Here is a 270,009-nt window from a genome sequence, read left to right as displayed (position 1 = left end):
GTAGCTGAAAATTGTTAATTGCATAATGACTTCTTTAAACTAATATGTATAGAGCATATATTATGATATCAAGCACTTTTCCCACTTTACCTCACTTAAACATTTCAACAATGCTGTGAGGAAATCACTTTTAGTCTCATTTTCCAGTAGAAAACAAAGGCTTAGGAAGAGCCAAAGGCTTTCTCAATCTCAGAAGCTAGGAAATAAAAGACTCAAGACTTGAACCCAGGTCTATCTGATGCCAAAAATCAACAACAGTTTAGTATATGAGATCCTCGTGGGAAATCTGTCTTAGGCCTAGTCATCCAAGGAGATTGTGGATAAGGGAAACACAAACCTACATTGGTTCCCTTACCAATTTGACCACTACTAAAAAAAAAAATTATTTCGTTGTTTTCTTTTATAATTCTCTTTAGGAAATGTCAAGCTATTAGAGAAAATACAAAGTGTAAAGTTTTAAAAACTAACAAAATTCTAATACTAAAAAGCAATTTAATTCCTGAAAATCAGCTCCTTCTAGAGTAAAATAACTGATAATATGCAATGTTGGTGAGGGAGAGATAAGAAAGACACATTCATATCATGCTAGTACAAGAGAAAATAAAGGAAATTTTTCTGGAAAGACATTTGGCATTTGGCAGCTAACTAAAAAGAGTTTTTAAATGTCCCTTTAACTTAGCAATAGCACTTCAAGGACCTTGTCCTATACAATCAGGAAAAGGGATAAAATGTATAATGCTTATAAATTATTTTATAAATTTATAAATAAACTATTACTTATGAAAATTAAAACAACATAAACACCCAAAATTAGACAAAATTTTAAATTATGATATATAATGATAAAACTCACACTTCATTAGAAATCAAATCATTTATAATCTAAGTGAATAAAGCAAGCCACGGTACATTATTATGTAATAGTGTTATTTTAATAAAATTATTTACTGAAACAATAAATATTAGCATATTGATATAACTATTAATATTGGTAATTAATATTAGCATATCGATATCAGTAAAAATATTGATCAAAAATATGTATATGTTCATGTTAATATGCTACTGTTGATATTATTATATTGCTCAAATATTAATATGTTGATATTCTATTTATATTGGTTTCATAATACCAATAAATTGAGTTTTTTCCTCTATGCCAGACCCTGTATTAAAGATTTTTTTTTAAATCCTCATCCAAGGATATACTTATTGACTTTAGAGAGTGGGGCAGGAAGAGAGAGAAAGAGAGAGAGATTGATCGGTTGCCTCCCATACCTGCCCCAACTGGGAATCAAATCAAACAACTCAGGTATGTGTCTTCATCAGGAATTGAACCTGCAAACTTTTTGGTGTCTGGGGCAATGCTCAACTAACTGATCCACCCAACCAGGCCCTGTGTTAAAACTCTTTTATTTATTATTTCATTTAATCTTTATAACAATAACTACTCTTACTGATTTTTAACTTTAAAATCTATTTCAAAATAACTTCTCACAGAGAACTTGACAGAATACTACAAAGTTCTCTACCCTTTACTTGGATTTACCAAGTAACATTTTGTCATATTGCTTTATCTTTCTCTGCTTCTGCTTCTCTGCCTCTGTCTCTCTCTGTCCCTAAACACACTCATGCATTTTCTGAACATCTTGGATAAATTGCATACATCATGCCCCTTTACTCCTAAGTACATCATGTATATTTCCTTAGAACAAGGGGATTCTGTTTTGATTCTTTGAGAGTAGGTATATATGCATCACCTCATCGAACCTCCACCTACTGTTATAATATTTATAAATGTTTGTCTCAATCAGTTATTTTTTATTTTAATTTTTCAATTGCAGTTTACTTTTAATATTATTTTGTATTTGTTTCAAGTATATGGCTTAGTGGTTAGACAATCATATATTTTGCATAGTGTTCCCCCAATATTTCCAGTATCCTACTGACACCTTACATAGTTATTGCAATATTACTGACTACATTCCCTATGTTCTACTTTACACCCCCACGACTATTTTTTAACTACCTATCTGTACTATTAATCCCTTCACCTCTTTCTCTCAGTCCCTTAACCTCCTCCCCTCTGGCAACCACAAATTTGCTCTCTGTGTCTGAGTCTGTTTTAATTTTGTTTATCATTTATTATATTCTTTAGATCCCACATATAAGTGAAATTATATGGTATTTGTCTTTCTCTGACTGACTTACTTCACTGAGCATAAGAAATACAAATTAAAACCACAATGAGACAAACCTGACACCTGTCAGAATAGCTACCATCAATAAATGCACAAATGACAAGAGTTGGTGAGAATGAGGAGAAAATGGAACCTTTGTGCACTATTGGTGGGAATGCAGACTGGTACAGCAAGTATGAAAAACAGTATGAGTTTCTAAAAAAAAAAAAAATTAAAAATAGACTGTCTTATATCTAGCTTTTCCACTTCTGGGGGTTTAGCCAAAGAAACCCAAAACAGTAATTTGAAAGAATGTATGCACCCTTATTTTCATTGCACCATTATTTGCAATAGCCATGATATGCAAGCAACTCAAGCATCAATCAACAGACAAGTCGATTTAAAAAGTGGTGAACATATATACAATGAAATATTACTTGGTTACAGACTTCCGGCCAAGATGAAGGCCTAGACAGACATGCTGCATCTGCCTCCACAACTAAGAAGGAATACAACTACCTCAAAACCAGAGACAATCAGGAGTTCCAGAAAATTGAGATGCATGGAAGTGCAACACACAAAGATGTAAAGAAGAAATACTCATCCAGACAGGTAAGAGGGATGGAGCCTGGGCAGAGAGGATGTGGTGTGGTGGCAGCAGCGGCATCCAGGTGGAAAGTGCAGGTACACCTTTCAAGAAGTACGGAGGGACACCTGGGGAGTGCTCTCAGCACCAGACCAAACCACACAGCATATGGTTCCAGCGCCAGGGAAAATCAGCCTCATTGTTTCTGACTGTGCAAACCAGTGGGGGGTGTGATGGAGGAAGAAACTGTCAGTCTCTCAGCAGAGTCTACTTCTTTAAAGGGCCTCCACAGTCTTAAAAAGTCTACACAACCACTCACTCTGGGAACAATGACCAGGGCAACAGTTAGAGGGGCACCAGTCCCATACATGAAGTAGGAGAAGTGCCTGGAAAAGGGGCGAGTGTGGAGCAAGTGGCATAGATCTCTCTCAGGCCCCTTCCCCACCTACAGCACCACAACATGGTGAAACGGGTCACCCTGTACTGATGAATCCCTAAGGCTCTGCCCCTTACAATGTAACAGGAATGACAGCTCTACCTAAGACACAGAGGTAAATAAACAAGGAAGCCTGTCAAGATGAGGAGACAGAGAAGTATGACCCAAAAGAGGGAACAAATCAAGGTTTCAGAGATAGAACTAAGAAATGAGGAGATAGCCAACCTAGCAGACAGAGTTCAAACTACTGGTGTTAAAGATGATCACAGACTTAACAGATATGCTTAAGTACAGCAAATGCATAAGGGAAGAAGTGAAGGCTATCCTAACTGAAACTAAGGAAAACCCACACAAAACCAATGGTGAAGGGAAGGAAACTGGGGTTCAAATCAATGATTTGGAATATAAGAAAGAAAAAAACAGTCAACAAGTACAGAATGAGGAAACAAGATTGAAAAAAATGAAGATAGGCTTAAGAACCTCTGGGACAACTTTAAACGTGCCAACATCTGAACCATAGGGGTGTCAGAAGAAGAAGAGGAAGAGCAAGAAATTGAAAGCTTATGTGAGAAAATAATGAAGGAAAACTCTCCAAATTTGGTGAAGGAAATAGACATACAAGTCCAGGAAGCACAGAGAGTCCCAAACAAGCTAGAACCAAAAAGGACCACACTAAGACACATCATAATTAAAATGCCAAAGATTCAAGAAAAAGAGAGAATCTTAAAAGCAGCAAGAGAAAAGCAGAGAGTTGCCTACAAAGGGGTGCCTATAAAGCTATCAGCTGATTTCTCAAAAGAAACTTTGCAGGCAAGAAGGGACTGGCAAGAAGTATTCAAGGTGATGAAAAGCAAGGACTTAAAACCAAGATTACTCTATCCAGCAAAGCTATCATTTGAAATGGAAGGGCAGATGAAGTGCTTCCCAGACAAGGTAAAGCTAAAGGAGTTCATCATCACCAAGCCATTATTATATGAAATGTCAAAGAGACTTACTTAAGAAAAAGAAGATCAAAACTATGAACATTAAAATGACAACAAAATCACAACTATGAACAACTGAATCTAAAAAATGAAAACAAAATCCAACTAAGCAAAACAGAATAGGAATAGAATCATAGGTATGGGGATCATTTGGAGGGTTATCAGCTGGGAGGAGGAAGGGGGAGAAATGGGGTAATGGTGCAGGGATTAAGAAGCATAATTGGTTCCTATAAAACAGACAGGGGGATGCTAAGAATAATATAGGAAAGAGTGAAGCCAAAGAACTTATATGCACGACCCATGGACATGAATTAAGGGGGGTGGGATTGCTGGAGGGAAGACGGGTACTGGGCAGAGGGGAGCAAAGAAAAAAGAAATTGGGACAACTATAATGGCATAATCAATAAAATATACTTTAAAAATAAAATATTACTTGTTTATAAAAAAAAGCAAAATCTTCAACTTCCAGTCAAGATGGAGTCCTAGACTGATATGCTCTGTCTCCCTCCACAACTAAGAAGGAATATAACTACCAGAAAACCGGAAATAACAAGAAGTTCCAGGAAATAAAGCTACATGGAAGCCCAATGTATGATGTTATAAAGAAGTGGTGCTTTTCCAGACAGGTAGGAGGGGCAAAGCTGGGGCAGGGAGGTCAAGCTGTGCTGGTGGCAGCAGCTGCGGTGACGGTTGCGGGAAGGCGATGAGCCCTGACACCAGTATTTAAGGGGAGGCGAGAAGTGCTGGGAGGACCCCCAGCTTTGGACCAAACCTGTCAGCTCTCAATTTCAATGCTGGGGAAGGCAGACCCCCATTGCCTCGGACTGTGAGGACCAAGGGGTGTGGGGACAGAGGAGGAGGCTCCTGGTCTCTCAGTCGAGAGTGAATGGCAGGAATCCATCTTGGACCCCCGCCCTCACACAAAATGCCACAGTGTGGTGAGAAGGGTCTCCTGGTTGTGAGAACTGCACAGGGCTCCACCTCCTATAGCACAGGAGATGTGACAGCCCCACCCAGGGAGTAAATGTAAACACAAAACTGTCCGGATGGCATAGATCATGACAGAGATCCCAATCACACAGCTGACCAGACAGCAAATATCTAATCTAATGCCTCAACAGATAGGAAATCTTTCCGAGGCACAGTTCAGAGCTTTGGTTATACAAATGCTTACAGACCTAACAGCAGATCTTAAACAAGATGGGGAAGGAATGAAGGCTAGCTCTGCTGAAATGAATGAAAACACCTACGAAATTAGTAGTGAGGGAAAGAAAACCAGGGATCAAATGAACAAAGCGAAACATAGGGAAGGAACAGTCAACCAGTGCAGAAAGAGGAAATGAAAAGTAAGGAAAATGAGGAGAGGCTCAGAAACCTATGGGACAATTATAAGTGGGCCAACATCTGAATCATAGGGCTGCCAGAAGGTGAAGAACTAGAAATTGAAAATTTATGTGAAAAAATAATGAAGCAGAACTTCTCTAACTTGGGGAAGGAAATAGACTTATAGTTCCAGGAAGCACAGAGAGTTCCAAAAAAAACTGGACCCAGGGAGAACCACACCAATACACATTGTAATCAAAATGTCAAAAATTAAAGATAAAGAGAGAATCTTAAAAGCAGCAAGAGAGAAGAAGAGAATTATGTACAAAAGGGTCCCAATAAAACTATCAGCTGATTTCTCAAAAGAAACTCTGCAGGCAAGAAGGGACTGGCAAGAAATATTCAAAGTAATGAAAAGTAAAAACCTACAACCACGATTACTCTGTCCAATGAAACTATCATTCAGAATAGAAGGGCAGAGAAAGTGCTTCCAGGACAAAGTAAAACTGAAGGAGTTCGTCAGATCCAAACCACTATTATATGAAATGTTAAAGGGACATGTTTAGGAGAAAGAGGATCAAAACTATGAACATTTAAATGAAAACTGTATCACAGCAACCAACAACAGAAGCTAGGGAACCAAAACAAAGGCAAACTAAGTAGGCAACGAGAGTGGGAAAAGAATTATAGGTATGGGGAACATTATGGGGGGAGGTCAGCATGGAGGGGGGAGGAGGGAAAGGGAGGGAAATGGTACAGGAATTAAGAAGCATACTAGGAGAGAGTGGAGTAGATAGGAAGATGTTGAGAAGAACTATATGCACAACTAATGGGCATGGACTAAGGGGGGTCACTGGGTGGAGGGGAACAAAGGGAAAAGAAATTGGGACAACTCAAACAGTATAATCAATAAAGCATATTTTTTAAAAAAGTAAAATCTTACAATTTGTGATAGCATGAATGGAACCTAGAAGGTGTTATAAATCATTTATTATAATGGTCACAAAATGGTGATCTACCTCTATCATCTCTGGCTTTCTCCTTTAATGAAGAGATTTTTAAATTTACTTAATTGTTTTATTGTTTATTATCACTGTGAACTCACAATTTCTACTTTATTTAATGAGTTATAACCCATTTCTATTATTATTTATTTTCTTTTTTTTCATAGATCCTGTGATGGTTAATTTGTGTATTTACTTGACTGGGCCATGTGCTGCCCATATATTTGAGCAAGTATTATTCTGGATGACTCTGAGAGGATGTTTTTGAATGAAATTAACATTTAAATCAATAGACTGAGTAATGCATATTGCCCTCCATAATGTGGGTGGGCCACATCGAATCAGTTGAAAGCCTAAACAGAACAAAAATGCTGACCCTCCCCCAAGTAAGAAAAATTCTTCCTGCCTGATGAATATTTCTTCATATGTTTATACTTTTATACTTTTGGTGAGATATTCTTTATGTCTTTCACTTTTTTTTCTAATAAGTTATTGTTATCATCCCTCTTTTAACATATGAGATAACAGACCAAGGGAAGAGAAGTAACCCAGCATCATACATGCAGAAACTGCTGGAGCTGAAATTGGATATTGACAGCTCCCCACACAGACACACACAAAATTTTTTTTAAATAACTCAAGTAACTTTTTGTTGTTTTAGATCTTTAGACTTAACTCTCCAAATTTTCTGCCATAGCAAATATATACTACTGTGATAATTGAGAGAAAATGAAGTAAGGTTTAAAAAAAAAAACAAAAAACCAAGAACGAAAGAAAGTAAAAGAAAAACCAACTGCTCCTTAAGTCACAACAACTTTCAACAGTCTGAAGCACAGTCTGTACCTTGAAGGTGGGAGAAGCCAAGCATGCAGGCTGCCAGCTGCCAGAGGCTGTAGGAGTTTGCCGTATTTCTTTTAATTTTAAATGAGAAAGTAAAAACAAGGAGAAATAAAGAGAAAATATTGATAAGGTGGCATTTCAGAGGACTAAGACTGCATGATGAAACTAAGAAGCAAGTGGACAATGATAGGTACACCCTCTAAAATCAGTGACTTGAGATTCATAAGAGAAATTAGATGAAAGCAAGTTCACCTGTGAGACATAAATCTTAGAGACTGTTTCAGGTTCTCAAATGGAACTAGGATGAAGCTTTCAGCAAAGAGAAAGATGCAGAAGCAATGCAACCAACCTGCTACCTTGGAGAACTGAAGAATGGCAAGGTCTGTGGAGGTGAGCTATAGACTGTATTTTCTGCTAAGCAGTTGTTCTCAGTCCCGAGAGCAGATTAATGTCATCAGGGGGACATTTAAAGCAAGTGGATGCCTGAGCCCTGACTTTAGCAAATGAAATCAGAATCTCAGAGGTAGGATGCTGGAATATTAAGAATTACAGCTGTAGCCAATGTGCAAGGGGCACCTTCTTGGAAGCTTTTAGAGTTTCTTGCTAGGATAAGAGAAAGAGATCAGCTCTATATTTTAACTCAACAGGTCTACCCATCACTATTATTGCCATCGCTATCATCATGGATCCTATATAGTGAACCCTATGCCCTAGGCCCTATGCCAGGTACTTTATACTCTTTACATATTCTAACTTTTTAGAAACTCTTCAGGGTACATAGTATTGTTTTTATTTTAGAGTTGATGTAACTAAAGTGCAGAAAGAGAAAAAGATACACCTCAGTTTAGTCTTGGCATATTTTCCATCCCACTCAGTTTTGTGATCATACCTCATTGTTAACTTTCATCACCACTACACTTACTCTATAATAAAGATATTCCACTTCTAGATATACAAGTATACCAAAGAGAATTCAGTATACCTGTATCTGGGAAAAAAAATTTTTTAAAGCCCTGGCAGGTGTGGCTCAGTAGACTGAGTGCTGCCCCGAGAACCAAAGGGTCACTAGTTTGATCCCCAGTCAGGGCATATGCCTTGGTTGTGGGCCAGGTTCACAGCTGGGGCAGTGCAAGAGGCAACCACACATTGATGTTTCTCTCCTTCTCTTTCTCCCTCCTTCCCCTTCTCTCTAAAAATAAATAAGTAAAATCTTAAAAAAGAAAAGATGTATACAAGACTATACATAGTAACCATGGCAACTCTATTCATTATAGCCCCAAAGTAGAAACAACACAAATATTCATTAGCAGAAGAAAGGATAAAAAATATTATGATATCCACACCCAGCAATACTACTTAGTTATTAAAAAGTACAAACTTTCAAACTAATGTACACAACAACATGGATGGTTTTGAAAAACATTTCATTGAACAAAAGAAGACACATAAAAGAACATATACTGTATGATTCCATCTGTATGAATTTTGAAAGACAAAATTAATCAATAGTGTCAAGAAGGGGCAGGTATGCAGTCACATAAGTGTATACATATGTAAAATTTTTTTGAGTTTTACATTAGAGATCTGTGCATTTTACAATGCATAGAAGAGGCCTCCATCAAGCATAATAATTTTTAAATAAATTTGAAAAAGCTTACCCAATGCTACAAAGCTAATGCTTGAGCCAAAATCAGAACCTAGGCTTGTCTGCGACAAAGCCTATGATCAATAAATAGGGTGCGTCATCCCACTAAATGTGTATTAATAGCCCCTATGCAAGTATCACTGTTACTCAATAGAACTGAAACTAGTCCAAATGCTCAACCTTAGGAGAATAACCGTGTTATGCCCACATAATAAAATAAAATTCAGCCACTCAATGATAATTTTAAAGCAATAAAAACAAACGGTTCTTACATAGTGCACATGAAATAAAGCAGAATAGATGACAGCATTAAAAACTCCTAATTTGTTACAACTGAGGGATTGTGGGTAATTTTTTAAATTCAATTTCCATGATTGTTACAATGCTGTCTTAACAATAAATTCTAAAGGACCCTTTAAAATCATTATGCCATATCGCCAATGAAATCAACCTAACAGTTTCAATATAAAAAAGACACCAGCCTACTATACTATCTAGAATTATGCTAGAGGGTGAATAGAGCTGTTAAATGTCTCTGATACCTCCAATAACTAAAGTTTCTTGGATGGGACCAATTTTAGAGCCAATTCTTTCTAATTTTGGAGTTAATTATGATAGAACATGAAATTATACAAAATTAAAAACAAAGAAATAAGACTAGGATAAAATTTTAAAGGGGCCATTCAAAAAGCCAATTCCAGTATATTTTATATAAATATAAAATTTGAATAAGCAACACCAGTATGTTATTACTTATTGCTTGTGATTGTAAACAGTTAAAAGACACGGTCAATTATAATTTTTTAATACAAGCTCAATTTTTTGTTTATGTTTTAGCAAGAGAAGCATAGAATACCTGTATTATTGATTTAAAACAATGGTATACACTTGGTTACATATGGCAGATCGAACACATACTTTTCTCTGCTTCTTTCCCAAGTCATATAAAAATGTCAATAAAAAATTAAAAAGATACAAGTTTGCTCAGCCAAACAGAATACCTGTAGTAAGATAACAGCAAATGAGTCTATCAACTGATAAACAAAATGTGGCAAACCCATACAATAAAATATTATTCAGCCATAAAAATATATGAATAATAGAGGTTTTACAGAAGGTAAAGTCGTGCAGCCTCCAAAATTGCTGAATAAGCTAGTAGTTGCCTGGTTTACTTATTGTATTAGCTCTGACAAGCTTTATGTGTGTTTTAATGATTTTACTAGAAAACAGGCTATAATAAAACTAGGAACCAGCAAATATTTATCCTGCTATACAATTGTAATTATCCTTTTTGTAGTTAAGTTAGTAACAACTCCCTATTTTAACAATTACAAAGAAAAAAGAAGCAAAAATAACCTGCACAATCAGTTCTGCACCCAAATTGAAAAAATCATTAGTAGAATTCATAAAATATGTCGTCCTTACATCACAAACTTTAAAATTTATTTCTGATGGGGACAACCACAAAAACTCTAGCCAAGGGTTATAATTTGATCTTTATGTAGCATAAGCTTGAGTCATGTATGTAATTACACAGACAGTATCATAGACCTTTTAGACATGATGATGGATATGATTTTGGCTCACAGTCTTTTTCATGAAATACAGGGTTTCATTGCTTCTAGGTGTTTGTAGTCTCCTAATTGTTATTCAGTGAGAAAGGGTATAATCTATTTTTTAAAACTTAACTAAGGTAGACCAACTGAATATCTGAATGAGAGATATCCAGACTCTTTCTCACCCCACAGAATTTCATGTAATAATTGAAGTTTGCAAGTACAAAGTACTGCTAGCTTTGATGGAATGTGGGTGGATAATTTTCATTACAAAATAGAGTCTGTGAGTTAGAAAACATACAGAAAATGAAATGTAGACTTGTCAGAAATCCCCACTTCTTCACTCAAAATATATTTATGTATGTACATATGCATGTCCACTTCCTTCCAGAAGGAATTTAATGTATCCTCAACATTTCTCCATCTGTAAAAAGCAATTCATTCTGAGTTCTTTCCACAAACTGAAAATATTTACTTCTATCCTCAACCAAGGGAAATGTGACAATAATATCTCAATCTTCTAAAGACTTCCGGCCAAGATGGAGGCCTAGACATACATGCTGAGTCTCCCTCCACAACTAAGAAGGAATACAACTATCTCAAAACTAGAGACAATCAGAATTCCAGAAAGTCGAGCTACATGAAAGTCCAACAAACAAAGATATAATGAAGAAATACTCATCCAGACAGGTAGAAGGGGCGGAACCTGGGCAGAGAGGACGCGGTGTGGTGGCAGCAGTAGCAGCGGCAATGGCAGGCTGGCGGGAAGCACAGTCACATGCTTTAAAAAGTAGGGAGAGACACCTGAGGAGCACTCCCCACAGCAGACCAGACCACACAGCTCATGGTTCCAGCGCCAGGGAAAATAAAGCCTCATTGCTTCCAACTGTGAAAACCAGTGGGGGTTGGGGAGGAGAAAGAAAATGCTGGCCTCTCATTATAGTCCACTTGTTTAAGGGCCCCCATGGACCAGGAACATCCGCAGACCAACCCACTCTGGGAACGACAGCCAGGTCAATAGCTAGAGAGGCGCCAGTCCCATACAGAAGTGGGAGAAGTGACTGGAAAGGGGCAAGAGCTGAACAAGTGGCATTCTTCCCTCTCAGACCCCTCCCACACACACAGTTCCACAATGTGGTGAAACTGGTCGCCCTGTACTGATGAATACCTAAGGCTCCGCCCCTTACAACATAACAGGTGTGACAGTTCTACCTAAGGCACTGAGACAAATAAATAAACATGGGAACCTGTCAAGATGAGGAAACAGAGAGGTATGGCCCAAAAGAGGGAACAGATCAAGGTTCCAGTGGAGAACTAAGCGATGAGGAGATAGCCAACCTAACAGACACAGAGTTCAAAACACTGGTGATAAAGATGTTCAGAGGCGTGACAGATACGCTCAAGTACAGCAAATGCATAAGGGAAGAAGGGCTATCCTAACTGAAACAAAGGGAAATCTACATAAAACCAATGGTGAAGGGAAGGAAACTGGGGTTCAAATCAATGATTTGGAATATAAGAAAGAAAAAAACAGTCAACAAGTACAGAATGAGGAAACAAGAATTGAAAACAGTGAGGAGAGGCTTAGGAACCTCTGGGACAACTTTAAATATGCCAACATCCAAATCATAGGTGTGCCAGAAGAAGAAGAGGAAGAGCAAGAAATTGAAAGCTTATGTGAAAAATAATGAAGGAAAATTTCAAAATTTGGCAAAGGAATTAGACATACAAATCTAGGAAGCACAGAGAGTCCCTAGCCAGCTAGACCCAAAGAGGGCCACCCCAAGACTCATCACAATTAAAATGCCAAAGGTGAAAGATAAAGAGAGAATTTTAAAAGCATCAAGAGAAAAGCAGAGTTACCTACCAAGGAGTGCCTATAAGACTATCAGCTGATTTCTCAAAAGAAACTTTGCAGGCAAGAAGGGACTGGCAAGAAATATTCAAGGTGATGAAAAGCAAGGACCTACAACCAAGATTACTCTATCCAGCAAAGCTCTCATTTAGAATGAAAGGGCAGATGAAGTGCTTCCCAGACAAGGTAAAGCTAAAAGAGTTCATCATCACCAATCCATTATTATATGAAATATCAAAGGGACTTACTTAAGAAAAAGAAGGTCAGAGCTATGAACATTAAAATGACAACAAACGCACAACTATCAACAACTGAATCTAAAAAACGAAAACAAAATCCAACTAAGCAAACCATAATAGGAACAGAATCATAGGTATGGGGATCATTTGGAGGGTTATCAGCTGGGAGGGGGAAGGGGGAGAAATGGGGTAATGGTGCAGGGATTAAGAAGCATAATTGGTTGGTACAAAGTAGACAGGGGGAGTTAAGAATAATACAGTATAGGAAAGGGTGAAGCCAAAGAACTTATATGCATGACCCATGGACATGAATTAAGGGGGGTGGGATTGCTGGAGGGAAGGGGGGCACTGGGCAGAGGGGAGCAAATGAAAAAAAATGGCACTACTGTAACAACATAATCAATAAAATATACTTCAAAAAATATCTCAATCTTTTAGATTTTTGTTTAAATAAAGAAATGCAAAGAATGGAAAAATTTGGAGAGATGGAGAATGTTTGAGATGTTGGCTACTATAGTAAGAAGAAAATCTTTGAAGAAATTGGAAATAAGAGCCATCATTAGATTGATACCAGACCCTTACAAAAAATTTTTAAATATTTATTTTTAGTGGGAAAGGACAGGAGAGAGAAAGAGAGGGAGAGAAACGATGATGTGAGAGAGAATCATTGATTGGATGACTGTTCTTCACACCCCAACTGGGGACTGAACCCACAATCCAGGCATGTGCCCTGACCAGGAATCAAACCAGCAGACAAACTTTCACTTTGCAGGATGATGCCCAACAAACTGAGCCACAGTGATGAGGGCAAGACCACTACAAATTTAGTGTGTAGAACCTATTCCCAAATTAAATATACTATGGATTCTATATGTGATTAGACCATAACTGTATTATGCTTCAGAAAAGAAGAAGGAAGGGAGGGGGAGGAGGAGAAGGAGGGGGAGGAGGAAAAGAAGAAGGAGGAGGGGGAGGAGAAAGAGGAGAAGGAGAAGAAGAAGGAAGAAGAAGGAAGAAGGAGAGGAAGGAGGGGAGGAGAGGGAAGAGGAGGGGTGGTGGTGGAGGAGGAGGAGAAGGAGGAGGATGAGGGGAGGAGGAGGAGGAGGAGGGGAAGAAGAAGAAGAAGAAAGAAAGAAAGAAGGAAGAAGGAAGAAGAAGAAAGTTGTTCAAAGAAAGTAATTCCTGGAAATTAGCAAAAATTCCTGGGAGAATGTCAGACCTCCAAAGGCTATGGAAGTGATGGTGTCCAAGTCTGTATCTTTAAGGAGTGAAGGAGATTCAACTAATATCTGGGTTATGGTGGAATATAAAGAAAATTACTCTAAGGTATGTACATATATATGATCTACTGAGGAAAATAGGGGAGGTGGGATGATCTAGAGGGCATGAACTGGTGGTGGGATCTGCTCAGCTGGATGATAGGATAGGTACCTGAGTTCACAGTCCTCTTTTTATCCCCTCATCTGCACTCAAGAGCCCTTTGTGACTGTCTCATAACCCTGTGATGTGGGCCTGGAACCTTAGACTGCACCATGCATTCTCTGTGCCTTGTCTTCTGGGACAGCAGGGTGTGTCAGATAATGGAGATTGTTGGCTGGTTTCTTCTGTCTTTTAGCGAGTCTTGGGAATTTGGTTCCATCTTTTATTTTTTTCTGTGAGGTCGGGGTCTTCTTTCTGTCTTGTGATTGCATTTAGTAGAATTCAACATTTTAAAAAGACTGTGACACCAATCATGTAGCTCACAGAGGAGAATGACTTTGGATTTTTTCTTTCTCTTCCTTCCAATTTTTAAATTATTTTAAAAATCTTCACCCAATGATATGTTTATTGATTTTAGAGAGAGAGAAAAACATCAATGTGAGAGAGAAACATTGATCAGTTGCCTCATGCACGTGCCAGGACCGGGGATTGAACCCTCAACCTAGGTACGTGCAATGACCAGGAATCGAACCCATAACCTTTTTACTTTCCTATTTAAAAAAAAAAAAAAAATCAGGTCCTGGCTGCTGTTGCTCAGTGGTTTGAGCATCAGCCTGTGAGCCAAGTGTCGCTGGTTCGATTCCCAGTCAGGGCACATGACTAGGTTGTGCATCAGGTCCCCAGTTGGGGGCGCAAGTGAGAGGCAACCACACAGTGATGTTTCTCTCCCACTCTATCTCCTTTCCCCTCTCTCTAAAAACAAATAAATAAATAGATTATTTTTTTAAAAATCAATTATTGAAACAGAGAGATATCAGGAATGGAACCTCCAAGGAAATATTAGGAATGGGCAAGAGGGAGAATGGGGACCAGGGCTTCTTTACAAAGTTAACAAACAAACAACCTGCGTGTTGTAGGGGCTCCAGAGTAACCCCAAACACCATGATTTGGAGACCATACTTTAGCTTATTAGGAGAATCAGTACATCTGAGGTGAGCAGATCCTCAGCCTTGATCATCAGTCATCTTCCCATCTCAGGTATCTCTGAGCCTCCTTGTTTTGTTAGGGCTGTTCTGTGAGCAATGCTGTTGTCTGATGACAATTAGAGAAAGAGATGGAAGAAAACACCAAAGAAAAACATAGCTGTTTTTTTTCAAAATCACATACAAGGCAATGACAAATATTCTGAAATGTGGCAAAGCAGTTGATGCCAAATGTTGTGGGGGAGAAGAGGGAGGGAAAAAGAAACACGAAGCCATCCAGAGAACATAAAATTAGGTGAGATGTTTTCCTACCATCAATTGCTAAGTTAACAACCCAACTGCTAACTCAACAGTAGAAACAGTTCCTAAGAAAGACTGACTAATAAATCAAAGAAAGAGAATAAAAAAGATTAATGAAATGTAACTATCTCGGCTCCTCCAATTCTTTTAGTCCATGGAGGGAAATAAGAACTGATATTTTAATAAGGTTCAACTGAGCTTCCTGCCTATTAAAACCTAAGGACCTTTGCCAGAACTTAAGACATCCTCCAAAACATTTGGCCTTTCTAAGGGTTTCAGATAGACTATAAAGCAAACCATATATCCTACTTCATATTCAATCACAACTCATAAGGGTATTTCATGGGCATTAAATCTTAGTCTTTTGGAAACTTCTGACCAGAAAGAGTCATTTAGTCCTGTTGCCTGGGATCAGGATAGGGTGCTCTCTCCCTCTATAGTCTAACTACTTGCTCCAATTTGTTTTAAATGTCTAAGGGGATGTAATTTTTTTACCCTCCACTTTGAGATATTCATGCCATCTATGAGAACCCACTGCTAGGGGATTCTCTGTAATGTTTGCCCTCCACTCTTAATATTCTAATACTTTTCTCAGAAATGGAGACTCCCCACCAGGGAAGAGGAAGGAAACTAAAAAATGTGGCTGAATATTTTGGAAAGAACATAAAAACTGAGGGCCAAAATATGCTTGTGAGTAAATGTGTTCGGTTTTTTCCTTGTTCTCTAGATGCCTGACATTGATTCCCTCCTGCATGAGGACTTCTCACCTCCCCACTCGGTACTGAATTGTTCTGTTTCTTCCCATGTTTCCCATCCAAATGGGAGTCTTCAGTAAATAGAGTATATACTCATATTGCATGTGTAATGACACACCTAGCAAAGAGAAACTTAAATTCCTTTATTATGGCCAAGACATGACCATTTGGGTTTTACTGGGTGATTTTGGTTTCTGGAGATGGAAAGAATAACACGTCAGAGTGACAATCCTTTCATGGGGGCAGGCACCAGAATGGTCCACTGGTTACCCAAGCATTAAAAAAGGACATGCATTGCTCTGGCTGGGAAGATGTCAGCAGCCATTGGGACTGTCCCAGTCCTCGAGCTCTGGCTCTTCAGGCAGATGGACCAGGATCCTCTCCTCAGATCACTCACACCCCAGCCTTGCTTCGTGCACCAGTGGGACAATAGAAGCTGAAACACTAGGCTTCCAACATCCCTTCACTGCCAAATCCCCAGGCTGCCTGTGGCTGTGACTATGCTTTGTTAATTCGTTCCTGTTAAGAAAGTATCAAAGGCCAATTTGCCATCCCTTCTCCCCCTCTTAGGAACTTTAGTCCTTCAATGACTGCGCCCCATCCACAGAATCTTCCCCCTTCCTTCCTACAATCATTCCCTTCGGCATCCCGCACACTCTGGTGTCACCCAGTCCACCACACACACAGCAAACCCGCCTTACCTCACATGCCCCAAGCACAAAGTCTCGCCAGCTGAGACCCAGAAATGTTGCCTTGACTGCAGTTCCTCACCTCCACTTCACTCCAGCCTTCTCCATATCACCGGAAGTCGCCAAAGCCCTTCATTCTGTCAAGTCCAATGAACAGTTATCTTCTGGAAAAACCGCTTTCTCCTTCAAGAAGGATTCCTTTGCACCCTTGCCCTCTCTTCTGTTTTCCCTCCTCCCTCCAGGTCATCCTCAGTGTCCTTTGCTACCCCAACTCTTCTACCTGAAACTCTAAATGCTGGAGTAGCTCAGGGCTGTCTTATGCCCCATTCTCTTCTTACTCTATACCTTGTGCATTGGTGATTCCATTCAGTCTGGGACTTTAAATAAATATGCTGATGACTCCTAAATTTCTATCTGCAGTCCTGATCCTCTGGGCTCCAGAATCATTTACGACTGCCCATTTAACATTTCCACTAGTATGTCAGACATACCTTAACTTAAGCTCTGCAAAAGAGAACTCTTGATCCTTAATTCTTCTCCCAACACTTACTCACCAAATTACTCCTCAGCCTTTTCTGTCTGCGTAAATGCTCCCCCATCTTCCCAGTTTCTCAAGCCTGAAACCTGAGTCATCCTTGGCACCTTCCTTTCCAGCTGCCCATATGTAACTCAACACTGTATCAGATTGATTCAATATTTAAAATCTGTCCAATTCTTTCCATCCTAGAGCCTATCAATGGTCTTCCTGCACCCAGTCCTGTTTCCGCCAATCCATTTTCCACACATCAACCAAGCTAATCTTTTAAAATGTGGCTATGCCAGTCCCTGTTTCCCATTTATTTTATATGGAATATAAAGGCCTTCATGTTGTGCTCCCATTCACCTCTGCACCCTACCCCTCACTCCCTGCCCTCCAGCCCCACTGTGACTTGGATGCTGTGGACTCACTGCTCAGGCCCCCTGGTGTGCCCCCCTGCACTGCAGGGCAAGAAGTTAAGAACTACACTTCCCAAATACCCGTTGCAGCTACCAGCCTGTGATTCAGTTCTGCCAATCACAAGCAGTTGGAAGAGATTTGACTGCAGGCCTCAGTTAAGAAGGGGAGGGGCAGAGAATGAGGCTTCCGGTTTGCTGTTGCAGACTGGGCCAGACTCAGTGTGGCCCTGCAATCACTGGCTTCCAGATTTAGTGGTTCCCTGCAGCAGCAGCAGTTTTCCCAAACACAGGAGCAGGAGGTTCTGCCTCCACTCTAAGCCTGAGAGCTTCCCGTTCAGCTCCTTCAGTGATTTTGTCAACCACTGGGCACCTGATAAATTTCTTCTTCCTTCAACTAGCTAAGAAAGTGGCTGCTTCTGCAACTGAACCCTAACAGAACGATTGACCAACTTTTAGTTATTTTGCTGAACCAAGATTGTGGTTTAAAATGTTGAGTTTTTTGATCACCTTGCCTGAATTTGGAGCTCCCTTCCAGCACTTAGATATTATGTGACTGTTGATAAGCTGCTTGATCTCTCTAGGTTCAGTTTTTTTGTTTGTAGAACAGGAACAGAAATAGCATCTACCTCAGAGGGTATTTGAGGATAAAATGATATAATACTGGTAAATCACTTGGTAGCTAGCACATAATGAGTTCACTAAATGTTCGCTTTTATAGTTATTATAATTATTACCACTATTCCCTTACTCTGGGCCTTCAAATTTGCTCTTTCCTATGTCAGCAATGTTTTTCTGCCTGCTCTGTACTCAGTCAACTCCTACTCATTCTTCAAGCTTCAGGGTACAAATCACTTCTTCAAAATTTACTTTCTGCCTCAATTTAATTATGCCTGCTCTCTTAGTTTTCTCTCAAAATGGCATTTTTCCCTCTTAAAGCACTCTTCAATAGTGTCAATTACATATGTATGTTTGTTTGTGTATTTAATTCTAGTCTCCCCCATGGAGGCATGAGCTCTGTGAAGACGGAAGCAGTGCCTCCACATGCCCCATCATGTAGGCAGCACCCAGCAATCTGCTCAGTAAACATTTCTCAAGTGAAGGACCCAGTAATCTGGTGGCAAATGTAATAAAAATTGTTGAACATGTCAAGCACTGGGTCACCAACAAGTTCTAATATACGGAACCCAGGCCTCCTTTGACATAAAACAGCCCAAAATAAGTTTGGAAATTTATCTGTAAGCTTTCTTTATAATATTAAGTTACATATTGGTAGCATTCTACCATCTTCCAAGCCATTTTAGGTACATTTATTCTTTTTATCCTTACAATAATTCAATAATCTCTTTATCCCATCTTACAGAAAAAGGAAATGCAGTCTCCAAGATGCCTGCAACATGCCCAATAGCACACAGATAGGAAGCAACACATTTCATGAATCACTGAGTGCTAAACCTGAGTTCCAACCCTGGCTTTGCCACTTTCTTGCTGTGTGACTGGGTAAATTAATCAATCTGAGATGGTTTCCTCATCTGAGAAGATGACATGTGTATCTGATATGTACGCTGGGGATTTAGCAGATCATTCAGATGTTATCATCATCATTATCACCATCAGTATTATTAAATCACTCAGTTTTACTCAGCAAAGGGAGAATCAGGCTTGGATTCTAGACCACTGATACCTTAAAGTGCATGTTAATCAAAGCTGCAGCATGAATTCCACCCCCAGCTGTATTAGGAGTGAGATGTAATATCCCACATATCAGGCACAGACACACAAATCTACCTTTCATGTGAGCTTGCTCATCTCTGCAACCAGATTGTATCTCTCTGATTGAAGAGACTAGAGCCTCCTTTTTCTAGAGTTCTTTGGACACAGGTTTTGATTATTTGTCTATGGACAGGAAGTCCAAAAGGCTTTAAGAGATTGACCTATTTCAGAAAAATTTCTCCCAGGCAGATGATTCAAATCAGAGCCAAAGGATCTTGGCTCCATACTCAGAAGTTTTTTAATCTTTAGAACAGAAAAACCAAATACTCATGCATCCCGTTTCTGGAAGGAAATCAACTCCCTGATGGGCAGACTGTTTAGCAGAATGCCACAAGTAAGAGTCCTGGTTTTTGCTGTTGTTTAGGCTGACCTGGTTGGGACATCACAGAGCCCGTATGACCCTGTCCCAGGGAACTCAGTGAAATGAGGAGGACAGATGGCAATAATTAGGAAGCTGGGTGACAGAAAAGAGACCTGAGGTTTAGTTTCATCATCCCCTAGATGCATTCTGTCATAATCACAAGTAAATTGCATATAACCAACACTTTTCAGAGGGCTTATAATGGTTCCCAGTTCCTTCCTCAAGCTATGAGTTCAACATCTTGAATATCTATATTAATAAGGATCCCTGGTTTTAATCCTCTGAGATTGACCACACCATTTCCTGTTTGCAGCTCAGCTGAACACAATGCCTGGGATTCAGAGCTCTGTCTCCCCCAAAGAGCAAGTCTCATGTCTTGACTGCCCCTCTAATTGAGATTCTTGGCCATTGTATTTTCACATTGATATGTAAAAATGTCTTTCTCACCTTAGGAAGGCTGCACATTTTAAAAATTGAATTGTTTGTCTTCCTGGTGTTGAGTCATATGAGTTCTTTACATATTTTAAAGATCAAACCCTTGTCTGATGTATCATTAGCAAATATGTTCTCTCATACAATTGGTTCCCTTTTCATTTTGATGATGGTTTCTTTAGCTGTGCAGAAGCTTTTTAATTTGATGTACTCCCATATGTTTATTTTTTTTCTTTATTTCCCTTGCCCTAGGAGATATATCAGCAAAAATATTGCTGCATGGGTTAAATTTTCCTGCCTATGTTTTCCTCTAGGACTTTTATAGTATCACAGCTTATATTTCAGTCTTTTATCCATCTTGAGTTCATTCTGGTGTATGGTGTAAGTTGATGGTCTAGTTTCATTTTTTTTTTTTTTTTTTTTTTTTGCACATACCAGTCCAATTCTCCCAACACCATTTTTGAAGAGGGTATTTTTACTCCATTGTATGCTCATGCCCCCTTTGTCACATATTAATTGACCATAGAGACCTGGGTTTATTTCCGGGCTCTCTATTCTGTTCCTTCAATCTATGTGTCTGTTTTATGCCAGTGCCAGATTGTTTTGATTACTGTGGCCTTATGGTATAGTTTTGTATTGGGTATTGTGATCCCTCCTCCTTTTTCCTTCTTTCTCGAGATTGCTGAGGCTATTCAGGGTCTTTTTTGGTTCCTTATAAATTTTTGAGACTTCTGTCAAGATGCAAGAGTAGGTAAACATGCTTAGCTTCCTTGTGCAACCATAGAAAGAACTACAACCAGATCTCAAAATCAAATAACAACCAGAAGCATCAGAAAATTGAGCTATATAAAAGTCCAACAACTAAGGATTTAGAGAAGCTGCATTCAGACAGGTAGGAAGGCTGGAGTCACAGAGAAAGGGTGGAGAGGCAGTGTGGCTTGGATGAGCAGCAGCAATGGTGGAGGAATGGACAGTCCCACACTCACATGTGGTGGATAAAATTGGGAGGGACACCATGGGAGAGAGCAATCCCAGCCCCAGGCCAGAGTGCACAGCCCAGGGTTTCAGCACTCAGAAGATAAACTCCCATTACCTCTGGCTGTAAAAACCAATGGGGGTTGCAGTAGCAGAAGAAACGGCTGGATTTTCACCACTTTAAGGGTCTGCATGTTCTTAGAATGTATGCAGACCCCAGGGCAGCAACAGGAAGGGCACCAATATCATACAGGAAGTATGTGAAGTGGCTAGAAATGGGGAAAGTGCTGGGCAAATCACCAGAAGTTAAGCAGTGGCATTGTCCTCTCTCTGAGATCCCCACCACAAAGAGAGCCATAAAGCAGTAAAGTGGGTGGCCCCACCCTGGCAATTACCTAAGGCTCTGTCTCACACGGTTTATAGGTGTCTTTGCTATATAGGCCAAGCTGCTAAGACAGGGGGTAAAAGCAGCTTTACCTAATACACAGAAACTGACACAGGGGGCTGCCAGTTTGAGGAGGCAAAGAAATATGGCCCAAATGGAAAAACAGAACAAAACCCGAGAAAAAGAACTAAACAAAATGGAGATAGCCAACCTATCGGATGAAGAGTTCAAAACACTAGTGATAAGGATGCTCAGAGAACTCAGAGTATGAAAAAAAAATAAAGGAAGAAATAAACATTACACATTATTTAGTGAAATAAAGAAAAATATACAGCGAACCAACAGTGAAGGGTAGAAAGCTGGAACTCAAATCAATAATTTGGGACAAAAGGAAGAAATAAACATTCAGCCTGAACAGAAAGAAGAAACGAGAATGGAAAAAAAAAAAAAAAAGACGAGGAAAGGCTTAGGAACCTCTGGGACAACTTTAAATGTACCAACATCCAAATTATAGGGGTGCCAGAAAGAGAAGAAGAAGGAGACTAAGAAATTGAAAAATTATTTGAAAAAATAACAAAAGAAAACTTCCCTAATATAGTGAAGGAAATAGACATTCAAGTCCAGGAAGCACAGAGAGTGCCAAACAGGTGGGATCCAAAGAAGACCACACCAAGACACATCATAATTAAAATGCCAAAGGTGAAAGATAAAGAGAGCTTCTTAAAGCAGCAAGAGAAAGGCAGAGAATTACCTACAAAGCAGTTCCCATTAGACTACCAGCTGATTTCTCAAAAGAAACTTTGCAGGCAAGAAAAGACTGGCAAGAAGTATTATTCAAAGTGATGAAAAGCAAGGACTTACAACCTAGATTGTTCTATCCAGGAAAGCTATCACTTAGAATGGTGGGGCAGACAAAGTGCTTCCCAAATAAGGTAAGGCTAAGGAGTTCATCATTACCAAGCCATTATTACATGAAATGTTAGAGAGACTTATTTAAGAAAAAGATCAAAACTATGAACATTAAAAAGGCAACAAATGTACAAGTATCAATAACTGAATCTAAAAACAAACTAACAAACTGGGCAAACAACCAGAACAGGAACAGAATCATGGGTCTGGGGATCATTTGGAGGGTTATCAGCTGGGAGGGAGAAGAGAGAGAATGAAGGGAAAGGTGCAGGGATTAAAAAAGCATAAGTGGTAGAAATAAAATAGACAGGGAGATGTTAAGAACAGTATAGGAAAGGGAGAAGCCAAAGAACTTACACAGAGGACCCATGGACATGAACTAAGGGGGGTGAGATAGCTGGAGGGTATGGGGTACCTGGCAGAGGGGGATAGAGGGGGGAAAATTGGGACAATTGTAACAGCATAATCAATAAAATATGCTTAATTTTTTTTGAAATAATTGTTCTAGATCTGTGAAATATGCCATTGGTATTTTAATAGGAATTATATTAAATCCATAGATCACTTTGGGTAGTACGGACATTTTAATGATGTTGATTCTTCCCATCCATGAACATGGTATATGTTTACATTTATTTGTATCTTCCTTAATTTCTTTTTCAGTGTTCTGTAGTTTTCCAAGTACAAGTCTTTTACCTCCTTGGTTAAATTTATTTTTCTTTTTACTATAGTAAATGGGATTTTTTTCCTACTTTCTCTTTCTGATATTTCATTGTTTGTGTGCAAAACTGACATTGATTTCTGAATATTGACTTTGTATTCCACTATTTGACCAAATTCACTTATTAGTTTGAATAGTTTTTTGGTGGAGACTATAGGGTTTTATATGTATACTATCATGTCATCTGTGAATAATTTTACTTTCTCCATTCCAATTTGGCAAAGGATCTGAATAGACTCTTCTCCAAAGAGGACATACAGATGGCCCACAGACATATGAAAAGATGCTCAACATCACTAGCCATCAGACAGATGCAAATTAAAACCACATTGAGATATCACCTCACACCTATCAGAATGGCCATCGTTAATAAATCAACAAACAACAAGTGCTGGAGAGGATGTGGAGAAAAGGGAACACTAGTGCACTGTTGGTGGGAATGCAGACTGGTGCAGCCATTGTGGAAAAGAGTACATAATTTCCTTTAAAATACTAAGAATGGAACTGCCTTTTGACCCAGCAATCCTGCTGCTGGGAATATACCCTAAGAATCCCAAATCACCAATTCAAAAGAACGTATGCACACCTATGTTCACAGCAGCACTATTTACAATAGCCAAGTGCTGGAAACAGCCTAAGTGCCCATCAGTAAATGAGTGGATCAAAAACTGTGGTACATTTACACAACGGAATACTACGTGGCAGAAAGAAAAAAGGAACTCCTACCTTTTGCAACAGCATGAATGGAACTGGAGAATATTATGCTAATTGAAATAAGCCAGGTGGTGAAAGGCAAATACCATATGATCTCACCTATAAGAGGAAAATAATGAACATAATAGACTAACAAACAAAATAGAACCAGAGGCATGCAAACATGAGAGAGACTGACAGTGGCAAGGGAAGGGGGAGGGCGATAATTGTGGAAAGAAGGGGAAGGGACTACATAAATAACATGTATGAATGACCCACAGACATGGACAACAGTATGGGAACTGACTGTGGGAGCAGGGGCAGGGTGCGTGGAAAAAGGCAAAGGGGGAGAAATTGGGACAACTAATAGAGTAACAATAAAAAATGATTTAAAAAAAAGAAAGGATGTTCAGATATGGTGGAGGGACTTAAAAGCAGTGAATTTGTGGTCAAACTGTGACAAGAAACCAAGCTTATTATTAAATCAATATCTGTAGTATTGCTTCAGAACTTCATGTCTTAATCATAAAAATAACATCTGCTATGCTGTGGAAACAGCTAATATGTTTTGAAATAACATAGCCAATATTTATTAAACACTTACCCTTTGCCAAGCACAGTGCTATATTTTGGAAAATTAACTCTTAATCTTTACTATAGCCAGTTGAAGTAGGTACTATAACTATCCCCATTTCACAGATGAAAAATAGAGGTTCAGAGAAGTCAAACAACCATTCTGGGGTCAACAGCTAGTTAGCAACAGAAGGAATATTCAAATTCAGATCAACCTGACCAGAAAGCCATCCTTAGTGAAGTTCTATACAAGGTCCTTTCACTCCCTTTGGTCAACTATCACTAAAGTCAGCTCTAAAGGGATCACATCCTTATGGTCTTTTCATTCTTCAGGTATCGATTTAGAAGTCTGTTCCTCCAGAAACTTCCTTGATTTCCTAGCTGCTTTAGGCTCCCTCTTGTACACCTATCACCTCAATACCTCTTTGTTACAGCTTTCCTTGTCATATCTGATTTTTCTCGCTAGACTGGGAACTCTCTGAGGGCAGGGGCCAGGCCTATTTTGTTCTCAGAGGTCCAGTGGGGAAGAGAGTGTCTTGCACCCCATAGGCACTCAAGAAATGTTTGTGGGACATGTGCATTCCTGAATAAAGATGACACTCCACAGCAGTAATTTTTATAATGTGAGAGTAGAGGATCTCACTGCTTCTCTCCAGAACATCCTTTGTCCAGGGAATCAGAGAAGCAGGTGAAGCTGTGGGCAAGCTTTCTGAAAACACTGTAACCCCTTATTTGTTGACGGCACGTGAAAACCAGCTGTGTCCTACACACACCACACAGTGACTCCATTTTGGCTTTCTCTTAGTGGCAGCAGAGGGAAAGGAAATTTGGAGTCCTAACACACATTTGCTAAGGTCAATTTTTAGGACATTAACCATCATGTTATTGTCAGCAATGATAACTGCATAAGAAGGCAGCACTAAGAAAAACATGGTTTTGCCTCTTTACAGTGAAGTGGAACCAGCTACAGGATGTGTGGGATGCAGTGCAAAAAATCATATGGGTTCACTTGTTCACAACTTATTAAGAATTTTAAGACAGTGGCAGCAAAGCATTAAAGTAAGCCTGGGACCCTCCCTAGCACAAGTCCCAGAACAAATGCACAGGTTGTACATCCACAAGGACAATCCTGTGACTGACACTTGCAGAACCCTTACTAAATTCTTTGCTCATTATTTATATTATTTCATTTCATCCTCATGACATCTGCATGGGGTAGATACTTTACAGACTAGACATTTTAGCACCAAAGGTTTTTTTATAACTGAAAGGGACTAGCAGTAGGACTAGAAGGGAAGAGAGAGAAGTTGGAGAGAAGGAACCAGAGGTACTTGTGCTACTGACCAATCCCAAATCAAAACTCAGCTTGCTCTTGCTCTCACTCTCTCTCCTTCTCTCTTTCTTTCTCTCTTCCTTCCTTCCTTCCTTCCTTCCTTCCTTCCTTCCTTCCTTCCTTCCTTCCTTCCTTCCTTCCTTCGATTGAACAGAGATAAAGTTTTCAAACAGTTTAACCCCGGAAATTATTGGCCAGGCATAGAGGCTAATGAGTATTATCAATCCACTCCTTGTGTTTCTCAAGAAGCAGGACCACATTCTCCCCAATGGACCCACCTCCCCTCATCAGCCTTGTATGATGAGGGTGAACATTACACCTCACAGCACTCTGTGGCCACCATGGTGTGAGGCACAGTTACGTGAAGACTGGATGAGTAGCAATGAAGAAAACACAAACCATTCCACTCTTCTTAGAGGCATAGCCCCCCTCTTTCCCAGCCAGAAGGTAAAGAGGGGGTCTGAGCAGGGCAGGGGAGAGCATTCCTCCCTTCCAGGCCCTGCACTTTTCATTAAAATCTCTAGATTTAGCAGGAAAAGCATTTAAGTACTTGAAAAAACAAGACATATTTCAAAGCAAGTCTCAGTCTTATTGTGGTGAGATTTACATAGATTCATACGTTTTAACTAAAGAACAGTCATTAATAAAACACACACAGTATTACTCAAGATCTCTAAAAGTGGGCATTGGCCTGAACTGAAATCCTATAGTCATAAGCCTGAGCAGATGCTCCGTCATCTATAGAATGATTCCAGTAAAAGATCTTTAGGCTAATTTTTAAATTGCAAAATGTTACCGTTACAAAAAAAAAAAAAAAAAGTTACCGTTACACTTTAGGTTAAAAGAGTGATTAGAAATTAAAGATTTCCACAAAAATTAAAACCCTGACTTCACTGCTTCCTTGCTTTATGACTTCGGGCAAGTTTTTTTTACCACCCTAACCTTCAGTTTCCTCACCTATAAAAAGGAGATAATAATTAAGATAATGTAATACTGCCCAGGAGTGTCCTTGGGATTAAATAAGATAATTATGTAAAACACACAGTATGATAGCTGATAGGTAAAAACCACTGGTCAACAGTTATCTATTACCATCATTATTATGACATTAAGGTTCCAACTTCCAGTTTCAAGGTTGGTTAATTGTCCCAAAGGCAATACATCTCTCATTGTTACCATATCCTGTTGCCTAGGACCCAGAAAAGTGTCAATATTAGACATTTAATGCATATTTGATGAATAAATGATTCACTAAAAATCAGTGTCTTTACAACACTAGATTTCAAACTTCACTGAGACTGGGACCAAGAATTACCCATCCATCCATTTTTTCAACACGTATTTATTAGATTTCTATTGTGCTCCAGGTACTATACCCATAGTGTCTATTTCAGACAAAGCTGATGATCAACACAATTTTATTTAAAAGACAAGATCTTGATCCTGGCCCTAAAACTCAACTGCAACAAAATGTTAGCCCAGACTTTAAAAAAGCCTTGTTGGGCTCTTTTACAAGTTAGCCCATGATTTTTTGGAATTATTCATTCCAGAGAAACCAGAATTCTGTAAAGAGGCCTATGAAACAATTGGTTTTCCCAAGAAACATGGCCCTTGAGTTAGGCACTGCTGTATCAAAAGTAAGTGAATGCTACTTGAAGGCAGGAATGTTTGGGATGAGAGGAGAAGAGAGGGGAGAAAGGGGCAGAGGAGGGAAGGGAAGGGGAAGGGAGGGGGAAGTTCCACAAAAGGCAGTGTAGTGTGGTGTCAGGAACATGGACTTCAGAATCAAAATTCTGGATTCAGATCCATACTCTGACACTTCCTGGCTATGTGGTCTGGGCACAACTCACATGCTCTTGGACTGTGCATTTCTGCTATAAAAAACAAAATGTAGATACTAGTACTTAGACTGTAGGGCAGAGTTTTTGAAAATATGAGTTGCTACCCATTAGCAAGTTGTAACATCAGTTTGAGCTACAACCACCATTTTAACAAAATGAAGCGGTACAGCACATAAAATATTAAGGGTGCATTATATTTCAGAAGGGTAAGTATTCTTTCATGAAGTTTTTGTTTTAATTTTATATATGTCTATAATTACATGTTATATGTACATTCTATACACATATACATAATATTAAGTGTATTTCTTGCTAAGGGTCTCAGGCAAAATTGTAAAATAACTCTTGTAGGTATTACAAAGAGTGTGTATATATAAAAGTATCTGCGTGTAGAGGTGTTGTTATTAGTAATTTCCTGTGAAGGAAAAACTACCAGATTCTGACAAATTTGTTATGAAATCACAATTTGTTATGGACAGAATGTTTGTGCCCCGCCTCCCCAAATTCATATACTGAAAACTAACCCACAGTGTGATGGTGTTAGGAGATGGGCTTTGAGGTCATGAGAACTCTGCCCTCAAGAATGGGCTTAGTGCCCTCAGAAAAGGGACCGTAGGCAGCTCTCTCACTCTCTGTCCTTATCTTGGGAAGATACAACAAGAAGATGACAGTTCACAACACAGAACGGTGTTCTCCAGAGGACCCCACCATGCAGGAAGCCCGACCTCAGACTTCAGCCTCCAGAACCGAGAGAAGTAGTTCCATTGTTTCTAAGCCACCAGCCTGCGGTGCTTTGTTGTAGCCGCCCAAATGGGCTAGACTGAGACACGGTTTTTACGTACATGCACAGAGTTTCTCATTTTCCTCTTGTTCAGCTCAACTGAAACTTCTAGCATTTTAGTAAAACTAGCTTCTTTGGACTATGATACAAGTTTCTGGGAAGACCACATTAAGATTGTTTAGGAGGTAAGTTTATAGAATGAAGCTCCTTGCTTTAAGAAAATGTTTTCTGCCATTGACTATGGACAATTGTTAGGAGAAAATCAGCTCTTGCCTTGCCTAATTTTCTGGGTGTTAGCTTTTTTTCCTTTGAAAAGAAAACCAATATTCACAGTATAAAGGGGTTTTCTGACCCTTTCTGTAGAACAGGCTCTGTAATGAGTGCCTTTTTTACAGTCCTTTGAGGCAGGTACTGCCTTTGTGCTCGTGAAGAAACTGGACTTCAGAGGAGAGAAATAACTTGCCCAACATCATTCGGCAAGTGTGTAATGGAGCCTGAATCAAGACTCAGGTCAGAACCAATCCAAAGTCCATGCCTTTCTTACCCATCAACTAGTAGCCATGACCCTGCACTTCTCAAAGCAATTCCTTATTCTCTTTTAACTCTGAGAGGAAGATGGCTTTTACCCACAAGAGTGAAGCAGGGGTTCCACTGGAGGCCAGACTTCTATCCACAGGCTTATGTGCAGCTGTAGTGGAATGATTTCTTCTCTGTCTCAGAAAACAACCCACCGCTATTTCCATGAAGAACTGTGAATGTTTCATTTATTCCTGACCACAGGAAGGCTCTTAACTTAACTTTCCCAGCCCTCTCATCCTTTTTATGATGAAGCAGGACATTTCCACCTTATTCCCCAACTAAAATATTCAACTGAGACTTAAAGTATGGAGAAGTCAAAGACCCCACATACACCACACACACACACACACACACACACACACACGCACACACAGTCATGCCTCTCCTGTGAGTTCTTCTCAAGGTGCTATCCCTGAGGGGCATAAAGAAAGAAAGAAAGAAAGTCGGCCATGGTATGGTTAGCTCACATTTGGCAAGGGTTTGAGTGGGCTGTCTTTTCTAGACAGAAGCCAGACCAGACAGTACCCAGAATGGAAATGTCCATAAAAACCAGTGTCATGAAAATAAAGTGTTCCTAACAACTGAAATGTTAGAGGATTTTAAAAATCCTGACTTAGCCCAAAATACAAAACAAAAAACAAAAAAACACAATAGGATTCTGAAACAGTTTAGGATGGAGCACTGTCATAAATAAATAATTGCATCAGGCTGATCCCATACTATGGGATCTAAGAGGAAAAACAAGGATTTACTGGCAGAACTGGGTTCATTTGATATCTTCAATAGAAAGGGGGTGAAGTTTATCCCCTAATCTCTCATTCACACTTTTTCTGGTTATAGGTACTTTTGACCTCAAGATTTCTTTTTTTCCTCCTTTATCAAAACTAATTCTCAAAGAAAGAGTATCTGTTTATTTGTTTCCATTAAGTAAAAATTAATGAGATCATTCGACATGCTATTTATTCTAGAAGCTTCTTCCTTCTACCCAGAGACAAATACAGTAGTTATGTATTTTTAATTGCCTCTGGTTTTGTTCTTTTGTGAAAAGCTAGTTTTTCTTCCTGGCTCCTTTTCACCATGAAGCTAAATGAGCCGTGAGGCAAGGAAGGGGAAGGAAATAACAGAGGCAAAGCCCTGGTCAAAGGGGAGAGGCACAAAAACATCCGCCCTTTCTAGATCAAAGCCTAGTTGGAATAAAGAGGGAAAGTGAGAAAGTTAGGCTCCAGATGCCTTCTCCTTTTCTGCCTGTCACAGCAAAGATGAGGTGACTTCAGAAACATCCAGAACCCTGGTGCTAGTGGCTCATCTTACTCAAGCACTGGGTGGGGGACCATGTGCCCAGAAATGAACCATATCCTTGACAGCTCTGCATAATATTGAACATAGTGTAGGAAAAAGGGAAGGCTTGGTTGAGGTGTCAGTACAATCTTACAGACCCAGGCATAAATAGACTGTTGAAATTATTATACCAGCTGAATTCACTGTTGGGTTGGCCATAAGAAGGCATCAATAATCATCACTTTTGACCTACGGCAACCTTGTATAGTTCTAACTGAAAAAATAGAGGGTTCATAATGAAGATGAAGTTAAACTACACTTCATTTCTTTGTACATGCATATAGCGAGATTAAATTATTAAAGTTGCTACATAAAGGAAAGGAACAGAGGATGTCTTTGGTCCACTTCTCCCAGTCTACTTTCCCTTCCTCTACCTGCTCTGTAGCTGGGAAAGCTAACCTGTACAGGCTATATCACCAGGCTCATGCCCTCCAGCTTCCTGTCAGGAACACTAGCAGGAAATGGCAGGAGAATGAGGTGACAGTATTTATTCCCATTGCCCTTTCTGCAAAGCCACTTAGCTCTGTCCCTCCGCTATTGGTCACCGCTCTTCCAAGGCCACATTTCCTACAAGACTCTCTCTCCTGTGTAACCTCTCCCTCCTCTTAGCCCTGCGCACTTGGTATAAGCTCTGTCTCTACTGTTATAGCCCCTGAATACTGGACTGCCCCTTCTAGTTCTCTTATACTCTGACAAACTTTGAAAATTATCCTAATTTCAGCATGTCACCTACATCTTGCTGGGACTTAAGTTGATACAAAAGGGGAACTAAAATATTTTAAGTCATACCTCTGTATCAAGCATTCAGTTAGGCATTTCAAATGTATCATCTCATTCTGTCTTCGTAACAGACCAGTGAGGCAGGTGTTATTATCCCTATTTTATATAAAAGAAAACTGAGGCTGAATGAGTTTAAGTAACTTGCCCAAGGATACAGAACAAGTGAATGAGTGTGACTGATTCTAAAGCTCATGCTCTTGCCTCTATTTCCAAATAAACTTCCAAGGCAGAGGGGGGAGAAAGTGATGCTTGAACTTCAAGGATGGACTTTTGCTGAGAATACAATGGTAGAAATGGAAGAGCATTCTAATATGAAGGAATAGTGTGGACAATAAATGAGAAAATACCCTGAATTGTACTCTGGGCAAACATCCATGACTTGGAGTCCTATTTTAAGAAACAAGGAAATAGTGACTCCCAAACCAGTAGAAAATCATTAGTAACAAAGGACAAATGTAATTAGAGCATCTCTGAGCCAGTGTTAACAGTATTAGCATATTTACAAATCACAAAAGGGGCATTTAGATAATCACCTTAGATTGTAACTGTGGAGTATCCAACCTGGAGAAACTGGGAAGGAGAAGGAGGAGGAGCGGGACAAAGTGGGGACTTCAGACACCTTAGGGTTAAAAACAGCCAGCTCCCTCTTTTGGCGCACACCTTTGATCTGGCTGCGCCCGGACCTGCAGCTCTGTGAGTCAACTGCCTTGGTTACTGCTGAAATCCTGTATCCCAATGCTTTATTGTGAGCATTTCTCACACTGTGTCCTTGTCATACAGTCAAATCTGCAATCAATCAGCAAATGCCAAGGTTCTACCGCACTTGGAGTAAGCGGGCTGTAGAATGTGCCCGGCAGTGTGGTGAGGTGACCATGGGCTGGGTGAGGTCAGGAGGAGCCTGCGCGCCACTGTAAGGAGGGTGAACATGACCTGTGATCAGCTAGGGCATGGCTGCAAGCAACAGAAGCCAGCCTGGCTGACATGAGCAGAAAAGGAATCTCTTTGAAGGATATGCAGCAGCTCCAAGGGTGAGAAAGAGATAAAGAGCCACCACAGAGCGTCAGGTCCATGACAGTGGGGACATATGTGTCTTTTTTTACACAAAATCCCCGGGACCACAAATAGTCGTCGTCGGCAGCCGTCTGTCTCGAGAGACGATGGTGTAGCTTCTTAAGAGTCTATCTGCACCGCCGAGAATGGCTGTGCAGTCCGACTCGGGAGTGACATGGTATCTGTCTCCTCCCGTGTTGAATCGACATCTTGTGATGACGCTGAAGCTACAGAGCCTGGGCAGGGTAATATGGAGGGTCTGCTGTTGCCCATGCAGCAGACCCCCCCTCTCTTCGCAGCTGAATGGTCCAAGGGAAAGACGGAGTCGATACAGCTTGGGTTCAGGTGCGCCGCAGGAGTTGCCGGTGTCGACTACAACGTCAAACCGCCTTAGGGACTCCGGCTCCGGATTTTCTGTCGGGGTTTACTCCCTTAGCCTTTCCCCTGAAGAGGTATGCCGCAAGGCAGCGGAGGTTTTTTGGAGTCAGAGTTTTCCTTCTCTGATGTACCCTGACTGGAAGATCGAACCAGCGACACTTAGCTCGCAGGCCGACGCTCAATCCACTGAGCTAAACCAGCCAGGGCCACCACAAATAGTACCCAAGAAATATCTACTGAATGAATGAATCAGGCCTCGAGGGAGACTGAAATAAACACTGCTCAAGATCTGGAGCAGAGAAGCTAAGAGACTGTCTCTTCAGGGTGGGAGCCACCCATGAATGACCTCCAACCATTTTCAGGTTTGGGTCCCTCTTCTCAACATCCGATTTCCCATGAGAGATCAATATATTGGCCTTACTCACATCACATGCCCCCTCCTTGCCTAATAGGAAGTTAGTGCTTTAACTCGCAGTCCCATAGGAGACATATGATAAGAGAGAGAGAATTCTCCAAAGCAAAATCAGGAACCTATTATTAGAAGTCGGGAAAATGGATGCTGGATTACAATCACAAAGACAGTCCTTAAAACCCACCCCAACTCCAACCAGTTTATTGAGGAGTGTCAAGCCTCTGGCAGTGTAAACAGGACAGAGGTTAATTTCTTGTGTTGAGCTCCCTTCTCCACTAAGCTATAGATCCTTTAGTGACATCTAGAAGAGATTCTCTGTCTCCTCAACCACTTTCACTTATTAGAACATCTTTTCAGTCTTTAAGGCTTACTACTATTTACTTTACTCCAATTCCTAATCTCAAACTTACACCAGTTTGGATTTCATTCAAAAAAAAAAAAAGTTTATATGTGGCTCCCACTGTGATGAACGCTGAGAACTCAGAGATGCCTAAGTCATTACTATCATCCTCATGATGACTTGGGGTAGCTGAAGAAGACAGAGAGGAAACAGGGAAAAATTCAACCACAGAATCTATGTTTCACGTGCAGAGCTTGGGTGGGGAAAGTGGAATGTTCTCTCCTTAGCAGGGAGGCAGGGACTCAGAGGGGCCAGCTCTGGAAGTAGTAACATCTGTGCTGAATGAGCAGAGATTAGCCAGGCAGTCACATGGAGAAAGACATTCCAGGCAGGGATTGTCTGGAAAACAAAACCGCTCTGAGCGTTAAGTTCAAATAACTTCACAGAACAGCTCAAAAAAATAGAAGGAGCAATGTCTCAGAAGCCATCTTGAGAGAGTACAGAGACAGTCCTCATGTGATTATTTCTTTTATCAACTCAAAAGCCTAGCAAAGCAATGCTCAGAGAAGTGACTTCAGCAGGGACTGAGCAGAAGGAAAATGAACTGTGTTGTTTTCAGGTAACCTCACCCAATTCAAGAAAAGACATGGAGAGTCTCACAGTTCCATCTCTCTCTCTCTCTGTCACATTAACGACTCATCTTAATTTTGCTTTCAGGAGAAGAACCACCATCAAGTTAAAATAAATAAATAAAAGCACTCTCTGTTGCATGCCAGGAAGACATTTGTTCAAGCTTGTTTCAAAATACAAAGATCATTAGGCTCACGTGGCCCCATGACCTAAGCCAAGAGCAGAGAGTTTCTTCTGTTCTTTTTCAAAACCATTTCCATTTATCCGGGGGCTGAGATGCTCAGGGTGATAGTTGAAGAATGTTTGCCTGATGTGTCACACGGTTAAGTGCTTAAACAGCTTTAACAAATTCTTTCCAATCTGACTAGTTGATCACAGCTAAGATGATTTATGAGAAATAATTTTCCAAATTACATATTTCCTTAGTTACATACAGTCTTCATCAATTCATATTTATGGACGATTCTCACATCATCTGCTAGATACAATAACTAAGAAATGTACTAGCCCTTAACACTAATAATGTCTTATTTAGTTTTATGTGACAATAAAGATTATAACAGTATCATTTTTCAGAATTAGAATCTTCATTTATTGTATTTTGTGATTGTGGATATTTACATATGTTTGAGTTGTTTATTATCTGTCTTCTCCCAATAGAATGTGGTCTCAGGGAGGAGGGGTCTTATCTCCTGTTAATCTATCTCTAGAACTTAGAACAGTGTCTCAATCATAGTAGAAGCTTAATAAACACCTGTAATTCAGCTGAAGAACAGTTGTGACAGAAATATAAGAGGTTGGGATATGGAGTTAGAAACCTGATCCAAATCCTAGTTCCACATTAACCAGTTGTGTAAACTTGGGTGAGCAAGTAATATCTGGGAGTCTCTGTTTTTCCATCCATACTGTGGGATAAAAGACTTCACCAGATAATTTCTTGTTGTGTGAAATATTGTACAGAAAATGCCTGTAGGAGATCAACAAAAACTAAAGGAACTGAAACCTTAAGTAGTGCTAAAATTACTACTATCTAAATATGATCCCAGGGTATGATAACCTAACAATATACCATGACTAAAAATTGCCAGTTAATACTAAGTGATGGAACAGCTAGATCTCAAACTTTGATGTGCCCTTGCATCTTCTTAAATGCAGATTCCTGAGCTTTATCCATGAAGATATGAACTGATTAGGACTGGTATTGAACCTGGGACTCTGCATTTCTAACACCTGCCTTGGTCATTTGATGCAGATAATCTATGGCCCACATGTGGACAAAAAAAAAAAAAAAAACAAGGATAGCAGCATAATTTAATCTGCAGAAATTAGATTAAGAGGTTTATAGCTCCACAGTCAACTTCCTCCCTAAAATAAGGAGAGCCAAGCAAGCCAGAAAGTTTTCTCCAGCCCTCCGCAACCCCAACTCAGAGAGCTGTAGGATTCTGGTCAAAAGTCAAGATTTTTCCAAGAATGAGGACATCTGTGCTGCTGGGCTATGACTGACCTAAAAACATTGCTAGGTGTTTGAAGTTTAAAAAGCCCCCAAAGCATTTTTCTCTCCCTCTCCCTGTGCAACCACTACCACAGACCAGTCTTAAAGCCATGGTTACTTCAAAATAAATCTAATCCATATGTTTGTGTTGTTTAGACTTGAGTCCAAAATGTTTTAGTGTTAATTTATAAGCAAAAGAAACCCTGTACCATGAAAAAAGCAAAGAGGAATTAATCTACCTTTGCTAAGTGACAATAAATATTCAGAATTAAAGAATGATGGTTAAAAATGGGGGGAAAAGGAAGGAGAAGGTAGCAATTCAAAAGCAAGTATGAAGAATTTTTCTACTGCTGATTAATGTTTAATTCAGTTCAAAGCAAATGTTCTCAAAGGCTTTGAACTCAATAAGTTACTGCTCTCTTGCACCCATCCTTTCACTACCGATATATAAAAAGGGCACATTGTAACCAAGACTGAATTAGTTCTGATATCTCATCATAATACTTGTATTGCCTTAAGCTATTTTTTGAAATAAATTTTTCATGCAAGAGACTTCCCTTTAACCACAAGCAAGTCACAATGCTATTTATGTTTATTTCTTGAAAATAAGCCAAGTACATTAGGGAAGTAGACCAGCTGTATTGTCCTGTAGGTCTTAATTTTTTTCTTTTTTCTTTTTTAAATTTTTAATTGAATTTATTGGGGTGACACTGTTTAACAAAATTACAGAGGTTTCAGATACACAATCCCACAACACATAGTCTCCACACTGTATTGTGTGTTCACCACCCCAAGTGAAGTCTCCATCCATCATCATTCATCCCCCTATTTTCTCCTCCACCTCCCCACCCCCCAATAATCACAACACTGTTATCCATGTTCATGAGTTTTTCTCCTTTTGTTTTTCCTTTATTGCTCACTCCCTCCAACCCCCACCTCCCACCCAGTCCATAGGTCTGAATTTAGTCACTGCTTTTATATAGTTCTTTTCACAATCAAAAATGACATCATAAGAGCATTATAGTCCAAAGACAACCAAAGGATTTTTGTCACCAGGGAGAGAGAATGGGTACTTGTCCCAAGTGGTACTCTACCTGCCATGAGATTTTAGGAGCTGAAGAGAGAGCATCACTAATCTGTCAAATCCTAGAAGAGAGGAAAACCTGCAACCTGTTATATTTTCCAGGCTGCCCTGAGGAGAGAGGACAATGTGGTGGGGACAGCACAGGTCTGCACACCTGAGGTGCCGGGTTGAAATCTTGACTCCTGTCTACCAGTGTCCTTAAGAGAGATCCTTAATCTCTTCAAGGTTCACCTACTTCATCTATAATATGGGGGTGACAACACCTTATAGGGTTATTCTAAGTGACACAACAGATAATATATGTAAAGCTTAGAACAGTGAAACACCAAGGTGGGTATTGAGATGAGACACCTAAGTGCAGGTAAAAAGCAGGTGCATTATCTGTAAAGAATTTTAAAACAGTAATAAAACTGGGTAAAAGTTGACCTGCATTTTAGTATTAGAATACATGAACAATCCTTGCCCTGGCTGATGTTGCTCAGTGGATTGAGTGTCAGCCTGCAAACCAAAAGGTCGTTGGTTCAATTCCCAGTCAAGGCACATGCCTGGGTTGTGGGCCAGGTCCTCAGTTGGGAGCATGTGGCAATCATTGCTGTTTCTCTCACACATCAGTGTTTCCCACCCTCTCTTTCTCTCTCCTTTCACCTCTCTCTAAAAGTAAATTAAAAAATGAAATCTTAAAAAATATATATACATGAACAATTCTAAACAAACTCAGTAATTAACTACTTCCCCACCAGAGCAGGCAACTCCCACTTCACCGTTCAACACCATGGTATACATCTGGCTTAGTGACTGGTACACAGTACGTCCCCGGGAAATGCTAATTCTGTTTATGGTGCAAATCTGGGTGAAAAATAGATCCTACTATAGCTCAACTAAGCCAGTTAAAGACTATTACAAATGACATTCATGGGATATTACAAAAATGATTTCTGTACTCCAAGCGTTGATTGACTTCACATGCTGTCTCTATTCGCACACCACACTTCATCCCTTCGACAACAGACTCCCACCCACAGGCATCAGTAAGCAATATGGATTTTATGATTTTTTGGTGGAGATGGACGTAGTTTATATCACACACAAAATATTTTTCTCCAAAATCACCACTGTACATCTCCATTTCCTCAGCTGCCAACCAGTCAGCTGTCTTCATAACCTTCCCCGTGGAGACTCCAAATCTCCTGGAGCTGCAGGCCTCACTCACGGATCCTCCTCAGAGCCCGTCTGTGTCTCTCCCATTTTAACCCGAGCAATTTAGGTCCATACCAGATCCTGTGTACGATCTTCAAGCATGAAAAAGACCAGCAAACATCAGATCCTTCAGTCACCACGTGTTAAAATGAATTAATATTTATAATTCTGCCTTTGTGATCATTGGCACCCAGAACTAACCTACCCAACAGAAAGGGACAAAAAAAAAGTCACATCACTAACTTTACAACGAATCACCCAGTTGTGTTTTAATTAATAAAATTCAAAACATCAAATTAAAAGTTTTATAGCTGTCAAGTAGCATACTGATATTTACTCAATTCCCTGTTCTTCAAACGTATCTTCTCAAAAGACAACTCCTAGGAAAACTAGAAACATAAGCCTAGTAAATCATTGCTTTTATTGGTTAAAGAGGAAAAACTCACAGAAACACACATTGATGAAACGGAAGCAGCATAGTAATAGAGTGGAAAAAAAGATGACATAATCATCTACTCTGGTGTTCTCCTTTTACAAAGTCAGAGCTCTTGGCTGCAAACAGTAAAAGCTACTTACGCAGAAAAGTTACTTATAGGAAAACTATTGTGAAGATTAAAGACCAAAGCTGAAAAATAGGCAGGAACCCAGCGAGGTACTGAGCTGAGGCACAGCTAACATCATTGCAAAGGAACAGTTTTGGATTTTACTCCTGGGGCACCAACGCTAGATGCTTTTCGTTACACCACTGACTCTCACCTCTACAACCAGAGAAATAATCACTGGCTGAGCCTGCATCTCTGTGCCATGCCTTCAAGAGTCCAAGTCCCAGGCAGGAGTGCTCAACTGGACTAATCCTTGGTCACATTTCTATAAGGTAATAACTCCTTCACCCTAACAGGTCACCTATGCATGAATGTTAAGGGGGTCCCTGCAGGGGTCCCAGGCTGTCATGTCAGAGTCCCTAAGGTAAAGAGCAAGAGGCATGTGACACAGGTCTAGAGTGAGTTGCTGTCAGGTTGTACCTGCATGAAGCTGATCAAAGCTCACACAGCTCTGGTCATCTTATTCTAACAGTGGCCAATGAGACCAAGAGGATTTAAAGTATGAACAAGGAGACCCTGTATTTTGTAGGACTTTGTTTCCCTCTCTTTGACACACATGTGTCTCTACTGTCTCATAAGTGTCTTGCCAGAACCACTAGGGCACCACTACCTCCCCTCCTCAGGTCTTACCAGTATGATGTCATCTACATAGTAGACCAATATAATGTCCTACTGAAGAGGGAAAATAACCAATGCCCCAGTGCCACTCACCATAAAGCCACATAAAGTGATGATGTTGGTATTACTGAAGGCAATTTATCAGAAGTTTATTCCAGGTGAAAGCAAATGTGTCCTGGTACTTTCTGTTCATGGAATATTGAGCAGAAATGCCAGTCCAGTTGTTAAATCCAGGGATCCAGACAGCGTAGTCAATTAGTTTCAGGTAAGGAAGTTATATTTAGAATAGCAGCTACAGTTGAAGTCACCTCCTAATCAAGATGAAGAAGATCCAGTATTAGTCTGTCAAATCCTTCTGTCTTCAGCATTGTCCAAACAGGAGGTTCAAAATGGGGATGTGGTAAGACCACTCCACCTCTTTCACATCCTTAATGGTGGTTCTAATAGTGTGGTTCCCCAAGGAATGTGTATTGCCTTTGATTTATTTTTATAGGGAAGTGAAACACCACATGCTTTCTCCTTTTGGTCTTTGAGGCCATAATAGCCTTTATTGTAAGTCCGGGAGCCTAAGTGAGGATTCTGCTATTCGCTAAGGATAGCTACTTAAACCACCACAGAGAAACTAGAAAATTAGCCATGAGATAGAATCAGGGCTCCACTGAGTCCACTGGGAGATATCCTGGTTAAAATCTATTTATCTCCCAAGTTGGGATTTCATAAACTCCCACTGGCATTCTGTGTCCCAGGTACCAGTATTGTTTCCAAGTCAGTGTGCGATAATTTTCACAAGTTTGTGGTGTTTGACTCTTCTCAGTGTGCAGTAACTATGGAAAATGTCTGCAGGTCCCTCTGAGGATGGTTAAGATAAGTAATAATCCCCATATGTGTTTGTGATGTTATTGAGCCTTTCATCCTTTTCAAAGAACACTGGGTCTATGAAGATACTCATCCTAAAGATTAAAGAACAGTAATGATTTTCTATATTGTTGGTTCAAGCAAAGTTCTGAACTAAACTAGGCCCAATTTTTTTAAATTATACCAAACAGACCTTCATGAACTAACTTTCAATTTAAATGTTTAGGACTCTATGATCAAATATCCACATTAAAGACCCCTGTGAAAACAAAAATAAAATAATAAAAAAGGTCATGATATTTCATCCTTAAATACTTCCTCAAGCCATCCTAAAAACAAAGGGCGTTATCTTACAATACTATTCATTATCACGTCTAACAAAAGTAACAGTAATTCCTTACTATTATCTAGTACCTAGTTCATCTTAAAATTTTCTTTACCAATGTCCTAATTACCTTTCTACAGTAGGTATACTTTATGGTATTATATTACATTGAAATATATTACATCTTATATTAAAATACATTATATAGGCTTCTGGTTTGAGTTTAAAGATGTAGAGAGCTGGAAAAGGCATCACTCACACCCTTACAACAAGAAAAAAGCTGAACCACAAATCATCAACTTTCTTTGAACCCATTGGACATCTGAGATCACATAGCAAACAAGTAATGTGAAATCTGGGAGGGACAGGCGCCAGGAGGGAAGCCATGTACATCGTCAGTAAGAAGTTTCAGCTAGAAACCCCAAAGAATAAAATAAATATCTGTGAGCCCATACTGATGCAATTAGATGATTGAATACATAAATAAATGAGGGTGAAGGAACGGCTCTTCCTTACAGGAGAATTCTGAGTAATAAATACAGGAATGAAAGATAGAGTAAATCATCGCAGAACACCACAGTAGTAATTATTACAAATAAGATTCACTGATGAATGAGAAAATGATGAGGAAAGTCTTACAGGGAAATGAGATATTCACATAGCCTCTAAGTATCTTGCCCAAAATATTTGTTAATTACTATGGTGGTTTTAACAACATCTGTCCAGAAATTCTTTGAGAATCTGTCCTCCAGGGCAGATCAGTAAGTGCCACTTGAGAACAAGCTGCACTTAGAGACTTCTAAAGAACAGAGACTGGAAAGGGTAACATAATAACCTTACAGTGGGGAAACCTGGGAGACACCACCTTACCCAAATGACCAAAGTTAACATCAACAGTAAGAAGTCATTTTGATACCACGGACTCTCTGACTTAATGCAATGAGGAAAGTACTTCCCCTCTGTGGTACCTTTTCTAAAAATCCCTAAGTCCAGTCTAGTCACCAAACAAACCCAAATTGAGGGACATTCTACAAAATACCTGATCAATATCATTCAAAAACACCAAGGTCATTAAAAACAATTAAACTAAGGAAAAATTAAGAAATTCTCATAGCTTGGAAAAAAAAACTAAGAAGACAGGAAAACTAAATGCAACACAGTATCCTGGAAAAGAAAAGGAATATTAGTTGTGGAAAGTCTGGGGACATCCAAATAAAGTCAGTTACTTGGCTCAAGGCATTGTACCAAGTGAATTTCCTAGTTTTTATAACTACACCATGATTATGTAAGATGTTCAGATTAGGAGACATGTCTAAAGTCATGATGGCCAAACAGTCTCCATTGGCCTATAACTTCTCCAGGACCCCAGAAGAGCTGTGCCAAGGAGCAGAAGTACTGGGGCTTATTTCAGAGGCCATATAAAAATGTATAAGTAGGCCTTCAAAGCACAATTACATCCGTACAATAAAAAACATGAATTTATTACTCCCCAAATGCTAAATGGTGGTTTTTTTTCATATACTCCAATATTAACTTTAATGATACTGAGTTTTTCAAAATATGGCAAGGTCACAGTAGGCCCTGTTGGGTGTTACTGGCCCTTTCAACAGTTAAAAGCAATAGATCCCATATCAGTTTTATAAGTATTAACAACAGAAACATTAGAAAATGAATATGAACAAAAGTAAGAAAATAAAAATGATCACTGGTAAATATCTTTTCATATTAATAAGGGTCATCTTATAACATCATTTTTTTCTGACTCCATTTAAGTTATTTAAGTTTGTCTAAATATGATTCACAGACAGAATATAATGTTTTAGTCAGCAGTGGATTGATAGCTACAACATTTCAAATTGTTGACTATAATAACAGCCTAAGTAATGCTTCTAAGAAAAGAAATAAAATTCATAAAAAAAACCTTTACTGCTAAGTAGTTAATTAAGCAGTTTTAGTGAGCTCTCAGGGCCTTCTCAAAGGCCATCTTTGCATAATTTCCCTTTTTCACATTTACTCCACCCTAACCCAGGAAATGCTATACCAGAGAAATGTCACTAAAAAATTTAAAAATTTTTTAAAGATTGTATAACAAATTGCTGCATGTTGAGTTACTATACTCAATCAGATAATTGAATCTCAGCTGCTTGCACAAGCTAAATCCCAAATAAACATTTGGTGACTGATAAGTGAATGGCTAAGGAAGTCAAGAAAGAAAACCATGACCAGCTTTTGGCTGCATAGCTTGAAATATTCAAGAGGAAAGGAGAAAAAAGAATATAGTTTCAGTGTTTTTCTATCAGTATATGGTGGAAAATTAATTCATGGGAGACTATATGCATGCACTCTGTTTTGACCTTCAAAATGAAGATTGATTTTTCTTAATTGCAAGATAACTGTTTTGTTTTGTTTTTTTTATTCTCACCCAAGGATATGCTTTCATTGATTTTAGAAAGATAGGAGGAGAAAGAGAGAGGGGGTGGGGACATCTATGTGAAAGAGAAACATTGATTGGTTACCTCCTGTACACACCCCAGCCAGGGATTGAACCCCCAACCTAAGTATGTGTCCTGACTCGGGATCAAACCTGCAAACTTTTTGGTGCATGGGACAACACTCAACCAACCAAGTCATTCAGCCAGGGCACAAGATAACTATTAATGTTAATAGTAATGAATCTACTAAAAATTGAAGCACAAGACAAGGCATATCTACAAAGGAAGCTTACAGAAATAGTGTCTCCACTGAGGTGCATCCTTGGAAGCACATGCTCTGTTGAACAAATTATAACAAATTGTTTATGCTATCCAGAGCAATTTAGGGTAAAGTGGACAGAGAGAGGGTGATGATATTCAATTGGCCATACTTGATACCCAAGAAACCTTATGTTAGAGGTAGTCATAGGAATTAATCATTCCGATGACCCAGTTGAGAAATCCACTTAATAAATCCCTAGAAAATGATACTCATAGAAGTCTCTGGCAAAAAGAAAATGTATGTAAAGTTTAACCCAGTGAAAAGAGCTTAACAGAGAGAGAATAGAGCACTTTTCTTATTTTCCCTGCAGAAACCAACAGAGAATGGTTATATAAATGAGATTCCCCATGAAAGATTATTAAAGAAAAACAGCACCATTCAGCCTTGAGAAAAGACAATGACAGTGAACTTCAAGTTTTTCCCGCAACCCAGTTATCTCAGGGTATGGTCAGTTCTGTAAATCCTCACAAAAACACACCAAAGGAAAAATTTAACTAATAAGCCATTTCATTCTCTTTTTCATTCTATTTAAATTATAAAGCAGAAAACTGTCCTAAAAGGGAAAAGGTGAAATAGGCTTCTGAGGGAACGTGACTAACCTCACTCATTCTGGAGATGTTTAAAAACTGGACTGATTTAGTGTAGCCTGGAGGGAGGCAAGAACAGCTGAATGACCTCTGCAAAACCCCAGTAGTCCCATATCAAACACACTGCATCAGAGTTCTTACAGCGTCTTTTATGTGCCTCGGGAAAAATTCAGGAAGTTCAGTAACTTTAGAGGTCAAAGTTAAGGAGTCTAAGAATTCTACAGCACTGCCAAGAAACTTGAGTTTATTAATAGTTTTTAAGGATGGAGGACAGAGAAAAAGAAAGGACTCTCTGGTGAATCCTCAAGTTCTTTCCAAACATTTCGAAAAACTTTTGTATTCCTTTCCTGTAAGGTCTGAGACTTGATTTTAACTTATCTATGAACTAATTGATTAGCCTTTTACTGTTTCATGCATGGTGCTGGCAGAAGAAATGCCATCTCTGGGTTGGAGACAATGGACTTGACTCACGGCACAGAAAGCAGTCGGAGCATTAGTGTGTTTGCATCAGCTCCACTTGCCCTCCAAGTCCCATGAGGCCCTGTGGAGGGCCCAGATGGATGCCTACATGTAGTGGGTGGTGCTGTAGGAGAAAAACACTAAGCCTGGTGAACTCGCCATTTCATAGGAAGCAATAAGTGAGCCTGCTCTTTGTCTCAGAGGGAGACACTTCATTTCCCAAGGTTGTTCACTGCAAACGCAATCCTGAGAAACAGCCTGGGCATAAAGTGATGTTGACCTTGCATCCTTGGTTTACTTGGCAATGTATAGGATTACAGAATATCTATGGCAAACTGTCTCTCCCATTATCTCCTCTCCTCTCCTATTCTCTTACCTAACCCTTCTTTTTCTCCTGAGAATATAGGGAAAATGCCAGCACATGGACGCAGACCCTTACTATAACCTAGCTCATCACATCACTAAGGCCTGTGGAATAAGAAGAAACCCACAACTCAAAAGTTCTTATACCATTTCAGCTTCTGAGAAATAAGTATGATCATGTCACAGGTATTTTTTATGACCACCCAGTCAGAAAGGTAGCTGTTCCTCCTACTCTTGGTTTCTTCAAGGACTAGCTGCCCATAGGCCTGACTGGGTAACTCCATTGGCTGGAGCATTGCCCCATGCACCAAAAGATTGCAGGTTCAATTCCCAGTCAGGGTACATACCTAGACTGCAAGTTTGATCCCAAGTCATGGTGCATATGGGAGGCAACAATCAATGTTTCTCTCTCACATGTCTCTCTCTCTCTCTCCTTCCCCCCTTCCTCTTTCTCTCTAAAATCAATAAACCTACCCTCATATGAGGATTAAAAAAAAAAAAAAAAAAAAAACTAGCTGCCCACAGTTTTAATCTGCTCTAACTTTCTTCTCTCTCCTGTTATCTCCACAGGCCTAGAAACACCTTACACTACACCATATATAGACTCCCCCCAAAGATCTATTTTCTCAGTTCTATTACTCATCAGGCACTGGGAAAGGTGTATTTCTGCAAACAAAACATTGACTTATTAAAGCATTATAGTTCCACTTGAGAATCAACAGGGGCTCAACACATTCTATATTCTGCCTGTTCTATGTTTATAAAACTGTATGCAACAGTTATGACCAATGATGTCTACATCTTGGGTCATGGAAAATTCCCACCCGCCAGCCACACCATCCACTTTTTCTCCACCCATAAAAGCATATTAAATGCAAGTATAAGTGATGTCATTATAGAGAAAAAAATTTAATTCTTTCTCACCCATTTGGTTAGAAAGCAAATCATTTGCAGGCTTGACCACATTAACTACTAATGATGTTCTTATCACATTGTTGGCTACCCTGCCCACAGCTGATAGCAGGCTGAACAATGGAGAGCACTGACTGGCAGTTAAGAGCTATTGACACAAGCCCTGGCTGCTGTGGCTCAGTGGATTGAGCGTTGGCCTGCGAGCCAAGTGTCGCAGGTTCAATTCCCAGTTAGGGCACATGATTAGTTTGCACGTCAGGTCCCCAGTTGGGGGTACAAGTGAAAGACAACCACACAGTGATGTTTCTCTCCCTCTCTTTCTCCTTTCCCCTCTCTCTAAAAATAAATAAATAAATAAATAAATAAATAAGAGCTATTGACACTGTTAGAGGGAAGTCAATATAAAATTTCCATGAAAAACTTTTTTTACTGAATCAGTTTGGGTCTCAGCATTTTTTGTTTAATTTGGAGAAAGTACCTAGAAACTAATTGAGATTTTTTAAAGTTTTTGAGGTCCTTTAGAATACAGCTAAGAGAAGAGTTTGATTCTATTATCTTACACACACACACACACACACAAACACACACTACATTGTCTTGTGTAATCCTTACAGTTGAAAGAGACAGTTTGTCACATTTCCTTGTGCAATGCCTGTGGGAGGCAGAATAGGGGCAGGCCCTCTTACACAATATTTTTGAAAACAGTTTATTCAGCAAATAGTAGGGTCACTGTTTCTCCTTGCTCTATTTGGGAAGCTCCTAGGTATAGTCCCTCAGCCACCAAAAGGGAGTCTCTGTGCCCAGAGGCACAAGGTACATTGACCACTTGGCTGTCGCTGTTTCTCCCTCTCTCCCAATATCTAAAGTTCTTTGAGTTCTCTGATTTTAATATTCCCAGATCACACTCATTGCCTATAGGTCGTGTAGAGGGAGAAGAGTCTCCAGTGAGGGCTCCAGGAGTTTATCAGGATCGCACCACAAGCAGGCACTATGCCAAGTGTTCTATCTGCTTGGATTCCTTTAACTATTTCTTTAACAGCTGTCCTCTGAATGATTTGGATCTGAGCGTCAACCTCTAGAGTCCTTGCTCTGTCCATGGACCATGCTATAAAAGGTTCAAAGGTAGCCTAAGAGCTATTTTCTAGAGCCTGAACCTTAAGATCATTTTCCATCTGTCCTTTCTGCTAAGGCTCAAACAAACAAACAAAAAATACAAGTTTGAATTACATAGACAGAAAGTTTGGTAGACAAGTTGATAATGATCCACTGAAACAGGGAGCTGGGAAAAGAGTTGACACTCCATTCTGAAGAGTGCCTATAAAGGCAACAGCAAGTGCCCTTCTTGGGTTCTTTAGGGAAAAACATAAGAGATTTTTCTTCTTTCAAGGTCAACTTATATAAAGGGGAAAATTGAATCAAGGAACTATGTATCACTAAGATTTAATGTAGCATTTTTTCTGTGCCAGACTTTATTCTAGTGCTCTATACAATATTAAGTAAGAAAACTAAGATCAGGAAAAGTGGAGCACAATTTTTAACTTGGAAAAATAAACATTTTCCTCAAACTATTTTTAAATTACAAATAATAAAATTCTATTTCACAACAGCCATCAAAATAACACTTTAGTTCCATGGAGAATTAAGAAATTGGTGGGGTAGGGGGAGACAAGGGGGAAATATCAAGCAAAGGAGGCAAAGGGGGCAGCAGTGGGGAGAGGGGAGTAAAGAGAATATAGGAGAAAAAGAGAAATGTTTAGTGGTGGGGCAGGAAGAAAACAAGAGAAAGAATCAAAAGAGAATAGGAAGTAAAACAGAAAAGCAAACAAATAAAAAGACAAGTAAGGGAAAGGAAATCCTAGTACGATTATTTTTACATCACACTGTGCTATTCAGTTAGGTTGTGAGTGGATGTAGGCCAAGATATCAACAAATTATTTCATTTTACAATGCCTACTTAACTATTTAACTGTTGTTCACAGGTCTCCAATATCTCTTACTAGGTTTTCTGAATCTTGGCTCCAACCAATGTAACTACAGTACCTATTTGGAAAAATTATTCTTCAGGCCACTCTGCAGGTAGCCAGGGACTATTGCTTCCACACTGAACAAAATCAAAATAAAAGACAAACTGACCCTCAAAGTCCAAAGCAATTTTAATACTATTTGAGGAAGCAGACTGGACTACATGATTGATACTTCAGTTCCATGCCAAAAAGTAAAATGCACTCATATCTCACTAGAAGCATTTTCAACTGAAGAAGTAGATCCTCGGCTGGACTCTAGGTTTTCTCTCTCTCGAGCAAGCCTTTGCTGCATCTGTTTCTCCAGCTAATCCTAGTGTATTTCTCTTCCTGCTGGTCAATCGGTTCTGTTGGCCAGTCACATCACATCCTTAAAGAGATTCTAACAGTACGTTAAGGGGCTTTCCTCACCTCATTCCTCCTAGCTTTCCCTCATTGCTATTGTCCAACCCAGCTCAAGGGGTTGAAGAATAGTAGCACACTTTTCAAGTGAAGTTGAAAATTTCCAGCTCCCTAAGTATCTGCAGGCAACTAACTGATTTGTATAACACAAAATGGAACTTTGAAAGCAGAGTGAAGCTGTTTTGGAATAGTCAGAAAGTCACCAGATGTTGCTGTTACAGAGAATATGAAATGCTTTCTTCTAAATGTGCAAGTGATTAGATCTTGGGGAACTACTCTATCATTATAGTAATGTGGATATTTTTTCTTACAAAGTGGCATTTTTCCTGCTCAAAGTTTCTTTTGACTAAATGAATTTCATATGTGTAATCAAAGCATTATACATGTCATTGTACTTGGAGTTAATTTGAGCAATTTTTGCTAAAATTTAACCACATGGTAAAAGACTCTTTGAAAAGAATTTCATGAAAGGGACTTTTAAAGTTATTATTTTAAATATAACCATGCATCTTTACTTTAGTGGCAATATTTTTTCTCTTGGACTAAATGGGTTATCTTTAGGCACAACATGTTTCTATGTCAGTGTAGGACTAACCTTGTTTTTTTAAGCAACGACTTAAAGGTTTTATATTGCTGCATAGGGAAATTTTAAAACTTCAAACCCCTTAGGAGAAAAGGAATTTTTTAACAATATGATTAATAGTGAAAAATTAGAGATAACTTCAATAATATTCATTCATTTATTCATCCAACAAATATTTATTGAGCACCCACCTTGTGCTAGCCTTGTTCTAGGCACAGGAAACCAACGTACAGGGAACAGTCCCAAACTCATGAAGTTCATATCCTAGAGGAACAGAAAATGTGCTATGTAAATTATGGTGTGAAGAGAGGCATGCTGTATACTCCTATACATGACATTGTATAAGTATATTAATTTAAATGATGTTCATGATATAGTAAGTGAAGAAGACAACTTACAAAGAGGATTACAGTTTGATAATTTGTATTTAATATACGAGGTCTGTCCAGAAGGTATCCAGTCATGCATAGGAAAAATAGAGACATTTATTGAAGCAGATACAAGTTATAAGACACATTGTACATAGGATAGTGATGCCTCAGTCTTCAAAAGCCTTCTGAATCATTTGAATAATTTCCATGGGGGAATGTTCAAGCTTAATGCAAAATTGGATGCAGACCCATTGCTCTGCTCACTCAGTCATTTTGAATGCAACAGACACACAGTACACATGCTCACTCAATGGCACCTACCACCCCCACTGACTAGTACAGTGAAGTCATCATTGTTCATTCAAGCACCAGTCCACTCCCCTTGGCTGCCAGGTTACATTAATATTGCACAAACCATTCTCATTATATTAATAATGGCTGGACATTCTCTGGACAGACCTTGTATATATAGTAATATAAGAGCTAACAATTACTCAGATTTTACTATAGGTGGGCACTGTTTTAAGTACTCCATATAAGTTATTTCATTTTATCCTCATCACAGCTCTGTGCAGAGTTTGGGGTTAATATCATTATTAACCCCATTTTAAAGATGAGGGAATGGGGATTGAGGTACAGAGAGATTAATTAGTTTGCTTAAAGTGACACAGCTTGTGAGTGACAGAACTGGCGTTTAATCTCAAGTAGTTTGGATCTGGAGATGTGTACTTTGATCAGCATGCTGTTTGACTCCTGTGTGCTTGGACTCACACTGTGTGTTTTCAAATCCAGGCTAAGCTACTTGTCAGTCATGTGTTCCTGAGCAAGTTATTTAATAACCTCCCTACACTTCAGTGGCTTTCATTCTAACATGGAGAAAACAATAGTTATATCACATAGTGTTAACATCTGGATAGAGTGAGGAAATCCATATAAAGTCTTTCTCATAATGCTTGCCACACAGTGAGTATTCAATAAATGTTATCATCATCATCATCATCATCATCATCTTTTTCTTCTTCAAATTCTGGAAGAATATATGCCCCAAAATTAACAGTGATCATCTCTATGAAGTATAACTACAGAACACTTTTATTTTTTCTATTTTATATATATATATATATATATATTAGATGATTAGCAAACTGTTGAATATAAAGTAAAATTTATAGTTCTCAACTGTTGCTCACTACAAATTTAATTTCTATAGAGGGAGGACTGACAATGCTAAATTTTTATCAAGCACATTCTAATAGCAGGCACCATTTTGAGTGAAGAAAATATGAAAATGAGTAAGACACAGAGGAAGCTCTGACAGAGCTCACAGTGTAGTAGGCGTTCCTCAGAGGAAATAAATTATAACTATGCAGCAGGTTCTCATAACACTGATGAGATACCATGTGAACTTAGCTCTTGTTTATATCAATTAGCCTATGGTAAAACTGGTTTCATTACATGTTGTTTTATTTAAAGTCACAGAACCTATCAACAATTTTAATTAAGGACTTACAATAACATGATAGAAATGTCAGAAGTAATAAAATCAACTGCATAAATTTTGAACTGTAAGTCATACTTCTGTTTATAGGAGACTTAAAACTTACCAGTATTGTATCTAAAGACTCTGTGTACTCACTCACCTAGCAATGAAATTACCTCTCATCATGCTTATAGGTGACCTGTTAGCTTAAGTCCTATGAATGAATAGAAACTTTCTTTGGATATGAAACAGTTGATGCGTTTGAGCTAAATCTAAGGATGAAGTTTGATTACCAGTGGAGGAAGTCGATTTTGAATGTTCCTTGGATATTGCTGCTCATATATTGTTATTCTTCCAATTCTTGAAGAGAGAATGTTTATCTTTAAGAAAATAAACAAAATTTTCATACTCTCTCAATGAAATAGACACAAAAATTTATGAAGTTGTCAGCTGAGATATTGAGGCTGAGCTGCCACTAATGCCCTGGCTCAGTTGGAAACTCCTCTGTCCAGCAGAGATTTCACGACCACAGCGGAACAAATCTATCCAGGACACTGTATTTTGTCTGGGGGAAAAGGAGATGGCTGTTCCCTATAGTGGAGAAAACACAAGACCTCCGTTCTTCGTGCTTTTTATTGACAAGGGTATGCATCGGAGATACAAGGTCAAAATTCATAAATCATCAATAGCTTTTAGGTGCCTGGATTACAGTTGACAGTTATAAACTACAAGTATCAACATACAGGGCACAGTGACCAGTCTGTGTCAGGGTCTATTAAACATCTTGATGCCACATTAGCATTAGGTGCAAGATTTCACACATTCCTTGCTAGAGATTGTTTATAGTTAACTAAACGATAAGAAAAGCAGAGCAAGCTCTAAAGCATAATAAGCATTCTTTAAATCCAATTCCCATAGAAACCCTCTGAGTGGCCTTCAGTCCTGTCTGCCCTGTCTTCCAGTTTTCTATTGAAGACCAGAGGTTTCCCAGGGTAGGTGGGGGGCAGAGGGGCAGGGGGGACAGCCTGGCTTAAGGCTTGGGCTACAATTCCCAGAGCCACAAGGAGCAGTTCCCCACAAGAGATCTTTCTCATAAGGACAAGAGTTAGAACTACATTAGAGACCTGATACAAAGACCAAGATAAATGGGAACAAATCCAAAAGTAAAATGTGTAGAAGTCTTGGACAGGTCATTTACACACACCAAAAAAAAAGTACAAATGGATAATAAACATAAAAACATTGCAATTCTCCTCACTAATAGAAGAAATGCAGATTAAAACAACAATGAGGCACCATTATTTTCTATCAAATTTAAAAATACTTTTAAAATTATAGCAACCAGAGCAAAATTGAACCAGAGGTATGTAAACAAGGAGTAGACTAACAGTAACAAGGGGGGAAGCAGGAGGGAGAGAAGGGGGTAAGAAGGGGAAGGGTCTAGTCAAAGAACATGTATAAATGACCCACAGACATGGACAACTGGGTGGGGAATGAATGTGGGAGAAGGGGGGGGCAGGGGGGGGAGCAAGAGGGGGAAAAAAATGGGACAATTGTAATGGAAAAACAAACAAACAAAATTTTATTGGGGGAAAAATGAAAATATGAAGAATGGAAATGCCAGTTCAGTGAATATTAGAAGGACAAGGATTTTCCTTCACACTGTATATTTTTCTCCCTATCTGATCCCTCCAGAGTTTGGCATTCTAAAGAAGTAAGTAATGACATAAGTTTCTTTGCATAAAACTAATAAGACCAGTTGTTAATAGAGGTTTTTTTTTCTTTACCAAGACGTTGACTGGAATATCATGCCTAAAGGAGACATGCTCGGGCTCTGGTTGTTACCAAAAGGCCCTGAGGAACTGAGATTGACTTTCAAAGGTAATAAAAGTCCATGAGATAAAAGGCCTGGTACCTTGGTTGGTTGTGCGGTCCACAGCTATCTTCCCAGAGAAGAAATGAAGGTTGTTTTCCTGAAAGATGGCTACAAGGGACCTTAAGGCACAATGGAAAACCAGAAGGACCTGGAAAAGACAGGTGTGTACAGACAAGGCTGAATGCCAGGTATGTGGCTCAGCCTCTAAGCTCTGAAGGGCAGACTGAAGGTCGCCCTAAATGTTCCTTGCGTAAGTTCTGGTAAAGCAGAACTAAAGATCATAAGTGATCATTTTCTGCTCTTGTTGTGTTTATGCAAATGAGCAGGATAAATTAAAAATGGACTTAATGCAGTCCCTTTAATGACAAGGAGGGTAATCTTAGGGAGAGAAATCGTTATTCAAGGAAAATCATAATGATCAATGGCAGACTATAAAGTAGTGCAGCTAACAGTCTTTAAAGTTTCTTTTCACTTAAAATATGTTTTCATTGGAAATTTAAACTATGTCTGTGGTATCATCAAAGATGTTCAATTTACAGGTTAGAAGAATGTCAAATGCCTTGCAACTGGATGTCTTTCCGATAAGACAGTCCTAGAGATTTAGACTTGTTGGTGGGTTATGTTACATAAATTAACATGTGTTTTCTGTTTTCAAAGGGCATAAGCCTATGATCTCATTACCTGAGTGATTGTCTATACATATAGGCCTCACTTAATCCTGTCTGCAGCGCTGTCTCCTGAGACTCAACGGTTTGGCTGAACTAAGTGGCTGGGTTGGTGAAGTATGGGGTGGTCTGTGGGCTTCACTTTACAAAACTGGTTTCTCTTTTTTATCCTAATGGCTTGGACAGAAAGGGCCCAGAGGTCTGAGAGGGGTAAACCTAAAATATTTCCCTCAGCCCAAACTAAGTATGTTGGGCAAAAGGGTTTTGGACAGGTGAGATGTGCCTGGCACACCTTCCTCCAAAGAAGCCCCTTTTTTCCCTAATGTGGGACATTGAAAAATTAATACCTGTCTTTTGTCATCTAGTGGTTATGGATTGAATGATGACTTTTAACCCTGTTGCCAAATCTGTTGCCCCCAGAACACAACAAGGATGCCAGTCTGTTAAACAAAGCACGCCGTTGTCTGGGAACAGCCAACTGACCTGGAGTCTGCACGATCCTTCCCCATGTGGGAAGGCAACCCTCCCCTCCATACCCCCACTCTTATTAGGGATTTCTGGACCCAAGGGTAGGTAGGACGATGACCATGTCCAGCTCGAAGCAGCTAGAGGAGCTCGAGACCTTCGCCCATTATCCTTTATAAGATTATAAAGGGTCTTAAGTCTGAGAGGGAGGGACTGCTGTTTTTTTATTGTTAAAATAATTAATTAATCATTTACTTATTTTAAAAAAGAAGAAGAATATATGAAAGGGTGGAGCAGGAGAGCTTGTATGTACGACCCATGGGCACGGACTTGGGGGGGGGGATTGCTGGGGGAGGGGGGTGCTGGGTGGAGGGGAGCAAAGGGGAAAAATTGGAACTATTGTAACAATATAATCAATAAAATATACTTAAAGAAAAAATTATAGCAGCCAGTAGTAGAGTTCAGGAAACCTTGATGGAAGTTTGATAATATGCGTTAGTAAATATACATACACTTTGATCCCAGATTTGCACTTCTAGGAACGTGGTATAAGGAAATAAACAAGAATATACACAAAAATTTACAGCAAAGATATTCACCTCAAAGTTATTCAAGAAAATAAAATTTAGAAACAATCTAAATGTGCAACAATCAGTGATTAGTTGAATAAATTATATTATTTTTAACTTTTTATTTTGAAATAATTTTAGACATCAAAAAGCTATTTTAACAGTACAAAGAGGTCTTCATAATAACTTTGGAACAAACTCAAACTGAAATTACAGAACCTAGGAAGACATTTTTGTGGGTGTTTTCTAAATGGCCAATGGGAACTTGTCAACCAATTCTGGACCTTTAGGTGCACTGCTGTGCAAGCTCAGAAACCCAGCAGCCATACTGGCTTTGACCAGGCTGATGTAGGGCTTTGAGCCCCCATTCTGCTTACAATTCAGCTATAACTCAGAAGTACTGGTTCTCCAACCCCTGTGATGGTGCTGCCTGTAGAAGAAATGATCAAACAATGTCCAGCTACAGATTTTTGACAGTATAACCCAAAGGAATTGAGAAGCAATGCACAGGAAAATTTTAGAATTGACTGCTACTCGGAATTTGGAAAAATTTAGTGAAGAAAGCAGCATCACAATGGCATACTATGGGCTCACAAAAATGAATCAGGCCACATTAACCTCTTTGACTTTTGTCAAAGGGCCCCAAGGTTCATAGGACAAGAAAATAAGAGACAGACTAAATCTATATCTCATCAAAATATTTTGTCTTTTTTGATATCTGTAACCAGTAGCAATTTTCTCCCTTGGCTTACTAAAGCATTTATCACAGCTTATTAAATGTTTGTGTAGATGTAGCACCCACTCGTATCTTTTTATAGCTCCCACAATGCCTCCTAGTGCAGGCACTAAATAAATGTTGGCTGAATTGATAAATAAACGGTGCTACATTTTTATTTTCTTTGGAGATCTTAGTAAACTTTTCAATGGGAAGTTAGTTTTTAGAGAAAAGGTCCTAAAGATAAATGTGAACAAAGGACTCTAATTTCCTTTAACAGAAAAAGGGCAAGTAAATTTTTCTTCTCAAGTTCCTAGATGAGAATAAATCATATTTCATTGGGTCAGGCAAGGTGAATCCATTTGTTGGTGGTTATAAAATACTTGTGGTTCTATTAGATTCAATCAGTCCACAATTCCTACCTCCTATACCCCTATTTCCAACTCTAAAATCTGAGTGGTGTTGACCCAGCTCATTTTCCCTAATGTCCTTGGAAGTCACTTTTTCAGGATAATAAAATTTAGCATGATCTGAACTATAATAAAATAGTAAGTGAGAAGGAAGGCACATGATATGATCAGCTTAGGTTTAACAAACCTAAGAAATGTCTTGCCCTCATTTGAATAACCAGCTTGGTTAGTTTTTCCTCATTTGCTTATTCTTTTCTGGATTGAAATTAAATTAACATTCTGAAATGCTTTCATTTCAATAATTCTAATCCTACACTAGAACACAGAAGTTCTGATTTTTCAACTGCCTTCCTACTGTTTAAAAAAGTTTTAGGAGTGGAAGTGGAAGAGAGGGGGAAGGGGAGAAGAAATAAAGAAGAAAAAGCAAGCAAGAAAGAAAACAAGAAAATAATGAAGAATGAATGAATTCAGGCCTTTAAATAAAAGGAAGCAGCTAATCTTCTCAAATGTTTAAGTGAATACATAAATTACAGGTAACTCCCACCATAAACACAGCTGCACTATCTCCTCTCCTGACATTAAAGACAAACACTCTTCCGTCAGGATCTCGGGAAAAGCAGCAGAAGCTGGCCTTTGTATGGAGCAACGTTAAACAGTCCTGCCGGCATCCCCAGAATGCAGTGCATTTGAAGACAAGGGCAAACAAAATCCTCCTCCACCCCCCACCCATTCTGTCTGGCTTTAAGATAAGTAGAAACGTTTCCTTTAAACAGCTTCTACATGAAAGGCAAGGCTTTCCAGCTGGAATGGAAGCCTGTGTGTCAATGACAAGCACATGCACTGAATGTCAACAACACAACAGTTTGAAACATTACAGGAAGTTCCTCAAATGACTCTGCTCCCTGTAGACCTGGCTGGCCGTGCTGTTGAGATAGATGTCACTATAAAGGACCCGCAGGCACAGCTCTGGAGCTGGGCCCCATTTCGGGAGAGACTGGGCTGAACTAGCATAAAGAGGCAACAAAGGGATGCCTTCTTGAATAACTCAGATAACCTCAGTGTCACTGCTATAGTTTCAAAGCACCTACAGGCAAATAAAATAAAAATGAAGAGAAAATATTTTGTATGTATTTTTAATGGAACTATGGCTTTGACATCTCTAAATGCAATGGCTGAAAATAGGAAGGAAGGAAACAGAAGAAAGAGGAGGAGAGAGGTAAAGAAGAGGAGGTGATTCTACCCAATCTTGGGTTAGAATCACAGAATTTTAGGTCTGGATGGAACATTAATGATGTAACCCAGAGGTTCTCAAGTGTAGCTGCCCCTCAGAATCACCTGGGGAGCTTTAAAAAAGATGAGCAAGATTGATAGATGAGAGAGAGAGACACAGAGACAGAGACACCCCACTCCCCACCCCAAGACTTTGAGGAACCTGAGCTAGGGTAGGGCTAGGAGGACATGGGTATATTTATGTTCTCAGGCAGAAGATTCTCTAGTGATGTCAGGGTTGATAAAAATTTATTACATACACCAAAAAAAAAAAAAAGTGTGTTCAGGGTTAGGACACCAGAGGTAGGGTGCTATGGAATTGCAGACAAGAAATCTCTAATCCAATTTGACAGGCTAGAAGGAAGTTGTGACATGGTGCTTAAATTGAACCTTAGGCAAATTGTCAGCCAAAGAAAAGAGAGGCAGAAATAAAACTATACAGTAGGCAAGGTATATATATATTAGCTTGCTAAGGAGTTTGACAATTATCCAAACACATTTGGGAATGATTCCAAGACTTGAAACATGCAATGTCACGTACATCTGTTTTGTTTGCCCGCCAAGGCTCTCTTTCCCTCTTCAGCAGATAACAAATGTCATTCATCAGGCTTAGGTGGGGTTGACTGTCATCCAAGACATAGGGATGGATGTATAACCCAGGTCTGCCCAGATAGAGGCCTGGTGACTCAAGCATCAGTGATTGATTCACAAATAGACTGGGACCCTCCTTGGGACCATTCTGCCATAACCATGTGTGAAGATATTCTATTTTTGGTGAGGTGTACAGCTGGTAGAGTCTGAGCCCTGGGTCCCCAGTGACCAACATAGCAGTGGATATATCTGAAACTCTTTGTCAAGCTGGGTCATTAATCAGACCCATTTCTTGGATTTCCCAGTAATGTGGGTCAATAAATTCCCAGATTTCCTTAATATCATTTGAGTTGGGTTTCACTCACTTGCAAACAAAAATACCTGACACAGAAGCACTACTGTATTTTAGAAAAACCAAACTAGGTGCTAGGTCTAGAATGCCATAGCATTTCAGAGGTGACTGCAGGAATCCAGCTGAGAAATAATGAGGACCTAACCTAGGTAGGAATGGTGAGAATGGAGAGGGAGGGAAGGAGGGGGAGGGGGGAGAGGGAGGAGGAGGGAAGAGAGATTTATTAACATATACTATAAAGTAATACCCAAAAATAAAAGAATCAAGATGCCTATAGATCTCATTTCAAAAACATAGAGGGAAAGACCATTCATGCCTGTCCTTAGATAAATTTACTAAGAAAAACTAATTGACAGCAGTATTAGAATTGTATAATAACAAAAAAGCCAGCTTGATATGGAAATAGGCTCTTTAAATTTCTGAGGTGTTCAGAGAAGTCTTTCTCAGTGAAACATAAGCAATTATGCATGACTGACACAATTAAAAAGCCTAATACAATGATTCCGGGAGACTCCAAGAGATCTAAGACCATGCACCAAGGAGATAATATCAGTATTGGGGTCCTGACAATCAAATCTCCCATTTAAAACAGTAAGTTCCTACAAGCTCAGTGGGCTCACTGTATTGTTCAAGATGTGAAGAAGTCACCCTGAGGCTGACAGGAATAATGCAACGCTGCAATATGGCATGTACTGGCAGGAAGTGTTTCTTCAACATAAGCAGAGCTGTCTCCATCAGTGTTTGATCATCCGTGTAGAGCACTCAATATGATTTATGAAGAAACAGCCAAGAGAAGTTACTCTTCCCATCTATTTTGCTACATGCATCTTACGTAATTTAGTAAGACACTGTCAGCCACTCTCTGGTTATGAACAATAATCTCTCATAAACTGAAAATGTGTTCACAATATATTGATGTATTACAAAAAACAAACAAACACCTCTGAGTTTAGCCAGATCCATCAGGTTTGTGTTGTGCAGATAGGCATTTCCAGCTGGAAAAACTGAATTTTTTTTTTATTATCCCTTTTTAAAGTATATTTTATTGATTATGTTATTACAGTTGTTCCAATTTTCCCTCTTTGCCCCCATCCACCCGGGACCCCACTACCCTCCAGCAATCCACCCCTTACTTAATGTCCATGGGTCATGCATGTAAGTTATTTGGGTTCTCCATTTCCTCTGCTATTCTTAACATCCCCCTGTCTATTTTGTACCTACCAATTATGCTTCTTAATCCTGACACCTTTTCCTCCATTCTCCTCCTTCCCCCTCCCAGCTGATAACCCTCCGAATGATCTCAATACCTGTGACTCTGTTCCTGTTCTGGTTGTTTGCTCAATTTGTTTGTTTGTTTGTTTTTTAGATTTAGTTATTGTTACTGGTGAATTTGTTGCCTTTTTAATGTTCATAGTTTTTATCTTCTTTTTCTTAAATAAGTCCCTTTAACATTTCATGTAATAATGGCTTGATGATGATGAACTTCTTTACTTTGTCTGGGAAGCACTTTATCTGTGCTTCCATTCTAAATGATAGCTTTGGTGGATAGAGTAATCTTGGTTGTAGGTCCTTGCTTTTCATCACATTGAATACTTCTTGCCAGTCCCTTCTTGCCTGAAAAGTTTCTTTTGAGAAATCAGTTGATAGTCTTATGGGAACTCCTTTGTATGTAACTCTCTGCTTTTCTCTTGCTGCTATTAAGTTTCTCTCTTTGTCTTTAACCTTTGGCATTTTAATTATGATGTATCTTGGTGTGGCCCACTTTGGGACCAATTTGTTTGGGACTCTCTGTGCTTCCTGGACTGTATTTCTGTTTCCTTCACCAAATTAGGGAAGCTTTCTTTCATTACTTTTTCAAATATGTTTGCAATTTCTTGCTCTTCCTCTTCTCCTTCTGGCATCCCTATGATTAGGATGTTGGCACATTTGGAGATGTCCCAGAGGCTTCTTATACTATCTTCATTTTTTTAAAATTCTTGTTTCTTCTTTATGTTCTGGTTGAATGTTTATTTCTTCCTTTTGTTCTAAATTGTTGATTTGAATCCTGGCTTCCCACCTTTCACTCTTGGTTCCCTGCATATTTTTTTAATTTCACTTTGTGTGACCTTCATTTCTTCTTCTTTTTTTTTCCATAGTCTGTGAGTTCTCTGAGCATCCTTATCATTGGTGTTTTGAACTCTGCATATAATAGGTTGACTATCTGCATTTCATTTCATTCTTTTTTTGGAGTTTTGATCTGCTCTTCCATTTGGGCCATATTTCTTTGCTTCCTCAAATTGGCAGTCTCCCTGTGTTTGATTCTGTGTATTGCGTAGGGCTGCTTTTACCCCCTGTCTTAGTAGTATGGCCTGTTGTAGAGAAGGCATCTGTAAACTGTGTGGGCCAGAGCCTTAGGTAATCACCAGGGTGGGGCCACCCACTTCACTGATTTGTGGCTCTATGTAGAGGAGGGGCTCAGAGAGGGAACTGTGCTGCTGCCTGGGTTCTGGAAGTTTGCCTGACACTTGTCTCATTTCCAGTCACTTTACCCACTCCCTGTATGTGACTAGTATTCTTCCAGCTGTTGCCCTGGTGTTAAATCCCAGAGTGGGTGGGTTTGTGCATATTTTAAGACCATGTGGGCCCTTTAAGTGGAGTTTCCTGAAAATCTAGCAGTTTCTTCCACTACCCCAACCCCTACTGGTTTTTATAGCTATAAGTTATGGGGATTTATCTTCCCAGCCCTGGAACCCTGGGCTGTGCACTCTGGCCTGGGGCTGGGATTGCTTGTTCCCAAGGCGTCCCTCCCAATTTTTATCCACCACACATGAATGTGGGACTGACTGACCATGTCCATTCCACCACTGTGGCCACCTCCCTGCACCACACTGCACCTCCTTGCCTTTCTACCCCATTTCCGCATCTCCACCCCTCCAACCCATCTGGGTGAATATGGCTTCTTTTAATCCTTGGCTGTTGGACTTATGTACAGTTTAATTTTCTGACCGTTCTGGGTGTTTTTGTTTTCACATTTAGTTGTAATTTTTTTGTGGTTGCATGAGAAAGCAAAGCTTGTCTACCTATGTTTCCATGTTGACCAGAAATCTGGTCTTATCATCTCTTTTATTATAATCGTATGGCATTTTAAATGTCTTAGTTTTTCATTTATTTTTAGTTTTGCATGTAATGATCATGAATCAGAATCCTTTATCAGGTTCATAGAAACCTCAACTGAGACAACTGTAAGACAGTTGAGTCCAACCTTTCTTCTAGGGTAGGAATCTCACTCACATCTCTATCAAGTAATTTACTGCCTAAGTTTAAACACTTCTAAGGATGAGAAACTCTCTCATCTATTCTATATTATGGGGCTTACTTTGACATTTTGCCTTTTATAGAACAAACTTTATCCCCTCAGGATCTTTGTAGAAAAATATTCATTCTCTCCAATAGGCTGCCAAGTAAAGTGGTGCTCTTTAAATTGCCCCTAGCACAGAGGTCAGCTTGCTCTTGTCATGGGTATAATTTGAAATATGCAGCCAGATACTCCCAAGTTGCTGAGACAGATCTCTCAGGGTCCACACTTCCCAGATGAACCACAGATCCTTGCAGCTTTCTCTAGAAATGCCCCCTATGAACTGCTGGAAAAAACTGCCTGTTTCTGTAGCTTCTCCCACTGACCCTAGGTTTAAATTTATTTTCCAACTGCTTAGGCCCACATTCTAGGAGCCAGAATCAGTAAAGGTACCTCTTCACTATAGATTCTACAAAGAAATACTGATGCTCCATACTTATCATCTTAATTCTCGTAGTATTTACAGTGGCATCAGTTTTCGCCGGGGTCAGAAATGACTTGATAATTACCTCATCCTTTGGTTCTTCAGCTTCTGTGGAGCCTTTTGAGAATGTGATGAACCTTAGGGCCTCTCTTGCCAGAAAAATACACAGACCTTGCATGTGATTTTAGAGTCAGAGGGGTGGACCATGATTAAAAACTGCTGATCCAGACAAGCTTTACTCTTAAAAGATAAGAAAAATAAGGAACAGGGGAGACAAATTACTTGTTCAAGATCTTAGAGCTTAATAGTGGCAAAGTCTGCATTAGTCTCTGGGTCTCCTGATTCCTGGTTTGGAGCCCATTATACTATCTCATGTCATTATTTCATATGTTGAAGACTAAATTATTATTAAAACTTGGGAAAAATCTGGAACTGCAATTCAGTTGCAGCAAAGGCCTCAGCTGACCCTACAGGAACTCTGGAGGTGGGGTGGCCAGTCATATTTGTCCTGAGTTGAGGAAGGCTGGAGGGTGAGATGAAAAGGCCAGGCCCATATATTCCTATATCGACCAATCAGGAGATGTGGGCTGCACAGAAGACATGTGACCTTGGGCCAGGAAAATCTCTTCCAGACCTCAGTTGAGAGACATCAGGCATCAATATTCCCAGCAGTACAGTGGAATGAGTGCCTCTGTCCTCTGGAGAAGGAAATCTGGGTCAGGCACTATAGCAGCCACTGCAGTGGTTATAGGAACACTTGTAATCAGCTTCCTGTTCCTTCTCAAATAACCCTCAAAATTTTGAGGTAATATTTTCCTCTCTTCAAGAACTAAAATCAGCCCATAGATTATTAAGAGCAGGAAAAATGCAGCTACGATGTCCCAAACATATCCGAGATAGCCTAAGGACTCCTCTAAACATTGTAATGACAATTGACCTTGACAAAATCAGGGAAATCCATTTCTGAAAATAGTCTCTGGGGCATCTCAAAAGTAATGGGATGAAATTGATTGAGCAGTGCACTGTTTCACTTTATAGCCTTTGCATTTGTCATACAAATTATAATGAATACTTATGTCTTGATTTACATTTGGGCCTTCCCACAATTTGCAGCTCTTGCCATGTTTACATGCACCATCTGGAAGAACTAATGAGCCAAGGAACACAAGAGATTATAACTTGCTTTGACTAAACCTAGAAGATTTTTACTGGCAATAAAATGATTTTGCTTTTTTCTTTTCTTTTCTGGATTTGCAAGGAGATTAAAACATGAGTTTCACTGAGTATAGGCAGAAATATGCAAAGCTAATTTTAATAGAATGAAGTTGAAGGCATCTGGCATCCTAATCAATTCAGAATAATTTAGTCATTATAGCAATAGCCTCATGATAGAAAGTCTCTTCTGACATTGAAATTCTTTAAAATGATTACCTAGTCTATACACAGATATTGCAGTGGGCATAAGAGGGAACACACAGGACTGGGACTCTGGCCTCTCATGAGCCTGGGCCCAGCTCTGGCACTTTCTATGGTTATGACTCTGGGCAAGTTACTTAACTTATTTAGAAATCAAGTGCTTGTATATAAGATAAGGATAGTAATAGAAATGACATAATGGTGTTCTTGTGAGAATTAAATGAGATAATGCAAGTAAATTATATTGCACTATTAGGGCATAACACTAAAGAAGCACTCAGTGATCATTAGTAGGTATTATTTCCTGTCTTCAAATTGTTTACAAAAATAAAAATACTTTTTTCAAAGGCAGTTCAGTCCCTCTTGAGTCAAAGCTGCCCTGGGTAGAGAGCAACTAAGGATAACATGAATGAATTAAATACTTCCATAATTCAGTCCCATGACAGAGTGTAAAGGTCTTCTTCTGGTTAGCCCTGATCTATCAAGGTAAGTCCAATGCACTCCAGGAAATGTAAGTGAATATACAGATGAGGCCAACTGCTTGGGAGATATTTCACACTCTTGTCTTCTTAAACATAAAACTTAGAAAAGGAAATATATGACTGTTCTAATAATTTCTGTTGCCATAGCAAACATCACCCCACTGGCAAAGTGAAGGAATGAGGCAAATATTTAGGACTATCCATTTAATCTAAAAAGATGCTGTTAGAGTAGGCTCTTCTAAAAATAATACTTAGCATGTTAGCATTAAATTTTCATGGTTTGTATATAATAGTATTTCTTATTTATAATTATAACACAAAAATTACATATCATAGAAAATACATTAAACTTTTGAGGACAATAACAAAAATCACCCAAATCCCACAGTTTCAACATTTAGCATATTGATGGGTTTCCTTCTATTTTTTTCCTTTGCAAAAATAGCAGTTTTTAGAATTGTGATCACACTGTACATTTAGTAGTTAGCCCTGTATTTTTAAGTTAATAAGTCCTATAAATACTTTCCAGTGTCTTCATCTTTTTTCTTTTGAAAATGTGATTTTTAACAATATGTACTATACTTTTACAGAGTCATCCTATGAGTCATTAGTTGTTTTTAACTTTTTACTCTAAAAATGAAACTGCAGTAAACATCTTTGCACATTGATCTTTTCCAAAACTCTGATTTTTAAAAAGATACCTCGAAGTGGAATTATTGCAAAGACTTTATTTTAAGCCAATTATTGCCGATCAATTGCTTTCCAAAAAGATGATACCAACTCACATTCTCATCAGCAATGCATACCTGCCCACCTTACCAAACCTATGCCCACACCAAATTTCAAAACTTCTAAAATTGAAAGAGTATTTGATACAAAATAATTGATATTTTGGTAATAAGAATATTTTAATAATCTAAATTAAAATTTGAAAATCAGTTCATGATGATCGGATCAAACTTAATTATATTATCTATTTAGGGTCAGTCTTGTGGTTGCACTATGCATGTCTTCCTTTATCTGTTGCCACAGCCACTAGTTTATGAGCCTCAGGAGGGCAGCAAAGGGTTTTATGCACCTCCCACGCCGCCTAGCACTGCATCTGCACACACTGCGTGCTCAGTAGTTATCCGTGGAATGGAAATGATTGTGCTGTCTGGTCTTTATGGTGCTTTCAGCCCATATTGTGAAAGAAGGATATATAGATAACAAAACCCAGAAATGCCTACCTCCCCATCACCATAATCTTATTTGGATCAAAGAAAAATAAAAGGAAACCACAGAAAAACAGCTCTACAGTGATGATACTGGCACATTTTATGCTGGAGCAACAGCTTTCAAACTTTTATTGACCATGGCTACAATAAGAAAAACATTTACATCATGACTGAACACAGAGAGAGCTAATTAAAATAAATATTGTCCTTTCCTTTTACTACCTGTGATGCACTCTGCCATTTTCTATTTTTAAAGAACGTTCATCACAACTCATCAAACAATTTCACAACATATGGTTGGGGAAAGAGTTCAGTAGGCGGATCAGAATTGACCACTGGATGCAAGCCAGGCAGAGAGGCCATCGGCTCCCTACTTCCCAGGGGCTGGGATACCTTCCTGGTCTCTCCACTGCCTGCTCCCACAGGAGCAAGTCTGGAGCTGCCTCCGCCCTAGGTGGTCTCCTGGTGTACTCGTGTTTCCTTAGACCACAGACCCAGGCAACAGCGGGTAACCTGTACTGATGCAGCAGTCTGGCAGTTCATTCAAGGCAGTCGATGAGGATAATTCTTTAATAATTAAATGTAAAGCTTGTGTATTGAGAATAGATGGCAACTTATAATCAAGTCAGAAGTTGAAAGCCCTTAGGAAAGAGACATAGTTTTCACATCAAGGCCTCAGATTCAATCAATTTGTTTTCTCCAGAAAACAAAGCAACTCAGAAGTCTGGGACTCCAGCTCTACCAGATCACAAATGTCAGCTTCCATCGCAGGTTGTTGAAGGCTACCATACTCCTCACAGTTTCCCCTTTCTTCTTAGATGCTCTAGCAACCATTTTCTGATTCTGTGATTGATAAGCAGTTAGTTAACTCCACTTCCCATTTGCAGAAACTGCAGCTCCAAAGTATGATACTTCTGATGTAGGCTACAAAGGAGGCCTTTGTAATGGGATGAAGGGGGGAATGGCAAACATGCATAAGGATGCAAGACCTTCACCATCCTTCATAAACACCTCAAGTCTAGTTCTTCATGCCACCAGGTAAAGCTCTAAATTGATGCAAAAGGTGAAGGCATCATTTTGCCATTGTGATACTGTAAATCTCCTGAGGATAAAGCTTTAAAACAAATATGCAAGCCAAAAAAAAAAAAAATGTTTAGTAAGAACTACTCAACAAAAGGCAAGGATCCAAGTAAACCTACATGTTTTCTTTTATTCGGTTAGTTGAATAGTTATGTCCCAGGCCCCATATTAAATGCTTTATAAGCATCGTCTCCTTTAAGTCTCATAGTTTCATGAGATCAAGCTCACTTTCCAGATGAAGGAAATGAGCCACAATAACTGTAACTAACTCATCTGTGAAAGAAGACAATTGTGTTCTAGCATTCACTATCATTCTTTCAGCAACCAACATCTGAGTTTAGCTGAGCACATAGCCATCTGACTGAACAAAACATTTCCCAACTTCTTTGTATGGCCACTGTCTTAGCTCAGGCTGCTATGACAAAATACCATGAACTGGGTGGCTTAAACAACAGAAATTTATAGCTCACAGATTTGGAAAATGAGCCAGGATCAAGGTGATCACCTATTTGGTTCCTGGTAAGCACCCTCTTTCTGACTTGCAAATGGCTGTCTTATTGGATCCTCACAGAGTGGAGAGAGGGCGACTTCTCTGGCCTCTTCTTAGAAAGAACTAATTCAAGCATGAAGGCTCCACCTCCTAACCTCATCTAAGCCTTGTTAACTTCCAAAGGCTACTTCCTAATACCATCACATTGAGACTTAGGGCTCAGCATACGAATGTGGGGGTGGGGAGAGATACAAACACTCAGTTCTTAACACCTGTGCAATTAATTCCTGGTCAATGGGCTCTGAGTTAAAGTGACATGTGTGACTTTGAAGTCGCTCCCTTAAAGGGACATGCCCTATGTTCCTTTCTTCCCTTCCCACCCATTGGGATGTAGATTTGACAGTGGAGCTGGAACAACCATTTCACACCTTGAAATAGAAGCTATATGTTGAAGATGGCAGAACAACAGGAAATTAGATACCATGAATTGTCACACCAAGACTAAAGCATGTACTCTGTTATGTGCAAGAGATATATGCTTCTATCCTGTAGAAGCCACTTCACTTTGTCCTTTGCTACAATATGTGAATTTTTATCATAACTAAGCTGATAAATATTTAAACCCAAATCTGTGTGACTCTAAAGCCCACTTTCTTACTGACCATATAGTACCGCCTATAAAACCCACAAGGAGAAAGTATGCCAGAAGTCGTTCAGACTGGCATCCAGAGAAGATACCTAAATGAAAATAAAATTCAGCTCTTCAATGACTGAAACGAGCCTGTGCCACCTCACATCAGAAGCTCAGGCCTCCCGATCTTGAATGAAAATACCAATTAACACCCAATTTTCATAGGACCATTATTTACACTACCCTTTGCGACAGCATGGATGGAAATGGAGAGTATTATACTAAATGAAATAAGCCAGGTGGCAAAAGACAAATACCATATGATCCCACCTAATACTGGAATCTAATGAACAAAACAAACAAAGGAGTAAAATAGAACCAGAGGCATGGAAACAAGGAACAGACTGACAGTGACCTGAAGGGAGAGGATAACATGGGAAAGAAGGGGAAGGGTCTAGTTAAGGAACAAGTATAAAGGACCCATGGACATGGACAACAGGGTGGGGAATGACTGTGGAGTGGAGAGGTGGGTGGGGCAGGGGAGAGCAGCGGGGGAAAATTGGGACAACTGTAATTGAACAATTAAAAAAATAAATGAAAAAAAAGAAAATACCAATAAACAGCTGGGAGGACAATGGGCATTTCATAAACTCTGTGCAAGCACAATTCTGACAGCTGCAGATAAGGACTGGATCCCTCCCCTGTGAGAAGCAACCACTGTAAACAACCTGTGGAGATAACACCATGTCAGTGATGTTTCCCAGCTGAAGTCTCCTGTGGCAGCGCCAAGGTTCTCTGGTTGTGGGCACCTCTCACGCTGCTCCCCAAAGGCATTTCTGAAGTCCCTTTCCCAGCGGCACCCTGGGACCTGACATTGGAGTGTAGTCAGTTCAAAATCTACACTTGGAAGGAATCACTAAAATCAGCTCTGACCCAAACGTCAGAACATGGGGCCACATGTCATGGCTAAGCAACGAGGCTTCCAAACTACATCAGTCCAGCTGTTTGTCCCTGTGGAAGAATGTAGAACAAAACGGCTTGCAGCCTGCCTGCCGGCAGAAACAGGAACCCGACACCCCAGGGGAAGTCCCAATTCCCTGTAAACAAAGAAGGCAAGAACTGTTTATTACAGCCACAGAAGTCTTTTAATATCAGGCTCCCAGTGTGCCAAGCACACCAAACAAATTTAGCTTCACCACCTGTTACGGAAAAGAAACACCCATGCCAAAATCCCCCCCAAAGCACATAGATATTCTCAATGTGGATAAGCTGGGAGTTGTTTCAAATATGTTCTATATTTGAGTCTGTAAACTGGGCACTTGATGTATACCACATGGCTGCCGTGGAGAAAATGAAAAGTTTTTCTCCTGTGCCTTAAAAAAAAGCACATTCCTTTGTGCCACAGTTATTAGACAAAATTGGACAAAATGGTAGAAGTCCTAAAAAACAAAATATAAAGAATAACCTACCCACCCCTGGGTGTGAATTTGAGTTGGGGTCACAGAGAACAAAGAAAGAAGGCTGTAGTCTTAAAGGGAAAAAGACACATACTTGAAAAACTCCATTATTCAAGAGGTATGCCAGAGAGTGTGATTAACTGTCAAATGAGTGAGCTGGATAGTAACTGCTAAAGCACAGAGGTGTAAGTATGTCAGTGCCAAGAGGTATAAAATGCCATGTAATAGGTAGATAACAGAAAGAAATAAGGCCTCAGTTAAGCCATATAAAAGGGTCCAGAAAACAAAGGTAGGGCAAAACCCAATGTATAGTTCCATTTGACATTTCTTTGCAGAGCACCTTCTGGTCTATGGATCCTGATGTAATGAATGAGATTATGTCTGTAAGTGTTGAGGAGAATGACAGGCACCTACAAAACTTCTGACACATGCTGTTACTGTGATTGCCATTGAGATAACACTGTGCTCCCAGGTGTGTGTACCACCCACGGACCCATTGAACTCCTACCCTTCCGTTAAGACCCAACTCAAAACTCTTCTTGAAAGCCTTCCTTGGCCATCATTTCCCTCCCCAGGCAGTGTCAGGAGTTACTCGGCCAGAATTCCCAACACAAAGTCTCACATACACAAATCTCCTCCTAGGAATTCAGGACTAATTTAAAATGACAGTCCACAGACTATGCATCTAGGAATCTAACATCTAATGTGAAGCATGAGCATGCTCGGTAGTAAATGCTAGAAGTAAAAATTCAGGAAAGCAGGCCAGCAGAAAACTCCAAATGTGCCCCAAACTCACCAACCTATGGACGCACACGGGGTCTCCCCACCATTAGTACCTCAGTGCTGAGAGCACCAGCCTACCCATGCTGCTCAAGCAGGAGTTCAATCTCTCGTAAAGTTCCTCCAAGTACTTCCGCAGTTCTCCAGAGAACACCTCACAGGTCAGTTCTGACTACCACTGCTTTCTCCTTGTTAAGTCTCAGTCCACTCCTTCCTTTATGACACCTCTGCCTCAGCAGCAATACTGTGGAACTGGGACAGACCTTTGCTCAGACCCAGATTTGGCACGAAAATACCTGGGCTATGTCGTGAGAAGTAAGAAGGGAAAGCAAGCTCCCTCTCCACCACGTGCACGTCGAGGTAGTGGACTGGGGCTGATGATGGGAGCAAGCTAAAGGGTCGCATAGGCGAATGGCTTTTTCAGGTTAACACACACACAGCCAATTCTCCCCCCTTCTCCCAGGGGTGCCCACGGGAAGTCAGAGTAGCAGAGTTGGAATGGGGACAAGTACCGGCCCCAGAGTCCCCAAGCCCTCTTGTAGAGTCTGAATTGGGACTGCAGCTCTCTTCTGCCTCCCCAGGAAACTCTCTCTCTCACCCCCAACCCCAGGGATAAAAAACTTCCTGAGACACAGCTCTTAATCAATAGCTTATAAAAATGGTGAGACCTAACACAGACCGCAAAAAGTATTTATTAGTTCCAAAATATTTTCCACTTGTAAAATTAAAGTAAATATTTAACTAAAATATTTCCCAAATGTAACATTACATCAATTCAAATGATATATCCATATTAAGGACATTTATCCTAGAACATAAGTGTATTTTTATTTGTTAGGATGGCATGGGATGGGTTCTCCAAAAGTAAGAGCTCTGAGAGCCTCTGAAGGTCAAAATAATCCATCTGTAGGTCAAAATAGGCTATTCCTCCCTGCAGCCTGGTTCCTCAGACTATCTCTAGCCGCTCAGGCTGCCAGACTTGATTAAAAAGACAAATTAAACTTCAGGTACACTTCAATCCTTAAAAAAAAAACTTTTGTTATAGAAATATTTGAATGTACATAAAAGAATGCAGCAAACAGAAGAAACTTCCTCACTAGGATGAAATAAGTGGTGGTGGTCTTTGCTGGTGCCAGGCCATCATGGGGATTTAGCCGACCTCATATAATAAGCTGCATAAACCTGCTCCTCTTTCATTTCAAGGGGGGACTGGCAATTCAGCAGACATAGTCAAACAAAAATGTTAGAGTCAACAGCAATTTTTATTTTAATCTCTGTTATACAAAGCAAATTAATCTGAAAGTCTTTTAAAATTTTTTCCCCTTTACATTGTTCTCATTGAGAAAGTAAAAAACTGTTTTCCCTCTTTCTGCTGAAAAAGACCTCTAAGCATTGTGTGATCAAATGAAGACCCCTGCAATACTGAAATGTAGTCATAGTTCAACGATTTCATCCTTCTTTGGTTATAGTCATATCTGGCACCTTCTTCCTCTCTGTTAAACAAAGTTCAGTCTCTTCAGCCTTGAACCCAATCAAGGCCAACCCTAGCTGCCCTCAATCAGTAATGCTTCCCAAGAAATACTACTTTATGGTGGATCACATCTCCTTTCTATTCCTCAGCTTCAGTCAGCCCGCTCCCACAAATGCCAGCCCACATCCTTCTCCTCATCTAATGTGCCCAGCCCCTCTTCCTTGGACACAGCTGAAGTGCTACCTCCCTCTCACAGGCTCAGTTGGACTAAACCAAAACAATCTTCCCTTCTCCAAAATCCTGTAACACTCAGCTGTACCCCACAATTTCATCCTTAAATTTAGACACTTTCACATTATCTAAAATTTCTTTTATTTATGTCTTATTCCACTAATCATATTCTCAGCATCCCTGGAGGAAAGGTTTGCGACTCATGCATCTTTTCCACCCAGCATAGTGCTAAGTACCTAGCAGTCACACGGTGCTTGTTATCTTAAATCGCTTTTAAACGTTGGGCCTAATGTGGGGAACTGTCATTGCAAGCTACTTGCATGCTCACTAAATGGGAATTCATAACTTCAGAAATCTGTATGTAGAGATTTAGGTGGGTGATGTTGTGACAGTACAGGAGAGAAGCATCTTCATCACAGTCAATGTGAGACCTCTCCACTTAAATAAACTACCATTGACATTTTGACCAATTCATTGCTTTCATTTTTTTCCCCCACTAAAAATTTTTGTTTGTTTTTCTATTACAGTTGTCCCACTATTTTCCCCCATTGTTTCCCCGCACCCTGCCCACCCCTTCTCCCACAGTCAGTTCCCCCCCTTGACCAATTCATTGATTGGAACCATAGAGGGCTATACTAAAGTATGGGCTGATATAGATTCCAATGAGCAAACATTCAGTTTTCCCTTTTTTTGTCCATGTCAACATCAACTAACCTGCTCCTGGCATCTATCCAACCAACGTACTCCAAAAAGCAAGAAGAGGGAGACTAGGCATTTTGTAATTTATCATTAGTTAAATTAGGTAACCAAGTAGAAAAAAATCTATTGTTTTAGCAGTTTTACCACACCTTCCTAGGAATGGAATATTCTCTGGGAAATACTTTGATAAACACTTGGAATATAAATTGAGACCTGGAGGATCTAGCTCTCAGAGAAGAGCTTCAAACTGCTGAGGGAAACAACAAAAGGAACGTCTTTGTTGTTTTAGAATGAGTAGGGGAGGGGAGGACAGAAAAAAGAGCAGAGCAAGGAGAATGCCTTGTGAATGAGCCCTTCCCCCATTTCCCACGTGGAAAAGCTCTTCCCCTTTTCTAAAAACCAAAAGATGACCCTAAGTGAATTTCAGATCATGTAATATGGACTTCTTTAGTTTGTATACTTTACTAGATGAAATGTGACCCCTAGTCCATGTGTCACACAAATCTTCAACAAAACTATTCAATTCATTCTCCACAGAACTCTTTATAAAATGCACTCTCTACACAACCCAATCTCTTCTCAGCTCAGTTTCTGCCAAAATCAAATTCTTCTCAACTCAAGCTGCACTCAGTTAAAACCCTTCTCAGTTCAAAATTTGAATCAGCTCAAACTCAATCTAATTCAAACTCTGCTCAAGTAACTATTCGAGTTCCCTAAACTAAATTTAACAGTTTATAGATACTTTGTGAGTATAGTTTTCTTATGGGTTTTTTTTTTTTTTTTTTTGTTTTTAATCTGAAGAGGTTTGCATTTCACCTCTAGGCTGTAGCAGGGATACAGGCCAAAGGAAAACATGAACGCAGTTGTCACAGAAAACAATCAGAACACGACTTCCCTGTGCATTTGCAGAAATTCTGCAGAGGATGGATTTCACGCTGTGGTTTCCAGGCATTCCAGTCAACTTCCGGACTCCAGAGGAACTAGGTCTCCTAGATGATGTGAGAGTTACACACATTGTTGACAACTTTGAATGTGCATATGAAGACTACATGAAAGTCAGAAAAACCTTTCAGAATTGTTTGAGTATAAGGTAATATTTAATGTCTATATTTCTGGGAAAATTATTCCTAGCTCAGAAATACAGTAGTTCCCCCTTGTCCTTGGGGGGAACATTCCATGACCCTCCGTGAAACCACGGACAGTACTGAATGCTGTATATACTATGTTTTGTCCTATACATATATACCTATGATAAAGTATAATTTATAATTAGGCACAGTAAGAGATTACAATAATAACTAATAAAAAATAGGATGACTACACCAATATTCTGTAACAAATTATATGAACATAATTTCTCACTCTCAAAATATCTTACTGTGCTGTGCTCACCCTTCTGAGGATGATGATAATGTGAAATGATACAGTGCCAATGTGATGAGATAGGCATGGTTCTCAGAATGGCATGTGATTTAAAACTTATGAAATGTCTATTTCTGAAGTTTTCCATTTAATAGTAAAACCATGGGTGGGGGCTGTCGGTGGCTACTGTAACTCTTTACACCAAAAGAAGTAAAAATCACCCATGCAACATCTGTTATCAGCATACAATACCATTGGTGCAACACCTGAAGAACAAAGAACTCAGAACACAGGCAGGGCCCTGAAGGCTCCCACCCAGCCTGGAACGCACAGGTTGGAGATCAGAACTCTGCCACTGAGCAACTAGAAAAAGAAGTCATTTTCAGGTAACAGGTAGTCAGAGACAGGCATTACACAAAGCATACTGTGGATAGCAAACCTCCTCAGAATCACAATCATGAAATATTTATTATTTAAAGGGCTTTAAAAGGGTACAACTGGCCTAACAGAATGAAGTGGAGCCCTGGGCCTGTAGCTCAGTTGGTTAGAGCATCATCCCAATACACCAAGGACATAGGTTCGATCCCTGGTCAGGGCACATATAGCAAGGAATTAACCAGTGAGTGCATGGATACGGGGAACAACAAGTCTCTCTCTCAAAATAAATAAATAAATAATTTTTAAAAAACAATGAAATGGAGAACTTCAATTTTCTACCACCTTTGAAATGCCATCAGAATAAATTAAAGGAATTAAAAGTGCACAAATGCATGAGAACAAAGAAACAAAGAAGAGACAACTGCCACTGAGTGATGTTAACAAATTTTCAAAGACAGAAAGCAGAGAGGGAGTATTAACAACACTAACAAAGGCGAAGAATACAGTGTCTAAGACAGAGAAAAATTATTCTTTAAAGAAGCAAAGCCAAATCACTTGCAGCACCATGGAAAGACTCAGGAGCAGACACACCAGCAACCAGAAAGAGGGATGAGACCTAGGAAAGAAAATCTGTATGTAAAGTAGGGAATGATCAAGTTTTTCTTTTCCTCAATTCCTTGTAACCATACCATTGGCCTTCTCTCCACCACTTAGGAAACTAGAAATTTAGTATCTGGGGGGAAAAATGAATCAGAGAGACTTGAACTTCATTACCAGGTAATGAAGAGTTGGGCTGAAGCTCAGAACTTAAAATAGGGTATTAAGGAAAGTCTTCATAGTAAATATTGGGCCTACATTCCATTTTGCTGCTGCTGGGAATCATATGCCCTCTAGAAAAGATGTCAACATATTTTTTTTTTCTTTTTTCATTTATTTTTTACCCAACTAAAAATTTTTGTTTGTTTTTCTATTAAAGTTGTCCCACTTTTTTCCCTATTGCTTCCCCACACCCTGCCCACCTTTTCTCCCACAGTCAGTTCCCACCCTGTTGTCTGTGTCCATGGGTCATTTATACATGTTCTTTGACAAACCCTTCCCCTTCTTATCCCCCCTTCTCTCCCTCCCACCTCCCCTCTTTTCACTGTTAGTCTACTCCTTATTTACATGCCTCTGGTTCAATTTTGCTCATTTGTTTGTGTTGTTCATTAGTCTCCTGTAATAGGTGATAGCATGTGGTATTTTTCTTTCATTGCCTGGCTTATTACACTAAGCATAATTCTCTCTAGTTCCATCATGTTGTTACAAATGGTAGAAGTTCCTTCTTTCTTTCTGCTACATAGTACTCCATTGTGTAATTGTACCACAGGTTTTTTGATGCACTCATCATCAGATGGGTACTTAGGTGGTTTACAGTACTTGACTATTGTAAACAGTGCTGCAATGAACATAGGGGTGCACAGGTTCTTTTGAATTGGTGTTTCAGGATTCTTCAGGTATAATCCTAGGAATGGAATTGCTGGTTCAAAAGGGCGTTCCATTTTTAGTTTTTTGAGGAAATTCCATACTGTTTTTCATAGTGGCTACACCAGTCTTCATCCCCACCAGCAGTGCATTACAGTTCCCTTTTCTCTGCATCCTCACCAGCACAGGTTGTTTGTTGATTTGTTGATGATGGTCATTCTGACTGGTGTGAGGTGGTATCTCATTGTGGTTTTCATTTGCATCTCTCTGATGGCTAGTGCTGTTGAGCATTCTTTCATATGCCTATGGACCCTCTGTATGTCCTCTTTGGAGAAGTGTTTGTTCAGGTCCTTTGCCCATTTTTTTAATTGGGTTGTCTGTCTTTTTGGTGTTGACTCGTATAAGTTCTTTATATATTTTGGAGAACAATCCCTTGCCTGAGGTATCATTGACAAATATAGTTTCCCATATGGTTGGTTCCCTTTTCATCTTGCTGGTGTTTTCTTTTGCTGAGCAGAAACTCTTTAGTTTGATGTAGTCCCACTTCTGTATTCTTTCGTTTATTTCCCTTGCCTTAGGAGATATACTGGTGAAAATATTGCTACATGGGATATCTGAAATTTTCCTGCCTATGTTTTCCTCTAGGACTTTTATGGTGTCATGGCTTACATTTAAGTCTTTGACCCATTTTGAGTTTATTCTGGTATATGGTGTAAGTTGGTGGTCTAGATTCATGTTTTTGCATGTCCCTGTCCAGTTCTTCCAACACAAATCATTAAAGAGGCTCTTTTCACTCCATTTGATGTTCCTTCCCCCTTCATTAAATATTAGTTGACCATATAGACCTGGGTTTATTTTTGGGCTCTCTATTCTGTTCCATTGATCTATATGTCTGTTCTTATGCCAGTACCAGACTGCTTTGATTACTGTGGACTTGTAGTATAGTTTGTGATTCCTCCTACTCTATTCTTCTTCCTCAAGATTGCTGTGGCTATTTGGGATCTTTTTTGGTTCCATATAAATTTTTGAAATATTTGTTCTAGGTCTGTGAAATACATTGTTGGTATTTTAATAGGGGTTGCATTGAATCTATACATTGCTTTGGGTAGTATGGACATTTTAATGATGTTGATTCTTCCCATCCATGAACATAGTATATGCTTCCATTTATTTGTATCTTCCTTAATTTCTTTTTTCAGTGTTATGTAGTTTTCTGAGTACAGATCTTTTACCTCCTTGGTTAAGTTTATTCTTAGGTATTTTATTTTTCTTGCTGCTATAGTAAATGGGATTTTTTTCTAGTTTCTATCTCTGATATTTTATTGTTGGTGTACAGAAATGCCTTCGATTTCTGAATATTGACTTTGTACCCTGCTATTTTGCCAAATTTACTTATTAGATTGAGTGGTTTTTTCATGGAGTCTATAAGGTATTCTATGTACATTATCATGTCATCTGCAAATGATGACAGTTTTACTTCCTCTTTTCCAATTTGGATGCCTTTTATTTCTTTTTCTTGTCTGATTGCTGGGGCTAGAACTTCCAAGACTATGTTGAATAGGAGTGGAGAGACTGAACATCCTTGTCTTGTTCCTGATTTTGGGGGAATGCTTTCAGTTTTTATCCATTGAGTATGATGTTGGCTTCGGGTTTCTCGTATATAGCCTTTATTATGTTGAGGTATGCTCCCTCTATTCCCATTTTGCTGAGCATTTTCATCATAAATGGGTGTTCTACTTTATCAAATGCTTTTTCAGCATCTATTGATATGATTATGTGATTTTTCTCTCATTTTATTTATGTGGTGTATTACATTTGCTGATTTGCAAATATTAAACCATCCTTACATCCCTGGGATGAATCCCACTTGATCGTGGTGTATGATCTTTCTAATGTGTTGCTGGATCTGGTTTGCCAATATTTTGTTGAGGATTTTAGCATCTATGTTCATCAGTGATATTGGCCTGTAGTTTTCCTTCTTTGTTGTGTCTTGACCTGGTTTTGGAATTAGAGTAATACTGGCTTCACAGAAAGTTTGGCAGTCCTCCCTCTTCTTGGATTTTTTAGAATAGTTTGAGAAGGATGGGAGTTAGTTCTTTCCTACATGTTTTGTAAAATTCACCTGTGAAGCCATCCGGTCCAGGATATTTGTGTGCCAGGAGTTTTTTGATTACTGCTTCAATTTCACTAGTTGTTATTGGTCTGTCCAGGCTTTCTGCTTCTTCTTGATTCAGTTTTGGAAGATTATATGTTTCTAGAAATTTGTCCATTTCATCTAGGTTATCACATTTCTTGTGATAGAGTTCTTTGTAATAATTTATTACAGTCCTTTGTATTCCTGTGGTATCAGTTGTAATTTCTCCTCTTTCGTTTCTAATTTTATTTATTTGGGTCCTCTCTAGTTTTTTCTTGATGAGCCTGGTTAAGGGCTTGTCAATTTTGTTTATCTTTTCAAAGAACCAGCTCCTGGTTTTATTGATCTTTTGAATTGTTTGTTTAGTCTCTATGTCATTTAATTCTGCTCTGATCTTGATGACTTCCTTCCTTCTACTCTCTCTGGCCTTTGTTGTTTCTCCTCTAGTTCTTGTAGCTGTAGGATTGGATTTTTTATTTCGCTGAATCCCATAGGTTTTGGGTTGTTGTATGTTCATTATGATTTGTTTCCAGAAACTTTTTGATTTCTTCCTTGATGTCATTGTTAACCCATTCATTATTGAATAGCATGTTATTCAATCTCCATGAGTTTGAATGTTTTTGAGTTTTTTCCTTGAGGTTGATTTCTAGTTTCAAGCCATTGTGATCTGAGAAGATGCTTGATATAATTTCAATTTTCTTGAATTTGTTGAGGCTTGTTTTGTGTCCTACTATGTGGTCTATCTTTGAGAATGTCCCATGTGCACTTGAAAAAAATGTATATTTTGATTCTTTGAGGGTGACAAGTTCTATATATATCAACTAAGTCCATTTGATCTAGAGTGTTTTTCAATTCCACAGTATCCTTGGTGTTTCTTTGCTTCGAAGATCTGTCCATTGTTGACAATGGGGTGTTAAAGTCCCCTACTATGATTGTGTTGCTGTCTATATCCTTCCTGAAGTCTTTCAAACGTTTCCTTACATATTTGGGTGTTCCTATGTTGGATGCATATATGTTTACGAGGGTTATATCTTCTTGAGAGATTTTTCCTTTAAGTATTATGAAATGTCCTTCTTTGTCTCTTTTTATGGCCTTTGCTGTGAAATCTGCTTTGTCTGATATAAATATTGCTACCCCAGCTTTTTTTTCATGTCCTTTTGTTTGAAATATTTTTTCCCATCCCTTCACTTTCAGCCTGTGTAGATCTTTTGTTCTAAGTTGGGTCTCTTATAGATAGCATATATGTGGGTCATGCTTTCTAATCCATTCAGCTACCCTATGTCTTTTGATTGGTGCATTTAATCCATTTACATTTAAGGTTATTATTGATTGAAACTTATTCATTGTCATTTTTCCCTTTTGTACTTGTGTTCCTCTCTGTCTCTCTGTTTCTTCATCTTCTTAAAGCAGACCCTTTAGCATCTCTCACAATGCTGGTTTGATGGAGATGTATTCTTTTAGCCTCCTTTTGTCTGGAAAAATTCTTATTTCACCTTCCATTTTGAATGAAAGCCTTGCTGGGTAGAGTAGTCTTGGTTGTAGGCCTTTGTGTTTCATTACTTGGAATATATTTTGCCATTCCCTTCTGGCTTGTAGTGTTTCTGCTGAGAAATCTCATGGAGCTCCCTTGTAGTTATTAGCTGTTTCTCTCTTGCTGCTTTTAGCATTCTCTCTTTGCCTTTCAGTGTTGCCATTTTAATTATGATATGTCTTGAAGTGGGCCTGTTGGGGTTCATTGGGACCCTCTGTGCTTCCTGGACTCACATGACTGTTTCTCTCATCAAGTTAGGAAAGTTTTCTATAATTACTTTTTCAAACAGGTTTTCTATCCCTTGCTCCTCTTCTTCTCATTCTGGTATTCCTATGATATGGATATTATTACATTTCATGTTGTCCTGCAGCTGTCTTAAAACCTCTCCATTCTTTTTCAGTCTTTTCTCATTTTGTTGCACTGTCTGGGAATTTTTTTTCTACATTGTCCTCCAGCTCGCTGAGCCAATTTTCTGCTTCTTCTAGCCTGTTTTAATTTCTTCTACTGTGTTCTTCAATTCAGAAATTGTATTCTTCATTTCATCCTGGCTCTTACTGATAGCTTCTATGTCTCTTTTCATGCTGGTGTAATTCCCAGTAAGTTTCTTGTAGTTTCCCTGGAGTTCTTTGTAGTTTTCTTTGAGCTTGTGGGCTCATTGAGCTTCCCTATAATACATGTTTTGAATTCCATGTCTGATAGTTTTCTTTCTTCTGTTTCATTTAGCACTCTTTCAGAGGATCCTTCCTTTCCTTTCTTTGGGGGGTTGTTTCATCATTTCCCATTTTTGTGACTCTTGTTGTTTGTTGCTGCTTCTTATATTGATCTGCACTTCCTGGTTCTTCCCCTGGTGGCATCAGATTGTGTACCAGTCTGGGACTAGGCAGCCTGTTGAACATATTCTTATCTAAGGATACTCAACAGCATGAGAGGGGAAAATACTTTACAAGAGGAAGTCTCTCAGTGCAAATGTCAGGTCACAGCCCAAAGCCCCCATACTCTCCCACCAGCTTCCAATTTGCTTGTGGGTGTTGTTTTAATGAGAAGACAGAACATGATCCCCAAACATTCAAATCTGGTAGCCTTACATTACCTGACTTTAAGACCTATAATAAGCTGCAGGAATGTTTGCATATAGATCCATGAAGTAGAAATGGACTCATACATACATGGTTCATTGATTTTTGACAAAGAGACAAGGCTATTCACTAAGAATAGTCTTATTAATAAACAGTATTAGAGAAGTAAAATATCCATATGGACAAAAATTAACCTCATACTATGAACAAAATTTTCTCATAAAAGATAAAACTATAAAGCTTCTAGGAGAAAACAGAAAAAATTTCTACCACCTTAGGGTACAAGTGGGCAAAGATTTTTTCTTACACAAAACATAAATTTTTAAAAAACCTTAAAATAAATTGCTAACATGTATGAAGTTAAATTTTTATTTAGGTTCTTCTTCTAAAAAAACACATTAATAAATGAAAAGGTCAGCCACAATTTGGGAGAAAATATACAAAGGACTTATACTCTTCAATAATAAGGCAAACACCCATTTTTTAAAATAGCAAAATAGTTTAATAATAGATTCTAAAAGAAAGATACACAAATGACAAATAAGCCCATGGAAATATTTTTAATATCATAAATTATCAGGAATTGCAAATTAAAAACTCAACGAGATACTGCTACATACTATTGAGAGTGACCAAAACTTTAAAAAGTAACAATACCATGTGCTGACAAGGATACTGAGCAACTAGAACTCTCCTACGTTGGTGGGGGGGTTGTAAAATGATACAACCACATGTCAGTGAAACATACTTTTTAAAGTTAATCCTACACTTACCATAAAACTCAGCAATTGCTCCCGTAAGTATTTCTTCATGATAAACAAATTTATGTCCTTACAAAAACTTGCATGTGAACCTTATTATAATTCTGTTCCTAATATCTCCAAGCTGGAATGTCCTACTTAAGCAAATGTCCATAGATAAATAGATAAGTACAGGTGGTGCATGACATATTACTCAGTAATAAAAAGGAATAGGGTAAGTACAAAAACATGCATGAATCTCAAAACTCTCATGGTGCACAAAAGCTAAACATAAGACTACATAGTGTATGATTCCATAGTGACAAAGAAAATCAGTGATTGCTTAGTCTGGGGAGGGGCAGATTGACTACAAAGGAACATGAAGGAATATGGGGGTGAGGGAAATTTTATAAATGTGGACTGCAGTGGTGGTTACCCAGGTATATACATTGTCAAAATTCACCAAACTATACATTTCACAATAAGTGCAGTTAATTGTATGGAAATTATATTAACAAAATTGATTTTTTTCTTAATCTCTTGATACTACCTCTTCCTCCAACTATTGCTCCATTCTCTGCTCCTTTACTGCTATCCTCTCCAAAAGGGTCATCCATAATTGTGAACTATTTCCTCTCCTCCCATTTTTGAGTTCATTTCAAGTCAGACTTATGGCCACACCACAAAGCTATTGTTGTTAGATCACTAATGACCTCAAATTACTAACTTGAGTATCAGTTTCATATATACCTCACTTCCTTTTTCTTAATGTACTTAGAGACACCCTTTTTTTTTTTCTTGGTTCTCCTGCTACCTCACTAGCTATTCCTCATTAGTCTGCCTTACTGGTTTCTCTTTGTCTTTCCAACCTCTACTTGGAATTTTCCCATGCTTGGTAATCTTCTGTCCTAGGTAATTTCATTCAACCCCTGGCTTTATATGTTACATGTAAACTGGTTATTCCCAAAGCTGTATCTTTACCTCAGACCTCTCCCTGAACTCCAGACTCACAGGCCAACTGTCACTTGACACTTCACTTGGAGGGCTTAGAGGTATTTCCAACTCAAAGCATCTGTAGTAAGCTGAATACTGGTCTGCAAAGATACTCAGGATCTTATTTATGGCACCAGGAAATGTTTGTATGGCAAAAGAAATTTTGCAGATGTCAAGGATCTTAAGATGGGGAGACTATTGTGATTATTCAAATTGGCCCTAGATGTAATTACAAATGTCCTTATAAAAGGGAACTATAAGGAGAGTTGATTTCAAAAGAAAAAGGCAATGACTAACGATGACTAAAGTAAGGTGCTAGGATGATGACTTTGAGGATGGAGGGAAGGGCCACAAGCCAAAGCTTGTAAGGAACACAGTTCTAGGAGCTGGTGAGGTCTTTAAATGAGGGTCTCCCTGAGAGCCTCTGGAAGGAGAACATGCCACTCCACAGTCACCTGGATTTCAGCCCAAGAAAAGGGACTGCGGACTTCCGACCTCCAGAACTGTCAAAGAATAAAACTCCTGTTGTTTTAAGTCACAAAGTGTGTGGTCATTTGTTCTAGCAGCAATAGGGAACTAATACAATGTCCTCAAGTGAACACCCAGACTCTCTCTGCCAAACTTTCACATCATTCTCATTCTCAGTAAGTGCCTCAGGCCAAATGAATCTTGAATATACATTCTGTGAAAGCAGGGACAATGTTAGGTACTACTGTATCTCTAAGCATAAAACAATGCCAGACACACGATAGGTATTTAAAATTACCATCTATTGAATAAATAATTGAATAAATGCAGAAACAGACTATAAGATCAATATGAAACTATCCTTAATATCCTAAGGTTAAAGGCAGATATCACATCCATGAAACATAAATGAAAAATGTAGTATTAAATACCAAAAATCAAAGTTGAAACTTTGTAATCACAAAAAACGAGGCTTGGAAATAAAAAATATCTTGGCTAAAAAATTTAAAAATTCAATATAAGGGTTAGAAGAATAAAATGAAAAAACAGAGGATGGTAGAACAGAAGACAATCCTAACTTTGATTCCTAATTGTAATCCAAAATTAAAATTGAGACCTGGATCCAATAAACAGAAGTTCTAGGCAGACAGAACAGAGAAAAGAGAAGAAAAAAAAATTGCTGAAGAATTTCTCAAAACTGAAGTACATAATCTTCATGTTGAAAAAACCTGCATATGCATATAAAAATGAATTATAAAAGAACATTACCATGAAATGTTATAATACTGAAGATAAACAGAAAATGACTTAGGGGTTGTATAGATTTAACAACAACAATAATAACAATGTACTTATGAAGAAAATGGGAACTGGAATAATACCTGATTTCTTAACAACAAAACTAGATTAGCTTGATAAAAGAGTAGAACTTTTCTTATCCAAAAAAAAGGTAAATATGTCAGGTGAAGATGTATTAAATTAACTTGATGAGGCGAATCCATTCACAATGTACACAAATATTAAATTACTACATTGTACATTTTAGGTGTCTTACAATTTTGTCAATTATATCTCCATAAAGCTAAGGAGAATAAAAACCTAGACTACCAAAGACAATAAACAAGGCCTTCAAAATTCTGGTGGATGGGAACAGAATACTGTATCAGTCACACTACTAATTAATCAAGATGTGATATAGAATAGACTTTTTCAGACTGCCCAAAAATTCAAAAAACATGGCTCACAAACAAGGTTCTGCTTCAGAAGATCAAGGGGTGGACAGCGCAGGGATCCAGGAAATGGGGTCCAAGACCAAAGTCGTCTCACAATGATTCCTGCCACAGGCCATAAAAAAGATTCTCCGACTTCTGGCCAAGATGGAGGCATAGACAGACACACTGCATCTCCCACCACAACCAGGAGGAATACAACTAGCTCAAAACTAGAAACAACCAGAAGTTCCAGAAAATCAAACTGCATGGAAGTCCAACAAACAAAGATATAAAGAAGAAATACTCATCTAGACAGGTAGGAGGGGCAGAGCAGGTGGAGAGGATGCGGTGTGGTGGTGGCAACAGCAGCAGCGGCGGCGGCAAGCTGGTGAGAAGCAGTTACACGTTTTAAAAAGTCAGGAGGGACACCTGGAGAGTATTGCCAGCACTCCAGAAGACTGCAAAGCTCACAGTCCCAGCATCGGGGAAAATCAAATCTCATTGCTTCTGACTGTGCAAACCAGTGGGGGTTGGAGCAGAGGAAGAAACTGCAAAATTCTCAACAGAGTCCACTTATTCAAAGGGTCCCCATGGTCCTAGGACGTTCGCTGACCCATCCACTCTGGGAACAATAGCCAGGGCAACAGTTAGAGAGGCACCAGTCCCATAAGGAAGTGGGAGAAGTGCCTGGAAAGGGGCAAGTGCTGGGCAAGTGGCATTATTCCCTTTCAGACCCCTCCCCTACATACAGCGCCAGAACATGGTGACATTGGTCGCCCTGTACTGACAAATCCCTAAGGCTCTGCCCCTTACAATGTAACAAGAATGACAGCTCTACCTAAGACACAGAGGCAAACAAAGACAGGATCCTGTCAAAATGAGGAGACAGAGAAGTATGGCCCAAAAGAGGAAACAGATCAAGGCTCCAGTGGGAGAACTAAGTGACAAGGAGAGAGCCAACTTAACAGATGCAGAATTTCAAACACTGGTGATAAAGATGCTCACAGGCTTGACAGATATGTTTGAGTATGGCAAAGGCATAAGAGAAGTGAAGGCTATGCTAGGTGAAACAAAGAAAAAGCCACACAAAACCAATGGTGAAAGGAAGAAAAGCGGGGTTCAAATAAATGATTTGGATCATAAGGAAGAAAAAAATAGTCAACCAGTACAGAATGAGGAAACAAGAATTGAAAAAAATGAGGAGAGGCTTGGGAACCTCTAGGACAACTTTAAACATGCCAGTATCCAAATCATGGGGGTGCCAGAAGGATAAGAGGAAGAGCAAGTAATTGAAAATTTATGTGAAAGAATAATGGAGGAAAACTTCCCAAATTTTGCAAAGGAAATAGACATACAAGTCCAGGTAGCACGGAGAGTCCTGGGCAAGTAGGATTCAGAGGGGACCACACCAAGACACAACATGATTAAAATGCCAAAGGTGAAAGATAAAGAGAGAATCCTAAATGGAGCAAGAGAGAAGTGGAGAGTTGCCTACAAAGGGGTGCCTATAAAACTCTCAGCTGATTTCTCAAAAGACACTTTGCAGGCAAGAAGGGACTGGCAAGCAGTATTCAATGTGATGAAAAGCAAGGACCTACAACCAAGAATACTCTATCTAGCAAAGCTATCATTTAGAAGGGAAGGGCAGATGAAGTGCTTCCCAGACAAGGTAAAGCTAAAGGAGTTCATCATCACCAAGCCATTATTATATGAAATGTCAAAGGAACTTACTTAAGAAAAGGAAGATCAAAACTATGGATACTAAAATGACAACAAACTCACAACTATCAACAACTGAATCTAAAAAATAAAAACAATATCCAACTAAGCAAACCAGAACAGGAACAGAATTGTAGGTATGGGGATCTACTGGAGGTTTATCAGCTGGGAGGGCAGAGGGGGAGAAATGGGGAAATGGTGCAGGGGTCAAGAAACATAATTGGTTGGTACAAAGTAGACAGGGGGATATTAAAAATGATATAGAAAAGGGTGAAGCCAAAGAACTTATATGCACGACCCATGGACATGAACTAAGGAGGGTGGGATTGCTGGAGGGAAGCGGGGTACTGGGCAGAGGGGAGCAAAGGGGGAAAAAATTGGAACTACTATAACAACATAATCAACAAAATATACTTATAAAATAAAATAAAATAAAGAAGATTCTCCATGATGGGGAAGGAGTCAAGAGGGAGAAGAGGAAATGGACCCATAGACTTTATGTAAAATTGGTTTGAGTGCTTAAAAAAAATTTAACAAATGTTTGACAAATTTGTTTGAATGAGTATAAAACAAATTATTAATTGAATATTATTAATACATACAATGAAAAAATAAGGCAATTTTAACAAGATTAAAAAAGAAGAAATGCAATTGCAAACATTACTTGATTCTGCAGTGAGCAACTTTTTAAAAACATGCTTTATTGATTATGCTGTTACAGTTGTCCCAATTTCTTTTTCCTTTGTTCCCCTCCACCCAGCAACCCCTCGCCCTCCAGTAGTACCCCCACCTTAGGCCATGCCCATGGGTTGTGCATATAGTTCTTCTCAGCATCTTCCTGTCTACTCCACTCCTTCCTACTATGCTCCTTAATTCCTGTACATCTCCCTCCCTTTTCCCCCTTCCCCCTCCCTGCTGACCTCCCCCCATAATGTTCCCCATATATATAATTCTTTTTCCACTCTCGTTGCCTACTTAGTTTGCCTTTGTTTTGGTTCCCTAGCTTCTGTTGTTGGTTGTTGTGATATAGTTTTCATTTTAATGGTCATAGTTTTGATCCTCTTTCTCCTAAACAAGTCCCTTTAACATCTCATATAACAGTGGTTTGGATCTGATAAACTCCTTCAGTTTTACTTTGTCCTGGAAGCACTTTCTCTGCCTTTCTATTCTGAATGAGAGTGTCACTGGAGAGAGTAATTGTGGTTGTAGGTTTTTGCTTTTCATTACTTTGAATTTTTCTTGCCAGTCCCTTCTTGCCTGCAGAGTTTTTTGTTGTTGTTGTTGTTTTGTTTTGTTTTGTTTTGTTTTTTTTGAGAAATCAGCTGAGAGTCTTACTGGGATCCCTCTGTATGTAATTCTCTTCTTCTCCCTTGCTGCTTTTAAGATTCTCTCTTTATCCTTAATTTTTGACATTTTGATTAGAATGTGTCTTGGTGTGGTTCTCCCTGGGTCCAGTTTTTGTGGAACTCTCTATGCTTCCTGGACCTGTAAGTATATTTCCTTCCCCAGCTTAGAGAAGTTCTGCTTCATTGTTTTTTCACATAATTTTTCAATTTCTAGTTCTTCACCTTCTGGCAACCCTGTGATTCAGATGTTGGCCCGCTTATAGCTGTCCCAGAGGTTTCTAAGCCTCTCCTCATTTTCCTCACTTTTTGTTTCTTCTTTCTGCGCTGGTTGACTTTTTGTTCCTTCCCTATGTTCCAATTTGTTGATTTGAGCCCTGGTTTTCTTGCCCTCACCACTGGTTTTGTATGTGTTTTTGTTCATTTCAGCAGGACTGGCCTTCATGCCTTTCCTGTCTTGTTTAAGATCTGCTGTTAGGGAAACAAGATGGCGGAAGAGTAAGTGGAAGCTACACTAACCTCCTCCCAAAACTGGATTTACAACTTAACTTTGGGGAAATAATCTGGAATAACCAACCGAACAATAGCTGGAGAGAAGTTTTATAACCACGGAGAGACAGAAAAGGCCGCTACATCACAACGTGACTGGTAGGGAGTGCAGAGATGTGGAAGGGCTGTCTGGGCTCACACGGGTGGCAGCTGAAGGGACCGAGAAACAGCTCAGCAGTCGGTGGTTCCCCCTGAGAAGGGCAGGGTCTAAACCCCCAGCTGAACTTCCCAGCCTACAGCAACAGAGTGGAAAGTAAAATAGTACCCAGCTGTGAAAAGTGAAAAGCCACAGGGTTTCTTGCTAGCTGGAGAGAAACAGCGGGAGGAAAAGAGCTCTTAAGCGGATCATATCCAAAAATATTTTGGCCCCCACTTACCCTGGGCACAAGCAGAGGGAAGACAGAGAGGACAGGAAATGCTTGGGGAGAGTTTGGTGTGGTGGCTTTGAGGTGAGAGCTGGGGAAGCAGTCGGCCAGGTCCCAGTGCTGACTCATCCCCACACTGCAGGCAGACCATTCCTGGCCAAGTGGCGTCAGCCTGAGGGGAAGCAAAGGCCCTGCCTACAGGAATTAAGCTGCCACACCCACGGTCCTTAAGCCTGATGGCTAATCACAGATTGAATAGATTAACAACTAAGGAAGCCAGACAAAGGCAGTAGATCCCTGGAAGTCTTCAACAGGCTGCCTAGGCCCAGACTGGTACAGGATCTGACGCCACCAGGGGCAGATCCAGGAAGTGCAGATCATTCTAAGAAGCACCAACAAACAATAGGACTCACAAAAATGGGGAGACAGAGAAACAACACCCCATCAAAAGGAAAGGTAGAATCCCCAGAAAAAATGCTAAATGAAATAGATGGGAGCAAACTATCAGATAAGGAATACAAAACATGGATTATGGAGAAGCTCATGAGCTCAGCGGAAACTACAAAGAACTCCAGGGAAACTACAAGGAACTTCAGGAAAGCTTCAAGGAACTTACTGAAAATTACACCAGCATGAAAAAGGACATAGAAACTATCAATAAGAGCCAGGAGGAAATGAAGAATACAATCTCTGAATTGAAGAACACAATAGAAGGAATCAAAAGCAGGCTAGAGGAAGCAGATCGGATCAGCAAGCTGGAAGACATTGTAGACAAAAACTCCCAGACAGTGCAACAAAATGAAAAAAGACTGAACAAAACTGAAGAGGCTCTAAGACAGCTGCAGGACAACATGAAATGTAATAATATCCATATCATAGGAATTCCAGAAGAAGAAGAGCAAGGGATAGAAAACCTCTTTGAAAAAGTAATGACAGAAAACTTCCCTAACATAAGGAGAGAAAGAGTCACGCAAGTCCAGAAAGCACAGAGGGTCCCAATGAAGATGAACCACAACAGGCCCACTTCAAGACACATCATAATTAAAATGGCAACATTCAAAGACAAAGAGAGAATCCTAAAAGCAGCAAGAGAGAAACAACTAATAACATACAAGGGAGCTCCAATAAGGCTATCATTAGATTTCTCAGCAGAAACACTACAAGCCAGAAGGGAATGGCAAAATATATTCCAAGCAATGAAAAACAAAGGCCTACAACCAAGAATACTCTACCCAGCAAGGCTCTCATTCAAAATGGAAGGTGAAATAAGGAGTTTCCAAGACAAAAGAAGGCTAAAAGAATACATCTCCACCAAACCAGCATTGCGAGAGATGCTAAAGGGTCTGCTTTAAGAAGATGAAGAAACAGAGAGAGACAGAGAAGAACACAAGTACAACGGGGGAAAATGACAATGAATAAGTACTGAAAGAAAGAAGGAACTTCTACCATTTGCAACAACATGGATGGAACTAGAGAGAATTATGCTGAGCGAAATAAGCCAGGCAATGAAAGAAAAATACCTTATGCTATCACCTATTACAGGAAACTAATGAACAACACAAACAAATGAGCAAAATTGAACCAGAGGTATGTAAACAAGGAATAAACTAACAGTAACAAAGGGAGAAATAAGAGGGAGAGAAGGGGGCAAGAAGGGGAAGGGTCAAGTCAAAGAACATGTATAAATGACCCATGGACATGGACAACTGGGTGGGGACTGAATGTGGGAGAAGGGGAGACAGGGTGCAGGGAAGCAAGAGGAGGGGGGAAAGTGGGACAGCTGTAATGGAAAAACAAACAAAAAAATTTTTAGTGGGGGAAAAAATGAAAATATAAAGAATGGAAATGCAAGTTCAATGAGTATTTGAAGGACAAGGATTTTCCTTCACACTGTATATTTCTCTCCCTATCTGATCCCTCCAGAGTTTGGCATTCTAAAGAAGTAAGTAATGACATAAGTTTCTTTGCATAAAACTAATAAGACCAGTTGTTAATAGAGGTTTGTTTTTTTTTTAACTAAGACTTAGACTGGAATGTCATGCCTAAAGGAGACATGTTTGGGCTCTGGTTGGTACCAAAAGTCCTGAGGAACTGGGAATGACTTTCGAAGGTAATAGAAGCCCACGAGATAAGAGGCCTGGTACTGTGGTTGGTTGTGCGGTCCACAGCAATCTTTCCAGGGAAGGAATAAAGGTTGTTTTCCTGAAAGATGGCTAGAAGGGACCTTAAGGCACAATGGAAAACCAGAAGGACTTGGAAAAGAAAGGTGTGTACAGGCAAGGCTGAATGCCAGGTATGTGGTTCTGCTTCTTTGCCCTGAACAGCAGACTGAAGGTCACCCTAAATGTTCCTTGTGTAAGTTCCGGCAAAGCAGAACTAAAGATCATAAGTGATCATTTTCTGTCCTTATTGTGTTTACGTGAATGAACAGGATAAATTTAAAATGAACTTAATGCAGTCCCTTTAATGACAAGGGGGGTAATCTTAGGGAGAAAAATCATTAGTCAAGGAAAATCACAATGATCAGTGGTAGACTATAAAGTAGTGCAGCTAACGGTCTTTAAACTTTCTTTTCATTTAAAATTTGTTTTCATTTGAAAGTTAAACTATGTCTGTGGTATTATCAAAGATGTTTAATTTACAGGCAAGAAGAATGTCAAATGCCTTGCAACTGGATGTCTTTCCGATAAGACAGTCCTAGAGATTTAGAGACTTTTATGTGTTATGTTACAGAAATTAACATGTGTTTTCTGTTTTCAAAGGGCATAAGCCTATGATCTCATTACCTGAGTGATTGTATGTATAGGCCTCACTTAATCCTGTCTGCATCGCTGCCTCCTGAGACTCAATGGTTTGGCTGAACTAAGTGGTTGGGTTGGTGAAGTATGGGGTGGTCTGTGGGCTTCACTTTAAAACTGGTTTCTCTTTTCTGTCCTAATGGCTTGGACAGAAAGGGCCCAGAGGTCTGAGAGGGGTAAACCTAAAATATTTCCCTCAGCCCAAACTAAGTATGTTGGGCAAAAGGGTTTTGGACAGGTGAGATGTGCCTGGCACACCTTCCTCCAAAGAAGCCCCTTTTTTCCCTAATGTGGGACATTGAAAAATTAATACCTGTCTTTTGTCACCTAGTGGTTATGGATTGAATGATGTCTTTTAACCCTGTTGCCAAATCTGTTGCCTCCAGAATACAAGGATGCCAGCCTGTTAAATCAAGCATGCCGTTGTCCGGGGACAGCCAACCGACCTGGAGTCTGCACGATCCTTTTCCATGTGGGAAGGCCACCCTCCCCTCCACACCCCCACTCTTATTAGGGATTTCTGGACCCAAGGGTAGGTAGGACAACAACCATGTCCAGCTTGAAGCAGCCAGAAGAGCTCGAGACCTTCGCCTATTGTCCTTTATAAGATTATAAAGGGTCTTAAGTCTGAGAGGGAGTGATTTTTCTTTTTTATTGTTAAATTAATTAATTAATTATTGAAAAAAGAAGAAGAAGAATATATGAAAGGGTGAGGCAGGAGAGCTTGTATGTACGACCCATGGGCATGGACTTGGGGGGAGTTGTTAGGGGAGGGCGGGTGCTGGGCGGAGGAAAGCAAAGGGGAAAAATTGGAACTATTGTAACAATATAATCAATAAAATATACTTAAAAAAAAAAAAGATCTGCTGTTAGGTCTGTAAGCATTCTTATTACCAAAGCTCTGAACTGTGCCTCAGAAAGTTTTCCTATCTGCTGCTTCATTAAATTAGATATTTGCTATCTGGTCAGCTGCATCAACCTAGATCTCTATCAGGATCTGTGCCATCCTGACAGTTTTGTGTTTACCTTTGCTTCCTGGGTGGGGCTGTCACACCTCCTACGCTATAAGGCGCAGAGACCCGTGCCCTCATCACAACCGGGCTGTGGAATTTTCTGTGGAGGTGGGGGTCTCAGATGGAGAGCCTCCTTTTCCATCTCCACCCCCTCTGGGCCTCACAGTCCAAGCAATGGGGGTCTGCCTTCCCCAGCATTGGAATTGCAAGTTAATGGGTCTGGACTACAGCTGTGGGTGCTCCCCAGGCACTTCTTGCCTCCCCTTACCTACAGGTGTCTGTGCTTACCTCTGTTTCACCACCATCATCACTGCTGCCACCGCCAGCACAGCTTGACCTCTCCACCCTGACTTTGCCTCTCCTACCTGTTTGGACGAGCACCACTTCTTTATAACTTCATACGTTGGACTTTCATTTATTTTCTGGAACTTCTGGTTATTTCTGCTTTTGCATTAGTTGCATTCCTTCTTAGTTGTGGAGGGGGATGGAACATGTCAGTCTAAGCCTCAATCTTGACCAGAAGTCTCCTGTGTGTGTGTTTGCCTCTATGTCTTAGGGAGAGCTGTCATGCCTGTTACATTGTAAGGGGCAGAGCCTGGGGGATTCATCAGTACAGGGCAACCCGCTTCACCACGTTGTGGCATTGTATGTGGGGGAGGTGTCTCAGAAGTAACAATGATGCTTTCCCAGCACTGGCCCCCTTTCTAGGCACTTCTCCCACTTCTTTATGGGACTGGTGCCTTTCTAGCTGTTGCCCTGGCTGTCATTCCCAGAGTGGATGGGCCTGCGGACATTCTAGGACTGTAGGGGCCCTTTAAACAAGTGAACTCTTCTGAGAGACTGGCAGTTTCTGCCTCCGCCCCAACCCCCACTAGTTTTCACAGTCAAAAGCAATGAGGCTTGATTTTCCCCGGTGTTGGGACCATGAGCTGCGTGGTCTGATGAGGATCTGGAAACGCTCCCCAGGTGTCCCTCCTGACTTTTTAAAACATGTGGCCGTGCTTTCTGTTGACCTGCTGCTGGTGCCACCACCACACCATGTCCTTTCTGCCCCAGCTCCAGCCCTCCTACCTGTCTGAATGAATATTTCTTCTTTATATCTTTATTTGTTGGACTTCCATACAGTTTGATTTTTCTGGAACTTCTGGTTGTTTCTAGTTTTGAGGTAGTTGTATTCCTTCTTAGTTGTGGAGAGAGACGCAGCATGTCTGTCTGTGCCTCCATCTTGGCCAGAAGTTCTGCAGTTAGCAACTTATGTAGTCATTATAATATAAATGCTGAGCATTGATTTAATTAAAAATCTTGTAAAGAACTAGATTATGAGGAAGTGTCCAGGAGCAGAGAAAGCAGTGGGACAGAGGCAAAAGAAAGATAGCTGCAGCCTCATCAGCACTAAAAGAATAATGTCTATAATTGGGGGAAAATGTAAAATATGAGTATAAGCATATTGGTTAGAAATACAATAAATACTAAAAGAAACAGCTAAAGGAATTTAAATCGCTTTCAGGGTGTAATGGGACAGAGGACTGCTATTCTTCTCTAAGTTTATAGTCCTATTTCATTATGTTAATATATGCACATGTATTATTTTGATACAATAATTAATACTAAAGTAAAAACTAATAAAACTAAATGAAAGGCTCAAGCAACTATAGATATAAAGAAAAAGAATTTCTTCCCACTCCTATATGGCCACCTAACCTATAAGAAAGGAGGAAAGATTATACAGGGGAGTAAAGAGAGTCTCTTCAATATATGTTGTTGGGAAAATTGGACAAACATATGAAAAAAATGACACTAGATACGTTTTCTTACACCTTATATAAGAATAAACTCAAATGGATTAAAGACTTAAATGTCTAATCCAAAATCATAAAATTCCTCAAAGAAAGCAGACAGTAAACTTTTTGACATTGCTCTTAGTAATATTTTTTTGAATATATCTTCTCAGGCAAGAAAAAATTAACAAATGGAACTAAATCAAACTAAGAAGTTTTTGCATGGCAAAGGAAACCATCAACAAAATGAAAAGAGCACTCATTGAATGGGAGAATATATTCACCAATGATACATTCAATGAAGAATTAATAATCAAAATTCATAAAGAACTTATACAACTTAACACCAGAAAAAAAAAACAATTCAATTAAAAATTGGGCAGTGGACTTGAATAGACACTTCTGCAAAGAGGACATAGAGATGGCCAATAGACATGTAAAATGCTCAGTATGACTAGCCATCAGAGGTGCAAATTAAACCACAATGAGATACCACCTCACACCTGTCAGAATGGCCATCATCAACAAATCAACAACAACAAGTGCTGGCGAGGATGTGGAGAAAAGGGAACCCTAGTGCACTGTTGGTGGGAATGCAGACTGGTGCAGTCACTGTGGAAAACAGTATGGAGGTTCCTCAAAAAATTAAAAATAGAACTACCATATGAACCAGCCATCCCATTCTGGGTATTTATCCAAAGAAATCCAAAACACTAATTCAACAAGATATCTGCACTCCTCTATGTTTATTGCAGCATTGTTTACAATATTCAAATATGGAAGCAACCTAAGTATCCATCAATAGACAATTGGATAAGAATGTGGTACATATATACTATGGAATATTATTTAGACATAAAGAAAAGTAAAATATTACTTTTTTCAACTACATGGATGGACCAAGAGGGTATTATGCTAAGTAAAATAAGTCAGACAGAGAAAGATAAATAACATGTGCAAACTAAAAACCAAAATGAAACAGAAACAGACTCGTAGATAACAGAGAACGAACTGATGGTTGCCAGAGGGGAGTGGGGTTGGGGGGCTGGATGAAAAAGGTGAAGTGTTAAGTACAAAACGGTAGATACAAACTAGTCACAGGGACGTCAAGTGCAGCACAGGGAATAGAGTCAGTAATACTGTGATAACTACATATGGGGCCAGGTGGGTCCTGGGAATGTCAGAGGGATGGTGTTTAAAGTGTATGCTTGTATAATCATTATGCCATACACCTGAAACTAATATAATATTGAATGTCAACTCTAATTGAAAAAGAAAGAGAAAGAGAACTTTCCACAAATAGTAACAAGGCTGTGACACAAGAGGATGACATCCCTCAGTCACCTGGAGCAGTGGAGAACCAGGAGAATGAGGAGAAGCAGAGAAAAAGGAACAGAGACATGACAGAAGAGAGGCAACTTTCTAGACACACCTAGCTCAGAGTTTTCAGCAGTGAGAAGGAGATTGGAAACTAACAAACTATATTGACTTTAGTTCTTTGCATGTCAAATTTTCACCATGTAGAAAAGTGTGTATGGTTCTTTCCCACAGTGCAGGAGCAATCATCTTCAATGAATGTGCTCATCACCCTAAGGTTCAAAGCCCAGCAGGTCTGTCATAGATACAAACCTCCACTGGCTAACCAAGAGGGAAATTCAGGAGAGTTTCTCTGACAGAATGCTAATATAAACTTACTCTTTGTTTCAACCATTCAAACACCCCCCAACACACATACATACAGCACCACCACCACCGCCATCATCACCACCATCATCACCACCACCACCACCACACCTATGCACACACATTCCACATGTGGTTTTTGGAGGGATTTTTTTTTAACCATTGTCTTCTGGCTTCATTTACTCAGCATTCACTGTTCCTCACTTACATCTTAACTAAAATAATGAAATGTAAATTGCTTTGTGTGAGCTGAGCAAAAGGCATAAAATATACTCTAATCCACAGCATGACTTGGAGCAACAAATTATAATACTGCCAAAACTGACTACAAAAGCAATTAACCACACACAAAAAAAATTGTTCTAATTTTAAAAGATCTTGCTGCATTGTCGAGACTTCTTAATGCTAAGGCTGCATATGTTATTGCTCTAAAGCTACCTCCTCCTAAACATATATTCATTGTTGAAACAGCCCTACAGGTCTAAGGGTCTGCCACCCAGCAGTCCCTAAAATAAACTTTGACTTTAAAAATAACACTTTGCTTCAGAATAATGCACAGGTACTTCTTTAAAAATCAAATTATGTTCAAAGGTATTGATTGTGTGACCCAAAGGCAGCAGGGATTAAAGAATTAAATGGCAAGCCCACATGTGAGCTCACACTAAGTCTCCAGGAAACCCTAGCGAGAAAGAAAATAGGCAGCAAGCTTGTGGACACAGATGGAGGTATTTCTAAGTAAAAAGAATGGGAACTTCTAAACATTTTTTAACTTAAAACCAAAGAGGCTCCTAAAGCCCTCCCTTCTGTAGTTACACAGAAAGAGCATTTGACAATAGGCTTTATCCAGGGACCATAAAGAGGAGTCCCAGAGATTTTGATATTGTGGTGGCCCTGAAAAGCCATCTCGGTCACTTCCAGCCAGTAGCCTATGCGGAGGTGTTGGTGAAAAACTCCAGAGCAATCTAAAGAAGCCTGTAGCTCACGTGCAGCTGCTTCACAAGTACACACATGTATATGGACACAGGGACGTGAATTGCTTAGCCTGTGTTCAGTGGAGTGAGGTCACTATTATGTGGTTGGTTACACTGTATGAGTTCAATTCTTTAGTGTCTGCCTGGCACTGTGACTCACGCTCTGGCACTCAGTCTGCCTGCATTTGTATTGCAGTTCGGCCACCTTCCTAACCACTCTGTGCTGTCTCCTCATCTATAAAATGAGAATGAGAATGATATGTTCTTCATGGCATTTTGTGAAGAGCAAATGAATAAATACATAGCACTCTAAACAGTGCCGACACAGAACAGTGCTACATAAAAAATGACCATTGCTACTGTTCTCAGGTTACATTTTTGTTATCATAAACATTGGCAGAATTATTAATGAAAGGGAACTGGATTTGGTGGCGGCAACCAGGTAGGATGTACCCCTGGCTTCAAATCCCAACTTCCATTCTTTGCAAGTGGAATAGAATAGAAATTAATCTAGTTATGCCAACCTGAAAAATTGTTTTGAGGATTAAATAAGCTTCCATCAGGGAAAGTAGCTGACACATAGCAGGTGTCCCCTGGACAGCATTTTACTTTCGATTCCCTTACAGTGTGGAAACATGAAGCAGATTGTGTCTGTTCCCTGTTGTTTTCACCAGTGCAGTAAACAAATGCTGTACTCAGTATGTGCCCCATCAATGGTGATTGTGTGAGTGAATGAATGAATGAATGAATCCATTAACCAAATATTAATAAGATAGTGAATGTATCTGCAAATGATATATTTCTGAAAGGTTACACCATTTCTTAAAAACCAATACTCAAACAGTTGATTGAGTTGATCTACCTTAAGCCATAGGTATTAATGGAGTTTAATTAATATAGAGGTGTTAAGAGTGACTAAAATAACTACAATAGTTTCAGGATATGGCAAGTTATGAAAAAATTGCGATTAACCTAAAAACTGTATAATAAATGATATTGGAGTCAAAATACACTCTAATAAAATATGACAGGCCATTATAAATGATACAAAAATTAAGAATGAGGAGAGATTACAGGGACAACAAGATGTATTCTAATGTAAATTAGAAATGGGTTTCTAGTCCTGAAGATGTCTGACCTCAGAGCTGGATGAATCCAGCTGAAATTGAAGAACCATCCACTCCACACACTAGTGAGGTGGAGACGTCTGGAATCACATTTTCCAAATCAGACACCAACACTCAGAGGAGTAAAGCCTTCTGTATGGAAGAGGCAAACGAGAGAATACTAGAGATTAGGGAAGAGGCCATTAGTGAATTTGTTATTCCTGGGGTGATGGTACAGAGCTCATAAATGCCATCTGAACAGCACAAGAGTGTGAAAGGAATGTGCAGAACTAAGGACTGAGAACTGAGGATCCATGGAATGACCTCAGAACCGTCTTTATCCCATTAGAACTGGCTCTGAAATAAAGACCAATAATTTTTAAATGTTTGCAGTCACCAAAACATCGTGCAATACATGGCTTTCCACAGTAGTTTCTTTGAAGAGCGCAGCGATGTTTAGAAGTATGCATTTCGATATCCTTGCTGAAATTCAGTCTCATTTCCTTAGACTACATTTGTTCTGTACACATAAGTGAGGACAGTTCAAAGGAAAAAGTGACATTAGGGGTTGGATGATCCAAAGAACACTTCCCATGGGAAGTAAACTTTTCACTGGTGAACCAAACTTCTGGAGGGGACACAGCAAGAAAAGGGAGTGCACTTATTTCCTAAGTAAGACGCCTTAGTAAGTGGCAACAATTAGTCAAGGTACGAACTCAGAGAAAGAAGGGTCTTAAGTAAATCCAATGTCTATGCTGCTATTCCAGACAAGTTCAGGTACCAGATGCCCCAGTGTTATGTACCAGCTTCTCTGTTTCAGAAAGCAATCAACTCTCACACATTCTTGTTAAAGAGAATGGATTCTGAACAATATGTTCAGTTTTTAAATGCCTTTGTTTTCAATTAGCTGTCCACCCGTGTTTTTAAAGACATTCTCCTTCTCAATGCTTTTAATGATGAAGATCACTACTTAAAATTTTAATATTATCATCTTTTTGCAAAAGAAAAATTCCATACCAACATAGAAAACAGAACTATGTTTTTCCCTCATTTGAAATAAAAATAATAATAATAAAGAAGAGCTGTGTTTTGATATCTTCTGATCCTCTAAGCATGTGAGGGCTGCAAAATGGAATCATTTAAATGACAACTCAGATTGTTTTCTCTCACAAGACAATAACAGTGGGAATATTTTTTTACTCCAAGGAAGCAAATGTTTCTAATTAGTGGCAAGATCAGCTGAGGGAGCTGCTCAGGGCATCTGTGCCTCTCACTAGGGACACTGTCCTGTTGAGCAAATCAACAACATTGCCTGAATTCTGTTTGTGACGGTTGCCACCTACTGAAGAACTTGCAGTACTGCAGTCGGCTTCAGGAGGAAATAATGAGGGAGGGAATAAGGGAAAAGCAGTTGGTAATCCTGGGGTGGCGTGTGGCTTCAATGCCAAGGGAAAAGCAGAAGGCGTCATGGCACTGACTTCGCAGAGTACTGCTGCAGGTAGAGAATGGGTCAGGCTGGAAGGCTCTGTGGAGCAGGCGCTTACTGATCTTAAGGGGTCCTTAGGGATTAGCAAGGGAGTGAGGGTAATATGTGAAGTGAAAGGGGAGTTTGGAGACAGACACACAGGTGAAAACAAACATAAGAACAGGGTCCAGTGAGGAGGTGAGTCTGGCTGTGGAAGAGTGTTTACCCCGGGAATTTGTAGAAAATGAGATTAGGCCTTGGGTGGGTGGAGTAGGATTTTTCCCCAAAAGCAAAAAGAAAGCCCTGAAGATTTAACAAGGCCTAAGCAAATAACCCTCAATTAAGTACACTGTGGTAACCACTTTATAATATGTACGTACAATATATCAAATCATCATGTTGTACAACTTAAAGTTTATAATATGTTATTTGTCCATTATACTCAATAAAGCTGGAAAATATCGGCAGCCGTCCGTCTCGAGAGACGATGGTGTAGCTTCTTAAGAGTCTATCTGCACCGCCGAGAATGGCTGTGCAGTCCGACTCGGGAGTGACACGGTATCTGTCTCCTCCCGTGTTAAATCGACATCCTGCGATGACGCCGGAGTGTCCCCTCCAGTGAAGCTGAAGCTACAGAGCCTGGGCAGGGTGATATGGAGGGTCTGCTGTTGCCCATGCAGCAGACCCCCCCTCTCTTCGCAGCTGAAGGGTCCAAGGGAAAGACGGAGTCAATACAGCTTGGCTTCAGGTGCGCCGCAGGAGTTGCCGGTGTTGACTACAACGTCAAACCGCCTTAGTGACTCCGGCTCCGGATTTTCTGTCGGGGTTTACTCCCTTAGCCTTTCCCCTGAAGAGGTATGTCGCAAGGCAGCGGAGGTTTTTTGGAGTCAGAGTTTTCCTTCTCTGATGTGCCCTGACTGGAAGATCGAACCAGCGACACTTAGCTCGCAGGCCGACACTCAATCCACTGAGCCAAAATATATATGTATATATAAACAACAAAGACATTTTTTTGAAAGAACCAGTGGATTATTGAAACAGTTCAATTAGAAATCACTGTACAAGTGGTAAACTTCTTAACTTTTTGGAAATTTCCTCAGAGGAAATATTCAGAATAAATACGGTCATAATAATATGACAGGTAAAATATTGATCCTAACACCACCCTGGGCCACCATCCTCTATCCAGCACAATATCAAAGCCCTGACTGGCATGCCCCCCAACACAATGAAACCCCCATTCTGCCCACACATGCACCTGTGCCCCCATAAAAGCAATCTACCGACATTTCTACTGTGTTCATTTATTCCAAATACTTAACTGAGCCGCAACTATATTCCTGGTATTAGCATTAGGGGAACAAAGGTTGAAAGGAAGACATGGCCCTTCTCTCACAGTACTTACGATCTAGCAAAGCTAGAATAACTGCACAATGCTAGTGTACAGTGATGAGTACCCTAAATTCAAGGCTGTGAGAATCTGAATAGGGATAACTGAGCTACTGTAAGGGTGGAAAGAGGTAGTAAGGAGACTCTTATTTAAGAGAAAACAGTATTTGGCCAATATACAGTGATACCTCAGCTAACGAGTGACCCTGCTAATGATTTTTTCGACTAACGAAGATTTTTTTCACTGTTTCAGACTGGGCTAACGAACACTTCAGTGGATGCGCACTCTAACAGAAAGCAGAAAACATGAAGGATAGGGCCATTCCAGGAGCTTTTCTTTTCCGTCAGTATGTGTGTGACAAATAAATGAGCTGACCACATCACATGAGGGAGACCCACCGACCCGACTGGGTTGTTTATGTTCGAGACAGTGAGAAGTGAGACATCTGATAACATAGGCTGCTTCAGATTTGATGACGATGTACTGTAATAGTGTAAAGATTGTCAGTTTTTCGTTCTACTTTCCATTCTCCTTCATCCATTTGGGGAGCTATTCATCTCAACCTTTGGTGAGTTTTTGCCCTTTTATGGTGTGCTTTTACTATTTTATCCCCCCTGGCTGGTTTGGCTCAGTGGATTGAGCGTCGGCCTGCGAGCTAAGTGTCGCTGGTTCGATCTTCCAGTCAGGGCACATCAGAGAAGGAAAACTCTGACTCCAAAAAACCTCCGCTGCCTTGCGGCATACCTCTTCAGGGGAAAGGCTAAGGGAGTAAACCCCGACAGAAAATCCGGAGCCAGAGTCACTAAGGCGGTTTGACGTTGTAGTCAACACCGGCAACTCCTGCGGCGCACCTGAAGCCAAGCTGTATTGACTCCGTCTTTCCCTTGGACCCTTCAGCTGCGAAGAGAGGGGGCGTCTGCTGCATGGGCAACAGCAGACCCTCCATATCACCCTGCCCAGGCTCTGTAGCTTCAGCTTCACTGGAGAGGACACTCCGGCGTCATCGCAAGATATCGATTCAACACGGGAGGAGACAGATACCGTGTCACTCCCGAGTCGGACTGCACAGCCATTCTCGGCGGTGCAGATAGACTCTTAAGAAGCTACACCATCGTCTCTCGAGACGGACGGCTGCCGACGACGACGACTATTTTATAAAACTTATCTTTAAATAGTGGGCAGCATCCAGAATGAATTAAATAATTTTCTATAGGAACCTATAAGAAATCACGTTTTGGCTAACGAAGATTTCGACTAACAAGTGTGATTTCGGAACAAATTATCTTCTTTAGCTGAGATATCACTGTACGGTACATCGATTTATGGCCACAGTAGTGCCCACTGTAGCCACAAGGGGGCAGGCAGGAGCACAGGGTTCGGAGACAAGAACACTGGTAACTACTCCATAATATGCAGGGACAGTATATACCAATTCTGTTTTTCTGAAACAGTCGCTTTACTTCTTAGTCTCAGTTTGCTTATGTATAAAATGAGGCAAATAGTGGAAATTAAGTGATAAACTCCACAGAAAGGGCTTAGCACAATGACTAGAACATAGTATACCCATAATAAATGTCAGTGGATATTATTTTTGATATTATGAATCCTCTCTGCTTTTATGTTGGGGTGTAGAGTGAGGTAGAAGAAAAGATAAGATTTGCATTTAAAGACTGGTATTGCTGTCTGCAATTTATATGTAATACGTTATTAACTTTCAGATTCCAGATAGATCACAGGATCCATTATAATACAGAAGCAAATAAAAAACTAATAATACTATTAGGATTCTCCCTTAGTTTTCTTGCTGGAAATTAAACCATTATGTTTAATATCATTTATCTGGGAGTACGTGTTCTAATCCAAACCAAATTAAGCAAAACTCCTTTAAGCACGGGTATCTATAAATGGTAACTGTCGATTTTTTCACACAGAAGTGCTCCATGGGTAAGAGCAATGTTTTCATATACAATAGAAAGTGGCTGAAACATGAGGTAATGCCTTTCAATGGTTGTGAGCTATTTTACCTGGAAAGGATCACAGAGGTACCATGGGCCACGTCCTCATCACACCTGGAAACAGTCATGAAAATTACATGACTTACCCACTGATGGGTAAGTGCACCTGGGGGCTGAAGCCTTAACCAATTTTCTTTCCTACGTCCCCCTCAAGTGCTGTCCCTAACTAAGTGGGCTGTTTCTGCCCTAGGCCTTTTGTTATGTACACAGGACCAGTCTATGCTGTAAAAAACAAACAACAAAAAAGACCCTTAAAATAAGCAATTTGGAGAGTTTCTGATGGCTCTGCCTATTTCAATATTTGGGTAATTCAGGCAGATATCTTGTTTGACTTCTTTAAATAAACATATGTAGATACTCTACCTAAACTGAAGTCTGGGATATTAAAATGTTTTAACTCTGTCCAATATGATTTACAAACATGTGAGAAAATCCTATGCCTCTAAAGAAAAGATTGGAGGAAAATGTATTTAAAATGTATAAAAACTGGTTGGGTTCCTATTTTTAATATTTCTTCTATTTTTCAAATTTTACTCAACTAGTTTAATGTAAAGAGAAAAAGTTTATATGGGGGGGAAAGGGGACATATAATGGACCAAAAGTATGAAGATCCTTAGTTGGGGAAAAAGATATTCATTTCCCCCAGTTCTCAATAATTCCTCTTTATATTCAGGTATCATGAAAATGCCAAAGAAAATGGGGTAAATATTTTTATTTTTTAATTGTATTTCCTGGTAACAATCCAATTCACTAAAAATCAATTCCCAAGAAACTATTTCAGTGACTTGCCCACCTGACTTAGAGCAACTTGGTTTTCAGAAAAAAAAATAAAAGAAACTAAAGCCACATTGCCCAATTGTGTAAGTAATTTGTGTTATAAATAGCAGTGTTGGCAGTGAGCACACACAACTTCTACCTCTGCATCTCCTGAATTTAACTGCTAATCATTTACCTGAAGAACTCAGTGATTTCTAATACTATTAAAGTGTCCAATCCCACAAGGGCTCCTAAGAAAGTAGCTCTTTTTTTTTTCACTTTGACACAGAATCAAGACACAGGATTGGATTTTCAAATCAGACTCACCAAAATCAGAGATCTTGGCCCATATTAGGCTTTATAGAACCTGCAGGGAGAGATCCAGACCTCCAGCCCAGCTTCCCAGGTCTTTATTTGCATCATTTTGCAATATTTAACATATGCAATAACCATTTTTATAAAAGAAAGCTATTTATGTCATCAAACATCTCCTTTTTCATATTTCTATAGTAACATATTATAGCTATTGGTTCACAAACTGGCCCTCGAACACCAAGAGCAGGAAGAGACAAAAGAAATCAGACCACTCAATAAGAAAGGAAACTTATATACAGAGCTTGCCTCCAGCAGCTGCAAGATAAGTAAATCTCTGCACCTGCCCTCCAGAACCTTAAAAGTTCATACTGAGGCCTTACCTGGGTTCAGTCACATACAGCATCCAGATGGTCTCAACACTTTGCTTTCTCAAGGCTGTGTATTTGAAATGGCTCCAGCTCTGGGAATGGTGGCTGAAGGACATTCCAGGGACAGGAGCCAGTGAGGAGCCTCTGATTGCCCAGATCCAGCTCCCAGGTCAGCTGGCGGTCAGGTCCTCTCTTTGACCTCCCCCAACAATAGGGAGCCATGCCCCATAAATCCATAGATTCCTGATCTGTCTACCATGATCAGTTCTAGACAGATGAGGTACATTTTACTATGCTGAAAATATTCCACTATTAAGACCATTAATGTGTTTGCTAAGGGGTCTGTCATTAATACGTTTATAAGGAGATTTAACCAATTCATCTTTCTTTCCAGCAAGTATCTCAGTAAAAGGGAGAAAATGGAGTGCAGGCCTGGTGTTATCACCTTCCTTTCCAGCACACAAAAAGAAAAAAAAAATTACATGTTTTTATTTGCTTATTAAAAGCTTTTTTATCATTTCAGAAATAATACTTGAAGCAAAAAGTACAAATAAGCAAAATAAGACTTTAAATCAACATAATCCCTGATCCAGAGATTACTATTAATAGGTTATTGTATATCTTTTCCATTTTTTAATAAATGCATAGTATTAATGAAATGACTACAGGCTAATGGTCCTTGAGACACATATTAATTAGAAACAAGAAAAGACACTAGATTTCCAGAAAGGCCTATGAAGAGCTCCTCAAACCTTCTCCCCAGCAAAACAACTGCAACTAACAAAATTTCTGGAAATAATTTTTACTAAGTCTCTACAAATTTTCCTAAGGGCATACAGCCCTTAAAGAACCCCTAGAGAAACAATGTATTCAAGAAAATCTACTAACTTTCAGTAAGAACAAAAATTGGTGGCATTTCCCCTCGCTCTGAGCTCAGCACGATGCAAGCCAGGAGCACAGGACTCCCATCCCCCAGCTCTCCATGGGAAGGTTGGGTGGCGGGGGGTGCTAAGGCATCACCACCCCACCCGATCCCTACTTTCCCCACCCCTGCTGCCTGCCAAAAAGATCAGGCCACCAGCATTTTCCTCCCCCAGCTTCAGTTTGCACAAGCTCTATTCCAGGCAACATAGTTGAGAGGGCTCCCTTCCCTCACCCTCATCTCACAGGGCAGAAGCTCTGTCCCAGGCACCACAGGCAGAGAATGCTGTGGCCCAAACTCCCTTCACCTCAGCTTACTTGTGAGCAGAGATTTCATGTCAAGAGAGACAAGCTGGGAAGACCACAGGCTACACCCCGACGCAGCGCACTGCTTGTCAAGCAAGGGTGTCATTCTGAGAGAAGTGGACTGATGTCCCTGCCGCAAGCTTTAGAGCACTGGCACAGAGATTTTGCCCAGCAGGAGAGACTAAGCCATAAGAACAGAGAGCTTTGAATCTCTCCTCAAAAGACTGATTTTATATGGAACGGGTGTGAGCAAGTTTAAGCCTAAAGGCGCTATTGAAAACAGTGGAAATTTTGGTGGTAAGCAATTAAGGAGGATTTATAAGAGTAATAAGCTAAATTGTAGACCAGTAGAAGTTTAACTGGGAGAGCTAGGTGAAAAGACAGCTAGAACAACCTACCTGGAGTCAAAACAGACCTCAAAGACTAGTCTCAAGACTGGTCAGGTAGCTCAGTTGGCTACAGCATCGTCTCAATACTTCAAGGTTGCAGGTTCAATCCTCAGTCAGGGCACACACAAGAGTCAACCAATGAATGTATAAATAAAAACTTCTTAAGACGAGACTAGCCTCAAAGATTTTTACTCCTGCAAAAGGGCCCAAATTTAATTAGAAAAGACTGTCGAGCAATTTACGTCCCAGGGCATTGTTAAAAATAATAAAGCAACCAGCTGGAAATGAGTGTGATACCAACAGAGGGGGACAGCCTGAGAGAGAGAACAGGGAAGGAGACAGTCAAAGCAAGTCCTGCCACAGCCACTGCTCCCAGGTTACTATGAGCACGACCATGCCTGCACCCTCTGAAGGGCCACATCAGAGGCTTTATCCTGGGAGGATGGGAAGGACTTCCAGCCAAGTCACTGAACAAATAAAAAGGAAATGACACAAGAAAGTAACTTAAATCCATAGGGACAGAAGGGAAGAACTAGAAAGAGTAAACAAAGATTAATATAACAAGCACTATGGGTAAAGGGTTAAAAAACCTTCTCTATGAAAATTGGCCCTTCATTTAATATTCTCACACTATCTTCTGGAGACGTGAAAAAGGTGATGAGGAGTCTGGCTCCATGGGGAAATACAACACTGAGGTGCAGGCACCTCTCTTTTGGCCTCTTGCGTGCCCTGTCACGGTAAGTAACAGCCGGATTGTTACTCTCAATGTGGCTGGTTGTCTTACATTGATCACCTAAGCATCTTACCTGCTCAACAGTGGAATGTTCACTATGACACTAAGAGTCTTAATCCATTCAGGCTGCTATCATACAGATACCACTGAATGGAAGCTTATATGTAGGAATTTCTTCTCACAGCTCTGAAGGCTGGGGAGTCCAAGATCAAGGTGCTGGCAGACTTGTCTGGTGAGAGCTTGCTTCCTACACTATCATCTTCTTGCTGTAATCGCACCTCGGAAAAGGGACAAGGGAGCTTTCTCAGCCTTCTTTTAAAAGGGTCCTAATTCCATGCATGAGGGCTCTGCTTTCATAACCTAATCATTATCCAAAGTCCCCATCTCCTAATACTATCACCTGAGGGGCTAGGATTGCAATGTGTGACTTTTGCGGGAACACCAATACTATCCAGTCTATAGCACTAAGCCACACTGACCATGATAAAGATGGCCCTTGGTTGGTCAATTGCATCAGAATTGGGAGAGACTATAAATGAACTATGCAGACCTGATTGGACAATGCAGTTGTGGGTTTCCCTGAGTGGGGTGGTGACTCTTGTAACTGGAATGTTCCTTGGAGACCCTGGAAGCCTATCAAACTGTTATGAGAAATATTTAGCTACTATGAGATATGAGGCTTCCAAGCAACGGCAGCTCTTGCCCTGCACGTGTTTCTCTTGTCCTTGCACCAGAGAGGTACTACTGGGAGGACTCCCGCTGAAGAGCAATGCCTGATGCTGCCCTACGGATGAACAGTGCCTCCTGCCTGACACCCTCTCCAGCAACCTGGGCCAAGTGTCTCCTCCGATAGTCTGAGGTTCAGTGTTTAATTGACTCTAACAAGACCCCCTGTGGACATTGCTGACAGACACACAACCATGCATTTCCCTATTTCTTTACCAAAAAGCAAATCATAACATAAAGACTGCTTTGGAACCCATTTTTATCTTTTAAAATATTATGGGAATCTTTCTGGTATTAACTGCTCTGTATTACTTGCAAAAACTGCATGATATGCACTGAATGAACATACCATAATTTACTAAACCTGATGTTGGACATAAAGATTTTTCCCAGGTTTTTGCTATTTCAAACCACACTTTAAAAAAACATGCATGATACTAAATAGTTTAATCTATCCTGTGGACCTCAAGAAAGAAGATGCGAGCTCAGAAGGGATCCTGGTGGCTAACTGGGCTTAAATTAAAAAAAAAAAAAAAAAAAAAAAAAAAAAGACTGAGCCTAGCAGCCATTTCTACACAGAGGCCTCTCATGCAAACTGCACTTCAGGGAGAAGCCTCTGCTGAACTACCTACGGCTGCACTGAACTTCCCGCTTGCACTGTGCTTCTGCCATCTGAGCCAGCCCTTAGGAAGGAGTTCATGAAATCCTATTTCAAGCAATAGGACTGAGGCTTTCCCTATCCAACAGAGCTACGCAGCTCTGACCAATCAGAGCAGCTCCAGTCTGAGCAATCAGGACAGTGTGTTCTGGACCAATCAAACTGCAAGGACTTAAAATATTCATCTGCATGAGGATGGACCAATCAGACATGAGGAGCAGGGACTTCTGTCCATATAAACCAGCTCCGCTCTGGCTTGGGGAACGCACCTTCCCTTCCCACAGAATATTAAAGACTGTAGACTGTGTTGCCCTAGCTAAACTAAAACACTGAAGATGTCCTGCTGGTGCAGAGTGGAACAGAGAGGCAGACTAGCCAAGAATGGAGCAGAGCAAAGTGGAGCGGAGCAGAGCAGAGCAGAGCAGAGCTGAGCTGCCTAACTGACAAGGGTCCTGACCCCAGGGTCACCTCACAGCCATGCTGTGACACAGTTGAGCTGTTGGCACTAAATAAAGCGCCCTTTTTCACCACATCCCAAAATGGGGATCTTGTTGGCATTGAATGTGCACCAGTGACCATTGGTTGACATTCCAAAGATATTTTCCTGGAAATTAGAATGTCATATTTATTCTGCCTGGATTCAGGCTAGTCTTGTAACAAAAACCCTCTATGACTATATATTTCTTTGACATGAACTTTTTTTTTCAGCTCTTCAATACTAGGTAAGGCCTTATCCATAGCTATTTTTCAATTATCTAGTGCTATACTTACAACAGTAACTAGATAGTAAATATTATTTTCCAGAAATTTTCTATTCAATAAATCCACTTGATCAAGGCAAATATACTGCTTAATAGCTTTATAAATCTAACAGCCATAGTTTTTGGATTAGAGTTAAGGGACTAAAATGAGTTTCTAGCCTATACATTTCTGTTTTTTTTCCCAGCAATACTGGAACAAGGAGAAGTTTCCCTGGTTTCTGAGGCATGTTTATAAACCACTTCTAAAATTGGAAGTAATTTATGATTGACTGTTCTGTACAATGCAGCTGTGTATCCATATGGCCCTGGTGCTTTATTACCTGATATGTCTTGTAGGGCACTTCTAAAAAATTTCTTTTCATCCACGGAGCTTATTTAATTTCCCTTTGCATCTGGCCTCAATAATTCCAAAACTCTATTTCATCTTCATGGCAAACAAAATAAATCCCATAATCCAATGAGCTCTCTTCCAGGGGTCATGTTTAGAAGGTCCATAAATCAAGGAGAAGCTTTGAAAAGGATTGTTCTTAAATTCTACTTAGAATTTGTTCATCCTGTGCATGAGCTAAACTTTTACTGATATTGAAGTTGGCTTTTGTCCCAAGTGGGGATATGCCGTTCAAGTACCACAGACGTATCTACAAAGAAGCTGCCAACATCCTACAAAAACTCCTTCTCAAAAGTGAAATTGTTTCTAAGGAATTACTTGATATTTCAAGGGACAACATGAGTAGATCAACTCAACAAGCATTTATCAAGCTTTCTCTGACTTTAGACCATTGAGCAAATAATGACTGCCTTTGGTTCCCACAAAGCTGACATGGAAGGCTACTCCCGGGAAAGAGCAGGAATCCTGAGCCAGGGCTGACAGGTGCATCAGAGTGGACCATCATGGGAGCCTTGGGTCTCTCCATTGTCCACATCCCCCAAAATCAAACCAGATTATCACTTAGTCTTGACACCTGGCAAATGAAGTGATCCCCCTGAAAAGCAGGGGAGGGGTATTTCCTATGTGGCTCTATAGCACAATATTGCATATATTAAAGTAAACCTTAACCACCAGATTAAAAGTCACCTATTTGAGGTTTGTTTGTAGTTTTCTTAAATTACAAGGAAAAGAAGTTTGGAGGGCCTATATTTTTTTATAGTGTTCTCTTCAACTCAAAGTATTTAACTAAATAGCTAATAATGCCTACCGTTATTTATCTATGGCTTACCCTATTCTAGACACAGTTGTAAGCTTAGAATAAGTAACATCTCCTTTACTAAGTATCAGAACTAACAGAGTATGAGTTGAGTAGTATAAGACTATAAAAATCACCTTTAGATTTCCTTTTGAACAAAGACTAATTTCTTATTCATCTTTGCATCCTCAAGATAGTACTAGGCATAGAGGGGCCATTCGATAAATATAAAAACTAAATGATTTAAAGCTATAACTATTTCAAACAGTGAAAAGTCCTCCAAAGGGAAGAAAGTCTTGCAATTTTGTAATTCAGTATTTATTTTTAGGAATGCAAATGACATCATAGAAAAGTTATATCCCCTACATATTATTCTATGTACTTGAAATATGACATCTCAGAATTCAAAAACCAAAGCTTGAACCTGTTCTAGAAGAAGCATTCATGTTTTCTTCTTTGCTAGAGGTGAGTTATAAAACTTCCCTGCAGTGGGAACAATCCCCAAAGTATATTCCACAGGACACCAGTTCTATGTGTCACTAGCAGGTATTCTGTAAAATCAACTAAGGCATAATATGGGTTCTGTGGTCAAATTGGTGTGGGTAATGCTAGGCTAAGGAAAGTTAAACTAGTTTCTTTGCTGGAATACATATTGGAATCTTTACTGCCATGTGAGCATTGCAAACCTCCCAAAAGAGGATGCGGCCTAAGACATTTCTCAGATTCACTGTGCATGGACCTGCTTTTTTCATGCTCCATCTTGGGAAGTAATACTATTTTGCTGAAACCCTTCTGGGAAGCACTGGCCCATGTCGGCCGGCCTCTCTGCCTGACTCCAGTGGTATTCTTTAGACTCCGCTTTCCTAACCGGCCATCGTTTTCAGGAGCTAGGACTCTTCCGCTTGTAGTCTAGAATATAAGGAAAAGAAAAAGCAAAAATCCAGGTCCCAGAATCATAATTTCTTGAGCACCAATTGCTACTGTTGGAACTAAGAAATGCCCTTGGAGCCACTGGGAAGGATGGGTAAAGACAAAAGGGTACCTGAGGCAAAGGGGAAAGAGAGGATATCAGAGAAGAGGAAGGAAAGAGAAAATGAAGACAACATAAGAAGGAATACACGGTAAGAAGGAATATGTTGTTAATACAAACTGTTAACACCTGTCTTCCACATAACACAGTGATCTCCGAGTAGAGTTCAGTTCAAGCCATCAGGCAGGTGCATTCCTGCTGGGACAACCACCCTGTGGACTAAAGAGCAGCCCTGTTGCTACTCACCCTGCCTCTTAGCCTTGGCCCCTGCACCAAGAGAGGTCATCTCAACACACAGCAAGTCTTTGCAGTCACTGCGATATATCCTTAATGCTTCTCACTAGCAGGGAGGCTGCTATTTTGAATGTACACTATACCGTGTACTAAAGTGATTTGATCTTAGCAAAAACAAAAGTACACGAAGGTTGAGTGGTGGGCAGAAACCATGTTTATGTGGTTTTAGAACCTAAGATTCATAGATGTGCAGAGTTTGAGTACCTTGCAGCATGTTTTTGTGATTGTCCTGTGAGTGGCCCCCAAAGATGGGTGTTTATTTTTATTTTTGTTTTTAAAATTTATTTTCAGTTACAGTTGACATACAATATTATAGTCATTTCAAGTGTATGACCTAGTGACAACTAGCATCATTCTTTTAAATTTTTAAAAATTTTTTAATTAAAAAGTGTTTTAATTGCAGTTTACATTCAATATTATTAGTGTAAGTTTCAAGTGTACAGCAGAGTAATTAGGCAATCATAATTTACAAAGTGTTAAAGATTGGTGCTTTTATAAACAGTGCTCTATCTGAAGATCATTAAAGATAAACCACTAACTCACCCATTCACTGTGGCTTCATATCAGAAAGGACAGTCTAGATGACTTCTTGGAGCCTGTCAGCTGTTACTAAAATATTTGCACTGACAGTATCAGAGGCAAGCTGGTGAGCTGGGGATGTAATCTGCAATAGTGACATCTAGTGGCTCCTCTGACCTACTACACCTCTTTAAGGCCAAAAATAAGGTCTGGATTGTAAGAAAGAAATATTTAGTGACGATATAAACATATCACACGAGTTCTGGAAAAGGACCTCAGAAATTTAACCAACTCCACTCAAATCCTATATTGCTCACTATATTAAAAACTATGACAAAAGAACTATTGTGATACAAATCCTTGTTTCTACAGAAGTAGCTAGAGAATGATGTTTTGATTGCAATGAGGGCAGTCTGTCTCCAAGTGATGTTTTAGGTGAGATTTGTTTTTCATGGGATGCCCTTCAGCACCCTTTACCCATACACTCAACAAATGGGCGGCAGCCAGGTAACCCTGCCCTGTACCCCCTTTACCGCAAGTTTAAAAATGAAAGGGACAATAAGCAACCTCTCCTGAGAATCCTAAAGCTGGGAGGGAAAAAATAATGTCATTTATCTGGAGAGCTGAAGGTGAAAGTATTCCAAAATGGGCCCTGTACATGACAAAGTCCTGAGCACTGAGGTCTGTGAAGATACAGAGAAACTGGCCAGGGGTGAAAGAATGGACCCAATGTGCAAAGAGAGGCCACGAAGCCTAAAGGAAGGAAAGAGAACTCAGTGGAGAGGAAAGAGGACAAAGGTCATTGCCCTCGGTTCCTGCCCTCCAATGGTCCTAATTGTCTTTAACTTTAAAAAAGTATATATCACAGAAATAACTTGAGTGATTTCCTAGGCACAAAAAAGTCTTGATTTCTCTTAGTTAAAATATCATCTTTCTTACAAATCTGAATTGCTTTCATACTGCATTATTCCCTAAGTAATCTTGTTGCCTGTTTTCCTTATGTCTCTCCAGTGCTCAGCAGCCCTGAGTAAGAGGGCTTCTTCCCTGGAACTTTGAGACACTGGACACTTTGCTTTCATATTGTTGTATTCAGGGCTTGGCCATCTGAGAAAAATAGAACCTAAGGATTCCATTGTCTTTTACTCATTCTATATCAGTGCTTGTTTAGGGTCAAACTGACCACATCCAAGCCTGCTCCCCGTCTTCCCTGCCTCATTCTGCCAAACCTGCTCTCACTGTGTTGCCGGTGTCCTCCCAGGAACCTAAGCCAAATACTTAGGAGTCATTCTAAGTCATCTCTGTCTCTCATGTCCCACATCCAATCTCGTGCCACTAAATCTGTTTAACTTGGAATCTCAGAAGCATAAACCTTAGCCACTGCTGTACACAAAATGTTTGTGTCCCCCCAAAATTCAGGTGTTGAAATCAAACCCCCAATGTGGTAGCATTTGGAGGTGGGACATTTGGAAGATACCTAGGTCATGAGAGTGGAGTCCTCATCAGTGGGATTAGTGGCCTTATAATAGAGGACCAGAGAATCCCCTCATTTCCATCATGTGAGGACACAGCAAAAAGGACTCCATCCATGAGCCAAGAAGTGGGTCCTCACTATATACAGAATTTGCCAGCACCTTGATCTTGGACTTCCCAGCCTCCAGCACTATAAGAAATGGATTTCTGTTATTTATAGGCCACCTAATCTACGATATTCTATTACAGCAAATGGAAAAAAACTAAGAAAACCACCAACTGGCTTTGTGTAGTGTTCTTACAAATTGCTTCATTCCTTTGGCCTTAACAAGAAACACTTCTTAGAGAGTTAACACATTAAATCTAATCAATTCTAGCACCATTATTGACAATGAATACCGATGTGCATATTTTTTTCCTATTGTAAACTGATACAGCTATAAATCAAAATTGTCTTGGTCTTAAGTCAACATTTATTTATCCAACAAAGAATTTGACTAAATAATATGTGTCAGGCACTCTGCTGGGCATAAAGATAAGAAATATGATTCAAATAACTCAGGTTTTGAAGAGACATACTTTCAAATTAATTACAATTAAATGGTATGCATGCTACAGTAAGTGTCTTGATGAAAATATCAGGTAATAGAAAAAGAAACGATGAATGCTGCCTAGGGAATAGAGTGAGAAAAGGATGTGATATCCAGTAGATATGACAAAAAGTGTTAGGAATATAATTTGTATCTTCTCTTATAAAATAAGAAGGAACAAAACCCTAATACATGATTTATGGGTAAATGATGTGACTGCATGTAAAATGTAAATAAACATTATTTCCCAGCTTCTCAGCACCGTCCCCATTAAAATAGTAGCAAAATAGAGAGACGATGAGATTTGGCTTTCCCAAGAGGAAGGTGGTGCGGCCAACAGTTCTTGAACTTCTTCCATTGATGTAACCAGGAAGTGGGTGGATGGGTCATGTGCTGAACTGTCCCCAGGTGCTGTCCCCACTGGCCTGGGCTGCAGCCACCACATCCTCATGCTCATCCACCCATCATAGTAATGGAAGGGATCTGACAGCCTTGTGTAGGTGGGCAGCACAGCCTTGAGTGAAGTGTGCAGGGGAAACTTGCCCACTGACCGAAGTAAAAGAGAGCAAATGAGTTGAGAATTTTTCCATGGACCAGAGCTAAAAGGGACAAATAACCACTGTCACACCCTATTTGCCTCATTGGGCCGGTTGGTGTCAAAATGGACACCAAGGCAAAAGGACCCAGCCTATTGCGCCAAGAGCATTTTCACAGACAATATACTGGGCTCCACATTCTCTGCCCAGATTCAAGGCCGCCTCAGCAGGATGGTGGCCATCCAGCTACCTGAGTCAGCCTCCCTTCCTCCTTCCCCAGCAGTCAGGCTCTTCATCACTCTTTCAAAGATCACAGTTCCCAGAACAACATCAAAAACCAGTCAGTTAGTACCCTAAAAGGAGAACCGGGGATGAGAAAGAGGGACAGGGAAGGCACTGAAAGCCTCCTTTACTTGGAATGCACCTGAGGCGTATTCAGTGAAATGACTTTCAGCCTCACCTCTGGAGACGTTATGCCCCACTATGGGGGAGTTGTTTTCCTCCTTTGGGGTGAGAATATGACAATTAACATAGTGATATGGAATTTGAATAGAAAATAAATTGTGCTGAATCTCACATATGGTGTCCTAAAAATGTCCAAAATTATGTCATCCAAAGGAGTGGGGAGGGGGACTGCAATTAGATAGATGAGGAAGAGGCAGTTGAGAAACAGATTAATGATGCCTTTGACACAATCAGCCTGAGAGGAATATTGGTTTCCATGACAACCAAATCACTTAACCTAAATTAACAAAGCTGTTAAAAAAGAAAAACTTAAAAGATGGAGAGGGGGAAACCCAGCACGTCCTCTTTTGGGAAATTAAGTAGCCTGTCCCATCAGCACCAGCGAGAGATGTGTGTGCTAGCCACATCCGCAGGGTGTGTATTCTCTTACCCTCTCCGGTTCCCAGTAATTAGTTTTCAGACGCAGTCCAGAGATGTTGAGAAATTGCAACTAATTAGTACAATTTTCTCATAGAACAGCCTTATTATTCTGATGCAGCCTTAGCTAGACAGCAAGAACTAGGAAGAGACAAAAGGCTGCTTCTTGCTTTTCCCAAACGTTGTGTCGAGATCCACACCCTCCATGTTCACATCTTCCTGAACCACTTTGTCAGAACCAGGCAGGCCGGGAAGAATCCTGGAACTGTTTGTAGCAGAGAGTAGCTGCTTTTACAATGAAACATATAGGTCATTCATGATGAGGCAATGTTCAATCAAATAATAAAATGTTAAGGCATAATTTAATGTTCCCCATGTAAGGAAAGGAATGGTCTTTCCCTGAGTCACTTTTAAGACGCTGTAGAACTAGCTGCAAATTTTCCCAGGTCTCTGGCGAGCTTGTCTGAATCACAGTGGATGTGCATGGAGGTGATAACAGAGAGAGGAGAGCAGAGAGGAAGCAGTGCAGTCCATCTTTATTCGTTTCTAATTCCACACCACTTATTCAAATGTCACTCCTCCACTTCAGTTGAGCCTGAATATGGCTGAACAAAGGGGACCTTTGTTGGACTGCCTCTGGGTTGTCATGACTAAAAATGTCTAGTATGGCCCTGACTGGTGTGGCTCAGTGGGTTGGGCATCATCCTGCAGGCTATAAGGTTGCAGGTTCAATTCCCACTCAGGGCACATGCCTGGGTTGCAGGCCAGGTCCCCAGATGTTTCTCTCCCTCTCTCCCTCCTTTGCCCTCCCTCTAAAAATAAATAAACAAATAAAATGTTTAAAACATATATGTCTAGTATGGATAGCCTATTGCCAATATAAATGAGAAAGAAAATAGGAATCTTAATGATATTGAGAGCACTGTCAAGTTCTAGCATTAGTCGTATTTTCTGCTGATTTTATAAAAAACATATACATGTAAATATTATAATCAAATAATGTTATACTCTTGTTAATAAAGTATATTAAATTTTATGAAAATACATTAGGGCTTTAAAAACTAAAACTCAATTTCTATCAAATTAAATTTGTTAGGAAACATGCACATTGGAATTTTAAGAAAATACATAGCATGGTGCATCCATACAGTACCCACACATGTATCTCCTGTTTCATGATTTGTTTACAAGTTTGACTCCCATTTTGCTTTCACCGCTGGAGATGAGAAAACATCACTTCATCTGTGGAACGAAGGTGCTGCTAATCTGGTAGAAGAGTACCTCATAGTTTAAATTTTGCCATTCACTGTTCACATTATCGTTGACTTTCACTTATTCCTATATGAATCACTGGTGTCGTTTATTTTCTGCAAATGCTTTAGAATTTTTCTTATAACTAGTACTGATATTTTTAAAAATTAACACTATTAATCTTATTCCTGCCATGTTATTTTGTTTTGTTTTTAAATATATATATTTTTATTTTTAGAGAGAGGGGGAGGGAGGGAGAGAAACATCAATGTGTGAAACAGACATCGACTGGTTGCATCTCACACATCCCCAACTGGGCGCCTGTCCTACAACCCCGGCATGTGCCCTGACTGGGAATCGAACCTGCAACCTTTTGCTTTGAGGGACAGCACCCAACCCACTGAGCCATGCTGGTCAGGGCCAGATTATTACTTTTTGATCTCATGATGCGTTTTGACATTAAAAGGTTTATTTTATTGTTGTGTGGTAAAATCTATGATATTTTCCTTTAAAATTTTACCTTTTATGTGTAGAAACTGTGATCCCTAAAGCAGTTTGGTATTTGTGCATATTTAATGTAATGACTTAGTTCATCTAGGATTTATTTTGATGTGTGAATCTAACTTGATATTTTTGAGATATAATTCACATGACATAAAATTCACTTTCTGAAAGTGTACAATTCACTGATTTTTAGTATATACATTGTTATGCAACCATCACCACTATCTAATTCCAAAACATTTTCATTACCCCAAAAAGAAACCCTATACATATTAGAAGTCAACAAAGCCCCCTCCCTCCCGCTTCCATCTTTCCTCCAGTCTCTAGTAATCGCTCAGCCACCTTCACATGAGATGTGGCTTTTGTGTCTGGCTTCTGTCACTTAGCATAATATTTTCAAGATTCATCCATGGTGTAGCACGTATCAGTACTTCATTCCTTTTTTGGCTGAGTAATGTTCTATTGTGTCGATATGACCCATTTTATCCATTCATCAGTGGAGGGACATTTGGGTCATTTCTGCTTTTTGACTACTATGAATAATGCTGCTATAAACATTCACATACAAATTTCTGTGCAGACATACATTTTTAATTCTCCTGGGCACATAGCTAGGAGTGAAGCCTAGAAATTTTTGTTTCCTGTCTTTCCCATTGATCTGTGATTCTTTCTTTACCATACACTTAAATTTCTATTTATCAGAGAATTGATTTCAGACTCTCTAACCTTTTCCACGATCCTGTCACTTCTGCAAATACAAAACATTTTCATATTTAGTAACCTTGTGTTTTACTAGCTCATAGGGCAAGTCACCTTTAATTTTTCCTTTCTTACTTTTTCAACTATTATTGCCTCCTTATTTTTCACTATCAACTTTAGAATTATTTTGTCATGTGCACTGCATTTTGACTGGGAGTAGGAAACTAATTAATTTGCAATATTTTATCTTTCTTTAGCTTTCCATACACCACAAACATGGTGTATCTCTTTGTTTAAATCTGTAAGTAGCCATTTTTATTTTTTTGATTTTGCATAATTGCCTACTAATTTAAAGCCCTTCTTGTCTCAGCAGGTGTCTGGTCATTCATACTCAGTATTATTTGAACAACTTGGTACACGAAACAAAACACACCGAGAGAAGAGTGTACATACATTTGCTTAACAACAAAAATAGCAGCCACTGCAATCATCAATCATCTACATCAGACCCAGATGAAGTCCCAAACCCATGGACTTAGGATGGGATGGAAAGCCCGACAAAGTTCCCAGCTTTTCTTCTAGGCATCATTCACAGCCTGTAAAGACCAGAATCACTACTTACCCTTGTAAATTTGAGTACCTGACAAGGTCTAACAGAGTTAGTTCTGTGAAATTCTGTGTTCAGGACTCTTGTTAAATAAATCTGTAGAAAACAACCCAGAACAAGGAAGCACCACCTTAATCACTGGTCCAGCCTCAGTACAACCACCTGCTCTAAATGTGAACTACGCCTGCCATTCTGTAGCTACATGTCCAAAGACAGGAAAGGAAGTAGCCTTAGCTTCACCTCCAGGTCCTCCCCAAGGAGGAGCTACTGCCAGCTGAGAAAAAAGCAGCTGGAGAGTCAGGGACTACTCACCACATTCCGGGGAGAACCAATAAAAGGCGGTAATGAAAGGGCAGTCGGTAGCTGGCTGGCTGCTGGAGGCCATCTGGAAAAAGAAACTGCTGGTTTGGAACAGGTCACTTTTTCCTTTGGACTAAGCTTTACAGACCCTTTCTTCAGACCGCAGAAGACTGTTCCAAGAAATCAAGAAACCAATGTTATAATGAAACAGGTGACAAAGGACAAGATAAAATCAAATCTATCATGCTTACTATAATTTTGGAAGACTTCTAGTAATTACTTTTAGGGGAAATAAAAATTGAGTATCAAACGTTAATGGAAAAATCACTGCAGGAAATATGGAAAGTTCATCTGGAAGGAAAGATGGGAGAAGTATTGAGTTTCTGCTTCTCTATGGCGTGGGTGTCAAATAAGAGCGATCCATAAAAATGGATTCTAAGCCTCGGAGAGTCTACTGACCTGGCATTGGCTACCTGCTTGATAACCAGACACAGACAGGGTTTTAACATTAATTACCGGGAATCTGTGCTCTCCTGATTCCTACGTTCTACACAACAACATACCTAGCAGTGACTATCCAGCCATGGATTTTGTTCATGAAAATCCTGGACACTTTGAGTAAACTAAGTCTAGGGACACACAACTCATCTAGAAAGATGAGGAGGCATCCTGGAGCAGAGAGAGGTGCACCAATCTGAAACATATCTGCAGCCCCCTTTCTGCTTAGACAGCAATAATAAAGATAGCACAGGTGCCTCCTCCCCACTGCACTCTCCCCATCAAGAAAGATTTATACAATTTAAGATGTGGAAAGCTGAGAACCACCGCACTAAGTCACACTGTAACCAGTACTCCACATACAGATTGCCAGACGTCTGAGTGACATATTCTAGTCCTGAAAATGAATGAAACCAGATGTCTAGAAGAGCTTCACACAGTAACTAGCTTCATTGTGCAGATGAGATGAACCTTCTCCAAGTTTCCAATCATAAGGCTTCATTCCAAGGGCCACAGTTTCAGTGACAGGATACATCATGCAGCTATTTTTAAAAGGAGCTTTTATCTTTCTCCCAGCTAGTCAGTAAGTCAGCTTTTGGGGTCAAACTTTGCTTGATTTGGCCTTCGGTAGATCACCTGGTTGAGAAAGGGTGAAGGAGGAATGTATCCTGTTCTTACTAGATAAAAGTTATGCATAAATCTGACAAGGATTAGAAAAGAAGAATCCCCCACCACACTAAATGTCAGAATATACATATTTTGTGCAATATTAATGAGCACCATAAATATTTACACGGTCTTATCATGGATCTAACTTCTAGGAGGAATATAGAAAAATGGAGGAAGCTGGACAAACTTACTAAAGAGAGATTTTCTAAATAATTATGTTGTCATCTTTTTTAAAAAATCTACTTTCCTGAATAAAGGATTCCATGTCTTTTCAGTGAAGCCATTTTATGAACAAAAGGAAGTGTTTAGCTCCACCCCTATGTTGGCTCCATTATCACCATTCTTATCTCCATGTTCAACCAGAGTTTGCCAAATAAGATTTATTTATTTGATAAAATAAGGAAAGTCAGGAAATAGTTGGTATCTCCGGATTTTAAAAGGTCACATTTTAAATCTGGGTTTTAAGAAGCTTTAGTGTTATAAACAACTTCAGACACAGGAAAAAATAAAATGAAAACATTTGCTCTTTTACTAAAGAAAAATATAAATTCTCTAAAATATTATTAAAATGGCTTTGCTTTTAATCTCAACATATAAGTGCTCTGTTTAAAACTATTACTAGGATTTATGATAAAAACTCTCAGCAAAGCAGAACTGGAAGGAACATACCTAAACACGAGAAAGGTCACATATGACAAACCCACTGCCAGCATCATACTCAGTGGGCAAAAACTACAAGCATTTCTCTTAAGGTCAGGAACAAGACATGGATGTCCACTTTCACCTCTTATTCATCATAGTACTGGAAGTCTCAGCCAAGCAATCAGACAAGAAGAAGAAATAACAAGCATCCAAATTGGAAAGGAAAAGTAAAACTCTCTTTATTTGCAGATGACATGATACTGCGCATAGAGAACCCTAAAGATTCCACCAATAAACTATCAGAACTGATAAATGAATTCAGGAAAGGAGCAGGATACAAAATTAATATCCAGAAATCAGTTGCATTTTTATATGCCAAAAATGAACAGAGAGGGAAATTAAGAAACCTAACCAAGGATGTAAAAGACCTATACTCAGAAAATTATAAGACACTGAAGAAAGAATTGAACAAGATACAAATAAGTGGAAGCAAATACCATATTCATGAATAGAAAGAATTAACTTAATTAAAGTGTCCGTACTACCCAAAGTAATCTATAGGTTCAACACAATTCCTATTAAGATTCCAATGACTCATTTCACAGAACTAGAACAAATATTTCAAAACTTTATATGGAACCACAAAAGGCCCCGCATAGCAACAGTGATCCTGAGAAAGAAGAACAAAGTTGGTGGAATCATGCTACCTAATGTCTAACTATACACTAAGGCCATAGTAATCAAAACAGCATGGTATTGGCATAAAAACAGACACGTAGATCAATGGAACAAAATAGAGAGCCCAGACATAAACCCACACCTTTATAGTTAATTAATGTTCAACAGAGGAAGCAAGCACATACAATGGGCTACAGATAGTTTATTCAATACATGCTGTTGGGAAAACTACACAGACACATGCAGAAAAATGAAACTAGACCACCTTCTTACATCACACACAAGAATAAATTCAAAATGGACCAAACACTTAAATGTTAGACCCAAAACCATAAAAATCCTAGAAGAAAACATAGGCATCAAAGTCTCAGACATTGCTCATAGCCATTTTTTATTGGATATATCTCCTTAGGCAAGGGAAACAAAAGAAAAAAAAAATAAACAAATGGGACTACATAAAATTAAAACATTTTTGCACAGCAAAGGAAAATCAACAAAATAAAAAGACCACCTATTGAATGGGAGAACATATTCACCAATGATACATTCAATAAAGAATTAATCAAAATTTATAAAGAACTTATACAACTTAACACCAAAAAGACTAACAATCCAATTTAAAAATGGGCAAAGAACATGAATATACACTTCTCCAAAGAGGACGTACAGATGGACAACTGACATATGAAAAGATGCTCAATGTCACTAATCATCAGAGAAATGCAAATTAAAACCACAATGAGATATCACCTTACAGCTGTCAGAATGGCCATCATCAATAAATCAACAAACAAGTGCTGGTGGTGAGGATGTGGAGAAAGAAGAACCCTTTTGCACTGTTTGTGGGAATGCAGACTGGTGCAGCCACCGTGGAAAACAGTACGGAGATACCTCAAAAATTAAAAATGGATCTGCCTTTTGACCCAGTGATCCCACTTCTGGGGATATATTATACCCAAAGGAACACAAAACACTAATTCAAAAGAACATAAGCACCCCTATGTTCACTGCACTGTTATTTACAATCGCCAAGATATAGAAGCAGCCCAAGTGTTCATCTGTAGATGAGTGGATAAAACAACTATGGGACATCTACACAATGGAATACTACTGGGCCATAAAAAAATTTTACCCTTTGCGACAGCATGGATGGACCTGGAGAACATTATGCTAAGTGAAATAAGCCAGTCAGAGAGACAAACACCATATGACTTCACTCATATGTAGAATCTAATGAACAAAATGAACTAACAAGGAAAATGAGTACAGACTCATACATAGACGGAGAGCAGAAAGACAGCTAATGGTGGAGGGAAGGTAGGAGGGTGGAGAGATTGAACAAAAAGGATAAAGGACTCATGGACATGAACAACGGTGTGGTGATTGCTGGGGGAGGGATATAAGGGGACTAAATGGTAATGGAAAAAAATACAATAAAGATAAAAATTAATAAATACAACTATTACTAGTTTACTAACTGTTAAGTGAAGAAAAAAGAGAAAGTAAATGGGAACTTTCAAGGCTAGAATGAGCTCTCCTTATTTTGCACTTAATATTTGGGAAGGAACAATTCTTGGAAATGATCACAAACGCAATAATTACTGGCTTAATTCTAAATAGATTTGCAGTCAGTTCTTTTCATGTTATTTTTGGCATGCCTGCTGTAGCAGTGGCATGCTGTAATGTTGATATAACTGGTTTATCAGAAAACAAGATTTGTGACAATTTGCTGCCTTCTGCTCCAGAGACAATCTGAGCCTTTCAACGTGCGGCTAAAAATGCTCACAAATCTTCCCCTCACAGCTGCTTCTTGTTTTACAGTGTCAAATTTTCTTAATTAAAATTTCAAGATTATATGCTTGGCTTTTTTCCCCCCAAAAAGCTCAAATGATACTCTACCTTTTAGATATATGGGAGTCTGCAAAAAGCCAGATAGGAACCTCAACTGTTTTATAGGAAGAGTTCATTGTTAAGTTTGTGCTAACATTATTCATCTGTATCCTGCATTCCTGCCCACGGAGTCCATAAGGCACACTTTATCCTTTATCCGTGTAACACAGGTTTTTGTTTTTACACTAACTCACATTGGTTTCTTTACTTTCAACTGCAAGAGTTGTAACTAATATGTTCCCAAGTCCACAAAGCTGCTCATGCCAAAAGACGGACGTGAAAGCAGTGAACACGCTGGGAAAAACATGGAGGGTGCAGTCCACGGGGATGTGGCGGGGACAAGCTGTTGACCACACCCGTCTCCTCTTCTCCCGACCCCACTAGATGGGCTACATTTCCCTGCCCCTTCTGCCATTAGGCCAAGCAAGCTGACTGAGCTTTAACCCATGGAATGTGAAGAGATGCTGTGCCTCACCTCCCTCACACAGCCCTTCAGCAACTTGATGCATAAGAGCAGTGACCTCCGCAGCTATACGTGGAAGATGGCAAAACCACAAGACTGAAGAACCTCGGTTAATGAAACACAACATGAAAAGCCACCCCCAGGAAGGAGCAGCTGGTTTGTGACAGATGCTAAGTTTACCCTAACTCATGCAGGGGAGGAGTGGGGAAAAGTATTTTATACTGGATTAGCCCTTTGTGGCTCTTGCATACCTTCTCCTTTAATCATCCTTAGAAGTGAGTAAGGTCGAGAGAAACAAGATGGCGGAGGAGTAAATGGAAGCTACACTAACTTCCTCCCAGAACTAGTCTAGATTTACAACGTAATTTTGGAGAAATCATCTGGAATAACCAACCGAACACTAGCTGGAGAGAAGTCTTATAACCACGGAGAGACAGAAAAGGCCGCTACATCACAACGTGACCGGTAGGGAGTGCGGAGACGCGGAAGGGCTGGCTGGCATCACACGGGTGGCAGCTGAAGGGACTGAGAAACAGCTCAGCAGCCGGGGATTCCCCCTGAGAAGGGCAGGGTCTAAACCCCCAGCTGAGCTTCCCAGCCTACAGCAACAGAGTGGAAAGTAAAATAGTATTTAGTTGAGAAAAGCAAAAAGCCACAGGGTTTCTTGCTAGCCGGAGAGAAACAGCTGGAGAAAAAGAGCTCTGAAGCGGATCACATACAAAAATATTTTGGCCCCCACTTACCCTGGGCACAAGCAGAGGAAAGGCAGAGAGGACTGGACACGCTTGGGGAGAGTTTGGTGTGGTGGCTTTGAGGGGAGAACTGGGGGAGCAGCCAACTGGGTCCCAGTGCCAACTCATCCCCACACTGCAGGCAGACCATTCCCGGCCAAGTGGCGTCAGCATGAGGGGAAGCAAAGGCCCTGCCTACAGGAATTAAGCTGCCACACCCACGGTCCTTAAGCCTGACGGCTAATCACAGATTGAATAGATTAACAATTAAAGAAGCCAGACAAAGGCAGTAGATCCCTGGAAGTCTCCAACAGGCTGCCTAGGCCCAGACTGGTACAGGATCTGACGCCACCAGGGGCAGATCCAGGAAGTGCAGATCATTCTAAGAAGCACCAACAAACAATAGGACTCACAAAAATGGGGAGACAGAGAAACAACACCCCATCGAAAGGAAAGGTAGAGTCCCCAGAAAGAGTGCTAAATGAAATAGAGGGGAGCCAACTATCAGATATGGAATTGAAAGCATGTATTATTGAGAAGCTCAATGAACTCCAGAAAAACTACAGTGAACTCCAGAAGAACTATAAGGAACTTACTGAGAATTATACCAGCATCAAAAAGGACATGGAAGCTATCAATAAGAGCCAGGAGGAAATGAAGAATACGATCTCTGAATTGAAGAACACAGTAGAAGGAATTAAAAGCAGGCTAGAGGAAGCAGAAAATCGGATCAGCGAGCTGGAAGACAAGGTAGGCAAAAACTCACAGTGCAACAAAATGAAAAAAGGCTGAACAAGACTGAAGAGGCTCTAAGACAGCTGCAGGACAACATGAAACGTAATAATATCCGTATCATAGGAATTCCAGAAGGAGAAGAAGAAGAGCAAGGGATAGAAAACCTCTTGGAAAAACTAATGACAGAAAACTTCCCTAACATGAAGAGAGAAAGAATCATGCAAGTCCAGGAAGCACAGAGGGTCCCAATGAAGATGAACCCCAACAGGCCCACTTCAAGACACATCATAATTAAAATGGCAACATTCAAAGACAAAGAGAGAATCCTAAAAGCAGCAAGAGAGAAACAACTAATAACATACAAGGGAGCTCCAATAAGGCTATCATCAGATTTCTCAGCAGAAACACTACAAGCCAGAAGGGAATGGCAAAATAAATTCCAAGTAATGAAAAACAAAGGCCTACAACCAAGAATACTCTATCCAGCAAGGCTCTCATTCAAAATGGAAGGTGAAATAAGGAGTTTCCAAGACAAAAGAAGGCTAAAAGAATACATCTCCACCAAACCAGTATTGCAAGAGATGCTAAAGGGTCTGCTTTAAGAAGATGAAGAAACAGAGAGAGACAGAGAGGAACACGAGTACAAAGGGGGAAAATGACAATGAATAAGTACTGAAAGAAAGAAGGAACTTCTACCATTTGCAACAACATGATTGGAACTAGAGAGAATTATGCTTAGCAAAATAAGCCAGGCAACAAAAGAAAATTACCTTATGCTATCACCTGTTACAGGAAACTAATGAACAACACAAACAAATGAGCAAAATTGAACCAGAGGTATGTAAACAAGGAATAAACTAACAGTAACAAAGGGGGAGGTGGGAGGGAGAGAAGTGGTAAGAAGGGGAAGGGTCTAGTCAAAGAACATGTATAAATGACCCATGGACATGGACAACTGGGTGGGGACTGAATGTGGGAGAAGGGAGGGACAGGGTGCAGAGAAGCAAGAGGGGGGAAAAAGTGAGACAACTGTAATGGAAAAACAAACAAACAGAAAAATTTTTAGTGGGGGGAAAAAATAAAAATATAAAGAATAGAAATGCAAGTTCAGTGAATATTAGAAGGACAAGGTTTTTCCTTCACACTGTATATATTTTCTCCCTATCTGATCCCTCCAGAATTTGGCATTCTAAAGAAGTAAGTAATGACCTAAGTTTCTTTGCATAAAACTAATAAGACCAGTTGTTAATAACGATTTTTTTTACTAAGACTTTGACTGGAATGTCATGCCTAAAGGAGATATGCTTGGGCTTTGGTTGTTACCAAAAAGCCCTGAGCAACTGGGAATGACTTTCAAAGGTAATAAAAGTCCACGAGATAAAAGGCCTGGTACCTTGGATGGATGAGCGGTCCATAGCAATCTTTCCAGGGAAGGAACGAAGGTTGTTTTCCTGAAAGATGGCTAGAAGGGACCTTAAGGCACAATGGAAAACCAGGAGGACCTGGAAAAGACAGGTGTTTACAGGCAAGGCTGAATGCCAGGTATGTGGCTCAGCTTCTGTGCCCTGAAGGGCAGACTGAAGGTCACCCTAAATGTTCCTTGCGTAAGTTCCAGCAAAGCAGAACTAAAGATCATAAGTGATCATTTGCTGCTCTTCTTGTGTTTATGCAAATGAACAGGATAAATTAAAAATGAACTTAATGCAGTCCCTTTAATGACAAGGAGGGTAATCTTAGGGAGAAAAATCAAGATTCAAGGAAGATCACAATGCCCAGTGGTAGACTATAAAGTAGTGCAACTAACCGTCTTTAAAGTTTCTTTTCATTTAAAATTTGTTTTCATTTGAAAGTTAAACTATGTCTGTGGTATTATCAAAGATGTTTAATTTACAGGCAAGAAGAATGTCAAATGCCTTGCAACTGGATGTCTTTCCGATAAGACAGTCCTACAGATCTATAAACTTGTGTGTGGGTTATGTTACATAAATTAACATGTATTTTCTGTTTTCAAAGGGCATAAGCCTACGATCTCATTACCTGAGTGATTGTCTGTACGTATAGGCCTCACTTAATCCTGTCTGCATTGCTGCCTCCTGAGACTCAATGGTTTGGCTGAACTAAGTGGCTGGGTTGGTGAAGAACGGGGTGGTCTGTGGGCTTCACTTTAAAACTGGTTTCTCTTTTCTGTCCTAATGGCTTGAACAGAAAGAGCCCAGAGGCCTGAGATGGGGGAAACCTAAAATATTTCCCTCAGTCCAAACTAAGTATAATGGGCAAAAGGGTTTTGGACAGGTGAGATGTACCTGGCATACCTTCCTCCAAAGAAGCCCTTCTTTTCCCTAATGTGGGACATTGAAAAATTAATACCTGTCTTTTGTCATCTAGTGGTTACGGATTGAATGATGTCCTTTAACCCTGTTGCCCCCAGAATACAACAAGGATGCCAGCCTGTTAAACCAAGCATGCCGTTGTCCAGAGACAGCCAACCAACCTGGAGTCTGCACGATCCTTCCCCTTGTAGGAAGGCCACCCTCCCCTCCACATCCCCACTCTTATTAGGGATTTCTTGACCCAAGGGTAGGTAGGACGACGACCATGTCCAGCTTGAAGCAGCTAGAGGAGCTCGAGACCTTCGTCCATTGTCCTTTATAAGATTGTAAAGGGTCTCAAGTCTGAGAGGGAGGGATTGTTTTTTTTTATTGTTAAAATATTTAACTAATTAATTATTTTTTAAAAAAAGAAGAAGAATATATGAAAGGGTGAGCCATGGGCATGGACTTGGGGAGGGGATTGTCGGGGAAGGGGGGTGCTGGACGAAGGGGAGCAAAGGGGAAAAAAAATTGGAACTATTATAACAATATAATCAATAAAATATACTTAAAAAAAAAAAAGAAAAATGCCGAGATTAATTTGCAAAATCAGTATAATACACCAATAAAGAAAGACAACTAAAAGCCAAAAAAAAAAAAAAAAGTGAGTAAGGTCATGGAATTGTCCCCATTTAACAGAAGGCTTACGCAAAGTCCAGAGAAGTTGCTGGGAAGTGGGAGTCACTCACCACCACCTAGCCAAGTTCAGTCTCAAATACAGACCTACTGATTTCCAGAGACCACATTTTTCTCCACTGCTACAACGAATGCTAAAGATTGCTTCTTAACCTAAACCTATTAGCAGCTAACTGAAATCTCCCAACTATTAGATTATAAAAAGATGAACAAGAAAGTCCTCCTCTCTCAAGAAAACTGTACCATCCCATTTATCTCTTCACGTCCAGTGCTCATCCAAGAACATGGCATAAAGAAGGGCCTTCAAAGGTTTCCCTATAGAAGTTTTTAAAGTCTTACCAAGGAACAAAAATTCAGGTGTACATTGCACTGCAATTAAAGATCAGCAAAAGAGATGTTCTGTACAACTACTACATGTAGACACACCAGAATAAGACAGCAATTCCATCAAGTGTAATTTATTTAAACAAAAATTCAATTGCATGTTGTAGGTAAACCAGTTTTAGCAATATGAAAATACAGAATTCTGATAATATTTGACAACTTAAATATGCATCTAATAATGCAGGATATTCCGTAATACTAAGGAATGAAAAATAAAACATTGACATTCAAGTTGAGATCATTTATTTGCACTTAAAAATACAATTTCTAAGAAGATACCTGTTTTCAAAAATGTCTTAATGTTAAAAATAGGCTACAGGGATTGTTATCTTCATGAAAATTTGATCTCATATCAGCATTAGCTTACAAATCATAGATAACACTAACACAAAATCAGCCAGCAACTTTTTATATTAAAAATATCAGAATTTCACAGTTTTTTTCTTCCTTCTTGACTTACATTGATAAAATGCTTTTACAGCTACAATCTATTTCACTTTCTGGTACCAGATCCAATGCCTACTTGATCAGCAGATGGATGCTACTAACACATTCATCTTACATAGAATTCACACATCTTCAATTTCTAAAACTGTGATGCTCTGTAAAACTCTGACGCCTGGGAGTGGAAAAGATAGAAGACTAAGTTCAGATGTAATAAGAAAAAGTGAGACAAAACACTGACCATTTTTACTAATTAAACAGTGAATTATAAAGCACATACAGGTTGCTTTGACAGCTCAACAGGAAACCATACACGGAGTCACAAAACACTATGGCCTCTAACTACTTTGGTTTAATTCAAATAAAAGTGAAAAATAAATATTACCAAAGAATTTCAAAATCCCCCTACATAATAAGGTAACATAAGAGTTTTTAGGTGACTAGGTCACAAGACAGTTTTATTTTGTTTGTGTGTTTTAAGGCAAAGAAAAATTCCCAAGTAAAGTACCTACAAAATAAATTTTCTTTGGAAATAAATTTCAGTAATAAAATAATACTTCTCACTTATTAAATATATATTTTGCTTTTACCTATGATTCAGCAACTTACATCAAAAAATTCAAGAGTTCTTATGAACATGTGCAAGTAAATATTTTAAAACACTAGTATATAAATAAGTCAGTTGGTATTCATTCAGGTATTTGAATGTCAATAGTTAGCAAAGGGGAAAAATAAATGAACTACTTAATTATAAAAATTTCCTCCAACACATCATACGACTACAAAATTGTTGAAAATTAAGTAATTTTTCTGGACAGCATATATCAGTGAGACACATGTGTTCTGTAAATCTGAGTTAAACAGAAGCCAATAGCACTGTTTTATAAGACATTAAATAAATAGCCTAAGATTTCTAATGTTTACCATGATCTCTCTTTTCATGTAAATTATTTTCATTTTAAAAAAAATTCACTGTAAATAAAGTAATTGTCTACTATAAATAATAAAATCACTTCAGAAAAAGTGAAATAATTAATGAAAACTGTTTACACTTATTTACTATGCCCAAAATTGACACCTGAACACTTGGGTCCAATAAAGATAAGAATGAATTTAAATGTTTGTTGCACAGCAAAGGAAACCATCAACAAAATGGAAAGACAGCCCACTAAATGGGAGAACACATTTGCTAATGATATATCCAAAATCTATAAAGAACTTATAAAATTCAACACTGAAAATAAATCCAATTACAAATGAGCAAAAGACCTGAATAAACACTTCTCCAGAGAGGATATACAGATGGCCCATAGACATATGAAAAGATGCTCAATGTCACTAATCATCAGAGAAATGCAAATTAAAACCACAATGAGCTGTCACCTAACACCTGTCAGAATGGCTATCATCAGTAAATCAACAAATAAGTGCTGGCGATCCCTTTTAAACTGTTGGTAGGAATGCAGACTGGTGCAGCCACTGTGGAAAACAGTATGGAATTTCCTCAAAATAGTAAAAATGGATCTGCCCTATGACCCAGAGATTCCACTTCTGGGAATATATTCAAAGAAACCCCAAACACTGCCTCAAGAGAATACATACACCTCTATGTTCATTGCAGTTATTTACAATAGGCAAGATTTGGAAGCAACCTAAGTGTCCATCAGTAGCTGAGTAGGGAAAAAAAAACCTAGCTGTGGTACATTTACACAATGGAATACTACTCAGCTGTAAAAAAGCAGCATGGATGGACCTAGAGAGCATTATGCTAAGTGAAATAAGCCAGTCAGAGGAAAACGAGTACCATATGATTTCACTCGTATGTAGAATCTAATGAATAAAATAAACTGACAAACAAAAACAGACTCACAGAGAACAGCAGACTACAGCTGTCAGGGAGGAGAGGGTTTGAGGGGCTGGGAGGAAAAGGTGACGGGATTAAACAAACAAACAAACAAAGCCAAAACCTCATAGATACAGACAACAGTATGGTGACTACCAGAGGGAAAGTAGGACGAGGAGAGGTAGAAGAAGGTAAATGGGGGAGAAATTTTGATAGAAGCAGGAGACTTCACCTTGGGTGGTGAGCACACAATACCATACACAGATGATATATTATAAAATTGTAAGCCTGAAACCTATACTTTTATTAACCAATGTCACCCCAATAAATTCAATTTCTTAAAATATGTCTGCATGATTTCCAAAGCAGGGAGAGTCATCCCTTTTAAATGAGAAAGACATTCCTGCATTTCAAAATAATTCCTTTAAAACTGAAAGGAATTCAGATCTAGCTGTCAGTTCTGTTACACTGAAGCCACATCCCCCCACCCTCCACCCCAAGTGGTGCCAAACAGGCTACCTATAATTAAAAGCAAAATACTAGAAAATACTAAGTAGCAATAAAACAAAAGTTCCCGCCCTGATATGCTGGCATCCCTTATATTCATCTTTTAAGTTATGTGTTTCTGAGAACTACAGGATCGACACACAAAGGTATATTGTATATTAATGTGCAACAAATCTTACTTAATGGAACTTGGTATTCAAGTAGCTTGAGTTTTCCTCTTAAATATTCAATTAGTAGGTATCTGTATGAATTCTTTATTAACGACAGTGGGGTGGCTGCTTTGGTTTTTCAACGCAAAGTCATGTTACAGTATTACTGTGCTGACACATTTTTGTAAACTGGACAGAATGGAAGGTGGACTTCCTCTGAAGTTAGATCCACAAGTTCCTTTGGATAGATCAGGCCAAGAACCTGCTCACTCTCCTCAATCCTATAAATAGTCCTTATACCAATTCTTTCTGTAGTTATGACATTATAAAAAGACTGGCATGGACTTCAGTACCATCAAGGTCAGAGAGCAATTGTTCAACACAGAAGATATTCTCCCTCGTGATAATTTCTGATGTGTCCTTTTCACTATGTTTCAAGTTCAACATTCTGAAGAAACTAAATCTAACAAAACATATATAAAAGAAAAAACTACCAATAACAAGAAGCAGGACTAGAGTTTCACAATAAAACACTTGACAAATAAGGAAAAAATATGTAAATAATTGGTCTGGGGAAGAGGAAACAATCTGGAAAAAATCCCACACTCCTTCCAAAAGAAGAGTATAAAATATTGTCTATTTAATATTTGTAAGCTGTTTTCTATCTAAATTTATCTGTGTGTTTGATCAAGAAATGTCTAAAAGGACTAAAAATATGTCAAATATGTGTATACATTTCACTTAGGTATTATACACATTAAAAATAATAGTATGCAGCAAAGGCATGAAATATATAACCCTAAATAAACATCTGCCACATTATTCTGTAAGTGGATAACTAGTGCCTAAAAGTGTTTAATTAGTAATATCGACCTTGCTGACTCAGTGATGAAACATTGGTAATATAAAGGGATTGAAAGGTCAAGGGAATGACATTTTTCAGAATAATGTTAAACTTAAAAAATTATTATTTTAACCATAAAATCTACTAATACCTCAAATGTGAGAGTCACTTCCGCTACAACTGTTTGTGCTGTTTCATCTGAAAAAGCAAGGAATGTCTTTAAAATCAAATTAAAATAGTAATCTTAAAAAACAAATTCCCTTAGTTGAGTATATAAAAAGCTCTGGGGACAGAGAAGAAATAATGTTCAGATGTGCCAATGACCTTGATCATCTACAGAATGTGATGAAATGAAAGCATATAGGCACTGAAATGGAAAAGGCAAAGTCCACCAATATATATGTGAACAACAACTGACAATGCAACTACAGTGACTGGGTGATCATAGTAGTCAGCAAGTAAAAGCCAGAACTCCAGGCAGTGCAGTATTAGGAGGCCCTTAAACAGAACTGCAGCATGTATAAATGAGTGCTCCCTGACACTCAGCATCACTCCAACATGTGCCACCGACCATGTTTCAAGTGCTCAGTCGCCCCACGTGGCCAGTGGCTGCCATATGGACAGAGCAGGACTGAAGGAGAAGCAACACTGTTTAGAGATTAGGAAGGACGAGATAATTTCCCAAGATCCATTCCAGGCCCTGTGAGTTGCAAAATCTTGGGCATCAGATGATTACTGGAGTCTTTGTTAATTCATTTTAACTAAATGTATCTGAATTTATGATTTATAAATATGGAGAGAATAGTAACAAACAAAAATATGAAAAAAGTCAATGAATAATTAATGAGTAATTTCATAAACTTTTCCAGTTGGTCATAAAGACCTTTTTTTAAACTTATGTTTAATATCCAAAGGAAGAAAAACATCTATTTGAAAACATCAACAGATCCACCTTAAAGGAATGGATGAGAATTGGTACCATAATGAGTATTAACAGCAGGGACTAGCAGTGCGTATCACAAGGTAACTATCTCTGAAAGTAGCTTCGAAAGAAAAAACATTTTTCCTTAAAAGGTGGCAACTTCCATCTTTACACACATCCCACTGATCTGAAGCCCTAATTTGAAGCCCTAACCAAAGACTGATGCAGTGTTTTAACCTCAAAGTTAAATCATTAGCTTCCAGGCCAGGTATGAATGGATAACCACATAGCTCTGCTAAACTACAACTTTGCAATAGAGATGGTTATGCTCTTGGATTGCTTCAATGATTTAAAATCTTCTTTGAAGCTGATTGATCTAGAATTCATCTTCCCACAGCTTGGACCTACTTGCAGAAGAGACAGAGAATCAATGGACTCTGTTTTCCAGTGAAACTTGGAACCTTCTTGTATCCAGAGGAAGTATAGAAACATTAAAAACATGTCAATAAGAGAAGCTGATATAATTAATCTTCCATTAGTTGTCAAGCAGAAGTCATGTCTTCATTGTCACCATCCTACAAAGCATAGCTTCTATTTGAGTCTTAAATTTATACAGCACCAATCAGAACTCTGGTTCTCCTTTTGTTTAAAAAAAAAGGCAATTATACCAAGAACTACACAAACTGTCAGACACATTGGCAGCCCAAACCTACCACATATGCCCCTCAAAACACTAGCTAAAACATTGTCACTTCAGTTCTCATTCTACACAGAATGCCATGAGTCACAAAATAACTCCAAAAATACAATATGAGCTGTCACAAAAAAACCACAATATCTTAAACATGGCAGGAAAGTGATTAATATTTGTAGCATTGGTGATATTACAGCACTTAAAAATCCATTGGATAGGTTATCCATATTACCAGTTAACTATAAAACAATCAAAAGTAATTAAAAAATAAGAAAAATAAGTGATATTTTAAATAGATATGAATTACTTTTATGTTTGTTTATAATGCAGACTTAAAATAAAATAAAAATAACTACACTTAACTTAAATTGTTTTCATTTTATACCAGACACAGAATTTCTTTACTGGCTTTTGCTCTGACTTGCAGCTTCTCTCAAAAACAATATAGGTGTTTGTACCTTAAAAAAATAATGCTTCCAAAGCTCTTCTAAATGACTTATAAACTTTTTTCCAAGTTATATAAAAAACAATTATTAAACATATCTTCCACTACTAGTTGTAATGATAGTTTATTTCCTCTTTTGTCTGGACCTACAGCAAAGTCACATGATTTATATTAATAGCACATATTGAGACCTTCGCCACACCATCTGAATGGGTGGCACTTTGACTGGAACTGTATGTGTATCTCCCAATTGGAAATACGTCTTCAGTACTGGCCAAGAGTTAATATTTTATACCTTAAAGAAACCAAGGCAAACACCTGCTGGAGACAGGCTCATGTAGCAGGGAATAATAGCAAGGAATAAATTCATAATCTAGGCTACAGTCAATGCCAAATACAAGAGTAAACTGAAAAGTGAATGACGTGCTGCAGGCTGAGGAACTGTTAAATGACAGGGATGGGTTCCCGACTCCCAATCTGGGGCTATTTCTGCAAAACTGCACAGGCTTCCATGAGAGGTTATTCTTCAGAATAGAAGCAGAAATAAGACAAAACCCTGAATCATTGACTCACAAAACTTTTCCCCTTTCTGGATGCAGACTGGTCTTTAGTCACAAAACATACATATTTGAGGGCTTGGGGGTCGAGACAGGGATGACTGCAGACTAAAAACATACTCTAAGTGGGAGTGATTCAGATTAAACATTTAACATTGTCTGCTGGAAATAAATATCTAAAATACTGGCAGTGATAAAACTGAAGGAGGTCTTGCTAATCATCTATTCTTCTTCCACGTCACAGGTGAGGAAAGCACGGTCACTCTGGGAGCTGCTAACCGGCAGCAGCGCCAGGACCACACGGAGGCGGGCTCCTGTCCACGCAGCGTCCCAATTGTGTTTCCAAGTTAAAAAGACCAGACACAGTCCAGATACTTACAAGGAACCATCACAGTGCTAGAGATTAGAAAATTAGATCTTACTCACCAACATCATGAGTGTGAAAAAGATTGATATTTTACATATTTAAAGCAGCAGGAATTTTGCTTCCTCTAAGAAAAATATCAATGTACATATTTTAGGCTCTCATTGCTAAGGATAATGTCTAAAATATAACTTTTTGTTCCCTTTACATACACACTTTTTAAATTTTTGTTAGTATAATAGACTTAAGTACGTTCAAAAACAAGATAGTCTCTCAGAAATGTCACCACTTTTGCCTTACATAAAGAAAAAAAAAACAGTAACAATACATCACCATCTTTGTTAGACATGGTCTTTTCAACCTGTAGATTACATTACCCTATCACTGTTCACACCTACTACCTATCTTTTTCAGGAATCTTCAGAAGATTATTAAGCTATTTTGGATGTAATTGATTTTATGTCCCCTCTGAAATTTAAATACTAGGTAACAAAATAACTCTGAAGTTTAACTGACCAACAGATCTAAAAATGGCTCAACTTACAAGCTATGAGCTAATTAAACAATATTAATTTTCATACTAAAAAAATAAATAATCTAATCAGACTTTTACTGTACCTTTGAGTCCCTTAAAAGATTTCTTTACTCTCCAATTTAAATCTAATATGAAATTCTTCTTGGAGAGGCAAAATATAAGAATTTTCTAGAGAGTACTGAACATTATTCCATAGAGAAAAACAACAAAAAAATACACATAGAATAACAGAAAACCACACAAATGATAGAAAACATTAATGGTAAAATTAATTTTTTGTCTCTCGTTCACAAGATCACTTTTCTACTTTAATACAAGGTCTAATCTATGGCAGATGTTGGTGTTAATGGAGGGGAAATTCCGTCCTTCATGTTCTGATCAGTCTGAGGAAGGTTTTCTCCAGAGGTGAAGAGCTGCCTGAATTCTGAAGTGTAGTCTAGACTCCATGGAGTAATCTTTGTAGTTGTTTCTAAAAATAATAATCATAAAATCATAATGTCAGAATTTACTGTATAGTAGAACACCACTACCAGCCTCTACTTCCTCTCATCTTCGTTCCTTATTTGCTTTCAGGCTTGAATATGCATAAAATAGTGAATATTGTTAAAATGTAGATTATGTTCTGTGAGGAGAGGAGAATGGCAATATTCTTTATTTCTAAATGCTTCCTGATGATGACCTAAAAGTTATAGTTTGTGTATGAAGATTCTACTTGTTTACCAAGCTATTCACAAACACAGCAAGGTTATGGAGAAGGTTTAACAATTTTGTGAACTATTCTTAAAAAGTTGAATGCCTTTTCTAAATTGGAAATGTTAAGGCAACCTCATATAAACACGGTGAACATGATCAAGCACAACCCCCCAAAAAATTATCTTGAAAATCCCTTAAAACAACAACCACCGCAAAGACAGGAGGATCACCTGGTGATACCAAAATTACTCCAGTTTTCATAGACAAATATCAATGGTTTTGCCAATAATTATTGTGTGACAATGTTAAAAAGGGCCATGCCATTAAAATCCACAGATTATTTAAGAACTTTATTAGATTATTCATGACTTCTTTTTGCTGGAATTGTCAAGAATGATCAGAATAGAATGGCTTCAACTTTGGGCTCCCGCTTCCACACCTGCTCTGGCCCATGGGCGAGCTGTAATTCTTTCTTTGCAGTGGTATTTCTTTCTTTCTATAGGCCTTCATTTTCTACAAGTCTAAGTACTGCTTACTGGTAACCTTGAAAAACATTATTATTCAAAATATGCATTATTATTCATAAGCTAAGTCAGCATCTTCAAAGGATATAATTGAGTGTTTTCTTCCATGTCTGGCCACTAATTCTGGCAACTTTGCAAAGGGAAATGCAGACAATGGACAGTCTTACAACTATTGGGAAGTCTGTTTATGGCCTCATCCGTACTCGCTTGACTTAGTGGTGACTTGCAATCACCATGGTCTGGTTTTTCAGTGGTGAATTTGAACTAGTCTTTTATTTTCATTATAAATTTGCCTTACTGTGCACTGCTTAAGTAACACTAAATATGACCGAATAACAAATATTTGGAATAACAGTATTTATAGTTCCTAATTTTCCATCAGCTACATTTGACGATGCATACATGTTAGTTGAAATACGAGTCATTATCACTCTCGACAAATTAACTTTAAAAGTGATTTGTTCTCATATCTCCCATTAACAAGAAGAAGGAGGCGGAGGAGGAAAAGAAGAGGAGGTAGGGAAGCAAAAAGGAGAAGGCGAAGGTGAAAAAAGAAGGAAGAAGGTGAATTTCTTGGCTCCACCATGTCCCTGAAGCTTCTGCCCCATTACTATGTTTTATTCACAGCAAAACATCCTGAAGGTTTCTGAAAGTTAGCTGGCTCTGCTTTCTTACCTCACTTGTCAAAGTCACCAATGATCTTCATGGGGCCAAGGTCACGTCCCTAGTCTCACCTTCCTTGACTTCTCAGCAGCTACCTTTACAACTGACCGCTTTCTTTTTGAAACACCTTGTTCACTTGACTTTCCTGGATGTCATTCTGGCTCAGGCTATTTCTTCCTACTCTCGTTTATTCTCATGAAAATGATAGCATCTCCCAAGGCTCTGTTTCCCAAAATGACCTCATCAAATATCATGGCTTCAAATATCACTGTGTCTGTGCTGGTGAGTTTGAAATCTTCACATTTGGCCTTTACCTTTCCAATGAATTCCATGCTTCCACAGCCGATTGCCAACTCACTGTCTCCAAGTGGATACCTAGTAGGCACCTCAAAATATCATGGTCCAAAGAGAAGTATGTTTCTCTGTCCCCAAACCTGCTCCTCTAAGTATTCCCCATTCCAGTAAAAAGCATCACTATCTACCTAGTGGCTCAACCTCCTATTCTAGACGTTACTTAACTGTGGCTTCAGCCAGGACCGTTCCCCAGGCAGTCTTCTGCTGACGGATCTCAGGCCTGGCTTTAATCATGCAAATATCAACTACAAGATCACCTCCTCGAGGAACTCTTCCAGAATCCACCCAATCTAAAACAAGAGCCAGGTACTCTGTATCAGATTGTAAAGCTCAGCAAAGCACAAACCATTGCCGTTTTTCTTTTTGTACTTGTTTATTTGATACTTCCCTCCAACTAAGAGAGCAGGAACATTGCCTGTTTGCATGCAGGTGTCTGCCTCGAGCCTGGCACATAAGAATTTGTGTAAATGAACAAACCAATGAGCCACTAAGTTATTTATGGCATAGAGCTAAAAACGGCATTCTTTATCCACTGCAAGAAGTGTTCAAAGCAAACAGTGTTCAAGGCAAACAGACCACAGAGTTTTGGCCCCCACTAAGGTGAGCCACTGTCTAGTAGAAATGATAAAGTGCTTTGAAATTGCCACAGTAGACAAAAAGAAGAGTCACAGGAAGATTCAAAGGGATCCTTCAAATCAGTGGGTCTTCAAGGGAAGGAGAAATATAGTTGCATACACCAAAGGTCAGCAAATTGTTATAAAAACTATGGCTACATCTGGACACACCCATTTATTTATTTATTTATCTATTTATTTATTGCCTTCTATGGCTGCTTCCAATACAATGGAGTAGTTGCAATGGAGACCTTATACTGTACAGCCAAAAATACTATCTAGCCCTTTGCCAAAAATGTCTGCTGACCTCTCATCTAGAATAGATGAGATTAGATATTCGTTATACAGAAGCCCATCTGTAAAGAGGCACAGGGTCAGGCATTAAAAAGGTCAAAAACAGCACAATGACAGCAGAAGGCATGAGCATAAACCAAGCACAAGCTAGCAAAGGTGACATGATTGCTACCTTTCATTAATGTCTGAACATTTAGGTGCATATATACTATCCCTGGTGTTACCGCGCTGCTGACAACAGTCCTGCTTCCATAGCAGTGAGGAAACGCGGTCCTCTCCACCCACCTTGCAGTCTCCAGGGACTTTACGGCCTTGTCGGTCTCCCCTTGGCTTTTGTACAGACACGCCAGCTCAAACAGAGTAAATGGCACTAGGTAGTGGTCGAACTTCAGTAGCTTTTCACTAAAAGAAGGAATGAAAAGCAATTAAGTCTTAATAGTGTCAACAAGCAAAATAAAGGGGAAAAAAAAGAAAAGCAAGTCTTAACAGAACAAGAAACATATCATTCTTTTTCAACATATTTTATTCCTCATAAAACAAGGGCTTAGCAGCACTATTATCAGAGAAAAGCAGCTGTTCTACAAAGTTTATTCAAAGGACCTAATAAACCATGGCAATAAATAGTATACTTTTAATATATTAATCTCTTGTTTTATTCCTCAATGTACATCGGACCAGCACTGAGGATTGCTTACTGCCCCTTAGATAAATGAACACATACATATCTTTAAAGGTTAACTGAACATAAACGTGTTCCATTTAAAAATAAGAATGCTGTATTATTTTTTACTAAAGTTCACTTCAATTATTTGTATTGTTGAGTCTTATAATGCTAATAAAAAAAAATAAAGGTCAGTAAGGAAGTGGTCACCACTTCTGTTTTCAGCAATAATATAAAACCTCTCTAATGACAAACAGCTAGGAGCACTGAAAAAGTATGAACGACACACTTTCAAATGCATAGCTCATCTCACGTGAACATAAGAAACTGTTGAACTGAAAATAAAACCAAACGAGAACTCTTGAGTGCATGGATGATGCCCAAACAGTCCCAGGTCCACTTCCGTCTGAATCAACCAGGGCTTTGTGTTTCAATGGCCATGAAGGACATGAGGCCTTGGGGCCACGCAGGACAGGGAGTCAGGACTGAGACCTGTCTGTGAGCTGGGGCCCTTGAAAGGGCAGATTAGAAAAATCCCAATCTCTGGCACTGCAGAAAAACACGGGCAGTTGGCTCCTTGGTCTGTACTTTAGGTGGGAAGTGAAAACAGATTCCTTGGAAAATTAATAACAATAGACTTGTCCTCACATGGATTTGCTATTTAAATTTATATTGCCCAAAGGATCCAAGAACCTCTAAGCAACAAAATTAACAAAAATGTGGTTCTGGGCTGAAAAGTCTTTGGGCACCTGGCAGAAAGAAAAGTGAAATGATGTTAGAGAAATTCTTCCTCAATCCTAGCCTCCTAGGAGTCTCAAGGTAAAATGCCAATGAAGAAAAACTCAAAATCCTAAATTATAAAACACAAAAGCAAACAATTCACTATGGTTAAAATGCAACAAATAGCAGATTGGTAATCCTCTTAATAATCCTTTTGATCCTTATAAAAACACCAATAAGACAGAACTCAATGGCTACTTCCTTAACATGTTTACTAAAAATTATAAGCATATTACTTATTTGGGAAATAGACATGGTCTTTTTCCTCCTCTTATAAGAAAGAAGAGGCTGAGTGGCCATGGGTGGAAAACCACATGATAAGGCACAGAGGATGTCAACTGGCAGACTGGGGCTGTGGTCTATTCAGTTCGTAGTACTTTACAAAAATTTGAACCAATATTTAAAAATCAGAAGATGTTATATAAAATCCAGATTCCAGGCTTTTCATGAAAATTGTAGGGATTATTGCTACTGGACCTACATTGTTCAGAGCAGTAATCAATCCGAGCTAAGGAGTGGCTGCCTTCTTTAGAGAGAACACACGATCTCCTAATCTATAGGGGCCACCAATCCCTTACTCTTGCCATCACTTGGTAAGGTTTCTTGTCTGGATCCTGTCCATGTTTACATTTATGACTCCAGATATAGAGTAGAAAGCCAGGCATCAGAACCTTGACTCAACTCTCTGTTTAGTAAAGGAGCAGGACACCACGATCAATGCAATTAGGGGAGTGGGGGAAAACTCATGTACATACAGGAGAGAAGCCTTTTGCCAAATGAGAAGTATTTGTAGTGTTCACCTCATGTCTGTCTTCTCTGCCATATTATTATCACAATGATAGCAAGTCTCTTAACTCAACTCTGAATCCCTAGGATACAGTACAGTCCCTGGCACATAATGAGTGCGCAAATATCTGTGGGATAAAAAATGGAAAAACAAATGCACGAATCAAAAAAGCATCAGAGGTCCAGTGCGGTGCTGCCAGAATTTAGTTAGACACATGTTAGCTTGGTCATAAATTTAGTTTTGTGGGTCACCTTTAAACATCAAGTGGAAATGCATAAAGCCATGTTCTACTTAGATTATAATTTTGTTCTCAAAGAGCAGAGAAAACACAACTGGATTCTGTTTCTGGCAACACCAAGTAAAAGGGTAGCAGCAAGAGAAATTCCCTCCTCACAGTCATTCCCCAGAAGCCAGAGTCTGCACTCAGGTTAGTTTCCCTGCTTGTTTCTTACCTCTGGATAACGTGATTAAAACACAATTCCGCTTGCAAGGGCCGCTGTAAGTTCTTCAAGCAGCATCCTTTCAGCAGCTTCACTAAGCACTCATCATCTACCGCGTAATCGCTGAAGTCTTACAGCAAAAACAAACAAAAATCACACACAAAAACAAAAACACTTTTTTTAAACCCAATGAAGAGACAAGAACTGATAATAGTTATTAGGTTTCAAAGGGATCATTTAAAAATACGGAAAACATTTTTAGCATTCGCTATGCCTCACTAAATGAAATACAACAAAATTATTTTAAATTAATAGAATATTGAACTTACTACATTAGCCTAGTATACTGTTTTATTAAGGATTCATTCTGTCCACTTAAAATTTTTTTCAGGGACTCATATTCTGAGCTATGTGGCCTTAGTAAAACAGCAGAATATCTGAACTTTAAGTAAAGTAAGAGCTTTATTAATTCTATCCAAGTAAAGCCATGAGGAGCAAGAAGGCTGCCTCCTCCTGTGGTTCTGGCTTCTAATTGTGTTGGCTTCATGTGGATGAGGATAGCACTTCCATATGGAGAAGCAGATGGCCTTCTACCCATTAAAAATTCAGGAAGCAGAATACCCTCTCCAGATCATTATGTTTATAACATCAATTCTCCCAGGCTATGTTCTTTTGGGGGGAAATTATATCATACAATTAGATAAAATGGTTCTGAAGTATACGCAAGGTATCTCAGATCCTTGCACACTTCTAACTGCTTGAGGCTAATGGAAAGGGTTTCCTTTCACCACTTTTTCCCTGTGGAAGATGACTCTCTGCCTCCTACAGCCCAAAGCTGTGGAATATGGAACAGAAGGAGCCACAATATGTGTGACATCTATGTGATAAAGGTAGCCATTTCACATCAACCACTTCTGAATTTGGGGGGGTTTGCAAGTTAGGTGCAACTAGGAAGTCTTTCCAAGACAGACTGATAATTTATACACTTCAGGCTATGACAACACTGGGTGGTGGGGGCCCAGATGACAGGAGGTCCTATAAGCCAAACTAATGAAGCCCTGGGAGTCCCTCATATTGAAATCCTCCTGCTTTCCGAACAAAGCTCAGAAATCACCGTTAACACATGCTGGTGGTTTAGTAAACTGCTTGTCTATGGGAGGTTAATGATGCTACACAAGCAGCTAGAAGACAGTCACTTTATTTCTAGGTGCCGAAAACAGCTGATAGTCACCTCTCACTTCCTGCTCTAATAGGTCATTCACCAAGAAAATCACACATATCAATACCACATTACCTTTCCTATTTATTACTTAAGGACCATTTTTTCTACCAAAAGAGAACAATCTATTTATGCTTCCAATCACGGATGCTCATTGAAATATGCATTCAAGAAGCAATATCTTTGCAGGCCTAGAATCAAACCCTTAGGGTCCATGCTAGATGCTAGTCTTTAGTAATATTTTTGTGCATTTTACTGAGTTCTGTGTAGGATTCTTTGATGGCCTGTGTTATCACAAAACTCTAGAACTCAATGAACCATGATTTTGCTGAGAAGAGCAGACATAACACCATGCAAAGCTTAAGTACTAGTAAAGCCACACTCAGCTTTTATTTAGATCATGAGTTAGGAATATAGAAAACAGATCAAAAAATACCAACATTCCTCCAAAAACCTTAGAAAGCAAAACCATCAGTCCTTCAGACTATCGAGCACTATTTATCAGATTATTTTCACTTAAATGTGAATGTTTATCCTGATTCTCCAGCTCGTGGGTGATTCCATGGATGGACATTTCAAGTTTACATTTTATATTCCAAGAAAATGATGATGCTGCCAAAGCATATTTTCATCACAAAAGATCAGCACTTAATAATAAAACAGAGGGTAGGTGGAAGAAAAAGAAGTTTGAGGCCCACACTACAAAAGTATCTATATTGAACATTTTAGAAGCTAGTTGAAATGCACCAAAGAAAAATATTGAAATAGATTTAGAAAGTGAAAAGCATAAAATAAATAGCACTTTCCATTTATGTAACTCTGATTATGTTTGCTATACAATTTCACCAAGCAAATTAACCATAACAAATAGTAAAAAAGAGCTAATGTACTAACTCCTAGCTACATGTTGGAATTTAGCTGGATTTCAAATGAAACGCTAATGGAATTAATAGCAAATACTGACTCCAGTCATATTACACCAAGTATTTTTCTCTCTTCAAACACTGTTTCTTCCTTGGTATCCATGTCAAGCCTCTCAGAACTACGGCACTGTCAGAATAGAACGTCAATTGTACACTTTACCATTTTTTACTTTAAAAGACATATGTCAAAGGTAGAAGCAAAAATACATTAAATTCCTAATGATAAGGGGGTGAGGAAGATGAGGTAACTTCAGGTTTACCACTTAATTCCAGTTTCCAAGTTAGGATGCCTTCCTCTCATTCTGAAGAACAGAAACCTAGTTACTCAAAGGTCATAACAGTTGTGGGGGGAGGGGGAAAGTATGTATGTGTTAGGTAATCTTCCTGCATAAAACAATGGACCTAGAAGAGATCATCATCATAAGTTTCACACGTAACATCTGGCAAAGGGGATCTTCAGAAAAGAAATCAAATTGTTTACCCAGGAGAAGACATACAAAGACGGAATTTTACGAAGCATGGTGTATCTGTCTGAGTTTACCCCGGCCCTGCTTAAATATCTCTAATGCCTACCATCTCAATATGTCATTAAGAGAGGAGGGAATGGATGAAGACAGTGTCTTGGTTTTCTAAACCTCTATTGCATTTTACATGCATTGTCTGATACATATTTTACTCCTTTAATTTTTCCCCCAGCCAAAGTAGGGGCAAAATAAACTGAGGGGTGGGGGGGAGAAGGTCCTACTCAAACAGAGGAAACCCAATGGACCTTCAGGACTTCTTAATATCCAAAGGTCCCATTCTGGTGGCACATATTAGTCTGCACTAAAAGGATGGGCATTCAAATACCAGAATTTATTCTACTAAACCCAAACCCTTTCCTTTGTAGAAAAAAAAAAAAAAAAGAAAAAAAAAAGAAGCAAGCTGGCCTATTTTTCAGGGAGAAAGAATATACTACAAATATTTTCACTTAATAAAAAGAGATCTTCCTTTACTTCCCAGTTTTCACATATTCACTTATTTAAAAAATATTCATTTTTCCATTTAGTTGGTGAATGTGGGAATTATTCATAAATAATTCCCTTAATAGCAGGAACAAACGCTTTCTCTGCCTATCATAATTCTACATCTAACAGAGAAATCTAAGTGTTCAATGAGCAGGTTAATGAAAGGTGGTCAAATTAGTTGAACAAAAATAAATACTAATAAATTGCTCAAAAGCCCAAACGGATTTTACAAAAGTGCATTTTGTGAAAACTCATTTTAAGGTGAACTTCCATTTAAATTCAGAATGATGTGACTTTGTTTATTTTTCACTCAAAACAAAATATTTTTTCTTTCTGAAATTATTTCACATGAAAAACTGTAAAGATCACCTTGCACCCATTAGGACGACTACTACCAAAATGAAAACGAAACAGAAAATAAGAAGTGTTGGCAAAGATGTAGAGAAACTAGAACACTTGCGCACTGTTAGTGGGAATGAAAAATGTTGCATCCACTCTAGAAAACAGTATGTTAGTTCCTCAAAAAATTAAAAATAGAAAGGCCATATGGCCCAGTAATTGCACATCTGGGCATATATCTAAAAGAATTGAAAGCAGGATCTCAAAAAATGCCTACATACCCATATTCATAGAAGCATTATTCACAACAGGCAAACGGGGGAGTAATCCAAATGTGTATCCATGGGTAAATGGACAAACAAAATGTGGTATACATATTTAATGGTATATAATGCAGCATTTAAAAAGAAGGAAATTCTGACATGGTACAACACGGATGTACCTTGAGGACACTATGCTAAGTGAAATAAGCCACTTATATGAAAACTCTAGAGTAGTCAAATTCATAATAACAAAAAGTAAAATAGTGATTGACAGGGGCTAGGGGTAGGAGAAATGGGGAGTTATTGTATAATGGGTATAAAAACGTTTTGGAGACTGTTTACACAACAATGTAAACATTTAACACTGGTATAATAAAAATGGTTAACATGGTAAATTTTATGTACATTTTACTACAAAAAATTTTTTAAATTATTTTAGAATAGTAGGGAAGCTTATCACAATTCAATGCTAATAAAAACTATATAGAAAATATATCAGTGATGGAACTTCTAGAACAACAGACAAAAAAGTCTGAAATGTCCATATAGTGAGTCTGTGGTCAATACGTATACATACACTTCTTGGATGTCTGTAAAATAGTAAAAACTTTTGACTCCTTTTTTTCATCCCGGTTTCTCGAGACTTCTTATCCACTTGTTTCCCTGGTGCCCAGAAATCAAAGGGAATTATCAGTCTGTGAAGGTGAATACTTCTACATTTTGGCTTCTCTACCTAAGCTCCAGCTCATTAGGAGCTGAAGTATTATAACTGTTTTGTAAAAGGGGAAGGAAAAAAGAAGAAAAAGGGAACCATGGTTCTTTTATAAAAATGCTGCCTTTAATATGGGAAGGTGACATTATAGTAGTCCCCCCTTATCTGCAGGGGATACAGTCCAAAACCCCCAGTGGATGCCTGAAATTTTCCTATATGTACATTTCTATGACATAATTTAATTTATAAATCAGGCACAGTGAGAGATGCATAACTAACTAATAAATAGAACCATTATTATAATATATTGTTGTAAAAGTTATGTGAATTTGGTCTCTCTCTCTCTAAACATCTTATTGTGCTGTACTCACCCCATCCTTGTGATGACGCAAGATGATACAGTGCCTGTGTGATGCCATGAAGTGAGGTGGGTGTACTGGACAAAGGAATAATTCATGCCTGGGTGGGATGGACCAGGACAGAGCGAGAGCTCATCAGGCTACTCAGAATGATGAACAACATAAAACCTTTGAATTCTTTATTTCTAGAATTTTCTATTTAATATTTTTGAGCCGCAGTTGACCACAGGTAACAAACTGCAGAAAGCAAAACCACAAATAAAGGGAGACTATTTGACTCACCCGCCACCAACAGATGAGCATTGCATGTGACCATTTCTCAAGAGTGGAGTAGAATATTCCACTCACCTGGTCACCCTGTGACCAGTGTGTATTTGCCAAATGGCTAATTGTGGGGGAGGGTCTGTGGCCTCAGAACACCATCGTTCTTTGTTCTTTTGGATTCTTTAACTATCCGGCCTGAAACCTTGACCTTGTTAGCAGACAAGCCCACTGATTCAGCTTTCATTGTTTCATGTCTCTTCTCCTGATTGATAGGAATCTAAAGCTAGAGTTATTTTAAATATGGAAAGCAGCCTAAATGCTCAACAATACTGAAAGAATTGATTAGGTTATAATACATTAGCTCCATGGAGAGCTATGAAGCTTTTGAAACTATCGTAAGGGATATTTAGCAACAATTTAAAAGTTTATGGTAAAAATAGAACTACCATATGAAAATGAAAACACTAAATCCTAGATATATGACCCCATGTTCATTGCATCATTATTTACAAAAGCAAAGATATGGAAATAACCTGTACTTATCAATGGATAAACCAATCAAGAAAATGTGACACACACACACAATGGAATATTATTCAGCCGTAAAAAAATAATTAAATATTGCTATTTGCAACAACACAGATGGACCTTGAGGGCACTACGCTAAGTGAAATAAATCAGATAAAGACTAATACTGCATGATCTCACTTATAATGTGGAATAAAGAAAAAAAAAAAAAACATGCTCATTAGGTACAGAGAACAGACTGGTGGTTGCCAGGGGTAGGGATGAGCAAAATGGATGAAGGAAATGAAAGGTACAAACTTCCAGTTATAAAATAAATAAGTCATGCCCCCACTGGTGTGACTCAGTTGGGCGTCATCTTCCACAACATGAAAGGTCACTAGTTTGAGTCCCACTCAGGGCACATGCCTGGGTTGTGAGTTCGATCCCAGATCAGGACATGTGTGAGAGGCAACTGATGGACATTTCTCTCTCATATCAATGTTTCCCTCCCTCTCTTTCTCCTTTCTTTCCCTCCTCTCTAAAAATACATAACATCTATTTTAAAATGCATTTTAATAAAATAAGTCATGGGGATGTGATGTACAGCATGTCGACTATAGTTAATATGACTGCATCGCATATTTAAAAGTTGCTAAAAGAGTAAATCTTAAAGGTTCTTATCAAAAGAAAAAAATTTTGTAACTATGTATGTAACAGGTGTTAACTAGACTTACTGTGGTGATCATCTTGCAATGTATACAAATATCAAATTATTATGTTGTACACCTAAAACTACTATGTCAATTATCCCTCAACTTTAAAAAAGAAGTTTATGATGTATTAAATGGGAAACAACTAGGCTATTGTATGTCCAGGTACATGATGATTATAACTATAAAACTAAGGCTAGGATGGAATGCACGAAAATTGTAAAATAATTGTGTTGTAGCAAAAATATGGACGATCTTTTTCACTTCTATCAACTGTAATTATGTGTTCAATTTTTTTAATTGTAAAGAGAAATCTCATTCAACATTTCAGCCTCATACTGCAGCTTCAACTACAAAAATGATCCAAATGAGGCCCTCACCCCTGGGACCACAGCCACTACTGTGATCCAAAGGGGACAGTAACTGAGTACGCAGCCAAAGCTCCTTCACTGCCCATCTTTTTCCAGTTAAGAGAAATGAATGAATGTTATTACTTCCCCTGACTCTTCCTGAATTTTTATGTCCTTTACCATGTTTATCACCACAGAGGTTTTTATTTTACTTCCGTGGTTAGAACATTCCAGAGGATAAGAGCATTATCTTGGCACATTATCTAAATGATTTGGAGTTAACATTTACGACCTGGTTCATCGAAAGAGAAAGCTTCCATTTAAGACAGAGAATTACAATATGCCAGAACAAGAACACTTGGATATTATCTGGCCCAACACCACTACCATTTTAAAAGAAACCTGAGGCTCGGAGTGATGAGGTACCTTTCCCAGAGTCTTGCAACTCCAGGGCTGGGACTTTAAGTACAGATCTCCTGATCTGCCTTCTACTAATAAGCCAGGTGCTTCCAGAAAAGCCTCCAAGTGAACTGGAGAGGGGACTCTGGTACAACCAAAAGTAATGAGTAAGAAAAGTAAATTGTGGTAAGATTTCAACTTGAACACAGTTCTCTGTATCTGCAAAAACATGTAGTCATTTGAGAGCAGACAGAGGCAGGGAAAGAGGCACGAGCTAAAATCAGAAATGCACACTTTCCTTGTGCTACTCTAAAACTTTACTGCCTCCTTCCCTTCAACTACTTTTTTTCTTTTTTGGGTAACAGATTTATTAACATATAATTCTCATGCCATACAATTCCACCATTTAAAGTATATAACACACTGAGTATATTAGTTATACAACCATTATTACAATCCATCTTAGAACGTTTTCATCAACCCCAAAAGAAATGCCATGTACTTTAACTATCACCCCACCCCACCACTAATCTAATTTCTGTCTTACAGACTTACCTATTGTCAATATTTCATATAAATGAATCATATAACATGTAGTCTTTTGCAACTGGCTTCTTTCACTTAGCCTAACGACCAAAGACTCATCCATGTTTGCAGCATGTGTTATTCCTCCCTTCATCGTGATTGCCATCACCCAGACACCTGCAGCCCAAGCTCTTTTGGCCTCGTGGTGCACGCAAACTAACACAGGTAGATGTGCACGGGGACAGAACAGGAGAGTGCTAATAGTAAAGATTTCCAGGCTTTTACTTTCAATACTTACTTTCATTTTGTAAAGTTGCCTCAGCCTTTTCAATAGTCAACAACAGATTTTCAGAAAGGTCTTCTCTTTTGCTCACTATTGGAAAACCATTCCAGGCATACATCATTTCCTAATGAGAAAGAATGAAAAACCATTTGCAATTATGTGAGGTTATTCCATGTCCTTTATGACAACAAAACTACAAATGTGTATTTGCTTTGATTGCTAGGGATCTCACTTGGAGGTTAGTGATATAATTGTCCCCTTGCTCATTTTATTATATGCCTTTTGCCTCTTATATTGTAAAGTTATTCAATATATATACTATAGTATGTTTTTACTGAAAAGTTGATTTATTCATTCGTCTAACAAATATTTATTAAGCATCTGCTAGTAGTCAATCCTTCTGGAAGATAATCGATTAGATACAGAAATAAATATAACATTTTAAACTGATACCATGAACAATTCTATTTAATATAAATAATTATTGTTATGTTTAAGTAAAGGGAAAACATTTTAAAATATCTGCCAATATTTACATAAATTGTTCCCAAGGACATCACTAAAAATGAATACAGGAAATATTTTACTGGGCTCAGGTTCTTTTATACCACTAAAACATGTGACGGGCCAGTAATGCAATCCAATATGCAGAAAATATACTCATTTGAAGGCCATATGGCAAATGACAGCCCCTGAAAATGTAAACTAATGACTTATCATTGCAAATTACTTTTAACAGGCTAACAGATGAAAATTTTTTTGGACCAAAACCAAGTATGCTTTTGCTTGAAAATATTTTTCTAATCTTCCTGGTAGTGTAGTTCATATTTTTAAGGGCACGAAATAAGCAGAGAAATTAGAAATAATTACTTTTTAGAAATAAATAAAATTTAAAACATAATAAAGATATTTGAACAACCTCTTAAAGGGAAGCAGTGGAAATGAGGAAAATGCATTTGAGTAGAGGGACAAAAAGGCATCTTTACTTTATGGCACTGAAAGCTACTACAATTATCACACTCTAGCTTTTTATTTTATATCTAACAATTTCTTGTTGCTAACAGCATAACAACTCAATTCAATAACTAATGGAATATTCATTTTAATTAATGATGATCTTCTCTAAATTTTGTTTTTACTGATATTTTATCAGAAGGTGGCAAATTAATATCTGAGATTTTATGAAAAATGCGATTTCGATAAAATTCCTAGTTATCACAATTCAAGCCAATCGTACACCTTTAAATCTAGAGAAATAAGTACAGTGAGTTCACCTTCCTTAAGACCCTTAATAATCAAAGCAGGATATAATTGGCATCAAAATTCTAGGGCAGAGAGAAGACTATGGTGCTCTAGATGATTTTCAGGGAAGTTCTGTGACACAGAAAGAAAAAATTTCCAAGCACAAATCAGTGACAGAAATGCATCAGGAATGGAGCTAAAAGCTCTAATTGGTAAAACAGCAGCTGGCTCCCACATTAGCTGGGAAAGAGGGATATTGGGTCGTTTTTGTGATTTTCTTATTTTTCTCTCTGCTCAGACATAATTAGAGTGGTCATATTTTGTCAAACACAGGCATAGAATAGCCAGTTCTGGTGGTGGCATCCCCTGAGCTTGTTCATCTGCTGCAGGGACCACGTGCGCCTGGGTATTAGAGGAAGGCCGCTTCCTGTCACCTGGCAAGGGCTACAGTTTTCCTTCTCACGGCACACATAAATAGCCCCTATAATTCAATGATCAAACAATAAACAACCCAGTGGAAAATCAGGGAAGTATCGGAACAATTCACAAAAGAAGAAAGAAAAATGAGTAAGCATATATAAAGATGTTCAAGGGCACCGACAGGGAAATGCAAATTACAACAGTAAAACACTGTTGGTAGAAATTTGAATTGGTTCAGTCTTTTTCGAGGGCGATTTGGCAGTGTCAAAGTAGTAACTGTGTATACCCTATGACCAGGAGTTTCATTTCTAGAAAGCTTTCCCAGAGAATTATATGCCCATGTACAAAAAGAAGAATGGAAAAGAATATGCATTGCAGCATGTTTGTAATATTGAAAACTGGAAAAAGCTAAGTAACTTTCAAAGGGGAATAACTAAATAAACTCTGAAATACAAAAAAATTAAAATGTTTTTAAAATCAGGAAACCCCAGCAGAGGGCGCAAAGGTCAGCTGGCAATAAACAGCTATCTTGTGCTATCTGACTACCAATGCAAATCCAAAGCCCCAACGAGCCACAGGAATTTGACATATTCAGAACTTTTTCAAGAAGTCCTCATTTAGAAAATTTAAGTTGACAAGGAACTAGTATGAATGACCCATGGACATGGACAACAGGGTAGGACTGACTGTCGGAGAGGGGATGGGTGGAATAGAGGGAAGTAATGGGGGAAAAAATGGGACAACTGTAATAGAAAAACAACGAAAAGAAAATTTAAGTTGAAATTATGGTTTTTATGAAGTCTACCCTACATAGTTAACAATTAAGAATATGAGATCCAGCAGTGCACTGTCAGATACAGCAGCCACCAGACACTCAGGGCTCTTGGGCCCTGGAAATGTGATTTGTCCGAACTGAGATGGGCTCTAAGTATACATACCATATTTTAAAGAATTAGTACAATATAAAAGAATGCAAAATATCTCATTAAATTTTTGCTGATTATATGTTCAAACAACAACATTCTGAATATACTGGATTAAACAAAATACATCCTTTCAATCATTTTCATGTTTCCTGATCCTTTTTAATCTTTTACCTTTTCATTTTTAATGTAGTTTCTTAGAAAAGATAAAATTACATATGTGGCTTGCTTTATAATTCAACTCAATTTCAATTAGGTCAATTCACTTCATTCTGCCTGAATTTCCTTATTTGTAAAATGGGGCCACAAAGAGAAACTACCCTCATAGAGTTACTGTGAGAATTAAATAATATACTTTTAAATAGTCCTTATCACAGTGTTGAACATACCAACTAATCAAAAAACATTAGCTGTAATAGTTATTATTTAATTATTAATTATTTATGAAGTCCACCTTACAGACACACTTACAATGGTTTTTAATGGAGCAAAATGTCACAAGGAAAGTTAGGTGTGCTCCCTGCTGCCATGAATAGACAATTTACTTCTAGGACACAAACAGTAAATAAAATAAAGGCAGATACCAGGGCAGGCAAAACAAGCTTCACGGGTGCAGGCAACGAGGGGGAGTAACGTCGAGCCTTCCTCACAGCAAACTTCTCAGTAGGAATCGATTTCCCAGCAATTCTCTGCTTCAAGCTATCCACCTGTCTGTGAGGAGCCCCAGCCCCAGCAAAAGACCATTAGAATACAGACACTATTTACCCCTGTGGTGTTCACACTGTGTTCCCCAGACCAGCAGCATCAGCATCACCTGAACACCTGTTCCAAATGCAAATGTTCGGGCTCCCCCCAAACCCAACGAGTCAGCTGCTCCTAGGGCTGTGCCCAGCAATCTGGATTTTCATGAGCCTGCCAGGTGATTCTGATGCATGCTCAAGTTTGAACACTACTGATTGACACATATTTCCTTCCACTTAATTTAGCAAATGTCTTGATCTATCAAACACAGAAGAGGAAAACTAGATATGAAATTGGCAATTTCCATAAGTAAGCAGGAATAGTCAGAGAGAGGTAAGAGAGTATACTGGAACATTTACTATTCCTATTTGCAAGTATGACACAGATGGATAAAATAGTGTGGCTCAAAGGATAACTGTCAGTTAATGTATAATTTGAGAAAATATTTCCTAAGTATAGGTGATTTTGCAAATAATCAGCTAAGGACAGACACCATGTTTTCAAACTTTCAAAATCCTAAGGAATTACAATTATGAAACACACAAGCACATAAAAATGAGAGTAGATGGGGAGACATATTCCTAGAGTGCTTTCTCATAGTACATAAATTTGTAAATGCATCAAACACATTGCCGAGAAAGAATTCACTAAAATAAAAACATAAAACAAGAGAAAAAAATATTCCAAAAATACGAGGACAAGATTGTGCTAGGTTATTTCTGGGCAAAATTGGGGATATGAATTTTAACTAGAATGCCCACAATTTGATGTTCATTAACCTCAGTGGAAAAGGCAACGGAAATTAAGGGTGAAAGAAGGGGTCAGAAGCATGCATTGGACACAAAACCTCTTGATTTAATGATCACAGAGTGTGTTTGAAGAAAGCATTCATCTGGGGACTTTCTTATCATTGTCTCAACAAATTAACTGCTAACACACAGCAGATCTTGGGCTTTCTCCTGAAAATAAGATTGCTTACATATGTCACAGAAGTTGTTTTGATACAGAAAATATACATATTCTGAAGTGGAGAAAACAGAAGGCGATGTAAAAGATTTCAATGTAACTCAATATTCCATTCCATGGCGTTAGTTGTTTGTGTGAAATGAGAACAGGCACCTGACCAGTAAGAGGTAGCATTTATCATACCATGGCTTCTACCGATGTTGATTCTATAGTTAGCAAACACGGTCCTGTTTTTACAAAGAGATTTTAAAAAGGAGACGAAAAAATGGTTCTGGTCATACCTTCAAATTTGTTCTGATAAGTCTGAGAGTTCCCCTAAGACCTTATTCTCATAACGTGATCACAGAAGATTATATTCCATTTAAATAGTTTTGTCATCAATTATGTTTGAAGAATACCGTGGGGTTTCTCCATTCCGTAACTGTCATCTCCAGCGGTCATCTGCTTACTTCCACAGCTGCCCACCCTAATAGTCTTATCATAGACCACCTCATCACCTGTTAACTCTTCTCTCTCCAAGCATAAATTCAAGCATACCATCCTTTTAACATCATTCTCCTCATTCTAACTTGGCCATCTAATAAGACTTCAGTCCATCTGCCCCTCAAGTTTCCTTCAACCCAGCAGTCTCTTTTGTTCTCCCAGCCTCTTCATATTGCTGCTTGGATCGCCCTGTCTTTTATTCCTTCTGGTCTCTGTCCTTAACTCCCTTGTCCACTGCCTCATTGCTGCACTAATCTGTCAAAAACCCAACCCTGAATGAAGCTCACTGTCCATCCTCCCTGTGCCTACCTGAGAGCAGATCATTATAACTATAAATTCATTAGAACCAACTTCAAGTGGGCCCTTGCACTGCCACCTGTCATTCCCCCTGCCATGCTTCTCACCACTTCACTGTCCTGCTCTGTAACAATGATTTCAAACATTCTCCATCCTCCTCAGACCTTCAGTCTATTCCCTTCTCTTTCACTCTCAACAGAAAACCCGGCTCCCTACATCATGGCAAATGGAAGGTAGATACAGGGTTTTGGTGCTCAATCATGACGTCTAAACTAGAGATAAATTTGGCTGGGATGAGATTTTCTAATGTGGAGGCTCTGATCTTTGAAATAAAAAGCATCAACGTTTAATAGCTGGTTAAAGTAGGAAGGGTCTACAAAGATACTAAGGAATGATGAGAGAAGTATGAGGGAAAAAATCAGTCATGTATTGTAATTTTGCAATTATTTTTGTGATTATTTCACTATGTCTAGTTCCACTACACGATGATAAACAACTCTATGAGGACAGAAGCCACGTCTATTTATTCAGCACCTAACACAGTACTCTTCCCATAGTACATGCTCAACAAAAAGGTCGTGGATGGATGGATGCAGGGAGGGAGGGATACTGGTCTAAATGAAGTTAAACAGATTACTTCATAGAAGAGATGCTCAGAATCTTTGACACACTAATGAAAACTAAGCATATGTTATACTGTGTTTCTTAAGTTTCTGTGATTGCAGAATACCTTTGATTCACAACAATAGTAAAAATCTTTTGCTAACAATATCATTTTAGGGAACTATTCAAAATGCAGTAGCAAAGCCATAATAACAAACAAACAAAAAAAAAGCATGTTCTCAAAATTCCCAATCATACCAGCATATCTGCAAAATCCTGCTAAAAGGATGATATTTTTACTGTTAGCTAAACGTATTTTTTGAGAGTTCTTGTATCAGATAAGTAGATAAAGAAATATGAAGGAGATGATACATGGGAGAGTACTAAGGAAAAAAGAAATAAGATGTGTCTATGTGCTCTTCTATATATTCAAGGTCTTGGTTACAGAAATACTTACTTGTACTGCTTACCTGAATAAAGTTACCACATTCTCCTTAGTTGCTACTACATCCTCCTCTGGAAGCATACTCAAAATTGCAGCTTTCAAGAACACATATGTTGCCTTGAGGAAGAGAAAGAAAGCATCTAGTTATAGAAGATGTCTAGGTACGTGACATTTCTACCTTGCAATCAGGAATGACCTACAAATCTTCCAGATATATTATTTAAGAGGCATCAAAGAAATAAAATTAAGTCTTATATTGCCTGTTACGTATGAGATTAACAGTTTTTACTTGATTCTGACCATTTTCTTATTATACCACCGAGTGTTCATGGGTGAGAAAATGGACACAATGAACAAAAGGCCATTATCTTGCCCCTCCCAACTTTTCGCAAGTGGACCAGAATCAATGTTAATTATTAGAAAAACCTTTGTCATCACAGCATTGGAAAGTCTACACAAAATTATCAAAGCTGTTGATATTTAGTAACTTTTAAATATAAGTGCAGTTCATCTTCAGAGGTAAAGCCTCCGTAGAAAGGACTCTTAGGATGGCTTTTAAAATATGCAGTGCTGAGGACAATAGTTAGGTACTAAATGTACATCTCCTCCTTTGACAGATCTCTAAGTTGAGAAAATCAAGTTGATATCATACTACTAAACAAACACTTCTAATAAGTCCCGTATACTTATTAGTAAATAGATGACATTAACAAAAGCACTGCACTGTACCTTGGACCATTTACTCTCTTTGCAAAGCAGGTCTGAATAGTAATAGGCCTTCATCCAGTTTTGTTGGTATACATTAATCCACATCAGCTCCCAATAACAGAGATGGTGAAACTGTTTCCATTCTTCTTGTACTGAAATGCATTTTCGAAATGCCTCTTGTGCCTATAAGTCAATTACATAAAGCTGATCATCCAGATATTACACAAGGAGAAAATAACCTAATGGAAAAAATACATAAAACACTTCGTACAAAAAGAACAAAATCATCACTCATTAAATCACTCAATATGAAGCTATGTTCCTTTCCTTACATGCAATGATAGTTAATTTCTGCCCCTTTGTTTAACTTTATGAGGGAGTCATGAAACTTAGTAATGTGGGAATAGAGATGTTATAAAATGTAGAAGTAAGAGATAAAATGCAGAACTCCTTTAAGAAAAGACTGGTGATAAATGTCAGAAGTTTCAGAGGATAAAATATACCTTAAACAAAGTTAAAGGCAATAAACAGACTGGGAGGAGATATCACCACCTACATAACTGGTAAAGGATTAACCATTATCATACAACAATATTATCAAATCTTCTAGAAAAAAACAAAAACTCAATGGAAAATTGTCAAAGATAAATAGGCAAATTAGAAAGATACACAAGTAACCAATATACATATGAAGAAATTTGTAAACTGAAAAATATAAACTTAAAAATTACGTTATTAACCTATTTTTAATTTCAGCCAAGACAGTGGCAAAAATAAAACAGATAATGTCCAGAGAGGGCAAAGAGCACTGGAAACAAGTATTCTTAAATTTTTATAAGAGTTTAAGTGGAATAGTCTTAATTTAGGAGAGCAATCTTTGCAAACATCTTTGACTTAAAAATTCTAATGATCAGAATGTCATACACACATGCACACACATCATGCACAGAAATATACACATAATCATTTTATGACAGCACTGTTTATAGTTGCCAAATTCCTGTCAATAGTGGATGGCTTTAATAAGTACAGTATATCCAGCCCATGTAATGGAACCCAGCCATCAAAAAGAATGAGTGAAATTTAGATATACTAACCTGAACAGAAATCCAAAGTGTATTGTAAGTAGAAAAAATAAATCAGTCAAAGAAAAGTACATGTTTGGCCCCATTTGTAGAGAAGAAAATTGTTTTTGAGAATATTTTATATAAAAGGTTTCTCACCATCTTCTTAAGGGAATGAGTGGACAGCTTCCTTTGACAAGGAACACACAGGTAGTACAGTGAAGTTTATCTTATGCAGAGCTAGATTCCAAAGTCAGTATATAATATGGAAATGGATAATAGTCAAATCTTTTTGAAAAATCCGTTAAATGGTCCACCTGTATTTTGTATACTCTTCTGTGACTTGTTTCATATACTTTATGTGTAAATGTAGACTATAACCAGTAATCTACTACATATAATAAACATATAAAATTTAATTTTGGCTTTCTAATTACAGATTTTTTTCTTTGTTTCTGTCGAGTGCATAGAGTGAAATTTACTTATGTTGAATGGGTATGTGATGCAACTTTACCATACAGACAGCTCCCCAAATGACTCCCCCAATAAATTACCTTCTCTACGTTCCCTTTCAGCAGCTCTATTCGGGCATGATAAAACAACATGAGTGAGCCCTGTGAAGAAAGGAAGAAAACAGACTGGTCAACAGTCAACCCTGGCTGATTGATTATGGTGGAAACATACACTTGAAATTCTAGGCGTACATCTGGAAACTGCTGGAGGAAGGGTGCAAGGAGACTCTCTGCTTCCACGAGGTTCACCTCTCCTGTACCTAGAAATTTAACAGAAAAAGCCTCAGTCTTCATGAAATATGGCAGATACTTATAATTAATTCTCCAGATTTCATTTAAATAAAGCAGAGGCCTATTCATGAAAAAGATGAAAACTGCTAATTTCTCATTGTAACATTTGGAAAGTAAAATAAGACTCATCTGTGACTTCCACTTAGGAAAGCTCTAGGACAGACTAATTCCTAAGAATAGAGGTGGCTGAATTAGATTCCTAATTGTAATTTCTGGTATTAACAGCAATTAACTGATTTTAGCCCCAAATTTAATTCAAAAAGAAATCTGATGATGCTAAAATAGATCACCTTAAACAAGTTTCATAGAACTTTTTTAGCTAAGAACTGATAAAAAATTCAAAGAAAGAAACCCTCCCCCTGACAAATGTTACTATGACAAATGTCACTAGTTTTCAACTTTACTCATAAATAAGTAAATAAATAAACAGATATGGATTACTAGTGTTTACTAATTTTTCTAAATTTTTACTTACTCAGATAAAAGATAATCAACTGTCAATGACGTAAAATGTAATCCAGTACTTACCAAGTATTAAGGAGATGTAGGTATGAAAAGACAATATAGTTAAGCAGCACAGTGGAGACCGCATGCTTCTGCCTGACGCACCTTCCCGTAACTGCAGGAGGCCCAGCTCCTAGGGGAATTCAGCACATTTCAGAATGAGAAGCGCATGACTGAAAAATCATCTTCAGAAACTTTAAAATGCTCGTTCATTTATCCCCACCTTCCATGAAGACGGGTTTATTTTTCAAGAGCTTAGAGAGTCATAATTCCTAACTAAGCATAAAACAATCTGACATATTCTTTTATACCATGTGATTCTAAGTAGAAAAAAAAGCAGAGCTCATTTTATAGAAATGCTATATTTCTCTGATATAAATATTAATTTATTAAAATATATTGCAGATCTAAGTGGAAGGCACTATGGTGGGTATGAACAAATATGGTTCTATGTCTCCAAAGATCTTTCCGTCAAATAGAGGAGACAGTATAAGAACACATGACTCTCAGAATACAATGAGTGGCACATGAAAAATGAATGGTCAAGGGGAGGGGTAATCATAAAACACAGAGTCTGAATAGATAGATAAAGCATATCATGTAGAGATCAGCATAAATACATAATATCTTATGAAGAGGCTGGACAGTAAAATAAATGAGGGAAAAAAATTACAGGTTCCTGTACGTATTCTCACACATTTCTCTTCACTAACAGGGAGAGCTTTTTTAATAAGGCAACTCATAACAGCATATTGAGTATGGAGATTAATAAATGCTATATACTACGGAAATAACCACACTGAAATACAATAAGCAAAACTCATGGAAAACAAATTTCTGTGCTTAGTTTTTATAGGGAAGCCCATAAAAACAAAGAAAACCAAAATACTGCAACTATGCTTGATCCATGTGAGTCACAAAATGTTAGACTTGGAAATATAGCCAATTTCCTAATTTTACAGAAGACTCTGGGGTTGCAAATATGTTGAGGAAGCAAATTTGAACCACACAAGTGTATTAAAGGTCCAAGCAGCAGCAATATAGGGTTGGCAAAAGTAGGTTCACAGTTATGAGCATGTAAAACACGGGATTTATTCTTGTATTATTATTTGTTACTGCATTATTTTCCATACAAACAACTGTAAACCTACTTTTATCCCATGCTGTATTAGTAAAATAAACATTTTAACCCGAGATTTTAGGTAACAGACAAAACATTTTAACTTTCAGTAGAAAAATCATCTCTAACTCCTGAAAAAATATGATCAAGGACCAATGGTCCTTTATTGTCCTGCAAACAAATTGCCAACAGTGGTCATGTTAGTCATGAGTACATGTTGCATTACTCTAATATTCAATAACTAATGTTTTATCTTTGCTGTCAAAATTAAAATTAAATTAAATTTATACCCTATTTCCAGAAAATCCTATAAATTCTAGTAGTCTGATGATCCGTGCTGGTAAAAGGGACAGCATCTGTAAGAAAAGAAATACAAATGTATTCACACTTTAGCATATCTAACTGTAGATAAATGTTAAACTCCAAACAAGAAGTTTTAGTGATTCAATAAAATAAATAATTAGAACTAAGTTTAAATCACTAGACATGTCCCAATCATAACATACAGCACATGTTGTAATAAGTACTTGTGAGTAATTTTATTTAGCTAAGACCATAACCTAAAAAAAAATGGTTAAGGAAAGAAAAACTCGGCTGTTTCAGCATGCGCTGAAGAATTCTTGCTCCTCTCACGTGTAGTGACAAAATGATGAGAAGGAAATTCCTCAGTGCCCACCTTTCCAAACAGGGTTTCTTTTAGCATCCTCTTGCAGGAAGCACATTCTGCTGTGTCTGTCTGGCGCACAGCACCACCCCGAGAGGACAGCTGCAGCACCACAGCCCCTCCCCAAGACCCCCCTGAAGGGTAGTGGGAAAGGGAAATGCTCCCTATGCAGGACTGCGAACACTGCGCCTGGTTCTTCGCTTTGCTCAGAGGAGAAACGGCCATATGTGTGATTATATACTGACTCCTAGGCTGTAGCCCCTGGTGTGGTGTGGAGAAGAGGTGTGGAGGGACCTCTCTGAATGGGAAAAAACATGAAGATATTTCTGTCCCATCTGAATGCTCACTACAGGCTTACCTCAGCAGAGGAGGATTTTAATACTCAAGTAGATAGGGTGACCCATTCTGTGGACAGCAGTCAGTCTCTGCTCAGCAACCTCTGTCAACCACCAGTGGGCTCATGAACCAAGTGGCCATGGTGGCACACTCTTGTGCATACAACTCCTTTCACCAGCTTATTTTCTCAAGAATTCCAGACCAACCTTAATAAAATTTCAAAATCTCTACCATATCACAATTTGACAGATACCGACTCAAATGCTTCATCTCCCCCAGAGCATCAGAATCATTTCCCAAGCTGTATCACTCCTTCACCTGTTTTCAATTCCAGAGCCACCATTGCGATGGCAACAATATCTCGGATGTGGAAATGAAATTGGATTCCAAGCTCCTTATCAAAAAAGTGGTACTAGTCCATTCAGAGTGCTATATGTTTCCCTTGCTGTACAATCCAGAACTATTCTGAGCATGTGCAGGACTTTACAGCACATACTGATTCTTTTGCAAAAGATTCTAGTTGATATGTAATTATTTACTTACCAAATTAAAGGCCCCTATTCCAAGTTTGACACCCCCTTCAAATTCATAGAAAAATTGTTGCTCAGCTTTGTTCTTCTGAATTATGTGCAGGATAGAAAGGCATTCTCTGGATTGAAGAAAACAGTTATAGCATAAGTTTACTGTGACTCTGAAATCTATTGTTAAGTTAAATTTCACATTACATGCCATAAAATAATTGTCATTAGCCAAAACATTAAAGAATATTTAAATGGATGTTGCTGTGCTGAGTTTACTCTTAAGGCTACTGGGTAATTATCATTAAGGAAAAATGACACATCCATTTCTACACTGTTTATCAGGACCAATCTTTCTTGGCTTAAAGCAAGAGAGGGTTCAAACACCAGCAAGTATGACTCAGGAGACACAGGACCGCAAGACTGCGATGTCAAGGCCTCCCAGTAACGTGGCAGAGGGGACCTCCCAGGTGCGGCGCAGTCCTCCGCTGCCGCGCACACTTCAGCTGCCCTAACTCCCACTGAGTAACTGAGGTGCTACTGACAAAAAGTAAGAATTTCAGTGTGATCGGCATGGTCTCAGGCACACCAAATAAATTAGAGCTTCTGACTAGGAAAAACTGAAAGGGGAAAGGAAATTCCATCACAATGACCCTGTTCATTCTCTTATTTTTCCCTGTACCATCCAAGCAAATCTTTCCTTTCTGATTTCTCACTTAAATATCTTTTTTATGCATTTCTCCCTTTCCCTTCACATCTTTAAAACAGAAATGCAAATTAAACACAATGACAAAGATATAAAAGTTAGTAATAACCAGGAATTTCTTATCAAACTGACAAATATACTTTTAAAGGTATTAAGAAATAACCAGATATTATGTATCATCTGGTGTGATGTAATTATAAAGCATGCACCTTTATTTATGGCATATTCAAGCCAAATGTACCTAATCTGAATCTAGGAATCCTGTAGCTCTAACTTCTAGTTTACAGGAAATACAAGGGGCTACAAACTGAATTATGTACACACACACACACACACACACACACACACACAAATGGGTACATTCACACTCTAAAGACCTAGTGTGATTGTGGAGACAGGGATTTTAGGAGGTAACTGAGGTTAAGTGAGATTATAAAAGTGGGGTCTTAATCTAGTAAGGTGGGTGGCCTTATAAGAAGAGGAAGAGAAAGAGATAACACTCTCTGCCATGTGAGGACATGGTAAGAAGGTAGCTGTGAGCAAGCCAAGAAGAGAGTGCACCAGAACCTGATCAGGGACTTCCAACCTCGAGAACTATGAGACAATACATTTTTGTTGTTTAAGCCACCCAGTCTCTAGGGTGTTGTAATGGTAGCCTGAGCTAAAAGAAGGAACGAGCTAAATGAAAGCTCAAGGGTGCCACTAAACATATCTGTGGATATTTTGCAGGGTAACTGGATTGGGCTCTTCAACAGCTGTCATAAATACAGAGACTCTTCTAAAATAAAATATATTTAATGGAAACAAATATCAGATGTGCACTAGACAGTCTTGGGTTGAATCCTGGTGCAGACATACCAGCAGAAAGAGAAATTTGGAGCCAACTGGAGAATTAAAAGATGAACTAATATTACATGAAATGAAGATTTATTGACATGAAGAAGTAAAGATCATTAAATGAAAAATGCAGGTTATAAAAGAGTATGTATAGTGTGATCTCATTTTGGTTAAAAATACATATATCTTTAGATCTGTATAAAAATTATTCTTAAAGAACATATACTAAGGTATTAACAACTGTAATCACTGACTGGTAAGAGTATATGATGTATGTGTGTGTATGTGGGTTAATATTTGCTCATCTACATTTTCCTATTTTCTAAAATATATATGCCACTTTTGTGATAGTAAAGCATTATTTTAATTTTGAAGTGGAAATTAAGGGCTTGCAAAAGTAAGAACAAATAAATACATTCACCTACTTCTGGTAAAAATGTTACAGTGTAAGATAGGCTCTCTGTTGGGACACAGCCTCCCCCATTCATTTACTTATTGTCTATGGCTGCTTACACACTTCAGTCATAGAGCTGAGTAGCTGCAACAGAAATCTTATGTCCCTGCAAATCTAAAACACTTGCTTTCTGGTCCTTTAAACAAAAGTCTTATCATATGCTCATCTTTGACACAACAAATCCAATTTTATTCTAAGGAAATATCATGGATACACACAAAACTTTACCTATAAAGACAGATACTGTATTACTTATCTATAACGAAATTTTATAAACAAACTAAATAGGCAACACCAGGAAATTAGTTAGGAACACAGTTGCATCAATGCATACATTTATAGTTGTGAATTTACAGCCATATTATTGATCACAGTTTTGATCTTTTTCTTTTTCTTAAATAAGTCTCTTTAAAATTTTGTGTAATAATCGCTTGGTGATGATGAATTCCTTTAGCTTTATCTTGTCTGGGAAGCACTTCATCTGCCCTTTGTTTCTAAATGACAGCTTTATTACATAGAGCAATCTAGGCTGTAGGTCCTTGCTTTTCATCACTTTGAAGACTGCTTGCCAGCCCCTTCTTGCCTGCAAAGTTTCTTTTGAGAAATCAGCTGACAGTTCCATGGGAACTCTTTTGCAGGTAACTCTGCTTTTCTATTGCTGCTTTTAAGATTCTCACTTTATTTTTAACTTTTGGCATTTGAATTATGAAGTATCTTGGCGTGGTCCTCTTTGGGTCCAACTTGTTTGGGACTCTCTGTGCTTCCTGGACTTGTATGTCTATTTCCTTCACCAAATTAGGAAAATATTTTTTCAAATAAGTTTAGTTTTGTGTGTGTGTGTTTGTTTTGTTTTGTTTTTTAAAATTCTGGAGGGATCAGGTAGGGAGAAAAATATACAGGTGAAGGAAAATCCTTGTCTTTCTAATACTCACTAAAATTGCATTTCCGTACTTTACATTTTCTTTTGTTCACTTTCCTACATGTGAAGGGGTATTTTTGGAGGGATGGGGGGATTTACTGGCTCATTGATTAATTTATTTTGCTTTCATTTTTTTCCCCCACTAAAAATTTTTGTTTGTTGTTTGTTTTTGTTTTTATTTTGTTTTTAATTTCTTGCTTTTCCTCTTCTCCTTCTGGCACCCCTATGGTTCAAATGTTAGTACGTTTGAAGTTGTCCTCTAAGAGGCTCCTTAGCCTATCCTTGTTTTGGGGGGTTCTTTATTCTTCTTGTTGTTCTGACTGAACGTTTTTTTGTTGTTGTTGCTTTCTTTTAAGTATATTTTATCAATTATGTTGTAACAGGAGTTCCAATTTGTTTCCCCTTTGCTCCCCTCTGCCCAGTACCCCTCTTCCCTCCAGCAATCCCACCCTCCTTAGTTCATGTCCATGGGTTGTGCATGTAAGTTCTTTGGCTTCACTCTTTCCTATATTATTTTTAACATCCCCCTATTTTGTACCAACCAATTATGCTTCTTAGTCCCTGCACCATTTCCCTATTTCTCCTCCTCACCCCTCCCAGCTGATACCCCTCCAAATGATCCCCATACCTATGATTCTGTTCCTATTCTGGTTTGCTTAGTTGGATTTTGTTTTTATTTTTTAGATTCAGTTGTTGATAGTTGTGAATTTGTTGTCATTTTAGTGTCCATAGTTTTGATCTTCTTTTTCTTAAGTAAGTCCCTTTGACATTTCATATAATAATGGCTTGGTGATAATGAACTCCTTTAGCTCCACCTTGTCTGGGAAGCACTTCATCTGTCCTTCCATTCCAAACGATAGCTTTGTTGGATAGAGTAATCTTGGCTGTAGCTTGCTTTTCATCACATTGAATACTGCTTGCTAGTCCCTTCTTGCCTGCAAAGTGTCCCCTAAGAAATCAGCTGATGGTCCTGTAGGCACCCCCCTGTAGGCAACTCTCCGCTACTCTCTTGCTGTCCCCAGGACTCTGTCTGTATCTTTCACCTTTGGCATCTCAGTCATGATGCGTCCTGGTGTGGTCCCCTCCGGGTCCAGCTAACCCGGGACCCTTTGTGCTTCCCGGATCTGTATGTCCATCTCCTTTGCAAAATTTGGGGAGTTTTCTTCATTTTTTTCAATTCTTGCATCTTTATTCTGCACTGGTTGTTTTTTTCTTCCTTACATTCCAAATCATTGATTTGAACCAGTTTCCTTCCCTTCATCATTGGTTTTGGGTGGATTTTCCTTCGTTTCACTTAGCATAGCCTTCACTTCTCTTACACGTTTGCTGTACTCAAGCATGTCTGTCAAGCTTGTGAGCATCTTTATCACCAGTGTTTTGAATTCTGCATCTGTTAGGCTGGCTATCTCCTCATCTGTTAGGCTGGCTATCTCCTCATCTGTTAGGTTGACTATTTCCTCATCTGTTAGGTTGGCTATCTCCTCATCGCTTAGTTCTCCCACTGGAACTTTGATCCATTCCCCCTTTTGGGCCATGCTTCTCTGTCTCCTCATTCTGACAGGTCCTGTGTTTGTTTGCTTCCACATCCCAGGTAAAGCTGTCGCTCCTGTTATGTTGTAGGGGACGGAGCCTTAGGGATTCGTCAGTACAGGGCAACCTGTTTCACTACGTCGTGATGCTGTATGTGGGGGAGGGGTCCGAGAGGGAACAATGCCGCCTGCCCAGCACTAGCCCTTTTTCCAGGCACCTCTCCCATGTCCACAATGGACTGGCACCTCTCTAGCTGCTGCCCTGGTCATCATTCCCAGAGTGGGTTGGTCTGAAGACCTTCTAGGAATGTGCGGGACCTTTAAACAAGCAGACTCTGCTGAGACACCTACAGTTTCTGCCTCCACCGCAACCCCCACTGGTGTGCACTGTCAGAAGCAATGAGGCTTGATTTTTTTCCCCAGAGCTGGGACCGTGAGCTGCGAGGTCTGATGAGGAGCTGGGAACGCTCCCCAGGTGTCCCTCCTGACTTTTTAAAACGTGTGACTGCACTTTCTGCCAGCCTGATGCTGCTGCCGCCACCACACTGCGTCCTCTCCGCCCCGACTCTGCCCCTCCTATCTGTCTGGATGAGTATTTCTTCTTTATATCTTTGTTTGCTGGACTTCCATGCAATTTGATTTTCTGGAACTTCTGGTTGTTTCTAGTTTTGAGGTAGTTGTATTCCTTCTTAGTTGTGGAGGGGGATGCAGGTGTCTACGACTCCATCTTGGCTAGAAGTCTGAACATTTTTTGTTTTGCTTTTTTCTTCCTTATGTTCCAAATCACTGATGTGATTCTTGGCTTCATCCACTCCACTGTTGGTTCCCTGTAAAGTTTTCTTTATTTCACTCAATATAACCTTCATTTCTGCCTGGGTCTTTTTTATGCTGTTAAAGTACCCAATGAGTTCTTTGAGCATCCTAATAACCAGTGTTTTGAACTTGGCACCTGATAGATTGCTTACTTCCCATTTTGTTTAGTTCTTTTTCTGGAGTTTTGTTCTGTTCTTTAATTTGGGCCATGTTTCTTTATCTGCTCATTTTGGCAGCCTTCCTGTGTTTGTTTATATGTATTAGATAGAGCTGCTTTGACTCCCTGTCTCAGTAGCATGGCCTACTGTAGAAAAGCGCACCAGTAAGTTGGATAGGGCAGAGCCTTAGGTAATTGTCAGAGCAGGACAACCACGTGAACCAAGTTGATAGAGTCTTAGATATGGTGTTGCCCCTTTGTGGCTCTGTGTGGAGGAGGGCTCAGAAAAGGGACAATGGCCACTGCCTGACCTCTGGTGTTCTGTCCAGGAGGAAGCTGTCCCCCCATACTCAACCTGATGTCAGACACTTCAGTTCCTCCTTGTATGCCACTGGTGCCCTTCCAGCTGCTGCCCTGGGTCTAGAGCCACAGGGAGTCTTCATAAATCCTAAGTACATTGCAAGCCCTTTAAGAGGAGGCTCCTGAGAATCCCACAGTTTCTTCTGAAACCCCAACCCCCACTGGTTTTTACAGCCAGAAGTTATGGGGACTTATCTTCCTGGCACTGGAACCCTGGGCTGGGTGGTCTGGTGTGGGACTGGAATCCCTCACTGCCAAGGTAACTCTCCCAATTTTTATCCACCACACGTGGGTGTGGGACCACCCATTCCATCTCCACATCTCTGCATCTCGATGTCTCCATCCCTTCTACCTATCTGGATGAATGTGATTTATTTAATTCGTTGGTTCTCAGACTTCCATACAACTTGATTTTCTGACAATTCTGGGTGATAGTTGTTTTATAGTTTAGTTGTAATTTTTGCTGTGGTTGTGTGAGGAGGAAAGCTGTGTTTACCTACACCTCTAGCTTAACCAGAAGTCAGAAATCTCAAAGCTACCTTATTCTTTAACAAGTGCATATTATTCCATTCTATAAAATAATTTTAAAATCAAATTCTTATTATTAAATATTTGTTTTCAAAGTTCCCATATTACAAACCATGCTGCTCAGAGTGTTCCTGTATATTCATCAAGTACTTATCCTACATCTAGTACTATAACTAAAGTTATAGTATCCTAATTATCCTTAAGACAAATTCTCAGAAAATGGTCTTCTGAGATCAAAGGTGATGCACATTCTTAATTTTGATATGTACTGCCAGAACTTCCTCCAGGAAAACTCCCATCAACCTAAGAGTGTCTCACACTGTCATCTGCCCTCAATCATTACATCACTTTTCCATTTGGATTTTTTATTATGGTGCACTTTGCCATGATGAAAATTTAAATGTTTATACTTGGTCAAGTCAATCATTTATGACTTCTGATTTTACGTTATGCTTAAGAATTCTGACACTGATATCATGTACTAACAATAAGATACTTGAGAAGGACCGATATCCCTTCTATGGTATTCTTGCCATAGATGCAAAACCTGAATTTAATTGTGAAGAAATATTAGATAGGTTCCCATTGAGAAATGTTCTACAAAGTAACTGCCAAGCATTCTTCAAAAAATATTAAGGTCATGAAAGACAAAGAAAGAGTAAGGGGCTCTTCCATATTAAACTAAGGAGACATAACAACTACATGCAACATCCAGAATCCTGGTTTGAATCTGGACCAGAGAAAGCACATTGGTGGGACAATTAGAGAAAATTCAGTACAGTCAATAGAATAGTTAATATAGAATCAATGTTAATTTCTTGATTCTAATAATTATATTGTGGTTCCATAGATGTTAACTCTTATAAATCTGAGTAAAGAATATCTGAAAATTCTTTATAAAAATTCTGAAATTATTTCAAAGTGAATAATTAAAAAATAAAAGAAAAGTTTAAAGGTCTTTGTATTTTAGGATTATAAAAATACTTTCCTTTTTATTAGGATTCTTATTAAAAATATTCTAATATTAAATCTGTATCAATTTATCTTTGTATAGTCTTTTTTCCAAAATGAAGACCAATTTTCCCAAAACCATTTATTAAAGTACTCATCTTTCTCTACTGTTTTAAAAGAGACCAATGAATATAGGGATTTAGTATATTTTAGTACATGCAAGTGTGTGCACACATGTCTATACATACACAATGTATATGTTTCAAAACCCTATGTTCCATTCCACTGATATATGTGTTTGTGCCATTATAAGATTATTTTAATTTCTTCATTTTTTTTAAGGTTTGATTACTAGAAGCAATCAAGTCTAACATTCTTTTACATTTTCTAAAAATATTTTGAGAGGGAAACTAAAAATCATATGTCAGGATCCCAAAAATCTATTCCTCTCCAGGATTTCTGAATGGAATATAATGTTATGAAATAATTTTGGGTAAAAGTATCTCTTAAAATACTAAATATTGGCTCTGCTTCCATTAATGGAGATCTGCTTCTAATAATGGCAGGAGGTTTTATATTAGGTTTACCTCTCACAGATAACAACTATTAAAACTCTAGGAAAAATTCAAAGTATTTTAAATATATTTGCAGGCACCAGAAAGTGAAAAAATAAAGTAGCTTCTGGGAGAGGTGACTTTTTAATGAAAGGAATATCTGAGTGGGCTTTATAATTTTATGACTAGTTACCTGAAAGTACTCCCCAGTCCATTCAATTTGGGGTGCCTAGAACTTACACAAAAAGCCACAGTTTAATTGGCTTTAAAGATACAAATAGAGAGTTTAAGATTGCCAAAGCAGCTGTAGGTGTTGGGAAATTTTTCAGATAGAGGAAAACCACATAAGAGAGAAACACCAAAATCAGTGTTAAAACTCCATTCAAATTCTTGGCTGACCCATGAACTATGTGACCAGTAAGGAGACTAAAGAAAAGCAGAAGCAAGACAGAAAAAAAACATTGTAATCAATAGTTCAGATGCTGCTCACTACTAGAGAGTAAGAGTTTGCAGCCTAAGTCTGTCTAGTCAAGTTAAATGCTTCCTAGAATGAAAATCAGCTCACTTTTTTGAAAGATAACAGAACCTACAGTCTCTACAATGTATCAATATCTAGTGTACAATTAAAAAAATATTGATGAGAATAGAAAAATATTACATATAGTCAAGAGAAAAAGCAGGCAACAGAAATAAACCCCACAATGGCCCAGATGTTGAGATAATGTCCAATCAGGAAAAAAATTTTTTTTAATGAGCAGCACCTAGGTGACCTATTAAACAACATCAGGCTAACATGTCATTGCACTCTCAGAAGGAAAAGTGTAAGAATGGAATAGAAAATATTTCAAGAAATAACAACCATGAATTTATCAAAGCCATACTTAAGCACTTCATAGTCAAATTGCTGAGAATCAATGATACAAAGTCTTCAAACCAGCGAGACAGAGAAATAATAATACAAATAACAGCTTACTTCTAATCAGAAACAGAGGCAATAATACAATGGATTGACAGTTTCAAGGAGTGAAAAGATGAAAAAAAAATCCTTGTAACTGAGAATACTATAGTGAGCAAAAACAGTCTTCAAAAATGAAGACGAAGATAAAAACCATTTCAGATAAACGAAACAAAGAGAACTGTTTTTGAAGGCAGACACATACTACTAGAAAGACTAAAGGAAATTCTTCAGTCTGAAAGTATACAGAAATGAATGAAGAACACAAAAAATGGTAGATATATGAATACATAAAGAAGACATTAGAGACTTCCGACCAAGATGGAGGTGTAGACAAACACGCTGTGTCTCCCTACACAACTAAGAAGGAATACAACTACCTCAAAACTAGAAACAACCAGAAGTTCCAGAAAATCAAACTGCATGGAAGTCCAGTAAACAAAGATATAAAGAAGAAATACTCATCCAGACAGGTAGGGGGGGCGGAGCTGGGATGAAGAGGACGTGGAATGGTGGCGGCAGCAGTGGTGGCAGTGGCAGGCTGGCAGAAAGCACAGTCACATATTTTTAAAAGGCAGGAGGGACACCTGGGGAGCGTTCCCATCTCCTCACCAGACCTCACAGTTCACAGTCTCAGCACCAGGGAAAATCAAGCCTCATTGCTTCTGACTGTATAGACCAGTGGGGGTTGCGGTGGAGGCAGAAACTGCTGGTCTCAACAGAGTCCACTTGTTTAAAGGGCCCCCATGGTCCTAGAACGTGCACAGACCCACCCACTCTGCCAGGGCAGCAGCTAGAGGGGCGCCAGTCTGGTGTGGAGGTGGGAGAGGTGCCTGAAAAAAGGGTGAGTGCTGGGCAGGTGTTGTTGTTCCTTCTCAGACCCCACCCCACATACAGCGCCACAACATGGTCAAATAGGTCGCCCTGCACTGACAAATCCCTAAGGCTCTGCCCCTTACAACATAACAGGAGCAACAGCTCCACCTGGGAGGCAGAGGCAAACAAACACAGGATCCTGTCAGAATGAGGAGACAGAGAAGCATGGCCCAAAAGGGGGAACAGATCAAGGTTCTAGTGGGAGAACTAAGCAATGAGGAGATAGTAAACCTAACAGATGAGGAAATAGCCAGCCTAACAGATGAGGAGACAGACAACCTAACAGATGTAGAATTCAAAACACTGGTGATAAAGATGCTCACAGGCCTGACAGATATGCTTGAGTACGGCAAACGTGTAAGAGAAGAACTGAAGGCTATGCTAAGTGAAACGAAGGAAAATCCACCCAAAACCAATGGTGAAGGGAAGGAAACTGGGGTTCAAATCAACGATTTGGAACATAAAGGAAGAAAACAACAGTCGACCAGTGCAGAATAAGGAAGCAAGAATTGAAGAAAATGAAGAAAACTTCCCAAATTTTGCAAAGGAGATGGACATACAGATCCGGGAAGCACGGAGGGTCCCAAGTGAGCTGGACTCAGAGGGGACCACACCAGGACGCATCATGACTGAGATGCCAAAGGTGAAAGATATAGACAGAGTCCTGGGGACAGCAAGAGAGTAGCGGAGAGTTGCCTACAGAGGGGTGCCCACAGGACCATCAGCTGATTTCTCAGGGGACACTTTGCAGGCAAGAAGGGACCGACAAGCAGTATTCAATGCGATGAAAGGCAACCTGCAACGAAGATTACTCTATCCAGCAAAGCTACCATTTAGAATGGAAGGGCAGATGAAGTGCTTCCCAGACAAGGTGGAGCTAAAGGAGTTCATTATCACCAAGCCATTATTATATGAAATGTCAAAGGGACTTACTTAAGAAAAAGATCAAAACTATGACCATTAAAATGACAACAAACTCACAACTATCAACAACTGAATCTAAAAAATAAAAAGAAATCCAACTAAGCAAACCAGAATAGGAACAGAATCATAGGTATGGGGATCATTTGGAGGGGTATCAGCTGGGAGGGGTGAGGAGGAGAAATAGGGAAATGGTGCAGGTACTAAGAAGCATAATCAGTTGGTACAAAATAGGGGGATGTTAAAAATAATATAGGAAAGGGTGAAGCCAAAGAACTTACATGCACGACCCATGGACATGAACTAAGGAGGGTGGGATTACTGGAGGGAAGTGGGGTACTGGGCAGAGGGGAGAAAAGGGGGAAAAAATTGGAACTACTGTAACAACATAGTCAATTAAAAAAAAAACCATGAGACTGAAAAAAAAGAAGACATTATAAGACTGTTTAAAACAAAAATGAAACACCATATTGTGGAGTTTAAAATATACATATGTGTACTATCATAAGAATAGTATAAAAGAAAACAGTTGGTAAATGAAACTATACTTTTGCAAAGTTCTTATATTTTATGTGCAATGGTATAATATTAACTCTAAGTTGACAGTGATAAGAAGTACTTTGTAATCACTAGAGCAACCATTAAAAATTAAAGATTGCCAGAGTTAAGAAAATAGAGGGATTATACTGAAATATATGTATGCATGTATTTTTAATTTATTAAAGTAAAACAAGGAAACAAGTGAGAAAAAGAAAAAAACAAAATGGTAGTCACAAGTGCAAACATAGTGTCATACTGAATATAAAAGTAAGACACAACTATGTACATCTACAAGAAATGCAATTTAAATATAGAGATATGTTTAAAGTAAAAATATATGCAAGGAAACACTAATCATTAAAAAAGCATGAATAGATGTATTAATATCAGACAAACAGATTTCAAGACAAGGAACATTATAAGGAGTTAAGTAGGGGCATTTCATAATCATAAAAAGGTTAATTTATTAGAAAGACACAATTAAAATATATATAAGCCTAAAAATAGAGGTTCTAAATATGCAAAGCAAATACTAATGTAACTAAAGATTCTGGAAATAAATGATTCCAGATTCAAAGTTAGAGATTTTTAACATTGTGAATAAATAATAAAATCACTAGATAAAAATCAGAAAGGACATAGAAGATATGAACCACACCATTGTCCACCTTAATTGAACATTTGAGTCATTGCAGAAAATTCTAGTGGGTATGCTGCTCTAGAGGCCGGACCAAAGACATATCTGTCATTTTAAATTTACATATTGTTTTTAGAAGAGAGATACTAAGTTTATCTAATTTAAAACTGTCAGCTATTTTCCCTTAAAATTACATTTAAACTTAAGTTCTGTTGTCTTATAGCACTGAATATATACTCAGTAAATCAAAAATCAAGTGTATTTTTACGAATACCAATATAAAAAAGCCTAATCATACTTAATGAGAATTTTGAAATACAAAATGGTACATAGTACAGGAATCTTTTAAAAATCCCAGGACCATGGTCAAAAAGGAACAAACTTCCAGTTATGAGATTGAAAAAGCCCACATCTTAATTTTTAACTTACTTATATATTTGGTAACTTGTTCTAATTTTGAGTCCACCTTTGATGAAGTTGATCATGTTTTCATCCTGAAAACAATCCAGTTAAATAATTAGATCATTTAGTAAGAGATTCTTAAACTTTTCCCGCAGCTATGTAGTTGCATGATTAGAACAAGGTACAATCTTTTGAGTACATAATTTTTTTATTAGAACATTCTTGTTTTATATTTTAAAAACGTTTTTGTCGTTTTTCTTCAAAGTTAGAGGACAACAAAAAAAACATTTTTAAAATCCTCAAGTTACTTTAAAGAAGTAATTAAAGAAATAATCCTCACCAATTAGGGACCATATAGGTTAGTCCAAACGTACTTTAATAAGCATCATCTACTGAGCAATTTTCTTCTGGGTTCAATAGAATCTAAAATGGTTGGCTTTAAGAATATGCTGCTAAGGCCTAGCTTTCCTGTCCCTGTCCGTCATACTCCAGTAAATGGGACTATGGTTCTTCTTTCACAGGGTATTTTAGCAGGCAGTCTATTTAACATTGTGAGTATCATTTATACACATTTCCAGACTAAAAATAACTATTCTGGTTTCTAAATTTGTTGTCACTAATATGACAACGCTTCTCTTTGCCTAACGGTCATCAACCATAAAATTGAGGCAATTGGCCCAAATGAATGTTGTTTTCAGAGTTAGCATTCTAGGATTCCAAGGGTCTCTTAATAAAGTATATCAAATAACTGCTTGAAGGAAGTTCCTACAGGGTAGGGCAAAAGTAGGTTTATAGCTGTCTGTATGGAAAATAATACAATTATTGATACATACTAATGCAAGAATAAACTGTTTCACATACTCATAACTGTAAACCTACTTTTGCCCCACCATGTATAATAGATGATGCAAATGGAGATGGTCCCATATTTCACATGTCCAAGAATATTTTTCTAATCTATTAATATCAAGAAGATGCTCTGGTACTTATTTCCTGTGCACTTGAACATCCTTCTGAAGCAGAAGAAAAACTGATTTTAGTTTGCAAATTTCATTAATTACTTAAATATTTAACATTTCAATTATTAAAGGAATCAATAAATAGAAAATCCACTATGCAATTTAAATTTTTGTCTTCATATTTTAAGAAATTTTATGATTGCACAAGTTGCAATAATGGCCAGGAAAGAATTTTTTAAATTAGATTAAAATATGGCTCAAATAACAATATCTAATTTCATGATTCACCAAAATTGGCACCTGAATGCAAAATTAGATGAAGGCAATGCAATGCGCTAAGGGACGGAGGAATGCGCATAGATGGAGACATGCACAGCAGGGTCTCATGAAAGCACAAAGGTGGGAGTGGGAGGGCTGGGGGACATGAAGCACACACAAAAGTATCCTGGAAGTATCAGTGCTTAAAGCGCACACACACATAAAAAAAAAGGGGGGGGGGGAGTGGCCTGGGAAAGAAAGGCAAAGTGGGTGCAAACTCTGAAAGCAAAGGAAAATGTGTGGAGAGACAGATCATGGCGCACTGGCTTCTTGTGTAACTCGGCGCCGCTGCATAAATCTATAGCAAAGGAGGGAATGACTAAGGAGTAAGAAAGCCATCTCCACCTGTGCTGCTCAACTATGTGACGTACCTGCCATCTGAGGACAGCGGGAAGATGGGGGGTAGGGGGCTTGGGGGGAGATACCAGTTAAGTTTGAAAAAGTCTCCCCCATTTCTGATATTCTAATGCAGAGCCACTGCTATAGTCCACAAGAGCTCCTAAATGCTGAAGCAGAGAAATGACAACATGAGATTCCCGTCTTTGAGAGGGTGCTCACTTGCACAATGGGGGAGGAGCTGGAGGTAAGAGAAATTAGACAGTCATTGGGTTGATGTGCAGTCTGGGAAAGAGCTGATGAGCACTTTCTCTAGAACAATTACAGTCAGAAGAAAGAGGAAGAGAGGGGGCTGCTAAATCTTTAAAAGGTAAAGGAAGCATGACCATGAAGCTGACTGGATGTGGAGGAGTGAGGAAGAGGCGGGCCAGGGATATCTCCCAGATCTTTCATTGCAAGTCCCCAAGCATAAAATAAGCCTTCAAATCACAGATTTGACTGTCAAATCCCTATTTGAAAAGCACATGAGGAAAAAACTGAAGGCTTCCATGACTAATATGTTTACTAAGGCAGTAAGACTTGTTTCCCATCAGCCTTCATAATATGTTGAGTTTTAGGAAACAGGGTCATAGACCAGACTGATTCAATTTTACTAAACCAAAACCCAACCTAAGAGGTCAACCTCCAGAAAAAGAGAAAAGCAACTCTCAATACAATGTGAAACATTGAGATTGAGGAAGACTTCCCATTTTACAGAGGAATAATTTCTGCCCCCTTACAATCTCCACTCCACGCTGCCCCACTGTATCCATCACTGCCACTGTGCGGCCATGATGTTAAAATCCATGCTTTTGGGAACCAGTGGAAGATACAGTAATAGGCAAGGTAACGTTGTAACAGTTCCTAGAGGTGAAATTAAAATGGCCCATAGGAAAAAAATTCATGGTTTCTTAGTGACTTTTCAAAAATGCTCACCCATAGGAAGAACTAAAAGCAAGAGAGGGGAATGAGAATAGGAGGAGGGAGAAAAATCAAATCTGAAGTATCCATGAAAAGTGTGGCTCTCTACACATGCAACACTGAGCTTTGCTGAAGCATCTGGTAAACAATGAAATGGCCAAGGAAGCCTCTCCTGCTGCTGTGTGGAGCCCTCTACCAATAATAGCAGCACAGAGAGAGAAGCTCAGTTTTCACACAGAGAAGCACCCTGAAATTACGTGTGGTACTTGCAAAACAGTTTCTTTAAAAGGCAGCGGTTCCCAGTAGAGTGAAGGTCGAAACAGACTCTTAGTGCATTTGGGTAGGAATAAAGTTCCCTGGAATCTTTTTTCAGCCCAAGTTGATCAGAATAACAAATACCTTTCATTGCAACTCTAAGTCAAAAGAACTGAAGCACTGCGATAGGAAGAGCCACATTTTTCCCAGGCAATACCAAGTCTAAGGCGAAGGTCCGTTACCTGCACAAACGTGAGTGCTGCTTTCTGGAGGAGACACTCGGCATAACAGATTTCGGCATGCATTTCCTCTATTAAAAACAAATAAAATCATATTAAGGAAAATCCCATGTCAACAGTGACCGCTCCGTGATGTTCAGAAAAGACTGGTAGATAAAATGAGCCTAAGAGAGACGCAAAAACCTAGATTGCTCTGATGGTTCCACAGAAGTGGAATTATGACCTCAGTTCTCAGTCTCTCAGCAAGATTTTCCCAGAATGTGCAAAATGGTTCAGGGAAGTCATCTTATGGTCCCATTCGAATGTAATGGTAAGGAGTTGAGCAGTTGGTGACAGAGACCCAAACTCAGCTTATAAGAGGAAACCAAAATTTAAAAGCATTAAAAAAGGAAGAAAACTACTTATCTTTTAACAGTGATGTGCAAGTTTAACACAGTTATAAAGATTGAAAAAACTAACTTAAATGTATGAATTCGCGCTTCTAAAATATGAAGGTATGACACTCATGGCAATGATTAGACACATTACTGACGTGAAGAGAAAACAGCGATTCCCTCGAGTTCTGTGACTGAACTCTCGAGAACTGACCAGTGACCAAAAAGCCCCTCTGCAGCTAAGCTCCTCGGAGAGCACGCACATGGCCTCTGCTCATTCTGGCAGCATCAACGGCATCTCAGTCCTTCCAACGCCTCACCTCAAAGGGTGCTTTTGGATCTTCTCAGTGTATTCAGTGGGATAAAAACTGGTAACTGCTGTTTGTACAGAGTCACCTTAATATCCTCTTCCTAGGAGCATTCGCAACAAGGGGGAATTGTCGGGTATTCTTCACTCGGAAAGCGTGCTCAGTAACACTGATTACTGGCTTGGGGTGGGTGCCAAGGGGTGAGCTGCTGCTGGGCAGGACGATCACAGGCATCGCATGGAGCAAGGGAAGTGCAGGTCACCTGCGTTTGTGCCTTGGGCTGAAACACAAGGTGTAAAGGGAGGAGTGGCCAGTGAGTCTGGACATGTACATCAGAGCTAAATTATGGGCAACCATAAATGTCAGTCTGGGCTTGACTCAGTAGGCAACAGTGAGTCCTTGCAGAGATCTGAGAAGGGTGATGGACAATAAATCTAAGAGCAGCTGAAGGATGTAGGCAGAAAGCAGAGTGCAACACTTATAAAGGCAGAAAGTTGAACTCTATATACCTTATGTATATATTTTTCCTATTAAATTCCTCTCATGTCTTAAGCACTGCATATATCTGCTCTTAAAAACAATCTGAAAGCCACTTAGGGCAATATGCCAGCCACAAGAGAAGAACGGATATGTTTTGTGTTAAACACATGAAAAGTTTAATTAAATATATTCACTCCTGCACACAACCAGCCACTCAAGGATGCAAATAAGAATTACCAAGAAGAAAAACAAATCACATACTAAAGCTACAATGTTTTGACATGATCCCTTGAACACAAAGCCTGTCTGGGTGCAGTGGCAGCTGAATTCATTAGGAATAAAATGAAACTTAATTTATAAAAACCTTATTTCCTCACAATTCCTTATTTCATTGAAGGAAATATCTTCATTTTGCAATGAAATGTTAACTAAGTGTGCCTTTAGCTATACGAGTCTAAATAAATCTATATTACAGAATAGGCTATAGTCACAAATTAATTTATTTTTATTATTTTTAATTAACTATTTTTAGAGCGGTTTTAGACTCACAGCAAAATTGAGTGAATGGTACAGATATTTCCCATATACCCTCTACCCCGACACATACATAGCCTCTCCCACATCAGCACCCTCTACTAATCAACATTTGTGATACATCTGTTACAATTGGTGAACCTCCGTTGATATCACAATCATCCAAAGTCCACAGTTTACATTAGGTTTCACGCTTGGTGTTGCATATTCTCTATGTTTGGACAAATGTATAACGGCATGTATCCACCATCATGGTATCATACAGGGTATTTCACTGCTCTAAAAACCCTCTGTGCTCTACCTGTTCATCCCTCCACCTGATCCCCTGGCAATCATTGATCTTTCTACCGTCGCCATAGTTTTGCCTTTTCCAGAATGGCATGTACTTGGAATCTTTTCAGATTGGTGTCTTCCACTTAGTAATACGCATTTAAGGTCCCTCCCTATCTTTTCATGGCTTGATAGCTCTTTTTAGTGCTGAATAATATTTCATCATCCGGATGTGTATTTATCCATTCACCTACTAGGGGATAGACATCTTGGTTGCTTACAAGTTTTGGCATTTATGAATAAAGCTGCTATAAATATTCATTTTCAGGTTTTCGTATGGACATAAGTTTTCACTCTTTGTGTAAATATTAAGGAGAGTGATTATTGCATTGTATGTTTCCTAAGAGACTGTCAAACTACTTTCCAAAGTGGCTGTACCATTTTGCATTCCCATCAGCCATGAGGGAGAGCTCCTGCTGTTCCACAGTTCCAGATTTTGGACATTCTAATAGGTATACAGTAGTATCTCGTTGTTGTTGTTGTTGTTTTTAATATATACTATAAAGTAATTTTCTACCTATTCCAGATTTTCTGAAGTGCTATGTCCAAAGACATAATAAAAAGATAAGGACACAGTACCATGTATTTTCAAGATGTCTAACAGAAACAATTCAACATTTCCCTTATTCATAAATGACACAGTCTGTGCCTTGTCTATATGCCTACAGGAGAAAGCCTGGGGTCCAGGGGAAAGAACTATGGCTTAGGGCAAGGCAGAGCATGTTTGAACCCTGCTCTGCGAGGTGTGTAATCATGGGCCATGTGTTTAATCTACTGAATGTCAGGTCCTAATCCATAAAAAGGAAGCTACACAGACTCTATTGAATAATGTTAAGAAAAGCAACAAGAATAATGTCTGACACATAGACATAATGGGGCATTATCATTATTACTTTTTAAATTATTACTATTATTTATACTTACATTAAAAATATCATGTTATTGTTCCTAAAACTAAGGTAAAAATAATCTCAAATGTAAGCCTTCACATCGCAAAGAAAAAGGAAAGCAGGGGGTGATAGGCTACTGGGGAGAAACTACAAAGAGAAAAACAGAAAGGAGACTATAAATGAAAGAGTCACATTTTGGGGGGACCCATTTAATTTCCCACAGACCTACTTTAGTAGACTTTAGGACTACGGGGGTCAATTTACACCAATGGCCCAAAGGTGAGAACTATGAAGGCATATTCTACCCAAAATCAAGGGGATTAAGAAAATTTTTATGGGTTCTTACAGGTCATTTTCTGGAGAAGAAGAAGATGGGTATCAGCTGCCTGGAGTGACCCATGAAATGTCATTCTGTTCTATAATGGTTCAAGGGCCAACATCATACCCTTTTGGAACAAGTCCCATAGTCCTCTGCTGTAATCTGTCCCCTAGAGTGACATCACGCAAATGTTCCCAAGTTCCTCTCCAAAATAAAACTTCATAATAACACACATTCAAAAAAATGTCTGGTATACACTTGAAGACTAGGAATGACTCTGACAGAAGTACCCAGAATTGCTCTTGCCTTGATCCGCCACAGTTACTTCTACTAATTTGTGTTACCTCTTCCACAGAGCAAATCTGACAATGACAACACATGCACAAATTCTCCTTGGACAGCAGAAGCTTTATTCCAGAATGGCCTCATCTGAAGAATATATTTTCTCTTCTGCAGGATATCTGGAGAATCAACTCTGACTAAAGAGCAACACTTATTAAAACAAAGCTGATCATGGAACCTCTGCCCTGATCTCAGTGGGAACATGCAGCAATTGACAGCAAAGAGTCATTCCCTCTCCTGCCCATCTCTTCACAGTGCTATAGCCACTCCTGGATTCTTGACTTTTTCCTAATGTCCACAAACCAAACATCTTCCATACTGTGAAACATTATCAATGTTTTTTAAGGTATCAGAATTACTTTTACCTTTAAAAAATTTAATAGCTTATAGAGAAACAGCAACTTTCATATATGGATGCTAAAAATATAACTAACCTAACTCTTCAGAGAAAATATAGACAGTACCTATAAATTTATCAATTTTCAAATCCTAAGTCCCAGTAATTCCACTTTTAGGATTCTGTCCTCTTAAATACTTACAAAAATGCATGAAGACATAGGTACAATAATTTTAGGACAGCATTATTTATAATAATGAAAAAGTAAACTCAACTGTCCTTCAATGGAGAAAAAGCAAGTAATTTATGGTACCCCATCCTATCGACTACTACTGCCATAGCATTTAAATAGCATGAAGTACAAGTAATATCTACTAGCATAGGAAAAGGTAAATATCAAAAAAAAAATCATGTTGTAGAACAATATATATAATGTGATTCCATGCTTGCAAAAATGAATACATGAACAACTACAAAAATCTCATGTGTACCTTATGTATATGTTTATATATACACACAGAAAAGTCTGCAAGACTTTGAAACCAACCACTACCTATGGTTACTTCTGGAGGGTATGATGGGAAAGAGAAAAAGACATTCCATTTACTTTATATGATACATTTAAGTATTGAATTTTATGGACATGATCACATTCCAATTTTTCAAAGAAAGAAAAAATAATCTTTTAAATGACTCTTACCTTCAGTCATCTGTTCCAATGATCCTCTAGAAAGAAAACTTGAGAAAGATTCTACAACTGTGCATTTTTTCCTATATCTGCATAGAATAAGCAGAAGAGAAGGAAACAGAAAGAAAAATAACAAAAAATTAGTCTGAGCTCATTTTCATTTGAAATTCATTTCAGTCATAATCACACCAAAGAGTCACCAAGGGAGAGCTCAACACTCGAGTCTAAAGGACAGAGCACCCCTTCTAGCCCTGCATCCCCACCCCCCAGCACTGGGCAGGCATGCCCTGGGCGCTCTGCTTACTGAACATGTGAGTGGACAAACCCACCCAAATCAGTGAACATCAACCCTGCCAAGTACTTTCTCTGATTTCTATGGCTGAAATAATTATTTCTGGGGTAAGATTCACCACAGGTAAAGAATGAACTTCAGAGTTCAACAGTTGAACGTTTTCTCTTCATTTGTGGGCTCGCAACATAATTACATGAGTATATAACTCCACAATGTTAAAATTCACCACAGCTAACAGCTTTTGCTCAAGTCTTCCTACACACACAAAGATTAAAATAAGGCTGAAAATCTATCTCATGTTCACCAACCAAAGAGTTCAACTACATTCTTTTGAAACAAATAAATCATTCCTTTCTACATTTGCAGCATTTCCCACAGAAAGAGGAATGTGCCCGGCTTAGCCTGGCTTGGGGTGCGGTACCTAAACTCATCCACTCCAGGCAGACCCTTGAGAGGCTTGCTATTTATTACCCCAGCGAAATATCCCTCAGCCCTTCTCTGTAGTCCAAGTTACCAAAAGGAAAAGTAGAAGGAATAGATGTCAAGTGTTTGGCCAAACAAGAATTATACTGTAATTCCTAACAGGAAATTTTTATCTCTTACATAAAACTACGTGAGGCCAAGAAAGCTTTGAAGTTCGAGTGCTTTTCTATAACTGTGGCCAACTTCAAACGGAGTTCTTAGTCGGGCAAACTGCATTCATTTTATCACACATACATAAAGGTTTACAGTCATATCGCAAGTGTTTAATTACTCAGTTCATACTTTTGGCAGGTTTGTAAGGCGTCCCTCATGGCAGAAATGCCATTTTGGATGTCCTGTTGCTCGAAGGTCATGATGGCCTGCAATACCACAATGGTACTGTAGCCCAAGGCATGGTACATGCTGTCCTTAGCCCTGGGGGCAACACAGGGAATTAGCACATTTCAAGTCAACTGAAAAGCATTCAGGTCTTGTCTGATCGTAATCATGAGAAATTCCAGTAAATGCATGGTTTGACTTTCACAAGGATAATATTAATATTTACTCCTTTACCATAGTCACTGGAATAATACAAACTGTGAAGACAGGTCCTAAAACACTCAAGTAACAAGTACCTTCCCCATTTAAACCCACACAGGCAGCACACAATATTCCAGGTTGGAAGAGAATGAGACAAGATGCTTTTCCCTGTTTCAGCACAAGGGGGCAGCCTGTGGATTCACTTCTAGAAAACGTTGCAAAGCAAACCATTTTTTCTCAGCTGAACAAGGGGGCAGTGTGCTGTCTTTAGCTCAACTATAAGTGCTAAAATAAAAGCCACTGGAAATATATTTTGTGACAGACAGATTCTGATGATTTTTGAAATATAAACGTTCATTTAAAATCATACCCTCTTCTCCCCCAGCCAGAGGTCAAGAGGAAGCAAGATTTTTACAATTAAGTTAGGTCAGTAGCAAAGGGCCCTGACATAAGTACATTTTAAATAGCCACTTAGATTTTTAAGGAGGTCAATTAGTCCTAATGTACAACAGAGATCCTAGATTCCCAGGCAGTACAAAAACCTCACCATCACTTTTCTCAAAACTTCTTAAATAATGTTAATTACTTATTTATAAGATTTTAAATATCACAGCCCTGGTTAGTGTGGCTCAGTGGATTTAGTGCCAGCCTGTCAACCAAAGTCACCGGTTCAATTCCCAGTCAAGGCACAACCCCACCCCCACCGCTATAAGGGGTGTGTGAGAGGCAGCCAATGGATGGTTCCCTCTCTTCTTCCTTTCCCCTCTCTAAAAATAAATTAATAAAATATTTTAAAAAATAAAATATCAATGCACAATTTCATTTGTAATTCAAATATAATCACAAAAGCCTGCCACCATGCAAAAACAAGTGCAAGCCACTTTATTCTTTCTCCCCCATGGAAAAAGTATGAACAACCTTTGGTAATTTGCAGTTTCTCCTGAACAGTGAGGGCACTGGTTGTTCAAAGGGATCAAAAGGAATGAGAGCCCAAAGTTAATCAGTAATTGCTGTTTTAAACCTCATAATTAAACCAAAAGTTCCTTCACGAGGAAGGAAAGTATTCAAGTAAGAAAAATGTATGTTTTAAGAATGAAACATTTCTAAAGATCAGAGAATATATAATTCCACTGACTACAATAAAAACCATTCATTTTTTATTCCATATTCTGCCCAGATGGGTGTTAGTGGCAAAGAAAAGGAGACGTGTTTGACTAAAACCGATGGAGACAGGAAGGCAGACTGAGAGAGGAGAGACAGAGAAAGAGAGGAAGGCAGAGGGAGGTGGAGACGGGGAGACGGAGAGACGGAGATGGAGAGACGGAGATGGAGAGACGGAGAGACGGAGAGACAGAGGATGGAGAAGTCTCTGGGGGAGAAGGCAGGAGACGGACAAGGTAGAGGTTGCGAGAAACGCTGGAGACAACACGACAATTTCCTTAGTCTATGGGCTTCCCCATCTATTTAACATATATTCCTAACCTCTGAAACGCTAAGTGATCAAGGTCTTCTAAATCTTAATAGAATCACCATAGCAGCCCCTCAGTAGGTAAATTAATTTCTAAGATTCAAAGTTAAGGACCAGAATCACATCACCCTATTGATGGCTCAAAGGAATGAGATTCCCACTTTGTGCCCAGCTGACCTTCTAGAAAATTACTACATGAGATCTAAGCTTCATATAAGTAGGTAACTGTGTTTGAAGGCACAATGTAAGAGTAGGTATTCCTGTCAAGTTATAGTCACAGTGTAGGTCTGGGGACGGTGGTCAAAGTGAGGCCTAGTAAGAAGGCTGAGCACAGGTTTTGCTGCCACATTTTAAAAATTAACAAGCACTATTAATTGAAATTAAGTTATTAACTTGTTATCACATAAACAAGGAGTCCCAATAATATTTTATTACATTTTTTAGAATTTGAGATTACCATATTCTAGTTTTTCCCATACCCATTTCAAAGGAAATTTTTCTCAATTATATTTAAACTTAAGAGGAACATCCCTAAAAATATTTCACTGAAGAAAGCAAAACGGAGTTCTACAAAACCACAAAAATGACACTATTTAAACATATACAGAAATTAAAATATGAGAAAGAATCACAGATTTTCTACTGGTTACAGTTGAAAAGACAGATTTCTTAACTGAATATTAAAACTAACCAACAATAAGGGGTCTCAACCAAATATTCATGTGGAAATACAGATAAATTGACTAACAAGAATGACATAAAAGACAGTCATCAAACACATCTGAAAAAATATATTTTACCTAAAAGAAATAAAGTTAATTACCATGGTTGAAGCAATTCTAAGGCATCTGTAAATTTGTTACTTAGAAATAATTTCAATGCCACTTCACATTCTTCCAGGCCACTCTTGAGATCCAACTTGGTTGATGCTGACCTGAAGATCAAGAAAAAAATATATAGAATTTCTATAGCATTTACTATTAGCAATTTGTCACAGGGAGTGTGTATGTGTGTGTACGCGCGCATGTGTAACATACTTTGGAGACAAACAGATAGGTTGTAATTCTAACTGCCATTTATTAATAGTGTCTTGAAACTCCAAGAGCTGACTTCCTTTCCTGTAAAATGGGAACGCCACTACCTGCTTCATGGGGGGCTACAGTGAAGATGGAATAAATGACAAATAATGCTCACAGTGGACAATGAATAAGTTAGTTATTCCCTATCCCACCCCTCTATCACCCCAGAGACCACAAGTATAGAACGACGCTTATTCATGGGCAGGAACAGAAGCTATTTTGTTTTAGTTTGATTATATAAAGGGAAAATGTGCTTTAGTGAAAACTGAATTGTCAAGAGGAGACCCCTCCAGGTTACTTGCTTTTGATTTTATGGGAGCTATCTTACAACTCTGTGAATTATAAGTAAATGACAGCAATGGAAAATAATTATTGTCCATAGACATGTAATTCAGTCCTGGCCAGGAAAGATTCAAGTGACTTCCCTCCAGGGTAGAAGAAGCTAGTTGTTCATAAATTTGCATATTCATTTCAACACTCTTATTCCATATAAAGTTGTGTTGTTTTCATTTCTCCTTTGAATCTGTTATAACAACTGCCTAAGTTCCCTCATTGATTAATAAATTGTCTTTAAAATGTGTTCATTTCTACATCTCTACAAAAGTCATGATTTTACCCCCTTTTGAAAATTATGTTAATTATTTGATTGATAGAAATTTCACTCTTTAAAACTAGAGCCATCTCTAAAATGTTTTTGTAACAATTTTTAATAGGAAAATATTTCAAAAATATGTCAATATGTAAATGAGCAATGATTTATTTAAAAGTAGTTCAAGTTTTATTTCCACGCCTCCAACTTCTCCAAATTCATTCCTTCAAGCATGAAAACAAAATCTCACTAGTTACTCATCTAACAGAAATGGGCTTTGAAGGTTCTACTGGGAATGACCCACAAGCTCCCAATGTCTGGCACCTTCCTGTTACTCAGACCTTAGCTCAGGGAGCGCCAGCTCAGGACTGCCTCACCGACCTCGCCGTCTTACTGTTCTTTACTCCGTACCACTTATCACCATCCAAAGTATCCCGCGCAGTATTTGTGCACAGGTTTGTCTTTGTCTGCCTTCCCTCCCTAGGACATAAATGCAAAGAGGTTGTTTTAGTCACTGCTGTGCCACCAGTGCCTTCAGTGGTACCTAGGACATAGTACACACTGAATAAATATTGCTGAGCGAGTGGATGGCTGAGTGGGTGATTAGGTAAAGCCGATCTGAGTGAAAACAGAGAATCCTTCATGCCTGGGGCTTCAAGGCACTTCTCCTCCAGGGCAGTGCAGAAATAAGACAAGCCAGGTGGACAGTTAGCTCAAGAGCTAAAAATTTGTGGTGGTTCATTTTACATGTCGACTTGACTGGGCTAAGGGATGTCCACACAGCTGGTAACACACCATTCTGGGATGTGTCTGGGAGGGTGTTTCTAGAACAGATTAGCTGTTGAACTGGTGAACTGAGAACAGCAGATGGCTGTCCCCTATGTGGCTGGGCACTGTCCAGTCCATGGAGAGCCTGCCTCAAACAAAAAGCAAAGAACAAGTGACTTCATGTGCTCTGTCGTGCTCCTGGTTCTCGAGCCCTCAGGCTGAGACGAACTGCACCATGGGCTTTCCTGGTTCTGCAGCTCACAGACAGCAGATCCCGGAACTCCTAGGCTTCCATGATCACCTGAGCCAAGTGCCAAGATAAATCTCCTTGTCTCTATACCCTTTCAGCCCCGGTCCTCTGGAGAGCCCTAACTAACCTGGAACTGCTTTGCCCTTAAGTTCCCAGTGACTAAAGAGGCCAAACAAGAAGGCTAGGAGTTCACAAGCCTCTCAGGAAGGTTTTTCACAGGAAGGTTGCCTGATACCTCCCCTCAGTCTCACCAAATTTGGTCAGTGTTACTTCCTGCTGATCTCTTAATCTTGTTTCACCTCCCCTACCCAGTCCAACTTAGAGAGAGGGAAGAGGAAGGCTATTATGAATCAAGGGAGCAGACAGAAATAGGGATTTTAGATTCTTTGCTAAGTGCATCCAGAGAAAGTTCCTGCTTTATTCCGGAGCCCAGGAGCCCCTTTGCCCCAAGAGGCACAATCAAAGATTTTCTATATTGATTCCACTCAAATTGTGATCTTAAGTAACCAGATCTGAAACTCCCAATACTACTTTCAATTATTGACCTGGAGGTTTGGTTTTTACCCTCTGAGAACTCACAATTTATACTGACTTATGTTGGGTTGAGATAATTGGTGGCTTTTTTCTCCTCTTCCCAAATTATTTAAGATTTTTTCATGTTACTTTTATTATGAAAAACTGATTTACATTAATATTACACACAAAAGTAATGTTTTAAAGAAAAACATGAAAAAAGTCCTATCGGCACTATTTCCCAGCTCTGTAACCTTGAACAACCACATTACCTCTCTAAATTTGTTTCCTTACCTATAAGGTGGGGATAGTCAAGCCTGCTGTTACTATATTACAAGATAGTTATAAAAACCAAGTAAGCTCATGGAAATAAATTATAAGCACTACTTATACTGAGGCATTAGTATAATTCTCCAGGAATGTCAAACTGCCCAGACTCACCTGATAAGAACAAAATACACACATATTTTCTGACCTGGCAAAGTTTCTCTGCACTTTGCTTATAATCTGATGACCTACTTTTACCATATCTGACTCACAAGCCCTGTTGATTAAAAGAAAGAGGGTTTTTTTAATGATTTGTATTAAAATGAATAGAACTCTACAAAACCAATACATGATAATGTAATACTTCCAAGTTCTTCTAAATTATTCCCTAAATTTTCAGTAGCCTCCTTTACTTGATAAAATCAATTATTTAAAATAATTGCACATCCAATTGAACCACTATTAACATTTTAGAATTATACAAAAGTATCTCTGATATGAACGTATTTTAAATCCACCTCCATGAAACAAAGGCTCGATAGTAATCCATTTTTCAACTAAGGTTAGGTGAGCATTGTAAACATGGATGTAAGTTGAAAGTGTTATAGTCGCTACCTACAAAACTTACAGATGAGTTAGAAGGTTAACGACTGTGAGGGAAGAGCACTTCTTCCCGCTTCTCAGGTTTACCAAAGGGAAATTTAGCAGATTAACACTCCTGGACTCTCCTCTCTTTTCATTCCTTCCCGGGAGAGTAGTTATCTGATCGGTTTACTGGAAAGAAAAACTGGGCATGAGTGGTCCAGCCCCTTCCCACAGGGAAAGAGGGCTCACTGTGGCCTATGTGCTCCATGACAGAATAAGCGCAGCAGGGCAGGCTCTACCCCATTTCCATCACCATCCTCACAAGGGAAGCCTGCAAAGCGGGGCCTCAGTTTCATTCAGGGGTGTGTCAAAGCCCATTTCTCCATGCATCTAAGTTACATTCTCCAAGATAGTCTAAAAATAATAAGGCTGACTTTCTAGACAAGGCCATTGAGGAGGAAGGAGTGATTAGAGGGGGTGGGGGGTTGGCCTGACATGCACTCCGCACCTTGGGAATGTTATTACACATGGAACAACTGTTTTTTGGAAGACTACTGCCCAGAAGAAAAGCTGTTTGGTTTTCACAAGCCAAAAATGTACCGAAGTATAGAAGGCTGCTGTATTTGCAGAGCTAAGTCCTCCAGTTCCCTATTCATTGGCAGTAAACACTACAAAAAGGACTTCCACAGCTGTCTCGGGTTGCAATGAGACTCATTCAGGAGACATCTGCAATGCCTGTGTCCTCCTTGTGAAAAGATGGAAGAAATTGCCAGCAGGATCCAAGAAAAACTGGAATCGTGGTAGATGCAAGGGCAGGACCCAGTCTAAAGACCGCACTAAAACCAAAGAAAGTGAAACCTCTATCTGGAAACAGGATAAAAAGCAACCAGATCAGCAAACTGCAGAAGGGAATTAAAATGTCACATTTCTGATGCTCAGAGTACCTCCTCCCTCATGTGCCTCCCCAGTTCAATCTCCGTGTTATAGTAACCGGGCAGATGACAGCTCAGACACAGAGATGGCTTCGGGCTCTAACAGAACACCAGTTTTTTCTTTTTTAGCTCTCACATAATGGAAAAGATAGAAAATGTTGTGGAATTATCTACAAAGGCCGTTTTGGGGACATCCTCATTGACACACATCTATTAAGCCTTGCTCCAGCAATAAGGCAGCTGCTGAGAAGCTGGAGGAGCAGGGGCCGGAGCCTCTGCCCATCTCCTCTCAGGAGTGCTGACTGAGGTTTATGTGGAAGGGGAACAAAAGCGATTTACATTTTAGGAAGAAAAAGAAAAAAAAAAGCAACAAAATGGCAGTCCTATTTTTAACTCAGATACCTGCTATTCTGCCAAAAGACAACTTCTACAATAGTTCTGAATAGGTTATTTTTCCTTCACTTTTACAAGTTCCACAAACTAAAAGGCCTATTTCTAGCTTACTAAAAGAAAAAAAAAACATATACATAACATTTAAGATGCTGAATATTTCACAGGAAAGCTGAATGCTGCTGTAAAGTGCTCTTAAGTCTTTTTCTTTTAAATCCCTTTCTAATGAATGAAACTAGGGGAACTTCAGAGACATGAGATGGATTTGTGCATGATAAACGATATAGTTTTTAGTCTTTCTATATTGAGAAGCAGTGGATGGGGCATTTTTAAAGGTGGCTGACTGCACTTGGTTTCCTTCATGATAATAAATTTGTCATAACTCAGTAACCTGGACTTGCCCCTAGAGGTAGTTAATAATTTTGAAATATTAAGGTCTTGCCAAGGTACTGATGATTCAAACCTATACTACTGAATATTAAGCAGGACAGACTAGCCCTCTGCAAATACCTTGAAGGAGTAATTTCTAAGTATACAAAAAGGTAACTGGACTGTATGTGTTGTATCCTGTGTCACCTCCCTCACAGTGATATTCGATGAAGATTTAAATTTATATAAAAATTCTAAAGCAGAATCAAAGCTCCCGTTGGGGAAATGCCAAGTCTTTAGGATAAGCAGTCTTATATGAAAGTACAAAGCTTTACCACATGATACAGAACACACTCTATTAAAAATGTTGAATCATCTGAAAAATAAAATGTGCATGCCTTCAGGATGGCATAAGAATAACAAAGGTTAACGCTTCTTGGGGCACATCTCTTAAGAGGCCTTGCCGAGTTTGTAAATGACTGACTTCTGTTTGTGTTACATGACTGGCGACTTCCCAGAAAATCTACATAACTCAGGTTTAGCTCTGGGTTGTTTCAGCTGACCTGTGTGAAGGTTTCATCTGTGTAGAGTGGTTTGGGGTTTTTTTCACTAAAGTAAAATTCAAAAAAGAAAGTAATGCTGAGTGGGCTGGTTTGGGTTTGGCTTCTTTTAGTCAGGCTTTCTGTACATGGAGATGTTAGATGATAAATCCTGAACGTGATGCCCTTCACTTCTAAAATCTTTATTAAAAGCCTGCTACTTGAACCCAAACCAAAGTACTCTCATTGCCTCTTTTCTAAAAGTTCATGAAAAATATTACCAATTCCTACTTTTCATAAAAAGGATCATTTGCCTACCTTATAATAAAATGACTCAGTGCTTATTTTTAAAGCTGGATTTTAAAAATTCGACAGTATAAGTAACAATAAAGGAATGACCCGCTTTTTAACTGTAGTTTTATGGTTCTTAATCGAAACTTAAAATTTTATATTTCTTTTGGAACAAACTATAGGTCACCATATGTAAAGACTACACAGTGAGTTGGGGTGGCTCTCCCACAGCCTTTAAGGTATATTACAAGTCTCAGCCATCATCTTCCTCCTCCTGAGTTACTTTGAAATGGGTTGCTTTTTGGGGGGCACATTTTGGCTATAGTATTAGTGGTAGAATATACTATAATATAGATCATCTCTGCTTCTGTATTTATTTATTTATTTACTTACTTATTACTAGGCCTCAACCACAATCTTCTTCCCCTTCCACCTGTCTTTGCCTGGAGGGTGTACTGTATGTAGTCATGTACTTTGTATTAATATATTAGAAATCTACAAATCTGTTTTATACTTTTTATACTGTTCAATACTTATAATCAAAACTTTTACTGAATAAATTTAATCTTATTAGAAAATTTAAAAATAAAAATAATAAGGCTCAGAGTTTGATCTCTATAGATCTGACCCCTTCACCAAAATCTCAGCTAGCTCTAGACTTAGGCCAAAGAGACAGTTCTTTCAAAGCAAGAACTAAACGCAGGATTTGTTGGCACAGAATGGTAGCAGGATTAGAATTTACTCTTCAGACACCTTACCCAACATATGTGGGAGTACCCAGAGTTCTTTTCCAAGCAAATCCAAGATCCCATCTGTACTGTGAACTATAGATTACCCCATCCTCAAGAGCCCCTGGCCAATATGCCTCAGGTCAATCAATTCAGCTCTGTGGAGTTCAGAGGCTCAGAAGAACCTATAGCTGGACAACCGGGCCACATAGACTCCTGGTACAACTTCTTGTTAATGACCCAAGGGAGAGGAAGAACCCAATAAATTCACAATGTATTGTGGGCTGTGTTAGATGGTGAGACTGGCAGACAAGTCACTTAACCTCCCAAAGTCTGTTTCCTCAACTGTAAGAAGATGAGGACATGACAATACCTACTCAACAAGTATTAGCATTGCTGTTATGAGGAGCACAAAAGATAGCACAAAGTAAAAATGCTTCTAATAATGAACTAAATGAATGAGGTAAATACCATTGTTTTTAAAAAGATTAAAGTGACTAGTCTCTCCTCATGTGAATTATGTGCTCGTCCTTCAGACCCAAATAGGAAAGCAGAGTTTGGACGCAGAGCCACCACTACGGTGCCAAAGTACCTCCTGTCATGTCGATGTTAGTAATCTGTTAGCAGAAAGACTGGGGTTTTTATCAACCTCTCATAAAAAGCACTTGGTCTGCAAAACCAGAATATGATATGTCAAATTCATTTAAACTACTTGTGCTTTAATGCTTTTTCCACCTATCCTGATTTGTTAATAAGTACAATTATAGTGAGCTGCTCTTTAATGCCTCATTGATATGGTAATAATTTAGCATTGCCCACTAAATCTCTAATAAAATTAACCTATTTTGAAACAGCTTGTATTTGGCAGAGTGGTAACCATGCCTGGTTTATTCTACATGTGAAGATGTTGGACAACCATAAGCAATGAAGCACCAGTTCCATAGGCTAATGCCAAAGGAGTTAGGAAGAGGGATGGGGAAGGAATAAAATGTAGGCACAGCAAGGTGAGATACATACAAAAAAACCTACCTCAGCTCCTCTGAGCTCAGTCCTCTGCTTTCCTTCTTAAACTAGGAGGGAACTTTCCAAGAGGGGATGGTATAGATGTCTTAACTGCATGGAAAATATACCTAGCAACCCTCTAAGACAAAGAAGAAGGTCAAAGAAAGCTAGGTGGAACTCTATAATAATGTCTGGTCATTCTTTTTTCTATTTTTCTTTAATCGTGGTAGAATACACATAACATAAACTTTACCAGCTTAACCATGTTAAGTGTACAGGTCAATAGTGTTAATTATATTTACATAGTTGTGAAACCAATCTCTAGAACTCTTTGATCCTGCTAATTGAAACCCTATACCCACTAAACAATAACTGCCTCTATCCTTTACTCTTTACTAACCAAAGGAAGAGAAAGGGTTCTCTCTTCTCTCACAAGCTCCTAGTCAAAATTTGACCACAGCCTTAATGATTTAGCCACTGGAAAACCTTATCTCATTAAACAGCCTCTGGAACTCAGACTCCTGAGGGACCAGAACTCCTTGCATAACTCTGGGATTTTCCCAACCTTCACTCAGTAACTAAAGCTACCAATGGTCAGTACCATGCTGAGTTAGCAATCCAAGCTTGGTAAGTGAAGGACTAAAAAGTCTATAAAAGGTTTGCTCTCCATTCCTTTAATCCTGAGACCCCAGACCCCTGTTCTGCTTCCTGCTTTTAATGAATTTCTCAACTAGATCAAGACAGCCCTGGCTGGTGTGGCTCAGTGGACTGAACACCAACCTGCGAACTGAAAGATTTCCAGTTCGATTCCCAGTCGGGGCCCATGCCTGGGTTGTGGAGCAGTCCCCGGGTGGGGGCACGCAAGAGGCAGCTGAATGATGAGTCTCTCACACACTGATGTTTCCCTCTCTCTCTCCCTCCCATCCCCACTCTCTGAAAGTAAATAAAATCTTTTTTAAAAAGAAGACAAAATACACTGTATCTCCCAGATTTTAAAGTGGGCAACTCTGTCATTACATTTCCCATGGAAAAAAATTCATATTTGAAGACCAAACGTGTCTCTCAAATAATGAAGGGGTGTGTAACAAGGAGCTGATTGGAAAGCTCTGAGCCAAGGTGGAAAGTCTTTCTTCATTTTTCCAAAAGTGACCTTAACACAGCTGCTACCTCAACTAATGTGTCAACAGATTTGAAGTAATGAACACAAAGCCTACAAATGGCTGAAACTTTGTGCTGTGGCGATCTGTAAAAACACTAGCAATAAACTCAAACTCAAAGATAAGAGTTGTTAAGACATCGGGATACTTCTAAGGGAAAACTCTCTCCTGGCTCTTTCAAGTTGAAGAACAAAAGAAAACCATGGCTTTCAGAACACTGTTAAAATTATATAAATGAGAGGGATTATAACCAGGGAGGCAAATGGATTTGTGAAAGGTATACTGGCCTGGAAATGAGAAGACAAAGCATCAAGTTGCAATTCAACTACTGCCTGGCTGTGGCACCTTGGATATGTCATTTGATATCCAGTATTTCTTCTTTGTTAACCAGTGAACAAAACACCCTCTGACTGCCTCACAACCTTGCGCTGAGGAGTAAGTGCGCTGGGTATCTGTGGAGTGACGAGCCACAGGAGCAGTGATACATTACGTCGGGTGCTGTTTCGTTCTATGCGGCCTAACTACCCACATACTTGATCAAATCTGAAGATTTGTTCCACTTTTTAGATGTCCTTCTAGGATGCTCCAGCATACTTTTATAACTCCTTGTTTTTATAAATGCACTAAAAGACCTGTTGATTAAAAGGCAGAGTAGGAATTTTAATCATTTAACATCTTTAAAGAAAAAGGCTATGAAATCTGCAAATGCTAATACTATATACTTGACTATGCCTCTAAATAATTTCTTACATTTCCCTCCATTTCTTCACTAATATATCTTTCTGTTTGTTTATTTTTCAAGTGAAGCTGACATTCAATATTATCTATGACATTCAGGTATACAAACACAATAGTGGTTAGACATATATATAACTTCAAAGCAATTCCCTGGATAAGTCTAGTACCCATCTGATACCATACACAGTTATTTCATTATTATTGACTATATTCCCTGTGCTGTTTTATAACCTCATGACTATTTTGTAACTGCCAGTTTGTACTTCTTATTCCCTTCATCCAGTTCCCCAACTTTTTTACATCTGGCAATCATCAGTGTGTTCTCAGTATTTGAGTCTGTTTCTGGTCTGTTTGTTAATTTTGTTTTTTAGATTTCACATATAAGCAAAATCATATGGTACTTGTCTTTCGTGTCTGGCTTATTTCACTTAGCATAACACCCTCTAGGTCTACCCATGTTGTCAAAAATGGTAAGACTTCTTTCACGGCCAAGTAATACTCCACTGCATGCATATATGTCCCATTTCTTTATCCCGTTGTCTATGGATGGACAGCTTCCCTATCTTGACTATTGCAAACAATGCTGCAGTGAACACAGGGGTGCATATATCTTTTAGAATTAGTGTTTTGGATTTCTTTGGATAAATACCCAGAAGTGCTGATAGTTCTATTTTTAATTTTTTGAGGAACTTTCACAGTTTTCCCCAGTAGCTGTACCAGTCTGCATTCCCACCACCTCCTCACCGACACTTTTTGTTGATTTACTGATAGTCATTCTGTCAGATGTGAGGTGATATCTCACTGTGGTTTTAATTTGCATCTCTCTGATGATTAGCACATTGAGCATCTTTTCATGTCAGCCATCTGTATGTCCTCTTTGGAGAAGTGTCTATTCAGGTCATCTGCCTATTTTTTAATTGAATTTTTTAATTTGTCTTTTTGGTGTTAAGTTTGAGTTCCTTATATATTTTGGATATTAACCCCTATTGGATGTATCACTGGTGAATATTTTCTCCCATTCAGTGGTTGTCTTTTCCATTTGTTGATGGTTTCCTTTGTTGTGTAAAAATTTTTTAGTTTGATGTAGTCCCATTTGTTTATTTTCCCTTCTGTTTCCCTTGCCTGAGGAGACATCCAAAAAATATATATATTACTAAGAGCGACGTCAGAGAGTTTACTGCCTATGTTTTCTTCTAGGAGTTTTGTGGTTTCAGGTCTTACATTTAAGTATTTAATCCATTTTGAGTATATTCGTGTATATGGTGTAGGCAAGTAGTCATTTTTTTTTGTTGTTGCATGAACTTGTCCAGTTTTCCCAACAGCATTTATTGAAGAGACTGTCTTTACCCCATTGTATATTCTTCCCTCCTTTGTCAGAGATTGACCATATAGGCATGGGTTTATTTCTGGATTCTCCATTTTGTTCTATTGATCTATATGTCTGTTTTAATGCCAATACTATGCTGTTTTGACTACTATAGCCTTGTAGTATATAGTTTGGTATCATGCAGCATGATAACTCCAACTTTGTTCTTCTTTCTTAAGATTGTTTTGGCTATTTTCCAGCACCTCTCTCTGGGAGAAAGCTGCCTGTCAGTCCTTGGTGCTTTTTGAGCTGCTGCCCCAGTGCTGGAGCTCAGAATGAGCGAGTCTCTCAGCAAGCAAGTCCATGCACAGGCCCTTTAAGAGGAATGCCTGGGACTCCAGCAACCTTTCCCCTTAACAGGATGAACAGGATCCCTGCTAATTTTCACAGAAAGATGTGATGGGGACTCTTCTTCCCAGCACTGGTGGTCCAGGCTGGGGAGCCCAATGTGGGTCTGAAGCCCCTCACTCCTCAGGGAGACCCTCCACTGCCAAGATATCCCTGCTGACTCTTAACTGCCACATCTTGGGATGGAAGCAGCTTGTTTTTGCAGCCTCTCCTCCTACCAGTCTCAACTTGGCTTCTTTGTTATATCCTTAATTATATGAGTCTGTTCTGTTAGCCTTCAGGTGGTTCTCAAGGGTGGTTGCTCTATAATTTAGTTGTAATTCTGATCTAGTTGGGGGAAAATGCGAGCATAGCATTTGACCTATGCTGCCATCTTGACTGGACCTTCCTTTATATATCTTCAATCTCTTCTTCTCTGATCCCTGTTCAACTCAGAAACACACACAAATCTTACTTATTTCTATTTAATGTTAAACCAGGGAAAAAAAAACAGGTAACTTTCCTTACTGTTGTTTTCTCTCTTAACACACAACTTATCCCATTCCTTTTCTTCATAGGCAAGAGCTTCAAAAAAGGAGTTGACATCTACTTTCCTTACTTCCCCACCTCCTATTCCTCTTCAGCCCACTGCCTGGCTCCTGCCCCAACTTGCTTGAAAACCCCCAAACTAAAGGTCTCTGATATCTAACTGCAAATGCAAGGGGTACTTTTCAACCTCTATGCATGCAGGCCTCTGCAACACCTGGCTCTACTGATAATTTCCAGAATTCACCCCCTCTCCAACCCCCTGCCCATCCTGCAACCACCATCTCACGGAGCCTTCCTCTCACACACATCTCTGTACCTGGAACTGTCATTCCCTCAGCCACCCCTTCAGTGACTGCGATCTCAAAGGTTCCTTCCTCCATTCACTTCTCATGTTTCGCTCTCTCTTGGAAATAGCATTTGCAGTTCATGACTTCAAAAACTACATATATGCTGAAGAATTCCAGTCTACATATCCAGCTCACAGCTCTCTTTATTTATTAATGCTTTCAATAATTTTTTACCTATTTTATTACAGCTTTCAAACTTCACATTACAAGTGTTGATGTAGTAGTTACCTAGGGAACTGTCAGATAAGTTAGAGGGTAACTCTGAAAGAGGGACACGTATTTCTGAAGAAAGCTCAGATTTCCATGAACAGGGACATATGGAATAAAACAGTAATTTGGAAAATAAATGCTTTAAGATCCTTAGAAGTTATTTTCAAGTTCATCTCCATTCCTCAATCCTCTTATTATTGCACCCCTTTCTTATATCAACAAACTGCCAAGTCCATGAATATTATCAACACACAAATAGCTAAAGTTTCAAATGCAAAATTAAAAATGCTAAAGATCTACTGTATAATTTAAAGCTTAATAAACCTGTAGGACAGATGAAAAGCACTTTATCATGGTACTAAAAAATAGCTTTCACAGAGTTGCCTTAATAACTGGTAAAGGAATAATAACCTATAATTTAAAAAGAAACAACTGGTTAATTCCACAATAGGCAGGAGAGGAACAGTTCTTAGCAATTAAATGTGATATTATAGAAAATACTAATGGAATGAAAAATATCTCATGATTTAGTAAGTTTTAAAAGGCAGGATGCTGTGGTTCAGTGAAATGAGCGTCGGCCTGTGAACCAAGTGTCACTGGTTCAATTCCCAGTCAGGGCACATGACTAGGTTGCACATCAGGTCCCTAGTTGGGGCGCGAGTGAGAGGCAATCTCACAGTGATGTTTCTCTCCCTCTCTTTCTCCTTTCCCCTCTCTCTAAAAATAAATAAATAAATAAATAAATTGTTTAAAAAAAAATTTTTTTTAAAGGCAGGTTACTACACAGTACATTTAATATGATCCAAATTAAGCAAAAAAAAAAACTAATCTTTCTCTATATGAAAGAAAAAATATATACACCAAAAAAATAGTTATGAAGATAGTAATACATATTTTATCCTGTGATTTTTCTATATTTTCTGAATTTCCTACTGAAAAATTTTTATATGAATGTTTAAGCCAAGATTAGAAGAAGAACATAAGTAAAAAATAATAATCATGATACAAGATTTACTAAAAACTCTACAGTTATAACCATCTCAAGAAACACATGCTTGGGAAAAAGACTGGAACTGAAATACACCAAAAGTCTAACAGTCTGTGTTAAAGTGGTCATAATTACAGTATATGTTTCTCCTTTCCTCCATTTTCCTTGATACTTGGCAATGTGGTTATATTTTTTTTTAATTAATGGTTAAAAAACTTTAAGATAGAAAAAGATGCAAAAGGAGCTGTGCCCTAAAAGTTGAATTTAGTTTGTTTCTGCTTTCATATAACAATGACACCTACTCACTGAGTCCCTTAGCCTCCTTCCCTAATATGTAAAATGGGCACTCCACCTGCCTGGGCCTCTCCCCTTCCCACCAATCTATAAAACACAGAGCCCTGTTCTAACATTAGCATTACAGTTCACCAAAGGATTACACTGGCCCCCCCAGGAACGGTCCTACGCCCTTTCTGACCTGCTCATGGTAGATGACCGGTGATGTTCAGAGGCCTGTTTTCTATCAAGTGATGACAAGTGACGGCTGCTTGTTGCCATATCTGTGCAAAAAGGCCTGTTGAAAAAAAGGCAGAGTGAGGTTTTTATGTTTTTGTCTTACAGGAAAAGTCCACATACATTTAAATACACAACACAAGCCCTCAACTATTTAGTACATCTCACTTCCATTTCTTAGCAATTTGGAAAACCAAGTAACAGAAATCTACTCAGTTACATGGTGAACGTTCCTCAAATACAGCCCCAATAAAATAAATTTATTTTTCTTTTAATCTAGTACATACAAAAAAAAAAAAAAAAATTAGCTGAAATCACCCCCCACAGCTCTCCACCCAAAGATAGCATTGTATCTTGTATACATCCTTACAAAACTTTTCCCAAGTAAATCTATATATGTTTTTATATTTTATTAAAATGCAATATTATAGTAGAGGAGAAAAAAGTTTTCCTTGACCCTCTTAGGGTCCCTGGCTGGATTTGAAAAGAAATTAACACAGATTAACAAGAAAAAAGCATATAAATTTTATTGAATTTTAACAGGTACACGGGAGCCTTCACAAGAGAATGAAGACCCAAAGAACTGAACAAAGCAGGAAGCTTTTACACCTTTTAAACAAAGAAACAATAAGTTTGTGAATAATTGGCAAGACAAGGAGTTGGGCCAGGGGTAGTAAATGGTGAAGACATTACTAGAAAGATAAGGATTACTTTAATAAGGTTTGTATACAGATTCTATGGGCTGATAAGTGTTTGTCTCCAGTAAGAGAATTTATTTCCTGCCTTTAAGCAGAAAAGGGAGAGCGTTTTCTACCTTTTACTGCTTCTTAATTGCCTTCAGCTCATAATAATATGTATGTCAAAGAGGTGTATGTGGGAAGTGACATATTCTGGTTTCCTTCATTATAACCTTAATTTATCCTGAATCTTTTCTTCTCAATAAACAGTTGCTTTATTGTAGTTACTGTATACACAACACTCTACTGAAGGAAGTATCATAATTTGTTACCCATTCCTCATTTGGAGCATGTAGGCTGCTCCCAATGTTTTGTGACTGCAAATACTACTGTAATAAGCCCCTTTATGCATTTTCGCCTGATTACTTCCTGAGGATAAATTCTTGAATTAAAGGGTGTGTATCTTGTTTTTGTTTTATTTTTCTTTTTAGTTTTTATTTATTTATTTTTAGAGAGAGGGGAAGGAAGTGAGAGAAACATCAATGTGAGAGAAACATTGATCAGTTGCCTCTCACACCCCCCCAACCTGGGGACCTGGCCCACAACCCAGGCATGTGCCCTGACTGGGAATCGAACCGGCAACCTTTTGGTTCACAGGCTGGCGCTCAATCCACTGAGCCATACCAGCCAGGGCTTAGTTATGACTTTTAGAATACGTTATTATAAAATTACAAAAAAAGTCTTGCCATGGTTTTAATGGAACTTCATTACATTTTTAGCAAACTTTGCAGATAACTGTTTTCTTTAAAATATTACATTTTCACATCCATACACATTTATTCAGGTCTTCTCTTATTTCCTTCAATAAATTTTTTTTTTCTTGTAAAGTATATTTTATTGATTATGTTGTTCCAATTTTTTCCCCTTTGCTCCCTTCTGCCCAGTACCCTCTTTCCCTCCAGCAATCCCACCTCACTTAGTTCATGTCCATGGGCCATGCATATAACTTCTTTGGCTTCATCCTTTCCTATATTATTCTTAACTTCCCCCTATCTATTTTGTGCCTACCAATTTTTATGCTTCTTAGTCCCTGCACCATTTCCCCATTTCTCCTCCTTCCTCCTCCCAGCTGATAACCCTGCAAATGATCCCCACACCTATGATTCTTTTCCTATTCTGGCTGTTTGCTTAGTTTGTTTTTGTTTTCATTTTTTAGATTCTATTGTTGATGTGAGTTTTTTGTCATATTAATGTTCATAGTGTTGATTTTTTTCTTAAATAAGTTCCTTTAATATTTCATATAACAATGGCTTGGTGATGATGAACTCTTTTAGCTTTACCTTGTCTGGAAAGCACTTCATCTGCCCTTCCATTCTAAATGATAGCTTTGCTGGATAGAGTAGTCTTGGCTGTAGGTCCTTGATTTTCATCACTTTGAATACTGCTTGACAGTCCCTTCTTGCCTGCAAAGTTTCTTTTGAGAAATCGGCTGATAGTCTTATAGGCAGCCCTTTGTAGGTAACTCTCCTCTTTTCTCTTGCTGCTTTAAGATTCTCTCTTTATCTTGAAACTTTGGCATTTTAATTATGACGTGTTTTGGTGTGGTCCTCTTTGGGTCTAGTTTCTTTGGGACTCTCTGTGCTTCCTGGATTTGTATGTCTATTTCCTTCACAAAATTTGGGAAGTTTTCCTTAATTATTTTTTCACATAGCTTTCGATTTTTTGCTCTTCCTCTTCTCCTTCTGGCACCCCATATGATTAGGATGTTGGCACGTTTAAAAGTTCTCCCAGAGGTTCCTAAGCCTCTCCTCATTTCTTTCAATTCTTCTTTCCTCATTTTGTACTGGTTGACTACTTTTTTCTTCCTTATGTTCCAAATCATTGATTTGAACCCCGGTTTCTTTCCCTTCACCATTGGTTTTATGTGGATTTTCCTTTGTTTCATTTAGCATAGCCTTCACTTCTTCCCTTATGCGTTTGCCATGCTTAAGCATATCTATCAAGCCTGTGAGCATCTTTATCACCAGTGTTTGGAATTCTGGGTCTATTAGGTTGGCTATCTCCTCGCCGCTTAGTTCTCCCACTGGAACCTTGATCCATTCCCTCTTTTGGGCTATACTTCTCTGTCTCCTCATCTTGACAGGCTCCTGTGTTTGTTTGCCTCTGTGTCTTAGATAGAGCTGTCACTCCTGTTACAGTGTAAGGGGCAGAGCCTTAGGTATTCATCAATACAGGGTGACCTGTTTCACCACGTTGTGGCATTGTGTGGGGGAAGGGGTCTGAGAGAGAACAATGCCACTTGCTCAGCACTTGCCCCTCTTCCAGGCACCTCTCCCACTTCCATATGAGACTGGAGCCTCTCTAGCTACTGCTCTGGCTGTTGTTCCAAGTGGATGGGTCGGCAGACGCTCTAGGACTGTGGGGCCCTTTAAATAAGTGGACTCTGCAGAGAGACTGGCAGTTTCTGCCTCTGCCCCAACCCCCACTGGTTTGCAGTCAGAAGCAATGAGTCTTTATTGTCCCCGGTGTCGGAACCATGAACTGTGCGGTCTGGTCTGGTGCTGGGAGTGCTCCCCAGGTGTCCCTCTGGACTTTTAAAAATGTTTGACTGCATTTTCTACCAGCCTGCCACTGCTGGCACTGCTGCTGCTGTCACCACTGCTGCCACCACCACCACACTGCATCTTTTCCGTCCTGGCTCTGTCCCTCCAACCTGTCTGGATGAGTATTTCCTCTTTATATCTTTGTTTGTTGGACTTCCGTGCAGCTTGATTTTCTGGAACTTCTGGTTGTCTTTAGTTTTGAGGTAGTTGTATCCCTTCTTAGTTGTGGAGGGAGACGCGGCGTGTCTATGCCTCAATCTTGGCCAGAAGTCAAAGTTTTTAATATATAGAACACTACACTAGGGTACATATATCCTTGAAAAGCGCATGCTAAACATCTTTTATATTGCTTCTGTTTTAGAATCTGTACTGCAAAAATAAGTGCAGTTATTAAAAATGTAAATAGAATGATCTGTCTGTTCCACTCCTGAGCATAACCAAGATGCTATACTGAGATGTTAAAAGAAATGTATTTTTAGCTAGTAAAAACACTACTTGGTTGATTCGTCGTCGGCAGCCGTCCGTCTCGAGAGACGATGGTGTAGCTTCTTAAGAGTCTATCTGCACCGCGGAGAATGGTTGTGCGGTCCGACTCGGGAGTGACATCGTATCTGTCTCCTCCCATGTTGAATCGACATCTTGCGATGACACTGGAGTGTCCTCTCCAGTGAAGCTGAAGCTACAGAGCCTGGGCAGGGTGATATGGAGGGTCTGCTGTTGCCCATGCAGCAGACCCCCCCCCTCTCTTCGCAGCTGAAGGGTCCAAGGGAAAGACGGAGTCAATACAGCTTGGCTTCAGGTGCGCCGCAGGAGTTGCCGGTGTTGACTACAACGTCAAACCGCCTTAGGGACTCCGGCTCCGGATTTTCTGTCGGGGTTTACTCCCTTAGCCTTTCCCCTGAGGAGGTATGCCGCAAGGCAGCGGAGGTTTTTTGGAGTCAGAGTTTTCCTTGGTTGATTGATACTAAAGAAAACAACATGTCGTAATTTCAATTACAGGTACTGGTGCAGTGGCAAATGTCACTATTTCCCTCTGTTTCTACAGCTCTAATTTTTTTAAGTTTCTAAAAAACTTTGAGATATAGTTCACTGACAATAAATTTGCCCACTTAAAGTATACAATCACTGGTTTTAATGTTTCATATTTATAGCAGTGTGCAACTATTACCACAATTTTTAAGATATTTTATCACCCCAAAAAACCCTGCATTCATCCATTAACAGTCACTCCCCATAGTCCTAGGCAACCATAATCTACTTTTGTATCTATATATTTGCCTATAACTGGCTTTTTCACTTAGCATAATGTTTTCAAGATTCATTTGTGTTGTTGCATGGATCAGTACTTCATTTACTTTATTGCCAAATAATATTCTACAACATAGCTATAACACATTTTGTTTATCTTTTCATTAGTTGATTAATATATGAGTTAGTTCTACTTTTGGGCTACTATGAATAATGCTACTATTAACATTCATATATGATTTCTTATATGGACATAGATTTCATTTCTCTTGGGTATATACCTAGGAGTAGAATTGCTGAGTCAAATGGTAACTATGTCTGACATTTTGAAAACCTGCCAGACCATTTTCCAAAGTGGCTGTGTGATTCTACATTCCCACCAGTAATGTAGGAGAGTTCCGATTTCTCCATATCTTGGCCAACACTTGTTACTGTTCATCTTAGTGATGCAATGGTATCTCACTGTGGTTTTGACTTGCATTGGTCTACTGCCTAATGATACTGAGCTTCTATTTTGGTACTTATTGGCCATTTGTGTATCTTCTTTGGAGAAATGTCTATTCAGGTTCTTTGGCCATTGTGAATTGGGTTATTTGTCATTTTACAGTAGTCCCTCTCTATATCATGGTTCACTTATCAAGGCCTCACTGTATCGCGGGATTTTTAAAAATATTATACTTAATTAATTATTGCAGATTTTTCACTATATCGCGGGATTTTGCGGTACTGTATATGTATGTTGTTAAAGTTATGTAGGTTTAAAGAGTGTGAATAAATGTAAGGTTCCTACTTCGCAGGGGGGTCTAGAACGTAATACCCACAATAAGTGAGGGAATACTGCATTTTTGTTTTATATTGCTCTAATTTTTAGTCATGACGAAGAACTATTTTTAAATGAAAAGCTTACAGCCATCTTTGTTTATATTTTTTCTCTTACTGAAATCCTAATTAACAAAATCAATTCAAATTTAATTTCCCTGGTAAATTCAAAACAATATGCTGTTTCTGCACAATGAAAAGCCAGCCCAGGGTTGGGGGGAGCAATGGGGAGAAAATGGGACAACTATAATTGAAAAACCAAAAAATAAAATTAAAAAATTAGAAAAAAGAAAAGCCAGCCCACTTTGAAAAGAAAAAAATAAATGAAGTAAAAATTCAAAAATTAACAAAAAGACAATATCCCTCAAGCTTTTTCATCAAAGTTAAAAATCTCTCTTTAAGGGGAGAAAAAGAATAACTAGAGATAGGCAAGCTGTTATGCTCTGACAGGCACCATTTATATAATATGCAGTCTGAATGGTGTCCACTGGAGTTATGAACATAAGACTCCAGTGTACACCACCACCAGATTTCTAGGAAATCTATTGCTTTCTATTATTGACCATATGATCAGCTTGTCTTTCTAAAGAAAACTGCTCACCAGACCAAATTCTGCCCAATGGGCAATTCCTTCAACTAGCCATTCTCATGGCCACTGATTAGAGGAAGAGGAGGCTGTTGCAGCTGCCACTGAGAGAGCAAGAACAGCCCAGAAATTAACAGGTACCCACCGTGTGCCTCTTACATTCAGTTTCAACCCAGGCCTGTCACCAGTGCTAATACAATCAAAGGAAAGGAATTCAACATCCTTTCACCATTCTTATCTTGTTCCTTCAGAAGGTAAGATCTAAAAGGCTGAAAAAGGCCAAAGGGAAAGCACCAGCAAATGATATAATTATTCTATTTATTGAGGTACTTCTGAATTTACAAACTAGATAATCTTCCCCTAAATAGTCTATACTTAAGACTTATTACAAAGACATCCTCAATCAAAACTATGAGCCTTCATATTATCTGTAGGGCTTGGGTTATTTTTATATTCTTTGTGCTTTTCTATGTTTCTTCAAATTGCAAAAATGATCATATACTATTTTTAATAATTTGAACAATTTAAGTTCAAATTCATGAAGGGAATATTCAAATATTAATTTAAGGAAACACCGCCTGATCATCCTTTTATATTACACATAACTTTAAAGTTCTCCTGAAAAAATATTATATTTAGTATATTTAGTCCTTTCTAAGTGAAGTTAGAATACATCACTACTCAATGTGTTTCCAATGTGATTTTATACTTTTTACAACTCTTCTAAAAAAAAGTTATTTCTTAAATGTTATGGTTTTTCTAATTTTGCCTTTTTAATTTCCTACATTGATAACATACTTCAATGCTATTTTAAGTTTTAAATCTAAAGTAGTTGTAATATTATATTCCTAAATTGCTTCCAAACATATAACTTTATATATACATTTATGATCTTGACCTCATTTGTAATGTATCATCTTTGCTGAAAGTAAACTATGATTTTTAAAAATATATATTTATTTATTTTTAGAGAGAGGAGAGAAGGAGAAAGAGAGGGACAGCAGCATCGATGTGCAAGACATACACTGATCAGTTGCCTCTCGCACACCCCCAACTGGGGACCTGGCCCACAACCCAGGCATGTGCCCTGACTGGGAATCGAACCAGTGACCTTTCTGTTCATAGGCTGGCACTCAATCCACTGAGCCACACCAGCCACGGCTGATTTATTTTTTATTGGAAGGAACTGGCCCTCACAGGAGAGCTGTTGGTGGCAAGCAACAGGCACTCTCGTGAGTTCCCTGTATCAGCCCTGTTTGCAGCTTTGGCAGATCAGAAAAAAATGTAATATATACAACCTGTGTGCATGTCAGAAAGGAAGTGTTCTCCCAGCCCTATATGCAAGATGCAGAGGGACAGTTCTATCAAAATAAATGGATTCATAACTATTTAACAGCTTCACACCAAGTACTTGCCTTTACCCTGCTCACTTTCACATTTTTATCAGGAATTGGGATTAAGATAGAAAAAAACAAGCTAATCAACTCTGCAGAAAAAAAATAAACTGGGAAGGATACCAGAGAATGCACTATAATTTTAAGATAATGTACTAAATGGATGAATTAAATTTAGTAAACTAAAGTTTAATTTTCACTCATAAACACCAAGGAACACCATATTATAGGCACTGTATCAGGTATTAGATACATGAAATCATACAGTTCATGCTCTCAAAGATGATATCTGAGTGAGAATTATAAATTTTAAATAATTCACAGAATTTTACTACCATACTGCTAAGTAACATCATTTTTATCCTGTTTTAATTATAAGTTCCTGATTTTGGATCAAAAGTCCAACTAAAAGCAGAATAAAAAAGATGTGAATTATTTAAAAATGAACTTATGAACATAATATGTTAATGCTGAGACAAGTTAAGCTGTCTTAAGTTCTAGATATATAATATCTAGATAGAAGAGTGTGATAGTCTGTCCTAAGTTTCTTTTAATTGGCTCTTCTTAAAAATATATAATTCATCTCCCCATCAAAGTATAAACTCCTTGAAGGCAGCATAGTATCACAGCTCCTAGCAAAGCTGGTGTGATGTCAGCAAGCTCTCTGCCAAGTCTCCTCCTGGGCAGAGCTGCCTTGCAAGTAGAAACCTTCAATAAGACTGTGCTGACTGACTGACTGAATACATGGACGAAAGAGCAAATGGGGCATAGCTCCGGTTTATTTATTATAGGAAGGAACAGGCCCTCACTCTCATCTGGTCAGACCAACCATCAGACCAACCACCTGGACCCTCTGATGTTCTAGACACACTTTTCTAAGACAACCAATGACTGGAAATGGAATTAGAAGCCAAGAACCAAGAAGAAGAAAAAGGACTCAAAGACAGTTCAATAGAAGGAAGAGTTCAAGGAAATGGAGAAGCTTAACTTGAAAGAAGGAAGAGTTGGAGGAAAGCAAGGAAAAGAACATGAAAGTTATTTCCAGATATTTCCCTCTCTGATTTGTCCTTTTAAATAATTTTCTCTGAAGCTGCTACTCCCAAATGACTCCGAAGAATACATAATAAAGTGTATACAGAGAGAAAAATAAAACAAATGGGGAAAATGTTAACAATGGATTAAAGGTATATATTAAGTTGTCTGTATTATTCACACACTTTTTCACAAGTTTGGAATTATTGCAAAGTAAGAAAATGTTTTTTAAAGACAGCTTAGATGACTCTGTAGCAAAAAGCAGAGACAGGGATCAAATGAGTGGTCACTGGGCCTCAAGCACTGGACTAGCCAATGCCAGAGGAGAATGCTAAACCCTCAGGTCATGGACACACCAAGTCCAGCTATTACAGGTACTTGGGTGGCAAAGGCAGTGGAACCGAACACAATGAATTCGCTGCCTGGGGTGTTCAATTCAAAAACAAGACATGGTTGTCATTCGGTAGTTTTATTTCCGCACTTGCAGCAAGTAAAAACGGTCACACACACACAGCTCTCTCTACTCGAAGGCAGGCTTAGCCATTACTTATATCCGCTATTTGGTTAATTACATGTTGATTTCTTCTTTGCCGTTGCTAAGCCTATCCAATTGGGTATTTGTCAAGCTCATCCAGTTACAGCTGCGTCTGCAAAATATTGTGCCATACTTTAACATTTAGCAAGAGTACCATTTAGTAAAAACTGCTCAGACCTTGAGAACCCTGTCCTATGTAACAGAGGCAAGGACAGGTCAACACAAAAACAACTAGATGCAGCAATTAACCAGAGAGCAATACCCAGAGCGGTGCTCCATCGCACACCACTTCCTTCTGCACCCAGATGCCACCTGGGAAGGTGGAGAGGGAGGGGAAACTTTTGGAAACGGGGATGTAAACCTGATGCAGAGTTTAAAGATTTACTTGACCAGGTATTTGCCTCTCCCACTCTCCCAAGAAAACCTGAGTCACTCCAAAAGAAACTGTTTGAAATTTGAGCAGATGATATCATCTTTAATTGATGATTTTTTTTTTTTTCATCCTTCATGGGAATGAGTTTCCAGAGCGGTTGAGAACAATGGAAAAGAATGAAGGTTCATTTTCATATAAAATATAGTGTGTCTCAGACCCTACTCACTAAGAAAATGGAGGGTAGAAATTATAGTCTCTTCAGAAAAAAAAAAAAACTAGCCCAAGAGATACTGTTTCTCTTGCTCACAGACACAACAAACCACTGACAGACACAGTGGAAACTAAAACCAGAGCCTGGGTCCCTTCAAATTCCTTTGATAGGCAAAGCAAATTGTACTCTTCACATTATTCAAAACAAAGAACAATGGAATGTTAGATTGGCAAGAGATATGTACAGCTCCTGTTTCATTTTGCTGCTTTTCTTTTCTGATTTTTTTTTAAAGCCCTTCGCTATTAGAGGACTCTCTTGTTTCTAACAGAAATCTTCTAACTTATTAACCTTTTCACCAACGACAGTGGTGTGATTTAGGAAACAGCAGGCTGGAACACCAGGCAGAATGCTGGGCTTCTATCCTAGGTGAGCCCAGCACTGGGAAGCAGTGTGACGTTGGGCCACGCACTCACTTCTGCAAGCCTACGTGTCTTCATCAGTAAAAACAGAGAAAGAACATCAATCACAGAAACAAGTCTAATGGTGGCTGTCAGGTGCTGGGGGGTGGGGAGGTGGGGCATTATTGTTTAGTGGGGACAGAGTTTCAGATTTACAAAGTGAAGAGTTATGGAGATGGATGGTGGTGATGGTTGCACAACATCAGAAATTTATTTTCTACCTCTGAATGGTACATTTAAAAATGGCTAAGATGATTAAGTTATGTTATATGTATTTTACCACAACGAAAAAAATTGGGGGGAAAAAGCATACACACACAAGACAGAGGAGGGGTAATGTTACTGGCAGACAAGCCCGTGCCCTCGCCCACCTCTTCTCAGCAAGTCAAGGCACCCAACGCTCGGCAAAGTGCCGAGCTGTAAGGCAAGAAGGGGTGCCTCTCTGTGGGTGGGCAAGGACCCAGAGGCTCAGCTGGTCGCGGCCTCTCAGCTGTGCAACCGCCTGGCTCAGGGGCAGCAGGGACCCTGGTGGATTCCTCGAGTGGCAGGGCACCTCCCCCCTCAGTGGGAACAGGGGTTGGGCCCAGCTATAGCAGAGCTTTCACCCAAAGATGGTCGAGCAACTGTGGGGAAGCTGGGCAGCCTTGAGATGAAGCTGAGTAAGGGGTGTCTTCCCACTGGTGGAGATGCTCGCAGGGGGAGGTTCTTACACTGAACCAATGGAAGCTGGGAACACGAATGGAAAGGGCCCAAACACGCATGGAAAGATGGAAGGATGAACAGATGGGGCCCCAGTGCACTAAGTGCTAGCTAGAGGAATGAATGGATAGGGCCCAAGGACCCAAAAGCTAGAAAGGTAATTAGATCAGAGGAAACACCCTTGCTCCCACCCTTCCAGTACCAGATTGGGGATGGGACTAGGAGAAGGCAAAAACATGCTTCACAGAAGTCAGAAGGGTAGCAGGGGGAGGTGCTGGACCAAAGAGGCCTGCCAGTGTGGCCTAGGGAAAGAAGCAATTGGTAAATAGGTGGACCTACTCAAAGAGCCAGAAAGTTTAGGAAGTTAATTAGTCTTTCCGAAAAAGCCCCTGGGCCCTGACAAGTGTGGCTTGGTTGGTTGGGCATCATCCTGCAAACCAAAAGGTCGTGGGTTCGATTCCCAGTCAGTGCACGTGACTGGGTTACAGGTTTGGGTCCCCAGTCAGGGCTCGTGCAGGAGGCAACCAATCAATGTTTCTCTTTCCCCCTACCTTACCTTCTCTCAAGAATCAATTTTAAAAAAAGCACCTGGCCCATTGCACACCCAAAATTGACTAGTCCCAGGGGAACAAAAAATATGCTCTCTTGCTCAGGACCTGCCTGCTCTCTCTTGCTCATCTCTCGCTGCTCAGGACCTGCACTGGGACAGTGCACTAGCCTGTCCTCTCCATGAACCACGTGACCTCAGCTGTGACATGGCCCATGGCCTCTAGGAGGTAGCTGCTCTCGCTGATCTGGTGAAGTGTTCGCTGGTGTGTTCATGCACTCTCCTGTTTGACAGCATGTGACCTTGCAGCCCTTGTAGCCGCAAGGCCACATCAGCTCCACACGCAGCCTCCAGGAGGGAGCCTGAAACCAGACAGCAGCTAGGAAAAAGCTGTTAACTGGATGACCAACTAGCAACCGCCTCAGGCTCCAAAGGACATTACTTTAACATGAAACAGGAACTCTGGGCACTTTCTTTTATTCTGGTCTTGCTGAGGATGGGTTTTGTCTGGGTTTTGTCGAGGAGGTGAGCTTTGAGATGGTGAGTCTCCCATTCTCCAAGATAGTGCAGCATCCAAATAAAACCTTTTTCTTTTGCATCAGCACCCACCTCACAAGTTTAACTTTTGTGATGACAGGCAGCCAACCTCCCCCTTTTTTTAATTCAATAACAATAACAATACCTGCCCTGTCTACCTAACAGGGATGTTATGAGGAGGAAATGCGTTCTATTTTATAAAATCATATTTTAGGCTAAAGAAGCGTATAAATGTGGTGCCGGTGTTGTTAAAGAGTTAAGTGACTGAGGCCAAGAACTTCCCATTAGACAAACGATTATATTCCTGCTCCTCAGCAGGCCAGCGTTGCCCGCTGTCACAGGGCAGCGCCACTTAAGCAGCACTCCGCTGTTTTCAAGACGTCCCCCATAGGAGGGATGCAGAGCACCCTGCAGTGTGACAGTGAGTGGGGGAAGTTACCTAACATTTCTTTTAAAACATCACATCCTAAAACAAAGAACCAAAAAAAGAAGTTTTTAAAAATCAATGCTAAAAATAGGTTTTCCTTTCATTTGGCTCTCAAAATAAAAGCCACTCAAGTCACTTTTTCAGGCTAGATAATGTGTCTCTCCTCTGGATTCCTTGGTCAGAAATTAAAACTCATTACAGTGTAATTATTGGATTATTTTCTAGTTGTGGTGAATCAATTATGAGCCTTTTAAGAAAAGGAACTCTGACTTAGCTGAGAGACACTCAGTAATTTTTTGATAACTGAATCACATTTTCACTGATTCTATATTAGCCCCTCTGTGCCACTTACAGTCATATTACCTGGCATTTTATGTTGCACATGTAGATTATGGGAAGTACCCATGAATATATGATCAGAATCCTCCATTCACAAATAAGCAGTTTTCAGTAACTACAAGCATTTTCCTTACTATAAGGTTAGACAAACAAGAAGGGGAAGCATACAAATATAAATACTCAAGCATATAAATAAGTGCCGAAGTTTAATTTTTTTTTTTAGATTATCAGTGTGTGGCAGTTTCCATAGTTGGTGCACTGTTTATTCAGCCTATGAAAACAAAGAGACACACAGAATGGTTTTGCTATATAAGGATGCTATTGCTTAGGAAACAAAACAACAAGAAGAAGCTAACATTAAGGAGCAGTCACGGCACATAAATGCTATATAGGACCTGGTTTGCTGGATTCTGGAAAGGCTCAGAATTTGACTCACCCGCCAACTACGAAGATAATGACAACAGCCCCAAACCACAAGAGAGATTCAAGTCTTGGCCCCATACATCCCTGTACTGACTTGAAGTAAGATATTCCATAATACACTAATCTAAAACAATCACCAAAGAAGTCCATTCATACCACCTGAATGATCACTAAAGACTTTTCACAGCTGCAGACTGATAAAATATCAAAAGAAAAGTAAGCCATGCATGAAATTCATATCAAACTCATGTTCACGAACTTTCCCATATATGCAACCTTGCCCTTTCTAAAATGAGCCAAAGACATAGCACAAATATGGTGTTTAAAGGTGGAAAGCAAGTACAAAATGTTAGGAAGACCTCTATGCATGAGACCCCAAAAAACTAAGTATTTTTCATGACACATGTATCCAGCAGTGAACTGTAGATTTTTTTAAGGGAGGGGAGGGGAGGGGAGGGGCAGCCTACACCACCACCCCCAGTCCACCTGTGGCTAATGAACACAACACAACAGCTAGAGCACAGATCTGCCACCCTTTAGCACAATGGGGTCACAGTCAGCACACTGAATGACCTTGGACAACTGATTTAACCTTTGTGCGTCTCATCTTCCTCATCCGTAGCAGGGAAGTGACAAGACCAACTAACGCAGCTGCTGAAGACAGAAAGACAAACTTACCTGAGGCACTGGGCCTGGCACAGAAGGCATTTTAAAAAGATTCTAATTGACCTCTTCTCTACTAAGAAATGAAAATGATGACAGAGCAAAAAGGTACTAAAGCCCCCTCCCTTCTTTGTTCAGGAAACCACGAAGAGCCTCAAAATGTCCTATCTCATGACAGGACTCAGAGCCTTCTGCTAATCAAATGAGAGACGTGATGCAAAGAACAGGATATTAAAAGCCGCTCGGGTTGTAAGTGGGTCATTTCCTATCTAAATTTGCTTATAAGTTCACTTGCTTGGAAATCAAAACATTTTCTATAAAAACAACTAAAATATATATATATATATATATATGTGCATATGTAGTGTGTATATACATGTTATAGATATGAACAAACATGTTAAATTCTCAACCTAAGCCATAAAAGCCTATTTAAGTCCTAAATTATTAATAATTTTGGTCAGAGTCTCAGAGTCAGGCGCAAGATGCTGCATTATAAGGTTGAGGTACGCGTCCCCTCTACCACTCCTCACACTGTGGCCAGGGAGTCCTCTCTAAACAGAAATCCATGTAATCATGATGAAAACACTTTTGCGGCTTGTCACTTCCCTTTGCACAGTTCCTTGACAAGGTACCCTTGACATCTGTCTTCCTCTGACCAGTCTGCCCTCACTTGCACTGCAGGCCTCCGAAGATCCCTGACAAACACTGAAGAGATGGTGGTGAAGGGGATCAGAGTTTGTTACCCCAGACTATGCCATTTTGACAGAAAGACTGTTTTGAGCTGAAGGCAATTGGCTCTCTGCCCTACCCCTTTCAGTCTAAAAGCAGGGCACAGCTCTGGGTGGCATGGCTCAGATGGCTGAGCATCAGCCTGTGAGCTGAAAGGTCACCAGTTCGATTCCTAGTCAGGGCACATGCCTGGGCTGTGCATTCAGTTCCCCCGTCAGGGTACATGCGAAAGGCAACCAATTGATGTTTCTCCTCCTCTCTTCCTCCCTCCGTTCTCCTCTCTCTAAAAAATAAATCAATAAATATTTTAAAAGCAGGGCATAACATAAATTTCTCTTTATAAAGGTATCCCCACTCCCATACAAGGAAGAAAATGACCCCAGAGATAACTCTTATCACCTGAAAAGCATTCTTATTTGCATTAACAAACCTCATTAAACAAACCTTACTAAACAATCCATGCATTTCCCTGTCACCTTCCCATAACTTACCCCTATCCAGAAGCCCAAAAGCCCTTTTCTTTTGTGTGGCCTCTTCCTCTGCTTCCTTGTTAAGATGGTATATAAGCCCCAAATTCTATTACCTCCTTTAGGCACATTTCTTTGTGAACTGTGTGAACTTTGTATATGTATGTAATTAATCTTGTTTTTCTTTTCTCTTGTTAATATGTCTTTTGTCCATTTAACTTGTAGGGCCCCAAGAAATTAACCTAAGAGAGTAGAGGAGAAAGTTTTTTCCTTTCCTTCAATTGTCTCCCATATCTCCGGGCCTCTGTGCTCACTAATAATCCCTCCTGCTAGACCGCATGTGCAGGTGTATAGCAGTGTCTTTCTAAATTCAGGCATCTCCTCCTCCAGGAAGCACCACGAGGTCAGCATCTCCCCAGACTCCTGTCCAGCACCCAAGGTTAGGCTGCTCTCTCCTTATCCTTGCTCCCACAGAACCCTGACCTTCCCCATACCACAGTGTTTAAAGACAGAGTTTCTTGTCTCAATTCCCCAAAAAACTGTAAATGCCTAAATAAATATTAATTAATAAGCCAAGATATTTGCTTCGTGTAAAAAAAAAAATCCTAACTAGTTCCCTCTCAAGCTGCACCATCAGGCAGCATTGGGGCTGTCAGGGCAAATGGGTTAGGTCTGCCAGGGCTGCTTCTTCAGAGCCAAGGCCAGCCACACACATGACGGATTCAGACTCTTGTTGCTACTATTTTGATTTGGCTTGGTTTGGTTTGTTTGGTTGGTTGATTTTGGTCTGTTGCTTGCTTTCTATTCTGTTTTTGGTGTCTTAGTGTCTTCTAAGGTACTATAATGGAATGAACTGGGACTAGAAAAGAAAATCATTATAACTACTGCATGATCTCTCTCTCTCTCTCTCTCTCTCTCTCTCTCTCTCTCTCTCTATATATATATATATATATATATGGTACCAATCACATGCTTGAACTAATTATATAATCACATATAATTGAACTAATTATATGATTTCCAAAAATCTCTTTCCAACACAAGCATTCTAAGGACTGGTGGCTTTACAAGATCTGGGACAAAATTAGTTGCAAGTATTTGTATGTCCTGTATATGTCTGGCCACAAAGTACCTACACTCCTAGAGCTGAAAATTTACCACAACTGTAATGAAATAATTAGGTAGTTTTTGAATGCCCCCTTACCTGCTAAAAACAGTTGCGCCATGAGGGCAGATATAATATCTTGTTCAGCATAATATCCAGGAGCTTGGCAAAAGCATGGCAACAAGTGTAAACATTTGTTGAATGAATGAATGGATGAATGAATGAATGAATGAATATATATTTTTGCAAGTCTAGATAAGGCAGAACTTCCAATTTTTAGGGCTCTTTTCTAAATAAATTGAAAGTTGCTGCATTTAAGTATGACAAAATGTTTAAAAATAAAAACAGCAGATGTTTCATCTCTGGGTGGTAGAAAGTTTCTTTTTAAAATCCTTTATTCATTTTATGCTGCAGGAAATCCACCAAAATAATTGCATCCACAAAGCTCATGTAATATGTCACCCTAAGTCAAACATATTCTGCATCTACAAAGATGACTATTTCCAGTTGGTGTTTAAAAGTATTTGACTATGGTCTCTGAACATATTGACTTTCAGAAATTGCTTTAGCTGATGTGATTTTAAGATAAATGAGATCAGTAACTAAATGATATAAATCAGTTCACTAGAATAGTAAGACTTTCATTTAACAAAGGCAAATCAAGAACATATGCGGGTTATGGTGGGAACCATACTTTAACCTCTATCTTTACAACATTTTCAAAATTGATTCAATAATAATTCAGCAAGGTTACAGTTCTAGCCTCCAGTGAATTCCAATAAGGGAAAGTGGGACACAATGACTAACGACAGATGTTTAGACTAAAGGGTCTGCGTCACCAGGAAAAAAATGGCACAGATTCAAATGCACAATTAGAAAAGGGTGACCGTGTAAAGCTCACTTTTTGGTAACTCCCATTTCCTGTAATCCTGCTACAAAGAGAGAGGCTGAAGCTGACACAGCAAGGAGAGGGGTGAAGTCTATTCTGAGATCGTGACCCTGTACTTAATCTTTTTTTAAGGTTTTTAGTCACCCTAGCAAAACAAAACCTACAGTGAAGCCCCCAAAGGACGTAAGACAAATACAGTGAACACACAGTGAGTCACTGTAATTCTTCCATTGTTGTGCAGCCGTGCACACCTTGCAGCAAAAATAAACCAGCCATGGCATCCTGGACCGCCGCAGCCTCTGCAGCCGCAAGATTTGCTATTTTCTCTGATTTCAGCACTCGCCCTTAGGGGGTTAAAGGGGGCAGTGGGGAGAGGAAAACCCTAGCAAGTTTGACATGAAGCCTTTAATGAAGAAAATGTCAACTAACAAAAACTGCAGGCCTCCAATGAAATTTAACTCCAATTTTTTAAATTGGCGTCTCTTTTCTTGAATTAAATCCTCAAAGATCTAAGGAGAACGCTGCAATCATACCCCCAGGAACAGCTAAATAAATACAACATACTCACAGATTTAGATCAGCTGTAACTTTGGAGGAATGAATCTAGCCCAACCGTGAAGATGCTTTTCCCTCTCTTCTACCAGATTTTTTAAAAGCCAACAAAAAGAAGAGGCAGTCCTCAATTTAAAAGTCAACAAAATCCTCAATTTCTGTTTTATTTCTTGGTCTCCAGTGAGACTCTCAATTACCAGGCATGAGAAAAGAAGTTGCCGAGGCAGCTGACAGCATCCCAGAGCTTCCCAGGGCAGAATTTAAGACATGTCAGTTAAAGTGGCAGGTCTGCTCACTGCCCGCCCGTGGCTGATGCTTCTGCAGGAAAGGATGACGGGAGATTTTTTTCCCCCAATCTCTGCTGCAGCCTAATGCTAATCCATCACTGTGTATCTGTCCTAGGGAAACAACAAATAAAAATACAAATAGCCTGGATTTATTAAAATATACAGGGTCTTTTAAAGATTTTCAAATAATCCAGGAATTACCTACATCAGAAGAGGGTCAGTTGCAAAACATAGTGGATTTCTTTTGTTTCAAGGATAATGAAGAGCAGGCTGATACTCCCAGGTTAGACTTGGATTTCATATCCCACGGACATTTTAAAAACATGAAATAAGGGAAAATTACATTCTCTAAAGTTTTTAGTCTAACAGGTTAAATGCACAAAAGTTAAATTAATGAAGTGAATTAAATACACATGACATATTCACGTCATCACCACTGGAAACTGCCCTTTGAAATTAATGTTAGGTAAACAATATTTGAACTGATCTTGATGAAATTTTTTTAAAGTAACCTTAGGGATTGTCAGTGACTTGGTAATTTTCTTATCTTGCCTTAAGAGCTCTAGCGCATACTGAAACTGAAATGTTTTTTATGATGGGACTCTCCATTTTATCTGATTATAAAAGTTTTAGGCAATGTGTTCTGATGTTTCCTGATTATAAAATAATAAACTCCTTGGAGAGACCTAGAAAACAATGAAAACAGTTGAAACCAGCCATAATCTCATAACCCAGAGACAACCACTGTTAATAATTGCAATATTTACTTCATCTTCTTTCTTTCTCTTTCTCTAAGTACACACATGCACTTTTTTTAAAGACAGAAATGGACAGAAGAGAAAGAGAAACATTGATTTCTGCTGTTTCACTTATTTATGTTTTCACAGGTATGTGCCCTGACCAGGGATCAAACCCACAACCTTGGCATATCAGGATGATGCTCTAACCAACTGAGCTACCCAGCCAGGGCTACACGCATTTTTCTTTAATTCTATCATTGTATATTGCCTTTTCACACAGCATCATGTTATGATAAATGCGACCCAATGTTAACCACCTATATTTCTAAAAGTGCCCAAAAGAGCATATGACAGCCAATCAACATGTATTTGTGTGGCTACTATGTGCTGGGCATGGGATACAGTGGTAAGCAGAGTACACATGGTCCCCGCTACCATGGAGCTCTCTGTCCAGCAGGGAAGCCAGATATCTACCAAATAATAGCAAATGTGATAGCTACTGTACTTCAGAGGAGAACTACAAGACACTTTAGAAATATATAAGAGACCTGGTCAAGGTTTTTCAAGAAAGAAAGAGAATGGCAAGGTCAACTGCAAAATTATTAGTACAGTATACTTCATATCTGTATTTTCTCATCAACACAAATATATTTTATCTAATATTCTTTTTCCTATATAAAAAGAAATTTTAAGTCCAGCTATTTTTTTGTGCATAATGTACCATATGTAAGAGAATTGATCTAACTTGTATCTGAACAAAACCTCTGAGAAATTGCAAAAGAAAGACCACCCAGGTAATGTCAGACATCCATAAAATGGTGAGTTACCACATATTTCCAAGAGATCTTCAAACTAAAATTAACGTAGCCATGCTCAGAATCTCATAAAGGCTAAAAGACTCCTTTGAGAACGCTGGAAGAAATATGACAATTTGACATGGATTTTTTGCGTGACCATATTGATACAATCTAAAAGAAAATAAAAACATCCAACATCCAGATAATTTATGTAAATCCTCTGCCCTCATGCAGAAAAAATGTAACTCCCCCTCCAAAAAAACATAACTTTAGAGTGGAAAAACCTGGCAAACACAATTCTGCCAGGTGATTAAGACCAACATCAACAGCGATAAATAATGTTGATAGTATGTACCCTCGATATGATGTGATGAAAATGGCACTTTATCCCTCTGCTCTTTCTCCAAAAAACCTGTAACTCCAGTCTTACCATAAGAAAAACATCAGACAAATTCCAATAGAAGGGCATCTTACAAAATATATGACTAGCACTACTCAAAACTTTCAAAAAGAAAAAAAAGCCTGAGAAACTGTCACAACCAAATAGGTAAAAAATAAGTAAATCTAAATAAAGTCTAAACTTTAGTTAGTGATAATGTATTAATATTGGCTCAATAATTATAATAAATTATTGTATAGGTAACTATATGTACTATCTTTTTCCCCAAATTAAAAGTAATTTGATTTTTTCTGATCATTAGTAAAATATATTCCATAAAAATGTTGACAATGAAAAAATACGTAAAGGGGACTTTTTGAAATTATAAATACCCTATAACCCCATCATTCTGAGATAATCAATTCCAAACAAAATAATTGTGTGTGTGTGTGTATATACTGCTCTACTATATTATGCTATTTTTAGCTGTGTTAGGTTGAATAATGGCCCCCCAAAAAATATCCAGGTCCTAATCCCTGGAATCTATGAATGTTACTTTATATTAGAAAAGAGATTCTACTGGTATAATTAAATTAGGAATCTTGAGATAGGGAGATTATCCTGGATTGTCTGAGTGGGCCCTGCAAGCCATCAATCACAAGTGTCCTTTTAACAAGGAGGCACAGAGAAGGCAAAAGGTGATGTACCCATGAAAACAGAGTAATTTGAAAAGACTATGCTGCTGCTGGCTTTGAAGTCAGAGAAAGGGACCATGAGTCAAGGAAAGCAAGAAGTATAGCTCTCGAAAGTGGACACAGGAAAGAAAATTGATTCTCTCCTGCAATCTCCCAAGGGAGCACGGTCATGAGACACGTTGGTTTTGATTCAGTGAAACCCACTGCAGACTTCTGACCTCCAAAATTGTGAGAGAATAAATTTGTGTTTTTAAGCCACCAAGTTAGTGGCAATGTGATACAGCAGCCACAGGAAACTAATACAGTAGCCTTACTGACCTGTATTTCTTCTTTCCAGTTACAAAATATACCCTTTTGACAATTTTTCCATCAAAGTGTTCTCTTTCTTGATCTGGGTTTTTATTTGGTTTTTTGTTTTTGTTTTTTATAAATATTAATCCTCTTTCATAGATGCTTAAGTTTTCTTCCCAGTTAATTCTCTTTTAACTGGACTTACAAGGGTTTTGTCAAAATGGTCAAAACTATTTTTTTTCCTGTTAGTGTCAGGCTTAAAACATAATTCCAGCCCAATGAATGCAGAGTTATTTGCCTTAGCTTGCTTTTAATATTTAAACAATAAAATCTTCAACATTGTTCCTTTCTCACTTAAAAACCATGCAAAGCCATACATCCCCACACGTGTCCCTCCACCCTTCCGCCTCTGGACCAACATCAACACCAAGTCCCTCCCCCGAAACTACCTCAGTGCCCTCGATGCCTGATGTGGAGAATATGTTCAACAAACCCTTGTTACACCACACAAAGGAGGCATGCTCACCTCATCCCTCAGCTGATGAACCGGCTCTCAGAAATGGGGAAATAGCCAAGGATAACAGCAACTCTTGCTTCTCAAATAGTTGTTAACTAGACAAAACCTTTTCTTTTGTTTTTAATTTTATTTTTTAATGTTTTATATCTTGAGGTAGCCACTGGAAGACTGCATGAAAATTATACCTTTAGAGGAACAGTGGTTTTACAAAAACAGTAGTGCTCCCAAGATGACATCGTACATTAAGTAATTGGTGTGTGTGCCTGCTTTACATTTTGCAATTGTACAAAATGCTTTCAAATAAAAGATTTCATAGATTAAAAACATAGGTTACAAAATAATTTTTAACTTACCCTGAATTGTCTGAAAAGGCACCCTTGTACTATTTAAGTTCTACTGAAAATACATGTATCAAAACAGTATAATTGTACTGAGACAATGAGAATGTCCTCTCAAAATATATATGCTTTTAGTAGTTGGTCATAAAATTAATTTTCTTGTAGTAACTACACAGAATTATTTCAATCAAAGCAAACAATACATTTTGGTATAATTTTTTAAATTGGTGCCAAATTCTTTAAATAGCAAAAAAACTCTTAAATCATTGGGGGATATGACAAAGAACTTTATATAAACATACACACACACAATTTTTTAACTGCATAAAAATAAAGTCAGCCCTGGCTGTTGTGGCTCAGTGGATTGAGTGACGGCCTATGAACCAAAAGGTTGCTGGTTCGATTCCCAGTCAGGGCACATGCTGGGGTTGCAGGCCAGGTCCCCAGTTGGGGGGATGAGAGAGGCAATCAATCAATGTATCTCTTGCACATTGATGCTTCTCTCCCTTTTTCTCCCTCCCTTCCCCTCTCTCTAAAATTAAATAAAATCTTTAAAAAAAATGAAGTCATACAACTCTTGCAGAAAATTTTCTTACATGGTAAAATAAATAGAAACCACAGCTTATAACTGAATTACCTACAGGGTAAACCAAAACTACCTATACCTCTAAAAATGATAATTGATCAGAACTACATGGAGCTTTAACATTCTGAACTCTAGTTATAAGATTCTGTTTACAGGCAATAAAAAAAAATACTCCTTGCTGGCTTGAATACTTTCACTCTGGAAATAAAAATAAAATAAATATCATAGAAATTACACAAAAATGAAAATCATACATAAATCCCCAAATACCATTTCAGTTACAAGGAATTTCAGAGTCCTTTAGATTTCTTAGATGCTATTAAGTCTTCAGATTATTTTTTAAATGTATACGATATATGATACTGAACTACATATTATTTACAAATATATCTAGCCCAAATATCACTCCGTCTTTGAGAAATTCTACCTATGATGTTATAAAAACAAGATGACACAAATGGGGGGGAGTGAGAAGAAGGGAAGAAAGGAGGAACCAGAGATTGATTAATTTTCAAAACATAAGCAATGAAGAAATTTGACACATTAAAAAAGGTAAAGCATCTACTTTTTGGAAGTTTTATTAGCCATTTTGGGCTATTTTTATCAAGAGATGGATAAAGATATCACGAGACAAGGCAGAAAAAAATGGTAGAAAGTTAACAAAAGGCAGTGAAGCTTATTATCCCTTAAGACTCTGACAGCTTATTTACATAAACTTCAGATGAAAAGTGAGTCAGCCCATAGTTAATAGCAAAGGAGACACCCACAGTCCTGAAATGTTCACTAGGCCCAAACAACTAGACATTACATAGTTATGTATGTATTTGGTTGACTAACACAACTAGCCGTAATCATTTTCTTTTTTAATACACATCCTAAAAGATCTTTGAACTCACTCTCCCTTTGAATAATCACAGCAATTATTATTGTGCCCCATCTTTGGTAATGTCTCAAAAATAATGACCAGGATTTTTTAATGCACTGCAAATCCTTGTAGTCTACTTTGATTACCCATCTATATTTTCTGATTAGTACATTCATTCAACAAATTCATTAATTTGATAGATACAGATTGAGGACCTACTATGTGCTGGGCATGGTGCTTAGATGCAGGGTACACCATGATGAACAGCATAGCCTAGTCCTGACCTCATGGAACTTAAGAGCACAAAGGAACAGATGGTCAAAAAACAAGTAACAATTAACTACAAAACAAAAAGTGGAGTGAAACAAACAGAAGCCAAGATTTTTAAAATGGGGAAGGAGTAGCCTATTTAAGAGGAGTCACTAAGAAAGGTAGGAGAACATCCTAATCGAGAGCTGAGGATGACAGGAAGCAGCCCTGGGAGAAGTGGGAGGAAGTCACTGCAGTCAGAGAGGCCCACATGCACAAATCTAGGTGAGCAAAGGGTGTGCTACACAAAACACTGCGAGGGGCTGTGGCTAGAGGGCAGTGCATGAGGGTGAGAACTCTCACCTGACCAGGTGGCAGCAGTATGTGGGGGCCTGACCAGCTCAAGCCTTGTGGACTGGGGCAGATTGGGGTCTTCATCCTCAGAGATATGCAAATTCATGGGCAGATTTTAAGCAAGGGATTTACAGCATTCAATCTAATTTCAAAAAGGATCACTCTGTCCTGATTCAAACAAACATGTTGTTAATAAGTTATATGACACAACTGGGGAAATTTGAACACTGATAGGATAATTGATGAATATTGTTAATTTTTTGAGGTGTGATGACAGTCTTGTGATGTTTTTAAAAAAAGAGACCTATCATTTATATTTGCATACCAATACAAACTTAAATGATGCATATTTGAGATACAGATTAGATAATAGTTCTTTATCGATGTTGTTTTCCTGACCTTGATATCTGAATGGTAACTATATTAAGAGGTCTTCATTTCTAGGGAGTACATACTAAAATATTTAAAGGTAGAAATAAATGATAATGCCTAAGACATGACTCCAAACAACCAATGGGTGCATTATAGATGAAATGAGATGGGCCTTGAGTTGACAACTGTGTGAGATGAGTAATGAATATAGTTCAGTTTACTATCCTTGCTACTTTTTGTATATATTTTAATTTTTTCATACTAAAATTTGTTTTACAATAAGGTAATTTTGGCTGCTTTGTAGAGAATAAGTGGGGTACAGTTGGGAAGTTGGAAGAAGAGTGAACAAAGGAAGCAAGAAAACATAGTAGGCTGCTAATAAAGTATCCCAGGCAACATGTGGAATTCCCGAGCTAATCTAACAGAGCGGGGAGAGAGAAAGGTGAATAGATGGGAAATAAATTTTGGAGGTAGAAATCATCAGACTTGTTAATATGGAAGTTAAAGAAAAGGGAAAAAATCAAAGATGTCCTCTGAAGTTGCGGCACAGAAATACACACTAGCCTCTTAACACAACCACATGAAAATTACAACTAAACAATAGAACAACCATCGTTTAGAACCATCAGAAATCAAGCTGAATGGAAATCTAACAACTACAGAATCAGAGAAGAAACCACACCAAGACTGGCAGAAGGGGCGCAGATGCCATGGCCTGGTCCCACACCCATGTGTGGTAGATAAAAATCGGGAGAGGTATCTCAGGATCGAGGGGTACCAGACCCACACCAGGCCCCCAGCCCAGGGTTCTAGTGCCAGGAAGGTAAGTCCCTATAACTTCTGGCTATAAAAACCAGTGGGGATAGAGGTTACAGAAGACAGAAATTTCTGGAGTCACAGGCAGTTCCTCTTAAAGGGCCCAGGCACAGATTAACATGGACGCAGAACCTCTAAGCTCCAGCATGGGAGCAGCATATTGAAGGACATTAGAGAAATATGCGGAGGAACTGAATTGTCCAGCATCAGGGCAAGAGCTGTGGGGCAGCTTTCTCCCAGACAGAAGTGCTGGCAGAGGCCATTGTGCCTTTCCTAGGCCCTCCCTGCACAGAGCCAGCAGGTGGGTGCCATATCTGAGTCTCCATCAACCTGGCTCACACTGTTTGCCCCACCCTGGTGATTTCCTGAGGCCCTACCCCTCCCAACTTTCAAGCCCAATCAATCTGTTTCCAGTGGCTTTTCCATACCAATGGTTGCCTTGGCCCATGCTTCAGATTTTCCTAAATTCTCTCAAACAAGAAGCATCTGGCTTCATCAAGCCTGACACCTCTCACTAAGGTACCCCAGGCCCCGCACTAGCAGCAGCCAGCGTTGGTTCACAGCTTGGACCCCTGGGAACCTCTAAGCCCTGCACATGTAGCAGCCATCTGCATATTGCTTTGTAGCTTATGCTGTGTGACCTTGGACAGAAAACAGACCTAGTTGATCTTGGTTGTGCCAACAGCTATCAAGACTCAATTATATGAGAAAGGTGTACACAGCTCACACTGTGGGCGCACCTTGAGTACCCAGCTTGGGTAACAGGGGAAGCTGGTGACACTGGGCCCTACAGGACACCTACTATATTAGGCCACGCTACCAAGCCTTGGAGATGTAGCAGCTCTAAGACACAGAAACAAACATAAGGAGGCTGCCAAAATGAGGAGACAAAGAAACATGACCCAAATGAAATAACAGAACAAAACGCCAGGAAAAAATAAATAAACAAAATGGAGACAAGCAATGTACTATTGGATTGGCCAAAAAGTTTGTTTGTTTGTTTCTCCAAAAGATGGCTCTAGGAGAGCTTAGTTATCTTCAACCTCATTTGAAACAATTTTTGTTAGACTGTATTGTGACAGCGGTCATATCAGCATTCATTTTTAAAAAAGCATATCAAAATAGGTGAATTTTTGTGTAGCCATTTTAATACTGAAGATGGAAGAAAATACACAACATTTAGGCATATTATGCCTTATTATTTCAAGAAAAGTAAAAACCCAACTGAAACACACAAAAAAAGATCTGTGCAGTGTATAGAGAAGATGCTGTGGCTGACCGAACATGTCAAAAGTGGTTTGCAAAGTTTTGTGCTGGAGATTTCTCATTGGAGGCTGCTCCATGGTCAGGAAGACCAGTTGAAGTTGATAGCGATCAAGCCAAGACATTAATTGAGAACAATCAATGTTATACCACACTGGAGATAGCTGACATACTCAAAATACCCAATGAATAATATTTTATGGAAACAGCCATACGGACTTTTGTCCACCTAATAGATGCAGAATTTAAAACACTAGTTATGAGGATGCTCAATGAACTTAAAACAGACCAACTACTGTTTCATAAGTAATTGATCTAAGTTGATGGGGGGGGTTCGGGGGAACTGGCCTTAAAAGCTTTATCTCATTATAACATACAATTTAAGGGTCATAAGAAAAGGCATGAAGAAGGAATAAGTCCATGAGAAATACTATACTGCTATACTACAGAATATTTATATTTTTATTTGCAAGCCCTTAACACCTGGTTAAAAATGTCACCTTATCACTTTATTCAAATTATAGTAAGGACAAATACACCTTCGTTCTTTCTCAAAAAAACATCTATCCCCACTGCATTCAGGACTGGATTAAACATGTACAAATTTGTTTGTTAGGTTAAATTCAAAAATTTAATAACGTGCTATGGAATATAAGAGATCATGGCTGAGAACATATTTAAACCTTCATCTGTTCTAACAGTCTTTGAACATAAATTTAATGTTTTCTCTGACTGTCAACTATCATAAAAAGAAAATCTTAATTAACTATTACACAACCAGCCCCCCAACCCCTGGTTAAGTTAATTAGATTTTTGTGTCATTGTCTACTGTGGATTTTATGAGAAAGAGGTTAATTGAAAACACTACCAAGTCACACTGATTCAAAATGGTTAGTCCATTCTCTCCACTCAATGGAGGCCAGGAATCCTCAGTGAACCAACTTCACTTTGTCCACATGTCTCAGGTCACCCTGGTACCCCCACAAAACCCCAAACCAATGCCAGCTGCTCCTATCTCCCAATCAGAAAGAACTCTCTTTGGAGCCCCTAGACATTTAATTATTCTTCACATGTCTATCACAATTCATTTATGAACATACTTTATTTACACTCACCACTACATTGTCAAGAGATGGCAGTTGTGCACAAACACTAGGAAGGATAACCAGTCATCAGAGCACCAAGAAGCTCACATCAGCATGGGATTGTTAACTCAAAAAGCAAAGAAGACAACAGCTCAGCTAGTCTTCTGGCAAATTTCCATAGTCCATGAGATGGGTCTAATTTACAGGTCACCTCTGCTGCCAAGCAAGTCAGGAAATTCATAAACAATTTTAATTTTTAAAAAGAACATGTGCAATGTGTCAGTGTTAAAAAAATAATAATAATCTCATTTTCCCTCCAGTTCTAAATGGCGATGTTTGTATGATCCACCAATTTGCAAACCGAGCAGCTCTACAAAGTATCAGTTAAAATAGCCAGTGGTTACCACAAATATCCAGAAATAGGAAAATCTCCGTCTGCGGTGGTAAATCCATTAAGCAGAAAAGGAGGGTAGGAAATAGTTTTCTGTTGTGGAAACAATTTAAGGCCTTCCTCATCTGTTAGAAATTCAGAAGAAAATTTTCCCAAGAAGAAATTAATCATCAGTTGGCAAGAGGACCGAATCTTGCCACAGAGAGATTGAAACATTGCTATTTGGGCTAGAAATGCAAAACCAAACTGTGTGGTTCAATCAGCATAATGAAAAGGAGCTCTACTGAGTGAAGCAGCTAATGGATCACAAAGGAATGTCGTGGCATCACAAACTGAGGAGAAATGAAAAAATATATATTGATAAACCCTAAAATTAGGACAAACTAAAAGTTCACACACACAAAAAAAACCTGAAGAATTTTTTACAATTAACATGTGTTTCACATCAGAGAAAACATACACGATTTTTAAAGAAAAAAACTGAACAACAGATTACTTCTGCAACTTTTTTTTTCCCCAAAGAAAGGTCTGCAAGGTTGGAGACCTAATTATAGGAACAACACTCTTTATTGGGGAAATAACAGGAACTACCCAGCTGAGCTTTCCCTGTGAATGAAAGGCATCCTACTAACTTTCAAAATGTTATTTTAAAAGATTTTTAGTCGTTCTGAAGTTTTTAACATGTGATACAAGTCTCTACTTTTTTTAATGGGAGATACTAAACATAACTTAATTTTGACCTTTTCCCAATGTCTCAGAGACAAGCATTATGAACACAATTTTCTCAATGGAGACTTACAGCAAACAGGGTGGGAGGAGCAGTAAACACCAATATTTTCTGAGCACCCAGTATGTGTCTTACTCCCATAATCACATTTAAATTTTATTTTTATCTTCCCAATTAACCTACGAGAGGATAAAGAAACTGAGACTCAAGAGAAACTGGTCACAGGCCTCCCAGCCAGGAAATGGTGGCTGGGACTGGAGCTCAAGTCCACCTGTCAAGTCCAAGGACTTGTCTCCAGGAAGGTACATCACATCTAGCTGTATGAACCTAAGCAAAATAAAACCCTGTTGCTGTGCTTTTGAGTTCTATGGCTGTACGTCATATTTGCTTTCTTCTTTCACTGACATTGTTCGCCACTATCAACATGCCCTCACCAGAACTCTGACAAAATTATGCCACAAACCAAGCTTATTAGAATCAGGTCAGAATTATTACAAAGACTCTGGATGGAGGCCTGTGCTACAAGTAAAGGACAAGATTTGTAAAGCATGGACACTAATATAACTTTGCGTGCCTTCCTGGCTTTGGGCTCTTTTTCAAATAGGTGAGGCTCTCATTAGCTCAAGTGTTACTATAATGTGCTGCTACAACCACCGTGAGGGGAGCATGTACCAGCAACATTTTGGAAACACGGAAAAAGAAACACAAAACTGTTTATGAGACAGTCTTAAAGGACAAAAGAAATAATGCACATCAGAAACCTAAATCAGCAAGAAAATTTTAAAACTTTTGGATTTACTACACTGAGCATAAAGTTCAAATTCAAAGACAAAAGAAAATGTTGGCAACAGCAGATAAACACAGCCAGCCCAAGAGAGGCTGAAAGGAGCAATGAATGGAAAAGACAACTAAAAAGTGAGGGAGTGTTAATGAGCTATTGTTTTCAGGATGAAAAAAATTATAACGCAGGTGACATTAGAAGAAAAGAAGCCAAGACATAAGACCTCCGGAATGGTGCATTTTTAAAGTTCAAGAAGGGTGTCTGACAGTCACAAACCAAAAATATCTCCCTCACAGGGGTCATTTTTGAATGCTGTTCTTCTGAGAACCAGTCATACTAAAAGTGGAACATTTAGAAGAGTTGAACAAAGTAGCTTTTGTGCAAACACAGACATATAGATCAAAGGAACAAAACAGAAAGCCCAGAAAGAGCATTATTATTTTAATGAAATGATTTGATAAAAGAACCATCATACATCAATTTTCTTTCCTTCACAGACTGAGCTAATGATGTTGGAATAATGGGCTAGCGAGTTTAGGGTTTGCATGAGACAGGGATCTAATTTTAAATTAACTTCAGTTGGGTTAAGTTCGGGGTTTTTGTCTTTGTTTTGGTTTTGGTTTTTTGGTTTGGTTTTTTTGTTGTTGTTCAAATATGTCCTTATGATTCTCTCCCTGCTGGATTTGTCTATTTCTAAGAGGTGTGTGGAAGTCATCAGTTATGATAATAGGTTCATCAATTTGTCCTGCAGCTCTATGAGTTTTTTCTTCACATAGTGACACTCTGCCATTAGACGCAGACACATTAAGAATTGTTCAATCTTCTTGGAGAATTGATTCTTCTGTCATTAGGTAGTGCCTTTCTTTAACCCTGGTAACTTTCCTTACTTTTGAAGTCTGTTCTCTGAGGTTAATATAGCTACTACTGCTTTCTTTTAATTAGTGTTATCTTGGTATATTTTTCTCCATCTGTTTACTGTTAATCTATATGTACATTTATGTTCAAAGTGAATTCCTTAGAGACAATATAGTTCAGTCATGTTTTCTGATCCACTCTAACAATCTGTCTTTTAACTGGCGCTTTCAGACCACTGACACTCAAAGTGATTATTGATATATTTGGATTAATATCTACCATACTTATTGCAATTTTCTATTTGTTGCCGTTGTTCTTTGCTCCTATTTTTGTTTTCCACTTTTCTTGCCTTTTGAGATTTTAATTGAGCATTTTATATTACTCCATTTTCTCCTCAGTCTTAGCATATCAGTTATAATCGGTTTTCCTTTTACCATTTTTAGTGGTTGCCCTAGTTTACAATACATATGGTACAACTAACCCAAGACCACTTTGAAATATACTATACCACTTCACAGTAGTGTGATAATATTATAATAACAAAATCATCCCAATTCCTCCTTCCCATCCCTAGCATCAGTGCTGTCATTAACTTCACTAATATATAAGCATGTGTGTATGTATATGTATATATATTATACATATATAATCAAATACATTGTTAATATTTTTTTTAATTTTAGAGAGCGGGGAAGGGAGGGAGAATGTGAGGGAGAGAAACAACTGTGTGTGAGAGAAACATAGATTGGTTGCCTCTTGCATACCCCCAACTGGGGACCTGGCCCGCAGCCCAGGCATATGCCCTGACCAGGAACCTCACCTGTGACCGTGACAATGCCCAACACCCTTCAGAGCTTTTCTTATTCTTAATTGATCTGACAAATAACTATCTGAAGGGTGTAGCTCTCTGTCTGCACTGCCGCTCTGTTCTCGCACGCTGTCTGCTTTATCAATCACAGCCCTTACCACATTATTAACAGTGGTTCTACAATCCTGGTCTGATCATTCCAAACCCTTGTCATATCTGGTTTGGATGCTTACTCTGCCTCTTCAAATTGTCTCCTTTTCCCTTTTGGTATACTGTTTAATTTTTCTTGATAGCTGGACATGACGTACAGACTAAAAGAAACTGCTGTAAATAGGCCTGTAGTGACGTAGTAATGAGGTGTGGGGGAGGAGAAAGCATTCCATAGTCCTACGATTAGGCTCAGTCACTTAGTGAACCTGGGCCTCTGGACTGTGAGCTTCACCAATACTTCTCAGTTATCTTCCCTCCCCACCCCCTCTCCCAGGTGGGACCGGATGGCTCGAGTGAGCTGGAGTTGGGTATTTCCCTTACCCAGGTGAGTTAGGCTCTGAAAATACCCCAGCAGGTTAGGATCTGGTTAACTGGTTTCCCCAGAGGACAAGCCTTCTTAAGAAGAATACATACTCTGGCATATCAAAAATGGTTCCTTTTCACCTCCCTTACTGGAGGCCTGAGATTTTTCTCCTCTATTTCATATGAGAATATGCTCAAGCTCCTGGAGGTGAATTTCACAATACTATCTGGTGTACGCCCCCACATCTATGACTAGGTTCCTCTGAAGTTGTTAACTCTCATTGTTGCCCACACTCAGCCCTCCACCATTCATCAGTCATAGGTCAGGTTTCCAAGCCTGCCACGGGTTCCTGCAGTGGTGTCTGCCCAAGTCTCTGACCTGGTAAGCAGTGATGCCCTGTATTCACCTGCTCTCCAGTCCTGGGGGTTACAATGTGCCCTGTTTCCTCCCCTTTCTTATGGATCCATAATGAATTATGGATTTTTCAGTCTGATCAGCTTTTTACTTGTTAGAACTGAGTGGCAACTTACAAGATCCTTACATGTGAAACCTGAAACTGGATGTCAAGTTCAGAGTTTTGTTTGTTCCTCTATAATTTGATTTCTTAAAAAACTAATAGGCCACCCTGTTGCCAAATCTGATGCCCCCAGAATACAACAAGGATGCCAGCCTGTTAAACCAAGCATGCCATGGTCCGGGGACAGCCAAATGACCTGGAGTCTGCACGATCCTTCCCCATGAGGGAAGGCCACACTCCCCTCCACACCCACACTCTTATTAGGGATTTCTGGACCCAAGGGTAGGTAGGACGACAACCATGTCCAGCTTGAAGCAACTAGAAGAGCTCTAGACCTTCGCCCATTGTCCTTTGTAAGATTATAAAGGGTCTGAAGTCTGAGAGGGAGGGATTGTTACTTTTTATTGTTTAAAAAATTAATTTTTTTGTTTTTTAAAGAATAATATAGGACAGGGTGATGCCAGAGAGCTTGTATGTACAATCCATGGGTATGGACTGGGGGGGCGGGAGGGGATTGCTGGGGGAGGATGGTGCTGGATGGAGGGGAGCAAGGGGGAAAAGATTGGAACTATTGTAACAATATAGTCCATAAAATATACTTTAAAAATAAATAATATAAAATAAAATAAAATATCAATGATAAAAAAAAAAAAAAAAAAACCTAATAGCCCTGGCTGGTATGCCTCATTGTATTGACGCCAGCCTGTGAACCAAAGGGTCGCCGGTTTGATTCCCAGTCAGGGCACATGCCTGGGTTATGGGCCAGGTCCCCAGTTGGGGAATGTGAGAGGCAACCACACATTGATGTTTCTCTGCCTCTCTTTCTCCCTTCCTTCCATTCTCTCTAAAAATAATAAAATCTTTAAAGAAAGAAAGAAAATCCAGAAGTTGTACTAGAAAAACAACTTAAAAAAACTAACAGATGTTAAAAAAAGCTGACAGTGCCTTACAGACCTAGAGGTAATGTCGCTGCCTAATGCAGCCAGTGAAGCAGAGAGAAACACAAGCTAATGTGTGCTTTGGTCACATCGATTGCGTCTGACCTGTATGCATCCCTTAGGCCGGAATCCCTTCTGGTGTGTGTCTCGTGTGCTCACTTCCTGCTGGGAACTGCAGGGCTCCACTGGTGACCTCCAATTACCAGCCCACAACTGATCTTTGTCCATCTCCTAGACTGCAGTCTCCTACTACAGCCAAAGTTCAGTTCCTGCCACCCAGAGTGGAGCAGAAACAGCAGAACTGAACTATTGTAAGATTTCTGGATAGCAGATAACACACCTTAAAAGGGACTTTTTAAAAATAATGTCACTTAAACAGGTTATCTTCCAAAGAGTATAGTATGAAAAGGGAAGGGGGGGAAAAAAACGTAATGTCACAGTGGAGAAACCTAACAAACACCATCTCTAGCCAGGTAGTCAAGTTTAATATGCTAGCAAGCCATGTTTTTAATATCTACCTCTGATATGATGTGATCAGGATGGCACTTAATATCTGTGCTCTTCCTCCCAAAACACATGACCTCAGTCTAATCATGAGAAAAAACAGACAAATCCCAATTGAGGGACATTCTACAAACTAACCATCCAGGACTGCTCAAAACTGTCAGTCACAAAAACCAAGGGAAGTCTGAGAAATGGTCATAGCCAAGAGGAGCCTAAGAAGACAAAATGACTAAGTGTAATGTGGTGTCCTGAAGGAGACATGCTGGGACACAAAAGGACACCAGGTAAAAACGGAAGAAAACAAAATAAAGTATGGACTGTAATTAATAATAATGTGCCCACAATAGCTTATTAATCATGACAAATGTACCATGCTAATGTAAAAAGTATAGAAGAGAAACATTTAAAGGAAAAGAAGACTAGCATTCATACAAAAGGAAACGCAATGTACAAAACAATGATAATAAACACTGTTAAAATAAAACAATTAAGTATCATTTAAGTAGCAAAACTGTTTCAAATAATATCCAGTGATGGTGATATTACATTTTAATCCATTTCATTTACACAGTATCGGTAGCCGTGCAAACTGATTTAAAAAAACTTAGTGCTATGGACTGAATTGTGGAACCCCAGAATTCACACTGAAGCCCTAACCCTCAAGTAACGGTATTTGGAGTTGAGGCCTTTGAGCGATAATTCGATTCAGGTAAAAGCCCGATGGTGGGCCCTTTTGATGGGATCAGTGTTGTTCCAAGAGATACCAGAGAGCAAGTGTGTTTTCTCCCTCCCTTCTAATATGTCACTTAAAATCATTACAAAACTGTGTAGACTTTTAGAAAATGCTTATAATAGTATTAAGTGTAACCCTAAAGCAAAAATCTACAATAAGAGGTTAACCATGTAAATAAATATACGCAAAATGTACAGGAATCTCCTGCTTTTCAGAAGGTCACCTTACGCAACTTCACTTTTGTAAAAGACCTATATATTAGTACCTGTTTTCACCAATGAAAAGAAAGAAGAGGATTTTCACTGTTTTAAAAAAGTCAAGAAGTGAAAATAGCATTTGGCATTTGTTTCACAGGAAGCCCTTATAGAGAGACAACACGCAACCCGAGCGAGCAGCAAGAGCGACTGGCCCGCCTGCTCCTTCGCCGGGAATCACGCTCAGCATCTCAGCATCACGCCACCATACTTTGAACTGTGTCTGTGAATGTCTGTGCTTTATCTCGATTTATTTTGTGCATTCCTGTCTTTACTACATATCAGTGTTATTTTAGTGTTTAGTATATTTATATGTTATTTGCTATGGTTTGGTAGGTTATTTTGAAGTCTGGGAATGCTCAAAAATTTTTCCATATAAATTAATGGTAACTGCTTCTTCTCTTTACGCCATTCTGGCTTGCAAAGGTTTCAGAGGAACACTCTACTTTCAGACAGTAGGAAACCCTGTAAAGGGGGTAGCTATAAACACAATTTACTCTGTTGGAAAACTTTTTTGTGTGTGTTTGTTTCATTAATGTTATAAAAAATAATACTCAAAAATATATTTGATAGTAACTTTAGACAGATCCTTTCTTAAGCATAACCATATTCTAACTCCTGAATTACAGAAAAGTGACTTCCTTCTAACAGTGGTCACTAATCTCAAAAGAAATTTTACATTTTATATAAGAGGACCATCAATTTTTATTTACTCCATACTTTTTATTATGTTACTACTTACGGAGAGATGGTTTCCAAGGCATCTTCAAAAATGTCCTGAGGGGGAACAAAAAATACAATGAGTTTCTCAAGAATCAAGAACTTTAAAGGTAAAACAGAAAATGAGTATGTGGGTGTGTGAGGGGGTGGGGGGTGAGGGGGTAGCAGTTTCTGTGGGATGCAGTTGAATCACTCAACTCTAATGAAATGTCTTTCAGAGAAAGCGAGCATAGAAATTTAAGTGAGGTTTCATTTTTTTAAGTAAGACTGGTAAAATACTTGGCTAGCAATCAAACTGGGGTAATGTTAAAGAGTGTGACTTCTTTAATGGAGTTATCTTTCACTCCTCAGTTTCATTCATCCCAGATAGTGAACAAAACAAACAACAAGACTGCCCTGGCTGGTGTGGCTCAATTGGTTGGGCATCATTCTGAGAACCAAACAGTTGTAGGTTTGATTCCCAGTGGGGGCACATGCCTGGGTTGCAGGTTTGGTCCCCCGTTGAGGAGCGTGTGAGGGGCAACCAATTGATGTTTCTCTCCCTTTCTTTCTCCCTCCCATCCCTCTCTCTAAAATCAATCATGTCTTCAAGTGAGGATGAAAAACAAACAAATAACAGGATTTATTCAATTCAGTCTTCTCTTTCTCCATGGCTAGCCAAGTTAGCATCCTCTGGGCCTTTATTTCACATATAGCTTCAATACCTTCCTAGCTAGTCTTCCTGCCACCAGCCTTTCTCCCAGTTTAATCTGTACATCTGTGCCACATAGGACAGCCCTTAAGGAACATGCCAATGGCCTATTCAAAAGCTACAAAAGGAGAAAAAACCCAAACCCAAATATACACACACATTTATATCCACTCACAAATCCACACATGCACCACATACATATACACACTGAGACTCAAGACACTCACAATCTCACAGAAAAACTTGTATCATACACACAGACACATATTCACAAATTCAAACATATGCAAAGCTCCCTCATAGCTACAAAATTCAAAGTTAAGCTCCTCACCCAGGTATCTGAGACCCACCATAATCTGGCTGAATCACCAAAGGATCCTTATCTCACATCCCTCCCACCTTCACCACAGCACAAACGCAAGGACTGCACCAGTCTCCCTACTCCCGTGCTTGATATTCTTCATTCAGTCCTTCACACAACAGCCACAGTTATTAGTTTCTTTCTCTTCTTTTAATAAGCCAATATTGTTACCGTAAGTAGCTAGAAAAGGACAGCAAAAGGAGCTAGACATTGAGCTTAATAAATTGGGGAACATAGCCTGTTTGTTTCATCAGGAAGATACAGATTTTCATACTCCAGGGAAACACAGCACTGTTTTCCACCAGAAGGATTAACACACTCCTCCCTTTCCCTCTCCAGCACCAGATTGCCAGGTAGGACCAGGGGAAGGCAGGCACATGGACAGCAGAAGTCAAAATGATGCAGGGGTAGGTTCTGGACCAAAGAGGCCTGTCAGTCTAGCCTGGGGAAAGAAGAGATTGGTTGGGAGGTAAATACATCCAAAGCCTGCAAAAGGTTGGGAATTTGATTGGTCATTTTCAAAAAGCACCTGGTCCATCCCAAACCCAAGATCCTATCCCAGGGGAACAAAGAACTCTCTCTCCCTTTCTCTCTCCCCCCACCAATCCCAATTTGTGATGAACTCGCCCCATTCATTAAAGATCTTTTTCACCTGGGAGCACATGGCCATGTGGGTCTAACAGCTGCCAGGTGCACAGCGAATGGTGTGGACTCCCAAAGGATTAAGCTCTCTCTCATGCCCAAACAGTAACGTGCTCACCCGTGTGCTCACACATTCTTTCTGCATAGCCATCTGGCCTTAGCAGTTGCATGGGTAGCAGTCCTGTGGACACCAGCACAGAGCGGCCAGAAACAAGATAAGCAATCTGGACAGTGACAGAGATCGCTTGGCAGCTGCCAGCAGACTCCAAAGGACTACACTTTAATATGAAGCAAAAACTCTGCACACTGGCTTTTGCATTGGCCCTATTGAAGACATGGCTGGACTTTTTCCATGGCAGGAGAGAGGGAGATGGGACAATGGGAACCCAGGGGGTAGCTTCGATTTCCACACAAATAAACCACGCCACACCACAGTCTCCCATGCGTGGATCTTTGTAGTGCTCTCCCTGTGATCCTGTGGAAGAGTCTAATTTCCAACTACGACAATACCAGTCCACTGCTCTGTACCTCTTGAAGAACTTTCCACTGCACTGAGAATGAACCCAAACTCCTTCCCATGATCTAGGAAACCCTAAATGTCCCTGCCTACCTCTCCATGCACCTGCCCCCTTCCTCACTCCACTTCAGGCACAGGTCAGACTTCTTGTTCCTTGAACAAGGCAAACTCACCCACACCTCTCCGAATCATTCTCTCTTTCACAGAGTGCTCTCCACTCAGCTCTTCCCATGGCTGACTCATTCTCATCTGTCTGTTTTCAGCTCAGAAAGCCACCTCCTGAAGGAGACTTGCTCTGATAACCCTAATTAAAATTACTAAAAACAGCAGTTCACACAACAAAGAAAGAAAACTATAGGCCAATATTGCTGATGAACATAAATGTTAAAATCCTCAACAAAATATTGACAAACTGGATACAGCAATACATTAAAAAGATCATACACCACGATCAAGTGGGATTCATCCCAAGGATGCAAGGATGGTATAATATTAGCAAATCAATAACAGTTACCATATGTAAAACATCACAAAATGAAAGATAAAAACACATGATATCAATAGATGCTGAAAAAGCATTTTATAAAGTACAACATCCAGTTATGATCCAAAGAATCCTGAAATAGCCATGGCTGGTGTGGCTCACTGGGTTCAGCCCCAGCCTGTGAACCAAAAGGTCACCAGTTCAATTCCCAGTCAGAGCACTGTCTGGGTTATGGGCCAGGTCCCTGGTTGGGGGCATGCAAGAGGCAACCAATCAATGTTTCTCTTCCTCTCTATCTTTCTCCCTTCCCCCTCTCTGAAAATAAATAAAATCTTTAAAAAGAAAAACAAAGAATCCTGAAACACCAATTCAAAAGAAGCCATGCACCCCTATGTTCATAGCAGCACTATTTACAATAGCCAAGTGCTGGAAACAGCCTAAGTGCCCATCAGTAAATGTATGGATCAAAAAGCTGTGGTACATTTACACAGTGGAATACTATGCAGCAGAAAGAAAGAAGGAACTCCTACCTTTCACAACAGCATGGATGGAACTGAAAAGTATTATGCTAAGTGAAATAAGCCAGGCAGCGAAAGATAAATATCATATGATCTGACCTATAAGAAGAACCTAATGAACAAAACAAACAAACGAGCAAAATAGAACCAGAGGTTTGGAAACAAGGGACAGACAGAGTAACCAGAGGGTTTGGGGGGGGGGGGGCAGGGAAAGGGGAGAAAGAAAGGGAAGGGTCTAGTCAAGGAACTAGTATGAATGACCCATGGACATGGGCAACGGGGTGGGAACTGACTGTGGGAGAGGGGTGGGCGGAGCAGTGGAGAGCAAGGGGGGAAAATTGGGACACCTGAAATAGAACAACAAAAATAAAAATAGCAATTTACTTAAAGTTTCTCATAATCTGATTTATTTCATTCATAATGAAATTTCATTCATTCTAATTATGTTATTATTTATTTGGTTACAATCTGTCTCCATCAGAGCAGGTTCTTATTTATCATGTTTACAGAAAACTCATCAGGGGTTGGCATAGAGTTGTGACTCAATAAATACATGTTTCCTAATGAATAATAAATTAAGCATGGACTGTCAAGGCACTGATCATATCACCTTATTGAGAGCTACGATATAGAGGTGAGGAAACAGGGTTAAAGAACTTTTCCCTCATGTGACCATTAATATTGAACAATGTTTATACCACACTCTGCATTTAGGTATGACAGGAAAAAAATAGTATAACTACTAAAAAGAAGAAATAACATTATAAGTAGTGGCAGAACTGGGTTTAGAATTAGGGATCCTTGATCTATTAATCAGTGCACTAGGGTTCCCTTTTCTCCACATCCTCGCCAGCACAAGTTGTTTGTTGATTTGTTGATGATGGCCATTCAGCAGGTGTGAGGTGGTATTTCACTGTGGATTTTATTTGCATCTCTCTCTGATGGCTAGTGATGTTGAGCATCCTTTCACATGCCTATGGACGCTCTGTATATCCTCCTTGGAGAAGGGCAATTCCATCTTATCCTCCTCACTCTCTTGGAGCAGCAGAAGCTCATAAACTCGCTACTGGCAGAGAAATGAGCTAGTTCTGAAGTAAAATATCTGAAGCCAAAAGAAAAAGGATGCTTCTCTGGCCTCTATAACTAGGAAAAGACCCCTTTCTTTAAATCAAAAGTCTGAAGAGGCTCTTGACATCACAGCTTTGGCCATGTGGAATCGCAAGTCATTGTCCCATGTGCCGGCACACAAGTTATCATGCGAGGGGTTGTGGAGAGGGGGAGAGAACCTGCTCCGCAAATCCCAGTCCACCTGTAACAATCAGTCTCCTGCACCACACACCAGCTCCAGTCCCTCTGGCACCACTGTGAACCCCATCTGGGCTAACCTCTGCTGAGCAGTGGAAGTGGGGAGAACAGGCCCCGGGAAGGCTTCTGTGCATCTGTCCCCTTCCTCACAAACCTCAGCCCAGCGCATGGCACACAGCAGGCACTGACACAATACTGACGGGCTTCAGAAAGAACAACTTGAAGTCAGCTCTGCATTTAAAATAGGCTGATGTTTACTCTTAAACAAAAAATACCCCCATCACCACCCTCAGAGAAGGAAAACGAATAGCAAGTAAGAAAACAACTTTAATTAACTTCTCTCCATTTTTTCATATGCAGAGAGGGTTCTCTATAAAGCATACTACACAGCAGTGACCATAGCTAACAACTCTGCAGTGTATATTTAAGTTACTAAGAGTAGATCTTAAAAGTTTTCACCACACACACACACAAAAAGAAACTGTACATATGCAAGGTGATGAATGTATTAACGCTATCATACTAATCACTCTGAAATAATACATATATCAAACCATGATGTTGTACACCTTAACTGATACAACATTAAATGTTAATTAAACTGTCTCAATAACGCTGGAAATTTTTTTAAGTCAACATGTATATTTTTTTCCATTTATGAAAATCAAATAAATTCCCTCCATTAGTGATGCAGAAAATCCATGGAGTTCTAGGACATTATTCTAATACACTAGAAAGGAGGAAGGTCGAAAAGGAGGGAGGAACAAAGGGAGGGAAGGAGGGAACTTTATGAAGGCCAAAGGTGAAACTGCTTTTCATTTTAAAAAGAGTAAAGGTAAAGAGCAGAACTAAGATTTACTGATATCCCATCATGTGCCAGCGACTTTACAACTACAGCAAGTAAATCTACTTGCCCGTAATTTACCTGCCCAATATAACACAACTGCTAAGTAAAGGAATTCGAATTCAATCTCAGATGTCCTGAACTCCAAAGTCGTTTTTAAATGTTAATGAAGTTCTCCAGAACGTGGAACTGAGGCAGCTGGGCAGCAGTGGACGGGGGCTGGAGAGGAGTGGGCGCACTGCAGCGCTGCTGGAACAGGCTCGCCCAAGGGTTACTTCATCCTCTAGGAGAACGTACTTGTGTTTGACTTGGCTATTCACTATCTCATTAGAACGCAGACACAGGGAGTTTACATGTTAATGTGTAGATTTCTGAATGGTATAAGAACCTCAGAGGTTATAGTTATATTGCCCTGTAGACGCTATTCAGTTTTATGTATAGCCTAGCAATCTTAATCTAACTTTTTTTCCCCCAAGCCTATAAATACCCAGTTCCTCAAATATCCTGTGAATCAGTTTACCATCTTACTGGTTTCTGCTTTGATGGGCTATTATTTAATAAAATTTTGACATGTTTGTCATATATTTATGAGTCACATTTCTAATTTTTGAGAATTCTACTTTAACATTAATAGTGACAACAGACTCTCTCCCTGGGGTACCTGCAAATACAATTTTCTGGCTCCTTAGTGAAACTGATGTGGGTCCACTGGGGGATGAAATACCAGAAGTCAAAGAGGCTGCCTGTTCGTCCCTCCCATACCAAAACCCAGGGACAGATGGCTTCTTTTTCCTCTGACTCTCTAGGTCCCAACACCCAGCTCCTGCTGCTGCTTCAGGGAGCTCCCTTCCTCTGAGGGTTCCCTTTGGGACCCCTAGGTTTGGAACTTAACGTGAAGTAAACCAGTAGTCTACAGACTCCCACCCAGCACTAAATATGCCCACGTATATATTCATTACATAGCCTAACTAGAATTTTCTACCTCTAATCTCTTTGCTTCTCTATATTCGCCATCACCATCCCAGTACTTCTCAGTGTTGTCATTTCCCCAGTGATTACCATAAACTGGTTTCCCTTAAACCTTCCACTATGGCATAGGCATACCATTTGGACTCCAGTTGAGACATACAGTCAGAGAAGCAACCAGAGTCCTCTCAGTTTAAGGAAAATAAGACAAGAAAGCTCATGCTGCTGACCACTAGGATTTGTTCATAGGGAAGCCTCAGTTCTTCCCTTGAAAGCAGCTGCCTTTGCCTTCCCCATTCCCATGCTGGGGCCAAACAACCTTGAGGAGCTACTCCCCTTGGGCATAGTACAACAAATGTTTAACTGACCACACCTGGCTCCTGATCATACATTGCCACAAAATCTACCTGACTTTCTGAACAGTTTATCTTGACTTCCTGGCTAGAGTCAAGGGCTATCATGCTCATTCTGAATTCATTTTATAACCTAACACAGAACTTTGCAGTTCATAGGGTCTTAGCAAATAACTAAGCTGACTCGCTTGCTGAGTACCCTTATCTTGAGATGGAAGCTCCTTTCCTTGAGCAGTTTCATTTTGCAATTTAGCAAATAGGTTAGCCCTGTGATGTGAAAGATTTCCTGGTGGTCCTTCCAGATACAAAGCTAGCCCTCCAGGGCTTGCTCCCTGCTGAGTGGGGAGCCTGTCCCAGATGGATGGAGGACCCTGGTCACGGAAATGGACACAGGCCTGAGGAAAGGGGGAAAGGGGTCCTGTATCAACTATTAAAGTTTCTCTGAACAAGTTTTGTGTTAACTGATTAACTTGGTCATATTCTGAGTATAAAAATGCATGGAAGTGCATTTAAATGACAGCTGGTTCTTAATAAATATTTACTTAAGAATCTTAAATAAGAATCCTAAATAAGAATCTTGAGTTACTCCTCTTAAGTAATGAATATACTAATGATAAAAATGTTTACATGATTTTTATCTAGAAGGGGGAGAGGCAAAGAATAAAATTGATATCACGAGGATGTTAAGTAGAGCATAAGGAATATAGTCAATAAAAACTACATATGGTGCCAGGTGGGTAACACAAAAAAAAAATAAAGATGACAAATGTTATTAACAGTAATAATTTAGATAGTCCATATAATTTCCAAAAAGACCAAATAGATTTGCAAACTTTTCAGATCTCCCAATATCTAAATTTTAATTCACTGTGGTACAAAAAGATATACAGTAGTCCCTCTCTATATCGCAGTTCACTTATTGCGGCCTCACTGTATCATGGGATTTTTTAAAATATTATATTTAATTATTTATCGCAGATTTTTTCACTATATCGCAGGATTTTGCAGTACTGTATACATATGTTGTTAAAGTTACGTAGGTTTAAGAGTGTAGAATATGTTTAAGAACATAAGTAATGTTTATAAAAGTGTGGGAAAGGTTAATAAGGAACTGGGAATGGTTCATAAGTGTGTGGGAAGGGTTTATAAAGCCTTAAAATATATATAAATACTAAAATAAATGTAAGGTTCCTACTTCGCGGATTTTCACCTATTGAGGGGGGATCTAGAACGTAATACCCGCGATAAGTGGGGGAATACAGTACTCCAAGAAGGAAGAGGAAGTAGGATGGAACATAATAAAAATTAAAACGAGGTCCCACAAGTCCAAAAAGTTGACTCACTTCTCCCAGCGCTCTTCCTCTCTCCCCTTACCTCCTCCTCCTCCTCCTCTGCCTTTTCCTCCATTTCTCCCTCTCACATGGATGACATCATGGGGTCTGTGAGCTGGTGTTACCACATTGTCATTTAACTGTTGTTCTTCAAGAAGGGATGACAAAGTTTGATGGGGCTCCACAGACCCCTGCCTCCTCAATGATAACCACCCCCCACCCCATAGCATCAAACCCTCCTAACTAGAGCTTTCCATTCTATGGACCAATGATGCTGTGTGTTTGGTTCCTTGGGTTCAAAGAACCCTAGAGCTACTGAGAACTCAGACAAGTCACAGATTCTACACCTGGCTCTGGGGCACATCTGGACCATTCCCAGGAAGATGAGACATAAAGAGAGTGTCCCAGCCTCCCACAGGGCTAGGGTAGGGATTAAGAGCATGGATATTGAGGTCTGAAGACTGCAAACACTCCTCTGCATGACCTTCATGCCTGGTAAATCAAGATATTCAAAATGGGCCTGGCCAGAGTGGCTCAGTCCTGCAAACCAAAAGGTTGTGGATCTGATTCCCCACCAGGGCACATGCCTAGATTGCAGGTTTGGTCCCAGTCAGGGCATGTATGAGAGAACTGATCAACGTTTCTCTCTCACTTCAATGTTTCTCACCCCCTCTTTCCCTTTCTCTAAAGTCAATAAGCATGTCCTTGGGTGGGGATTAAATAAATAAATAAATAAATAAATAAATAAAAGATATTCAAAATGAGAAACCACACTGACATCAGTTGTTATATTTCATCATTATCATAGTGACACACCAGGAAGATTTCTCAAATATTGGCTGTAAATCTTTCCATACATGAAAGGAGAGGGCACACTGCTAGTTAAGGGAATCACATGAAAAACACATAAACTTAAATGACATCATTCCCCACTATAACTTCAAAAAAGTATTGATTTTTCTAAATCAAGATTAAGTAATTTAAAATGCATCTTTATTATGTGTCCATGAGTGGCTTTTAAAAGAAAGATTTGGCAAATAAGTTTTTTAAATATGTATATTTGCCCTGAGCAGATCTGTCAGGAATAACTTTCATTCTGCTCACATCTGCCACCCACATTTCTCTGCCATCCAATCTACTTGTCAAGCTCAAAAGCAGCCCATGGCCTTCTGGAGCACTTAAACTCCCCATTGGGTCCTGAGGGCTCCACCAGTTGCACTTTATATGTAATGTTCCATTTTATTTTTAATTTCATAATGTGCGATGGAGTGTCAATGTCCTGAGTTTCTCTGAAGACAAACGTAAAACTCAGCTTCAGCATCCTCATTACTGAGTCTGCAGGGTGCAAGCACTGCTCATACCTCCCCTCGGAGGATTAACATCAGAGCACGTTCTCTGTGAAACCTTAACTGATCCGCAAGCTTGTAATCGAAGTGAAGTGAAGCCAATGGGGGCCCATACACTAGAGACTACTCACACTCCACATGGCCCTTGCAGGGAACAAACTATGACCTTCCCAGGGTTTAAAAAGATCAGGCTATGGACATAAATCTCAAATATAGCAGACAGAAAAAAAAAAGAACATGGCACAGGGTTCATCTTCTCAATCTGCCCAGAAGATTGGTAAAATCTAATTTTGGGGAGATACACTTAGTAAAATACTGGAGGTTTTCAAACATTATTCAAATATAGAGCTTTTTAATTTTTAAAACTAAACCATAAAATCAGCTGCCAGAAGAAAAATTTGCACCTTAGAAAACTTTATTTTAAACATTCATCATTTGAGATTGACAATAATTTGACACAGTCTCCAGGTAAAGCCTTAATATAGTTCTCTAGTTGCTCTTCTCCAGGGAAGTACTCTAATATTACCCCCAAAAGTCTGCCTTTTATCTCAGGGTTTCATATTTACCAAAAATCACATATCTGATAGTGAAAATTAGGTATTCAGAGAGGAACACTCATTTCACTAGAAAGGATTACTTTGAGCACATAAATTGAGCACATTTTACTAAACAACTATTACGTGTTGGTGAGTTAGGTTTTATTCAATGATTCACTCAAATGTTGTAGACTTTCAACACAGTGCAGTTGGAAACATATATTTAGGCCTAAAGATTGTATTTAGACCTGTGGGTCTGACCTTAGGTCTACCCCTGAGCCCCAGTGGGTCTCGCTCTTTTCATCCTCCACTTCCTGATACATAGAATGGGGATTTCAACCACTTCCCAGATTTCTGTGAGGATGCTAATGAGATAATGCATATAACAAGTCTGACTCAAAACAGGCTCAATAAATACAATTCCATGGGATAATAAATTCTCAGACGTGGGATGAATCAGTGGACTCATGGAGCCAAAATCTCCCACTATAACTCGTTTTCACACCAAAAATTCTGCATCTCCTTTTGCAAGAGAGAAAAGAGGCCCAATGTGGGCATATTTATAGCAAACAGGTACTCAAAAATGTTAACTGCCTTTACTTCTCCTACCTTCAAATGTCTTCACCTCTGATTCTTTAATGCCCAGACCCTTCTTACTCAGTGGGTTACCCAGCATGATAAACATAACTTATGGGCACAGAGCCCAGGTCCTCAGCTCAATGGGGAGCAAGGTGACCTGGCTCAGGGATCCAGCCTCCTTATGAGTAAAGCAGACGGCAGGCATAGATAGCATCGCTTATCCCAAATTCTAAATTTTCTGAATCAAACACAAATTCTCCTCAATAAGGAAGCTGTCCATCACACATTCTCAAATAAAATCCCTCAGGAAAGGCTGGCATTCAGAAGGACTGCTAACCTTTTCAGATTTTGAGCCATATCAATGGTACTAATTTGATCCACGATAGTTACCTAGGGTTTTAAGTACCAAGCAAAGGAGTTCACAAAGTGATTCTTTGGAATTTGCAACAACTTCTAGCCAAGCACAGAGGAACCATGAGGGTTAAAAAGAAACCACCAGATGTCACTCTCATGAAAAAAACAATAATTAAATTAGACTGTTTTGCTTTAGTTTCCACTAACACATAGATTTGTGTGTTTAAAAAATGAAATGATTAACTTTATGAAGGAGGAAAATATTTCCCTTCCTGTATTTTGTTATAAATATAGAACTAAGTTTCAACTTTGCAGGCATTAAGTTCTGAGATCAATACTTATGAGGAAAATCATATAACCAAAATTAACATTGAACATATACTTTAAAATGTCATTAAAATAGAGTGCAAATGGTTTTCGATATAACCTCATAGAGGAATGGATACGTACAAACATAAAATGTGTATGGTGTGTAATAAAGAGGATATATGCAAAACAAGATTTTTACAATTGTGTATTGTTAAATTTAACGTAAATGAGCAAATTATTTTATTCCCCTGTACATATTCCAGTGCTACTATTTTTATGGCTGTAAAGTGAACCTTGGCAATCGCTTAATATGTCAAGTACTTCCATCCTTTAGTGCCAACCCTACATAGTCTGTAGTTAACAGAGGAATATGTAGGGCATCACCATTTCTGCAGAATAATTTTACACGAAACAAACAGGCAAACAGAACCAAGAGACTTTTTAAACTGTGTTTTTTGGAAATCATCACTAGTAAAGGTATTTTAAAATTAAAATGAAGAGAGTTTATAGCTTCTTCTTATGAATAAACATCCAAAGGTTCCATTTACTAATATCCAGGCACTATGTTGGACACTGAGATGCTTATTTCTAATTCACAATCAATCATTAAAAGTGAGCATTTCACCTCTACTATTACTACTACTACTGTGTTCTGATAATAAAAAAAAGTAACAATTCAGTGCCAAAAACTGCTCTAAATTCTCACATTCATTAACTCATTTAATCTTCATAATGACCTTATAAAATAAGACTACTGTTATGTCCAAATAAGGAAACTAAGACTCATAAAGATTTAATTAACTTATCCACCATCCCATAGATGAACCTCAGTTTTTTCAACTGTGCAATCTGAATAATATCATTTAATTTACCGCATTGTTGTAAAATTTAAATGAGATAATGTATTTAATGCCCCAGCACAGTGTTGACACACTAACAAGCAATTTCTTTTGTTATCATTAAAGTGGTTCTAGAGCTAAAAGGCTCCAGTGCAGCCTGTGGATGAGAAAAGAGAAACCTCCTGCATCATCTTGTTGGATCCTCCAACTTTCCGGCTACCACAGAATATTGGCGGTTAGCATTCCCTTACTTGTAACTCTGCTCCAAAGCAAATGTCTTAAAAAGGGAATACAGAGTCTTGTGTCTCATATGAGTGCTTAGAAGAGGCAATCCCCGAAAACTAAGGCTACATACAAAGGCAACCTCAAACTGAGAAAGCCCACAATGCAGGAAAGACAAGGGAAGAGGACTTGAGCTCACATGCTCAGCATCAGCCTGTCTAGGATCAAATCCCCGTTTCACCACCCACTAGCTTTGTGATCTTGGGCTATTTTCCTTCTTTGTGCCTCAGTTCTTCATCTCAGAGGGGTGTCCACGGATGAAATGACACATGTAAAGCACATAAAACAAAGCATCAAGTACAAAGCACTGGTAATTATCACTTTTATTGCTATGACTTAACTCTCCAAAGGGCGCTGGTGAGAGCCGGTGCTCTGGCCTGGAGAAGCTGGGGTAGCAGACAGAGCACAACACTTGGCTCTGAAGAATCTGCCTCCCCTGCTGACACATCCCGATGTCCCCAAACAGATTAGTCCAGCACTAGAGTCAGAAAGCTACAACCCATGGCCCAAATCCAGCCTGCTGCCTGTTTTTGTAAATAAAGTTTTACTGGAACACTGTCACACACAACACTTAAATATCGTCTGTGGCTGCTTACCTGCTACAACTGCAGAACTACAGAGCTGCAACTGGCCTTTTACATAAAAAGTTTGCCTACCTTTGCACAAATGGATAAAACATTGAATTCTCTTCCCTAACTCAATTGGATGTTTTGAGAATAGAGTGAGAAAGATAGGTAAATAATCTATAAAATATGAATTTATTTTTAAAAACTACACGGCCTTCAATCTTTAAATTGAAGGGTGAAATAATGCTAAGAAAATGGTGTAGAATCCCACCATCGGCTCCATCAGCTCCATCACTTATTAACTTTATGTGTGGCCTAAGCTTCTCTGAAATTCATATTCATTATTGTAAAATAAGAACAACAATAATACCAAACTTGTAGGGTTGAAAGAATTAAATGAGCAAGAAATTTTCAACAAGAAGCTAAATGTCCATCTACACATTTGTATTATGTAGAAGAATTAACCTTATACTATAATACAAAGTAACTGACTCAATCCCATAATAAATAAAAAGCTGGCATTTGGTTTCTAACAAGAAGCAAATTAAATATGGAAACATTCAAAACTAGCAGAAAATAAAGCTACCAAAAGGGATTAGTATAATAAATCATATAATTAGTATCTCAAACTTAATAGACATTATACACTTAAAAAAATCAAAAATAAATTAAAAAATCTAAACATGCTAAAAGATGAATATTAAAATTCTGGTAAAACAAATTCATTAAAAGAATCTGCAGTGACAGCAGACAGTTATCAGGGCATTTTGGGGCTCATGCAAATGTTCAATATCTTTATTATAGTGGTGGTTATATGAGGGTATACATTAATGAAACAATCTATACAATTAACATGGGTACAATTTAATGCATGTACCAGTGAACTGAACCTCGATAAAGCTGGTTTTTAAAAGAATTTTGGAAAAAATAAACATTAAAAAACACATATAAAGTATTAAAAAGTTGGATGCTGATGATACCATAATAATGAGTAACACTTACTTCTATATGCCAGGTACTTTTCTACCCACTTTTACATATATTAATTAATTTGCTCTTTATACTAACCCTCTTAAGTGAGCCCCAGTTTACAAATAGTGAAACTAGGACACAGAGAAGTTAAGTAACTTGCCCCAAATCACAAAGCATCAAGTGCAGAATCAATATTTGAACCAACAGAGTACAACTTCAATTTGTGATTTATATTCATTCTCATTAAAATCTTTAAAACTGATTTTGAGAAACAAATTTTGTAAATTCAACAAACTGAGCTATTTGACAAAATGAACTTCATCAAACTGAGCCAGACCTATAGTGATACTCTAACTTCTCTTCACACCATATATCTCAATCATAATTACAAAATTAGGTGTGTGATTATTTATTTAGGGTATGTCTTCCCTCTAGGCCACAGGTTCCATCAGGCATATCCGTGAGCACAAAGCACAGTGCCTATACATGGCAGCTGCAGCAACAATGCTACTTGATAAAATGAATAAGTAACAAATGAATAGATCGAGAAATACACTAATGCACCTTAACAGGCAGAAAATTATTATCCATAGTATATAAAGAACCCTACAGGTCAATAATAAATAGATAACCAAAAAGAACAATAGAGAAAGGGTGTGAACAGACAGTGCACCAACGAAGAAATCCATCAGCCAATAAACTTGGAAATATGCACTTTAAAAAGTGGTATTATATTGTCTATGGGATCACCAAAAATTTACAACACTGTTAATATATCCATAGTTGGCAGAGATGCTGGAAAGTGAACATAAACTGTTGCCTCAGTCTATTTAGAAGTCAGTCTGGCATTACTATTATACATTTACACAGCAATACTACTTTTAGAATCCTATACTATAAAATATTTATACACATGCACAAGGATCCATCTATTATAGTACATATTGTATTGGGTAAAAAATTAGAAACTACACAAATGATCAATAGGGAAGTAGTTAAATAAATTATTGTACAACTATATTACCTAATTCTCTTCAGTCATTATAAAAATAATAAAGCAAATAATGGAAACATCTGTAATGTATGTTAAATGAAAAACCTAGTCCTGGGAAAAGTATATGGTCTAAGGTCCCATTTATATTAATAGAAACTCAATGCTAATTTCTTCTAAGGAGAGCGGAAGAAGGAAACAGTAAAGGAAAAGATCATGTTTGCTTTTGAATGACTTAAATCTTTTACCCAATAATGTTTATATGTATTACTCATTTAATGTTTAAAAAAAAAAAGAATGAACAATTTGAACAATATAAAAAACTTAAAATATTACTTTGAGAAAAGCAGATCCAATATATCTCAAGCACAGTAAGGAAGATGACATTTCAACTAAATTTATTTTATCACTCAAATCCTTTCAAGTACCATATAAATGAAGAGCACTTTGTTTCTATTAGTAAAACTCAAAAGAGAAAAACATTTTTTTAATCTTTTTGTTTAGAGGTAATTTCAAACTTAAAGAGAAAAGCTACCAGAATAAGAACAGTAGAAAGAACACCCATGTGCCATTTATCCAGATTCATCTATTGTTAACATTCTAGCCCATTTGCTTTACAATCTGCTCTTTCCTCTCCCTTCCCATCTCCTCTACCCTTCTCCATACAGGTAATATTTTTTTCTGAACCACTGGAGAGGAAATTACGTGTATTGGGGCCCTTTATCGCTAAGTACTTCAGCGTGTATTTCCTAAAAGTAAGGATATTCTCTCATATAACCACAGTAGAGTTATCCACCTCAGTAAATTTCACTACTTTAAACTACTGTCCATGTTCCAATTTTGTCTATTAACCCAATAATTTTTCCTTACAGCATTTTCCCCCTGCAGTACAGGCGCTAGCTAGTCTCGGGGCCAATACTGCATTTAGCTGCCACGTCTCCTCGTCCTCCTTCAATCTGGAACTTTTCCACAGCCATTCGTAGTCTTTCATGACACTGACATTTTTTTTTTTTTTTTTTTTTTTTTTTTTTTAGAGAACAGCCCTTTTCTTTTAAAAAAAAAATAGAAGCTTCTTTAATGAGTTTCTCCACTATTTCCTCATGATTAGATTCAGGTTATATGACTACGGAAGGGATACTGTGTCCTTATCAGCTCATTTAAATCTGGAGGCTGAAATGTTCCGCTGCCCCCACTCGTGATGTTAATTTTGATCACCTGGTCAAAGTGTTGGCCAGTTTCTCCATTTTGCAGTTAGTGTACTACTTTTGTCTTGCAAGTAATAAGGAATCTGTGGTGAAACAGTGAAAGACCAGGTAAATATCATGCTCCTCACCCAAATCTGCCCCTAGAATCAGTGCCTCTGCCAATGGCTGCCTCACTCAGTCGTTACTATGACAGTGAAAACTGACTTTCCAACTCCAGCACCCCCTCCACCTTCACCAGCCAGTCTTTGGCATCCTACAAGAAGGAAAGGCCCTCCAGTCTCCCCCATATACCTACCTAGTTATATCATCAATATGGATTTGAAGGATTCCTATTTTTTTTAATGGTCTATAATACACTACTGCCCTTAATCATTTTCATGCTCAAATTGTCACAAATTTGGCCTGTGCAACTTTTAAACTTCTCACTATTTATCCCTCTGGGCAAATTCTAATAACAGAACTTGCTTATTATGAAAATTCTGTTTGCCAAGGAATCTTACAAGGTTAAGGCATATCTAAACTTCAGTAGTAAGACTCAATTATTTTTCTGATTCTCCTAATGAGAACTGGGATATGTAGCCAGTGGGTTACAAACCTGACCCACTAATGTGCATCATACAATGGACTTAATTAAAATGAGGACATAGTAGAAATAAAGAACTGACAACATTAAGAAGCAGAAATAGCTAGAGACAATAAAACAAGTTGACTGTAACAGTTTTGCTCAGTCACAACAGAAATTTGAGGAACTTCAGGGTAATTCACAGAGGCAGGAGCTCCTATGACCCTAACAGATTTCTCACTGTAGAGGAAGTGAGCTGACTCGGGGTGAGAATTAGGTTACACCCTTTAAGATATACCTGTGCAAGGTCCAACCGGCTGAGGTCATTTCCCTGCCCCTTTCTGACTTTTCCTGCCATCAAGCAAGGCTGAGGAATCCGGTTATTTCAACAGCAGTGCTCCAGCAACCACTCTCTGGCTTCCTGCATACAAAAAACTGTGGCAGAGGAAGCTTCTGGATTCCAGTTTCCAGATCCCTGAATCACAGCTACTGCCAAGTGCTGTTAACTCTCAGGTCTAGACTCACCAGCCAAAGAATATGAGCACCTCCCCTAGTGGGGTGGGACTGAGGGTCAGTCCTGGAGGCCCAGCCTGGAACCACTCCTTCAGCTTCTCCAGGCAGTTTGTAAACACTTAATTCCCTTCTTCAGCTCTGCTGATCTAAACTACCTACAACAGTTTCAGCTTCCTGCAGTGAAACCTGGTGGAGAGACAGATGACAGGGAAAAAGTAAACAAACAAGTTAACACAGAATGTGATCACATCTAAGAGGCAATAAACAGGATGTGTAATAGAGAAAAGAGAGAGGCCGCTTTGAAGATGGAACCCGAGGACAGCCGCACTTGGAATCTGATCTTTAAAGTGAGGATGGAAAGTTGAGAAAGAGCCAGTCACGTGAAGGGCTGGTGAAGTTGCCAGGCTGGGGAAATAGCCGTGCAGGCGCACTAGGGTGAGAAAGAACTGGGCATGTTCAAGAAACCTGCCGGCAGCTAGGGTGGCTACCGCAGACGGAAGGAGAGAGAAAAGGGAAGGAGGTGCACTGGGGAAGGAAGGCAAAAGCCAGACCACGTAGCCCACAGCAAGGAGTGTGGGTTTTATTCTAAATGGTACAAAAAGCCACTAACCAGTCTCAAGCAGGGGAGTCCCCTATGTGGATGTTTGTACACAAGCACTTGGTCTATAAGAATGAAGAGTGGATTGCAGAAGGCAGAGAGGAGCTGGTAGGCCAGTTAGGATACTCTCCCAGGACCACAAGCACGAGAAGGCGCTGACGTGGACTGGGGAGCTGGCAGTGGAGATGGACAGACGGAACCAGCAGGCAGTAAAGAGCCATGTTCTGCATCATTCTGCAGGTGGTTTCAACAGGACTAGCTGATGACAAGTAGGGAGCAAAAAAAAAAGAAAAAAAAAGTTCAATTGAGGGGAACAGAAAGGGAAAATCAAGAATGAGGCATGGGGGGAGCTTTTTTGGCTGAGCAATGCTGTTTTAAATTGTTCCCCCAAAGCCTCGTGTCTGCTCCTGAAATAATTATGGAAAGAACAATTGTCTCCAAATCGCCGCTACTGAAATGTAATACTTCACAATCTTTAACAAAGAGATAGGAATTCACTTAAGCAGGTCACATGTCCCTCAGTGGAGCCTAATCTATTGTCAAGTGAAACCTGCTTCCCCAGACTTGCAAACCTCAAGTTCTGACTTGGACAGGGCTTGTGTACATCAAAAAGGAGACTCTTATTTAAGTTAAAATGTAACTTCCTCCTCCATAAACCACCAAGGGAAGTAAAAGCAGATAAGTTTTAAGATGAAAAAAAAAGATTCTAAGCTAGTTGCTTTACTTTTCAAATTTCAAATATAATTAGCAATAAGATAGACTTATGGAGCCTCACACCCTGGTAAAGCCATCCCTAGAATATATGAATCCAGAAGACGTTTGTTTTATGGCTGATGAAAAAGAATTCCATGAATCTCAATTTCTCTCTTGTGAAAAGTTGGGAGAAATACCAAATGTTATTACTAAATAAGCAAATTGTTAGGAATGTGAATACTTCGGTCTTCTAAAAGCATTAAGCCTATGAATAAATTATAATCATCCTCATTTTGTGAATGCTCCCCAGCTAAACTGCGTACGTTATTTCACTTAAGGAGTCAGGAAGCTATGGCTCCAAGTGCCTTGCCCTGTCTTGAGCCAGTTCTCCAAAAGGACACCTACCACTGTTTGTATTTTTAAAACAAAACCTTCCCTCCCCAAACCAGAGCTTAAATTAATATCACCAAATGAATATTTAATATCAAGATATTCAATATAGCTAGTTACAGTATTTGATACTCTGTGACTCTTCCCTGCCCTGCAAAATTCTAGCCCTCAGAATGTACTGATAAGAAGCAATATCTATACATAGTTGCTACTCAAATTAGTGGTTGCAACTAAGCATTCATATAGTAGGGTAAGACCAGGCGCCAGGCCTACACATAGAGACTCTATGAGGTGGGCATCAGAATCCCCATTTGACTGATGAGAGAATAAAGTTCAGAGAGAAATTAAATAGCTTGTTCAAGGTCACACTGCCAGCAAGTGGCAGAACCAAACCCATGCCTGCTAACCTGCAAGCCCACCCACGTTCTTTCCTGTCTCCCACATGCCTTCCTAGGTACAGATACAACAAATCTGAAATTCAGGGGTGCCTTACAAGAGGCTGATTTTGTTGAACTCTTTATCCTTCTTGAGACTCTAGTTATGGTGACAGTCCCTTTTATTCAACTGTTAATGGCTTAGAAATGCAATTGCTTGTTCATCTTTGTAGCAAGAAGCTTAACATACCAGATAAATAGCAACTGCCTTGTGGGGATGAACTAGTAAAATCAGGGAAAACCATCATCTATACACTCTACACATCTGCTTTATTGCAAATGAGACAAATTATTCATTTGGACAGGGGTAATTCACGCAGCCCTCAAGCCGCTCTTCTGGTGATAGCACAGTGTAAGAGCCCAGTCAAGCACTGTCCCAAATGCACCCTGTTCTCCAATCTTGTCTTCTGATACCTAATACTTTTGCTTTGTTCCCATAGTAAGACTGTAAATTAATTCTCCAATTAATTTAAGTGTGAAAGTATACTGAGGTGCAAGCAAATGGGCAGAAGGAATCTTAATGGGGTGATGGAAATGCTCTTAAATTGACTGTCATGATGGCTGCACAACTCCATAAATTTACTAAAAATCACTGGATTGTACATTTAAAAGGAGTACATTTATGGTGTGTAAATTATATCTCAGTAACCGATCCTAACTCCAGATGCTAACTGGAGTTGCCACCAGCCTTGTCAATGCCCTCATCAACTATCTGTTTCTCCATCAACTGCATCTTGGTGCGATGGGCTCAGCAGTACTGGCAAACTAGGTTTCCCAGTTCTCCCTGGCTCTGCTCCTCTTTCTCTACATCTTACGGAAGAAACTGCATTAAGCTACCTGGGGTGGCTGGTCCTAGGGAGTGCCTGCAGGACTGGGGCCCCTTCTTCCACCTGGACGTCCCCAGCCTGCTCATGCTGTGGTGGGCCTATGAGATCGAGAGCTTCCTGAGCGGTATCCTCAGCATGGTGGAGCTGGGAGCCCAGTCCGTCGGTATGAACTGGCCACTGCTGTATGCATGCTTGTATTCAAATTCTATCCATCATTCTGATAATGTCCTTTATAACTTTATTCCCCCTTGCATTAGGGTGTTGCCTCTTTAGAGTCCTTTAATCTAGAACAGATCCTCAGTCATTATCTTTTTTTTTTTACCTTGGTCTTTTAGAAGAATAGGAGCAATTATATAAGGCTTTCCCTCAAAAAAAAATTTTTTTTTCATTAACTGTTAGTCCTTGCTATCAGATAGTCTGCCTGGGCTCTTTTAAGTATACATAGACCAAAAAAGAAATATTTCTTTTCCTAGGCAGCCAAGAATGTTAAATAGTTATTGAGCACCTGCAAGGGAGGGAAGAAAGGAATGAATCTCTGGAAAGGCTGGAGGAGAAGTGGTACCTAAGGGAGGTCTTAAATGCTAAAGAGAATTGACCAAGAGAGGGAAGAGCATATGAAAAAGATGGGAAGTGAGAAAGGACTGACCTTTTGAGAGGTGAGGTGTAAGTGAGGATCTACAAGCACTTCAACATAGTTGATGTTAAAGTATCATGTTAGGAATGCAAACTCTCGTGAGCCACCCTAGACCTATGGAATAGGAATGGCTTGTGGGGGGACCTAGGAACGTACATCTTAATAAGCCACCCATGCCCCTAACCAGGTTCTCTATGCTCACCAACATCTGAGAACCACTGAGCTAGATCCTAAACAAGGCCATATATGCCATGCTAGGGTGTTCGCACAGTACCTCAAAGGCTGTGAACAGATTTTCAGCAGCAAGATGAGAATGGAGTTGAACTTTAGAAAGAGCAGTCTGGCATAGCACATTGCTTTGGGGCACAGCAAGAACCCCAGAGCCTCTTCCAGGGCCCAGGCATGCACATACATTGTCATGTTTACCTTTTAACCTTACACTAAGTAAGCAAATATAAACCTACCTTTTACAGGTCAAAGTCTCCAACTAATACCTATGTACTACATGAAAAAAACTGTTAAGAGCAATTATGACATTCATTATTAAAAAGGGGGACCTTTCAACACATCAAAACTTTTGGAGAAACCAAAGGTTACCATACATGCTATTAATGTGTTGGTGGGCAAAAGCCACTTTCAAAATGTTAGTGACACGGACACTTCCCTTGCTGACAAATACGAACACTACTCTGCTTAAACAGATGGCCCTATGAGCCCATGTTTACCACTCTCTTTGGTGGTAGGTGGTTTCCCCTCTTCCTTCAGGGAAGGAAAGGTGTAAGAACTGTAAATTTGCAGAATTGACACAGCTGGGGGCCTAGGACTAGCCTGCAAAGTATCTTTATTGTCAACCATCAACATCCTACATCCTTAATAATAGTGCTGCAAGAGCCAACATATTTGCACTCCACATGCTAAACACGTTATAGGGCTTTAATCCTCAGCATACCCCTCAGAAGAAGGTTCTATTATCTCTGGAAGAAACTGAAGCTTAGAAATATTAATTTATCCAACATTGTATATGAAGGAGCAGGTATATCCATCTGCCTACAAACTTTTATGAGACCACTTCATGTAATGTACCAAACATGTGATGCTCATATGAGTATTTAAGAAATAGCAAATTTAATTTATAAGGCTTGCGACACTTCATAAACAAACTTACAGATAGTCCTAGAAATCACCTAGTACATGGGTCAGCAAACTATTTAGGCCATGTAGGCCATGTAGCTCATACGGTCTGTCTCCCTACTACTCAACACTGCCACTGTAGTGCAAAAGTTGTCACAGGCAGCATGGCTGTGTTCAGATAAAACTTTATTTACAAAAATGGGCAGAAAGTAGGCAGGCTACACTGTCCCCTGACCTAACAGAAAGAGCACTGCATGCAGTTAGAGCACTTGGCTGATAACCTTGATTCTGTGCTTGGGCAAGCTGAGTGACCTTGGGCCCATCATTTCCTGCCTGTTTCTAGGATGTGTACTTCTGTAGAATGTTCTTCTCAACTGACTGCAAAAATAAGATGAAACTATATTTGTATACACTACAACATTTGTGGCAGATTCTTCATCAAACCCATAAGAACAGTAACAGCAATACCTTAATATAAAGGGGAAAGATCACTGGCTTTAAAGAGTACTTCTATGTGCCAGGTACTTTGTAAAATATAATTGTATTTCATCCTCATCGCCAATATTCCCATTTTATAAATGAAGGGGCATCAGACTAGTTAAATAATGTACCACACAGTAAACGAGAAGCCAGGATCTGAACCCAAGTTGGCCACTCCTCAGAAGCTCAACACTGCTCTGTGCCGGGGCTATTCTTGGCCAACAAATACTTGGTCACTGATTTTGCCCGAATGATGACATATGAGTGCTTCTGAGAGAGGGTTCTGGAGTCAGGCCTCATTCCCGTCTTCTCTCTTCAGGACTCTCTCACCTTGTTGATTGTCTTGCCTACTTCCTCTCAGAAAGATCATACCCCTTTTTGGCCTGAAAAATGATGTGAGAATCTGAGGTTTGTTTCCTTTAGTTATGAGTAAAAGGATTGTGACTTATGAGCAGAAAATAGACCAGGACCCCAGAACTCTAGGAGAAAGTGATCTAAGGAAGAAGGGAAGGAGAATAGGACTGAGGAGCCCCTTAGAGAAACCCAGACTAGTCCTGCTGACCACGCCTGAGTGGTGGGTGAGGGTGTTTCTATATCTCAGAACTTAGCCAAGGGTAACAGTCTATGTGATGAAACATAACCCTATGGAATTACGCAAACGTGTCTGACTCGTCTGTCTTCTTAACCCCTGCACTGCAGTTTATAGTCATCAGGTTAAATCTGTACTTTGGAAATGAGGCTGGGAAAGGAGGAAGCGAAACCAAGAAATGTTACCATCATTGCTTCCTTTATCCCAAAGAGAGAAGGAAAAACATTTCACAAATATGGGAGTATGTGTGTCTGTCCACTGCCAAAAAGAAAAATACAAAACCCAAACTCCTTAGCTGGGGAGTCTATCTAAACCTGCTGGAACACACACAGCACTGCTCTCCTGCCTCAGCCCCCTAACTCACGCCCACTCTGCTTCAGCACAATGGCCTCCTTCACACTTAGTCCCCCCCTGAGCATGTTTCCTCTGCTGCTGCCTCTGCCTCCAGGAATGAAGGTGTGGTCTGCTCCATCACCTCCTGCTGAAATTCCAGCCCTCAAAGTCCAGATCAAATGTCACCTTCTACATCACAGATGTCAAAGGTGAGAACTTCAGAAACAGATCATTACTATCAATCCCTTCATGTTACCTCTAAGGAAATCAGGGCCCACAAGGGTTAAGTCACACAGTTGGGCAGCTTCAAACCAGGTCCTGACCTGGGTAGGGACATGCTCTCCCCCTGATGCTTCACGGGCAGCCCTGTGAAAGCTCCCTTCTGGGAGCACCAGGCCTGCTTACACTCTCTCTGGACTCTCCCCTACACGTCAGGGTAGAGCTGTTTGTCTGTGTCCACATTCCTGACCGTCTGCTCCAGAGGGATCAAAACTATAGCTTACCCATCGTGTTATCCCAGTACTTAGCGACCCTTGCACAGAGCGGGCTTTCAGTGGGCTGTCAACAGTCATCAGACCAACAAAACAAAACACGGGAAAGCCAGGCGCCTTTCCACCTCTGGTGTAATCTCCCTCTAATCAGCCTCCAGGCGCTGCCAGGAAGAGCCACCTACCTACAGAGCTGATCTCCCCACATTTCTCCTCAGCTTAAAACTTCAAGTACACACACCGTGAGAGCCACATTTTGGCATGAAAGATGTGGAATGGCCCTTCCTACCCTTCCAGTATTGTTCGCTGCCACCTAGGGCACCTCTCCCTCACCTCCAAACCTTATGCCTGCCAGTTCCTCTCCCTGAGAGAAACTTCAAGAATTCCTCCATGCCCAAATCTTTTCTAAGCTCGACTTATCCTGTAAGACTGAAAATTCCTTTAAAAAAAAAATAAAAAAGCCTCTTCCAGGAAACCATCCCTTACTTCCCATCTGCCCCAGTGAGGTGTCCCCCTCTGCAGTACCAAAGCACACTGGCATCCCTCCTCAGGGGTTCCCCGTATGGAATGTTACTACTCCTATTTGTCTACACATCTGCCCCTATCCCTGATTAGACCATAACTTAGGATGAAAGCTGTACAGTATTTGCCTCTCCAGGACCTACTGCAAAATCCAATGCATTAAATGCATTAAAATCAGTAATTCTTCTTACTTACTAGTTACAATCAAACCCAACAAATACATATGATATATATCAATTTCACTAAAATATTAAAAACCTACATGCCTTATGTATATGTCAGAATAATATCAGCAAAACATTCAAGGGGAAACATTTACTACATACCTACAGTCATTAAATAAAGAGCTTAAGGTGTATGATGGCATGATGAACTGCCAGGCATTCAACACCTGAGAAGTGCCTCTGAAGAGGTATGGTGACCTAACCAATTCAGCCAACTAGCCAGAGTGGCTCTGAGTACACGACCAGTTTCCACTAAGCACAGGAGTGGAAGAGAACACTGGGGACCAACAAAGGCTTGACAAAGGAAAACTCTCCCCAGGAAGCCTCACAAGTGCCCAAAGAGTTCCCAAGTACTCAAGCTCTGCGAAGCAGCACACAGTAGCTTGAGGAGATCCACCTGAGACGGCCATTGGGGCACCTGAGACTGGGGCTAGGGAGCTGTCAGTGGATGGCTAGATGGAAACCATGAGCCTCACAGAATTCACAGTATCAGATTCACATTGTGGATAATTAGTAACAGCACCCAAGGGCAGGGAACAAAGATAAGTAGCTAAACCAGCTAAGTCAAGGAAGGACTGATACCTGCCTAGAGAAGCATACATGCCCTACTGGACTTGAAAGAAAAGAAGGAGTTATCGAGGTATAGGAGGGAAGGGGAAAATGTGGGCAACTTTCAGAGAAAGTAGCATTCCAAAAATTGATGGGATTTCAAGAGATTCAAGATTGAACATTGAAAATTGCCTGTTTGTTAACCTGAGTAGGAGTTGAGGTTGATGGTACGCTGATATTATTTTTTCCCTCTCACTAACCTGCACAACCAATTACAAACCCATTCTCTATTTCATCCACTCTTTAATAGCCATGCTCTCTCAGTGAGTCACAGTGAGCCACAGGGGTGAGTTTCTTCTGCGTGAGGTCCTCCCTCATCCTCTCTACCAGCGGTTCTCAACCTGAAGGTCGCAACCCCTTTGGGGGTCGAACGACCCTTTCACAGGGGTCACCTAAGACCATTGGAAAACACATACATAATTACATATTGTTTTTGTGATTAATCACTATGCTTTATGTTCAATTTGTAACAATGAAAATACATCCTGCATATCAGATATTTACATTACGATTCCTAATAGTAGCAAAATTACAGTTATGAAGTAGCAATGAAAATAATCTTATGGTTGGGCGTCACGACAACATGAGGAACTGTATGAAAGGGTCGCGGTATTAGGAAGGTTGAGAACCACTGCTCTATACCAACCTAAAAGTGGGACGGGGTTAAACTACACACTTCTTCTAAATTAACACCACCACCCAGCCCCACAGGAACCTGGAATTCACTGAACAGCTAGCTTCTCCCTCCTTCCTTCCCTCGCCATACCACACCCCAGGCCAGTCCTTCCTCTGTGCTCTCACTGAGAAGTCCCGCAATGCTGGCCTCCTCTCAATCCCACAGCCTCTGCTCCCCTTCAGACCTATCACCTCCCACATTAACTGTTACAACAGCCTCTTGCCCTTCTTGATGCCACCTCCACAATCTGGCTGCATCAACTTCACCAGATTTATCTTCCTAAAATAAACTATCACATTTCCTTCATTAAAAAACCTTCCATCATGAGGATGTAAAGCACATCATAGGGAATACAGTCAATAATATTGTAACACTGGAAATATAAGGGGGAACACTTTGTAAAGTATACGATTGCCTAACCACTACGCTGTATAGCTGGAATTAATGCAAAATAATACTGAATTTAAAAAATAAATATACGTTAGATTAAATGGAAAAAAAAAAGCCCAGTCCCCACTTTTTTAGGAGCTATAACCCAATGTCCTTAGCAAGACATTCCAGACCCTGCACCACATGATCCAAACTGGCCTGTGCAGTCTCAGCCCTCACCAGCCTCCTCCCTATGGATGAACAGCCTGCTGGACCCACATGTGTTACCATTCCCTCCCACCTGCTCCTTCCAGCACAATCCTGTTCACCCTTCAAGCTCCAGTTCAAATACCATCTGTTCTTGAAAGTCTTTGCCAGCCCCTAAACTAGGGTGGTCAACCATCACTTTTCACGCCTGCTGTCCTAGGGCAATTACTGAAAGCATACCATTTACTCTCATAGTACCCTACTATGATGATAAATTATATGGTCCTCCTATCTAAAATATACTCTGGCCCAAAGACAGAACTAGTGATTTGTGTAAATGTGTCTTTTGCTATAGAGTGTTCCTCCAGGGCAATAATGCTATCTTATCTTAGTGTGTTTTTCCAGCATCTAAAGACTGTTAGCACCTAAAAAGCACTTAAGGAACACTGGTGGAATAAAAAAACGAAGCTGATTCTAAAAATAAAAATAAAAAAATAAAAAATCAATCCAATCTAACCGTCATCTAAAATTCCAAAGAAAAAGCTTTCTAAATCAGAATTAGACCAAAAAAATCCTGGGCCAAAAAAGCAGGCCATGGAAACATTTGTCACATAAGCCATTTCCTTCCCTAACCCAGTGTTTCTCAACTTTTTCTCATTATTGCCCTTAAGAAGCCTTTTTAGACATGTTTTCCTAACTACACCCCCCATGACATTTTAATAGCACAGAGATATATCTGTGCTTTATACAATAATAAGCAAGTACAGTTTATACTTTTTGTTCAACAGTGGATTTGAATGACTAAACAAAAATTCTAAGTTAAATTAAAATTGTAAAGCTATTAACATTTAAATTTATAACTGCATTTACTGAGTAACTTTTAACTGAATTTTACTATACCATAAAATGTAACAATTTACATATGCAAATTACCCATTTCTGCCTAATAGAAATAAAACCAAAATTTTAAGACATCTAAAACTGTTACTTTTCCAGAAAGAATACAACAATTTAAAAATTATGTTCTTAAAGTTATTCTGACTTCCGGCCAAGATGGAGGCCTAGACAGACATACTGGGTCTCTCTCCACAACTAAGAAGGAATACAACTACCTCAAAACTAGAGAAAACCAGAAGTTCCAAATCAAGCTGCATGGAAGTCCAACAAACAAAGATATAAAGAAGAAATACTCATCCAGACAGGTAGGAGGGGCGGAGCCGGGGCAGAGAAGATGTGGTGTGCTGGTGGCAGCAGCCGTGGCAGCAGCAGGCCGGCGGAAAGTGCAGTTACATGTTTTAAAAGTCTGGAGGGACACCTGGGGAGCGCTCTCATCTCCTGACCAGACCACACCATTCACGGTCCCGGGGCTGGGGAAAATCAAGCCTCATTGCTTCTGACTGTGCAAACCAGTGGGAGTTGGGGCGGAGGAATAAACTGCTGGTATCTCAGCAGAGTCTGCTTGTTTAAAGGGCCCCCACAGTCCCAGACATCCGCAGACCCATCCACTCTGGAAACGACAACCAGGGCAATAGCTAGAGAGGTGCCAGTCCCATATGAAAGTGGGAGAAGTGCCTGGAAAAGGGGCGAGTGCTAGGCAAGCAGCATTGTTCCCTCTCAGACCCCATCCCCACATACGGTGCCACATGTGGTGGAACATGTTGCCTTGTACTGACAAATACCTAAGGCTCCACCCCTTACAATGTAACAGGTGCAACAGCTCTACCTAAGATACAGAGGCAAACAAACACAGCAGCCTGTCAAGATGAGGAGACAGAGAAGTATGGCCAAAAGAGGGAATGGATCAAGGTTCCAGTGGGAGAACTAAGTGACAAGCAGATAGCCAACCTAACAGATGCAGAATTCAAAACACTGGTGATAAAGATGCTCACAGGCTTGACAGGTATACTTGAGTACAGCAAATACATAAGGGAAGAAGTGAAGGCTATGCTAAGTGAAACAAAGAAAAATCCACACAAAACCAATGGTGAAGGGAAGGAAACAGGGTTCAAATCAATGATTTGGAAAATAAGGAAGAAAAAAAACAGTACAGAATGAGGAGAGAAGAATTGAAAGAAATGAGGAGAGGCTTAGGAACCTCTGGGACAACTTTAAATGTGCCAACATCCAAATCATAGGGATGCCAGAAGGAGAAGAGAAAGAATAAAAAATTGAAAACTTATGTGAAGAAATAATGAAGGAAAACTTCCCAAATGTGGCGAAGGAAATAGACATACAAGTTCAGGAAGCACAGAGAGTCCCACACAAGCTAGACCTAAAGAGGACCACACCAAGACACATCATAAATAAAATGCCAAAGGTGAAAGATAGAGAGAATCTCAAAGCAACAAGAGAAAAACAGAGAGTTACCTACAAAGGGGTACCTATAAGACTATCAGCTGATTTCTCAAAAGAAACTTTGCAGGCAATAGGGACTGGCAAGCAGTATTCAATGTGATGAAAAGCAAGGACTTACAACCAAGATTACTCTACCCAGCAAAGCTATCATTTAGAATGGAAGGGCAGATCAAGTGCTTCCTAGACAAGGTAAAGCTAAAAGAGTTTATCATCACCAAGCCATTATTATATGAAATGTCAAAGGGACTTACTTAAGAAAAAGATCATAACTCTGAATACTAAAATGACAACAAACTCACAACTATCAACAGCTGAATCTAAAAAATAAGAACAAAATCCAACTAAGCAAACCAGAATAGGAACAGAATCACAGGTATGGGGATCATTTGAAGGGTTATCAGCTGGGAGGGGGAAAGGGGAGAAATGGGGATTTCTCCCATTTCGTACAGGGATCAAGAAGCATAATCGGTTGGTACAAAACAGACAGGGGAAGTTAAGAATAATATAGGAAAGGGTGAAGCCAAAAAACTTATATGCACGACCCATGAACATGAACTAAGGGGGGTGGGATTGCTGGAGGGAAGGGGAGTACTGGGCAGAGGGGAGCAAAGGTGAAAAGAATTGGGACTACTGTAACAACATAATAAAATATAGTTTAAAAAAAGTTATTTTAATGAAATTATTGTTTCATATGAGAAATAATTTATAACTTAACTAGCTGCTAGATATTCATTCAGGTGTTGTTTGTATTTTCTTTTTTTGTACTTCTTGACATAATTATTGGTGGACTACATAATTTTAATAGAATGAAATAAAATATAAACAAACTATTTTTTATTTACTTCTCAACTCCTAAATCACACAAAAACACGGAGGGCCAAACATAAGCAACAAGGGAGCTAATGGTAGCTCATAAGTATGAGGAGTTCACCAAGAGACATATGACTTCAAGATCAAGCAACTGATGGTCCTTCTGGCCATAGTCATTTATTGGCCATAAGTTTATAGTGTTGACCTTGCATAATTTCTATATACCTTTCATGAACTCAATGTCAATGTCGCTTGTGTAATTCCCAAGAAAAGCCAATGAGGTAAATCTAAATGTTAACAAATGAGATTTTATTAACCAAGTTTTGAAGGACCACACACCATTGTAAAATCTAAGATGTTTTTGTCCCCCTCCAGAACCAATTTTTGCCTCTCTTGAGGTTGTAAGTCCTGACCTCTGTAGTCTCACATTTATCCTCCTGGAAAAGAAAAAAAGAAACATCAGTTTACCTAAAAAAACACCACATCCCACAGCTACCATGAGAGCTCTTCTACCACCATCATCTCTTTGGTTACATTGGATAAAAAAGGGATCCCCATATTATCAGCCCTTCTCTCAAAAAGGAGCTCCACTCCCCTCCAAAAGCATTGACATTTAGAGCTGGAAGAACACTTAGGGTCCAACCAGACCTCCTTCATATGAGGAAACTTGCAAGAGCCCTAACAGATTGAGAGACCTGCTCAAAGTCATTAGTTATGAATAATGTACTTGTCTGCCTACTTCACGATTGTGTCTCCAGGCTTGGCACATAAGATAGTCAGATGTTTGCACACGTAATAAACAAATGGCTATGGAGCATTAGTGACAAAGCCGAGAGCCCGGTTCACCTAATGCCTAGGCTATTACTTTTGCAACTACACCACTTTGCACTTTGTACTACTTTTCCAACTACACTTTTACTTCCCTGGAATATCAAGAAGTAGGCACAAAGACTATCAAATGTATCAAATTAAGTGTTTGAAAAACTTCCCAACGGAAATAAGCTATTTTTGTTCACATAACCAGTAAAGTTGAAGGGCCCGGTCTTACTCGCTCATGTGTAGAGCACTTCAGACCATTGAAAGTTAGGCATTTTCTACAAGTAACAGTCTATAAGGATACCCAGTCTAACTTCCTTACCTTGCCTTGAAAGCTCTTTTCTCAAGTTCTTAGACACGTCGTATCTCCCTACCCAGATTGAGAACCCCAGAGAGCCAAAATTGTGACTTCTCTTTCTAAGGCACCTACCAAGTTTGAACACAGAGCAAATGTTCAATAAATGTTTGTGAAACTTATGCCAAAGGGAACGGTGCACCATGAGGTACAAAGGTAGATTTGGCATGCACAAAAAATTAATTTGTACTTGTACTTGGCTCATCTCTTAAGGCCAGTATAGTGCCTAACATGTAATAGGCGCCTAATAGTTATTGAATTTAAAAAGTGAACGAAAGATATGGCAAAAACTGAGGAATTATTAAGCAACATCTTTTCTGCAGTCATTCGTTCATTCAACCAATATGTATTCACCAAGTATCTGTGTGCCAGGCACTCTGCTGCTCTGAAACCTAACTTCCCCCACAGCACTAGAGCCCTTCTCCCTAGCTGATGCATCTGAATACGTCAGTTCATCTTGCAGGCAAAATGGGCATAGCTAGGGGGGCCCTATGTCTCAATATGCCCAGGACAGTCCCAGTTTACACCTACTCTCCAAACGTTAATTATTAATAGCATCCCCTTTCTCTCTCAACAATATCCTGGTCTAGACAATTATATAGCCATAAGGGTAGCAAATTTTTTTTCAACAAGCAGACTAGGGATTCAAAATTTCACTCCACATTTACTAGCTACTCCTGGTCTTATCTCCTAAATTATAATATGGGCATAACACTGATTAAACTAAATGGTTATACAGAGAAGCAGCTGGAGACAAGGCTGGAACATCAGATTGAGACCACACTGTACAGAGCCTTGCATGCCAGGTACATGGATACTTATTTCAATATACAACCAGGAGCCATAAAAACTTCGGAGTACTTCAGTGAATGTATGGTCAAAGCACCATGAAAGTGTTACTACCTTGATTACAGAGAACTAAAGAATGAAAAACAGGTGGATCTATGACATACCAAAAAGACAGCCTAAAACTATTTTAAAAAATTGTCACAGATGAAAACAGCAGCAAATGTAATATTTCATCATTTGCTTTTACAGGTAGTTTAAAGAGTTTCAACAATAAATAGATGCAGTTAAGCAAGCTCTAGTTCATTGGTCTGTGTCCTGGTGGCCTCATTGCAAGACACAAGCTGCAAGGAAGGTTCTGGACCACCAGATTGGCCCTCTTGTCTGCCAGTTGTGTGTGAAGGAGCTGTAGTTCGATTTCTGTTTCATTTTTATTTTAAGGGCTATATTTAAAACATAGTGTTCATTGCCAGGAGTTTCCCGACATTGAAGAAATGGATGGGGATATCTTAACCCGCCTTCTCCAGATCTTCCACTATTGCATCATTTGAAACTAAGCCTCCTCGGGAGGCTTGTAAAATTCAAGTCAGGTAAAATGGCAGCAGCAGTAGCTGCTGCGGTTACTGCTGCGCTGCCGCCGGGCTCAACTTAAAGCTCCGGAGCCTCTCTCCGGAGCTGCCAAGTGCTGAGAAGAAAAGCCTATAAATCAACAGGTCCGGCGCGCCCGCCCGAGAGTGCCCAGACTCGGGCGCGCCGGCCACAGGAGGAAGTGGCTAATTACTTAACTGCAGTTAAGACGATAGGATGCGGGTTCTCATAGTGTCTTCTCTCTGTCTATACCGCCGACACTGGGGACCGGCTCGAGAAACGTCCAGGCCCCGTGCACGGAGGGGAAAGCACCAACTCCCGCGCGGCTGCTCCGGTTCCCTCGCGCTCCGGCCCCTCGGCAGCCCCCGCCCTGCACGCCCGTGCAGACACCCCTGCGGCTCCTTCCTCCTCTAGCTGTCCCTCTCCTCTCATCGACTATAAATACGAGGAAACTTCCATAGAAGGTGAGATTCCCAGCTCAAGACACAACTGCACAAACGCCGGACGGCCAGCGTCGGGACTTCGGGGTCAGACCTCGTAAAGCCTGGTGCCCCTGGAGAGGCTCCGAACAGCTAAGTGCTGCGGATCCTGCGCTACCGCGCCCTTGCAGCCAGCCGGCCGACCGGACGTCGTGTCCTCCATCCCCACAACTCCTAGGCGCTGGCGCCCCGAACCTCGGCACCGCCTCCGCTCCGGGCGCCGCGCAGACCCTCAAGGACGGGTACACCCACCGCAGCCCTCGCCTTTTTCTCCAGGAGAGGGCCTGCTTGTCCCAAATCCCGACCAAGGGGGCGGGACCTTGGCCATCCCCGCCGGGCTCCAGGGGCAGTACCCGCACTCCCCACTGGTCAGTACCTCGTCCGCTTCCAGCTCTGCTCCGTTGCCTACGAACGCCATGTTCCTCCTCTGCCTGCCGCCACCCAAATACCAACCAGGGCGCGTAGAGTCAACCTCGTTTCTCCGCTCTGAGCTCAAACCAGCGCCGGTGTGGGAGGAAGGGGGCGGCCCCGCCCCGCCGCCGGATCCTGGGCGGGGCAAGAGCGCTTTCCCCGCCCCTGGCGCCCGCAAACTTGCGGAGCATCTATTTCCCGGAGGGACTCGGGGCGGCCCTCGTCGTCGTGAGCTCCGCCCTCACAAGCCTCACACCGCCCTCCCACGAGGTTCAGACCGGTTCAGCCAACCAGGTTCTTGCAACGAGTCTCTGCCCCTAGCGGGCATCGGCCTTGGACCCACGTGGGCGGGGTCACCCAGTGGGCGGAGTCATCCGCACCATGGGACTTCGCGGGTGGGCACACACTCTGGTAAAGTACCCGAAGGCCCCAGCTTCCTACGCTCTGCAGAAGACTGTTGCTGGCCTGGAGCCAAGGGAGTGCCGGGTTGATAAGGCCAAGGTCAAAGCCGCGCTACCCCTGAGGCCTATGAAGCGTCCACCTGGTCCTTGGGCTGATGACAGTCTTTCTTCTCAGGTGGACACCCGATTTTGAAGATAGTGTGATCAGAGTGCCTCTTGTCACTATCACCAATCATGCAGAGACTTTTGTCATACTGCCTGCCCAGATGCTAGGTCAGTCAGGGGCATCATCGTCAGACACAGAGAAGCTGTGTTTGCTTCTGTGTATGTTTGAAAACTAAAAGATAAACCATGGCACATGTTTATACTACTTTGTACTTTTCTACCCTCCTCCCACGACCTTGTCACCTTTATGTCCCCCAGCATCCCTCATTGACTCCTTTAGTCACCCAAAACATGTGTATAATTTGTGCTTGAACTATAAGCTCTAAGAATGTAGGGGTGCTGTCTACTTCAAGGCAGTATCCCCAGCACCTAGAACAGTGCCCTGCATGTACTAGGTACTCAACAAATATTTGTTGCCTGAGTTTAGAAACTGATTATTGCTTCTAACATAAAATAATCGAACTATCCAACTGGTATATTAAAAGGTATTTTTTTATTTAAATTATGTTTTTTAGATTTTTTTTTTCTTTTAGAGGGGAAGGGAAGGGAGAAAGAGAGGGAGAGAAATATCAATGTGTGGTTGTCTCTCACACGCCCCCATCGGGGGACCCGCCCACAAACCCAGGGTGTGTGCCCCGACTGGGAATCAAACCAGCGCCCTTTGTGTTCACATGCTGGCACTCAATCCAGTGAGCCACACCAGCCAGGGCTAAAAGGTACATTTTCAGGGGGCGGGGATGTCAGCTTTATTTTACAACACCATAAAATTCACCAAGTTTAAGTGTATAATTGGTGACAAATGTTTACAAAACATCATCCTAATCATAATATAGAAAACCCCTAAAATTTCCCTGTGCCTCTTTGCTATCGATTTCCTATTCCCAGTCCCTGGCCTCTGGCAACCACTGATCTGCTTTCTACCACCATCATTAGTCTTTTCTAGAATTTCTCATATAAATTAAATCATAGGGTGTGTGGTCTTTTGTGTCTGCTCATAAAAGATCATCAAGTAATAATTATAAAAATAGCTAATATTTATTGAGTACTTTTTATGTGCCAGTAATATGCTAAGCCCCTTGCATATATTGTATTATCTCATTTATCCTTTATAATCCTATGAAGTAGGTACTGTCAACTTACAGATGAGTAAACAAAGGCTCTCAGCAAGTTTAAGTAACTTGCCTGAGGTTAGACAGATGTTAAGCAAGTAGGGATGCCAGAATCTGAACTTCAGCTGTCTGACTGGAGGGTGTGGCTGGTAACCACAGCTCAGCACTTCCTCCAGCCACTCTCCTTCTCTTTCTCAGTAGAGCAATTTGCCTGCACATGTCTATTACACATATTTCCAGTGAGTCATCTTTGCATCCTTTAAACTTGATATACACTTTTAATGAGCTGTATGTACCTTTATAATAGAAAAGTAAAATGGTTTCTACTCAATAAACGACATGAAAAAAATGGATTAGATTGTGGTAATGGTGCACTCTATGAATTTACTACAAGTCAGAACTGTATACTTAAATAGGTGAACTTATGGCTATGTACATTATATCTCAATAAAGCCTTTTAAAAAACTGATTAACATATCTTTTGGGTGTCCTTAGAATCAGATATATGGAGCTAGAAGGGACCTAGAGATCATTTAATTCCAATACCCATGAAAGCTTCCACTCCTCCCCACAGCCTCTCCTGTTTATACTTCACTTCTGAGACCAGATTTCCTGTCTGGGTCCAGATTCTACTCTGTATTACTCATGCATGATTCTGTTTTATAAAGTTCACTGGTTCTTTAATTAATACCATATCTTTTTTATGTGAAATCATCTCTTTGGTGGCTTCTTCCTCCCCAATATGCATTGTTATTACCTTACTTATGAATTTCAGCTCTTCAAATTTTGAAGAAATGCAAAAGAACTTGGCTCTAATTATTGCCATGCATATGTTATAATGAGAATCAGGTCTAACTTTTCAAAAATCTATTCTCATAGATGAAGTTCGGTGTGTTATTTCTTTTAATACCAGGGATCAAATCTGAAGTGCTGTCTGTATGTTTCAAATTCACATCACTAGATGAGCAACACTCATTTCTGAGGAAGCCAATTATAAACACTGAATGAATAAATAAATATGTTCTAGTCTACTCAAATTTGCTTTGATCCGGCAAATCCCAACTTTCTGTTCCTGCACATGTCTGGTTTTACAAGATCATGAGTCACAAATATAAAACAGCTTTTTTCAAAGAACAATTAAGATGGATTCATTTTGAAAACAGAATTTCCCTTGCCAGTTTGTTGATAATGTACATTGTAGACTACTCAGATATTCCATTTCTCCATTTCCCAAAAGTAACTAGCATAGGGATTAAGCAAGAGTACTGTTTGAATTTTTTTACTTTGAAGGCACATGTACTGGGAGCTGCTAGGTTTCAAAATAAATCTAATATTGCAAAAATCTAATCTTTACTATTCCTGAACATGTTAGAAATGCAAGGGTTTTTTGTTGATACTTGATTTAAATAAAAATTGTATTTTTATCATTTGTGTAGTGGAGAGAGAATGGTTTTGCATTTAGAAATGAAAATTTTCAGGTGCTCATATCCATAAAGTAAGTGCTCATTGCAAATCATGCATTTGTCAATGGCCTTGTCTCACATTCATGTCTTAGCTCCTCAAGACCTTCCTTCTAAAACAGCCCCTCACTCTCAATCCTATGCTCATGTCCTCATGCTGCCTTCATAGCACTTATCAATCTGACACTGTCTTGTTCATTTATTTGTTTACTTGTTTATGGTCTATCTCCTTCAACAACACACCACACATGCATGCACACTATAATGTAGGCTCCGTAAGGGAAGGAATCTTATGTTTTGTGTTTACAACAAGACCACAGTGCCCAACACCTAATGGATATTTAATAAATGGATATTGAGTGAATGAATGAAAGCATTAAAAAGTTCATAGTACAAAGAGCATTTTGTTTAGACCTTGGAATGACAATGCTTTAGCATAATGATTTTTTTTAATTGTAGAAAACCAGCCCTGGCCAAGTGGCTCAGATGGTTGGAACGTCATCCAGTAAACCAAATGGTTATGGATTTAGTCCCTATTCAGGGCACATACCTAGGTTGTGGGTTCAATCCCCAGTAAGGGCCCCTATGGAAGGCAACCAATCTCTCTCTCTCTCTGTCGTTCTTCCTCTCGCTCTAAAATCAATGGACATATCCTTGGGTCAGGATTTTTTTTAAGTAGAAAACCAGTAATAATGAGAGAGATTAAAGAACATAAACTTCATAAAGTCTAAAAAGTAAATACTATTTTTTTAGGGTAATGTGGCAGGCATGATGATTGTCTTTAATGCTTACTCATTTTTTCAGATTTATATAAGAGCTAAGCACTTAGAAGTCCCTCAGTGACCTAGAGGGGATTAATTCACATCCCTGGGAGAGGTTTAAATGCTAGGGGGTGGGTGGGTGACTCATCATTTAGTGGAGGCTGAAATCCTCCCTTAAGAATGTCCCTGGACTTCCGGCCAAGATGGAGGCTTAGACGGACACGCTAGGTCTCCCTCTACAACCAGAGAGGAATACAACTACTTCAAAACAAAGGATAACTAGAAATTCCAGAAAATAAAGCTACACGGAAGCCCAACATATGAAGTTATAAACCAGCAGTGCCATTTGGGCAGGTAAGAGTTAAAAAAGGCAAAGCTGTTTGCGGAGCGGCGGGGCGGGGCGGCGAAAAATCCGGGAGGCAAGCCCCTGGCGTGCGCGACTCCAATCAAGCCCCTGGCGGTGCGCGACTCCGGCGCTGGGGAGCAGCCGCAGCATCGCCTTGAACAGTGAGGCCCAGGGGGGCGGGAGGACGGATCCCGGTCTCCTAGCTGAATAACTGTGTGAATCCATCTTGGACCCCCGCCCCCACAGAAAGCACCACAGGGCTGCGAAATAGGTCGCGGACAGGCAGGCGCCCGCAGGTCGCTGATTTGTGACGCTTACACAGGCACCACCCCCGACAGCCAGCCCAGGAAAACAAAACGCATCTGTCAAAATGTGGCAGACAAATATAGAGATCCCGGTGGTGCAGCTCACCAGGCAGCAGATAGAGAACCTGACAGATGAACAGATAAGAAACCTGTCAGAGGCTCAGTTCTGGGCCATTGTTATCAGGTGGCTTACAGAATTCACAAAAGAGCAGGAAAAAGATATGAAAGAAGCGAAAAACTTTCATAACGAAAGGAACAAAACCACGTACGAGACAGATGGTGAGGAATCCAGAGTTCATTTCAACAAACTGGAATATGGAGAAGGAACAAGCAGTCAACCAATGCAGCGAGAGGAAATGGCAAGCAACAATGAGAGGATCAGAAACCTCTGGGACAGCTATAAAAGGCCCAACATAAGAATCATTGGTTTGCCAGAGAATGAGGAAGATGAACTAGAACTTGAAAAATTGAGTGAAAATATAATAAAGGAGAACTTCCCAGACTTGGGGAAGGGAATAGACTTGCAGGTCCAGGAAGCAAGGAGAGTTCTCAAGAGACTGGACCCAGGGAGAACCACTCCAAGACACATTATAATCAAAATGTCAAAAATTAAAGATAAAGAGAGAATCTTAAAAGCAGCAAGAGAGAAGAAAAGAATTATGTACAAAGGGGTCCCAATTAGACTATCAGCTGACTTCTCAAGGGAAACCCTACAAGCAAGAAGGGACTGGCAAGAAATATTCAAAGTAATGAAAATCCAAAACCTACAACCACGAATACTCTATCCAGTGAAATTGTCATTCAGAATAGAAGGACAGAGAAAGTGTTTCCAGGACAAAATAAAACTGAAAGAGTTCATTAGATCCAAACCACTGTTATATGAGAAGTTAAAGGGACTGGTTTAAAAAACAGAAGCTAGGGAGATGAAACAAAGGCAAACGAAACAGGCAACGAGAGTGGAAAAGGAACTGTGGGTAAGGGAAGCATAGTGGGGGGAGGTCAACAGGGAGGGGGAGTGGGGAGAGGGAGGGAGATGATATAGGAATTGGGGATCATGGTAGGAGGGAATGGAATAGACGGAGAGAGGTTGGGAGGAACTGTATGCACAACTAATGGACATAATCTAAAAGGGGGGGACAACTGGAGGGAGGGGGCCACCGGGTGGAGGGGAGCAGAGGGAAGGGAAAGTGGCACAAATGTAATATTTTAATCAATAAAACACATTAAATCTGAAAAAAAAAAAAAAAAAAGAATGTCCCTGAACTTCCAGCCAAGATGGAGGCTTAGACAGACATGCTCAGTCTCCCTCTACAACTAGAAAGGAATACAACTACCTCAAAACAAAAGATAACCAGAAATTCCAGAAAAATAAAACTACATGGAAGCCCAATGTATGAAGTTATAAACCAGCGGCGCTCATCTGGATGGGTAGGAGGGGCGAAATCAGAACAGGAATGGAAAGGTCAGGCAGGGCTGTTTGCAGTAGCAGCAGGGAGAGCGGCAGGGGGAGCAATCCCGGCTGCAGTCCAGCCCAGGCAGCTCGCGACCCCAACACGGGGAAAGGCAGCCCCCCCATTGCCTCCGACGGTGAGGCCAAGAGGGCGGGAGGATGTATCCCGGTCTCCCAGTGGAGAATAACAGCAGGAATCCATCCTGGACCCCCGCCCCCACAAAAAGCGCCACACATCGTGGGGAAAAAACGTCGGGATCACTGCCAGTCGCCGGGTTGTGACGAGTACACGGGGCTCTGCCCCGCACAGCCTGCCCGGGAAGCAAAGCAAAACACAAATCTGTCAAAATGAAGGAGACAACGATTGAAATCCCAGTGACGCAGCTCTCCAGGCATCAGATGAAGAACCTGACAGACGAACAAATAAGAAACCTGTCAGAGGCTCAGTTCAGAGCTATTGTTAAAAGGAGGCTTACAGAATTAACAAAAGATTTGGAACAAGACAGGGAAGGAATGAAAGCTACTCATACTGAAACGAACGAAAACACATACAAGACAAGTGGTGAGGAAATAAAATCCAGAGATCAAATCAACAAACCTGAACATAGAGAAGGAACAAACACTCAACCAGTGCAGAGAGAGGAAACAAAAAGGAAAGTGAGGAGAGGATCAGAAACCTCTGGGACAGCTGTAAGAGACTGAACATTCGGATTATAGGACTGCCAGAGGGCAAAGAAGATGAACTAGAAATTAAAAAATTATGTGAAAAAAGAATGAAGCAGAATTTCCCAAA

The 270,009-nt window shown here is 39.4% G+C and overlaps 1 protein-coding gene and 1 pseudogene across 1 annotated transcript; one reads left to right on the top strand and one right to left on the bottom strand.

Moving 5' to 3' along the window:
• Positions 1 to 133,342: 133,342 nt before the first annotated feature.
• Positions 133,343 to 263,446, bottom strand: TTC39B (tetratricopeptide repeat domain 39B). The gene is made up of 20 exons (XM_090274091.1): positions 263,185 to 263,446; positions 230,372 to 230,406; positions 195,623 to 195,718; positions 181,987 to 182,097; positions 179,459 to 179,590; positions 178,414 to 178,490; positions 173,803 to 173,870; positions 170,760 to 170,824; positions 158,619 to 158,724; positions 157,366 to 157,431; positions 155,980 to 156,088; positions 155,353 to 155,420; positions 155,203 to 155,262; positions 153,606 to 153,767; positions 152,902 to 152,993; positions 149,926 to 150,052; positions 146,772 to 146,880; positions 138,909 to 139,026; positions 136,514 to 136,630; positions 133,343 to 133,555 (listed from the first exon to the last, which is right to left on the bottom strand). The coding sequence occupies exons 1-20, from the start codon at positions 263,224 to 263,226 to the stop codon at positions 133,465 to 133,467; spliced, it is 1,851 nt and encodes a 616-aa protein (XP_090130217.1). The 5' UTR covers positions 263,227 to 263,446; the 3' UTR covers positions 133,343 to 133,464.
• LOC150012957 (SIN3-HDAC complex-associated factor pseudogene) lies at positions 185,710 to 186,448 on the top strand (annotated as a pseudogene).
• Positions 263,447 to 270,009: the final 6,563 nt, after the last annotated feature.

The sequence above is a fragment of the Furipterus horrens genome, unplaced genomic scaffold (assembly GCF_987537825.1).
Source record: "Furipterus horrens unplaced genomic scaffold, mFurHor1.1.pri manual_scaffold_4, whole genome shotgun sequence".
Taxonomy (NCBI): Eukaryota; Metazoa; Chordata; class Mammalia; order Chiroptera; family Furipteridae; genus Furipterus; species Furipterus horrens.
This window is presented reverse-complemented; position numbering and strand designations above follow the sequence as displayed.

Excerpts from the sequence above, each read along its gene's own strand:
- TTC39B (XM_090274091.1), bottom strand. The coding sequence starts at position 263,226 with ATGGCGTTCGTAGGCAACGGAGCAGAGCTGGAAGCGGACGAG. Across the intron at positions 158,725-170,759 it reads ACAAGTTACCAAATATATAA|AGAATGCCTTTCTATCCTGC; the intron begins GTAAGTTAAAAA and ends TCTTCAATCCAG. Across the intron at positions 155,421-155,979 it reads CTACATCTCCTTAATACTTG|GTACAGGAGAGGTGAACCTC; the intron begins GTAAGTACTGGA and ends TTAAATTTCTAG.